General features: G+C 46.0%; 2 protein-coding genes and 1 pseudogene across 15 annotated transcripts; 2 read left to right on the forward strand and 1 right to left on the reverse strand.

Annotated features, from left to right (window-relative positions):
- The first annotated feature begins 39,597 nt into the window (after positions 1-39,597).
- Positions 39,598-98,281, forward strand: Plekhg3 (pleckstrin homology and RhoGEF domain containing G3). 14 transcript variants are annotated; one of them, XM_090344276.1, is made up of 20 exons: positions 39,598-39,697; positions 51,911-52,020; positions 82,342-82,722; positions 83,935-84,032; positions 85,060-85,129; positions 85,421-85,467; positions 85,591-85,741; positions 85,834-85,965; positions 86,103-86,285; positions 86,664-86,756; positions 87,034-87,120; positions 87,344-87,377; positions 87,657-87,755; positions 89,074-89,163; positions 89,616-89,654; positions 90,070-90,089; positions 90,409-90,843; positions 91,331-91,444; positions 92,364-93,783; positions 94,628-98,281. In XM_090344276.1, the coding sequence occupies exons 2-20, from the start codon at positions 51,991-51,993 to the stop codon at positions 95,350-95,352; spliced, it is 4,248 nt and encodes a 1,415-aa protein (XP_090200402.1). In that variant the 5' UTR covers positions 39,598-39,697; positions 51,911-51,990; the 3' UTR covers positions 95,353-98,281. The 14 variants fall into 14 exon arrangements, with proteins under 14 accessions (XP_090200402.1, XP_090200401.1, XP_090200408.1 ...); XM_090344275.1 differs by lacking the exon at positions 39,598-39,697 and adding an exon at positions 41,613-41,755; XM_090344282.1 differs by lacking the exon at positions 39,598-39,697 and adding an exon at positions 41,613-41,755 and having other exon boundaries at positions 90,409-90,756.
- Positions 98,282-99,920: 1,639 nt separating this feature from the next.
- On the reverse strand, positions 99,921-222,583 carry Sptb (spectrin beta, erythrocytic). The gene is made up of 36 exons (XM_090344273.1): positions 222,395-222,583; positions 170,235-170,436; positions 153,005-153,156; positions 151,796-151,969; positions 149,944-150,035; positions 148,937-149,017; positions 148,511-148,626; positions 147,990-148,102; positions 146,531-146,718; positions 144,740-144,857; positions 143,956-144,114; positions 142,622-142,924; positions 141,829-141,979; positions 139,983-140,853; positions 138,768-138,905; positions 131,916-132,672; positions 131,317-131,519; positions 131,122-131,212; positions 129,660-129,806; positions 128,460-128,723; positions 127,946-128,152; positions 127,019-127,108; positions 123,130-123,408; positions 122,593-122,723; positions 121,505-121,709; positions 120,894-121,268; positions 119,652-119,896; positions 117,442-117,580; positions 116,958-117,042; positions 116,080-116,276; positions 115,472-115,521; positions 115,061-115,136; positions 102,894-103,156; positions 101,370-101,543; positions 100,866-100,908; positions 99,921-100,716 (listed from the first exon to the last, which is right to left on the reverse strand). Exons 2-36 carry the CDS (start codon positions 170,380-170,382, stop codon positions 100,549-100,551), a joined length of 6,993 nt encoding a protein of 2,330 aa, XP_090200399.1. The 5' UTR covers positions 170,383-170,436; positions 222,395-222,583; the 3' UTR covers positions 99,921-100,548.
- A 22,656-nt stretch (positions 222,584-245,239) lies between these two features.
- LOC150054560 (DET1 homolog pseudogene) lies at positions 245,240-245,795 on the forward strand (annotated as a pseudogene).
- The last annotated feature ends 4,022 nt before the right edge of the window (positions 245,796-249,817 follow it).

The raw sequence follows: 249,817 nt of genomic DNA on the forward strand, positions 1-249,817 counted from the left end.
TCAGGCCCCAAGCTCAAGCTCCAGTACTGATACAAAAAAGAAAAGGAAAGAAAAAAAGTTAGCTAGTGGATCACGGGTATTCATTCAGCTCAAAAGCTATAAAAGCAACTGATAAGACAGAGCTGCTATTTTGAGTTTTGAACTCCTATCTCCTGCCTGGGAGCAGGAGATGCTTCTGTCTTTTAAATTTTTCTCTGATTTAACCCTGTTGATTAAATCCTTATTAGAACATTTCCCTTGTAAGATTCTTCTCTTTGTGAGACACTCTACCATACTTTTCTGGAATGAGTGCTTCAAACAAAGCGGAAAGTTTACATGAGGCCAGCAAATGCTATCCCTGAGCACTCCCTGTGGACATGCCTTTTTCCAGAACCTTTGGAGAGTGCACCCGAGGAAATCTCTGGACTGATGCTCTGGGAGCCCAGATCTATAAGGACCTCTCGAGAAGTCTACCTCCTCACCCATGGGTGTGACTCCCTCATACCCGTCCCATGGACGGAAGGAGGAAGGCATGGGCTCACTCCATAGGGTGATGACTCCTTTTTAGAGGGACACTCCTTGAGCTGGCATCTCTGAGAGCCATCACCTTCCTTGGGGGATCCCCTCAAAATCATGGAGACCATAACAACTTCCTTTTTGGTACTCCCTGATACCCCTCATGGATCATAAGTAGCCCATGGCTAATTTTCCTGCAGTAGGTCATTTATGAAGCTAGTTTTGTGGGAGAGGGAAAGGAGCCATCTTTGATAGGCTTTGATGTTAGGCTCATGGGAGAAAGGTGAGCCTGAGTCCAGCCTCTCCCAGGGATCACGGATCTCTAGATGCGCCTGTGCAGGCTTCAGGAGAGACAGCAGATGTGGCCAAGGTATCATTTCTGACCAGATCCAATAGAGAGTTTCTGCTTCTTTCCTTCATCCTGGGTCTATTCATCTACCAGATCTGTTTTCACCCAGACCAGCCTGCCCTAGGAACAGGTTCCCTGGCTTGGCTCCAGTCCATGAACAAACCGGCCATTCTGGTTGAAACCTGGCCCAGCAGGCCCAAACCACTCACAGTAGCAGGCTTTGTGTTTGCAGACCTCACCCTCTTGCCTTCTCTAACTCCCCACTCACAGACAGCAGAACAAACCAGGCATGTGTACTCCATGGACCCCTGCTGCCCACCACAGGAACCGGATGTGGCCCTGAGAACACAGAAAGGCCTGCCCACAACACATGCTTATTGGTACTTGTAGAAGCCAGGATGTCTTTTCTTCCATGACAAAACCTTTCTTCTCTGGGCTGGCTTCCTTTGATCAGGTTTTCTTGGGCCTGTTGGTAGCCATGCACTTACCTGGCCTCTAATTACTGCTCCCACTGGCTTCCCTCTATGGCAGTTACTGAGCTGGGACTGCAAGAGGGGTTGCATGTTTTGTCATCATTCTGCAGCACAGGCCTAGAACAGTAAGAGCCAGACTCTGGTGGCTCACAGCTACCAAGATCCTAGCTTCACAGGAGACTGAGATCTGAGGATCACAGTTTGAAGCCAGCTTCAACAGAAAAGTCTGTGATACTCCTATCTCCAAGGAATGGTCAAAAAGCCAGAAATTGGAGGAGTGGCTCAAGAGTTAGAGTGTCAGCCTTGAGTGAAAAAGCTTAAGAGACAGCACTCTGGCCCTGAGTTTAAGCCCTAGTATGGGCAAAACAAAGGAAAGAAAGAAGAAGAAGAGAAAGGAAGGGGAAAAAAAAGTGTGTGTGGGAATATAACCTAGAGGCTTTCTTTCCTGTAATCTCTGCCCCTTCCAGGTTCCAGTCAGTCTGGGTTTTGCGGAAACTGCATATCTGGCAAAGAGTTGACAGGTCCAAGCCCCTTCCCAGAGTGCCACCTACCTCCTGGTTTTATGAGAAGAGTGGATCAGATGATGAGCAAGTTTCTACTTTAACATTCCCTCAGTCAGCAAAGAAGCAACCCTCCCTCCCCACACCCCTGCCCCCCAAGCAGAGGCCAAAACAGTTCACTGCACAGAGGCTGTCCCCAGAGCCCACCCCTTTCCCTATACACCGAACACATCATCTCTCTAGACCTTTGTGTCTTGGGAAGAGCAGGGGTATAACCAACTCCAGAGAGGGCACTTCAGATTCAGCCACCTGAAATTCAATGTGTTGCATTTTCACTGTCAGTTTTGTGGATTTAGCAGCTAGAAGTTTCTGTGGACCAAGGGCTCAGAGAATGAGAAGAGGAACTGTTGAACTGAATCTAAAAAACAAAAACCAGGTGAGCTGACCACTTCTGGGCTCTCATGCTGTGGCTACTCCTTGACTTTGAAATTCTCCCAGACTCTGTCACCTGGTTCAACTAAATAGGAGAAGCCTGTTGGACTTCCAGTCTCCAGGAGCAAATCTGGGACTCCGGAGGGATTGCTAGGATTATAGACCTCAGCCCCAGGCCCCTGGACGCTCACTGCTTTTATACACACATGTGAGGAGACAGCCTAGCAATGTGAGCCTCACCTCACAGCCAGGTGTGAAAAAGACAGAAATGACCTATAATCTCCTCCAAGGGGATGCCACCAACAACCTAAAATCACCTACTATGCACCACCTCCCATATGACAGAAAAAGCCATGCCTTTAACGTGGGGCCTTTGGGTGCCATTCTAGATAAACTATCCGGAGAGCATCTGTTCTCGGAGTGCTATCTGTGTGCGGCCTTCAAATCCCCACCTCCTCCACAGCTTCCAGAAACTTCACAGAAGGAAAATAAACAAGAAGTGCACATGTGCAGCCTAAAAACTGAGAGCCTCTGGTCAGACTCTGCACAGTGTTTGCTTGCCTTTGACCTTGAGTGTCCCCTGAGTGTCAACTCTGAGCCAGTTCTCCTCTCAGCTCTCCAGCTTCCCCACGCTAGAAACTTGGCTACTCTTCCCCTCTTTGATCCCCAAGCTAATTAAGCAATCCCAGCCCAGCTCTGCCTGGATCCTGGGTGGAGGAAGAGGAGGCAGCGGCACCGCCCCTGCCCCGTTCTCAGGGTTAACTCTGAGGAGGCTGGCCCAAGCCTGTCCAGTCCTGAAGCTCACACAATTGTGCTCCTGAGACAGAGGCCTAAGCCACTATACTGGGTTAGGGGGTGGGTGAGGAAAACAACTTATATGTTCATCTGTATTTTGTCTCTGAGACGGAAGATTTAAAAATATTTTCTTGTCATTATAAATGTGATGTACAGAGTGAACACAATGACACAAGTCAGATGATGGGTACATTCCCTTTTGTACAGTCTTTTCCCCTTCCTCACTGTCTCCCAGTAGGGCAGACACCACTAGTAGGGGGAAATGGTGAAAAGGGAAAAGAATCTCCCAAAAGCAGGGTATTTCCATGATTGGTTTATTTTACTCTGTATCCACAGTTCTTGATAGTCTGAAGGCACTAAATAAATGCTCACTTAGCAGGGCATCAGGGGCTCATGCCTGTAATCCTACCTACTCAGGAGGCTGAGATGTGAGGATCATGGTTCAAGGGAAGCCTAAGAAAGAAAATCTGTGAGACTCTTATCTACAATTAATCCCCCCTCAGGAAAAAAAACAAAAACAAAAACAGAAATGGAGTTGTGGCAGAAGTGGTCGAGTGCTGGCCTTGACCTTAGAGACAGTGCCCAGGCCCTAAGTTGACACTGTCCAAAAAGAAATGGACTCATTACCTGACTTACAAAACTGTAAGTCTTCTGTATATCATCCTCACAACAAGAAAAATAATTATGGAGATAAAGGCTCACTTGTTGAACCAGGTACTTACAAATTACCCCGCCAAAGCTAGAATCCTTTCTAAAAGCTGGCAATCTGTGAAGCGCCATGGAAAAAAGTTTGCAGAGCCTGAAGTCTGGCTCGTCCCATCCACATAACGTTTATTGAGCAACTACAATATACAATGGGACAATTCTAGAGACTTAGGGTACAGAAACAAGTAAAATACGATCCCGGTTGTCAGAGTCTTTAAACAAGTGAAAGTCCAGGCTTGGGCAGCGTCAGAGAAGCAATCTCAAGAACTGGGTAAGACTGCAGGTCCTGGATTCAGGTTGACAGAATTGTTGGCATTTCTTTATGTCAGATGGTCATCTATGGAGGTGGAACAGGGTCCAGTATCACTGGCTTGTGCGCATCCATGGAGCCAGAGCACAGGCGTGGCTGCAGCTAAGGTGAGCACGGGAGTCCCAGAACAGGAACAGTGGGTGATGGGTGCCAGAAACTCTCCTCCACGAGAGACTCAAGCTAGGCCTTCTGGAATGGGAGGGTGTTGGCAGGTGCGCAGAGGGAGTGTGCACCAGATGACGTGATGAGGAGAAAGATGAAGTCCAGTGGGGGAAGGGAGCCCAGGAGGCCCTAGTGAGCTCAGCTCAGAGGCTGTGGAGGAGACCCCAGGGAGCACCTTTTCACACCCCAAGCATACAGAAGACACCCCACAGCTGGCGAGGGTTGGGCGATCCCCATGAAATGTCCGTCCACTGGAGGCAGGGGTTGGACATGACCCGAAACTGCCCAGGTGCCAGCTCTTACTCCAAGCACTCACCTAGATGAACTTGCTTGGCTCTTGCAACTAGGGTGAGGTAGGTTCTATTCTTATTCCCATTTTACAGTGGAGAAAGCAGGGCTCAGAGAGGTTACCTAGGTGGCTTGTGATCACAGTGCCGGGGAAAAGGGCAGGCCACTGGTAACCTGTCAGCCTGGTCCAGGACTGAATTCCCTGGCCATCGGGCTTGTGTTTAGAAGTGTGACAAGGGGTGGAGAATTCCGGGTCTTACTGCATGCGGTATGAAAAACATTCTAATTTTCTTTGTCAGGAGTACTAGAGTCTAGAGACTGAATATCTGAAGATTATCTGGATCTGAAAACAACAACAACAAATAAATAAATAAATAAATAAATAAAACAGGCACTGGTGGCTCGTGCTTATAGTCTTAGCTACTCAGGAAGCTGAGATCTGAAGATCATGATTTAAAGTGTGCCTAGGCAGAAAAGTCTGTGAGACACTTATCTCTAATTAACTAGCAAAAAGCCAGGATGAAGCCATGACTTAAGTGGTAGAGCACCAATCCTGAGGGAAAAGGCCAAGAGATGGCCTATGGCTCTGAGATCAAGCCTTTCTACCAGCATGAAAACAATACAAAGCCAAACACTACACATGCCATTCTTTGGTGTTGGTGGGTCTTCTATCCTAGACATCAGGGTCCAGGGCACCTCTGTAAACTTGCTGGGCTGGGGCAGGGGCTGGCTGGGGAAAGCAGGCAGGGGGCAGCTGGCTATGGGGGCCAGGCTGAGCAGCCAGGACAGCCTCCAGGCATTGCTCAGTCTTTCCAGCTCAGTGCTCCAGCAAGGAAACACTCATTTCAGACCCTGAATCATCTCTTGCTATTTCTTTACATGTTTTTGCAAGAAAAGAAGGCTTTATTTGGAATGATTTTCTAGTATCTTATAAATCAAGAGACACACAACAGACTCAGAGGAGCTACAGAAATTTACAGACACAAGCGGCTATAAATATGAACTAGTGCCAGCGTCCCCACGCAAGGCATGTAAATTACACTCCTGAGAACGAACAGAGTGCAATTAAAGAATTGGTCCAGGGCCAGGAGTGAGGCCTAATGGAAGAGTGCCTGCCTAGCATGAACAAAGCCCTAGGTTTGCTTCCACGGTATCACATACACAGAAAAGTGGTGCTGTGGCAAAGCACTAGCCTTGAGAAAGCCCAAAGACAGTGCTCAGGCTCTGAGTTCAAGCCCTGGAAAAAAAAAAAAAAACAAAACCCAAAGCATACAAAAAACAACAGCCACAAAAAGCGAAGTATAAAAACTGGTGCAAGGAGAGAGATTAGAGATCTAGTAATGGAATGTAGTGACTTTGTGTTAAAAATTGTTGAATTAAATTAATACTTGGATAGGATGCCAAACTGAAAAATGTGGGGAGTTCAAGCAATGAAAGAGAGCAGCCTTACCTCTCTCCACACCTTAAAGATTTCTGCTTTTATTTGTTCCTGTCAGTTGTGGAGCTTGCACTTAGGGCCTGGACACTGACTCTGAGCTCTTTTTGTGCTCAAGGCTAGCACTCTACCACTTTGAGCCACAACTCTACTTCTAGTTTTTGAGTGGTTAATTGGAGGTAAGACTCTCATAGGGACTTTCCTGCTTAGGCTGGCTTCAAATGGTGATCCTCAGATCTCAGCCTTCTGAGTAGCTAGGATTACAGGTGTCAGCCACTGACATCTGGCTAGGTTTCTGTTGTTTTTCTCTGATAGACAAAAATTAAGATACACCATTATCCCTGTGAACTATAGCTTCTTCTTCCCTCCCTCCTTCCCTCCTTCCACTTAATCTAGGGGTCTCAACCTGTTTACTCACAGCTGGTACTTTGCCACTTGAAACATGCCTCCAGTCCAGCTTTTTCTGGTTAATCAGAGATAAAATCTCATGGACTTTTCTGACTGGTCTGGCTTTGAACCTTCATTTTCTAGGTGTCCACTGCTCGAGTAGCTACAATTACAAGTATGAGCCGCTGCTGCTTGGCTCTGCCAAGTTCCGTGATCATTTTTGTGTTTACTGCGTCAGTTAACACCGTAACTTTGAAACAGACTTAAATCTCTATCTCTTGATCGCCCAACTTTTGGCAGGCTCTGTTGTCTTCCTCCCGCACAACTGAGAAATGGACACTTGGCACAGGTGTCTCTTGCCCTGCCCACTTGGCTGATGAGTTCAAGAGCAGTGGATAGGTCCAGATCAGCTCTCATGCCCTGCACGACACCACACAGTGCGCACAGCTACTGCGGTTCCTGACACATCTGCCACTGAATGGGTCATATGTTATTTTTACCGCTGTCACTATGCAAAAGGAGCAGTTGCCCACCCAGTGTGGTTGCGTAAAATGTAATGCCAGCCGTCGTCAGTTAGAGGCTGGAAGACACTAGGTTCAGCCTGAGCTCCTCCAGAGAGAAGCACTGTCTCAAAAACAAACTAACAAAAAGCACTGGGCACTGGTGGCTCACACGTGTAATTCTAGCTACTCAGGAGGCTGAGATCTATCGTGATTTGAAGTCAGCCCGATCAGGAAAGATAACGAGACTCTTTCTTATCTCCAATCAGCCACCAGAAAACTAGAAATGGAGCTGTGGCTCAAAGTGGTAGAGTGCTAGTCTTGAAGAGAGAAGCTCAGGGACAGCGCCTAAGCCGGAGGGGCATTTACAGAGTGCTGTGCAGATTGCTGGAGGTGTGGGCCCCTCATTCTCTGGGAAGCAGGGCTTTGAGGGCTCCTCCAGGTATCTAACGGCCACAGGACGGTTAGGTAGATGCCATCCATTTCTTAGGTTCTTTGCCCAATGCTGTCATTCAACAGCACCCTGACAGCAATGAAGGCTCTTATGTGAGCAGCTATTTAGAGCCCCGCCTCACCCCTGGCAGTGGGAAGACCCGGGCTGGTGCGCCCCCTCTGGGGGAACATGGATGACTGTACTTGTTCTCACTGATTGAAACCCCAGATCAGACCCAGGCTCCATGAAAAACGTTGTTTCTCAGCTCTCCCAGCTGCTCTGCTGTTTCATCACAACACAGCCCACACCAGCAGCCCCACACTGGAGTGCTAGAAAATGGTTCCCAGGGGGCTCTCCTTCGGGAGGGGGCAGGGATGTGGCATTTGCCAATTCCCACAGCATAGATATTCCCATTGTAGGCGGCCTGAACCTCCCACTTGACCTGACTGTGCATGGGCCTTGAAGAGGCACCTGCGGTTCCTTAGCAACATGCCAGCAGCAAATCACTAGAAATAGCCTCAAAAACAGAAGGAAGCATATGCCAGTGGTTCCTGCCTGTAATCCTGGCTCCCCAAAAGGCTGAGATTGGCAGGATAGTGGTTCAAGGCCAGCTCCAGCAAAAGCTCATGAAATTCCACCTCGAAGAGCTAGACAAGGTGACAAGTGTCTGCTATAGCTGAAGAAGAAGCGGCTCAGGCATGTGCCTGGCAGGAACAAAGACAACCAGCACAAAATAGGCCTGGAGGGATGGCTTGCTAGTAAGTGCTCAAAGACCTGCGTTCAAATCCCAATATAAAACGCATAGGCAAGAGTGGTGCTATGGCTCAAGGTGCTAGAGTGCTCGATTTGAGTGAAAGAGTCCAGGGATAGAGCCCAGGCTACAAGTTCAAGCCCCATAACTGACAAAAAAAGAAAGGGGAGGGTGAGTAGTGGTGGTTCATACCTAGAAGCAAGAGTCTGAGCAGCATGTCTGGGTTAGCACTGAAGCACGATCCTCAGATCTCAGCCTCTGTAATCCTCAGGATTATTGATGTGAGCCACCTTCTCCTGGATCTTACCAGGGGAACTTTCTCCTCCCCACCTCTCGCTCTCTCTCAGACTTGACCTGGATACCTGATGCGTTTCCTCATTGGCTAGTGATCTACTAACTGAGCCATGTCTCCAACCCTTAAAAGAACCTTTTTTGGGGGTACTAGTTCTGGGGCTTAAACTCAGGGCCTGGACATTATCCATGAGTTTTTGTTCTCAAGGCTAGTGCTCCATCACCTTCAGCCAGAGCTCTACTTCTGGCTTTTTGACTCTGGAGATAAGAGTCCCAAGGACTTTACTGCCTAAGCTGGCTTTGAACTGCAATTCTCAGAGCCCACAGCTCCACTTCCAGTTTTTAGGCTGGCTGTGAACCTCTATCTTCAGATCTTAGCCTCTTGAAAAACTAGGGTGGTAGGTGTGAGCCACCAGAGCCCAGCCCAGAGGAAACTTTGAATAAAGGAACTTGGCAGGCAAAGCTGAGCTGTGACCCAGTTGCTTCAGTGGCGTCTCTCCTACCCTGAAGCATGGAAACCTGTGCGGTAAATGGGTGGAGTGCAACCAAAGCAGGAGGTAAGGAGCTGGGGTTGAATGCATTTAGAGGTGCCAAGCCCCAGCTCCATGGAAACCAAATGCCACAACCAGCCTTGACTGGGGAGGCCTTTGAGCAGGCCAAGCTGCCTGTGTGTGCTGGACACCCCGTCCTCGGCCGTCACGTGAGGACTGATGTGCTAATGCTGTCCTCCCCTGCCCTGCTTGGAACTCCAGGGCAGCTAAGATGGCACTGGACCTGCAGGAGGAGCTGCCAGGAGGCAGATCCATGCAAGGACAGGTGTGGCTGCCAATATGAAAGGACATGCAGTGCCACCCAGGGTTTAACTGCCCTGCCACTTCTCCCACAGCTTGAGTGAATCTCCTCCCTCACCAACATTTTTTTTTGTGTGTGTGCCAATCTTGGGGCTTGAACTCCGACCCTGGGTGTTGTCCCTGGGCTTTTTCTGCTCAAGGCCAAGTGCTCTACCACTTGAGCCAGAACTCTACTTCTGGCTTTTTGACTCTGAGGTAAGAGTCTCAATGACTTACTGTCCAAGCTGTCTTTGAACTGTGATTCTCAGAGCTCAGCATCCTGAGGAGTTAGGAACCTGGCTTGTAAATCTCCCTCTTGAATGCTGACCACTTGCTGGTTTCCCTGGCACTTTCCAGGCCCATGCTGATTGTAGGTACAGACAGGTCATCCTTGGAAGCACAGCATTTCTCACATGGGCGTTGATGAGAAGCCTGGAGTGAGGGAATACACTGCACAAATGCTATCATTGCATTTCAGTGAAAGCCTGAGAGAAAGATTAGGAGGCTTTGGAGATTTCCAGTAACAGGTCACTTCCCCAAGTCTTGGTATGTTGGTTTACTTTGGTAGTAATTGCGATATGGCCAAGTAGAAAGAGCAGGGAGTTCTTTGCTTGCTTGCTTTGGTGGTGCTGGGGTTTGAACTTAGGCCTTCATGCATGCTAAGCAAGCACTCTCTACCTTAGCCAACACCCCTTTGTATTTTGACAGGATCTTAGTAAATAACCCACTCTTATCTGAAACCTGTGATCCTCCTGTCTCCTGAGTGCTGAGATTACAGGTGTTTGTCACAAAATTAAAGAATAGAAAAGATCTGTCTAGGGGCAGTTTATTTGACTAAGAATACACGAAGACTCAGGTTTGATTCCTCTGTACCACATATATAGAAAAAAACAGAAGTGGTGCTGTGGCTCAAGTGGTAGAGCTCTAACCTTGAGAAAACCCAAGGACAGTGCTCAGGCCCTGAGTTCAAGCTCTACAATTAGCAAAAAGAAAAAAAGAAAAAAAGAAAACAAAAACAAAAGGAAAAAGAAAAAGAAAAGTTCTGGCTACTGCTTATAAATCTGATCTAATACAAGAATACAATGTATCTGTAGAGTCCAACACTCTGTACACAATAGACATTTAGCAAATGTTATTATGAAATTGTAACCCCATTTGTGCATCACTGCTATAATAACACTTTAAAACAATTCTTTTTCTTTGTAAAGCTTGGTGCTGGTAGCTCATACTTATAATCCTAGCTACTCAAAAGTTGCAACCTGAGGATCATGGTTCAAAGTTAGCCTGGGCAATAAAGCCTTCAGATTCTTTTTTTTTTTTTTTTTGCCAGTCCTGGGCTTGAGCTCAGGGCCTGAGCACTGTCCTTGGACTTTCTCAAGGCTAGAGCTCTACCACTTGAGCCTCAGCACCACTTCCAGCTTTTTTTGTATGTATGTGGTACGGAGGAATCGAACCCGGGTCTTAGCGCATGCTAGGCAAGCACTTTAACCACTAGGCCAAACTCCCGGCCCAAGCCTTCAGATTCTTATCTTCAATTAACCACCAAAAAAAAAAAAACCCCAGCAGAAGTAGAGGTGTGGTTCAAGTGATAGAGTGCCATCCTTGAGCACAAAACTCAGGGACAGCTCTCAGACCCTGAAGTGGAGCCCGAGGACAAGCACCAAAATCAATGTGATTGGTTTTCATATAAAAATGTTTTAGAGGGGCCGGGAGTTTGGCCTAGTGGTAGAGTGCATGCCTAGCATGCATGAAGACCCGGGTTCGATTCCTCGGTACCACATACATAGAAAAAAGCCAGAAGTGGTGCTGAGGGTCAAGTGGTAGAGCTCTAGCCTTGAGAAAGTCCAAGGACAGTGCTCAGGCCCTGAGCTCAAGCCCAGGACTGGCAAAAAAAAAAGGTTTTAGGGGCCGGGAGTTTGGCCTAGTGGTAGAGTGCTTGCTTAGTATATATGAAGACCCAGGTTCTATTCCTCTGTGCCACATACATAGAAAAGCTGGAAGTGGTGCTATGGCTCAAGCATTACTCTTGAGAAACCCCAAGGACAGTGCTTAGGCCCTGAGTTCAGTCCCCAGGACTGGCAAAAAAAAAAAAAAAAGAGTTTTAGGTTTTCACTAGAAAAATCACCAGAGTTTCTTGTCGTGTTTACCTGCACTTTGCCTCATGCACTGTTTTCCTAGATTAGCCCCTCGTTTACACACTGGTTGTGCACCCAAGCTTGACACATTTACAATTTTGATGAGAAGGTCTTGGAAGCTTGACAGTCTTTCAGAATCAATCTGAGTATAATGTCCACACAGGGGACCTCCTGTCCATATGTGACTACACAGATGAAGGCTGGGTGTGGAGGAGAGATGTTCTCTCTGGGGTTTGAGTTGAACTGGCAATGGCTGCCTGTGGGCATTAGGTGCAGACCTGGCCAAGTCCCCATTGGTCCTGAAATGCCTTCCTCATAGCACACAGCTGCTACCTTTGCTGACTTCCACAAGTGCAGGATTGTCCTTCTTCCCAGGTGCGCTGCAGGTGTGAAAATCAAGGATAACACAAATTGTTAAATAAGATAAAATACAATGTATACATAGGCAAATTTTGAAAAATGGAGGGCTGGAAGTGTAGCTCTGTGATACAGGACTTACCTAGCATGCACAAGGCTATGGCTTCCAGCCCCAGTGTACCTCAATTAAGAAAGAAAAGATGCAGGAAGATGCTGTGGTCACTATGTCCCCACAAATCTATCTTCATGTCTCCAGGTTTCTGCACAACTAATTGGTTTTGCTGGTGTGGGAAACACTGCCACCCAGTGGCCCTTTTGGTGTCAGCTAACCTAGCCCTCCCAATGGTGTTCCCAGTTTTTCCCTGTACATTTATGTGTATGTGTGTAGGTCCTGGAATTTGAACTCAGGGTTTAGGTGCTGTCCTTGAGCTTTTTTTTTTTTTTTTTTTTTTTTTTTTTTTTGCTCAAGGCTAGCTCTCTGCCACTTGAGTCCATAGCTCTGTTTCTGGCTTTTTTTTTTTTTTTTTTTGCCAGTCCTGGAGCTTGAACTCTGAGCCTGAGCCCTGTCCTTGGGCTTTCCTCAAGATTAGCACTCTATCACGCCAGCCACAGCACCACTTCTGGCTTTTTCTATATATAAAGTACTGAGGAATTGAACCTGGGTCTTCGTGCATGCTAAGCAAGCACTCTACCACTAGGCCAAACTCCAGGCTTGCTTCTGGGTTTTTTGATGGTTAATTGGAGTCACATAGACCTTCCTGCCCGGGCTGGCTTTGAACAGGGGACTCCTCAGATTTCAGCCTTCTGAGGAGCTAGGATTACAGGTGTGAGCCACCAGCATGGAGCCCTCCTCTCTTTTATTCCCTTTCTTTTCCTTTTAAATAATTTTCCTCTTTTATTTTCTTTATGTCTTGTTTTCTTTTTCTTTTCTTTTTTTCCCAGTCCTGGGGCTTGAACTCAGGGCCTGTGCACTGTTCTTAGACACTTTTTGCTCAAGGTTAGAGCCCTGCCACTTGAGCCACAGCATCACTTTTGACTTTTTCTGAGTATGTGATACTGAGGAATTGAACCCAGGGCTTTATGCATACTAAGTGAGCACTGTACCACTAGGCCACACTCCCGGCCCTCCCCTTTTTTTGTTTGAACTTGGGGCTTTGCACTTACCAGGCAGGTAATCTACCCTTTGAGCTATGCCCCTGCCCTGTTGCTGCCTTTTTCAGTAGCCTCGGTGAGAAATTGCTTAACAGACATCATCAGCTAGACCTTATTTTTAACCTTTAAGAGCAATATATAAAACAAAAGTTCCAATAGTTACTTCCTAATATTATCTATTTGTCTTATAATTATATCCTCTCCCCTCCCCCCACCAGCCCTGCAATGAAAGCAACCAAATGACATTAGGATAGATGAGAAAAGCAGATTCTTTTTCTCCCTAGTTTTACCCTTACCAAGCCTTAATTCAGTAGCACTATCTATTCCACATGTTTGTTGTAAGGACTTAAAAAACACTGGCACATAGTAAATGCTAAACCAACAATGGCCATTATTTTTACTTTGTTTCTAAACTTATATGACATTCTATAAACATAGTGATATCAACTTCAGCCTCGGCTCTCTGGCTGGGTTCCAGGAGAGGAGATCATGGGACTTCATTGTCCCAGGCCTCTGGACCTGTTATTCCAGGCTTACCATGCTTTACTGTCCCAGGATTCCTGAAAAAGCAAAGCAAACACTCTACACCCCATCCAGAAAACACCAAGAATTCTGCCCAGAGTGTGAAAAACCACAATTAATCCAGTGCAGAAAAAAAAGAAACCTACAAGGAATTATTTTTTCAATTGGAAGGCAGTTTCACTTTAGCACTTCCATTTCTGGACTTAGAATTTTTAGTTAAACTTTAATTTATGAAAGCTTAGGTATGATCCAACAGCACAGAGAAGAAAAACACCTTGCAAACAGATGGAAAGAAAGGAAATCAAACTAATTTGCAAAGCCATTTAAGGGAAAAGCTCTGGGTGGCGGGGAGAGGGTGGCACGGAGTGGATCTGGGGCTGTAGGAAATGACAGAGATTCCAAATAGGAAATTCGTTTTGCCAAATATTTGTCCAGCCAGACAGAGGAGGGAAAGAAACCAAATGAGAGAAGACGAGAGGATGAAGTTTTGTAGGGCCAGTGACCCCCTCATTCCACAAACCCAGTACACAGGCCCTGCCTGCAATCCTAGTTTTTCTGAGGATCACAGTTCAAAGCCAGCTCTGGTAGACAAATCTATGACTTATCAACCCCCAAAAAGCTGGAAGTAGAAGTTTGGTCAAGGAGTGGTGTGCCTGCCTGAAGTAGAAAAAGCCAAGCCAGAGTGCAAGGCCCTGTGTTCAAGTCCTAGTGCTAACACTCAAAAAAAAAAAAGTGTTCTGTAAGAAAACTCTTGATTGGTTTCATCAAGGGTCCTCCAGCCTGACATGAGAACTCCACGTGATGGATGACAGGGAATTGGGTTTACAGGTGCCATCTTGTCTTCATGGTAGAGGCTGGGAAGTTCCACCCCCAGATGATAGGCATGCCTAAATTCCTAGAAGTAGGGGCTAGGACTTGGGTGATAGGTTACTGGACCTGTCAGTCCTGTGCCATCAAACTGTGAGTCCCTGAGTTTCTTGTGACCCTGCCCCCAGATCCTCATCCTATTTAGGCCCAGACCAGCTCAGGTACCAGGATGCCATGTCTTGTGTCTGTGTCTCTTATCTTCTGGTTTTCCCCTGGTCACCATAGCATCTCACTTCAGCTCTCCATCGGGGTTGACCTGGTTTGTTGGTATTGTTTATCTGTTCTCTCTTTCCTCCCCTGCTCTTATGGTTCAGTTTTCTAACAGTGTTAAGCATATTTGAGGGCTACCAGTCTTTATGACAGGCGTCTACCTGTTATAAAGCAGTTGCCAGCATTCCGATAAAGACTCCCAATTCCACCTCTCAGAATGTACCTACTCTGTTCTCTTGAGAATGATTTTCCACACAATGCAAGGACCTAAAAGAGAGTGGGGTCACAAAGCAGAGAGAACTTCCCTGAGCTTGGAAGGCTTCTCTGGTCAGGAAAACCCCCTTTGTACTGTGGTGTAAGGGAAAACAACATTGATTGTTGTTAAGCCATTGGGAATCTGGGTGACAGCAGATGGCTTTAGTTCACTGACCAATATTCAATTAGGGCTCAGTGTCAGAATATGCAGGAAAAGCTCCAAAGAATTGACTTGGTCAAGAAAGGCCTCTTCCCTTCAGGGAAGCTGGAATTTGAACAGTGGGTGGGGCTTTGGGACAGTCCCTGGGGTGGAGACTTGGGGGCTGATACAGCTGGAGGAGCCAGAGCATCCAGTTTGCTAGGGACAAGTAAGGATGCTAGGCTTCTGTGGAGCTCCCACTGGGAAGGGAAGGAGTTTGGAAAGGATGGGCTAAGGGCTGCGCTCAGTAGATCCATCACCCAGGGAGGGTAGAGATGACCTGACTGGGGCACTTAGATTCTTCTACTCTGACAACACAACTCCATCTTCTTCCTTCTGTCTCCAAATTACAGTATCTACTTAGAAGAGAATTTATGAAGCCTGATGAATAGCTTCACTTTTTAATTTTTTTCCCTTTGAACTCCCAGATGTTCTGACCACATTCCAGTTTGCAACCATTCCCAGCCCTTCCCTGAACTGTCTGGTTCCATTTCTAATTCCGCCCAGGGAACATTCCTATTTCCTGCTGAGAAATGAGAAAAACAACCCTGCTTCCCAGAGGGTGCTGCTGCACTTCAGCCCGGAGGACTGCAATCTCCATTTTAGGAAAAGTGTTTACCAGGGAAATGCTCCTGAGTCTCCTGGGAAATAACTCAAGATCTTTCACTTCCATTTCCCTTCCTACTGGCTGGAGAAGTGAGCCGGTAACCTGGAAAGTTCACTAACTAAACAATTCCTTGAAGAAGCATGTGCAGACACAGGTATCTGAAACAGAGACAAGACAGGTAAAATTATAGGCTAGGAGGGAGGTAATAGAAGAGTGAAATAAACCACCACACACCAACCCAGCCTACCTCCTGTATTAAGGTTTTCAGCCATGTCTGCTCATTGATAAGTGGCTTGGGCCTGTCGTTTGCATGGCCACAGCAAAACTGAACAACTATAACAGGGCTACTATGGTTCTCATTAGCTTGCCAACCCCCACCCTGGAGTCTTAAAGGAAATACTGTAAGGGCCTGGGTGCATGGCCTACTGGGAGTGTGCTTGCCTAGCATGCGTGAAGCCCTAGGTTCGATTCCTCAGTACCACATACACAGAAAAAGCCTGAAATGGTGCTGTGGCTCATGTGGTAAAAGGCTCTTCTTGAGAAAGCCCAAGGACAGTGCTCAAGCCCTGAGTTCAAGCTCCAAGACTGGAAAAAACAAACAAACAAAAAAACCAACAACAGCAAAAACAAAACAAAAAAACCTGTAAGGTGTGCATGAAGGAGTGCAGTGGAGTCCTCTTGGAGGATTTTCCATTTTATTGTTGCTTGTTTTTGAGCTGGTCCTGGGGTTTGAACTTAGGACTTGGGTGCTGTTTCTAAGCTTTTGTGCTCAAGGCCAGTACTCTACCATTTTGAGCCACACTCCACTTCTAGTTTTCTGGTAGTTAATTGGAGATGAGAATATCATGGCCATTTCTGCCCAGGCTGGTTTTGAACTGTGGTCCTCAGACTCCTAGGTAGCTAAAATTACAGGTGTGAACCACTGGTGCCAGAGTGGACAGCACCTTTGATAATACAGGGCTCCTCCTGTAGCTCCTGCCTAGCATATTATGGGAAGGAGAAGTATTTGAGCAGGAGCCCATGGCATTAGGGAACAGACACACCATGGTGGGCCATATGTCATCAGCCATGTGCTTTATCCGCTACTTTTTATCCCTTTCTACCTAACAGTCCCCCCTTCTCTCTTAAGGTCTTTGGCATTGGTGGCTCACGCCTGTAATCCTAGAAACCCAGGAGGCTGAGATCTGAGGATCGCAGTTCAAAGCCAGACCAGGCATGAAGATCCCTGAGACTTTTTTTTTTTTTTTTGCCAGTCCTGAGACTTAAACTCAGGGCCTGAGCACTGTCCTTGGGCTTTCTCAAATGGTAGAGCTCTACCACTTGAGCCACAGCACCATTTCCAGCTTTTTTTTTTTTAATGTGTGTGGTACCAAGGAATTGAACCCTGGTCTTTGCACATGCTAGGCAAGCACTCTACCACTAGACCAAACTCCTGCCCCACCCCCCCCCCCCAGACTCTCATCTTCAATTAACCACCAGAAAACCAGAAACTGTGCTGTGGCTCAAGTGGTAGAACCCTAGGCTTGAGCTGAAGAGCTCAGGGACAGTGCCCCGGCCCAGAGTTCAAGCCCCACAACCAACCAAAAAAAAAAAAAAGAAGAAGATCTTTGACTGTAGCAGGAGAAGATGCTGCTGCAGAGAAGATTCCCTTGGTCACAAAAAGATCAATTCTCTCTGCTCACCTCTAAGTGGAAAGATGAGGCCTCCATGCCCGTGTTAGGCAACAGTATGACACTGAGGCTCCAGACACACCGCTCCCAAAGGACCCAGCTGACTATTAAAAAAGCTAAGCTAAGGACTCGGTATATCTCTGTCACTTAGGGATGTGGTTGGGAATGCGTTTCGGAGGTTAGGGCAGACAGTGGTTTGTAGGGGAAGGCAGTTCACTGGGGAATGCCCAGGGCAATGCACAGAAAGGTGTCAAAAAAAAGATGTCAAGGCCAGGAGTTTGGCCAAGTGGTAGAGTGCTTGCCTAGCATGCACGAATACCTGGGTTTGATTCCTCGGTACCACATACATAGAAAAAGCTAGAAGTGGTGCTGTAGCTCTAGTGGTAGAGCTCTAACCTTGAGAAAAAAAAACAACAAAAAAGGTTTTCAGAGGGGGGGGGGAGGAAATGGGGACCATGTCATGAGAAAGGGTATCAATGTTTGTGAAGTAATGCACCTTCTATCTGGTGAATATAATGTAACCCTTCTATTAATTACAATAAAAAAGAAAAAGAGATTATCATATTGCCCATTTGTTTTCTATTCCTCCCATTGCAATCACTACGTCTTCACATTTCCTCCAGCTGACAAAATTTCAGCCCTAAGTAGTTGGTCATTGTCACAGTAATGCTGTCTAATAAACTAAGCCAACAATCACAGCATCCAACAATAAATGATTTTTATTCTTGCAAAAAAAATGTCAAAGTCACAGCCTTCTGACCTTTAAACTACAGTCTCCACAAGAAGGTGGAGTGGATGAGCCTGATTCTGAGGCAGGGAGTAGTCCTTGAGAGGGTGGTCTTGGAAGTCAGACTGAGGCAGCTCTGGACCCTGGAGGGTAGCACAGAGTTACTTTTGAGAGCTGGTAAGTACCTCCTTCCTTTAAGGGACCCTACCTATATGATCCTGTCCACTGCCTCCTTCACGTGTCAGCGTAGGAGGTGAGCAGAAGATTCGAAACCAGCCAATCAGAAGTCATCCCTGGGAGTTCTGCCTTTATAACATGAAGCTGTCTTTTCTTAGGGTGGCCAAATTGACCCTGTGTGAGCCTTGAGCTGTCCAGGGCCATATTGAAACTGATCCAGTAACAAAGTCTTGGTCAGTAAAAGAAAGTCAACATGTATGTTTCCACATTATAGCTCCATCCAGCTCACAGACATATGTCTAAAACTTAGGGGGAGAGAAAAAAGATTGTGAATAAAACCTGAATTGTATCAGTAAAATGCTAAAACAAACAAAAAAAACCCACCCTACCACCAACCCTTTAGGTCCCTTGAAGAGCAGAAACTCAGCTTTCTGTCACTTCATCACAGTGAAGGTGAGGGGTTCAGTGAGTTCTTCAGAGCACTACCTCAGGTTTCTGCTTGGCCTCAGACACTGACCCCTAGTGGCAAAAATAGGGACTGTCAGGAGACCTTGGCATTTCCAAACAAGCAATACCAAGGGCAAGCATAAACACACTTCCTTGAGACAACAGTCTTGTTCATGTATCTATTAGAAGGGAGACCTGTCTCCCTTCTCCTCATCAGCAAACACATTCCTTACTTTCCTTAGGGTGAGAGCTCGAGGATGGTTACTTCACAGAATCTGCAAGTATGTGCTAAGAAGAGGTAGACCTTGGAGCCTTCTTCCTGCTTTCCCTTTGGTAACCATGGGCTGAGGTGGCTTGAGAACTCAGGCTACGTCTGGCTGAATAAAGTTGCTCACCAAATGGCTAGTGCTTTAGTTTTCTATGGCTGCATAACTAATTACTTAGACATCTTTGAGACTTAGAAGAATATAACCCCTTTTCCTCTCACACAGCTCAGGAATTTGGGTGTAGGGTAGTAACTTAATACAGCATTTCAAACTCAGGGGATGCAGCATGATATCATGGAGGGATCTGGGATCCACCTCTCAGTACTGTCATTCACAGGACTGGCAAACCATGCAGCTTATAGGGCAGGTGGCATCAGTTCTTGCCACATGGCAAGTCCAGAAGACTGTTGGAATCCTGTTTTTCCCCAGATCATCTCAATTCCCTGAGGGAGAGAGATCACAAAGGCATGTATACCCTCTTCTTGCCAGGTGAAGTCAGGAGAATTCTGCCTTAGCAAAGTCTATGAGATCCTATTTCAAAATAAAATGCAAGCAATAAGACTGGGGCATAGCTCAAATGGTAGAATACTTGCCTAGAAAGCACAAGGCTCTCTATTCAACTCTCAGTACCAAAGATGTGGAGCAGGGGCAGTGGGTGGGGAGATGGTGCATACCAGCAAAGGCTCATGATGTAGTGGCTGCGAAGCCCTGAAAAGCACTTGAAGGTTTTGTTTGTTTGTTTGTTTTTAACAGACCTGGGCCTTGAACTCAGGGCCTGGGCACTATCCTTGGGCTTTCTCAAGGCTAGAGCTCTACCACTCTGGCTTTTTCTTTTTTCTATGTATGTGGTACTGAGGAATCGAACCTGGGTCTTTGTGCATGCTAGGCAAGCACTCTACCACTAGGCCAAACTCCTGGCCCCACAGTTGAAGTTTTAGTGGAAATCTCTAAAAGAAAGTCAGGAAGAAGGAATTGCGTTATATAGTATTCTATACAATCCTAGAGTACTCTTCATTTACCAGTTTTTCCCAATTCCCATTCATTATAGCAACTGCTCCTCAAAAATCTCTCCTCTTCCAAGCTTACATCTTCACATCATGGCTCTCTCCTCAACTCAAGGATGTACTCAAGCCAACCTTTCTCAATTGTCAGTTCTTGTCTTTCCCTTGAAGCTCCAGAAACTGTGCAAGCAGTCACCAACAATCCTGGATGGGGCATAGAAAGTGTAGACAAAATGAAAGCTGTGAAGAATGATGTATTAGCAATACACACACACACACACACACACACACACACACACACACACATATCTATTTTTATTTATTTATTTTTCTTGTTAGTCATAGGGTTTGAATCCAGGCGTGGGTGCTGTCCCTGAGCTTTTTTTTGTTCACTTGGAACCATAGTTCTACTTCCAGTTTTCTGGTGGTTAATTGGAGATAAGATTCTCACCAAATTTCATGCCTGGGCTGGCTTTGAACCTTGATCCTCAGCTCTCAGCCTCCTGAGTAGTAAGGATTACAGGCTTGAGCCAGCAGCACCCAGCTGGAGTAGCAGTTTTGACAAGAATTTGTCATGCATTTCCAATGCGTCATGCATTTCTCCCGTGGTGACTTGTATATGAGTTCACTCAATTCTCATGGAAACCTGAGAGCGCTGAGACATTATCACCTGCATTTTTCAGATGAGAAAACAAGGCATAAATACATTGTGTAACTTGTTGACAGTCACAATGGGAGAGCTGGGATTTGGGCCAGGTTGGACCAGAGAGGCCCTGAAGATGATCTGGAAACTAGCAGCATGCATTTAGATGATGGGGAAGGAGCCATGCCAGAGGGGAAGGTTGGTTCAGGAGAGGATATAATACTGTGTGTGTGTGTGTGTGTGTGTGTGTGTGTGTGTGTGTGTGTAATCACTGAACCCAAATAAAACCTAACAGCTGTGTTTATATCAATATCAAAGGAGAGTGTATTGCAGCAGGAGCGACAGTGTCCCCAGCCTCATGTGACCCAGAGCTGGGTAAATACATGGCTGACACAGAACCCATCATAGGTGGCAATGCTCTGGTTGTCGGCCATGCTGGAATTGCATGTGAATGCATGTGGATATAAATGGTTAAGCAAAACTTTACAAACCACCAGAGGAAACAAGGTTCCTCTTGCAGGAAGCAAGGAACAGAACATTTTCTAAAATAAGTATCAACAGCTTAATTCTTCAGAAATAGAATTTGTAGCCAGCTGACGGGCTCAGGCCTGTAGTCCTAGCTACTGGAGGCTGAGATCTGAGGACTGAGGTGTGAAGCCAGCCCAGGCAGGAAAGTCTATGAGACTGTTGTTCCCAATTAACCACCCCAAAGCTGGAAGTGGGGCCATGGGTGAAATGGTAGAGCACCAGCCTTGAGGTAAAGTGTTAAGGATTTGTGACATCTCTCCCGTCCCTGTTCATGTCCTCTTTGTTCAGTATGTTTAACCTTGGGGCTTTGGCAGGTCTTGGGGTTTGTATCTAATCACTCAAACAGTTTTGAAAGGGGGACCAGAGGATTTCACATAGACAGCCTGCTTCTGGATAAAGCCAAGTTTTCAGGCTGCGGCTCAGTGGGGCGTGGTAAGGTACGGTGGTGCTTGGTAGTGTTTGGAGCTGCTGGCATCAGGTGAGTGTGCATTTCAACCAGCTACTCACACCTCAGTGTCTTTCCACGGGACACATGACCTCTCAGTCTTTCTTTCCTCATCTGGAAATGGAGACGGTTGCCCTAGAAACTTCTAAAGGGCCTCTGGCGGCGGGTTTGTGAGTCCAGGAGGTCAGAAGCAAGGATCACATGGTTGATGGACTGTGAGTCCCACAGGTAGTGTCCTTGGGAGGGGAGGGGGGTCAGTGAGGCCTGGTGACTTAGTTTCCTCTTATCTGTGTAAAACACACAGGTCACACTCACAACTAGCTTCAAGTAAGAATCCTTCCCTAACAGTGCTAGTGTTTGACAGATTGGACACAGGATCAGCCTCAGCTGACGTCACACCCAGGCATTGCCTTAGCCCATCCTGGGAAACACTGTGATATAGGAAGGTGTCTCAGTAAGGCTGGTAACATACCTAGCACCCGGGATGAATGAACATACGCTGTCTGGCTCCAGGTCTAAGGGAGGAAGTACATATATACAGGTACCAGTGCTGAGGCCCTGGGCACTGTCATTGAGCTTCTTTTGCTCAAAGCTAAAAAGCTCTACCACTTGAGCCAGAACTCTACTTCTGGCTTTTTATTTTCTTGCAGGGAGAAAGGGGGAGTTTATTAGAGATAAGAATCTCATGGACTTTCCTGTCTAGATGGCTTTGAACCACAGTCCTCACATCTCAGCCTCCTGAGGATACAGGTATGAGCCACTGGTACCTGGCTGTAAAAGATTTTTAACAGTACCTGTGAAGGTCCCTGGAGTAAATGCTTCAAGCTCAAGCTCTGTGGGTCTTGCTCTCTCCCATTATTCTCTCACCCCACCCCCATGTTTCTCCTCCCAGTTGTTCTCTGTCAGCTTCATTGTTTAACCCATCACCCAGCTTCTTGCTCTCATACCTGCCTGAGCATGCTCTGTGAGGCCTTACCCTCCTCTTATTGAAGGCCTTCCAGCTACCGAGTCCCCTCTCATGGAGAAGACTGAAAAAATGCAGCCTACCTTGTCTTAATACATCTCTGTGGATCTTTCTACAAGGTCCATGTCAAGCTCCTTGCAGATAGGGCTCTAGTCCCACTGAAGCTGTCCACCAGTAAGGAGGTAAATCAGTCATGAACCTCTGTATCTGGTCCACTGACAGCACTACTTCCGTGAACACCAATCAAGAGGCAGTCTGTAGGCAATCCCAACAGCACCCATCACTGTGCTCTTTACAATGTCATGAAGGATGATGAAGGTTGAGGAGCTGCTCTACATTGAAGGAGACAAACAGGAATGACAGTCATGCAACCTATACCAATTTGGATATTGGCCCCAAAACAACATAAATAAGCCAGGTCATCTTAGCTACTCAGGAGCTGAGTTCTGTCATGGGTTGAAGTCAGCCCAGGGCAAAAAAATCTGTGAGAGTCTTAATCTCCAATTAGCCACCAAAAATATGGATTGGAACTGTGGCCCAAGTAGTAGAGAACCAGCCTTAGGAAAAATGCCAAGTGAGAATGAAAGACAATGAGTTCAAGCCCCGGTACTGGCACAAAACAAAATGTATGTGGCATTTGGGCCACATGGTTTATGGGTTAGATGGTTATTGAATTTGTGCCAGTCTCCTAACTGTAGAAGTTGGGTTATGGTTATGTGGGAATATGCTCTGGTATTTGGGAAATATACCATCAAATATTAAGTGGGAAAAGTCCTTCTGCCTTTGAATGCAGGATAAATGACTCAAGTAGAAGAATGGGCTTTCAAATCCAATACACTTGGACTGGCATTGAAGGCCAAAGCTGCTGTTTCCTTATCTGTAAAGTAGAACTAAATTATCTACTTCAAAAGATTGCGTGTGTGTGTGTGTGTGTGTGTGTGTGTGTGTGTGTAAAGGGGCTTGAACTCAGAGCCTCTATTCTTGCTTGGCTTTTCCACTTATGACTAGCACTCTGCCACTTGAAAAACACCTTGATTCCAGCTTTTTGCTATTTCATTGGAGATAATAGTCTTTCAGATTTCTCCTCTGGGTTTTGAACCTTGTCAGATCTCATTCTCCTGAGTAATTAGGATTAGAGACGTGAGCCACTGGTGACAAGGCAGATGTTTTAAGAATCCAATGCAGCTAGGTATGGTGATGCACATCTGTAATTCCAGAGCTCAGGAGGCGGAGGCAGGAAGATTACCTGCTCAAAGCCAGCCTAGAGCATGAGGCCAGTCTGAGCTATAAAGGTGAAAAACTCTCAGGAAAACAACAAAAGCGTTCTGTGAGATGAGGAATGTGAAGCACTCAGCCTAGAGTGAATTCATCCTTCGTTCTCATGGCCTGCTATGGCTCAAGGGGACACATAACTTTCTGTCATAAACGCTGCCTTCCCAGCTTCATGGCTGAGAGCCTTTCAGGACCCCTCTGCTATGAGAAAATGTCATAGCAGGCTGATCTGCTATGAGAAAACATCATCATAATTATGGGCATTGTTGTTCTTTGGGAATAACCTCTGGTCAGAATTGTATATTTTGGCCTGAAGTCAGATTCCCAAGCTAAAGCGCTGAAAATGAAGACAGTGTCACAGTCTGGCTTTCCTGGCCTTGTGGCAGCCCAGGGCTTGACTGAATTTCCACTCAGCCTCTCGATAGCACTGTGGACTTAGAGGTAATTTTTCTCAAAGCTCCTCATTTCAGGAGATCTGGAGAGCTGCCAGCCATGCCTGGCCAGCTCCCTGAAAGCTGGCAGAGAATGGAAGTGTATTTCTCCATGGAGCAAAGAAGAGACATGGGTTCAAGCCTGACAAACCACATTGAGTGGTTCTTCCACTTGTGTGCCTACTTGGGCCTCCTGGGAAGCTGTTTCCAGGAAGACAGAGCTAGAGAAAAGGAGCCAGGTGGGGGATCATTATCTTTCATTACCTACTGTTACTAATTAGCCTGCTCCAAAGAGCAATAGAATAAGGGGAAAGAGGAGTATATATACATATATTATATGTATTATATGATATATATATATATTTTTTTTTTATTTTTTTGCCAGTCGTGGGACTTGATGTCTGGGCCTGAGTGCTGTCCCTGAGAATTTCAGCTCAAGGCTAGTGTTCTACCAAGTTGAGCCACTCCTGGTTTTCTAGTGGTTAACTGGAGAAAAGAGTCTCACTGACTTTCCTGCCCGGGCCTCCTGAAGTCACTAGAATTACAGGCATGAGCCACTGGCACCTGGCTAGAGAGGTAGAGTTTAAGTAAATGGTTCATGCATTCATGAAGGCTGACTGGTCCACAAACCTACATGGTGGCCTGGTAGGCACAAGACTCAGATTTTTCAGTTCAAGTCTAAAAGCTGAGTACACCCTGGAAGTAGAGGTGTAGAGTGCCAGTTTTGAGCAAAAAAATGCTAAGGGAGAATGCCTAGGCCCTGATTTCCAGTTCCAGTGCCAGCACTAGGAAAGAAGGAATAAAAAAAGAAAGAAAGAAAGACTGCAAGCAAGCAAGCAAGTAAGCTGGGTGCCAGGGGTTCATGCCAAAATCCTAGTTACTCAGGAGACTGAGATCTGAGGGTTGTTTCAAAGCTATCTGGGGAAGAAAAGTCCATATGAGACTAGTACCTCCAATTAACCACTCAAAAACCAGAAGTGGAGCTGGGGCTCAAGTGGTAGCCTTGAGCACAAAAAGGCTCAAGGACAGTACTTGGCTCCCTTGAGTTCAAGCTCCAGGACTGACAAAAAAAAAAAAAAAGAAATAAAATGAATGAATGAATGAGTAAATAAATAAGTAAATGAATAGAAACTACCTAGCAGAATATGGCTTTCTTGGATAAAGCTCATCTACATTATGATTCTGCTTTGCTCAAAATCCATAGATCTAAATGTTAATCTCCCGTAGATATCCCAGTGGAGACAACCAGAATGATGTTTGACTACATATCCAAGTACTATGGCTTATGTATAAAATGGAACATTTCATCTAGTTTCAACATGCATATTGCATACTTCCACAAACTTCCATTGGTCAGAGCAACTATGAAGTTCTACCCACAAGGGGTAAATGAGGTCCTTTTCTTATTCTAATAAGGGCATGAAGTATGTGGTAACACAGGCTTGTAATCACAGCTCAGGAAGTAGAGATAAGAGGATTGAGGTCTAAGGCTATCCTAAGGAAAGTTAGCATGAAATGCTGTCTAAAAAAACAAACTAAAAGCAAAAGGACTATAGGCATGGCTCAACTAATAGAGCTTGCCTAGTAAATATGAGGCTCTGAGTTCAAACCCCAGTACCAGAAAAAAAAAAAACCCAAAAATCTAAAAATCGCAACTTACAGAATGCCACATATATTGGTGTGGCCTCTTTGGAAGATCCAATCTGTCATAAATGCCCAAGTGTAATGCTAAAGAAAGGAAGCTCATTTATAATATAAAATTAAGTCTTTTAAAATGTAAGTTTCTAGCCAACTCTGCACTAGAAGTTAGAACAAAGTCCAATATCCTGTCTTGTCCTGTCCTTGCGTGCAGTCATTTTGAGTGTGAGTGCATACACGCAGGCAGATACAGGATGTTGTGCTGGCAACTCCAAAAACACACATGGTGTTGCTATGGATGTTTGATTTTTTTTTCCCCCAATGGATCTGTAAAACTCTATACAAAACAATGGGCAGTGCCCCATTAGCTTACTTAACAGTACTTAGGGAAGAAATTTAGGCATCTAAAACTAGGCCGGGCCAGGTACCAGTGGCTCACATTTATAAACCTAGCTACTCAGGAGGCTGATATCTGAGGGTGGAAATTCAAAGCCACTCTGGGCAGAAAAGTCTCCATGAGACTCTTATCTCCAAGTTACCACTGAAAAAACTGGAAGTGGGGCTATGGCTCAAATGGTAGAGCTCTTGCCTTGAGCAAAATAAGCTCAGAGACAGTGCCTAGGCCCAGAGTTCAAGCCCCTGGACAAGCAAACAAAACAAAATCCCACAGTATAGCTAAGTACCACTGACTCAGGCCTGTAGTCATAAGCTACTTTGGAGGTTGAGATCTGAGGATTGAGGTTCAAAGCCAGCCCAAGCAGGGAAGTTTGTGAGACTCATCTGCAATTAACTACTGTAAAAGCTGGAAAGGGAGCTGTGGCTCAAATGATAGAGCAGTAGTCTTGAGCACAAAACTCAGGGACAGTACCCAGGTCTGGAGTTCAAGTCCCAGGACTGGCACCAAAAACCAACCAAACAAATGAAAAAACAAAACAAAACAAAAAAAAAGCCTTAACATTTCATTCAGGATCCGTCTGTTCAACCTAATATATCTACGCAATTCTTGTCCCTGGGTTTTTGCACAGGTCATCTGACCAGCCCCATTCTTCCCCAGCACTATTCTGTCTCACTCAGGATCTCTTCTCAGAGCCTCACCCAGCACGCATAGCACAAGCTCTTCTTGTACAAGAGGCTTCTCCCCTTCTAGTTTTTTTTTCCCTAAGGACAGGGAGTGATGTGGATATTCTGATATATTACCTTGTATCTCCCTGAGGCACCCAGCACAGAACCTTGGTCAAAGTAGATTAATTCAACAGGAATAAATATTACGAATTCCATGCCTTGGAAAATGGCAACTTTAACCTCCAAACTTTCACAGCACTGAGAATTAGTAGCTAACATGTTCAGAGTTTCCCTTCCCGTGACAAACTTGAACAATTAAATGCTGCTTTAAACAAAGAGGCACTCATGTTTTCATAGAGAATGTTGGTAACCGCTGCAGGGAAGGGAAGGAAAGATGTGCAGGTCTGAGTAGTAGAGTGGGAGAGCAGGGGATGGAGGAAGACAATTCTCAGTCTTAAAAAGGTGTGGCCCTGAGTCCTTTCAAGTAGGATCACATCAGCTCCTATAGTGCGTTTCGCAATTATCATCGATGGACTCAATGGGACTCTGTGTAGAGCACACACTTAGCAGCTGTGAAGTCCTGGGTTTGATCCCTGGCATCTGATTTTAAAAAAATCCTCCAGCTTTATGACTTGATCTCTATTCACATACATAGCCATCTCTAAATATTCCAGTAAAGCATTTCAGTGACTAAGATTACCAGAGCATTTGCATGGACTTTCTCTGCATCTAAATGGTGGGAGCTTTAAGAAATCTACTGAGCTAAACACTGGTGGCTCACACCTGTAATCCTAGCTACTCAGGAAGCTGGTGTTTGAGGATCAAGGTTTGAAGCTAGCCCAGGCAGAAAATTTCATCAGACTCTTATATCCGATAAGCTACTCAGAAAAAGTTGGAACTGTGGCTCAAGTGATAGTGTGCTAGCATTGAGCAAAGAGAAACTTAGGGTTAGGGCTCAGGCCTAAATCCCAGCCTCAAGACCAGACTGGGTGCTGATGGCTCTCACCTGTAATCCTATGTCTTCAGGAGCTAGGTGAGCGATCAGGAGATCTGAGATCTGAAGATCACAGTTCAAAACCAACCTGGGAACCAGCCCAGGCAGAAAAAATCCCCATGAGACTCTGATCTCTAGCTAACCACTCAAAAATCAGAAGTGGAGCTATAGTTCAAAGTGGTGAAGTGCTAGCCTTGAACAAAAGAGCTTAGGGACAGCACCTAGGCCTTGAGTTCAAGTCCACAAACAAACAAACAAATCTACTGAATTACAAATGGTTCATGTCAGATGATTTGGGAGTTTTTTGCTTGTTTGGAGATCAAGTCTAGGAGTGATGCTTCCAAAGGTCTTGGTTCTTGTTCAGTGGCCTGGCCCATGCTCGCAGGATTCATCTCTTTGCAGGACAGAGTCATAGACTCTAGACAGTCCCATCCTCTGGCATTTGTACAAGTGCATTAAAAAGCCCAGTTTTTAAAACAGGTAAAAATGATCTATTTGTAAAAGCCAGGTACTGGTGGTGACTCATGCCTGTAATCCTAGCTATTCAGAAGGCTTAGTTCTGAGGTATGGGGTTCAAAGCCAGACTGGGCAGAAAAGTCCCTGAGATTCTTATTTCCAGTTAACCAATAGCTAGGAGTGAAACTGTGGCTCAACTGGTAGAGCATCAGCCTTGAGTGGAAAAAAACTGAGAGTTCAAGCCCCGGTATCAGAGCACCTGAGCAAGGCACACATTATCTGTTTACAAATATCTAGCAACCAAGCTTATCTGGTTACCAAGGAGCTTTTGGCTCCTAGCACAACAGCTGGAGTGCGGGTCGGGGGAAGGGTTAGAAGCACTGACTGAGAAAACAGCCTGGTTGGTGTTCAGGAAGTTAAATGTAGACTTGCCATACAACCCAGCAGATTTACTACTAGCCTACATCTGAGAGAACTGGAAGCACAAGTCCACTCTAAAACATGGTCGTGAGTGTTCCTAGCAGCTACATCCCTGACTGCTCCAAAGTGAAAACCACCTAAGTATCTGTCAACTCATGAATGGATAAATACAACTACATGTAGTACATCATAGAATGCCGTTCTGCAAGAAGAAACCATACAGATCCACACTACAACACAGATTTTGAAATGTTAAGCTAAGTAAAAAAGGCAGATGAAAAGATTGCATATTGTCTAATTTAATTTATATAAAATGTCCAGAACAAGCAAACTGACAAAGACACAAAGTAGACTCATGGCTGCAGGCACTGAGAGAAGGTCTTGATAGGGACAAAACTAGAGGTGATGGGGACAGGGAGGGGAGGCAGAGGTGAGGGTGGTGGTGGTGGTATTAGTGGTGGCTAATAATAATAATAATAATTCTTGTTGTGATCATAGAAATGCCCAAGAAGTAGAGTTTGGCTGGCTACCAGTGGCTTGTGTCTATAAAACTAGCTACACAGGAGGCTGAGATCTGAGAAAGGCAGTTCAAACCCAGCCCAGGCAGGAAAGTCTGTGAAACTCTTATCTCCAATTAACCATCAGAAAACTAAAAGTGGTGCTGTGGCTCAAAGTGTTACAGCACTAGCCTTGAAGAAGAGGTCAGGGACAGTGCCCAGGCCCTGAGTTCAAGCCCTAGGATGAAAGAAAAACAAACAAAAAACAAAACAAAAGAATTAAGAGTTCGTGGGCCGGGTACTGTGGTTCCTACTGAGACCTAAAGCTGACATAGTTACTGAGGACTGTGCTATATGTTAAATGTTTACATTCGACAAACCAATACTTTATCCCTGAAAGATACAGTAAGGGCAATTGTGCTTTCACAGAAGAATTCCAACTGAAGTATTATTATATGATGTTCCATAGTGGTGATAGTACATTTTTTGGTTGTTATTTTTGTAATTTTTTTAGAGTTCCATCCTGAATCACCCCTTCTTTTGACCCTGTCATCTGAAGAGTTTTAAAAACCAGTGTTGGGTTTTTTGTGACAAAGTCTGGACCTCCCATCTCCCCCTTCGCCCCTAAGGGGGCTCCACTGAAGCATCTGCTGTAGCTCCTACGTGGGAGAGTGAGGGAGCTGAATGGAAAGCAGGGCTTCTGTGCTGAAGCCAATTCTTGGCCACACCTTTCTCTGCCTGCATAAGCCACATGTGCTTTCTTTGCAGCTTCCCTGTCAACTCAATATGTTTGTTTGCTGTGCCTCAGTGCCACCCACATGTTTTTGTGTTGACATTATTTTATTTTGAAATTTTCATCAAAAGCAGCAGTTCAGCCTTGCAATCAGCATGACAGTGACTGAGGCAGAAGGACCAAGAGTTTTGAGACCAGCTAGGACTGCATAGCAAGACTTCTGTCAAAATAAAACAAAATGAGACAAAACTGTAGCTTATTACAAAGGCTAAAGTAGTAATTACTTGTTTTCTGATTGCAGACAATTCAAGTGTCAAGGGGATTCTCATGTCAACCCCCTTAGGTCTTTCTAGCTGGGCCTAGTTAGGTCTTGGAAGATGGATGGCTATGGGGCCCCTTGAAGCTTCTGTCCCAGTCTTCATTGTTAGTGGCGTGACTGTGTCCTCTAGGGGGCAGAAGTGAACCACTTGGTCATTCTCTGGAACTTATCCTTGACTTTCTGTTTTACAAGAAAACAAATATTCAGAGGCAGCCAGAAAGGAAGCAGGCATACACATACTTTTCTCACTAGGCTGAAATGTGATCCAAAATCCTCTGAGAGACAAAATAATGGTTAGAATTCAGGTTCTGAATTTAAGCAGACGCAAGTTCTGATTTAGAAGCAAAGAAGTATTGGAAGAATACTTCCCATTGTTGTCATCCAACAGGCTATTTAACCAAGGTTCCATTTCCTTCCCTCCCTCCCTCCTGCATTCTCTCCCTCCCTCCTTCTTCCTTGCTTTCTTCCATCATGCCAGTCCTGGGGCTTGGAACTCAGGCCCTGGACACTTCCCTTTTTACTCAATACTGAAATTCTACCACTTAAGCCATAGCTCCATTTTTGGATTTTGCTGGCGATTGGAGCTAGGAGTCTCACAGACCTTCCTTCCCATCCTGGCTTTCAACTGGGGTCTTCAGATCTCAGCCTCTTCAGTAGCTAGAATTATAGCTATGAGCCATGGCACCCACTTCCATTTCTTGTGCTAGAAATGGGAGTCGTGAGATTACAAGTTTAACAGAATGGTTATTAGCTTTATATTGCAAGTACTAGTAAAAGCTGGTGGTTATGATTATGTCAGCTCTTACTGCTGTTCTCACTGCAGACATGTGATTAGTCTGTTGAGAAGATAATACACTTTCTTCTCCTGTTGGTTGAGAATCTCTCCAAAGAGGCCGTCAGCCCATTCTTTTCTCAACTCTCTGCCCTAGGGTGACATTCCACATCCTGTAAACCAACATCCCACAATATGAACGACATAGAGGTCACTACACAGAAGGAAACTTGACTTCCCTAATAAAATTCATAACTTTTAAGAGTATCTGGCCAGGTGCAGTGGCTCACGCCTATAATCCTAGCTACTCAGGAGGCTGAGATCTGAGGATGTCAGTTCAAAGCCAGCCCAGGCACTGAAGACAGTAAGACTCTTATCCCTAATTAACCACTAGAAAACAGGAAATGGGGCTGTGGCTCAAGGATAGGGTTGTAGCCGTGAGCTGAAGAGCTCAGGGACAGCATCCAGGCCCAGAGTTCAAGCCCCATGACTGACAAAAAAAAAAAAAAGTATCTGAACCAGGCACTGATAGATCACCCCTGTAATCCTAACTACTCAGGACACTGAGCTCTGAGGACTGGGGTTTGAATCCAGCCCAGGCAGGAAAATCCCAGGAGACTCTTATCTCCAATTAACTGGAAGTGGCTCTGTGACTCAGTGGTAGAACACTAGCCTTGAGCAAAAGAGCTCAGAGACAGAGACTAGGCCTTGAGTTCAAGCCCCACAATCAACAAAAACACAGACAGAAAAGGAAAGAAAAAAAGAGTTTCCTGATCATTTGCTGTGTGTGTATGTGTGTGTGTATACGCTCATGAATGCACAGATGTTCACATGCATTGCGCACGTGTGCGCACATGCGCGCACGCACACACACACACACACACACACACACACACACTCACACCAGTACTGTGGTTTGAACTCAGGACCTAGTGCTTTCATTTTCCTTTCTCCCTTAAGGCTGGTACTTTACCATTGGAGCTATACTTCCCCTCCTGGCTTCTTGCTGGTTAATGGAGATCAGAGCCTCATGGACTTTTCTGCTTTCTCCCACATTCCTCAGATCTCAGCCTCCTGAGATCAGCTAGGATTATTGGCACCTGGCAACTTGCCTTTATTTTGTCGCTCACCACATTCCTTTCCTGAGAGATCTGTCCCTAACCCCGCTGGTGCCAGCTCATGTAAGGAAACCTGTACCCTCCTCACCCGGAGGGCATTTTCCCCTTCACTGCCCGCCTTGGAAGATCAGAGCTGGCTTTGACTGTGGGTGTCTGCAACTCATAGGATTGTGGTCAGACTCTTCAGCCAGTGTCATCTCACAGGTGGGGAGGCCAAATCAGCTTGGCGTGGGCACTGCCCTCCACTCTGCCTTTCTTTCCCTTGGACCCCTCATCCAAAGCTGGACTACAGCCTGGGCTGTGGAGGCCAGTGACTCATGTCTGTAATTCTAGCTGCTCAGGAGATCTGAGGATTTCAGTGCGAAGGCTCCAAGGGAAAGTGTGATGGGCAGAGTCAGGCTCAGGGATGGAGCTGGGTGCCCACAGCCACCCAGCCTTCCCAGAGGCTCTGCCTGCTTCTACAGGCCTCTGCCCTCTTTGAGCCACAGGCGGCCCTTTCATCCCTAGTCCTCCAGGCACGGTGACCCTTGGAAGGGCTGGGGGTGTAGCTCATGGGGGGCGTGGCTCCTGTGAGGTACAGTCAAGTGACAAATGTTTGGCTCTACTGAGAGGAAAGCCCCTAGGTCCTTCTTAAAGACACACCTGTTGTGCTTTCTCTGCCCTTAGCTCAGCTTCATATTTCTTTACCACAATAGCAACACTCAGCAGGGCATGTAAAGACCCAGATATAGAATCTGTCAGGAAGGAAATGTCAGTATTTAGGTTTCTTGCTTCTTCCTTACCAAGAGAGAAAATCCTCAACTGTCAATCAAACCTTCAACCAACCAACCAAGGTGAGCAGATCTCAAATGGAAGGAAGATAGACGCCAGGGTGGCTGGTGGCAAAGTCTGAGAAAGAAAGGAAGGAAGGCATGCAAAGGACAAAGGACACTTGAAGCTGAAAGGGAGCATGGCCCATGTGCCTGGGTCCCCAGGGTCCATCTGCTGAGGCAGGTGGGGAGGAGAGCTGGCCATCAAGGATGGGGAGGGGTCAGTGTGCTGAGAGGTGAAGAGAAACACCTTCAAAGCAAAAGCAAGTACTGCAGTGAGCCAGCAGAATTAGAATTCTAACCACCCATACCCTACACCAACTCTGGAGATGGATCACATAATCTCCACAGTCCAAGCAATGGGCTGGGATAAGTGCCTATCATATCAGACTTGTCCATATCAAGCAATGTGTAGGAAGTGGAGTGGGAAAAGAAGAAATGGAGGCATTAAGAAAACTTACTTGAAAGTTTAGGATGAAGAATTTCACCCTCTATTATTCCATTCACATAACACTTGCGAAAAGGTAAGTGATTATGATCAGTGGGATGCAAAGGGAATTACTTTTCTGTAACTTAATTGAAGTCATGGCTATTTAATTGCACACAGCTATCAATTGATAGCTGAAGGAAAAATGGCACTGAGAACCGGGCGTGGTGGCTCATGCATATAATCCTAGCTACTCGGGAGGCTGAGATCTGAGGATTGCGGTTCAAAGCCAGCCTAAGCACTAAAGACAGTGAGACTCTTATCTCCAATTAACCACTAGAAAACCAGAGTGGTGCTGGGTCTCAAGAGGTAGGGCAGTAGCCTTGAGCTGAAGAGCTCAAGGACAGTGCTCAGACTCACAACAGACCAAAAAAAATAAAAGGCACTGAGATGTAATAAACCACAGAGAAGCTGGGTGCTGGTGGTTTATGCCTATAATCCTGGCTACTCAGGAGGCTGATCTGAGGATTGCAGTTCAAAGACAGTTCAGGCAGAAAAGTCCCTGTGAGACTCTTAGCTCCTATTACCCACCAGAAAACTGAAAGTGGGCTGTGGCTTAAAGTTGTAGAGTGCTAGTTTTGAGCAAAATAGCTCAGAGATGGTACCCAGGCCCCGAGTTCAAGCCCAAAGATAGCCAAAAACAAAAATCAACACCTTGGGAAAAATGCATTGAAATGTGCACTTTAATAAGATGAGTTTTACTGTATGTAAATTATAGCTCATAAACCTGACTTGAAAGTATAGTTGCAAGAGGTGTCAAACACTGCATGCTAGAACTCAACTGTTCCTTTTCTCAGCTCCTTTGTTTTCTAGAATGGATATAATCACATAATAATTTGTGATGATATAAACAGGGCGTATGTAACCTTACCAATGAAAGAAAATCTGTCTCTTCCACTGTAAATTGGTTTAAATGAACACTGCCAGGGGGCAGTAGGTCTTGGCACTGGACCCTGTCCTGCCCTTTGAACCTTAGTGACATCTTAGGTCCTTCTCCTCCTGGTCTGCTGGTATCCACATTTGTGGCTTGCTGGGTAGTTCCTATAGCTTGCAGGTCATGTCTCATCTCTGTTGCTTCTGAAGATATAAATTTGAATCTGTTTAAGGTCCCCTCCCCCCTTTTTTGTCAGTTGTGGAGCTTGAACACAGGGGCTGGGTGCTTCCGCTCAAGGCTAACACACTTTAAGCCACAGCGGCACTTCTGGTTTTCTGGTGGTTAATTCAAGATAAAGAGTCTCATGGATCTTCCCACCTGAGCTGGCTTTGAAACGGGATCCTCAGATCTCAGCCTCCTGAGTAGCTAGGATTAGAGGCATGAGCCACCGGCACGTGGCTCTAGGGTCCCTCTTTCTTTCCTTGGAGCTCTGCATCGGAGCCCCCAGAGGCCCCAGGCTCTCAATTCACCGTTAGGTTCCTAAACTCCTGGAGCTCCTATTTACTCAGATACACAGCACGCACTTCACGTTCTTATCTTCACCTGTTCCTCCTGTCTGGTTCGAATCCATCAGAGGCCGGAACTCCTCTTTGATTCCTTATCTTTTTTTTCCCTGTCCTATCTCCTGCTTAGACCAGAAATTTAAAAAAAATATTTTTTTATCATTCTTTCCTCCCATTCCCGCTGCTGTAGCCTTAGTTAAGGCACATCAATATGTCTCCCCTGACATGTTGGGGTGGTTTTCTGATGGACCATTTTCTTCCAAGATTTTCTGACTTGCTTCCCATTCCTCCTCCTTCTTGCACTGGTATAATGTTTCCAAACACATCATACTGTGTTGCTGTTCTGCTGAAAACCCTCTGTACCGATCTACGGATCTGTGCCTGTGTGACTTGGCCCCTGCCCATTTCTCAAGAGTCCACTCCTTCGCTTTTGTGCACAACCTGTGCTCCCGCCCTATCAGCTGACCATATCAGGGGCCCTGACTGTGCTGTGCTGAGCTGATCCTCATCTCTGCCTTTGCACAAGATGTTCCCTCAGGCTCCAAGGTCTCTCCTCACCTACTTATCACTCAGCATGTCACTGGGGGACTTCCTTCTCCTTGAAGCCTGTCTGATGCCTGCAGCAAGAATGGGGCTTTGAGTCAGCATTGGGCACTTGTTACTCAGAATTGTGTCTCAGGATGGGGCTGTGCGCATGAAGATGACCTGTAGCTACCTCAGTTTCCCTAGCATGTGTGTGGCACAGGGATTAGCTTGAGTCAGCCCAATGAATGGATGACCATGAACTCCAGCCATGCATCTGAAAGTGATGTTGGATGGGTTCAGTGTTGGCAGTTTTCTTTTCTCTTCTTCTTCTTCTTTTTTTTATACCAATACTGGGCCTGGGTGCTTGCTGTTCCTAAGGCTGGTACTCTATTACTTGAACCACAGCTCTGCTTCCAGGTGTGAGTCACCAACACCCACCCAGCCAATGCTTGCATCCTTCAAATGAGTCTGAGGAATTAGTGACTTGGTCAACGTAGCAATTGGTGACACAATCAGGCAGTGGGAGCAGTTACTTCCTTGCTCTCCAGGGCCAGTGCACATAGGGAAGGAGTGAGATAGGTTGCAGCCTATGGGCAAGGGTCAGGAAGGAAATACTAGGGGCAGAAACTTAGCTCAGGGGCTAGTCTAATGTTTTCTCATGCTGGAAAATGGGTCAAGTCCACAAAATGCCTCATGCTGGTAAATGCCTCATTTAACCTCACCTGTGCAATGAGAATGATGCTTATAATGTCAGCATGAGCAGCTGCCACCTGAAGTTGCAATAACAATGCTGTGGAATAATTTAAATACAGGCCTCACTTATTCACATACCGATTTGTTTGGGCTCTGGTCAATTTACCTAGCCTGATCACACAGGGATATTTTATGATCCCCCCCCCACTCTCTCCCTCTCCCTCCCTTCCTCCCTCCCTCCTTCCTTCTTTCCTTCCTTTCTTTCTTCCTTCCTTGTCCTGGGGCTTGAACTCAGGGCCTGGGTGCTATCTTCTGAGCCTTTTTGTGTTCAAAGGTAGCACTTTACCACTTGAGCCCACAGCACCATATCCAGCTTTTCCTGCATAGTTTATTGGAGATAAAAGTCTCATGGACTTTCCTGCCTGGGTTGGCTGTGAATCACAATCCTCAGATCTTAGCCTCCCAAGTAGCTAGGATTACAGGCATGAGCCACCAGTATCCAGCTTGTCCTGTTTCTTAAAAGATAAAATCTGTATTTTTGTGTTTTGAAAAGCACTTATAACCAAACTACTCAGGAGGCTGAGATCTGAGGATCATAGTTCAAGGCAAGCCCAAGATGACACTCTAATTAGTAAAAACCAAGACTTGGAGATGTGGTTGGTTCAAGTAGTGGAGCACCAGCCTTGAGCAAAATAGTGAAGCAAGAACATGAGACCCCAAGCCCAGGCACCAGTATTGACACAATGAATGCATACGAGAGAGAGAGAGAGAGAGAGAGAGAGAGAGAGAGAGAGAGAGAGAGAGAGAGAGAGAGAGAGAGAGAGGGTAGATACTATATTGTCCAACTAAGTCCTCCTGGAGACTCAGTATGAAGTGACAGAGAATAGTTCACCTAGGACCAGAGCAAACCTTGGCACAGTGGCTTCCTAGAATCACAGCTTAGTGCAAGTTATGAAGCCAACTTGAACCTCAGCTTCTGCCTTTTTAAGGAGAAAAGTTACATGGAGATTTGAGGGCTCAAATCTGTACTCTTAGTTATTCATAAGGCTAAGATCTGAGGATAGTGGATCAAGGTTAGCATGGGCAAGAAAATCCATGAGATTCTTTTTTTTTTTTTTTTTTTTTTTGGCCCCTTTCTCTCTTTCTGGCCCCGCTAGCTCCGGCCCCGCTCGCTCCGGCCCTGCTAGGCAAGCACTTTAACCGCTAGGCCAAACTCCCGGGCCCTCCATGAGATTCTTATCTCCAATTACCCACCAGAAAACCAGAAGTGGAGCTGTGGCTCCAAGTGGTAGAGCAGTAGCCTTGAGCAAGAAAGCTCAGGGAAAGCACCCAGGTTCTGAGTTCAAGCCCCATGACTGTGAAGAAGAACCAAAGAAGAGGGAGGAGAAGAGATTTTCACACTACTCCCCCTGATTTGCACGGAGATAAAAGCAGACACAGCAGGGCAGTGGGCAGCAGAGGGGTAAACGTGGTGCAGGAGTCTAAGCCTGGTCCAGGCTTAGAATTCTTGTTCTGCTCCTGTGAGCACAGTATGCGATCTCAGATGGCTTACTTTCTTTGTCAGCCTCCACACTTAGTATCCCATAATACAAATGTAAATGTAAAGCAGTGAGCATAATGATAAGATCAGCACTCACAGGTTAAATGCTTTTCTCCCTTCCTCCACTTTTGTGATGCTTCCAGCCTAATCCCCTAGCAACTTCTGGTCAATCTAGAGAAGCTCAGCCTTCCCTTTTTCTTGAAGAACTCATCTCTTTGTCTTGGTCATTGGAGTCAGCGGCCATCTACTCCCCTTGATCCCATCAGTGGAGCCTCTTCCTCCACCTCCATGCTCAATATCTGCCCAGCCCAGGTACACAGCAGCATGGTCTCCTGCCTGGCTCAATTCCACGAACTTTGTTGACCTGGACCCTGGCTCCTGAAACCTCCCTGAGGCCTGTTTGGACCTGCTAAGTCTCTGAGTTTATTAGTCTCAGCTCACCTGCTAGATTCTCAGTTCTGCATTCCAATCCCAGTCACCTTCCTGGTCTGACACACACCCAGGGCCTGAGAGGTCTAGAGCAAGTGTGTGTGTTTGAGGGGGGGGGGGGGGGAGTGGCAGTTAGATCCCAAATTTAGAAAAAAGGAGCCAGAATTCTGCTGTTAAGCTGAACATAAAGACAGCAAAGGTCTACAGGTTCTGTTTGTGTGTCTCTTAGAAGCCTTCTGCCCACAGCAATTCCAGGCCCAGGATCTCAGATGCAGAAGAGACTCAGAACTCATTCAGGCTCCATCTTGCCTGCCAGGGGCAGCCCACAGCTTCCAGACAGGGGTCCTTTCGGCCTGCCTGGAATTGAGAGCTGGATGCTTACCCTACCTGCTACACTTCCTGGACTACACACCTGGCCATACTTCCTGGGGTTAGAAGTTTGTGTTCCAGGTCCTTTCCAGTGCAAATTGGCAGTCTGAGTGGTTCTCCTACCTAGTCCAGGCTTCTCCAGGTTCTAGGTCCTCATGGACCTCACAGAGTTTCCAGCGCCCACCTCATTCTGCCCAGAATCTGGACTCCACTCCTGTCAACTGTTCCACAGTCCCTGGAAACACATCAAACCAGTCATGTTCAGGGGAGTGCCAGTTGTGTTGAAGGTACCCCACAAGGTGTGGGTGGGGCTGGGCTGCAGGTATCACACCTGTTCTCTGGCCTCTGGAAGCATATGTCACACTTGCAGTCCAGTGGTGGCTGCCTGCTGTCTGCCTCCATATCGATGCTTGGTAATCCAGGGTAAGAGGATACAAGGAGGAGTTCAAGTGTCGTGTGTGTGTGTGTGTGTGTGTGTGTGTGTGTGTGTGTGTGCACATTGTGTGCACATGCCATGCACACATGCTAGCTAGTGTTGGGATGAACTCAGGGCCTGGGTGTTATTTCTTAGTTTTCCTTTTTTTTTTCCTCTGCCCCAGGCTGGCATTCCACCACCTGACCACAGCTCCACTTCCAACTTTTTTGGTCATTAACTAGAGATGAATCTTGTGGACTTTCCTGGGAAGGCTGCTTTTGAACATGATCCTCAGATCTCAGCGTTCCAAGAAGCTAGGATTATAGGAATGAGCTGCCAACACCTAGTTCAATTTTTATTAAAAAAAGAAAAGAATATGTAACAACACTTAAATTTAAGCAGCCACCTGTGGCTAGTGGTTACATGTCTAGAAGGTGGAGGCAGACCCGTCTAGTCTGCTTGCACATATCCTGTGGACTCCACTGATCTCACCATAGGGAGGGGCGAGGCTGGACTAGGCTCAAAGTGGGGCTCCCAGGATGGGGGAAGACAGCAGAGAGGGACATAAGAATGTTCTCAGAAGGAAACTACCATATAAGGCAGCCTGCTTCTGGCAGCCAGCCCTCAGGCTCTGAGAGGAGACTGATAGCTGGAGAAGGGGAGCCTATTGGAGGCCCCCATACAAGTCCTCCTGAGAGTTTTACAGGGCCTTGTTTCACATCTGAGGGCTGCTAGGGCTGTGAGTCTTGGCAGAGAGAGAGAGAGAGAAGGCACTGTTATTTTTCTTCTGAGGCCATGTGAACAGGGCAGCCCATGCACAAAGTTTCCATGGCATAATCTGACTGTGAAGCCCTGTGTGTCTGTGGGGGAGGGATAAGAAGAGGCCCTGAGCCCAGCCACACTCAGAACTGGCACAGGCCCAGCAGGCACATTCCCTCCCAATTCCTGCAGGATCTTGAACCATGGACTGGAGGTAGGGTGTGTGTTGTGGGGGGAGAGGCTGTGCCTGGCTGTCCAGGGCTTTTGGAAACTCATTTGGTTGGTGGTGGGGCGTGAGGGTGTTGGCTCTTCAGACATGAGGTAGAGGAAAGATCATTTTCGGAGAACTGGGCTGGGCTTTGGCTCTGGCAAGGCTGAAACTTGAATTCACTGGCAGGCAAAGCAAAGAGGCAAATGAGGGCCTCAGGTGTGTACCTTAGTGACCTCCCAACTGCAACCTACAGACCTTCCTTCCCTAGAAAGAATCGGAACCAGGGTCATTTGCCTAGAGCAATTGCAGGCAGCTCACTGAGGCCGTAAAGAAAAAAGGCTCCCTGAATAGCCACGGAAAACAAGCTTCTTGGACAGAAGTTAGGGATTTGGTACCTTGCTAACTTTGTTAATCAAGTACATCAAACTCCACTGAGCATTTTGCTTTCTGGCTTCATGTAAAACAACAGAGACCTCAGAGCACCAGGCACCACAAGTCTCCCTACGGTTGGTCACATGGAAAGGACCATGTTTGATCCTCTATTTTGCCCTAAATCATTCTTCCAGTAACAATCCCTGTGGGGATTTGAACTCAGGCTCTTCTGCCTTCACTCTTGTGCTCTTCACCACCTGAGTCTCCTACAGTAGATGTGCTGGATGTAGGCATTGTGGGTCTCTATCTTATGGCCTTGAAATGGTTCCACAGCTCTAACTTATCCAATGCCCCTAAGCTCCCAGCCCAGCCTTTCTTTTTCTCCTCAGCCCCTTGGGGTCTGGAAATCTCTAGTTTCCTAAAGGTGTGTTTAGTATTCCTGCATGTCCCTCCCCAATGTGGATGTGCCTGTGCCTGTTATAGGTTCGTTGTGACGTACCAGGCAGCAGCCCCAGGCCACAGAGGTAGCCAAGACAATCAGGCTTTTCTGCACCACGGTACAGGACACACAATGAATGCCCTCTCTCTCCACCAGTGCAGAAAGGCGCATTATTGCGGGTCGGGTGACTGGCCCCACTGGCTGTGATGTTTATGGTCTGCACAACCCCCACAAGGCGTGGCTCTAGTCAGTCCATACTGGGAGCCTGAGTAGGAGGAGGCAGGGTGATGCTTAGGGCTTGGTGTCCTTTCCTCCTGAAGTCTGTGAGCCTCATGGGAAGTAGCAGTCCTATGTCTCTTCTGTCAAGCCTTTTGGAGGCTGGTGTTGAAAATACTCCTGCATAAGCATGCACCATGCCTACCATGATAGCATCTCCCCAGTGTGGCCTTCTTTTTCCCCTTTCTTCCCCTTGTCTAGACTTTATGCAGGTTGGAGGTGGTGTGTGTGTGTGTGTGTGTGTGTGTGTGTGTGTGTGTGTGTGTGTGTACTGGGGTTTGAACTCAGGGACTGGATGCTGTTCCTTAGCTTTTTCAATCAACACTAGTGCTCTACCCCTTGAGCCACCTTCATTTCTGGCTTTTTTGCTGGTTTATTGACAAAAAGAGTCTCGCAGACTTCACTTCTCTATTGGCTTTGAACCTTGCTGCTCACATTTCAGCCTTCTAAGCAGCCAAGATTGCAGGCACGAGCCACTGGCACCTGGATTTTCTCTGATTCTCTTTCACCCTCCTTTACATTCACCCCTTGGAACACTTGGAGCTGCAGTGGCATTTCCTCTGATGTTCCAGGACTCGGAGAATGCGTTGTCACCAGTGAGAGTGAAAAGTAGAGAACCGAAAGCTCACTGGCCAGCACTGTTATTCCCGGTATGGGCTGGGGCAGTACAGGGAAGTCAGGCTTTCCTTCTCTCTGGACCTCAGGCAGCCAGTGGCCCCACCTGCCTGATGCAAAGCACTGACGGAGCAGGCTCACCCTTCCTGATGCACCGGAAGACAGCGATCTGATAAAATGGGTGTACCAAGGTGCCTGCTACTTAATGTAGTGGTCCTCCCTGGAGTATATGTTTAAGGGCTTTGCTTAACAGCAAAAGAGATAATCCCTAATTATAGAGCCATATAAGAGATAAGGCTTCTTTGGGTAGATCACAAGGGCTCTTCCTGCACTGGCAACAGTTCGTGTTATTTGGGAAGGTATTGTACTTAGTGTGTGTGTGTGTGTGTGTGTGTGTGTGTGTGTGTGTGTGTGTGTGTCCGTGTCTGTGTGTGGTGTCAGTACAGGAGTTTAAACTCAAGCCCTTGCTCTTTCACTTTCTACTCAAGATTGATGGTCGACTGAACTGTAGCTCCGCTTTCAGTTTTTTGGTGGTTAATTGGAGATAAGAGTCTCTCAGATTTGTTTGGCAGGCTGACTTTGAACTATAATCCTCAGATCTCAGCCTCCTGAATAGCTAGCATTACAGGGGTGAGCCAGCAGCACCCAAATTGTCTTTAACCTTGACCCTGATTTTATTGTTTTAACTGTGAAGGATTTGTGAAAGTTGAGGATTTGCTAAAATGTGGGAGACTCTGAACTTCTATATTCATCTGTGTCTTTAAAGGCCAGTCCCACTGTGAAAGTGGCTCCATACAGAAGGAAATATAGTAAGGTCATATAAAGGACAATAGGGACAAAGTTACCATTATAGGAACATGTATACTGGTTTTCAACTTCCAAAATCAATCTACTATAAAAATAAAATAGATTGACTCATGTGCTATCAACTATAACAATATAAATGTTGAGATGTAACTGATAAAAGTTAGAGGTAGACAGCCAGGTAAGGGCTCAACTGAATTTGTTTTGTCTCTGAAGGAGATAATTGAAAATGAGGTCGATCTGAGACCAAAGTGATCTCACTGGTTACAGTTACCAGCATAACCAATGGAACTAAACATTATAATTATCAGACATAAGAGGATTGGAAACAAAGGTGGAAATTGGATCTAAATCTTCATCTTTCTTAGGCAGAGTAGATATAGAAGTTCATAGATACCTGAAGTTGGTAAATAAAAATAACAACAAAATAATTTTAATGATTACGTAAAAGCAGAGCAATACAATAACTGTTTATAAAGAAGAGGACCTGGGCCAGGAGTGTGGCTTGGTGAAGAGTGCTTGCTTAGCATGCATGAAGCCCTGAGTTTGATTCCTTGGTACCGCATACACAGAAAAAAGTTGGAGTGGTACTGTGGCTCAAGTGGTAGAGTGCTATTCTTGAGAAAAACCCAAGAATAGTGCCCAGGCCTTGAGCTCAAGCCCCAGAACTGGCAGGGAAAAATTGGGGGGACTGAAGTGGGCAAAGAACTGTTGATTCTTTGTATAATTCCTGTGACATCTTGTTTAAATTACAGGCAGGTTTTGCTATCAGTAAACTTACAAGAGATACTCTCCTAACAATAAATTAATAAATAACACTATAACCATTAAAAAAGAAATACTTTTCTAATTTTTCATTTTCTATGACAGTGGATGATAGCAGGACACTTTATAAAAAGCTTAATTTTGTCAGACTTCAGTGGCTTACTCCCACAATCCTAGCTACTGAAGGAGTTGAAAGCTGGGAACTGGTGGCTCATGCCTGTAATCCTAGCTAATCAGCAGGCTGAGATTTGAGGATCACAGTTCAAAACCAAGAGATTGTTCCCAGGCCCTGAATTCAAGCCTCATGACAAAAAAAAAAAAGTTGGGATCTGAGAATTAAGGTATTAAGGTTAGAAACTAGGGAAATCTTGAAAACTCTTCTCTCCGACTTACCATAAAAAAGCTGGAAGGAGAGTTTTGGCTCAAATTGTAGAATGCTAGCCTTGTGTGAAAAAACTAGGAGATAATACTCAGGCCTGACTTCAAGCCCTAGTTCAAGCGTGCGCATGTGCGCACACACGCACACACACACACACACACACACACACACACGCACACACACACACAGCCTAGTTATTTATTTATTACTAAAAATGTAAACGGTAATAATATATAGCATAAATTTGATTACCTTAACCATATTGAAATGTACAGTCCAATAATATCACATTGTTGTGTAACAATCCAGAAATTTAAAAATTGAAATTCTGAACCCGTTAAATGCTTAATCCTAGTTCCCCTACCCCGCTGCTCCCCTCAGCTGTGGTAAACCACAACTCTATTTTCTGTACATAAATGACTAAGTATGATACCTCATATAGGTTAACTTTGTCTTTTGTGACTGGCTTATTTCACCTAACGTAACATTTCCAGGGCCCATCCATAGTGAAGTAATGCAAGGCTTTCTTCCTTTTAATAGAAATACTATTCCATTGAACATATGTGTATGTATATGTACATAGACACCATATTTTCTTCGGGTAGAATGGAGAAAAGCATGGATGTTTGAACTGTTTTTATTTTGGGGCTTCTGTGAATGATGTTGCAAGGCATATGGGCATGCAAGCTTTTTCTGGTGGTGATACTAGGATTTGAACTTAGTGTTTATTAGGCTCTATTTGCTTTGGTTATTTTTGAGATACAGTCTTGCCTTTTGTCTAGGCTGACCTAAACTGTGAACCTCCCATTTATGTTTAGCTGGATACATGACAGGTGCGTGTCCCTGCATCCAGCTTGTATTGGTTGAGATGGGGTTACGCTTGAACTGCAATCCCTCATCTGTACCTCCCAAGTGACTCAGATTAGAGTCACGGACCACTGTACCAGGCCTGTTTTTAAAAAAAGTCTAAGAAATTGACTGGGAATGTGGCTTAGTGGTGGAGTGCTTGCTTAGCATGTATGAAACCCTGAGTTCAATTCCTCAGTACCACATAAACAGAGAAAGCTGGAAGGGATGTTGTGGCTCAAGTGGTAGAGTGCTAGCCTGGAGCAAAAGAAGCTCAGGGATAGTGCCTAGGCCCTCAGTTCAAGCTGTCCAAATTTAAAAAAAAATGAAAAGGACATCCATGTCCCCCCCCCAAAAAAAAAGATGTGGAAATAATGCTCAGAGAATGTTGAGAGCTTATGCAAGTCCCTCTAGGGCTGAGGCATGAATGCTGGTCCTAGCAACTCCCTCCATCTTCCTGACTGCTGGGGAGTCAATCCAAGTCCAGCATCTTGTGATAGTTGGCCCTGTAAGCTGAAGGAAGCTTGAGACCAGAACCATGGGATAGGGTGAAGAAGGTACACAGAAAGGAACTAAGCTGGCATTGCCCTCTTTCTGATCCATGGGCTCCGCAGTATTTCCCATTGTCAGGTTCTCTAGGCCCTGTGAATAGCAACTCAGTTTCCTGGTGTGGTTTCTGAAGACTGTGAGCATCTGGGATCCAAGTTTCGTGTACATCATTATGGCACTTTCTTTCCCACAGCTCATTTTCTCCTCCCCCTTGGGACTCTTCGGTGGCGCTGAATTGTAGGGCTCCTGATATGTTCTCTTCTGGGTGATCAAAACCCAACCATCTGGTCCTTTTGATTCTCAGGCTAGAGCAGATCTCTTGGGAGGCTGGAGGCTCTGGGTGGAGCCCAGCATGCCTCCCCAACCTCTGACTTGGATGACTTCCCACTGTGTGAGGTGACAGCTTGTTCTTGGACAGGAAATGATTCTCAGTTCCAGATGCTCTCTGATGATCTGGGAGGTATGAAGTCAACACATGTAGAACTGACATCCTGTCCGGACCCAGCCATGAATGGACAGGTGAGCTGGGGTCCATGAGCACAGTGTGAGATACTTTCCATAGTAGGGGAAGAATATGGGATCTGGACGGGAGTATTCCCCATGGGGCTATCAGAAGGCATGGGAGTTATTTCCTTCCTTACCCGACTGTGGCTTTGTGGCCACCTGGTAGCCTCAGATGACTTTTGGAAAAGTCCTTTTTTTTTTATAGGCAGTGACCCTCAGAGTTGGGTGACAGCGGAGTTCAGGCATCTGGTGTCTATGGGTAGGAAGAAGGTTGACACCAGAGTCCTTCCTAGTTTCCCATTCTGCGCCATCTGCCTTTCCTGAAGTGGACCACTGAATAGCAGCTACTGTTGCAGTTTATCCCACTGTGGTTTTTTTCTTCCAATTCCTGGAAGGAATGTTCCTGGAGGCTCAGTGTCTAATATCTAGTGTCTAACTGGATGTAGCTATTAATTTCAGTGAATTAAAATGAACAATCCAATAATTAGTTGCACTGGTTTTATTTTAGGTGCTAAGTAGCCACATGTGGCCAGTACCACAGAAATGTCTTGGGACACTGCTATTTGACGCGTCTCCTCTTTTTCTCTGTGATTCTGTCTAGAGTCATGGCAAGTTACTGCTCCCTCAGCCTCAGGATTTCAGAGCTTATTGCCGACTGGGAATTCAAAAACAGAAAATAAACAGGCTGGAAAATGTTTTTGGTCCCTATTCAATAACTGAGTTCAGACTAGTCCTAGGCTCTGAAATTGTGCTCTTCTTGACTTTGGAGGTCACCCAATTCCTGTAATCAAGTGCTATTCTCCAGCAGCAATTCTGCTCTGCCCAGGTGCCCATCCACAAATCTATTCCACGATTTTGTCAAGGGTGGGGCTTGGATGAACCCTTGTTTCTGTTTTTTTGTTGGTCGTAGGCTTGAACTGTGGGCGCTGTCCCTGAGCTCTTCAGCTCAAGGCTACTGCCCACAGCACCACAGCACCACAGCACCACAGCACCACTTCTGACTTTCTAGTAATTAATTAGAGATAAGAGTCTCATGGTCTTTAGTGCCTGGGCTGGCTTTGAACTGCAATTCTCAGATTTCAGCCTCCTGAGTAGTTAGCATTACAGGCATGAGTCACTGCGCCCGGCATGGCTCTTGCTTTTTTTTTTTTTTTTTTTTTTTTTTTTTTTGCCAGTCCTGGGCTTGAGCTCAGGGCCTGAGCACTGTCCTTGGCTTTCTCAAGGCTAGAGCTCTACCACGTGAGCCTCGGCACCACTTCTGGCTTTTTCTGTATATGTGGTACCAAGGAATCGAACCCGGGTCTTCGTGCATGCTAGGCAAGCACTTTAACCACTAGGCCAAACTCCCGGCCGGCTCTTGCTTCTTAAGGAGTGCCTCTGCCACAGTCTGCCTACTTTCAGGCTTCCCAGTGTTGCTGGGATCACATGTCCGAGCCTATGTATCAAGATTCCCCGGTGGAAATAGAATCTTGCAGGCTTTTCTTCCCCAAACTGGTCTAGTACCTACATCCTCCCAACTTAGCCTCAACCAGCAATAATGGAGAAGGGATCCTATGAGCTTTACTTCCTGGGCTGCCCTCAATCTCTGATCCTCCCATTATCAGCCTCTCAGTTAGCTAGGATTACAGATGTGAGTCACTTCTTTCTTTCTTTTTTTGTAGGTCATGGGGCTTGAACTCTGGGCCTGGGCACTATTCCTGAGCTCTTCAGCTCAAGGCTATGGCCCTACCCTAGAGCTAACCTCCCACTTCCTGTTTTCTAGAGGTTAATTGGAGATAAGAGTGTCAGGTCCTTTTTTACCTGGGCTGGCTTTGAACCCTGATCCTCAGATCTCAGCCTCCTGAGTAGCTAGGATTACAGGCATGAGTCACCAAGCTTCTTTCCTTTTCTTTTTGGAGACAGGCATTCACTACATAGCTGAGCCTGGCCCTGAGCTCTTAATCTTCCTGCCTTGGTCTTCTGAGTGCTAGAAATACAGGGCTGGATTACATCCAGCTCCAGAGACCAATCTTGATCATAGGTTTGCCTTCCTGACACTGTCTTCTGCTCTTGGTATATCTTATCCTCTTCAGCTTCTCAAATCTTGCCCATCTCTTAAGACTGTTTAGAGCTCTCTACCTCCTATGCCTTCCCTGGTCAACCAGCAGTGAACTCTCTAATCTCTGCCCTCTGGTTCCAATTATGAAGCTATCTGCTTCCATTGTCTAGAGGGGCCCTTTAAAGATTTTGCTGCTCACGGTAAAATCTACAGGGTCAATGTCAAAGAGAGGGTGTGATGCTTTTGTGTCCCATGTGCAATGCTGAGCATATAGCACACTTAACTGAATATTTGGAATTTGATTCATGACTTTAAGGTGGAAAGTGACTGGGTGTCACAGTGTGCAAGAGTTTGTATTTAGCTCTCTTTAGATGAGAGATAAGCATTTCATTCAAGTGGCTGATGGCAATGGCTGCATTCCTATAGTAAAGACGTCTGGCCTTTCACCAAAGGACTTTTTTTTATAGCAGAGAATGACGCTAGAAGGGGAGGAACAGGAAGATGGGGAGGGCAGAGAGCATGTGTGTGATTCAGCTATTTCAGTGGGTGGGGGGAGAGCTGGCTCTCATGTTGGAGGAACTGATGTCCTCAGCTCAACTCAGCCTCTTCATTCTGCATCCTCTCCCCTCTTTTTTTTCTTGTCAGTTGTGGGGCTTGAACTTTGGGCCTGCATGCTGTCCCTAAGCTCTTTTGCTTAAGGCTAGTACTCTACCACTTTCAACCACAGTGCCATTTCTGGTGGTAGAATGGAAATAAGAGTCTCATGGCCTTTCCTGCCCAGGCTGGCTTTGAACTGCGATCCTTATGAGCAGCTACGCTTATAGACATAAGCCACTAGCAACCAGCTTCTGGATTCTTTTTTGGTCATGGGCTTGAACTCTGTGTCTGGCCACTGTCCCTGAGTTCTTCAGCCTAAGGCTATTGCTCTACCACATGAACTACAGCACTTCTGGTTTTCTGGTGGTTAATTGGAGATAAGAGTCTCACAGACTTTCCTGCCAGGGCTGGCTTTGAATGCAACCCTCAGATCTCAGCCTCCTGAGTAGCTAGGATTACAGGGGGAGCCACCGGTGCCAAACTTCTGGATCCGTTTTAACACTGATGGAGGCAGCCTTTCTTTTCTTTTCCTTTCTTTTCTTTTCTTTTCTGTTTTCTTTTTACCAGATCTGAGTCTGCATGGCATCCAGCTATTTCCCAAACATCTTACCTTATCTTTCAAAAGCCTCACATTTAGCCAGGTGTTGATGGCTCACCCCTGTAATCCTAGCTACTCTGGAAGCTGAGATCTGAAGATTGTGGTTCAAAGCCAGCCTGGGAGGAAAAAGTCAGTGAGAATCTTATCTCCACCTGACCACAAAACAAAACAAAACAAAACAAAAAAAAGCCAGAAGTAGAGCTATGAACCAAGTGGTAGAGTGCTAGCCTTGAGTGAAAAAAGCTAAAGTGTCTAGGCTAATGTGCTCCAGGGCTCATGTGTACATGTGTGCATACGCATGCATAAGTGCGCTCTCTCTCTCTCTCTTTCACACACACACACACACACACACACACACACACACACACAGCCCAACATATATAAGTACCGAAGCTATAATTCTAAAGCCTTTGAGTGATGACAAGATCTTTGAGATGAGCACATCCTTGATGCTTTGAAAGACAAAACACTATTTGAATAGACATTTTCTAAGTCGTTAAGATGGCGTCTCTTCAGGTTTGATAGTAAATAATTCATACAGTACTATTTGAAAAATCCAGGTCCTCAAATGCTCCTCCCTCCCTCCCTCCCTTCCTTCCTTCCTTTCTCTCTTTTCCTCCCTCGCTCTCTTTCTCTCTCTGTTTTTAATTTGATATTACTTCTCTTTCAGGTCAATGCCATGACTTGTCCTTGTTCTAAATGTACAATTCCCAGCAACCAGGAAACTCAGTAAGGGACTTCTGCATGGATGAATAGTGACTGGCTGGGTGAACAAATGTATAATTGCTTAATAAATATCTTCCCAGATGAACAAACAGCAACAGAAAATTATTATGCATTTACTACAACCCAGGCATACACTAAACACTTTACTGATATATTAGCTCATTCTTGGAGGTATATATATCTGAAAATTACACAGAAGAAGAATAGTTCTATTAGCTGACATCTAGGGCTTCTTGATAAGGATTAAAGGAACTAGGATACTGAGTTGGGGCTTGGGAGCTTTCATTTAGAAGTTGAAATGAAAGTAACATTATTTCCTAACTCTGGGAGCTAAGAACTATACTCCATACCTTGCACATATTTTCTCGTTTCAAATCTTGGGGCCCAGTGGTTAAAAGGATTGCCTAAGAAGCAGAGCTAGGCTGGGTGTGGTGACTTGTGCCTGTAATCCCTGTTAGTTTGGAGCTGAGTCAAAGTTGGGAGGATTCCAGGTTCAAGCCCAGCCCACGAAACTTGGTGAGACACTTGCTCAAAAATAAAATGGGTACTGGTGGCTCATGCCTGTGACCCTAGCTTCTCAGGAGGCTGAGATCTGAGGATCAAGGTTCAAAGTCAGCCAGGGCATTAAAGTTCATGAGACTCTTATCTCCAATTAACCACTAGAAAAGTGGAAGTGGATCTGTGGCTCAAGGAGTAGGGTGGTAGCCTTGAGTTGAAGAGCTCAGGGACAGTGCCCAGGCCCAGAGTTCAAGCCCCACGACTGAGAGGGGGAAGAAAAAAAAGCTACAAGTGGAGCTGTGGCTCAGTGGTAGGATGCTATCTTTGAGCACACAAGCTCAGGGACAGTGTCCAGGCCCAGAATTCAAGCCCCAGGACCTTCAAAAAATAAAATAAAATAAAATAAAATAAAATAAAAGGGGACTGTATCTAGCAGATACTGAATTCAACTTGAGTACCACACACACATTTGTTGACTCCAAAGTCTGTGTGCTTGCTTGGTTGCTTGTTTGCTTTCTTTTTTTTGTTGGTCATTGGCTTGAACTCAGGGCCTGCGTGCTGTCACTGAAGTTTTCTCTCAAGGCTAGCACTCCACCATTTTGAACTGTAATCCTCAGATCTCAGCCTCCTGAGTAGCTAGGATTACAAGTGTATGCCACCAGCTCCCAGCATATTTTCAAAGAGCTGCCTTACCATCCTGCACAGAAGAGAAAGAGCGGGGAGCTCTGTAGTCATAGGAACATCAAGGTTCTCTCTGAGAAGAGGCGGCTTAGCCAGGTGTCTGGGGCTGAGGAAGGATCTGGGGACAATTCCGGACCCCCTGGCCCCTCCGGGTCTGTAGGAGTCTTGGTGTCTGGCAGTGGGTCAAGTCTGTTCAGCAGCTCTTTGTAACCCTTAGCTTTACTCCCCAGAAGGATAGGACGGAATGTTCTCTGGGTTCTAGCAGCAGGACTAGGAGGCAGCAGAGCTGTGATTAGGGTTTAAAAGCCTGGTTGCCAGGCACAGGCCCTTCTTCACCTTTTATAGCCATCTAGCATGACACATGTGTTCAGAGAATTTTATTTTTTATTTTTATTTTTTTCTCCTCCCTCTAATCAGCTTTATGACCCAGAACACGTTCTTCCTTCTCTTTCTATCACTCATTTACCAGTCCTTGGAACAGGTTTGTTACTCACTGGCAAGTATGATAGACTTTTTGGTGAGCTTTTTTTTTTTTTCTTCAAATTTTTGAAATTGTTGTGGAACTCAGGGCCTGGGAGCTGTCCCTTAGCTTCTTGGTGGTTAATTGGAGGTAAGACCTCATGGACTTTCCTGTCTCGGCTGACTTCATTCATCCTCTGACCTTAGCATTTTGAGAGCTAAGATTACAGGCATGAGCCACAAGTGCCTGGCTCTTTCTGGAGAGTTTTAAGGTAATTTGAACCTCATTGGTTGGGCAGAACAGTAGGAGGCATCTGTTCCCTTAGGTTTGACTTGTTGACATTGCTCCAGCTTCCTCTGCTCTGGTCTGGTAGTGGGCCTTTTGGGAGTTGGGATGGGATATTTTGGTAGTATTATGGTGTTGGTTAAGGATAGGGGTTTAACGTTCAGAGACGTCCAGGTTTAGGTCTTGTCTTCATCCTTAAGGACCATATGGCTTAGGCCATGTGACTTGATGTCTCTAGGCCTTGTTGGGTTCTTCTGTAAAGTAAGAAAGAACTATTACCTGCCTCCGAGGATGGTAGCAGTGATGGAATGAGAATGCTTGTAAGATACTCAGTTCCTGACTCAGTGTTATCTTTGAATCTCCTTAGCAGGCCTCTGATATACACACACCTGAGATTGGGGTATTTGGATCACAGAATGAGGGGTTATGAAGTCAGCCTTTTCTCCCTACATACTGTGAGCCAAAAGAGAGATCGAGTTTTTTTTTTCTCCTTTAAAAAAAATTTTTTTTTTCTGTGCTAATTCTGGGGCTTGAACTTAGGGCCTCGTATTCTCCACCCCGCCCTTCCCCCCTTCAAAGTTGGCATTCTAGTATTTGAGCCGCAAGCTCTACTTAGGGCTTTCTGCTGGTTAATTGAAGATGACAGTGTTAGGAACTTTCAAAGCTTCAGCTGGCTTTGAATGGAAATCCTTAGATCTCAGGCACCTGAGTAGCTAGGATTACAGACATGAGTCACTGGCTTAAAAAAACAACCAAAAAAACCCCACTTTTTTTTTTTTTTAAGATGGTAGAATTCAAGAATGGGAGAAAAGAAGATTGAAGACTGAAGAAGAAAACAGCTTTTATGGGGGAGTGGCCAAGAGAATGGACCAGGGTAACTTCCAGCGAAGAACTGTGAGTGAAGGAATTAGACTCTTGTGTTTGTTTTGATATTTGTGAGATAGAGATTTTCTATGTAGCATAGTCTTTTCTTGAACTTGAGCTCTTCCTATCCCTGGCTTCGGAATATGCTGGGATTCCAGAAGAGCACTATCATATCCTGCTCAGAACTGGGGATTTTGATGAGAGTGCCCGGCAGGCAAGAATAGAATGGGACCCTGTCACTGCTCAAATGGAAGAATTAACCCTCTCTTTGGGCCAGTTCCTTCCTCTTCTCTCTCTCTCTCTCTCTCTCTCTCTCTCTCTCTCTCTCTCTCTCTCTCTCTCTCTCTCTCTCTCTCTCTCTCTCTCTCTCTCTCTCTCTCTCTCTCTCTCTTCTCTCTCTCTCTCTCTCTCTCTCTCTCTCTCTCTCTCTCTCTCTCTCTCTCTCTCTCTCTCTCTCTCTCTCTCTCTCTCTCTGTCTCTCTGTCTCTCTCTCTCTTTCTTGTTCTTGCCAATCCTGGGCTTGAACTCAGGGCCTGAACACTATCCTTGGGCTTTCTCAAGGCTAGAGCTCTATCACTTGAGCCATGTCACCATTTCTGGCTTTTTCTATGTATGTGGTACAGAGGAACAGAACCAGGGTCTTTGTGCATGCTAGGCAATCACTGTACCACTAGGCCAAACTCTAGCCCCCCCCCATTTCCTTATTTCTTTTTTTTTGCCAGTCCTGGGCTTGAGCTCAGGGCCTGAGCACTGTCCTTGGACTTTCCCAAGGCTAGACTCTACCACTTGAGCCTCAGCACCACTTCTGGCTTTTTTCTATGTATGTGGCACCGAGGAATCGAACCCAGGTCTTCGTGCATGCTAGGCAAACACTTTAACCACTAGGCCAAACTCCCCGCCCTCCTTATTTCTTATAGAGAAATTACTGGTGACAGGACACTATGGACTGGATCACAGATGCCCTTAACCAGCTATAACCAACCCATATTTTCCGTATGGTCTGTCACAGAACCCAAGAAAAGTGTATGTAGAGCAGTAGCTCTTGGGTTCCTGGTTCAGCTGCCCTGTCCTCTTTGGGAAGGCAGAAGCCAGGCTAGGAAGCCACAGGCCTTTGCCTGAGAGGAAAACAACAAGCACAATTACAGTGAAGGAGAAGGGCTCCATCTGTAAGCAACTGGGCAATTACCTGCTAATTAAGCTCTCATTAAATTTGTTTTCTGAGGGTTACAGTATAGTACTTGGAAGATGAACCCTGTCTGCTTGTCACCAAGGTGTTGAAGATGAAGCGTTTCATACGAATTAAGGTGGAAGCTTCCATCTAATTAAATATAATAACCTAGCTCATTCCAACATCCAGAGGCCTCACAGACAGAGGCCTTTTATCTTGGGAACCTGAGAGGAATTAGGAGGATTTTTTTTTCTTTTTCTTTTGAGTCTTCTGCATTTCAGAAGAAGAGAAGGGAAAAGATATTATGGGAAATGAATCCATCTTTTAGTTGTTGTTGGTCTTTGGGCTTGAATTCAGGGAATGGGTGCTCTCTCTGAGCTCTTTGCTCAAGGCTAGTGCTCTACCACTTTTAGCCACGGCTCTATTTCTGGTTTTTTGGTGGTTAATTAGAGATAAGAGTCTCATGGACTTTCCTGCCTGGACTGGCTTCTAACAGTGGTCCTCAAACATTAGTCTCCTGAATAGCTAGGATTATGGGCATGAACCACCAACACCCCACTGATCAATCTCTTTTTATCTGGATCAGGTGCCCATTAAGAAGTCAATCTCTAGCCTGGCACTAGTGTCTCACACACCTTTAATCCAAGCTCAGGCCCAGAGTTCAAGTCCAAGGACTAGCATGAAAGAATGCAACCTCTGGACCAAGCATGTCAGGTGTCTCACACCTGTAATCTTCAGGAGGCAGAGCTAGAGAGATCCAAGTCTGAGGCTAGCCCAGCAAAAGCTTGCTCAGCAAGCATAAGGCCCTGGGTTCAAGCCCTAGGATACTCTTCACCTCCAAGGGAATAAAATCAGCTGAATCAGAAACTTTCCAGTGGTTCTTCCAGACATCTAGATCTGAAAACTTCAACTAGAGAATGGCCATAATATTGATCATCAAGTTCTCAAAGAAACCAAACCATCATTTCACCCAGTACTTTCTATGCATACTCAGTAAAATCTTTTACTTCAGTACAAAGCAGGGTAAAGATTGTCTGTGTATGGGAATGCAGGTATAAAAACAGCCCAAGGCCAGCAGTCAGGGAAGGAAGGAGCAGTCAGCGTTGTGTGTAGAGCAATCCCAAAGCACGAAAGGCTGAGGTTTTGGTGCCAATTCCTTGTCTCAGGTGTTGTAAGTGCTGGGGAGGCCCCTTAATCTACTGATAAGGAAGGTGAACATAAGTGATCTCCAGAAATGGTTCACACGGGGCTCCTGGGTTCTTGAAAAACCACAAGTGATTGGCAAATGCTGTGTTGCAGACACAAACTCAAACAAACAGCTCATTTCCTCCAGGGGTGCCTTCCATTGCAGTGACTCCAGCTGAACCGGGAGGAGAAGAGAAGCTGTCTTTTTCCTTCCTCTACATGGTGTTCCTCTATTCTGATGTCAGATCTCTGGCACTTAAGTCCAGATGAAGCTATTAATAAACTTCGTCAAAAAGAGGACCTTCTAAAGATCATGACTCTCTCAGAGTTAGTTACCAATCTTCCTTTTTCCTTGGGTTTTCTGGAAGCCTGGGGCTAGGCACAAGGCTTTGAATCACTGAACAATCTAAGGCTGCTTTATAGTAACTCTCTTAACTTCGTAGTATGCGCTGCTGAAATGTGAAGAATTGGGTCCAGCCCACAGAAGGTCATAAGATTCTGTCACATTCTGTGTACAGGTAACTCTGGCTTAGGTGAAGGGCTCATAGGTTGTTTCTTTTCTTTTTGGTGGTGCTGGGGTTTGAAATCAGGGTCGGGTTTCTGCTAGGTAGAAAGGAAGAAAGCACGAATAAAATGTACAAATCAGCAGAGACAGGAGAATGGCTTAAACCCAGGAATTTAAGAAAAGCCTAAGTAATGTGGTGAGACCTTGTCTCAAAAAAATTTATACATACATTAAAATTGAGAGTAACATTTACAATTCAGGCTGGCATGTAGTGTGATAAGAGATCAAGCTTAATATAGACTTAGCATTGCTTTATGCAATCCTCAGTACCAGGAAAACCAATTCAATAGCTTTTAGCCCATGCAGAATAGCATAGTCGTCTACCCTGGGCTGGCTTTGAATGGAGATCCTCAGATCTCAGCCTCCTGAGTAGCTAGGATTACAGGCGTGAACCACTTGTGACCTGGACCTGATTTTGTGTGTGTGTGGGGGGGTGTGGACATGGGGCTTGAGAGCTCTTCAGCTCAAGGCTACTACCCCTTGAGCCACAGTATCACTTCCCATTTTCCAGTAATTAATTGAAGAGTCTCACAGACTTTAGTGCCTGGAATGGCTTTGAACCGCTATCCTCAGATCTCAGTCTCCTGAGTAGCTAGGATTACAGGTGTGAGCCACCATGCCCAGCTATTTGATGTATTTTGACACATGAAAGTTTTAATGTTTGATGATGTCTAGGTTAGGTGTTTTTCTTCTCTCTCTTCTTGTTGGATGTAGTCATTTTCCTCATTCCTCCTCCTTCTTCCTCCTGCTGTAATGCTGGGAATCAAACCCAGGGCATTGTGCATGCTATGCAAACTCTACCTTTGAATTGCATCTCCAGCCAACACTAAGAAACACTGCTAACACTCAACTTGTAACTGTGGAGGCCATGAGACTTGAGAGATTAGGAAGCTTTCAGAGTCACTACTGAGGAGAATTTCTTCCATGCTTCGGATTTCACTTCTCCATCTCAGTGAAGCTCTTTCTTAGAGCCAGAGAACAGAGCCCTGGGATCAGGGCTGTTTATGTCCCTTCCCTCTTCTGAGGTCTGCCACAATAGAGCAGCTGAAATGACAGTTTGGAAATGTCCTTTTATTGTGAAAATTCAATGGCCTTTGTCTCTAGGATTTGAAATTTTCATGCAAGTGTTGGCAGTGAAAAGCCAGGAGGGAGGAGGGGAAGAGATGAGAAACTACCGCTGAGTCCCACAGTGAGTCACCAGAAGTTGGGGTTGTTTTGTTTTTCTCACCCATAAAATGTAGAGAACACCTTCATTTCTCCAATCTCAGTGGGGGTGATGTGAAGATGAATTAATCTGTATTTGTTAGGACACTGGGAGATCTTAGATTAAAGGCACTACTGAGATTTAAGGTATTATTATAATAATAAATGATTTAATAGCAGGGTGAGGCTACCTAAGCAAGAATCGAGAGGAAGGAGACTCAGAGCTGTGGAGTAGTTGAAGCTTGGCACATCCATCTTTGGCATTGATTCTTCTTTCTTTCTCTCTGTTTTTCTTTCATTCTCTCTTTGTTACTGGAGTCTGGATTCAGGGCTCCACCTTTTTCAACTGGGGTTCCTCCAGTCTTGCTTCTGGCTGGTTATTTTGGAGGTGGAGTCTAGTGGACTTCTCTAGCTGAGCTGCAATCCTCTAGTTCTCAGCCTCTCAAGGCTACGATTACAAGCCCGAGCCACCTATGCCAAGATACAACATTCTTATTCTTGGCTGTCAGATTGGGCTGGTTCATCTGTCCTCAGTGTAGCTTTCTTACTACTTCTTTCAGTCTTCTGCTGTCATCTTATTTATATATGAGATCCACATTACAACCATTAGAAATTATTCCACACCTCATAATCAAGTACTGGATTGAACAGTTTCAGAAAGAAAGCAGAGAAGGTAGTAGTTAAAAGTCCAGTTCTTCCTCTGTCATGACTACCAAGTGTATCATCACTCACCAGCTTTCACGACCCAGTCTGTTTCTACTGTTCAAAGCCCTCAAACAGTAAGAACTTCAATCCAGGTTAGACCTAGCTAGGCTCTTGTTGGTCTGTGCTTTGGATAATGATGTCATTTTCTGAGCTTCACAATTCTCCCTGGAAAATGGGGAGGGGTTGAAAGCCCAAGAGCCACCCACAGTATGCATACACGAAAGGACAGTTATTGTTACTGTCTTTAATACTGTTACTTGCTCTGGCCCAGGAGAGAGGGCTGAACTCACAAGTTAGGTCAGGGGATTTCTGGGATCAGGCAAGGGTCTGGGAAGTTTCAGACGATCCGAGAAAAAGGCAAAACCAAGGAGATGGAGTGGAAGAGAGGGGATAGCATATCCCCAGGAAGGCTGCCATGAGCTGAGGCTTCTTTCCCCCTCCAGCTGGGAGATGCGGTCAGGGGAGCCTTAGCGGAAGTTTACACACGGTGCCCTGCGCCCTTCTGCAATCAGGGCTGTCTCGGGGGCGGCCCGGAGTCTGGGGCTCAGCACAGACCCTCCCTCCCCCGCCCCCCAAGGCATGTGGGTCCCCTCCGGGCGGCCCAGGCCACGCGCACCCTACCTTTCTCCAGGATCGGGTTTCAGAGTCACCTGAAAGCCATTTCTTCTCGTCCGTTCTCCCCCCCCCCCCCCGCCCCGCTCCGCCGCCTTGTAAAAGACGGGGGAGCCTCCGCCCCCCGCCCCGTCCGCCCTGGTTTCCAGGTGTGTGCCTTTCCCTGCGGTCAAGATCACGGCAGACACAGGCCTCTTTGTTTTTGTTTTTCTGCAAAACTGGGGTCCTCAATCACCAGGATACGGCGTCTTGTTTTCTCACCTACAGTTCCTCCCCGAGGCCACCCCGCCCCCGCCCGGGTGTCACCTTCTCCAGTTTGGGGTTACGGCGGTAAAGGGCCTGGTTTCAGGGAGGAATTCGAGACTCCCGCGGGCAGAGGTGGCCGGCTGCGGTGGGGGTGGATCAGGACCTCCACCTCCAGTCCCGACCCCGGACCCTCCCCCAGTCCGCACCCTCGGGGTGTCCGGGACGTCCACGGTCTCGGGTCCAGGGCTCTAAGGTGACCCCACCACGTGCGTCTAGGTAACTCGGGAGGGGCGGGCGGCCGCCCAGGCCTCCCGGGTGAGGGGCAGCGCTCGCCCCAGCTGGGGGGTTAACCATTACCCGAGGCCGCCTCGTTGCGCCCCGCTTGGCCTGCGCAGCGCCCCGAACCGCCCCCCACCCTCCCCACCCCACCCCCGGGCCGAGGAGCTGCCGAAGGCTGGATTCCAGTCGCCAGCGCGAGTCTCCGCCCACTGGAAAAATTCCTGGTCCGCCCCTCCTCGCTCCTGCCCTCCTTCCCTCTCTCTCTCTCTCCCTCCCTCCCTCCCTCCCTCCGGCCCGCCTAGGCTCAGGCACCGCTTGGCCCCGACTTCCTGCGGGGCGCTGGGAAGCGGCGCGCACTCGGGGTTCCGAGGGCCGCGCTGGGCGCGGGCCGCGTCCCCGGCCGCCTCCCGACGGGCAGTGGGCGGGCGCAGCCGGCGGCCTCGGCCTCTTCCGAGAGCGACTTTCAAACGCGCGCCCGCGTCGCCGCGTCACCCGGCAGCTCCGCGCGCCGCGCCGGTCCGGAGTCAGCGGGGAGGCCACGGATCGGTGAGTGACCCCCACTTCTCCCCTCTCCCGGGACTCACGTGCGGTCGGCCCAGGGGTGCTGCCTGGAGGCACGCGGGGTCCCCCCCGCCCCCCGTCTTCCCAGGCCCTCCGGGGCAGCCCCCAGGCGGGGACAGAGGACTGGGAGCCACCTGGGAGGGCCGGGGCGGCGTTGGCTGCGGGCTGGGTGGCAGTGCTCGTCGATCCTTGGGGGAGATCTGCCCCGTCCTTATTGCCCCCTCCCCGGAAACCGAAGGGGCGAGTGCCCTGGTTGGCCCGCCCGTGTGAAGTCTAGGGAGCCCGCCGGGCTGCGCCCGCCCGCTCCAGCTGGTGCACCGGCGGACTAGCTCCTCGCCTCGGGCCGCGCACCGACCCGGGGAAGGACTCCGCGGCCCCGCGGCGCTCAGCCCCGTCCGGGTTAGAGGCGCACGGCACTAGCTCCTGGGAATCCCGGCTTCTCTTGGCCGGTCGCGAGCGGGCGCCCGAAACGGGGTGTCCCGGAGCTGTAGGCACCGGGCCGTGTGATTGCCACGGACTGCCGCGTCCTTGCCCGCTCCTGCCATCCACAGGTTTGGTTATTTGCACCCGATTCTCAGCCCTTGGGTTTGCGAAGCCGGGGAGAAGGAGTTCATGTTTGAGATTTTTCAAGACGTTGTTTAGGTAGCTTTTTCTTTTGGGGGAGCAACTTTTCGCAGATAAATAAAAAGGGAGGCTGGCGGATGTGGGTTTTTTGGGGGGGCGGGAGGGGAAGGAATGAGTGGCAAAGACATGGTTAGCGTTTCATTCTGGAGGTCACTCCCTCAGCCATCGGCCCAGATCCTGGCCTGGCCGTTGCTCTGAGGCCCCCAGCAGGCGACCAGGACTGCATCACCTAACAACAGGGAACCCTGGCCTGGGGGTTCCGAGAGTCTCCCCAGTTATGCCTTTGCACACAGCCCAGTCACAAGGCGCTTGCTCAAGAAATAATAAGCAGGGAGAATAATGATAGCCCAGAAAGGCCTGGCGTGCCCGAAGAAGATGCTTTCAAACCTCTCCATTGTGGGACTTGGAAATCTGCACCACGGAATCCCCACTACCTTCAGCAGAAAACCTAGGGACCAAGAAGACCCTGTCATTCTTCACCTGTGGGCTCGCTCTCCTTAGCTGGTGTGGCTTCCCTTTGTACACCTGCTATTAACGTTCTTGCTGCTTCTGCTGTCCCCTCCCTTCCTGAAAGGTTGGACAGCCAATCCCTTGGGTCCCTGGAAATGGGGCTTGGAACTGGTTAACCCCAGGCCAAATCCCAGCTGCTAGGGATTGTTTTGTTTAAGAAATGCTTTGTGGCTTTTCCATTTTTTGTTATTAGAAGTGGCAGCAGGATGAATAAAAAGGGCAGTGGACTGAGAGTCTAGCCTGGATCGCTGTCTGACTTTTAGCCTGGATCTGCTACATAGCATCAAAGATGGATAGTCACCAGATTGGAAGGCTGCTCAGATTAGCCTGCTCCATTTACACTGGAAAGCAGAAGAGCCAGAGGTGAGATGATTTCAGCCTGGGTCTCTCTATTGGCCAAATAAGGACCAGGGCTCAGATTTCCTCACATTTAGTCCTGGCTTTTTCCACCCTCATCTGCCTCAATCTACATATCTTTTCTGAATTCTACATGAATAAAGCAGGATTGCTTGCTTTTCAGCAAAATACTCAGTAAACTCCTATAGCAAAACCCCCCAAAACCAAAAAAAAAAGCAAACAAAAAAAAAACCCAACCAACCAAACAAAAAAACAACCATAAAAGTAAAAAAGAAAAAAAAAGCATCCCAGTGGGTGGGTGGGTCTCTTCAAGAGCTTTACAACTGGATATGGCCCATGTGTGCCACTAGAAGATGGTAGACATCAGGAGCAATGGTGGGAGTTTACTTCTCTGGCCTGACCTTTTTCAGCTCCAGAGTAAACATTGGCCTTACCAAATCCACTGCTATCCCAGGATCACTGTGTTTACCAAAGCAGGCCAAAGGCCACAGCCTGCGAGATGGCCTGGACTGGAGGGGGAAAGGGTCTGTAGCAATACCATACATCTCACCTCCTCCATCCCATTCTCAGAACTTAGGGAGGCTCTTGGCTCTAAGCTGGGAGGTAGCCACAAACCCTGGCTAGGCCCTGGTGTTGGAGGATTAATTGTGAAGCTATTTTGTGTTGTTTTGGAGGTGGAGGGGGGTTCTGGTGATGGGAGGGTGTTGCCTTTGCAGCTGCAGAGTGCTGTCTTCAGCCCCTCCTCAGTGACTCCTCCCTCTTCCCTGCCTGCCCAGACTGTTTCTCTGCTCAGGCTGCTGCCCTGCCCCGCCCCTTTGGCCAGCTGCATGTCCATAGGCCTTTGTTCTTCCATGACTACAACCTTCCCTGCCCTCCTTGCTGCCTTTCTTCCTCAGTTTCTGGCGCCCTTCAAACTGGGACTGGGGCACCTGGAAATAACTACTGCCAGCAGCAAGGTTCTCTGAACCTTGGGTTATATGTGTGACAGGCCCTTATTTCCTTTTGCTAGACTCTGTCTCTTTCCCTCTCCTCTGTTCCTCTTTCATATTTCTATCTCTCAGGTCTCATATATCCATTCACTCAGCAGTTATTACTATTATTATATGTGACTCTTGGGCTCTGGGGACCTAGCAGTGGTCAAAATATAGCATTCCAACTGCCCTGCACAGTAGACATCTTATGGGGGAAGCTGATAATAAATGAGTTAGATAATTGAAACAGTGAGCATATTTATGATTGCAGAAAGCTATGATGGGGAAAGTAGAAGCAACTTGTCATGGGAGGGTTGGGGTGCTAGTTTAGAATGGGGTGTCCAGAAAAGGTTTCCTCCAGGCAGGACTTTAGAACTGAGGTCTAGAAGAGGCCCTTTTCCTTCAGCTCTGATTTGCTTTCTTTCAGCATCCCACTGTGGTAACACTTAGGAACAGGGTTTAGAGTTGGACATACACAGGCTCCAATCTTGACTTGCCATCTTTCTAGCTCTGTAGTCTTGACATGTTGTTTTGAGCCTGTGCTTTTCACCTGTACAATGGAGTTAGTCATTGTACTACAGCATGTGCCATTGCGAGTGTGAACAATGAGATCATGTGTGTAGAGCTGTGCAGTAAATTATTTCTCCAATCAAATTTTGCAGGGGTCATGTGGGCTATTTCAAACTTTTTAAGTATTGAGTAGGAGCAGGAGCAGGGCAGTTCATGAAAATAGGGAACCTGATTGACCCTCCCTTGCATTGGAATTCCCATCTGCTTACAATCTGCTGATGAATCACACCTCCCCAGCCTTTCCAGTTGGCCTCACAACTGTGAAGGCTGTCCACCCCTCCTCAACCTCTAGATCAGCTATACTGGAAGGGGAGGGGACAGAAAGGTGAGGAACATGAGGAGGGCCTGCAGAGTTGGCAAGAGGTCAATGGAGGCTCTGGAGGAAGCTCTGCAAAGGTCTTTGATAAGGGTTTACCAGGGATCCTGATTAATTAATTAGGATTATTTATTTATTTATTTATTTATTTATTTTTTTGCCAGTCCTGGGCTTTAGCTCAGGGCCTGAGCACTGTCCTTGGACTTTCTCAAGGCTAGAGCTCTACCACTTGAGCCTCAGCACCACTTCCGGCTTTTTTCTATGTATGTGGTATCGAGGAATCGAACCCAGGTCTTCATGCATGCTAGGCAAGCACTTTAACCACTAGGCCAAACTCCCAGCCCCTAATTAGGATTAATTATTATTATTATTATTTTTGTGTTGCTACAGGCCTTGAACTCAGGAACTGGGTGCTGTTTCTGAGCTTTTCTGCTCAAGGCTAGTCCTCTACTACTTGAGCCACAACTTCCCTTCTGTTTTCTTTTCTTTCTTTTTTTTTTTTTTTTTTTTGCCGATTAATTGCAGAAATGAGTCTCAGGGTTTTCCTGCCCCAGCCAACTTTGAATTTCAATCCTCAGATCTCAGCCTCCTGAGTAGCAACTAGGCATGAGCCACTGGTGTCTTGGCAGAATTAAATTTTGAGATGGAGTCTTGCTGGCTTGCCCCGACTGGCTTCCTGTTCTTGGCCTGAAATGATATTCCTGCTTCAGCCTTGCAAGTGCAGCTGCCCACTACAGTGCATGGCTGAGAATTTCAGTAACAGAACAACACAGTGAGAGCTTTGGACCAGGCCTGTAGGCTTCAAACTGCTTCCCGTCAGCTCATCACATGAGTCTCTTCCCTTCTCTGCTGGAACTATGGGCCTCCAAAGGGTGTAATCTAAAGTGTTGCTGTCAAAATTTGTGGTGAGCGGTTTCCTGGGGTCCCTGTGTGGTTCAGGAAGTGAGGGATGGGCTGAGGGTGAGGCTCAGAGAAGTGGTCATCAGACAGGCCCCTCCCCTTGGTTACTCGCTGAGTAGCCAGGCTCTCCTTGTCGATGAAGGAACTTTCTGAGCCTGCCAGTTGGGGCAAAGCTGGATAGAATCTGGCCTCATAGGAAGTGAGAGAGACAGAGAGAGAGACAGAGAGAGAGAGAGACAGAGAGACAGACAGAGAAAGAGACACAGAGAGAGAAAGAGACAGAGAGAGAGGGAGAGAGAGAACTCTGAGCAGCCCAAGCATGTTTGTGATGTGACCTGAAGTCAGAAGAAAGAAAATTGGGCAGTGTCCAATCTGTGATCAGCAAGGGCCCAGTCTAGAGAGGCTGGCAGCTCCTTGGGATGGAGGCTGGCTGGAGATACAGGCTGGCCTAGCTACCTTAGCTGTGTGGGTTCATTATGATTAGAAGTCTCTCAGGGTTACCTGCCCATGACTCACTCCTATAATCCTAGCTACTTGGAAGGCTGAGATCTGAGGATTGTGGTTTGGAGCTAGTCTGGGCAAGACCATTTGTGAGATTGTCTTGCATTGTGTATGGGTTTGAAAGCTTCATACAGTCACATAAGTTCCACTATACTCAAGAAAGTTTTGCTGGGCACCAGTGGCTCACACGTGTAATTCTGGCTTCTCAGAAGGCTGAATCTGAGGATCTTGGTTTGAACCCAGCCTGGGTAGGAAAGTCTGTGAGATTCTTATCTTCAAGTAACCAGCAAAATTCCACAAGTGGAGCTGTAGTTCATGTGGATCAAAAGAACTCAGGGACAGTGCCCAGGTCCTGAGTTCAAGCCTCAGTATGGGCATACACATGCAAGAGTATGAGAACAGCATGGAGATTAGTACAGTGCATGACACGCAGGGCGTGCTGAGCCTCTGAGGGCACCTCACTCTCAGAGTAACAAGGGCTAGAGAGTCTCGTTAGCTGCAGTTCAAGCCCATCTGGGTGGGCTGTTCCCATCTGGGAGTGCAAAGAGGGAGATAAGGGCTTGGTGCCTTTTCTTGGCTGGGCTTTGGGAGGGAGCTCAGATGTAAGTTCAGGGACCCAAAGGCCACTTCTCTATTTCATGCTGAGCAGATCTGCCTAAACTTAAAACCTGAGTAAGATTCTAGCAGGTACCCTGGTGTCTGTGTATGCAATGAGGGCCCTAGAAGTTGCTCTAATCACTGCTAGAGTTTGAGTTGAGATGAGAGGAAGATGGAAGTCTGTGATATCAGAATCCCAGGAAGAGAGATGGGTTTTGCAGGGCACTGGCTGCTCTGAAGAACTCATCTCTTTTATTCCCTTATTTGTTAGGCTCTGTGTGTGTGTGTGTGTGTGTGTGTGTGTGTGTGTGTGTGTGTGTACATACACTAGAGAGTTGAGCAACAGCACAGTATTTACTGAAAGGAAAAGGGAACCAGTATTGATGTAGCCTCCATCCATCAACTCGCTACTGCGTCCCCAGTGCCTGTTTATCTATCTATTTATAATTCTATCTCTACACGATAGATAAATAGATGCGATAGATAGAGGGCAGGTTTCCAATACTTGTCAAATAAGCAAAAATGCAAATATTTGATAAGGCCTTAAGAATTAAAGAAACTTTATGCTTCTCACACATGTTTTGTTTCTGTCTGGAAGTAGTCAGGACGTAAGATTTTCAGAGGTTGCCAGGGAGCTGGAGACTCACGCCTGTAACTACTAACTACTAGTCAGAAGGCTGAGATCTGAAGTTTGCACTTTGAAGGCAGCCTGGGCTGAAAAGTTCATGAGGTTCTTACCTTCAATTAGCCAGTGAAATGCTGGGAGTGAAGCTGTGTCTTAAGTGGTATAGTTCTAACCTTGAGCAAAAAAGAAGCCAAGTGAGAGCATAGGCCCCGAGTTCAAGCCCCAGTATAGGAGTGGGAAGATTCTCAGAGATTTAACCCAACTGTGTGCATAGTGGGGCAGGCAGCCCTGTGTTTCTGTAGCCTTTTAAGGTGTAAGGGAACCTGGATTTACTGGGAGTAGTCTTCCCAGGTTTGATGCAGAATTTGCTACCCTGCAAGTTGGGCCTGGAGTGAGTGGGCATGAAGCTATGCTTATAGCATTGAGTATGTATCCCATATTATGTAGTATGATAGCCCTTACCACCACTGCAACCCTAACTGTGGAGCAGCTATCCAGCAGCCGTTCTGACCTGACTAAAGCCAGCAAGACATCACCCCGGCCAGGGACTCAGGATCCCAGGAAATTCACACCAGAGTCTTGAGATTCTGTAAGCTTTTTCCTGTGAGCTATGTCATCCTGTTTCTGAGTGCAGTACAGATAAGAAATGGCAAACAAAAGCAAGCAGACAAACCAGACTTTAGAGAGGGAAAATGACAATAAATAAGTGTTGGCAATGAGAAGAGCTTGCTGAGATTGGAGCCCTAGGAAAACCTGTCCTAGCAGGAGAGTCAAGGCTGTTTGTTCAGGGGAAATGATTTGGCATACCTTTGGCCTCTGGTGATTGTCATTGGAGTAATGGGTGGTGGGTGGTTGGTGGGTAATTGTAGCTCTGAGTTGTCAAGAAAAGGTACGTTGTATCCCCTTGACTGTTCAGAAAGGGAAGAAGTGTACATTTTGAAAAGATTCTCACTCAAACTAGCTTAAAAAATTTAAAGATGCTGCTATTAAGTAATCATATGAAGGAGCCTCTCTATAAAGCAAAGAAGTAGACCCAGCTACTCCATGGAGAAGGAACTGAGGCCCCACAAGTTTGGGGAAATTGTCCAGGATCATTTAGCTGTAATACAAGGCATACAAGGCAGAGATAGGCTTAAGCTTTTTTTTTTTTTTTTTTTTTTTGCCAGTCCTGGGGCTTGAACTCAGGGCCTGAACACTGTATTTGGGCTTTTCTCAAGGCTAGAGCTCTATCACTTGAGCCATAGTGCCACTTCTGGCTTTTTCTGTTTGTGGTACTGAGGAATCAAACCCAGGTCTTTGTGCATGCTAGGCAAGCGCTCTACCAGTAGGCCAAACTTCCAGCCCCAGGCTTAAACTTTTCTTTCCTGGTGCTAAGGATAGAACCCAGGGCATTATGCCTGTTGGGCATATCTCTTTAGCTCTGAGGAATACCCAGAGCCCAGGATTTGAACTTGAATGGCTCTAAAGCAGGTGCTATTAGCTCTAAGCCAGATTGTTTCTTAAAAGTGTGGCATGTTGGACAGCTCTCTGTCTCCAGGGGTCCAGCTAGCCAGGGTGTGGGTGGGTTACAGTGGAGTTGTAATTCAGTTCTACTCAAGCAGATTGCCAGTTAGCCCAAAGGATGCTTGCTTGCTTCAGTGGAAACAAGAATGTTTTCCCTGCATTTCCATCATAAACACCTACCCAAAGCCAGAAAATGACAGAGAAAGCTGCATTTGAAATGAACTCAGGCCTCTTTCCACCAGGACCTTTGTGTCTGTTCTGGACAGGATGCTGAGCTGGGAAATCTTGGTGTTGGTCGTCACTTCTGTTCCCTACCCCATCTTCCTACCTTCCAGATCCAGCAAATGCTATTTTCACACTAATTTCTCATTTATTATAGAAATAAAATATTACAGATGTAGTAGAAGATTTGTTCTTCCTCAATCCTTTCTTCTTCCTTCTCTTCTCAGAAATAACACTTCCTGAATATGGTGCTATTTATTTCTATGAATGTTTTTATTTTGATTTATTATTATTATTAAGTAATTGTACAAAGGGTTACAGTTCCATAAGTCAGGTTATGAATACAGTGATTCTTGGTCAGTGTCACCCATGTTTTCATTTTCCCCATTTTGTTTGATTAATTTAGGATTATGTGTGTGTGTGCGTGTGTGCGTGTGTGCGTGTGTGCGTGTGTGCGTGTGTGCGTGTGTGCGTGTGCGCACGCGCTGACCCTAAGGCTTGAACTCAGGGCCTAGGCACTGTCTCTGAGCTTTTTTGCTCAAGACTAGTGCTCTAACACTTGAGCCACAGCTCCGCTTCTCTTTTTCTTGGTGGTTAATGGAGAAAATAGTCTCATAGACCCTCTTGCCTGGGCTGGGTTTGAACTGCCATCTTCAGATCTCAGCCTCCCGAGTAGCTAGGATTACAGGTGTGACCAGCTGGCACTTGGCTCCCCCCCAACTCCCGGGGGTCATTTTATTTTATTACTTTGAAGTAATTTTTTAAAAATAAAATTGTTACTTTACTTTTTGTTGTGGTTGCATATATTCTTGGATTGGCTCCGTGTGTGTGTGTGTGTGTGTGTGTGTGTGCGTGTGTGCGTGTGCGTGTGCGCGCACATGTGCCAATCCTGGGGCTTGAACTTAGTGTCTGGGTGCTATCTCTGAGCTTTTGTGCTCAAGGATAGAGCTCTACCACTTGAACGAGACAGTTCAGCATCCAGCTTTTTTGGTAATTAGTTGGAGATAAGAGATTCATGGGTTTTCCTGCCCTGGCTGGCTTCAAAAACTCTGATCCTTATGATCTCAGCCTCCATCAGTAGCTGGAGGGATTACAGGTGTGAACTTCCCATGTGTGGCTTCTTATTTTTTTTTATTATTTTATTATCTATGTTGATATATTTAAGTCTAGTCGTTTTTAACTGCTCTGTGGTATCTATTGTGTAATTATGACATGGTTCCTTACTGATGGGTGTGTAGGTTATTTCCATGCTCTCACCACTGTAGATAATGCTGTACTGAATGGTCACATGTCAGTCTTTTTTAGTGTGTGGGCACACAGGGGGATTATTGTGTCATAAGGTGAGGCTTATCAAAATACTGCTGAACAATGCTCCCAAATGACTTGTAACTCATTTATATTCGTACTAGAAACATGAACTCTTACTGATATTTGGATTGTTTTTTCCTAACATGGAGGATATGAAATGGTATTTAAGGTTGTTTTTTTGGTTTTGTTTTATTTATTTATTTATTTATTTTTTCTTGGGCTTGAGCTCAGGGCCTGAGCACTGTCCTTTGACTTGGACTTTCTCAAGGCTAGAGCTCTACCACTCGAGCCACAGCACCACTTTCGGTTTTTTTCTATGTATGTGGTACCAAGGAATCGAACCTGGGTCATTGTGTATGCTAGGCAAGCACTCTACCACTCGGCCAAACTCCCCGCCTCTAAGGTTGTTTTAGAAAATTAGCCCTTGGGGACGGGAGTTTGGCTAAGTGGTAAAGTGCTTGCCTAGCATGCATGAAGGTCTGGTTCGATTGCTCAGTACCACATACATAGAAAAAAAGCCAGAAGTGGTGCTGTGGCTCGAGTAGTAGAGCTCTATCCTTGAGAAAGCCCAAGGACAGTGCTCAGGCCCTGAGCTCAAGAATGCCCACAACTGGCAAAAAAAAAAAAAAAAAATTAGCCCTTAACTCACAGATCAGGATGAGCCTTTTGTATGCCTCTTGGCCAATCATTTTCTCTTGTGCTCTTGCCCTCTGTGTTAAGAAAAAATTATCCAGGTAACAATACCAAACCTGTATAGTTTAAACTGTAACAGGGAATCCAGCAACCTCCCATCTCTGTCTTCCAACTACCAATCCTTACTCTGACATGTTATAGGCCTGTGTACTTTTCCAGAGGCCATTATTTGTGTGTGTGTGCACCCCCGTACATGCATGTGCACCAATGCCAGTCCTGGGCTTGGACTCAAGGCTTCATACTATCAACTTTTTTTGTTCACACTTGGTGTTCTACTATTTGAGCTACACTTTACAATCCAGTATTTTCCTGGTTAATTGGAGATAAACGTCTTAGGGACTTTCTGCCCATGTTGGCCTAAATTCACCTGGAAAGTTTTTTTTGGTTTGTTTTTTGGTTTTTGGATGTCAGTCCTAGGGCTTGAACTCAGGGCCTGAGCTTTTGACTGGTTTCTGGAGATAGAATTTCATAGACTTTCCTACCTCATGGGCTTCCAATCCTGATCCTCAGATCTCAGACTCCTGTGTAGCTAGGATTGACTACAGGTAAGAGCCGCCAGCATCTGGATATCTTTTTCTTTTGTTGTTTGAGTTTTTGGGATTATATGTAAGAAAACATGGTTCACAGGATGGTTTACTGTTAATCTTTTTCCCCCCCCCCCCAATGTTTTTTAGCTTAAGCTTTTTCATTTTGGTCTTTTTTTTTTTTTTTTTTTTGCTCCATATTGAAAATGTGAACTTTTATTTTTGTACTTTCACATTCTGTTGATTATATGTCTGCTCTCAGTGAGTACAGCACAGTCCTGATAACCATAACTTTGTAGAACATTTTGAAACTGGGGAGTGTAAGTCTTCCAACTTTATTGTTTTTCATTATTGCTTTGGCTATTCTGTGTCTCTTCCATCATATTTGGAATTAGCTTGTCAGTTGCTGTAAAAAGCCAGCTGGGATTTTGACACAGATGCTTATTACTTTAATTGGAATTAAGAATCTTTTGTTTTATGTACCTAGGGTTTTATGCATGAGCCATAGGCATTTAGTTGGTTTTTTTTTGTGAGTACTGGGACTTAGACTCAGGGCATGGACACTATCCCTGAGCCTTTCTGCTCAAAGCTAGTGCTTCCATTTTGAGCCATAGTGCCACTTCTGGTTTTTTGGTGGTTAATTGGAAGTAAGAGACTCACAGACTTTCCTGCCCAGGCTGGCTTTGATCCATGATTGTAAGATCTCAGCCTCTTGAGTAGTTAGGATTACATAGGCATGGGCTACCATTTGTCTGGCAAGTATTCACTTTTATAAAGTCTTTTTCAGTTTTTTATTTTTAGCTCTATTTATGTGCTAGTTTGTTACATCTCTGGCCCGTTGGGGTGGCTTATTCTCTCATGTGACTTTTAATCTTTATATTGAGCTCCTGACTGTTGGTTACAAGAGTAGGATGCTTAAAAAGCAATATGTTTTGGAAGTCTGTACTTACTGGTGAGGTGCCTGGGCCAAATGTGAGTGGGTCAGTGGGGTTCAGGGAAAAATTGAAAGACCTTCCACCTGAGTTTTTGCTTGTCTGACTGCTTTTTATCATACAGGTCTGGGATCAAGAGTCACCTCTCCAGAGACTTCCCTGGCTTTTCTTTCCAACAAAATCACTCCTTGCTTTACCTTTTCTATAGCTCTTAGCACTATGGAAAAATATACCAACTCGTCCACCATGTGTGGCCTTCCTTCTCACTGTCATACAAGTTCTGAGGGAGCAAGCACTCCTGTTATTCCCTGCCATGTCCACAGCAGCTGGTGTGTGGTTTACTCTGTCAATAAATACTAATGGATTCACATAGTACACATTTCAGATAGGAAGCTTAAGACCTGATTCTGCAGCTTTACCTGGGCTGCGTATGTCTGGGCAACAAGGGGAGGTAGGTAGCTTGGCTTCATATTTCCAAACCTCTGCTATCCACCCTGTGTACCTAACCTTCTTTGACATTGATTGATTGTCCATTATGGGGCTTGAACTCAGACCTGGGCGCTGTTCCTGAGCTCCTTTGCTCAAGGCTAGCAATCTACCACTTTTAGCCCTAGTCCCACTTATGGTTTTTGAGTAGTTAATTGGAGATAAGAGTCTCATGGGGACTTTGCGGCTCATGCTGACTTCAAACCACAATCCTCAGATCTCAGCCTCCTGAGTAGCTAGGATTACAGGCGAGAGCTAGTAGTGCCTGGCTTTTGGCATTTATTTATACAATTGTCAAAATTGCTAGTAGGGATTTGAATGCAAAATGACCTGGGGAGAAAAGGGCATGGAATCCTGGGAGACCTGGGCTGTAGATGGGTTCCAGTGACAGAAGTGGAGAGAAGTTCCTGGGTACCGAGTATGCCTTTGTTCTAAGCAAAGCCTTAACTTGTAGAAGGGCAGAATGTACCAGGTTGGTGGCTCATGTGCTAGCTATTTATTAGACTAAGATGAGGAGATAGAGGTACAAAGCTAGCCCTGGGAGTTAAATCTGTGAGAATAGCCAGCAAAAAGCCAGAAATGGAGGCATGGCTCAAGTGGTAGAGCACCAACCTCAAGCAGAAAGAATGTGAGACCCTTCGTTTAAACCCTGGTGTGTATGTGCATACACATACACACACAAACATACATACTCACATGCACATGCATGCACACAGAATGTTTCTCCCTGTGGGGAAGATTGCGGATCGCTTCTTCCCATTCTTTCCTCTTGGGCTCCATGGGGAAGTGTCTGTTGTAAAGAACACAGGGACCATTTCCTGGTTCCCCACACCCCTAGCTGGATGGCCTGGCTAAGTGGGTTTTGTGAGATCACATAGACTGTGTCTGGTAAACTTTAATACACTTCAGCTAAAGTTATTTTTGTTGTTGTTGTTTTTGCAGATTCAGGGCTGAGGCTTCCTGTCTGAAATGTGTACTGTGTGAATCTATGAGTGTTTATTGACAGAGTAAACCACATGCCAGGTGCTTTGGACATGTCAGGGAATAATAAGAGTACACACTCTCTCAGAACTTGTATGAAAGGCCGCAAATGGTGGATGAGTTGGTATATTTCTCCAGCATTCTAGGAGCCATATGGGACTCAGTTTTCCTGATCTGTAAATTAGGGCTAATGCCAGCTGCCCACCTACCTTGCTGCTGCTTGCTGCTGTGAAGACAGAGGGTTAATAGCACCAGGCTTTGAGGGCCTGGGTGGGGGAGGCGCCCCATAAATGGAGTATTGTTGTGTTGGTGAATGATCTGGCTTTGTTTGAGTCTTCACTATTTGACTTCCTGCACTTCTTGTCCCAAGTGCTTCATAGCTGGAGATATTTGCAAATCAGCCATAGCTCAGCGGATAGTGCTCACCTCCTGGGACTGTGGCTGGGATCCCCCCAAGCAGGGACCCACCGAGCTGTGATGAGAAGCTACATTTCCGCACTGGACCCCTCCCACCCCCCAGCCATCAGGAATGAGAGAAATGCAGAAAGTATGACCCACACGCGGAACTAGTTCTGAATAGGACTTTATTGAAGAGGTTTCCCAGGAGGCGGGCGCTTTAATTCCCGGGGCTGTTGGTGGCAGTTTGCTGCTCGCCCCAAGCCTGTTAACTGCTGGGCTGCTGGATCCAGATCCATTCCCCGGGAGAATGCAGCTCCCTGGCTGCTGGCTCCTCACCACCCTCTCAGTGCTCTCCTCGGTGCTCCTGTTCCCATGGGAGCCCTTTTGAGGAAAGCGGTAGGTACTCCTGGGGCCAGTGGGGTGTGCCTGGGAGCCTATCAATTCTAGTTCTGCGGAGTCTTGTCTGACAATCTCCAGGAAACTAGGCCTGCCAGGCTTGGGGCACAAAGCAGATTTCTTCCTCAGGGATTCAGACACTGAGGGCCATACCTGATACAGGCGTGGGAGGGTGGCTCCTTCGTACCTTGCCGTGGCTCTTTGCAGTGGGTTTGTCCATGTGGCTGTATTCCTTTTTTTTTTTTTTTTTTTGAGATGACTACGAATGCTTTGCTAGGCAGCTGCAGAGGATCCTCTCATGACAAACATTCAGGTGGTCAGAGAAGGTTCCAGAGGGACTCAGAGCACAGTGTGCTTGTATGCACAGTGTGTGAATGCATGTAGGTACACACACACACACACACACACAAACACATACTGGGAAAAGCAGAGTTAATCTCTTGGTGCTTCCTGAAGCTTCCTTTTCCCAGAATCCACAGGGGATGGTTGTTTGGGATCCAGTGAACTGGTGGCCGGCCGAGCAGGTGAAAGAAAGTTCTCTACCACCCCGGTGGATACCGGGCCACCATTTCCATAGCTCTGGGCAGCAGGTGCAAGAAGCTGCGGGCAGACTGTTGCTCTGGCCTGGCTTTCTTCTCCCCCTGAATCCCTATTATACTTTTCCAGGGCTAGACTTTGCTGTCTAGGTTATGTCTCTTAATGTCATTTGCACCCCAGAATCTGGCATTTGGTGACAGCAGTCCAGCTGTCTAAATTCTGGTCTGTGTTTGCTAGGCTAGAATGCGCTTTTCTACTGGAACTGGTTGGATGACTTTCTTAGGCTTCCCTGGATGAGGCCCCTTCACTGGGGAGGTGGGGGATGGGAAGGGTGTGCCTGGAAGGGGTTTGTTGGCCTCTGAAGGATGTGGATCCACAAGGAGAAGCCCTGTGTCAAAGGCTGCCCTCCCTTGAGAATTCACACTTGTATGTGAATCTGTGAAGTCTGTCTTGGATAATTTATTCCCTAGCTTCTCAGGGTCAGTCCTCAGGCCCTGGGTAAAAATCCGGGGTAAAAGGAGGGCGCTTTGTTGAAGAGTCCTGAGAGGTGAAGAAAGTGGGAATCTCCGCAGTTCCCAATCGCATGTCCCTTTTTTCTGGGAGCGAGAGGTCTTGCTTAAATTGGGACTGCAGCTGTGTTGTGGGGTAACTGGTAGTTTTTTCCCAGTTTTGACATGCAAGGGAAAGCAAAGTGAGAGTTGAAGAACGCACAGTTCACTTAGGAACCCCATCTCTGGCCTAGGTAAAAGCTACTGGCCTGGGATCCCAGGGGGAGGTTCCCCTCTGGCTGAAACCTAGGATCAGTTTTCTAGAGTAGGTAGGTGGTCTTTTCCTGCCTTTTTTTTTTTGAGGCATCTCATTTATGCATAGCTTCATGCTATCACCTTTATTTTGGGGGTCATATTTCTTTCTTTCCTCTTCATGTCGGTTGGAATGGGGTGTCTCATTCTAGCTGATGTTTCCTTAAGCTTTCTCTTCTCTAGACATGTTTCTTCTGGGCCTCTGTATTATTTTCCCACACCTGCTGGCTTTATGAACACCTGAAGCCACAGTCCCACATCTCACTTCGTATTGTTGCTCACACCTGGTCCCATGGACAAGTTTGTCTGAGTAGTTGTTCTTTCAGACCTGTCTTGTATGTATGTTGTCTTATCCCAACTAGCCCTGCGATTCCTTCCAGTCTGGCCTCTTGCTGCCTGGTGCACAGTGTTGGGTGATCAGATGCTTTAGGGATCCAGCTTTCCCTTGGCATCGCATGCTCTCACCTGTCTTCCTCACCTAACTCAGCTCAAATGTCATCTCCTCCCAAATGCACTTGGAATCCTGTTAGCACTATTTAGCCACACATCTGTACTAGCATTTAAGGCATTATTTTATGCCTTACAATAACGTGTAATGCTGTAAGTGTTTCTGCTCAGGCCTGTTCTTTCTAGCTCCTAGTTTCTAGCTATGTTCTTTCTAGCTCCTGGCTCCTATTTCAGGCCATCTCACCCCATGGAATGCTGAGGAATGTGCCCGCTTGCCATAGCAGTCAGGCTGACTCATTTACACTTAGGTTTCTTACTTGACCTTCTGTGGAGTATGGGTGTCACTCTGTTTTTCCTCACCAGCCAAATAGCTCTGTATTTGCATGTATAAGACCACACAATGTGACCTAGAGTCCTAGAGGATGAACACTGGCTTGGTGGGGGAAGGGTTGGGTTATCTGGTCCACCACATTTAACTTTTTAGTTAAATTAATAATTAATACGTTTTAGTATTTGATGTGGGTTAAAAAATGGGTACAAGTCAGAAAAATCTTGTGTCTTGGTGCTTATAGAACAAATACGATTTATCTGTCATCATCATCAACATCATCAGCACCAGTTTTGGTGACCTTACTTACTCTGTGTGTTGGATGCACAAATTACATATTAGTAGTATTCTTTCAAGCCTGGAGACGGTTGTTGAGGTTGGCAGTGTTGCCGTGCTCATTTTGCTGATGGGGAACTTGAAGCTTAGGAAGTCCAGGTGACTTATTCCGGGCAACATATAGCTAGGAAAGCACAGGAGTTGGGATTCAGACCAGACCTGCATGACTCAATGCTTGTATATGAATTTCATTCAGTTAGCCTCCATGGATTTGCCTGGCCTGCTAGCTTGCTTGCATTTTTTTTTTCTTCTCTGCTGAGAACTCAGGGAGGCTCTTCTGTTCCTGGGTGGCTCCTACTAAGATTCTCCAATGCCTTTGTTGTATAATAAATAATATAGCAATGAAGGTGTGGCTCTGCCTTTCTTTTGCACATGACTTCCAGCTTATAAGCCCTAAGGTACTCTTCAAATGGGGATGGAGCCAATAAGATTAGTAATTTTTAGGACTTAGGCCCTAAATTTCGTACTAATCTTAGGAGCTTTTTCTTATTTGTTTTGTTTTCTTACTAATACTGGGTCTTGCACATGTTAGGAAAGCATTGTACCTCTGAGCCACATTCTAGCCTTCTATGAATTTTTTGATCCAAAGATGGGAACTTTAGATCTGTTTGGTTTTTTTTTTGTTTGCAGGGGGGGAAGGGGAGGAGGAGGGTGGAGGGTGTAATTTCCAGTATCATCTTTTACAGCTTCCTTTGGTTGCTTCATTTTCTGGGGACCTTGTATCATTTCCCATCATAGTGACAAGTTTTCTTTTTTTTGGTCCATCGTGGGGCTTGAACTCTGGGCCTGGGCGTTGTCCCTGAGCTCTTCAGCTCAAGGCTACCTCCCTACCCTTGAGCCACAGCCCCACTTCCCATTTTCTAGGGGTTAATTGGAGATGAATCTCACATTCTTTATGCTTGGGCTGGCTTTGAACTACAATCCTCAGATCTCAGCCTCCTGAGTAGCTAAGATTAAGGCATTGAGCCACCATGCCTGGCTTATGGTGACAAGTTTTGCTGACCTACTCTGGCTCTGAGCAATGTCAATTTATAATCACCAATCATCACTTTCATTTGGCTTTAGTATATGTATATGTGAAACTGTGTGTGTCTGTGTACGTGTGTGTGTGCGCGCTTGAATGTGTGTATGAATGATTGTGGGGCTTGAACTCAGGGCTTGGGTGCTGACCCTGAGCTGTTTTGCACAAGGCTAGCACTCTACTACTTTGAGCCACTTCTGCACAGCGTCACTTCCAGTTTTCTGGTGCTTAATTGGAGATGAAAGTCTCATGGACTTTCCTTCAAACCCTGGCTGGCTTTGAACTGTGATCCTCAGATCTCAGCCTCCCGAGTAGCTGAGCTGCCAGCACCTGGCTATGTGAAACTTTTCGGTATACTGCTTCTCTTGGGATATTTGTAGGGAGATCTCATCATTGCAGTCCCTTGTCCAGACCTGGCTATCTCTCCCCTCCCCCAGTCTTTTGCCACTGGTCACTTAGTATGTGTCCTGGCAGGACAGTTGTACCCCTGCTGGAGCTCCTTGTTTGGAGCCAAGTAGGTCAGAAGTGTCGGGGTGCATGGTCAGTCATTGGTCCTGAGTGCTCCTTGTCTTACTGGAAGCTTGCTGGCAGTGACTAATACGGAGGAAATGGCTTTGGTCTATACTTGAATTATGTTTACCCTTCTGAGAGTGGGGAGAATGGTTCTAGGTACAATCCTATTGAACCCCTAGTGGTGACTTGCTTTCTGAGGATGATGGCTCAGCCTGCTGTGCTGTATTTATGTCCAGAAGAAATGTCGTGTATGAGTGTCATGGACCAGTGATGCCCAGAGGCACCGGAGTTTAAAGAACTGTATTAATTTCCTTCTGCTGCTGTAACAAATTCCACCCACTCAGAGAAACTTAACACACATTTACTAAGTTCTGGAGGTCCGAATTGTGCCTGGATCTTCAGGCCTATGTTTCTTCTGGGAATTCCAGGGTGAACTTTGTTGGCCTTGCCCTTTCCAGGTTTCTGAGGCTTTTGACCCCCTTCCTCTATCTTCAAAGGCAGATGCAGAACGCCTTCCCTTTTTCTTTGTTTCTTTCTGTCCCTCTGCCTCCATCACCACATCAACTTCTGTCTGACTCTGATTCTTGCTGGCCCCTTTATTTAGTCAAGTCCTTTTTGACACCTGGTGACAGGTTCTGAGACTCAGGGTGCAGTTCTGCTTGGCAGGGAACATTATTGAGTTATAATAGTGCCTGTGTTGGGAGGAATTGGAAATTGGTCTAAATTTGTAGCCAACTTTAGGAACCTCCAAGGCCCTTCCTGGTGTGAGACAGGACAGGCACACACGTTGGGGTCCTGGGAGGTTGGAGGTGCTCCTCCTCCTGAACAAGGTGCCAGGGGCTTTCCTTCCTTCTTCAAGGCCAGACCTACTTCATTCAGTAGGTCCAGACTTCCCCTGGAATTCAGGTGGGAGGTCTCTGTTGGCAGGGCAACCGCAATCCTGTTCCTCCTTGGCAACTGCAGGCCTCCCCAGGGACCCAGCCACTGGGGCCCTGCTGGGTTCAGGTGGTGGGAAAACCAATTCCCAAGGGAAAATGAATGTGCGCCAGCCGGGCTGGGTTTGGGTGGCCCAGAAATCTTGGTCATAGTGTTCACCCAGCCTTGGAGACAGAACATGTTGCTCATATTAAACACAAAGTTACTTTCCGGGGAGCCTTTCCAAGTCCGGAGACTCCCGATCTTCAGGAGGCATGGGAGGGGGTCAGACTGAGGAATGTAATACATTCCTTAATAGGGAAGGGACGGAAAGTCAGACTGAGGGGGGGGGGGGAAAGGGAGGAGAATGGTCCTCCCTTTCCCCTGAGCCTCTCAAGGTATGTAGAGGAAGAGCTATATGGACAGACATATGAAATGGACTTCTGCTGGGACAGTTAGGGGAGCAGTGGGGGGGGGGGCAGGGTGCCAAGCTGAGGAGTCTCAGGGTCGTGTGTGAGATCTCTCTCTTGGTGGTCACAGTTGCTTCCCCTGGTCTGGAGAGGTGGCTATTGTGTGGCTTCCATCTGAGGAGATTGTCAGAGTGATCCTCAGGCCATGTTCTGGAGAATGTCAAAAGCCTTCAGCCTCTCTGGTTTGGAAAATGTTGGAATGAGAGCGGATGGAAGGCCAGTGGAGAGAGGAGGTCACTGAGGGAGAATGGAGAATGGCGGCAGCAGTGGTGGCTTTGTCCCTGAGGTGAAGACCTGTGTATATACAGCTGCTCGCTGGATTCTTCCCTCACAGTGGCCTGCAGTTGCCTTTGGGGGAGCTCTGCTACTTCAGACAGGTGTGGTGCTGTGGGGCATCCATTCCTGGCTTTTAGGTGTGAGGTGAAGGGCAGGAGGTGAAAAGATGTCAGCCTTTTGGAACCAGAATGTTTTCAGGGAGTCTCCAGCCTCCCCACCTACTAGAGGGCTCACCCCAACCATGCCCACCTCCTCTTCTGTCTGTTTCACTCACTGGCCCTGGAGGGACAACCAGAGCCAGTGTGCCTGAATCTTGGGGGGGGGGGGGGGTCCTTCAGGACCAGATGCAAGAGTTCCAGAAGGCTCCAGGTGGTTTTCCTGTGGGATGACCATTTCTGAAAGGAGGAGCAGGGTCCCATCACCTGAGGAACATGAGGCCTGTAGACAAAGCCAAGGCAAATGCGCATTTTGGAGGTGTCATTTTTCTTCCCTGTAGGGTCAGATTGAGGGCGCTGTGCAGGGGACGGGCTGTGCTGTGCTTCCAGGGCCTGCTACAGCCTGCTTGCCTCTGGGCCTGTGGGAGGAGAGGTGGGGCAGGTAACCTGGGAAGGTGTGGGTAGAGGAAGACTGTGGATTACACTTAAATGTGGAGAAAGTTTAAAGGAGAAGGAAGAAACTGACTTTTCTTCTTTTTCCTGCTGTTGGTCCCTTAACAAAGGTGTGTATCTGTACTTCTTAGACAAAGATCTTTGGGGAAATCGTCAGAGTCACAGTGTAGAACTTGAGACAGGAATATATCTCTCTTGCCTCCCCATCTCTCTGCTTTCCTCCTGCCTGCCTGCTTTCTTGCTATTTCTGATCCTGGGAATTAAGCTTAGGGCCTTGCACATTCTAGGCAAGCTTCTCTGCCACTTGAGTACCTCTCTTATTTAAACTTTGTTTTTGTTTTTGATGAGACTGGATATTGCTGCTACCTTCTGCCTAGGCTAGCCTCGTAACTAGTGATCCTCGTGCTCCCCCTACTAAGTAGCTGGGATTGTAGGTATGTACCCCTTGCCTGGGTAGAGATGGAAATGTTTTCTAGAAGTCTGCTTCATGGCTTCATAACTGATTGCATCGACTCATTGCAAGATGGAAGAGGTCTCAGCTGGGGAAATGAAAGTTCGTGGAGTCCTGGGTGTGATGAGATGGTGTGTGGACATGGGTTTAAGTGTTGGGCTGCCGGTCTGCTTTGACCTTTCCTGCCCTAGAAAGCCTCATGTTCTTGTATGGCATTTTTGTTCAAGGCTGCCATTCTGCCACTTGAGGCACAATTCCACTTTCTGCATTTTTTGCTGGTTAATAGGAGGCAATGGTTAGTTGGAGATAAGTGCCTCACATTTTCTACCTGGACTGGCTTTGAATTATGATCCTTGGGTCAATTCCCTGAGTCACTAGGTTACAGGTGTGAGCCACCAGTGCCAATATCTTCCAAGGTGAGCAATCAGATTGTCATCCTGGTTTGGGCTTGAGTTTTGCAACATGTGTGATGCTCAACTGGGTGGGAAGGAAAGCTTGCCCATGCCCAGGAAACATGTGGGTAGTATTGTGTCTGTGAAAATGTGAACTGTACACATGGCAGGGCTCCCATGAGCCTTTAGGGGCTGGGACACATTCAAATGGAGTAGGATTCGTCTTCCCTCTCACCATCTGGTGGCCTTCTTGACAGTCCACACTTGAACCCTGCTTTGTAGTACTTGTTCCCCCATTTGTTCTTTATCTCCCCTGACCCCTGTCCTTCCCTTGGCCTCTGGTTTGTCCTTTTGGTCAGGGGAGATAATGATACTGTATGATAATGAATGTTCCTCTTCTTTTATTACCTGAGAAATTCGCAGTCTGATCCTGAGAACCCTTTCTTTTCTCCTTTCTACTTTCCCATGCCTGTGACTCTTTCTACCTGGGTTCTGTATTTTACCAAAAGGAGAATTCCAAAAGGATAGTGAGTGGCCACAAGCCACACAGCAGGTCTACAAACAGCCATCTAGGTCAGCCCTTGACACTGTCTTGCTGGAGGCCCCAGTCTTTCAAGTCTCCCTGTGACCTATGCCCATCCCAAGCCATTAAATCCAGGAGCTGTGACTAATCTTTTGCTAGTGGCCCTGGCTGACAAAAAAAAAATCCATCTGGGAGGCAGTGGCCGGGAAAGCATGATGTAGCCATAGTGGAGACGTTTAGCTCCAGCTTCACGCTCGTTATTGCTGTGGACCCAGTTGTGCACTTATAAAGTGGGGATCTGTCTGTTACATAGAGTTGTTACTGGAGAGGGTGACTTGCCAAGTATAGAGGTAGCACTTAGAACCGTTGAGCCGGAGGCCAGTCTGCTTTGTTTAGTCTCAGAAGGATTTAGCTGGGACTCTATTTTCAAAATGTGAGCAAATGTTTGCAGATGGGTAACTGTGTTCAACCACAGAAAACTTCTTTAAGTAAAGAGGTGCATTAATTTTAAGGCTTTTAATTTCTTTGGGGGGGGCTCCCATACAGTGGGGGGTCTCCAAGTAGTAGCCCTCAGGAAGGTACTTTGAAGAGACAAATCTTGATAAGCATGCATGGGCTAGGGTAGGGCTGTGACGAATCCTTTGCTTTAAGGCTGTGACTTGGCTGGCTGGGAAATCCATTTGGGATTTGGGCCTTTTCCATTTAGCCTCCCCACAGGAGCTGAGTGACCTCAAGACTAATCTGAGAAAGGTCTTAGGTCATAAGTGCCTGCCCCATTGTTCCAGCTGGGACGGCTGGGGCCAGGCTAGGTAGGGCCTGACTGAGTAACTACTTCAAAGGCCTGGAGAGCACCTCAGGGAGAATCACACCAGGAGGTTGGTCCAAGCTTGGGCCTTTGTGCCTTTGTGTGGGAGTGGCATGGTATCCTGCTGCTGTGCCCTCATTTCCTCTGAGCCCTCATCTGCCCTGTAACGGGGTTATATAGACACCTTAGAGGTAACACTCCCCCGCCACCCCATAAAGACAAGAGCTGCCCCTGCTGGGTCAGTGGTAGCTGGGAAGTAGGTCTGGACAAGAGAGCATCAATTTGCTCCTTTATGACCCCTGCCCTCAAGTGACTTGCAGCCCAGGGTGGAGGGTCTGAAACGAGCCCAGGATTTCATAGTGAGCTCTCCAGAAGACAAAACCTGGCAGGTTCCAAGAGTGAACTGGGTATGGGAGGTTCCTGGAGGTCATGGCCAATCTGAGATTTGTCATGGAGGAAATAATGCCCTGCCAGAGAAGACAATATTTGCAAGAGTCAAGAGTCCAGAGGGGCTGGCTTCCAAGTGGGAGCAGAGACACAAAACCCAGGGGGCAGGTGCCAAGAGCACTGGAATGATGATACTTTGTACATCATCTCCTCTTAGCTCAGATCCCTCCCTGTCTCTTGGTCTCATCTGATCAGGTAGCTTCTGAGTCTTGGGCTGTGTTAGGAGACTTGGGTCAGCAGAGGTAAGAGGGGGTGCCTCGGGACTTCCCACCCTGTGGAAAAAGCAGTCAAGTGAGCATTGTGGAAAGTGGTGTTGATGAGTTCCGTTTTCCTGGTGTTGTGTCTTGCCCCAAAGCCACGACCTGAAGTAGGCTCTTGTTCACTGCCCCCTTTGAAGCTGCCCATGGGCCTGGCTGGGAGCTGTACCATCACTTCAGGGAATAAAGTTCACCCGAGGCTATGTTTGTCTCACCTGGGTGCAGTTTCCTGCCTTCTGTGCCACATTAACCTAGCCATGCGGAGGGGGGTTTGTAGAGAGACTCAGTGGTGTTGCTCAGCCCTGGGGAATTTCCTGGTGTGGTTGAGTCAGACTTCTACCTGTATCAGGTGTTGGGGGTGGAGTAGAGGAAAGTTGGTCACTCTCTCCTCCCTCTTTCCTGTCAGTATCCACAAAGTTTCAGGTGTATGCCAAAGCCACAGATGCCCTGAGAGTTTGCAGTCCCAGGTAGAATATTACCATGTACGTACTGTCTTAACATTGTCCCTATGTGTTTGGTCCTGGAATAGGCCTGACAGTACTGTTGACCTGACGGTGTGTGTTGTTTTAATAGTGTCCCTATCTGGTGACCCTGGAATAGGCCCTGACAGGCAAGTACTTGGAATGTTTCCTCTTCTACTTCTTCCTCCTTCTCCTCCTCCTCCTTTTCTTTTCTTTTCTTTGGGCCAGAACTGGGATTTCAACTCAGGGCTTCGTGCTTATTCAGCTGGTGCTCTGTCACTTGAGTTCCATCTCCAGTGAAGCTTTTTGCTGGTTATTTTGGAAATAGTACTTTGTGGGCTTTTTGACCCTAGCTACTTTCAAACCATCATATTCAAATTTCAGCCTTCTGAGTAGTTAGGATTACAAGTGTGAGCCACCATTCCTGGAGCTTGAACTCAGGGCCTGGGCACTGTCCTTGAGCTTTTTCAAGGATAGTGCGTTACCACTTGAGTCACAGCATCACTTCTAGCCTTTTCTGTGTATATGGTACCAAGAAATCAAACCCAGGGCTTTGTGCTTGCTAGGCAAGCACTCTACCACTAGGCCACATTCCTGGTCCGTGTTTGTTTGTTTTTTTTTTTTTTTAAACTATGGTAAAATATACCTAATGAAAATCTTATCATTCTGACACTGAAATTAATTCAATAATATTAAACTGACCTGTGCAGTAAGAAAACCTCTCCTATCACAATTTCCACCCCCACCCCACCCCAGGCAGCTTCCTTTCTGCTTTCTGATTCTGTGGGGACTCAAGTGGACACATTTCCATCTATTTTGCTGCAGAATCTCCCTGAAGTGCCCCTACCAGGCAGCGATGCCACGATGCCCGTCTCTGCCACCCTTCACCCAGATTGCAGCCAGGAGCGCCCGTCGAGCCTGATGTCCACCACCTCCTCTGGCTCCTCTCGTGACAGCCACAGTGCCATGGAGGAGCCCACCGGCCCTGAGGTTTCTGCCCAGAATGGGGTGGGCTCCCCATGTGGCCGGCATTCTCCCAACATCAACAACAACTCCAGCGGCTGGATGAACGGGAAGGGGTCCCTGTCCCCATTCAACAGCCGGGCAGCTGGACCTGTCCACAAGCTCAGCTACCTGGGGCGAGTGGTGCGGGAGATCGTGGAAACGGAGCGCATGTATGTGCAGGACCTGCGTAGCATTGTGGAGGTATGTGCCGAAGGGGGAGTGGAGTGTCATCTTCCTTCTGAGACCGGTGTCCCACCCCTGGGAGGAGCCCCTTCCTACTCCAGGATAGAAAATTTACTCCCGTGTGTGTCACAGATTCAGCCTCTGGGGAGCATGAGGAGGCCCCTAGCGCCCGTCCTGGGGAGACCTCACTTCTCACGCTTCCTTTATGATGCTGAGCTACAGGGGTGGTTTTTTGGGCGGGACTTCCTGTAAGTGCTCAGGAAGTGAACAGTGTGAGGGGGATTTGAGGGACCCTAGCCTGACTGGGAAGACCACCGCGCTCTGCAGGAACTGGATGAATCCAGGCAGTCCCAACCAGATCCTTGCTCCAGCCTTTATTATTATTATTATTATTATTATTATTATTATTATTTAGTTTTTTAGACAAGGTTTGATAACAGACTAAACAGCTGTGATTATTGATCTGTAGCACTATACAGGTTTTTTTTTTTTTTTTTTTTGAGTGCTGGTACTGGAGTTTGATCTCAGGGCTTCATACTCTCACTTAGCTTTCTCACCCAAGTCTGGCACTCTACCACTGCTCTGCTTCTGTTTATTGTTTTTGTTTTTGTTTTTGCTGGCTAATTGGAAATAGCCTCATAGGCTTTTCTGACATGATGGCTTAAAACAAAAATTCTCAAATCTTAGTCTCCTGAATAGTTAGGATCTATAGGTTTGTGTCACCAATGCCTGGCATACCCAGTTTGTTTTCTTTTAAAAGTGTTGTGGTCGGGGCCGGGAGTTTGGCCTAGTGGTAGAGTGCTTGCCTAGCATGCACGAAGACCTGGGTTCGATTCCTCGGTACCACATACGTAGCAAAAAGCCAGAAGTGGGCTCAAGTGGTAGAGCTCTCGCCTTGAGAAAATCCAGGGACAGTGCTCAGGCCCTGAGCCCAAGACCAGGACTGGCAAAAAAAATAATAAAAATAATAATAATAAAAAAATAAAAGTGTTGTGGTCTTGAGAGTGTTAATTAATGACATTGTAGGGACCCTGTTTCCAAATAAGATTACTTTCTGAGTGCCGAGTGGACATGAATTTTGGGGTGGATTGTTCTCCAGCTCCAGTGAATGCTGTCTGTGAAGTTGTTGATAGTTGTACAGTGCAGTGCAGAATTGAAGTGTGATGAGGGAGGTGGTGGGGCAGGGTGGAGCCAGGGGTGTTCATGTCCTGACTGCCTCTCTCCACGCAGGACTACCTCTTGAAGATCATCGACACCCCTGGACTGCTGAAGCCAGAGCAAGTCAGTGCCCTCTTTGGGAACATAGAGAACATCTATGCACTGAACAGGTACGGGAGCGGGGATGATACCATGTTCTAGGGTGGCACTTCAGGGCCAGAGGAATGTCCCTGGGCTCATGGGATTATGACATGTGGACCTGAGACCTGATTTCTGAAGGTGGGGAATAGAGGTCCACCCCCATACAAGGGCATAGTTAGCTCTGCCTGCCAGCTGGGAGAATGTGCCCTGCGCTGATGCACTTTCTAGAGATAATTTGAAGTGGGCTCCTATGTCCAGTATGCTGGGTTAATAACTGCTTCTACATTGTACTTCTTCTTTTGGGTGGCGCCTCTCTCTCTCTCTCCCCGCCCCCCATATGCTGGTTCTAGTGCTCCACCACATGAGCCATAGACCTGCTTCTGGCTTTTTTGGTGCTTAATTGGTTATAAGAATCACACAAACTTTCTTGCCCAGACTGGCTTTGAAAGATGATTCTCAGATCTCAGCCTCCTGAGTATCTAGGCTTACAGGCATAAGCCACCAGTGCATGCCTGTTCTTCTTATCCTTGTCCTCTATTTGCAAGTCCCATCATTCCTCCTCCTTTTTTCCCATTGATCCCAAGGGAAGTTGGGCTCCCTGCAGATGATGTGACCCGTTAGTGGAATGCAGGGGTCAGGCAAGACCTGGAAGGGCTGAATAAGGCCTGGCGAGTACATGAGGACAAGCCAAGGGGGCTCTGTGAGGGCTTGAATCTGCTGCTTCCCCCTTTAATTTCTACTTCCCCCTTTAATCTCTGCTTTTGTGTGTTTTGACTCCTCCTGCGTGCAGAGGAGCTGTGTCCCCTCCTGAGGTGGGTACTGGTGTCCCCTCTTTCTTCTCTGCTTGTTGAGCATGTGTGTTTTCTGGTCTGGTGTGCTGGCTATTTTGGGTGGTTGCTGCCTGGGACAGGGCTCATTCAGAGGGTGGGAGCCCCAGCAGTTAGCATGACCCCAGGGCTATATGTGAGTCTAGGTCTGAGGAGTGGGCAGGGGGCGTGTCACTGGTAAGGAGGCTGCAGAGGTTGAGCTCTGATGGCTGCTTTCCTTCTCACCCAGCCAACTTCTCAGAGACCTGGACAGCTGCAATAGTGACCCAGTGGCTGTGGCCAGCTGCTTTGTGGAGAGGGTAAGAAGGGTTGGGTCATTGTCTCTTGTCCAGACTTGTTGGGCACTCGACGGGATGAATGCCCAACCTGAAAGACTTCTAAGTCCTGGAATCCCACTTCAGGGCATCATGCACTGAGAAGGGTGAAGCTAGGGACCAGGTGAATTGCTGTACAGGAATGGGTACAAAGATGGCTCTGCAGGCACTTGGGGGAAGGGAGGACAGAGCATGCCAGGCACTTGTTTTGGGTCTTAGCAGGTTTGTATACAAATGAGAAACTCCCTGAAGTCACTATTTTTGGTTTCATTTTAGAGCCAAGAGTTTGATATCTACACTCAGTATTGCAACAACTACCCAAAGTGAGTAAATGGGGTGGAGGGGGGGAGGTGGAGCTGTTTGATGAGTCTGGGCCCTGCCACTTCCTCAGACTTTTCCCAGGGGATGAAGGCCTCCTCACTCCTCTCCCATCTCCCCGCTCCTAGCTCCGTGGCTGCCCTGACGGAATGTATGCAGGACAAGCAGCAGGCCAAGTTCTTCCGGGACCGGCAGGAGCTGCTGCAGCACTCGCTGCCCCTGGGCTCTTACTTGCTGAAGCCAGTCCAGCGCATCCTCAAGTACCACCTGCTGCTTCAGGTACCCAGGGGCTCCTTCCTCAAGATGGGGGCTTGGGGAATTGGGATAGAGTCCTGGAGTTGGTGTTACCTAAATCCCCGTGTCCTTTCTAGGAAATTGCCAAACATTTTGATGAGGAAGAGGATGGCTTTGAAGTGGTGGAAGATGCCATTGACACCATGACCTGTGTGGCATGGTATATCAACGACATGAAGAGAAGACATGAACATGCGGTCCGGCTCCAGGTACTCTGGTCTGGGAGGCCGGGGACACTCAGCGGAGCTGAGCCCAGGGATGCTGTCTGGGATGCTTTGGAGCCAGTCTGCATAGGGCTCCTGGGGCCCGCGAGGCCTAACCCTGGGCCTTGGGGCCTCTACTGCAGGAGATTCAGTCTCTGCTCATCAACTGGAAAGGGCCAGACCTGACCACCTATGGGGAGCTCGTCTTGGAGGGCACGTTTCGTGTGCACCGAGTGAGAAATGAGAGAACTTTCTTCCTGTTTGACAAGATACTGCTCATCACCAAGAAGCGGGGAGATCACTTTGTCTACAAGGGTCACATCCCGGTAACCCTGCCTCCTTTGCTGCCCTCTCTCCTTTCTTTTTTTTTTTTTTTTGGTTTGCCAGTCCTGGGCTTGAGCTCAGGGCCTGAGCACTGTCCTTGGACTTTCAAGTGGTAGAGCTCTACCACTTGAGCCTCAGCACCACTTCTGGCTTTTTTCTATGTATGTGGTACCGAGGAATCGAACCCGGGTCTTCATGCACGCTAGGCAAGCACTTTAACCACTAGGCCAAACTCCCGGCCCCCTCTCTCCTTTCTTAAAGACCTTGGCTCCTCCACTTCTTGCCTGCTCATGGGGCTCCAGTGCCATCCTTCTGAGACTGTCTTGAGGGCTGGAGGCTCCCCTCCTTCTTCCTTGACCTCCTTGTCCTCTGCCCCGCAGTGTTCCTCGCTGATGCTGATCGAAAGTACCAGGGACTCCCTGTGCTTCACCGTCACCCACTACAAGCACAGCAAGCAGCAGTACAATATCCAGGTGAGCGGTGATCAGGGCACGGGTCCTGGGGGCCAGGACTTTCAAGCCTACCTTCATGTGATTTCCTGGTTCCCTAGCCTTGAGTCCCAGGGTTTCTACCTCTAAAGCGGGTACCATCACAGGCCCCTCTGAGAGCTGGAAAGAGCCAAGCCAACCTTGCAGGCTGTAGCATCACCCCCTTTCCACCTCTTCCTCTGGGCCTTAGTGCTAGCGATGCCACACAGCCTCTGCCTACATGTAATACTAACCCCGGGTCCCTTTCCCTTGGGCCCTCCAGGCCAAGACAGCGGAGGAGAAACGAAGCTGGACTCATCACATCAAGAGGCTCATCCTAGAGAACCATCATGCCACCATCCCTCAGAAGGTTGGTACCCCAGGCTGCTCCTGGTGGGGTGCCTGGAGAAGGAGTTGCTCTGAGCCAACTCTGAAGAGTCTGCTGGGGGTCTCCACCTTCTGGACTTTGGCTGTGCTAGACAGCGTATGTCAGCATACACAGGCCTAGACACAGCCCTGTGGCATGTCTTGGTGAGCAGAGGAGGAACAGCAGAGAGAAGCGTGGTGACAAATTGACTTCCTTTTCTCTCTAGGCCAAGGAAGCCATCTTGGAAATGGACTCCTATTGTAAGTGATCTCCTCCTGCCTGTTTTGTGCCAGGTTGGGCCGTGTCCCGGGCGAGCTTTACCTGATGCTTTCATTCCAAGAGCAGAGAGGACAGGGGTGGGGTGGGAGCCTCCTGTCACACTTCCTATACAACTAGGGGCATGGTCTTGCCAAGGAGCCCCTGGAGGGAAGAAGATGGAAGGGCTCCTGAGGCATCTGGAGTTGAGGTCAAGGGTGGTGGCAGGTCTAGAATTGGGCTGATATACTGACAGCACCTGATTGTCTCCTTCCTGCTTGCAGATCCCACTCGGTACCGCTGTAGCCCAGAGAGACTAAAGAAGACTTGGTCCTCTCAGGATGAGGTGTCCACCCATGCGCGGCAGGGGCGCCGGCAATCTGGTAAGGAAAGGGTTCAGCCCAGCAGCAGGTCTTGGACCCATCTGGGGACCATCTGCAGCATCTAGGGCTGCCACCCCCAACTCTGCAGGAACTTGGGGAAAGGTAGCAGGGAAGATCAGTGAACCTGTGCTCCCCGCCCTTTACCAGGTACCACTGGACTTTCTACTCTCCTTTGAAAAAGAGGGCAGTTCTTTTCAGAGCTCGTTCAGGCCTCAGGCATCTCTTCTTTGCTTTTTCCATTGAAAGCTTCTTTCTCTGCTCCTCAGCCAGAAATAAGACTTAGGCATCATGGATAGCCCCAGCCCAGTTCTAAAGTGATAGAACAGACGCAGGACACAAGAAAAATGACTTAGACCAAGTGGCACCAAATCCAGACAGGAAATATTTACTTTGGGTCTTTGGAAAAAGTTCCATTTTCCTCTCTTGGATTTTCTTCCATTATTGGACTTGCTAATGGGCTCTTAGATTTATTGGAACAAATCATCTATTTAGAAAGAAAGAGAAAAAAAACCTTCGCTTTTATTTTTAGCAAACGTACAGTGTATGTTTTCTGTGCTGATTTTATTCCGCAGTTCAGTCTGAGGCCTAGTGACATCTGGGATAAGCCACAGGGACAGGGTTGCACAAGAACCATTTTAGAGCCACCTAGAGAGAAACCATTTTGATTGACGGTGAGCTGGGTCTTGGCTCAGATCCACACGTATATGGGTTTTGATTGGCTTACAACCTATGATTCCCCTGCACCCCTGTGTGGATTGATGTGTGGGTTTGATCTTCTAGAAGTCAGATTCAGGTTGTCTCTGGAAAGCTCTTGATATTACTCTGGGTGGATCTTGAACCTTGGGCAAACTTGATTTGGCACTCCCCTCTCCCAAAAGAAAGCATTTAGATACTTATTTAGGAATAACGATATAGCATATATATGGATGTGTATACATATGTACACAAACATGTATGTACATGTGCTTATGTATGTATATATGTACGCATATGTGTGTATGTATGTGTGTATGTATGTGTGTATGTATATGTATATGTATATGTATATGTATATGTTGTGTGTGATCTTGGATATGTCCATTGGTGAGGATCAGCTAAGAAACCTCAGTAGTTTCCTGTGGCACCAAGTTTATAGAAAACCATGGTAGGCCCAAAGCTGACTTAATGTTAGTCAGGCTGGAGGGAGGAGGTTGGGTTGAGGAACATGGAAAGAAGTCAGGGTTTTCTTATCCCTGCCTCAGGTCTGTCCCCACAGAGGCTGGGGAAGAAGGTAATGACACCGTCAGCCTAATGGTTATATTTTGTGTCCTGTCCCCAGAGCCTGGTCCCCCCCTGTCCAGCCGGGCAGCACTTCCCAGCAGGCAGCGAGGATTCATCCTGTCAGGCCTTAAGGGCCGTAGGAAGTCTGGTGCGACCTCTGCTTTCCAGCCAGGGTGCTCGGGGGCTTGGCAGGGGATTAGCCAATGTGCTGATGTGCTCTTTACAAGGGAAACAGAAGAGCTTGAGGTGGAAACCTGGCTAGTTGGTCTGACCTGAGGGGGCGGGGGGGGGGGGGTGAAGAGCAGCTTGGGGCCTGTCCCTTCTCATGGTACCAGAATCAAGGGCCATAGGCTGAGTGGGCAATGTAGTGTGCTGGGTGCAGGGCTTTGAAGGAATAGGAATGATCCAGGTTCTTGGGGAAAGTGTTAGGGGGCTTGGGAACACTGGGGAGGGAGCCTCCCTGAGGTCTTAGCATTGCTGGGGCGAGCCAAATAGACTTTGAGCTGGTAATGTGCTGGCAGTGCTGTGAGCTTGGGACCCAGCCAGGCATGGTTGTTTCCTGGCCTGCGGCTCACTCTGCCCATTTGCTTTCCTCCTCAGAGCCAACCAGACACCTGCTGAGACAACTGAATGAGAAATGTAAGTATGTGACAGGGTGGCAGCCATTCCCAGGGGCCTCTAAGTGGGACAGGGGGAGTGAAGCAGGGGTCTGCCCTAGTGGGCAGCTATGGAGAGCAGGTTAGTGGGAACTTAGCCTCTGTCCTCCCATGAAGAGGGCCTCACCCCTGCTTTCTGCAGGGGGACCCCACTTACTTACTTTGTGCCCTTCCGTTGGTAACAGCAGGAGCCAGGTGACATGCACAGGCCTGTGCTGCTCTTTGCCCGAGCTCCTCAGCTGTCAGTCATTCATTTGGAAGCCTGGATAGGGTGAGGGGATCTGGGAGTGGCAGCCCTCAGGGGCTTCAGCTTCTCTAAACAGACTCTCCCCTACCTATCTGTCTCATCCCCTCCCCTCTCCGTCCCCTGTGTGGACTTGGTGGTGGTCAATCAACAGCCAAAGCAGCAGGGATGAAGGTGAGTCCCAGGTGCTGGTGGAGGCCTGGGAAAGGGCACTGGTGAACGGAGGGTGGCTGGGACTGCCCGGGTCAGCCCCTAGGGAATGCTCCCTCCATGTCCTGTTCTTGGAGCCCCTGTGATGGTCTGTCCAGCCTGGCTTTGTTCTCACATTTCCCTGTCTGGAGCGAGGAGAGCTTCTGGGTCTGTCTTCGTGACCAGCCTTCCTACCATAAAATGCCTACTTTTCACTGGAGGCCTGTTTGGATAGGTAGAGGCCCAAAGGAGGCAAGAGGCTTTCCTCAAGATGGGTAACCAGGGGCCCTTGTGTTCTGAACAGCATGCAGGCAGCGCCGGTGCCCTCCTGGACTTTGAGCAGGTACCCCATATGCAGAGTCTGCAACCAGAGACTGAGGGGACTACCCCAGAGGAGGAAGAGCAGGAGGAGGATGAACAGGAGGAAGAAGAGGAGCGGCAGGAGGAAGAAGAGGAGGTGGTGGAGGAGGAGGAGGAGGAGGAAGAAGAAGAAGAGGAGCAGGCTTCTCCGGCCTCTCTGGAGGACCTGGCAGGGCATGAAGGCAGTGAGAAGGTGCCCCAGCCAGAGCCCTCAGGCTTGGAGGCAGAGGAGGAGGAGGAGGAGGTGGAAGAGGAGGAGGAGGAGGAGGAGAGTCTGGCAGTGGAGGAGCAGGTAGCCGACTTCGCCAGCTCCCTGCTAGCCGCCCTCCACTGCTGGCACTATCGGGCCAACGCTTTACTTTTCTCCCGGGGTGCTATGGTGAGGTGTCTCTTTGATCTCCCCCCTTGCATGTCCCTTAGCATGTGCATGTCCCTCCAGGAGTCCCCTCTTGTGCCCTCCCCCTCCCTTTGGCCCTTGCATCAATATTTCTTAACTCTGTCACTTGCGCTCACACCTGAGTGAACTCCTGGCATGTACTCTTCCAGCACTGGTGCCCTCCAGTATTCTCTTCCCCAAGCAGGACTAATGCACGGCGGGAGGTGGGGAGTGGGAAAGCCAGCACACAGCGAGGCCGAAAGGTCAAGTCCACTTGGCTGGGAAGGGAAGGTGGGCTGGGCTTTTCTGAAGCTGCACACCAGCCCCAGGCCTGGTTGTTCAGGTTGTTCTGGAATGGCTCACGTCCAGGCGGGTTCCCAGTGCCAGGCCAGCCCCCCTAAGGAAGCGGGAGGGGCTGCTGAGTTGGGGATGCAGGAGGGACCAGATGACCATTGCTCTATAGCTGATGGCTGACCTCTTCTTGCTACAGGGAAAAGGACACAGGGAGTCTGAAGTTTCCAAGAGCATCAAAAGGCCCAGCAACCAGTCCTCAACAAGTGCTGAGAAGAGCATGAGTTTTGAGTCTGTCTCTTCCCTTCCAGAGGTGAGTGGTCAGCAAGTGAAATGGAGATCGCTGACTATCCAGAGCCTAGATCCCTAGATCTGCACGTGGGTTTTTTCAGATACCAGCTGTCTTGTTGGACCCATGGGAATAGGGACTCTTCCCCCTACTACTCTTGGCCCTTTAGGGTGCCTGTCCAGCTTAGAAGTGCATGGTTTAGTGAACAGATAGCCTCTTCCTTTGAGAGAAACATGATCATCCCTTAGTTCGATGTAGTTCCACGCCAAGGGGCACAGCCAGTGGGTGTGGATCCAATTTTAGGCCTCTGTGTAGGACACATGGCTGGCACCTGTGCCTTAGCTCCCAGGCAGGCTGACACTGAGTGGTGTCTTTGTCCTTTCCTGTTCCTTGTGTTTCTCTTGGATGTGAAGGCATGCCCTAACCTCTAGCTACAGTGTGACAAAGGCCACGATCGCATTCGTCCCTCTAAGGACTTGCTGCCCTACTTTTGATTCTTCCTCATACTGATTGTTATCACCCTGAACTGCAGGTGCTCTCCTCGGGCTTTGAGCAGGCATCCTCTTGTTCCCCGGGTGTCTTGATGCAGCTTTTGTGTGTGTGCATACCGGTACTTGGGCTTGAACTCAAGGCCTAGGTACTGCCCCTAAGTTTTATGCGCTGAAAGCACTCTCTCACTTGAGCCATAACTCCACATCTGATCCTATCCCCAACCTTTTTTTCTCTTTTTTTTTCCCCCCCTCAAGGCTAGAGCTCTCTACTTGAGCTCTAATTCTAGTTGTTGTTTTTGGGGGTTTTTTGGTGGTTAATTTGAGATGAGTTTTGCACACTTTTCTGCCTAGGTTGGCTTCTGATCTCAGCCTCTTGAGTCATTACGATTATGGGCACTGGTGCTCAGCATGAGGAGACTTTATTCACGTGAACTTTGTGTGTTCTGACCCAGGTTGAGCCAGACCTTACGCCTGGGACTGAACAGGAGGTCTTTGCTACCATGGAAGGTCCCAGAACTGAGGAGTTGCCTTCAGATTCAGATTCTCCGGAACTCGTGGAAACACAGCTTAATACCCACCAGGGTCTGCTGAGGGTAGACCACCCAGCTGACATGGTGGACTTTGTGGTGGCTGAGAGCACTGAGGATCTAAAGGCTCTAAGCAGTGAGGAGGAGGAAGAGGAAGAAGTGGGGGCAGCCCAGGAGCCTGAAAGTCTCCTGCCACCTTCCGTACTGGACCAGGCCAGTGTCATTGCTGAGCGTTTTGTCAGCAGTTTCTCTCGGCGGAGCAGCCTGGCACTGGAGGATGGCAAGCACAGTGGCTTTGGGACACCGCGGCTGGTTAGCCGGAGCAGCAGCGTGCTCAGCCTAGAGGGCAGTGAGAAGGGCCTGTCTCGGTGGGGCAGCACTCCGGACTCCCTCATCAACCACCCTACCCTCGAGGTGGACACTGGTGTGGGGGTGGCCACAGAGAGTGGCCTTTCTGTCAATGGGACAGAGCCCCCAAAGGCAGGCTGTACAGTAGAGCTTGATGGATCTTCCCGCAAGAAGGAATCGGCACTTTCCACCAGAGACAGACTATTGCTGGACAAAATTAAGAGCTATTATAAAAATGCAGAGCACCATGATGCAGGCTTTAGCATCCGGCGCAGGGAGAGTCTCTCTTACATCCCCAAAGGACTAGTGAGAAGCTCGGTGTCCAGGTTCAACAGCCTTCCCAAGCCAGAACCAAAGCCAGCAGCTCCGGTGGGGTACAAGCGACAGGGTGGCTCCCGGCCAGCCTCATGGGTCCTGTTTGATCTCCCAGGACCCATCCAGGCTGGCTTGGGGGACCCAGCTCCTGTCACAGATGCCGAGTTTCGGCCATCTTCAGAAATTGTGAAGATGTGGGAGAGGATGGAGTCTTCTCAGAGGAGCCCTCGGATGGGGCCAAGCCAGGGCCAGGCCAATGGCTTTGAGCTGCAGGAGCCGCTCTTCATCCTGGAGGAGCATGAGCTGGGAGCTATCACGGAGGAGTCGGCTGCTGCCTCCCCAGAAAATGTCTCCCCCACTGAGAAACACAGCCCAGCTCACCTGGCCCAGGAGCTAAAAGAGCTGGTGAAGGAGCTGAGCAGTAATGCCCAGGAAGATGTGGTGACCCCATTGCATCCTCGCATTGTGCAGCTGTCCCATGTGATGAGCAGCCACGTAAGTGAGCGGGTCAAGAACAAGGTCTACCAGCTGGCCCGCCAGTACAGCCTCCGGATTAAGAACATCAAGTCGGTGACCACCAGGCCACCACTGCAACGGGCAAAGGAAGTTCCTGGGAGAGATGGCACGAGCCCCACCATCCCCTACCTGAAGGAGGAGGCTAAAGAGCTTTCATGTGGCAAAGGTATGATGTGGCAGGTGGGGAAGGCCCCAGGGACATAAAAGCCAATCACTGGACACTGGTGGCTCATGCCTATAATCTTAGCTACTCGGGAGGCTAAGATCTGAGGATCACAATTTAAAGCCGAGCTTGGGGCTGGAAAGTCCAGGAATCCTTATCTCTAATTAACTCCCAAAAAGCTAGAAGTGCAGATGTGGTTTAAGTGATATAGTCTCAGCTAAAAGCCAAGGCGGAGCCCAAGGCTCTGAGTTCAAGCCCCGGTACTGGCACATATACAAAAGCCAACTAGGATCCAGTGCTCCCAGGGAAGGTGACTCTAAGAGATTATGCCCAAGAAAACACCAGGAGTATGGAGTGAGGCCGGGCATGTTCTCCTGGTTGAGGTTTTGAAGCTATTGTCCTACCATTTGAGCCACAGCTCTACGTCTGGCTTCTTTGGTACTGAATTGGAGATAAGAGTATCATAGACTTTACTGTCCAGGATGGCTTTGAATTCTGGGCATGGTGGCTCATACTGTAAATCCTAGCTACTGAGGGGGCTGGGCTATGGTTAAATCCTTGAATACCCTCTTCCTAGCCCTTCCTGGGGAAGCAGAGGGAGATTAGAGGAACCCAGCCAGGATCCCTTCCTTACCAGGATGAAAGGAGAACCTCTCATAGCTCTGGTGACTCTAACCCCTCATCTTATCACTTCATTTTCATTCTTGCCCATTGGTAAAGGAGCAGCAGAGGATAAATGGGATTTCTCTCCCATTGTACCCCAAACCCCACCAACTGGCTAAGGCCCATTCCAAGCCCTCCTTGCCTTCCTGCACTGGTGATTTCAGGCAGATTGATCTCTTCACAGGCAAGAGAAAGCCCAGGCTGTCCCTCAGCTATGAGCAGCTGGTGGCCCAGGAATACAGTCCTCCCAGGTCTTCTGCCACAGAGACATCACCACGTCGTTTCTCCTTCAGCCCTTCTGCTGTGAGCCCGAGGATCACGTCGCCTGGGCCCTGGCCCTCCACACGGAGCCCCCTCAGCCCCTTCGACACTGAAACCTTCAACTGGCCTGATGTTCGAGAGCTCTGCTCCAAGTACGCTTCCCACGATGAGGCTGTCCAGGCTGGGGGCAGCTGGTCTCGTGGCCCACCAGTCAACAGGAGCCGCTCGTTGCCTGAGAGCATGATGGAGCCACTCCTGTCAGGCAGGGTGGGCCGTTGTTGTAGCCTGAACACTAGGAGGGGCCGGGGAGGTAGAGAGAGTTCCCAGTCCCTGGCTCCTGGGTTACCCCGAAGTGTGCTGAATGGAGCTGAAACCCTGTATATCACCGCAGACCTCACCTTGGAGAACAACCGTCGGGTGATTGTCATGGAGAAAGGGCCTTGTCCCGGCTCCTCTGTGGGGCTGGAGGAAGGCAGTGCACAGGAACCAGGCTTACCAGGAGCCCTAGTAGAGCGAGGCCAAGATTTGGAGGAGTTTGTAGAATACTGGCCAAAGGAAGAAGGGCTCAGGGACCCAGGAGACCCAAACAAGCAGGGAAGAGTGAGAAACCTGAGAGAGAAATTCCAGGCCTTGAACTCTGTGGGTTGACCAACTCCTGTGGGAAGGAAGGACTTTACTGGGATCAGGTAGAAGCTGGCATACTTCCCCTGAAGGGGATCACTTGAGTCCAGGCCCAGGGCCTCACAAAGGCCATGCCCTCTCATCTTGGAAGGCTATCCCCTCTATTCATGGACGTAGCCTTCCCCCCATGCTATGTGCTGGCACTGCACTTCCTTGGGACCTGTGACATCTTTCCTCAGGCCCAGATGAGCTGTTGTTTTCCATGGAGGAGGGCCTTTCCTCCACTTCCCTTGTAAATAGGCCTTTCTAGTAAGAAACCAGTATTTAAGCTCACATCCAGAGGGAGCAGGCGCTTGCCCAGGCCTCCAGCACTGGCTGGCCACTGCCAGGCTAAGGACCCAGGAAAGAGACCCAAGAAGTGGCCTGGGCAGGTTTTGCTCTTAAACTGTACCTTTTCTTAGGACTCAGGTGAGAACAAGGCCAATAATTTATTGCTTTCCATCCTGTGGTATGTGTGTGCGAACAAGTGTGTATCCTCCTGTTGGTTATCCTCTCCCCTTTCCCCCTGTAGCCCCCTCCCCCCTCCCCCCTTCTTGTAAAGAACGTAATAGACTTAGTTCAGGTACTTTTCAGAGTTGTCGCTAATGTACACACATTTCATTATTTGCCAATGGTGCAATAACCACTGCTGACCAACTGACCTATGTGTGGACTCCTTACTGGGACCTGGGAAGGGGTGTTAGTAGACTGGGATCATCTTGGGGGAGACAGAAACAGGGATTCCCCCCCTCCCACACAATACACTTAATCATTCAGGCTCAAGGGTTCTTGTGGGATAGGCAGGACCCACAGAGTGTGAAGGGGAGACTTGTTCTCTGCTGTGTTTCCATGCACTTCTTTGTCCACCCCACTGCCTGGTGTCCTGCCTAGAGTTCTACATATCAGCCTTTTGGAAGGGTCAAAATTGTGTTAAAAGCAAAGGAGGGTTGTTGGGGAATTAGATACTCAGATATGTCCACGTTTCCAGTGCCTTTCCTTCGTCACTCCCTCTCCAGTTCCCAGGAGCATTCTATGAGGCATCCTGGGGCTTGGAAAGGTCCTAAAGTGGCTTGCAGCATGGAAAGAGTGAAGGGGAGTGCAGGAATATTTTTCTGGGATGCGCCCTCCATGTCCAGGGTGCATGTGATTCCCGAGGGCCAGCAGTGCCTCGTTCTAATTTGTTTTTGGTCCCTTCTCCATGGAGGGCCACCCTTGTTTTGTCCAGTTTGTTCTGAATGTGGACAGGGAGGCAGGGCTGTGGGGCCCCAGTGGGAGCGTGATTCAACAGTGATTCACACAGTCCCCTGTGTGAGTCTTCTGACCTAGGAAGGTGGACTCAACCTGAACATGGCTCCCCTGAGTTCCCAAGGTCAAAAGCACATTGGAAGTCTATAGCTGCCTACTGTGCACAGCATAGTAGGGCAGTCTGTAGCCTGTGTTGCAGCAGCTGCCTGAACCTTCTGTGGTCACCTTCACAGGGACCACAGAGAGCTGGCTCTGACCAGACCATCCTGGCACAGGATGCTGAACAGCCATAAGTGTAATGGACAGGTGACCAGATGCTTGTCATAGCTTTGTACTAGCTGGATCGCCCAACACTGTTACTCATCTACAGATTGAAACACTAGGTAAGTTTCTATGTCTCAAAGTCCCAGATGCACTTTTCTGAGCTGGGCCGTTGGCAATCCTAGCTGACCCTTCATCAGATAGTCCTTAAATCCCATCGAGGACTGCCTGGAAACCTGCCCCAAAGCAGTGGTTCTTGCTAACTGTCCATTAGAATCATTTGTAGAGCACTGAGAAACCTAGTGGCTCCTGCATCCTGTCAACCCAGACCACACAGAACCTGCTCCAAGATGGACCCTAGACACAGGGGCTGCTTAGAAGTCATGGTGCCAGGGCTGGGAGTTTGGCCTAGTGGTAGAATGCTTTGTGCCTAGCATTCATGAAGACCCAGGTTCGATTCCTTAGTACAACATACAGAGAACCGGAAATGATGCTGTGGCTCAAGTGGTAGAGCTCTAGCCTTGAGAAAGCCCAAGGACGTGCTCAGGCCCTGAGTTCAAGCCTCAGGACCAGAAAAAAAAAAATCTTGGTGCCATGCCACAAGCCTTCAAGCTGACTGAATTCATGAGGGGCTCCATGAGACTTTCTAGAGTATCAGCTAGAGTTAGGTTGTCCAGTTTTGTTTTTGTTGTTGGTTGTGAGACTAACTCTGGGCCTGGGTGTTGTCCCTAAGCTCTTCAGCTCAAGGCTACTGCCCTACCCCTTAAGCCACAGCACCACTTCTGGTTTTCTAGTGGTTAATTGGAGATGATTGGAGATAATTTAGTGCCTAGGCTGGCTTTGAATCGTAATCCTCAGATCTCAGCCTCCTGAGTAGCTAGGATTACAGGCGTGAGCCACTGGGCCTGACTTGTCTGATCTCATATAAAGCTTTTTCCAGAGGGAAAAGGAGGGTTAGTCAAATAAAAATACTGAGATAAATGTGAAGCATTATTTATTTATTAGAAAAACTAGTAAATGGGTTTTCCTCTGGTTGGTGGAAGCACATTGGAGCAGGTGGAGAACAAGGCCCAGCCAGCCCCAGAGCCAGCCCAGATGGCATGGTCTATGCCCAACAGGCTTGCATTCCTCCACAGCCACCACCTCTCTTGTGTCCTCCCTGAGCTTGCTTGTTAAAGGACCAAGACATGTGGCCCTCTGGCCTCTTTTTTTTCCTCTGGATCTCAGCCCCCTTCCTCTGAGGGAGGAAGGGAATCTAGTCTTCGCCCTCCGAAAAGCAGGAAGGAAGAATGAGGGGGAAGGGGAAGCCGAGCCTGCACAGGCCTCCTGGTACCCTTGCTAGTGGAGGTAGGGAGAGGGTTGGACCCTCTGTGCCTCCCTCAGCCCATCAGCCGAGGCCAGGTACAGAGGAGATGCGGAGAGGGGAAGGAAAACTACCTGACCATGCCCAGAAGAAGCTTCCTGTATTTGCCCTGGGGGGAAGCCTGTTACGCTGGTGTGGACTGGGGCTGTGTCAACCCAGTTTGGAAACACTGACATGGAAAAAAATGCAAAGTAGAAAAAGGGAGGGAGGAAAATAAACCTTAGCAGGGCACCAGGAGAGCCCAGCCCTGGAGTGGGACAGGGCCTTCAAAACCCAGCTGCCTGCTATCAGTTCCAGTTGGTTGGCTTGACCTGGGTGACAAGGGTGGGATGCGTGGGGAGCTGGCGGTGATGGGGGGGGTCACATGCAGCTGGCTGCCCCTGCTCCATCCTGAGACCTGCCATTGGAGCCCTTTCTTTCCTGACTCTGGAATTATTGGCGGGGAACTTTTCACATGGGCACATGTGGAGGAGGGTAGACCTTTGGCCTCCCATAGATGTCCAGGGAAGCCTGCTACTGCCCCCCTTCAGCAGGGAGCTGCTGTCTGCCTCAGTGGTGGGCATGAGTGAACCCAAGGCTAGTTTTACTGCCAGGTAAGTACAAGCACCTCCCTGCCTTGGTTTCCCCAGATGTACAAAAGAAGCTGGTGAGAGGAACTCACTAGCTTTCCTGTGGAAGCAGAAAGCACAGGAGTCTAAGCAGTAAGGCCAAATGAAGACCTTGGTGACAGAGATGGAACATCTGGTCAGAGGCTCTCGGGCTCCATTGGCTAGCCTCTTCCCTCCAGTGGTTCCTGTCTGCTGGAATTGGCTCCCTGCAACATGGTAGTGTGGGGACCACAAGGTGTAACTGCTCTCTTGAGTTGTGTCTGCCTAGTTAGCACTAAGCTAACTAGGAATCCAGGGAAGGATCCCTTATCCCTGTGGGTCCTCTCTGAGCTTAGCCTGCATTGGCCTCGCACAGCCAAAACACCTATCTACAGGGAAGGCCATAGAAACTGGCTGTGAGAACCCCAGTCATCTCCCCAAGGGAGATTCCTGCTGCCCCCAACTTGACTCCTCTTTTGGATCTAACCCCAGCTAAAATGTTGGGCTGGTGCTCTACTGCTTTCAGAATGGTGTATGGGCCAAGTTCTATGGGACCTATGGTCTCCTTCCTCCAGAAGTATGAAAGGGCCCTCCCTGGGGATTGAACCCCTTTGGGTGCTTGGAGAAGGTTGGTTAACATTTGGCAATGCCTGTGTCCCATGTGACCTAGGGGCAGGCCCTCAGAAGAAGCTGATGAGAATGGGCCAACCTTCATGCTCTGCCCCAGCAATCATCTCCGAGGGCCGGGACTAGCTGTGTTACATGCCGCCTTTGCTACCTCATGGTGGTTCTTGGCTATGAGTCTGGTGAGTAGTGTGGATGGTACCAGCTTCAGACAAGACAACGGGCCTGCCGCTTCGCGTGCTTTTCTCTAGATGCTAGGACACGCAGCTTGAACCTGGCGTCTGCTAGCTCCTTTAGGACCCAGCCTCCACCTGCTATTGCTGTTGCTATGATGAATTGGGATGGGGCTGTGGCACAGAAAGGCAGCGCCTTAGGTGGTGTCTGACCTGTCTGCCCTTCCTTGGCTCTACCTGGGCTGGGAGCAAAGGGTGCTGGGGATAGCAGGAGGCTTGTTCACCAAACAGGTGGGGCTGGTGTAAGGAGAGGAAGGGGCATGCTGGCCCTGAGGAGAGTGCTAGTTCTGAGGGAATTCAGCGGGGGCAGGCTGGCTGTACTCAAGGCCCCGCATCTCTTCCTGTCCCTTCACTCCCCTAGTGACCTCTCACCATACTGCTAGGGCTCTGTGGCCCTCCTAAAGCCACCTTCCCTTTGGGGGCAGGATAGGCATTGCCAGTGTCTCTCTTCCTTTTCCTTGACCATGGGTGGTGATCCCAAACAGCTGTGGGGAGGACAGCACTTAGGGACCCCATCAACATTTTCCAGCTTTTTAGGGGGGGCAGGGAGAGGAGGGCGTGCACCTGGACGAACCATTTCCGGCTCTGACAGAGCTGGGAGGCCCTGGAGCCAAGCTGGCTGCACAGACAGCAGGCAGAGGGTGTGTTGGCAGGCAGTGGGCAACCAGGCCGGGCAAAGGCAGCTATTGCAGCACAGCATGGGGCCCCAGGGCTGGCCTGTGACATGAGCAGGTGGGCTATGGACAGCAAGTGGCAGGTGGGCAGAGGATTGGCCGCTGCAGTGATCCAGGCCGCGGCCTCCTGGTCCTCGAGCATCCCGACACACCGCTGCACCTGCCTGGCCAGCCCCACCCCGGGTGGCCGCAGGCTGCTACTTCTTTTTAGGGAAGAAGCTGAATCTCTTCTCCTTGTCCTTCTTGCCCAGGCTGGTGTCTGGGCCGGCAAGGGAGGGCAGGGGCAGGCTCTGGGCCTTGACACGGATGCTCTGGGATTCATTGATGGCCGTGCTCATCCCCTGCAGCCAGGACAGCATCTCCTCCTGGAGGCAGGAATGTCAGGGCAGATTCCAGGAGCACCCATTGTTCCCCGGATAGCCCCCAGGCCTGGGGCTCCCCGTTCTGAGGCAGACCTTACATCCTGTGTCTTCCCCCTCTGTAAGCCAGCTAGAACCAGGCTGCCCACACTTACCTCATCCTTGCCGTGGAAGAGCCACTCGCTGCCATTACTCAGCCTAGGAGGACAAAGGGATCCCTGTGACATGTCCACCTCTGAAGTCCTTTACCAGCACAGGGAGCAGGCCCTTGAAGGCAGCATGACACCTCTGAAGAGCTAAGTCTAGACCACAGCCTCTTTTGGTTTGCAAAATCCAATGGGCTCATGCCTGTAATCCTAGCTATGCTAGGAGCCAAAGATCTGAGGATCAAGGTTTTCAGTTCAGGCCCGGATTTCAAGCTTCAAAGTCAACACACACACACACACACACACACACACACACACACACACACACACGCCCCGATTTCAAGCTTCAAAGTCAACACACACACACACACACACACACACACACACACAGGCTGGGGAGAGCCCTGAGGAGTTGGGTGAGCTTGGAGCTGGTTCCTTTACAGTATAACACAAATCAAGTCCCAGAGGGAGTGGGACATCTGGGTTTCAAAGCCCAGACAGTGGAAGGCCCACCTGAGCTTCAAGACATGCTTCTTCTTCTTGTAGTTGGCAGCAATCTCACAGATGGCATGTCTCAGGGTCAGCGGCTCCTCCCCATGGTAGGGGACCCCCAGGGCCAGGTTCTTGGCATCCTTGTAGAAGGTCAGCTCACTATTTCTGAGCACGCAGTACAGGTTGTTCCAGGACCTGGAGAGGTGGCCAGGCAGGTCAGATCACTCTGTTCTGACTCAGCATCTCTATGGTCAGTTCCTACAGCATTACCAGGTGTCTTTATTGTGCTTATTTCCCAGATAAACAGTAGGTTTTTATTCTTTCAAAAAGTGGAGGGAGGGCTGGAAAGGTGGCTTAGCAATAGAGTACTTGCCTTACATGCATGAAGCCCTGGGTTTGATTTCTCAGTATCATGCAAACAGAACAAAAGAAGCTCAAGGACAGTGCCTAGACCCTGAGCTCAAGCCCCAGGACTGGCCAGAAAAAAAGAATAGTAATTTAAAATAAAAGGAGGAGGGATTCAAAATCACCTGCGCATAATTTTACCACTAAAAGTTAACTATTGCTTATATTGTGTCTTTCTAGTCTTTTTACCCCTATTCACAAAATTTACCTATTTTCCCCTATTCACATAGATACCTGGAATTGGGTTGGATTACATATTCAACTTTTATAGATTGATTGAATTTGAGAAGGCCCTTGCTAAGTAGCCAAAACTGACCTCACATCTTGTTTCTCCCAACTCAGGTTCCTAGGTGTTGATAAGTATTGACCATGACGTGTTCTGTCCTAGCACTTTTTTTGTGTGTGTGTACTTGTCCTGGAGCTTGAACTCAGGGCCTACACATTGTCCTTCAGTTTCTTAACTCAATGTTGGTGTTCTACCACTTGAGCCACTGTTCTACTTCTGGCTTTTTGTGTAGAATTGGAGAGAAGAATCTCAGACTTTCCTGCCTGGGCTGGCTTTGAATTGCAATTCTTAGAACTGAAGCCTCCTATGTCCTAGCACTTTTTAAATAAACAGATTTCTGTAGATCTAGGCTAAACTCAAATCTGTATGCTTAGTGAGAGCATCAGGCACACAATTAGTGGTGGAGCAGAAGCGACTTCACTGACCAATGGAAAGCATATGGTGGTGGTGTGTGTGTGTGTGTGTGTGTGTGTGTGTGTGTGTGTGTGTGTGGACTGAACTCCTGACCTGCGTGCTGTCCCTGAGCTCTTATTGCTCAAGGCTATTACTCTGATGGTTAGTTGGAGATCAAAGTCTCTTGGACTTTCCTGCCCTGGCTGGTTTTGAACTGCAATTCTCAGATCTAAACCTCCTGAGTAGCAGAGAATAAACAGTACTTGGGGTTGAATCAGGGCTTCACACTTGGTAGGCAGGTGCTTTACTACTTGAGCCACACTTCTGGTGATATAGACTTTTTCTGTTACATCAAGTAAACCAGAGTGGTGATTCTCCCTAACTCATTCCATGTCACTGTCACCAATGCTCTGATGATCCAGTGATCCCAGCCCCACCCCTCCAGCCCTTCCTTCACATACCTGTTGGATGCCTTCTTGTTGGGGCCTTCTAGGTCATGCTTCCGGCCCAGGTAGCCCTCCATCTGCACACTGTGCCCAAGGTCCCTCTGTGCTGGTAGCGTTGTGGGCTCGTCACCTTCACTCAGAGGTGTGTCCAGTACCTTGAAGATGGGCTCTGTGGCAGGCCTCTCGTCCTCACCAGATTTATCTTCTGGCCCATTCTCCTGCTGTCCCAGCAAGGGTGGTGGCTGCTGGTCTCGAATCCATGGTCCTTCTTCTTCCCTCTGTTCAGGGACACAGAGGAAAAGCATACCTTCCTGGGGGTTCAGGCCTAGGGACTTTTCTTGGCAAAGCCCCACCTAGCCTTCTTTTTGTCTGCTATGCCTGCCAGGCCCACCCTGGCTCTCCCACAGCCTGCCATGATATTTGCCCACTGCCCTGGCCTGGCCTCTGCCCCTGCCTCTGTCTTACACCTTCCTTATTCCCCCTCACAGAGGATGACTCCTTCCTCCAACCCAACTTCTTGAGGGGCCCTGAGGGATGATTGCACCCAGGATAGGTACTGAGGCTGCTGGCAAAATTCAGGCTCAAGGCCAGGCTCTAGGCCTCAATCTGCTTCCACCAGAATCTCCCACTGTTTGACACACAGGGCTCTGGAAACAGTTCATTTGAATAAAAGGTCTGTTGCTAGGATAAACTGCAGATGGCAGCTGGAGAATGCCAAACAAAAACTCCTCTGCTACCTTTGAATTGTGACAAAAACCCTAAGTCTCCAAGCACCTTATAAAGGAGAGGCTCAGCCCCTCCCAGGCCTTGGTTAAGGGACACAGTTCCCTCCCGTCATCTACTGGGAATTTGTTGGCTAAGGCAGTGCTTCTTGATCCTGACTGCCTTTGACAATCATCTCAGGAGCTTTCTAGAAACATTCTCGGGTCTTCTCCATCAAGATGTTAACTGTTAACTGGCCCTGGTGTGTGCATGTGCAGGCATGTCTTTCTTGTTAAGCATTTCTTCTTTTCGTGGCTGCTTCCCTCATACTGTCTGGGCATCTCTTTTTTAATGTATAATTTTATTGTTATTATTATCCTATACATGTTTACCACTTCTTAAGTCAGGTCTTTTAAACAATGCCATCCCTTCCTTCCTTGCCACAAGTGATATAGGTCGTCCACTGAATAGCATGATTGATCCTGCATCTTTTCAGCAGGCCCCTCTGACCTGCCCCTTGCTCCACAGGAAGCAAGTGAATGTAAGACAGATGTGTGTGTGTGCATTGGGCGGGGGAGTAGGCAGCTAGCCTCCCTCTCACTGCTGGCAAAGGCAAGAATGGGTGGGGTCTCCCAGGAGCCAAACGAGCACCCAGGAAAGCAGCCTGATTGGGTCTCCTGGCATCATGGGCAGCACACTGTCTCTGTTGGCCTGGCTGTTGCTTGACACCTTAGAGCATGAGGCAGGATGGAGCCCCTCGAATGTTCAGATAATTGAAGGGCCAATGTCATGGACAGCCAGGACCAAAGCCACCAGTCAGTACAGAGTCTCTCCTACTTTCTCCTCCCAAATCCAGCAACAGACACGAGGTCCAGAAAAATTCTGGGGAATGCAGGGAGGAGACAGGACAGAGCCTCCAAGTTCTGCGTTTCTCTAGGGTCTTTTAGTCGTGGGCTGGATGGGAAACAGAAGGCTGAGGCTGGGAGGTACCATGCTGGCCATCAGACTGGATCCGAAACAAACTCAGGACTTTTTTTTTTGCCAGTCCTGGGGCTTGAACTCTGGGCCTGAGCACTGTCCTTGGGCTTTCTCAAGGCTAGAGCTCTACCACTTGAGCCACAGCACCACTTCTGGCTTTATTCTATATATGTGGTACCAAGGAATCAAACCCAGGTCTTTGTGCATGCTAGGCAAGCACTCTACCACTAGGCCAAACTCCCAGCCTCAACTGAGGACTTTTAGCAGTGGAATTAAGTAGGCTCCAGCTGAAGTGGCATTAAGGAATCCAAAAGGATGCGCCTTGGGGAAACTGAAGGTAAAGGTCCCATTGAGCTAGGACTGCCCAGGAAACGGGAATAATAAGTAGGAGTTCTGGTAAGATGTCATTAAAAACAAAAGTATCTTGACTGTAAGTGTTTAGAAACCCCTAATCTAACCTAACAGTTTCTATGTATAATGAGGAAAACCAATGCTCAAAGAGGTTAAGTGACTTGCTCAAAGCCACACAGCTAATAGGTATAGCTAATTGGTTAGAAGCGTCAACTCCAGAAACAGACAGACCTGAATTTTGATTTTATCTTTAGGGAACTCAAATTTTCTTTTGGTAAGAGTCTCAGGAAGGTGTGGCTATGCCATAGAAGTTGTGTCTTGAACTGTCTTTGATGAGCCAGCATTGCCCCCAAGATTCTGACCTGAAGCCTTGATCAGGTGGTCTTCTAGTCCTAGCCAGCCCTCTGCCTATGTAGAAATCTCAGGAGGCAGAGCATTAGTGCAGAAAGGAAAGCTATCTCGTAGGCCCCGTCTCAAACTCAGCTGGGACTGCTTGTCTGTCAAGGGGTGGGAGGGCTCTATCTGTAGGACAGGGAGAGCACTCGCTGCTCCTGAAGGTGGACCGGCATATGGCTGTCCTCTAGCGGATGCACACAAGAAAGGCCCCCAGCCCTTGACAGCCTCATCTCCACCCTCTCACCCAGCCTCTGTCCTAGGACTGGCTTCCTCTGGTTTCGTTCATTCCTTTCCCTTCCTTTAGTGAACTGGCCTTTAGGAATCAAAGTGGACCAATAGGACTGACTCCTGCGATCCTGGCTTCCTTCTGCCTCATCCTAACAGGTGCCCAGCCCGTGCCCACATCAGGGACATGCACAGGCAGTGGCCAGTGGTACAAAAGTTATATGGGAAGGTTATGAGGTGGCTTTGGAACTTGAAGGTGTTCAATCTATGTGAGTTGTTTCCCCCTGGGTTCTTGTTTGTGTGTACTCTGCCCCCCCCCATGCCCTCCCTCCCCCATTAAAGGCTAAGGGCTGAGGATGGGAAGGGACCAAGAATGAGGGCAATAGAGGTGTTTGACTTTAGCAGGGCTTCCTTCCCTTCCTGGGCTGGAGGACATGAGGTGGATAGAGGGAGAAAGGGCTTTGGGACCAGTCCTTTCTTTCTTTCCTCAGCAGCCAAGGGAGGATGATGGAGGAAGAGGAGGAGGAAGAGAAAGAGGAGGAAGACTAGAAAGAGCAGCAGGGGGCAGAAGAGGAGGAAATGGAGAGAAAGAGATGAGAAGGAGGAAGATGAGCAAGAGGAACAAGAGGAGGAGGAAGAGGAGGAAGAAGAAGAGAGGGAGGAAGAAGAGGAGGAGGAGGAGGAAGAAAAATAGGAGAAAGAAAAAGAGAGGCAGTATATTAGATACTTTCAAAGTGATCCAGTGTCTGTAAAAGTTACCTTAATAATGCCTCATTCCTCTTGCCTATCCACCTTCCTCCTAGGAACTTTGCTGAGCCATTTTTGTGTATACACACACACACACACACACACACACACACACACACACACACACCCAGTACTGGGGCTTGAACTCAGGGTTTTGGTACTGCCTTAACTTTTTCAATCAAGGCTAGCACTCTACCACTTTGAGCCAGAGCTCCATTTCTAGCTTCTTGGTGGTTAACTGGAGATGAGACTTTTCAGCCCAGGCTGACGTTGAACTTCAATCCTCAGATCTCAGCCTCCTGAATAGGGGATTGTAGGTGTGAGACACCACTGCCCAGTTTCAGTGTTCAGAGGTGGCCCCTGTGACCCTTTTGCTTAGAATATGGGATGATCAGGACTGAGAAATGGGGACCTGCAGCCACTGATGGGCGGGGCTCACGTGTTCTTGTCTCTGTTATTTCCAACTGGAACTTCCAAGGCTCCAGACAGAAGCAGGGCGACTGTGGAGAGTAGAAAAGCCCACCACAGCAGCACAGAAGCATCCTCAGGCTCCAGAAAGCTTGAAGTAGAGGAGGGAGTGGTGGTGTGTGTGTGTGGGGGGGGAGGAACTGGGGGAGAAAATCTCCACAAAGGCAAAGGCAGAAGTTACCAGTTAAGGCTAAAGGCCACAGGCTGCTACTTAATGAAAGGTAAAGATAATTTAGAATTGGACTTTCACAGAGAGTCCACAACTTTGAAAAGAATATAAAGAAGAGTATACCTAGAATATATCCAGATGGTTAAATCCTTTCTGAAGCAAAACCACCTCTTAGAAAATTTTCTCTGCAGAGGAAGTTTGCCAGATAGGGAAGAACCAGTGGGAAGAAGCTGCCTCCTTGTTCTGGCAAGGAAATTTTGCCCTTGGCCTCCGGTACTGGAAACTCTCTCTCTCTGCCTCTCTCTGTCTCTCTCTGTCTCTCTCTGTCTCTCTCTCTCTCTCTCTGTCTCTCTGTCTCTCTGTCTCTGTCTCTGTCTCTCTCTCTCTCTCTCTCTCTCTCTCTCCCTCCCTCTCTCCCTCTCCCTCTCCCTCTCCTTCTCCCTCTCCCTCCCCCTCTCCCTCCCTCCCTCCCTCTCTCTGTCTCGCGCGCTCTCTCTCTCTCTCTCTCTCTCTCTCTCTCTCTCTCTCTCTCTCTCTCTCTCTCTCTCTTGTAAAGATTCTTATTTTGGGGCCGGGAGTTTGGCCTACTGGTTGACTGCTTGCCTAGCATGCATGAAGACCCGGGTTTTGATTTCTTGTTATCACATACATAGAAAAAAGCCAGAAATGGTGCTGAGGCTCAAGTGGTAGAGCTCTAGCCTTGAGAAAGTCCAAGGACAGTGCTCAGGCCCTGAGCTCAAGCCCAGGACTGGCAAAAAAAAAATCTTATTTTGAAATACATAAGAAATAAGGAATTTCCCTGGGACTGTTTTTTTTGTAGCCACGCCTCTGCAAAGATGAAAAGAGCCAGGAGGGACTTGTAAGGGTAGGAAGGAGACCTGTGGGGGAAGGCAGGGGATGGGGAGGGGAAGAAGGTGGTGAAGCCTGATGCTGAACCTAGAGGAGATTCTTAACATTCTGGAACTGGAAAAGGCTGGGGCGGGGCGGGGGAGGGGGTGTCACGGACTCAGCCTGTTTTATGACTGGGTTCTAGAAAAGCTTCAGGACTGGCTAGGATCATATCTAGATCCCAAGTGTCTGGGTAGAGACCCACCCATGAGTGGTGTCTGGTCCCAGCTCCACACCAACTGCTTAGATGGGGGAGGTCTGGGGCCTTGATGATGAGTTCCTGCCATTGACAACTTCCCAGTTAAGCATCTGGCTGAGAGACCCCATTCCAAAGCGAGACCTTGGGCTAGGCTGTTGGGTAGTTCCAGCAAAAGGGCCATGCTTCCCCAGGACACAATTATAAATAAGCTGGGACAAGAAGGGAGATGTTTCTGCCATCTCCAGAAAGCATGCATGGACTGCAGTGGAGGCTTGCTTCGCCTGGTAGGTGGAGGAATCTGTGACTAGAAAGGACCAAGAACGGGGACACTGGTCATGGCTCCAACCTGGCTGCACTGGCAGCCAAGGTGTTGTCAGTGTCTGACAGTAGTACTGGATAGGGACACAAACGAGGACCCCTACTGTCCTCGTGCTCTGAGGTGGGATACCTGAGGCCACCATCTTCAGACATTAAGAAGATAGAGGTTCCATCTGTACCCATGACAGTGCTCACACAGGAAGTTACCCAGGGGAGTTGGGGACACCCCAAAGGAGGACAGTCCAACTGCTTCAAGGAAATTCTGGGTGGGGCTAGGGGTTGCATAGGAGCCTGGACTAACAGCATGAGGACAAGTGATGGAGCTGGGGCTGGAATAGAGGAGACAGGTGCATTCTCTAATTTTGAGGACAGGCAAGGAGAGATGGCTGAGGGGAGGGCGTGCATGCTTGTGTGCCAGATACTGAGACGTTGTCCAGAGGAAGATAGAGAGCAGTGGCACTGTCTGCTGGCTGAGGGACATTAGGGGGAGGAAAGGACAAGGTAGGTGGTCTGTACGGACCTCGCAGGACTGGTCAAACAGGGAAAGGGGAGGGGCATGGCCTACATTGCAAAGTCAAGGCTGGGGGTGGGGGGAGAAGCAGACAGAAGACTTGGAATCTGCTCCACAGAAGATGTTCAAAACCCAGAGGATAAGGTGGGTAGAATGATTTCTTTTTTCCTTTTGTCTTTTCTTTCCTCAATTAAGTTGAAAGTAGTACCAGAACCAGCCAGCAGGTGGTGTGCAGGAGCCTGCACAAGGACAACTCCCACACCCCAAATGATCTAGGCCCATCCGTGGGTTTGTAGGCTCTGAAGATGCTCAGTGAACGAAGATATACTGACAAGCAAAGAAGCATGGTGACAGAGTCTTCCCTCTATTGGTGATTCTGATAAGCGAGAACTAGAACCAGACTTTTCTGCATCAGCTGGGAGACAAGAGCCCAGAGCACTGTAGAGGGATGTTGAGAAGGGGAGGGTGGGGGTGGGGTGGTGAGAAAATGTTCTAATTTGTATGGAGGACTTTTTTTTTTTTTTAAAGAGATGAATAGTTGAGGTGTGGATGGGGATCAGGTCAGTGATCACCCGCTCAGTACCAGGTGCTCCAACTACATGTCTTCTCTTAAGCCTTCCAGTAAGGCAGATGCTGTTATAGTCCTTTTTCATAAATGAGAGAACTTGGAGGTGGGGAGGGCATGGGAATGAGTAACTTGCCTAAACCACTGATGGAGCAGTGGAAGGTGAAGGATCAAGTCGGCCTAGGCTCAGTTCTGCTGTGAGAGGAGCAATGCCATCACTCCATTTGGTGAGGCCCATTCACTACCTAAGAGCTGGGAGGCACCATGAGATCTGGGGCCCATCTGTTGAGGCAGCAGGAGCCCTTGAGGCTGCACTGGAAAGGGTTAGAGGAGGGGCTTGGGCAGGCTGACCATGAGAAATCCATGCATAGATGAGGGTGCAGGGGACAGAGCTGGCCATGCTGGTAGCCTTGCATGTGATGTCTCTCCTGTGCTCTGGGCAAGAATGGCTAGGTACTGGAGCTGGGAGGTTGTTCAAGCACTGTTGTGTGTGCAAGAAGTGTGTGCAAGAGAAGAGAGCTGAGAGATAAGGAGATGGCAACTTAGATGGAGCAGAGACAGATGTTCTCATTCAAGAAAGGAAAGGCTTGTTCGAGCAGGGGAAATAGTCCTGGGGGGGCGGGGTGAGGTTGGGGCAGGTGATGAGTAGCTCCCCAAAAGACAGGCCATGAAATGGAGAGCTGCCCGACCCCACACCACAAGGCCCAGCAGTGCATTTGTGATGCTAACTAGGAACTTTGGCAAGCTGACAGGGAGACGTGGAAAGGAAGGCACTGGATGAAGTGGATGGGAAAGAGAAAACCTGCTCCACTGCCGCCATTGGAGGGAGGATGCGGAGGCTTCCTGTTGATAGCTGGTTTTGCAATACACATGGCCTGTGTGGATTCTTGGGCTTCTGTCCTGAAGAAGATTTAAACGGCTTCTTACATCTCTCTGCAATCCAGAGTGGATCTCAGCGTTCAATAGAAGAGAGTTAGAAGATAGCAAATGCTCATGTCTAAATCCATCACCTCATGAATGATCAAGCGGCCAGGTTAAATTCCATTTCTGAGATACTTCCAATATTAACAGAGTCTCATTCTGAGTCCATTCGTCTCTGGGATGCTCCAAAACACAGCATGGAAGAAAGAACTTAGAAAAAATATTTGTAGCAGTGGGTCCAGGAAGATCTGCCCCATACCAAAGAGAGCTGGACACAGCTAGCTGTGGGCAGAGGTCCAGGAAGACAGAAAGCAGGTTTCTCCAGGGAGTGGGCACACTGCCAGCCTGCAGGTAGACACACCCCTCCCATGCTGACACAGACATCCTGGGGAGACAGGGACACACCCAGGTTTGAGGGGAAAGCTGATGTTGCTCCAGCCTGAGTCTGCCCATTACCAACCAACATAGGATTTGCATTCACTGCAAAATGTCTCAAAAAAAGCCACTTGTGTGGGGGAAGGGAAAGAATTGGTAAGCTTGTTCAGGCAAGGAGAGACACAGCTGCTGCTCCACTCCCACACTGCTTCCATCCAAGGACGTCAGAGGCTGGCCACTGGCTGCTGATTAAAGCCCTGGGCCCCAGGGGAAGCTGCTGCTGAGAGAAGAACTTCCCATGGTGTTTGGAGGGGGGTGTAGGGGATAGGGCTGGGAGAACAGCATCTGGGGCCAGTCAAGCTCTGGCTAAAAGGTAGTCTTGGCTGCACACCCAGGGAATACAGACTCCAGGACACTATGACACACATTTACAACTAAGTACTGGCCATTTTCCCCAAAGCCACGTAAGCATCTGAGACCATGGAAAAGAAGATCCAGAAACCCCAAGTCCCAGCACTCTCCGCTAATGAGATGCTCCATCCCCTTCCCTCCCAGGGGAAGCTGGCTGGGCAGGGGGTCTCAGAAAGACCCTAGGTAGAAGGTACTCTCTGAACTTGGGTAAGAGTTTCTCCTGATCATGAATGGCACCCAGGCTACCGACTTCCAGAAAGGCCTTTCATCCCAGGGCCACCCTGTCCTGGAGACTGAAGCTAGTTTGGAAGCAGATGGGCATGTTTGTCCCCAACAGGGAAGGAGACTTTCTTGTTGTTACAGCTTGGGAACACCAATCCCTTTAGGGGAAGTCACTCCCGAGGCTCTGTAGGGTACCTAAAGCAGACCCAGATTCCCACCACATAGCTTAAAAACAGGCACAGTGTGCAGATGTCCTGGGGGCCCTTTAGCACCCTCCTACACCATGAACCCCACTTCCCTTCCAGAGAAAACCTAGCAACAACTGCTACATTGGGAGTGTGAGGCAGCCAGAGCATAGAAAATAAAGGACACACTCATGGGGGAGAGGGGGAGAGTTTCCAGATTAAGGGGAGGTACATAAGGCAGAGGGAGTTGGGTAAGAGCACCGCATCCTTCTGCGTGAGCAGTTGGCTCTGGGCAGACCAGCCACCCACTGCTACCACAGTCAGATCCCCTTAGGGGAACTGAAGTCCAACCTGGCTCTTTGCCAAAACAGGGACATATGAAAAACACCTGTTCCCTCTTCTTCCCCATTCTAGCCTCAGACCACTCGACATATTCAGGTACAGCAGAACTAAGAACAGATCAAAGGAATGTAGGGAAATCCTCCGCCCAAAGTCTCTTTTGACCTGATGTCACTCAGGAATGTCCAGCCGCCGGTGGCGCACATCTGTAATCCTACCTACTCAGGAGGCTGAGATCTGAGGATCCCAGCTCAAAATCAGCCCAGGCAGGCAAGTCTGTGAGGTTTTTGTTTTTTGCCAGTCCTGGGCTTGAGCTCAGGGCCTGAGCACTGTCCTTGGACTTTCTCAAGGCTAGAGCTCTACCACTTGAGCCTCAGCACCATTTCTGGCTTTTTTTCTATGTATGTGGTACCAAGGAATCGAACCCGGGTCTTCGTGCATGCTAGGCAAGCACTCTACCACTAGGCCAAACTCCCGGTCCTCAAAATTTTTTTTTTAAATCACCAATGAACCACCAGACAATTGGAAATAGCACTGTAGAAGAGCACTGGCCTTGCGTGTAAAAGCTCAGGTATGGTACCCAGGTCCTGGGGTTCAAAGGACAATCAGAACCCAGACAGTTTTTACTTCCTCCAGCAGTTCTGTCTTTTGTGAGAAATACCTCATGTTCTCTGCTTGGCCTTACACCTGTGCATGCACTGTACACACACACACGCGCGCGCGCACACACACACACACACACACACACACACACTTACCTGCGGGAAGGAATGGTTTCTACCAGAACATGTTCTAACGTGGACAGGTCAGAGGTGAGGGATGGCTGTGGCATTGCACAGGGATGAGACAGCAGTGCAGAAGGGAAGGAGGGGGTGGGGCCTGCAGGTTGGCCTCCCTGTGGTATGCAGCCATCCAGACAGAGCAAGGGTGCCTGGTCCATTCCCACCCTCCTCCTGCAGGAAGCTACATGCACTAGTAGGGGTTACATGAAGCAACATGGCAGTGGGTCTATTCTACAGGAGCCACACTGGACTGTACAGACAGGACAGCAGGAGAACCACTCTACCCCAGGCCTATCCCAGAGAAGGCACAGCGGACAGCCACACCTTCCTGGGATGGGCCAGGGGCTCTGGAAGGGAACGCTAATGGGGAAGGGTGGACAGGCCAGCAATGGCTTTGGTAGAACCTTCAAGCTGCATGAGCTCCATCATCCTCTTTCCTATCAAAAACTGATGGACCCTCATGAAATCTTAGAGGCTCTGAAAGGAGAAGCAGCAGGGAACTGTTTCCAGGAGGCTTTGGGTCTGGTGTCCATTTATTTTGCCATCTGATTTCTTTCTGGTTCAGATATGGTCCCGTTTTCCCATCTGGCAGAGTGGCTGGCATTCTGGGCAAGGTCTCAGGTGTGTGTTCACGCCTCCTCCCCCAGAGAGACACTCAGATTCAAGCAGGTTTTATTCCCCACCAACCCAATGACACTGAGGAACTGGATGGAGTCAGCTCTGCTGCACACGTAATTACACTTGCACAAATGTACACGACACAAACAGTGGTGGAGTTGCTCAGGTGGTCACGCAGACAGCTGCACACCGGGGACACCGAGGCATGCAAACACTCAGGGATGCAGGGCAGAAGCGCAGGAGGCAGGCAGAGCCCCAGCCCCTGTCCACAGTTGGCATCAGCCACCAGAGTTTTCTCTCTCCAATGGGCTGGTGCAATGGAAAAGGGGCCAAATCGCAGGTCCTCACAGACAAGGGTGATGGGCATTTCACAGATCCTCTGGGAGAGAGAGGCCCTCCAGCAAGCTCGGCAGTGCCCTCTGCTGGCCATGATACCCCTCCAGAAGAGAGGCAAAAAGGAGCTAAGTGGGGTGTGTGTGTGTGTGTGTGTGTCTTTCAGAGGTAGGAAGGGCTACTACAATCTGAGCAAAACGGATTTTTCACAGGAACACATCAATGAATGTATGTCCTTTTTCCTGAGGTAATTCTTGTACTAGAAACTCTTACTGAGAATACTAATTTTCTTTTTTGTAGTACCTGGGCTTGAATTCAAGGCCAGGGTGTTTTCCTTTAACATGTTTTGCTCAAAGCTGATGGATAATTGGTGATAACATAGTCTTATAAACTTTCCTTCCTGGGATGGTTTCAAACCCTGATCCTCAGATCTCTGCCTCCTTAGTAGTTAGGCATGCTACTAGTGCCCAGCCAAGAATACTAATCTTTCTAAAATTCCCACTCAGAGGTCAGGCACACTTACCTGGACACCTGGATTTGGGGGTATTTAAAGGATCTGTTCTTCTTTTGATCTCCCAGAGCCACGTGCCACTGGGGTTGGGGGGGAGGGTCCGTGCAGTGGGGAAGCCATGCAAGCTGCATGCAGAGGATTCTTGCTCTCTTTCAGTCAGCTCTGTCCTACAGCAGTTCTCCAACCCAGATTATGTCCCAAGGGATCCATTCTAGGCAAGTCCTAAAGCCATGTGCCACATATTTCTGGCAGCTCTCTTGGAGTGTTCATCTAGGCCTCTGGCCCATCTTTTTCTACAAGCTAGAGATCTGGTTTCTGACTCTTACCCAAAGCCCAGGGATTCTCCCTCTTCCCTACAGGACTCAAATCTATCTGTTCTTCCTTAGGACCAGCTCTACACCAAACTCTCTGGCCCATGATCAGGTGGGTTGAAAGGAGGAGTGGGCACTGCATAGAAAGGAGGAATGTGCTAGAAGGCTGGTAGTGAGATTGCCTCTGGGTGGGACAAGCAGGACAGAACAGTGTTGGTTCATGTGTTTGTGTGTGTGCAGGCATGTGCTCATGAAGGGGGTTCCATATTGAAGTTGGAGCTGGGGAAGCTGGATGGAAAGACAGTGTATACACAGAATCACTTCTGTATAAAGTGCTTTTCCTGATATTGGTGGTGATATATTTATACAATAAAATTTATTAGATTAGATAAAACCAAACTAGTAGAGCCATATCAGTAGGCTGGCATGTCAGTTGTTTCTGGCTTGAAAGGAGAATTACTCTAAGAATTAAGAAAACTTAAGTAAAAAAATAAGTGGACTAATGTGAATGAGGTGTCTGGAGGAAGATGGGGTAGGATGGGGGTGGGGAGCAAGGCAGGGCACCCCACCCTTGTACCCCTGCTGAGCCTAGATGGGGTGACCGGGCTCTGGCAGCAACGACTCCCAGGAACTAGACAAACGGGACAGGAAACTGACCGGGGATGTTCGCTCAGTGGCTGCCGGGTGGACTTGTGGAGCCTCTCCTGCCGTCTCACCTTCCTCCTCTTGAGGCCTAAGGAAGACACAGTCCCTGTTTAGTGACAGGTGCCTGATGGCCAGGCCGGGCTTTCCTGGTTGGGCATCCTTCATCTTCCTGGAGAAGCCCAGCAAGGAGCTGCACAGACTCCTGATGAGCAAGGAGAAGTGAAAAGCTTCTCCTGTGAGCTGAACTGGGGAGCGGGGGAGCGGGAGAGGGAGAACCCATCTACTCACCAGAGCCTAGGACTGACAGATGTCTTGTGTCTTGTTCAAGCAAGTATTTTCGGTGGAAAGCTGCCACTCTCCCCCTCCCCAGACCCCCACAGCATACTCATCTCTCTGACAGATGCATGCATAGCTGCCACTCACCCAATCTCCTCTGCAGGCCTCTCAGGTGTCTGACGCTCTTTTAGCTCAAGCTGGGGGAGGAAGGAAGGAGTGGAGGGGTCAGAACAGCCACAGATGGCCTCTCTAAGCCTGGCCCTGAATCCTTACCAATAACGTCCCCTCTGACTTGCCTTCCATGTACCATTCTGTCTTTGGTGGTCATCTGCCTGCATTTCCTCTCTATGTATCATCATCATCATCATCATCATCATCATCATCATCATCATCATCATCATCACATGTTGGTTATGGGGCTGAATTCTGGGCCTGGGCGCTGTCCCTGAGCTCTTCAGCTCAAGGCCATCGCCCCACTCCTTGAGCAACAGTGCCACTTCCGGTTTTCTAGTGGTTAATTGGAGATAGAATCTCACAGTCTTTAACGCCTGGGATGATTTTGAACTGCGATCCTCAGATCTCAGTCTCCTAAGTAGCTAGGATTAGAGGCGCGAGCCACCACACCCAGCCAGTATCCATATTCTTATAGCAGCGCAGGTATTTCCTTACAACCAGGTTCTTGCCTGGGGATTCTCTCTGGCCCTCAAGGCACAGCTGATGCCCTCCCTAGCTCTCTAGCTGTGCTCTGGGCTCACCGTGGTGGGCTTCTCCAGGGCAGCAAAGCGCTCTGCCCAGCTGGCTGTGGACTTCTCAAAAGCCTCATGCCTCTTGATCAACTTCTCCACACTGTCCACTGTGTGTCCAAAATCCCGGCTAGCCAGATAGGGCTCCTGGGCGATCAGCCATGCTTCAGCTACCGAGGCATCCCTTGAGAACTGGCACACTTCCAGCACTGCGGGAAGACAAGCCAGAGTCATCCGGGAGGCCTAGGGGACTGTTAAAAAGCCATAGTCACTCGGGCAGCAAGCTGGGATAGCCCAGCAGACACATGTGGGAGCTGGTGGCCAGCCAAGAGGCCTGGATAGGGATCTATAAACTGCGTGGATACCTTTCTCAGGGCTGACCTCCTGCTCGAGGCCACTCCTCTTACCCCATATCTAGCAATAGTTATATATTTTTTAAAATGCATTACTTGGAAGCAACTCTATTCTGCAAACAAAGTGCAGTTCAGAAGCTTCTCAGATGAGCGTGGGACGATGGACAGGAGGCCATGGAGATGAGTCTTGGCTCATAGCTCCTACCCAGGAGGTGAGATTTCCTCATCTCTCCCCAGTCTCCCACTGCATCTGATGCTCTGTAGAACAGACATCTTGGAGGCAACAGAGGCCCTTCTGACTCCCCAGCCACAGCGAGGCAAGAATATCAGTTAGGCTAAGAGGGCAGGGGCAAATAGGGGAGGACAAGCAACAGTGGGACATATCATTTTCTAGGCCTCTGCCTGGACTTCCAAGGCTTCTGGCTCAGAGCTTTGCCAATGAGTGGTGCTGAGGGGTCTTCTCCAGTTGTTTCCCTGCTCCAGCAGGTGTCTACCCGTCTCTCCACGCTAGTCCTCTGGATCCTGGGCTGCACTCACACATGTGAAGCCGATCTGAGCGGGCTTCCCACTTGTCATCCATCTCCTGCCTCCTGAACATCAGCTGTTTCAGTTTCCCCCGGATCTGTGGGGAAAGAAGGGAGAGAAGCTTTGGGGACCCTTCCCTCCATCCATAGCTGTGAAGACCACCAGTCTTGGTTATATAGTCTTGGAAAGCCTTGGTTCTGAGACTTCGCTAAGTTTAGGCAAGTGACTTAACCTTTCTGAGGCACCCACATGCATCTCAAGTAAGAAATGGAATGGCCAGTGCCAGGGCACGTGTACTCGCAGGCAGGGAACTTACCCTCCTTTAGTGAGTAGGTAGTTCCTTAACACAGATTGGGCTCAGGGTAGCTTTGATCCCTGGCCTGCAGGCGCCCCGACGCTCCGTGAGTAAAAGGCAAGCTCTTCAGAAGCTCCCTCCTACCCGCGGAGGCTGCCAGCCAGCTAGCCAGACTGGGCATAAGGACACAAAAGGGCTCACCTCCTCCGAGGCCTGGTGTTGTCTCTGGAGCAGGGATTCCCCGAGCTCCAGGCAGGTGCTGAAGTTCTTGCTCCGGGTGTTGATCTCTGCCTTGATGCCTTGGTGATACTTCAAGAGCAGTTCCACGGAGGAGACATCCCTGTGGGTAGCCGGTGTAAGGACAAGGGTGGAGAGGAAGTCTGGGAGAAGGCGATTCTGGACCACCCTAGCAGAGGAGGCTGCTTCCCACTTGCCTCTGGGAGTCTGGGGCTGCTCCCCCTCCTTCTGGCCTATGAGGATACCCTTTTACAACCCAGCTCCAGCAGGGACACTGATACTCTAGTATTTTCCATGGTCAGTAGCTGGAATGGTAGGTTGCAGGGACCCAGAAAAGAAGCCTGGGAATATTCTGTAGCATTAAAAAGAGTGAAGAAAGCTAGTTGTTTGTGGTTCGCTCCTGTAATCCTATCTGCTCAAGAAGCTGAGATCTGAGAATCAAAGCCAGCCAGGGAAGTAAAGTCCCTGAGACTCCTGCAGTGCTGGAAGTGTGCCAGTTCTCTTATTTCCAATAAGTTACCCCAACACCAACAGTAACAAAAGACTACAAGTGAAGCTGTGGCTCAAAAGAAGCTCAGGGACACTGTCAGGCCTGGAGTTCAAGTCCTAGGACCAGCACACACACACACACACACACACACACACACACACACACACACACACACACACACACAGAATAAAGTATTGACTTATATTACAACATGGATGAACCTTAAAATTAGACTAATGTGGGCTGAGAGTTTGATGTATGGGTAGAGTGCTTGCTTAGCATGCATAAAGACCCAGGTTCAATTCCTTGGTACCACATACATAGAAAAAAAGAGCTGCAGGTAGTACTGTGGCTCAAGTGGTAGAGCTCTAGCCTTGAGAAAGCCTAAGGACAGTGCTCAGGCCCTGAGTTCAAGCCTCAAGACTGGCAAAAAAAAAAAGACTAAAGTGAAAAAAATCTACTCACAAAAGACAATATATTATGTATATTATGTGAGTCTATTTCTATGAAATGCCTGGAACAGACAAATCTAGATAGATAGAAAGGAAAGTAGCAGCCTCTAGAGGTGAGAGGTGAGAACACAGTGAGTTACTGCTAATGGGGTTCGGTTATTTTTTTTTTTTTTTTGCCAGTCCTGGGCTTGAGCTCAGGGCCTGAGCACTGTCCTTGGACTTTCTCAAGGCTAGAGCTCTACCACTTGAGCCTCAGCACCATTTCCGGCTTTTTTCTATATATGTGGTACCGAGGAATCGAACCCGGGTCTTCATGCATGCTAGGCAAGCACTTTAACCACTAGGCCAAACTCCCGGCCTCGGTTCGGTTATTTTGTGATGATAAAATCTTCTAACTTTAGGCTGGGGAGATGGTCATGTAACTGGGAATGCATGAAAACTACTGAATAGTTCACTTTAAATGGGTGAAGTATAGTCTACAACTTACATCTCAATAAAAATGTTACAGGAGTCAGGAGTTCGGCCTAATGGTAGAGTGCTTGCCTACCATGCACAAAGACTTGGGTTTGATTCCTCAGTACCATGTACATAGAAAAAGCCGGACGTGGTGCTGTGGCTCAACTGGTAGAGATCTATTCTTAAGAAAGTCCAAGGATAGTGCTCAGGTCCTGAGTTGAAGCCCCAGGATTGGCCAAGAAAAAAAAAAAAAAAGATGTTACAGACATACGCATGACCATCAAGACAGGTACCATGGCAGAGACAAGTCATCCACAGCTGCTAAATTGACAAAACTAGGTAAAGAGGTAGAGCCCAGCTGGGATCCTGAGCTTGACCTTGTTTGTTTCAGACCTGTCTCTTTAAACTGGCTTGACTATATGTCTGTAGGTTCCTGGTTACTGTAATTCTGCAACTACCTGAAACTCTGTGGCTTGCATTCCTCACCTGCCCATTTCCCAGCAATAGGGGAAGAACAACTGGCCCTGGCCCTTCACAGCTCTGGGTGTGGGAGCATCACTGCCCCTCTGGAGAGCCTGAGTGACAGATGTCTTTCTCTACTTATGCTGAAATTGTTGGTTCCCTCAGTAGAAGTTGAGCTCCTCAGTCTCTGCCTGGGCTCAACATGAGTCTCTGGTGCCCTTTGAGGATTACCAACAAGGCTGCCCTTCTGAGAAGAAGCCCTGGGCTGTGAAGCTCACCCAGAACGGAACAACTGCTTTGAGTGCCCCTCTCACCTGGGCCTCTCCTGGGTCTCAATCTGCCGGATGATACTCTCCATCCAGGAGAGGAGGTCTCGGATCATGCTGAAGAAGCGGAATTTGTCTGCTGTGTCCACTAGTTGGGCTCGGCGCCCAGCACAGGCATCCAGCAGAGCCTGCCAGGCAGCAGATACCTCCTGCTCCTTGCTCTGGATGGCGTCTGCCTTCTCTCCTGCATATGCTGTCTGCAGGCGGGTGGCCACATCTTGGAACTGCTGCACCTGTGGTCAAACAAAACCAGACACGGTTCCAGGGACCGGAGGCCGCTCGGGTCTGAGAACATCTTTGTCTGTCCAGCCTCTGCCAGCGGGCGCTGCAGGACAAGGATCCCTGCGTTGGCACCCCTGCTTGTCTTGGTATCTGCTGGGCTCTGGCAGGGACTTGGGAGAGGGACTCAAATACCCTTTGACCCCAGCAGATACAACAAAGAGCCTGTGGAGTAGGTGCTGTTCTGGACAGTTTCTAGTAACTTCTTTCCAGGCATCTATGACAGAGGTGCTGTCATAGAGGTGCTGTTGAGATGAGGAAACTAAGGCACAGGAAGCTAAAGGGGCCCAGGTACCTCAAACTAGCCAAGGGGACAGCTGGTTGGGATCTTGCTTCTCAATCCCTCTTTGTGTCCATCCACCCTGCTTGTTCCCTCTCCACGGAAGGGGCTATAGCACTTCACTTCTCAGGAGCATGAACCCTCACTCCTGGCCAGTCCTAGGCTTGAGCTCAGGGCCTGAGCACTGTCCTCGGACTTTCTCAAGGCTAGAGATCTACCACTTGAGCCTCAGTTCCACTTTTGGAATCGAACCCTGGTCTTTGTGCATGCTAGGCAAGCACTCTACCACTAGGCCAAACTCAGGGCCCAGAGACAAGTTTTTAATAGGTCTACTTCCAGATAAACCAGGAAGCAACCTAACTCAGTGCTGGTCCCTGAGCTCACCTGAGAGGTCCAGGCGCACACTCAGCCCACCCCATATTTGAAAAGTGCAAGCAGAGAAACTGGACTGCAAGGTGGCATTTTATAAATTGGCTTTTGGTGACCCATTAGTTCAAAGAACTCTTGCTGAAGCTAGAGACTATCTGACAGCCCTGTTCCCTGCCCTGAGCTGCTAGTCCTTAAGGAAGAGAAATCTAGTGCTCGTTCTAGATGTTTCCCTTATAGCATCGAGGTGCAGCCTCCCCCAGAAGGTGGCCATGACACTGTGGGCAGCAAGGGGTGGACAGCACCTGCACGCCCAGCAGGTGGAGCTCCCGTTCGAAGGCCGTGTGCACCCGGTGGAAGGACTCTGCTGTGCTGGCATCCAGCCCCACGTCCTCAGGCAGCTCGCGGTGCTTCTCGTCAATGAGGCCCAGGATCTCAGTCCCGGTGTAGAAGTAGCGGTGCAGGTCATAGGAGGCGGCCAGCAGCTGCATGCGTGTGTCAATGAGCTCCAGCAGGTCCGCCCACATGTCATTCAGCCCATCCTTCCACTCAGCAATGGTGGCTGCCTCACTGTGGCCGGCATCAATGAGCCGCTCAATGATGGCATTCACGTTGTCCACTCGCTCCTGCCCAATTGCCCCAGTCTCCCGGGCAAAGTCCCGGAACTTGTCCCGGAGCATCTGGACAGGAGGCAGACAGAAATTCAGTTAGTGGGGGCCCACAGGCATGCTCCAAGCTAAAGGTGTTCTTGGGTGGCCCCTGTGACCACACACAGCAGGCTCTCACACCGTCCCCAGAGAAGTCGGAGCCCACATTACGCTGGAACTGACACGGGCTCTGCCAGAGCTAGAGGGATGGTGAGCTATGCCCGTGGCATTAGAAGAAGACAGAGACAAATGGTACTGAGGCTACTTACAGTGACATGGTCAAAGTCTTGTCCCATTTCTTGGGAGGAGGTCACCATCTCCTTTTCTGTAATCCACTGCTCCAGGTCGTCGGCCTCTCTCTTCAGCTGGAACAGGTGATACATGTTCTCCAGCTTCCGCCTCCGCTCTTCTGCCATGTCCTTCAGCCCTGCGTACTGCTTGTCCACTTGGCCCTGGAGTCTGATGATCTGTTCCCTGGAATTCAAACCAAGACATCCCTTAAAGATGGTGACCAATAGCTTAAGCAGCCAGCGTGAGAAGAGCTGACCTATTGGTCCCCACGACCCTGCTGGGGGACAGGAAGGGGAGTGAGGCTCAGGAGAAATGTCAGTGGCCTTTCTTAAGGAAGAGTTGGGATGACAGGATTGTTCTGGAGTTCTGTCCTGGGGTGGCACCTCCAGCAGCAGCCCTCCCTATTGGAAGCTCACAGATGTAAGCGCAAAGGGCAGCTTCCATTGTCCCCTCCCACGGGCCAATACAGCTGAGCTCCAGTCTGCTGGGGGCTCCAGTGCAGTGGCCCTGCTCAGCAATATAGGGAGGGATGGGCCAAGGGGCTCAGGCTTTGAGTCCCCTGGAAGATGTGAGGCTGTTGAGAGGCTGAATGACGGGTGCCCTAAAGGCAGCTGAGGGAAGAGCTGTGAGGAGTCTGACCAGTGAGCTTCCATTTAGGAGACTTCAAGCCCCTGAGGAGCCCAGGTGAGTACGTATAGCTTTTGTATCTTCACTTGTACATATGGACTTTGCAGACACTGGGTGGTCCTGAAGTACCTTCTGACCCAAACCATTAAAAAGCAACTTGCCCTCAGTGACTCTTAGGAGCTGCTAGCTCTTCAAAAGACTGCAGTTCTCAGTTCACCAGGAGGGTACATTTTTTTTTTTATCTTCTGATCTTTATGCAAACCATTCTACAGCTGGCCTACTTTGGAAATCCTCACACACAACCAAGGTGTGAAATGAAATTGGCTAAACAGTCCAGGGGTCCCTATATGTTGTCTCATTTTCCCTTCCTAGGGATATCAGCTGGTGAGGCCTCTGGCTTGATGCTATGTCCTGTGAAGTCACCCCAGAGGCAACGCACCCCTCCGGGTGGCCTGCGGACAGCAGACTCTGGGCACGGCCAGCCAGGTGCTTGATGTTTCTCTCGTATTCCTCCACTGTGCGCTGCTGCCGCAAGTGCCGCTTCAGCATCACAATGGCGCCCTCTTCATCCTGGGGGGAGAGCGGACGGAGTCAGTGCTGGAGACCAGCGAGGCCAGCCTCCCCTCTGGGTGAGTTACAGGCCAGCTCCTGGAGGCACTGAGGTGGAGAGGAGAGCCAGTACCTCCGGTTCCTGCAACCAAATCTGATAGCCCATTGCCCTGCCCTCCTTCTGTTCTTCAAAGTCATATTTGGTATCTACCCTCCTTCCAGGCCCTTCCAACCTCTGTCATGAACAACCCCGCCGGACTGTTCACCAGCACAGAATCCACAGTATGGCAAGCCAGGAAACATAAGGAGGAACCATGGAAGAACCTTGCCTTGCATGACTCCCTCCTCATATGAGACTGCCTTCCCAGGCTCTGCCTCAACATCTCAGCACCCCCACCCCCTGCTGGCAGCCCTTCCCCGAGTAGACCTTGGGGGGTTCGTCGGAGAAGACGTAGAGTTCCTGCTCACTAATCCAGGCCTCAGCCTCGCCCGCATCCAGGTAGTACTGCTGTGCCTCATGGGCATCGCGCAGGCGCTGCAGCCGCCCAGCTGCCGCCTCCCGCAGCGTGTCCCAGGAGCCCTGCAGGTGCCCCAGGCGCTCCTCGATGTCCTGGCAGTCCATCTCTGCCGCCTCCACCAACTGCTTTCCTCGCTGTAGCACGTCCTCCACCCGAGGCGTGTGGCCCAGGATCTCGTTCTGCAGGGTCTGTGGCCAGAGGAAGGGCTCAGGGGTAGGGCCTTGCCACCTAGAGAACAGGCCTGACACCTCCCCCCTCCCCCACTCCCCATAGCTAGAGCACACAGTAGGCCATGGCAACACAAACTGCCTGAGTCAGAATGTTAAGGATCTCTGTGAATGGGGCCGAGTGGAAGAGTGCTTGCCTAGCATTCACAAAGACCAGGGTTTGATTTCTCAGTACTACATGCATAGAAAAAGCCAGAAGTAGTGCTGTGGCTGAAGAGATAGAGCTCTAGTCTTAAGAAAACCCAAGGATAGTGCTCAGGCCCTGAATTCAAGCCCCAGGTCTGGCAAAAAAAAAAAAAAAAAAAAAAAAAAAAAGAATCTCTGTGCAGCCTTCTTTAACTTGCAGGTGGCACTTAGAAATGGGAATACAGCACTTGGAAGACTGGCTGGCAGTGAGTAGTGGAGGCTAGTTCTGACCACAGCTCTATTTGAACCCAAAATCAGCAGTCTTGATTGCTCCCTTTACTTTCTATGCATTGGCAGAGCTTCACAGAGCTAGCTTGCTCAGGCAATTGTGTTGGAGGACCGGAAAAGTATTTTACACGGAGAGCTGACGGCTGCCTCCTCTGTTGATTTTAAGGTTTAATCCTGTTTTCCCTATTTCTATCTCTCGTGAATTGTATATTATTTCCTGTTTTAGCTTTTGGTCAGTAAAGTGGCTTTTCCTTCTCATTCTGGTGATGGGGGGGTCACTTTTTTTCTTCAAGAAGGACATCACCCCCACCCCCTACTTCCTTTCTGAGCTCCACAGGTGAAGGTGGGCTGCTTTTGTAGGGCCCTTGAGCTCCTCAGGAAATGAGGAAATATTTCCTCATTTCCTCCCTCTTGCCAAGCAGCGGCAAGGGCAGCTCATGTGGTGTCTGCAGCTCTATGATACAGCAATCTGCTGGAGTCAGTTATGTACTTATACATACTCACGTTGACTATTTTCTGTAATCTATAATTATACTCAAACAGCCTAAGCTATTAGCTATCCATTTTTCTCTTTACTTTCCCTGAGATGACCTCTAAATGGTACCCTAAAGGCCTTTGGGCAGAGCACTTATCTGTGATTTTTTTCCCTGTCTTTATTCATTCAACATTTATTAAGTTCTATGTACCAGGTCCTGTTCTAGGTACTAGGGAGACAACCACACAAAGATGGGGGCGGGGAGGTGCGAGTATTTCTGGCACGAAGGAAGGACAAAGTGCAAAGGCCTTGGAGTGGACATGAAAGCAAGAGAGAGGATCAGAAGATCTGGAAGGGAACAGTGAAGATGGCTGACAGTGGTGAGATGTGATTTAGAGGTTAGCTGATGCCAGCTCAGGCAAAGCAATGGTTCTTAACTGATTGTTCTCTCAATAATCTAGAGAAACAGGGACACTCACTCCTAGATCGTTTAATTAATTGACTGAGGTGACACTTGTGCATTTCTGTGTTTAAAATTTCCCAGATGACTTTTTTTCAATATTAGAGTTTGAACTCAGAGCTTTCCATTTGATAGTTAAGTGTTCTACCACTTAATCCTCGCCCCCAGTCCTTTTTGCATTTATTTTTTCAGAAAAGGTCTTGGATTTTTGTTTTGTTCTAACATTGTCCTACCTCAGCCACCTATAGCTAGGACCACAGGCCTCTGCATGCCGCCACACCTGGTTTGTTTGCTTAGATGGGCTCTCACTTTTTGTTTGGACTGGCCTTGAACTGTGATCCTCTTATTTCTTGAGTAGTTGGAATTACAGGGATGTGCCACCATACCAGGCACCCATTAAAAATAGGTTTTATTATTATTTAAGAGGTGTATCACAGCACTCAGAAGGTAGCCACCAGAGCAGCGGCTCTCAGAGTAGAAGCTCCACTTTGAGATCTTGTTAGAAATGCAAATGATCAGGCTCTGCTCCCAGATTCTGCTTCTTAGGGTGATGCCTGGTCAACTGTAGTTAATAAACCCTTTGAACAAATGCACATTGAAGTTTAAGTCATTTCAATAAGAGGTTTTCAGGGAAGAGATGATGAAAGTGGTTTTTGCTTTAACAGAGCTACCCTAAAGTAGCCTTTGCTAGGCTAGCCACACATTCCCAAGAGGCTGTCTTTTCCTTCCTAGTTAAGTGAACCTGATCCACATTTGCCTTGCCCTTTCCCGGGAATAGCAACTGTCCACCAGGGGACTTGGAATGATTGGTCACTAATACTTACAAAAAATAGCTAAAGCCTCCAGTCTGAGCATAACCTAGTGGTAGAGTGCTTGCCTAGCATGGACGAAATCCTGGGTTCAATTTCTCAGTACCACATACTCAGAAAAAGCTGGAAGTGGCCTCTGCGGCTCAAGTGGCAGAGCACTAGGCATGAGCAAAAAGTGTCCAAGGACAGTGCGTAGGCCCTGAGTTTAAGCCCCAAGACTGGCAAAAAAAAATAGCTAAATCCTTTTGTATTAAAAGAGCGGCATCTGGCTCATTTTATTATTGAGGACACAGAGGCCCACAGAGCAGTGTCTCCCAGTGGCCTTCCTTCTTCAACAGAAGTTTGTGGTACTGAGCCTGATTCTTATCTTCTAAGCCCAGGCTCCTGCACTAGAGCCTCTGTAACTAGATCATGTCAACTGGACACAAAGGGGCCAAGGGAACTTTGAAGAAAAGTCTCTGAGTCTAGCTCAGGCTCAGCATGGTTTCTGGGCTCTGACAGTCCTGTAAGAATGTGTTTGTTGCCGAGGGTAGAAGGAGGGAAATGGAGACCAAGACAAGAGAACAGGTATCAATGTTTGGTGAATATAATGTAACCCTTCTATAATTACAATAAAATATATGAAAAAAGAGAATGTGTTTGTTGCTATTATTCTAGAGGAAAAGCATTCGGGCACTACAGCTTTCCTTCCCCAAGGAGTTGCAATGCTAGAGTGATGCTTCTTTAAGATCTAAGTACCTAGGCTCTCCTTGCTGATCCAGAGGCCTGGATCCTGGCCAATAGGGGTCTGAGGTCAACTCTGGGTCAGGCATGAAGCCCTTGCAGCCTTACCCAACTGGATTCTTGGAGGATTTGGGGCTCACTTTGCACCCTCTGATGCACAAAATATAGTTGAGTTCAGGATTCGGGCTAGGCTCATTATACATTCCTAAGAGAGCTGAATGGCAGGTGGATGTTTGCATCTAGGCTTTAAATCCATGTTCAACAGCTTTCTATAGGATTTGAACACCACAAGTATTTTTATAGGACCAGAGAAACAGGGTCTACACAGCCTGAGGACATGGCCTGCACATGCCTAACAGCCACAGAAGCAGCAAAGCAGTGTTACAGGAGAGGAGTTGCCAGCTTCCTCTCAAGGAGGTTACAAGGTATGGGGCCATGCACGCATACTGAACCCAGGAGGAGCTTTCAGAACCCAGCACTCACTCCATCCTGATGGGGTCTAAATAGCCCTAAATTCCCATGTTGTTTGATTCTCTCTGCAGTCATGCAGACAGACTTCAAATACAATTTGGGGACACCCGAAAGCCACTCATAGGAGCAACAATCTGCCATTGATAGCCTTCTTCAGGGGTAGGCTGCACTGGTGAGCCAGGTAAAGGAGGTGAGCTGGTGAGGAGAGGCTGAACTCACTTGGTTCTTCTTCATGAACAGCTGCACAGTTTGCAGGTTCGTGCCATAGTCTGCTGACTGGGCCAGGGGCAGCCGTTCCTCCACCCAGAGCTGCAGAGATCAAAAGGCAGGGGAGAGCACTGACAATCACAGTCATCCATTGGCAAGCACCCCCAAGAGCCAGACAGGGCACTGCTGGCAGTGTCTCCCAACACCCCAGTAGGCTCCACTTTCATATTTACAAATGGGGATTCTCCCCCCTCTCTCTCCCTCCCTCCCTCCCTCCCTCTCCCTCCCTCCCTCCCTCCCTCCCTCCCTCCCTCCCTCCCTCCCTCCCTCTCTCGCCTTCTTTCTTTCCCTCTCTTTCTTTTCTCTCTCTTTCTTTTTTTTGGTGAATTGTGGGGCTAAAACTCTGGGCTTGTGCACTGTCCCTGAGCTCTTCAGCTCAAGGCTCTACCACTTGAACCATACCACCACTTTTGGTTTTCTGGTGATTAATTGGCGATAAAAGTCTCACGGAGTTTTGTGTCTGGGTTGGCTTTGAACAGTGATTTTCAGATGTCAGCCTCCTGAGTGGATTATAGGCATGAGCCACCAGCGCCCAGCCTATTTTGGTACTTTTAAACAGAGTTTCCAAACAACCTGATTCTGTGCAACAGACAAGCAAACAAAGCAGTGGAAAGCAACATGGCTGAATCTAGGGCCTGAGTCTAACTGACCCCAAAATCCACACTCATCACTGCCCACTCAAACAAGTGACTGATGGCTGCCATTCAAAGAGCACCAGCTTTTCTTTCCTATTCATGCAACCCCCACAGCAGCCCTAGGAGATAAATGGGGTGAGATGACCAGTCATCTGCTTCCAGGATTGCTCTGGACAGTGACAAGCTGTCCTCATGGCAGCTGGCAGCTTGGCCGCAGGGGATGGAAAGGCTGCAGCCCACGCACCGTTTCATCCTCTAAGTCCCGGCTGATCTGCAGCTTGGCTTTGGATAATTCCAGCTGCTTCTTCCTTCTTCCTAGGGGTTCCAGGAGGTCGAGAAACCTTTTCTCAATGCTCATGTCTGTATCTCCAGTCTCTTCTCCCAGGGAGGGTACCTGGGCAAATAGCGTCTCCAGCTCCTCCTTCCGCACATTCACTTGGTCCTCCACTCTCTGAGACACAAGGGAATAGAATGAGACCTAGCCTCCACACCTGCTCGTATTTCCCATCCATCCATCCATCCATCTTCCACCCACCCTGTTAGGCTAAGTTAGAACTCAGCCTCCTTTAAGAAGTCTAGTCATTCTTCTCTCCCATAGTTCTCATGCCTCCTTCTTTAGGATTCATGATCTACCCACTGCAAAATGGGTGGGCATCAGAAAAGCAAGTACAGCTGAGAGGAATGGTGGAAGCGCTCACTTTAACGTGAGATGCCCTCTGGTCTAACATCCTGAGTCTACCACTTGCCTGCCCACATACCTTCAACTTAGCCAACATCCGGTTGACACTGGTCAGGTCCTTGCCCAGGTCATCTGATCGCAACTGGTCCTCCATGGCGCCAATCCATTTGTTAAGGTCAGCGTGGGTCTGCAAGCGTAGGTCTGAGCTCATGGCGGTTGAGAGTTGTTGGGTTTTCTCCTTTGTGGTGGCCTGGAGCTCATCCCAGAGCCGGTGTAAGTCTTCCAGCCTCTGGGATACTATGGCCTTAAACTGGGGCTTCTCCTCCATCAGCTGCCTTCCTTCCTGTGGAGAGAGGAGAGCCCATCTTCTAGGTCCCTGTGGCTCCCGGGCAGCGCCCCCCCCACAGGCGTTTACCCGAGGGGATGAGCACAGAACTGGGCTGAGGCACCATGGAAACAGACTCTGGGCACCTCATTATTTGCAGAAGAGGGCAAGGCTGGGCTAGGAGAGTGTCTGGTCTGGGACAGACTGCAGTGTGACGGGGCGGGGGTGGGGCTGGTTCTAGAAATGTAAAGGGTTCAGATCCACTCAGGCACTAGCGGTTTGAAACCTCCACAGGATGAGCTCCAGAAATGAAGAGCTGACCTGTGGGTGTTCTCTTTAGGTAGGGATGAGGTCATCTTTAAGCATGTCGTGTTGACAGTGCCATGGGTAGTGCAGTTATTACCCGAATTTCAGGCAAATGAAGGAGTCAGCCTGGATCTGGAGGCCATGGCCTTTCATCACAGCATGGCCCCTTCTGAATGCTGGGCAGCCACAGGTGGGAGAGCAAAGGGATGTGATTCTCAGATGGAATACCTGGCATGCCCACTGAAGGAGTCGCCCAGCCTCCAATCGAGGAAGGCTATAATGACTGCTTCCCTGTGGCTTTCCCCTCCCTGGCTCTGGGCTAGATAATACTGTAGCCCTGGTAACAATGAAGAAAGGCAAACAGAAGTGACTGCTGTTCTAATACTGGATGCTGAAGCCCTCACTGGGTGCTCCTTAGTGTCCTGGACTGTCCCCAGACTCAGGTGGCCCAGAAATGATACCAGTCTAACTGGTTTAATATTGAATATATTGGAGGCACTGACAGTTTACTATTTTGAGTATTTTTTTCCCGGAGCCAAGTTCTAGGCCATCTAGCAAGCTTCAGGACAGTGTCTATGTGGTGAGTGAAGCCCCATTAACAGCATGGCTGAACAGAGAGCCACCCTCCACCCACTGGCTCTTACTTACTGCATCAATGTTCTCAAGCCACCCTTGGTGGGAAGCCAGCTCTGAAATGAATGCCTGGTGCTTCAGCCATTTGTTGTGAAGGTTGCGTGCTTCATCATAGGAAGCATCTGGAGATGTCAGAAGCTTGTCATTAATCCAGAGAGAGAGCTGTGGGCAGAAAGGGGGAGTTTGGTAGTTTCTGAGAGTATCTCTTTGCAAGGAAGGTCTATTGCCCATCCCTGGCTACAGAAGGAGAAGGAAAAGGGAAGGAAGCAGGGGCACAGAAGGAAGGAATCTTCTGCTCTGGACCCAGACGTCCCAGCATCATGTAGAACTATATTGTGGGCACTGATATGGCTTCCTCACATGTGCGTGTGTGTGTGTGTATGTGTGTGTGTGTGTGTGTGTGTGGCGTGAGACCAGGGATAACTCATCCTCTCCTCCACATTTCTAGGATCTAGAACAGGACCTGACACTTGGTACTGGAGGTCAACAGGATTTTACTGGGTGGATGAATAAAACCAAACTTGGGCAGTGGTGAAAAATCATGAATAAACACATAGAAAATATTGTTTGAGGAACAGGCAAAGGGCAGCACATATCAATGAGAATCCAATGTTTCTAAAATGCCCTGATACCATACCAAATTTGGGTTGTGTCAAAAACAGAGGTAGATGGAAGCAAACTTGTTTGGACTGAGAGGAAAGGAGTGAAAAGTAGAGAGCTGGGACCCAGTTCCATATAGAAAGTCCTGTCAATGGAAGGAAGATTAGAGATCTCATATGCTGCACCCCAGATGACCAAGGGCTCCTGAGCCCATGGTTTCCAACAAGAAAGCTCATTTAAAGTGCTTCTTCCTCTCATTCCTTAAGGTTCTGATTCGTCTGTTTCCAAGTATGGCCCAATAGATTGTCTTTACTTAGGGCCAAGACTAGTTTCACAAAGCAAAATGAAGCTATTCCCATATATTACCTATCTCAAGGTGGCAGCAGCAGGGCCTCTGCCAAGTGCAGAACCCTGTGTGCCAGTCCAGGGCCAAGGAGATTCTAGAATAAAGTTCTCAGAACATTCCCTGACAAACCCTGTTCCAGACATGGCAACTCAAAGGATGATTTTTCAGATTTCGGGGGGGAAGCTGGGTAGAAAAGAATTGCAGGATTGAAGGTTTTGAAGGGTTGGGAGGGATGGGGAGGAAGATGAAGAGGGTAACTGATGAAGAGGGTAACTGATTACAATACATTGTACTCACAAACTTACCTGTTGAGTTGAAACCCCTTTGTACAACTACATACAGAAAATACAAATGAATGAAGAATGAAAGGCTATCTGGAGGATGACTTATGCTGCTGAGAACTTCCAAGATTTTCATTCATGAATTCCCATCACTCTTGAATGAAAAGGGGTCTCTATGACCTCCCTCCTTCTAAGCACTCTGCTGCTAGACAGGCATCTCCTGGAAAGTGCACCATTCCCCTGGCCTCACCTCCTTGCAGTTCTGAAGGAAGTTCTGTAGCTCCAAGTTGTCTTTTAGAAGAACCGTGGCCTCCTGGGCCTTTTCGTTATTCTTTCTGTGCCTGGAAGGGAAACCAAAGCAGTGCTGGACTGGAGTCCTTGCTCTGACCTCCAACCCTATGGTAGGGGAGGTCGGGTGTCCCAGAACTCTCAGGGTAGGCAGTACCTGTCTTCAATCAGTTGCACCTTCTCCTTGATCTTGTCTGAGTACAGGTTCCCCTCATCGACCAGCTTGTTTCCAGAGTCAACAGGACTCAAGACCTTATCCCGGTTGTTCTCCATAGACACCAAGAAATCCTCAAACTTCCGGATCCCAGCTTCTGCAGCTTCGAGCGAGTTTGGAGGCTCCAGGTGAGCCAGAGTGTATTCCTGTGGAACCAAGTTTGCAGAGGAGGCATGAACACAGGCTCAGCAGGAAGAGCACTTGCCAAGCAGGAATACAACATGCTTTTAACAGGGACCACAGTGCAAATGGCACCCTGGAACTGGCTCTACTCTCCCCCCCCATCCCGCCCCCCGGCCTGGCTTCCACACTACCCTAGCATGTCCGTGAACACTGTGTCTAAAATCACCAGGGGCGAGATGAACTCTCAAAACTTCTGACTAGCCCAAAGACATGGTAGAGTTGGGCACACAGGACTGGAAAAGGCACGGGGTAAGGAAGACAAGGGAATCCCCCCAGTCAATGCCAGCTCATTTGTAGACGTACCGCTATTGCTGCTGCTGCAAGAACCCCCTGTCCCACCCCTGCTTGCCTCTCCCTACCTGATTGCTGAGGATGGCTTCAGCCTGCTTGGCATCTTTCTGGAACTCCTGGAAACCGAGGCACTGGGCAAGGGAGTGGCCTCGGCTCTCCCACATCCGCCGCAGGGCATCCCAGCCAGAATCCAGGCCCTCTAGCCTCTGGCCCAGAAGCTGGTATTCTGGGTCCTTCTGGCCTTCGATCACCTTCTCTCCAGAGGCCTTGACTTGATGATAGCTCTCTTGGTGCCCGTCAATCTCATCCTTGATGGCTGCGTGTTGCTGCAGGAGCTGCTCTGCCTCTGGGAGTGACTCAGGCATGTCCTCAGAGGCCACAGCCTTCTGGGCCATGGACAGCCAGGCCTGGAAGTCATCCAGATCTTGCAAGAAGGCCTGCAGCTTGCTGGCTTCCCCCAAGGAGAGTTCCTGGCCCTGCAGGGCTTCTTGCAGACCCCGCCACAGCTTCTCCACATCTTCCTGCCGCCGGCCAATGTCTTCCTTCTGCTCTGGGTGGGACTCCATCAGGTGCTGCGATTCACGCTCCAGGGCACCCACCCGATCTCGGATGGCGAGCACGTCGCGCTCTAGCCCCGACAGCTTCCGCTGGATGGCAATGACACCTGCCAGGTCCTGCCCCAGGTTCTTTGTAGACTCCACGACTTTTGTCTTATCCACGATCCACTTGCTGGTCTCCTCGCAGTCAACGCAGTAGTTGTGCACTCGAAGGGCTGAGTCCACAGCCTCTCTCCGCTCAGACACCCCGCTCTGGAATGCCTGCCACCTGCCGGGGGAGGACAGCGTCCCCCAGGAGAAAATGGACACCTTGTTCTTAGACTTTCGTGGGACCTCTGGTTCCACAATTCCCATGAGTCTCTCCCACAGACAAAATAATCTATTTAAATAAAACTGTTGCTTGACGAATGTCTAACTGTAACTCCTCTATACATTACCCCAACAATAAAAAATAAAATAAAATAAAAACAAAACAAAAAACCCTGTTGCTTAGTCAAATTCATTTGTCCAGTTTTCTCCAATATATATCTGACAATCAGATCTCCTAATCAGCAGAAGGTAAGCTGTGATGTGACCCCAGTGTTCCTTCAGGGAACATGAAAGCAAAGGCTCTGCATGCATCGGGATTTCAGGCAGATACAAATAGTCTTGGTTGGAGGTTTTCGGGGAGTAGGGGAGGACCTATTGGGGTTTGAACTCGGGGCATTATGTTTACTCAGCAATGAATCTACCACTTAAGCCACATCCCCGTGTTTTTTTTATTTTTCAGGAAAAGCCCTGTGCTTTTGTCTGTGCTAGTTTGGATTATGATCCTCTTTCCTTTGTCTCCCGAGTAGCTGGCATTACAGACGAGCACTACCATGCTGGGCCTGGATCAGCTTCTCCATAGTGGAAAAGCAAGATGTGACCAATAGAAACTGCACTTTGAGTTTTGATCTTTTCCTGGGTTAGCTTCTAAGGTAGGCTATTACCTAGAGTTGCCGGGCAGTGGCAGTGGACTGCCGTTTCCAGTCAGCCACATGACCACAGGGTAAACTCTAACACTCTACAGTGTGCTATGTTGTTAAGATAGGATGTTTAGTGGGTTAGGTATAGTTGTTTTTTTTTTAATTTTTTTTGAGCCCAAGCTGGGCTTCAATTTCTGGGCTCAAGAATCATCAGCCTGTCAAGCAGCAGAGAGGCTGATGCCACCATGCCTGACTCAAAGTGAATTTTCTACTTAGGATAGCATCAACTTACAATAGGTTTATCAGGAGATAGCTTCATTATGAATCCAGGAATATCTGTATACAATTTGCCAAGGGTTTCAGAAACATCAGAAATAATCAGAAATCGAACACTACTAACTTTAAGAACACTTCAGGGTAGAGTCCCCAGTTTCCCTTAGAGAAATTTTACAAATGTCTGAGGCTACATTCAAGGTGCCATATGGCCAGAAAAAATAATCTTTACTCTTATAGGCCTAAAAGAGCTCTCGTCCAAGTTGGAAGAGAGAAGAGAAGAAGAAGAGAAGCTGAGAAGGAAGAAAGGGAGAAAGATACTATTCTGGGGTGATAAGTAAAGTGGATTATAATCTAGGCCTTCAAGTAGAGTGTTGCTATGAGATACAAATACACTAAAGTCTAGAAGATATCCTGGGGCCTAGAGTGTGTCTGAAGCACACAATAAATCTCCCAGAAGGCCAGACTATCAGATACCTCAATTAGGCCCGGCTTTACTTATTCTGCATCATTATAATATATAAGCATTAAGTCAAATGCTCATCCACTCGTTGAACCCCCATTTATCTTGCATACCCACAAAGGCATAAGACATTATATCGGGAGAATACAGACAAAAACAAATCTTGCCCAGTGGAGTAGATGATTTAGAGAAGATAAGCACATAGCTAGGCAAGGTGGCTTGTAATCCCAGCACTTAAAAATGTTGAGACAGCTGGGTACCAGTGGCTCACACAGGTTATCCTAGCTACTCAGGAGGCTGAGATCTGAGGATCTCAGTTCAAAGCCAGCGTGAGCACTAAAGGCCGTGAGACTCTTATCTCTAATTAACCACCAGAAAACTGGAAGTGGCAGTGTGGCTCAAGTGATAGAGTGGTAACTTTGAGCTGAAGAACTCAGGGACAGCCCCCAGCCAAGCCCCACAACTGACAAAAAAAAAAAAAGTTGAGACTAAAGTTTCACAAGTTTGAAGCCTGTGGTAAACAGCAACACTTTGTCTCAAAACAAAAAGACAATCACATAACTAGTCTAAAACTATGTATATATAAGATCATGTCACATACAGAACACTGTGGCTGTACCTCTAGTGCCTCCACTAGATGGAGCTATTTAAGGCTGGGTCCCTGAGAATCTCAATTGTCTTCTTATTCCATTACCCAGGTGTGGTGAAGGGACTAGAAAGATAACTAGGTGGAGTTCACTGTGAACATTGCCCAGACTGCGAAGACCTTGTGTCTGAGAAACCCGTCCTTGGCACACAGACATTACTGTGAGGCTGGGAAGTCAGGGGCAGGTTGATCTAAAACCACACTGAGTGGACACTGAGGTACAACTGAATCTGTTGTGACCCCTAGCCTAAAGGCCTGTGGTGATTTTTCCCCAAGTCTTTCCTCTGTGCTCTCTCTGCAGCCATGAACCACAGCGCGGAGGGGTGTGGCCCTCCAACTCCAAGCAGGGGGAAGATGGTAGAGTCACTCTAGTTAGGAGACAGCCTCAGGAGGCCAGGCATGACTCGATGCCCAAGACTTGTGGAGCAATATGGGACAACTGGAATGCGTACTGTGAAAGGCTATCACACATTCCACATGGTTTGTGTTGAATTTGATGACTCACATGTGCGGAGTTGGCAGAAACACGGAGTTTGGTGCCCAATCACGTATTCATTAAGCATGTGTTGTACAACCATCACATGCCTTGTGCAGGACCCTGACTTGGGCACTGGAGGCTATGGCAAAGAATAAAGCAATCTCCTTTTCATACAAGGGGCAGAGGCAAACAAATACATCTGTACTCCATTACATAGTGATAAGTGCAAAAAAATAAAGCGAGGTAACAGGATAGAGGTTAGAAGGCTGGTGAAATAGAGGGGTGCACTTCTTTCACGAAGAGGTAAGTGAGGGCCACTCTAATGGGCTGACATCGGAAACCAGATCTGGATAAAGTAAGGCAGAAAGCCACATGGACATCTGGGAAACAAATGTTACAAACAGAGGGAATCTCAGACCAAAGTGTACTTGGAGTGCAAAGCATTGTGGGCAATACATGGCTCTTCATACACTGAAAAAAATGTGTATTAGGAAAGTCTTTCCATCACTTATCTCATAAGGACATTTCAGTCAACAAAGGATCACATAAAACAGTGATCCCATAAGATCATCATGAACCTAGAAAATTCCTGTCAACTGAAGATGTTGCAACCATAGCACAGAAGTTTATACCAACGCTTGTGGCAATGCTGATGTAAACAAGCCTATTGTGTATCCGTTGTATAAAAGTATACATAAAAAAGAGAAATAAAAATGTTAAAAAAAACTCCAGTACATATAATTAGGTATATCATGTAATACTTGATAAAACATGCTCATGCTATTGGTTTGTGTATTTATTATACCATATTTACTATTTTAGAATGTTCTGGTACTTCCAGTTACCAGTGGCACACCCCTGTAGTCAAAGGACTTGAGAGGCTGAGCGTGGGAGGATTGGGGTTCAAGGCCATCTCAGGCAGAAAAATTTATGAGCCACCGCTCCTCAATTTATAGTTTGACAGGGCAGTGCAAGTCTGTCAAGCCAGCAATGATGGGAGTCTGAAATATAGACAGATTGTGATCCATAGGCATGCCCTGGCAAGAAGTGAGACTCTATCTCAAAAGTATGTCTGGAGGTGCGGCTCAGCAGTAGAGTATCTACCTGGTGAGCTTGAACTCCTAAGTTCAAATTCTACCCCCTGTGGGCTCCCCTCCAAAATAAAAAGCTTACAGCTAAACAGAGTGCTGTGTTATCTGCAGTGATTTCATATATTTCATGGTTAGCATGTCTTTCCATGGCATCTTTTTCCCTTGTGATTGATTTACTCTTGCAGGGTTTTTGATTTTTTGTGCTGAAGACTAAACTCAGGGCCTTGTGGACACTACACGCCTTCCACTTCTGAGCTAGTGACATCTGCTGCCTAATCTTTTTTTTATTGTTGGGATAATGCAAAGAGGGGGTTACAGTTACATTTGTCAGGTAGTAGGCACATTACTTCTCACACATTGATACCCCTTCTCATATTTTCCTGCCCAGTCTTGTGTTGTTTATGCTCCTATGACGTTAGGAGCATGCACATATACCATAGAGCCTGGATGTGTAGGAGGCCATGCCTTTAGGTTATGCCAGTACCCTGGATGATGTTCCCATGACAAAACTACCTACTGTCACATTTCTCAGAATGTATTCTTGTTGGTAAGTGATTTAAAACTGTAATTATAATATAAGGTAGGATGTGAAGCTCAAAGGAAGGATTGTTTTTCAGCTGGAAACTAGATAGACAAATTGGACTGGCCTAAAGGATAGGCAGAATTTAGAATACATAGTTGAAGAGAAAGCACATTGATAGAGAAGAACAAAGATAGGGAAATAAAGGACTGGCATAGAGATACAGAATAAATGTGGCTTCAGAAAGTGTCTGGAGCAGTGCTGGTGACTCTTGGCTATAATCCTAGCTACTTAGGAGGCTGAGATCTGAGGACTGAAGGTTGAAGCCAGCCTTGGTGGACAAATCCTCAAGATTCCTATCTCCAATTAACCAACAAAAATGGAGATGTTCTGCAAGCACCAGCCCTGAGCAAAAAAGCTGAGTGGGAGTGTGAAGCTTTTATTTCTTAGTTCAAGCCTAAGTACTGATATGTGCACACACAACACACACACACACACACACACACACACACACACACACACAAATTCAAAAAGGCTGTACACAGAGGATGAATATTCGATATCTCTCTAAAGGAGAAGAACCAGTCAATACACATAAATCCCAAGGAGACAGCTATCCACTCAACGTCCTTAACCAAAGCAAATTGCCCCCAAAAGATCTTCATTCTCTGACTATAACCCACTGCATAGATGAAATTTTCTACTGGAAAGTTTCTCTGGTTAAAACTGTTCTGATGTAAAAGAAAAAATTAAATTAGGGGCTGGGAGTTTGGTCTAGTGATAAGAGTGCTTGCCTAGCATACATGAAGACCAGGGTTCGATTCCTCAGTACCACATACACAGAAAAAGCCAGAAGTGGTGCTGTGGCTCAAGTAATAGAGCTCTAGCGTTGAGAAAGCCCAAGGATAGCGCCCAGGCCCTGAGTTGAAGCCCCAGGATTGGCAAAAAAAATAAGCAGTAACTATACATCAATTTTTCTGTTTCTCTCCCTCTCAAATACACACACACACACACACACACACACACACACACACACACACACACATGTACCCATCTATGCCTAATTAAGAGTGAAGAGGCCCCTTCTCCTCTGTATAAATATCAAAGTATGGTAATTCAAAGCATCTCTGAATGTTGAGATGCTGTCTCTGATCCAGTAGCTCTGAAGTATCTCACAGGGCTCCCCAGAACACTCATTGGAGTCTCTATTGTACTGAGTCCCTTCTTTACAGCTAGTCTTCCCTAAGCTCACCTCCCAGACTGTCTCAAACAGAGCACGGCTCAAGAGCAAGAGTGGGGAAGAGGCCAGAAGTGGTAGAATGTGGACATGCATGTGCCAGGGCCCAGTATAGAAACAAGAATGCAGGCATTTTCGCCATTCTTAAAGATCTTTAGGGGAAGGAATGGGCAAGTACGCCCTGCACTGAAAGCAGCTCCTCTTTCTCTAAAGCTCCTTTGGGCCTGTTTTTCTTTTTCGTTTTCCTCCAGCCATGAAGCTTGCTCAAGGCTCCCTGCTAATTCTCCTCTTCGTTCAAGCCAGCCTTATCAATGCTGCATTTTGGCACAAGCAAGAGCATTCTATTAGGGATTGTACTTAAGAGCTCTCAGACAGCAATTTTCCCTGTTTAGGAATGTTTGGGGACATACGGCACAAGGACCGCATGGCCGGATCTAAGGACAGACCACCTTTGGAATGGCCCCCTCATCCCATGTGTGTGTACCTCCTCCTCCCAACACATCCCTCTCTTCCGCTGCTTGTTCATCCTGCCGCTCACCAATACAGCTTCCTCCTTGCTGCTGAGTGAGATTGGTTAAGAAGGGAACACTGGGGTGCAAATGTGGCAGTGCACAGAAGGTAGCTTGAAGTTTAGATCCTGCCCCACCCTGGCACGAGTATGTCAGTTACTGGGAGAATTTCCTCAGCCCAAGCCCTCCCATGCCCCACCTCTTGTTCAGGCGGTCCTGGTACTCCTTCACTTCCCCGCTGCGTGGGTGGCCACTCTCAACCAGGTTGTTGGCAGCCAGGTTCACCCCATCAATTTGAGCCATCAGTGTCTTCATCTCCTGCTCCAGGATGTCGAACCTGATATGGACAAATAAGGAGCGATGAGAGGATAGTACTCAACGCCAGGGACCCCATGCCACAATGCCAGTGGCCTCCATTTCCAATTGTGCAGCTCTTGCACTTTCCTACTTTTTGAACACATCTGTCTAGAAGTAGGGGGTGGGAGGCAGATACGCTAGCACACCTTTATTTTCTGACTTAGTATGGTATTTTTCTAGCTTATGGCTCCACAGAGGGGTGCAAGGGGAAGGTCTGTGATGAGACTGTAGCATGTATGCCTCTGTGTACGTGTGTGTGTGTGTGTGTGTGTGTGTGTGTGTGTGTGTGTGTGTGTGTTACCCTGGAGGCTACCTGTCATTCCTTCACTATCCCAGTCACTTCTTTCTCCACCCTGATTCCACTCCCTTGGTAACTTGACCAAAAGGATACCCTCCCGGTTGGATGCTCCGTTCCTGGCTAGGTCAGGGAGAGGTGCTGAGGGGAGACGGGTTTGGTGATTATGAAGGTTGCCCTCAGGAAAGGGCCCAGGTCACCTCAGCAACAGTGCAGGGCCATCCTGGAGCTGTGTCAGGGAATGGCCTCTCCTCCTCCTCCGTCCCTGGATCTGAACACAGCACCTCATCATGCACGGTGTGGGAATGAGAACACTGCAAGTGAGTGGCCTTGCCGGAAGACGGCTTCTAAACTCTCTGTGGCCCTCTGGGATTCTGTGACTCAGTGACTGTGTAGGAAAGCTGGAGCTAGTGGGCTCCTCACATCTCAGACCTGTCATCCACAGCCGCCCCGCTTGCCCTCTGTGTTAGGCGGGGCTCCAGATGGAATTCACTTGAGCACAGGCTGCTGTAACTGTGTGAAGTGACTGAGTAACCCAACTAGGGAATCCTCTCTGTTTGAGGAACCCCAGGCTCCAGTGCTCAGGGGAGGTACTGAAGGCCACAGAGCCAGAACAGAATTTAGGACGTCAGATTGGTGGACTTTATAACACAGGACATTCTTGAGCCTCTCAAGGAGATCCCTGCTGCTCTAGAGGTAGCATAGAGCAACTAGACTTTGGGCAGGGAGCAAGTGGAGAGGCAGAGGCTGAGCCACTCTGACCTGTGCTGCACAACCTCCAGGTCCTCCAGGGTGTCTGGGATTTCCATCTTGTCCAGCCACTTTTCCTTCTCACTCATCCATAGCTCGCAGGCATCTGATTCGCCAAACACGGTGTACAGGTCCAGTGCATCCTGCAGCTTCTGCCCACGCAGCTCTGCCTGGGCCACTACCCGCTGATAGAGCTCCTGGAGGGCCTGCAGCCTGCTGGTCACATCTGGAGAATCCCGGAATTCTTGGGGAAAGTCCTGTGCCTGCTGCTGCAAGTGCTCCATCACTCCTCGGCTCTCCTCTAGCTCCTCCAGAAAGTCCTTGTGCTTCTTCCCCAGGGCCCGCGTGGCCCCTTCATCCTGCCCCACATCCTCACTCAGGAGCAGCCGGTGTGCATCTTGCAGCCAGGCCTTCAGGTCATCTGCATCGCCCTGGAACTGGAAGAAGTTCTCTGCATCCTGGAGGTTCTTCTTGCGAAAGGCAGCCAACTCCTTCAGCTGGTCCCATTGGGCTGACACCTCCTGGACACGGGCCTGGATCTGAGGGTGCCCAAACTGCTTGCGTGCAACCATGCCATCAGCCTCCTGGAAGATCTGGGCCAGGTGGGCATCCAGCCCACGAAGCTCATCCTCAAAGGCCTTGTGCTTGCGCTGCAAGATGAGCACACTGGTCAGGTCCTTGCCATAGTCGAGAGAGGAGTAAATCTGCTCCTTCTCCTTGATCCAGCTCTCAGCTTCATCCATCTCCCAGAAGAACTTCCAGAGGCGCTTGGACTGCTCCAACTGAGCCTTCCGCCCTGTTGCCATGTCACTCAACTCCTCGAAGCACTGCTGTAGGTGGCTGACACGGTCCTGGATGACCTGAGGGTCGCAAGGCTGGTACCCTGGAGGAACAGGCAGGGAAGGATACAGAAAGGGAAGGGTTTCATTTACGTACAATTTCATCCGTCTCAAAGCTGCCATCTCGTGGCATCTTTGGGACTGAATGTAGAGATTCACAGTTACTCGAAGTTAGAGCAGATTCTTCGCCTCCTCCTTCCCCGCCTGCCCCCCTTCCCCCCCCCCCACCTTCACTACTGGGCATTGATCTCAATTGATCTCAGGACTTTGTTCTTGCTAGGCAGGTGCTCTACCACTTAAGCATGTGTCCTGGTGTTTTTGCTTATAGTTAGTGTTTTAGATAGGGTCTTGTACTTTTTCAGGACTGGCCCTGTACTGTGATTCTCTTGCCTTCCAAGTAGCTGGGACTACAGGCACATACCACTATGCCAAATCATAGGCCAGATTGATACTCATTAAACTTCAGGAATGTGAGAGGTTAAAAGTTGAGTCTGCTTGCAGTAGAAATGTGTATGACTTTAGTTGGAAAATTTCAAGGTAGTAGTGAAGTTTTCTATTTAAGACCAGAAACAAGAACCTGTACAGTCTCAGTCACAGCTTGAGCTACAAAGGAGAATGAAATCGGCTGATGCTTTATTGGTTTCTAAAACACCTCTCTGAGCATAGATTACCAAAGCACCTGCCTGATGACATTTTTCTGCCAGTCCTAGGGCTTGAACTCAGGGCCTGGGCACTAGGTTTTCTCAAGGCTGGCGCTCTACCACTTGAGCCATAGCAGCACTTAAACTTTTTCTGTGTATGTGGTACTGAGGAATTGAACCCCTGTCTTCATGCATGCTAGGCAAGCACTGTACCACTAGGCCATACTCCTAGCCCCAAAGAGGCAGAATTCTTGAGGTGGCTTAGTGACTGCCACAGGAAGCTAGCTGGGGGGTGGTATTCCCAGGAGATTTCGGGGTGTTACTCCAAAGGATGAGGAGCCCGGTGTTAGAGAGATCTCAACAGAGGAAAGGCCTCACCTTTCCCCTCGGCGAACTGCAGGGTGGCTGCAGTGATGGCCCTCACTTTGTCCCCTTGGATGGCAATGTCAGCCTCCATCAACTTATGCTTCTGCAGCAGGTCCTCAACCTCCAACAAGTGCTTCCCAAACTCGGCAGACAAGAGGTGAGCCTGGTGAAGGACAGAGCCAAGGGAACGAGGACACATGATGAGCAGAGACCCCCGCAATGGGCATGTCCATGTGTCAGAGGCAGCTGCTTGGGACAGAAGAAGCTACAGAGCAGGATTTCCTATGGGAACTGCCCACTGGAAAGACTCGAGGGGCATCCTACAGAAGCTCGAGCCTCACAGTCATCTACTGCCTCTGTCTTGAGGCGTTGGCTTGGACACATGCACTTTTAGAAGACCCGTGGTTATTCTCATGTGTATCCTCAGTGGAAAACCACTGCAAGAGAAGGAAAGCATTCAGATTTCTGAGGTATTCTATGCTGAGAGATGTGGTTTCTAAGCAGAGTTAACTCAAAATCACCGAGAGTCTGATTATCCAGGCTCATGATTAACACTGTGTCTTCAGGATTCTTAAGATTGGTGCTTTTGCAACCTTGAACCCAAGATTCCTTGGCCAGTGGGGATAATCATGATTCTGGGCTGATGCTATCTAACCTAAGGAGGGAAGAATGGATCAAGAGGCAGAGGCAGACATTGCCCTGCCTCAGTTTCTCCACTGTGACTCAAGCATATGATGGAAGGAGAGGTGTCTAGTAATGCTCATGGGAAGTGCAAGGAAGGGGATGGGCAGGCTCCAGGGCCCACCTTGATCTCATCCATCCAGTCAATGCTGTGCAGCATGTCCTGGAAGAGCTTCTGCAGTGTCAGGGTGGCCTCAAGCCTCTGGCGCCGCGACCGAAGCAGCTCCTGCAAATAGCTCCACAGGCGCAGGATGTTGTCCTTTCGGGCCATGATGCGTTTCTGGTCATGGTAATTCTCCTTTTCCAGCTCTTGGGCCAGGTCCTCTAGGGCTTTCACTCGTTCCTCATAGGCAGCAGTGTCGGTCTCAATGGCCTCATGCTTCTTCTTGGCAGCTTCCACAGCTGCCAGGTCATAGCCGAAGTTATCCTGTCCGAGGGAGAAAACCCAGCAGCTCACTCAGACATCCCCACACTCCTTCCCAGGTGCAGCTTGGCATAGCTGCTGGTGGGAGCGTGCATTCCTAGGAAGGAGCCGGTTGTGCTGTTTCCCACTTGCCTAATCTTCTCAGAGCCAAGCTTCAAAACCTCTAGAAGCAGCCCTAGCTTTATATCCCATGCCATATCCATAGGTGACACTATGTGTTTATTACTGCCAGAGTCCTCTGACTGCCCTCTGGGCCTCCCCACTGCTGTCAGTTCTGGGCAGCAGGGCTGCTTGTGCTCAGAAGCCAAGCAGCTGCAGACAGATGGTCTGCCCACATGCTATCTGGGGCACACACACATTCTTCAGTGCTCTCAGAGCACTTGCTAGCCTCTTTCTGATCAGAATTTAATTTGATTCCAAACTCTAAGTGGGAGGGAACAGATGCTCTGATGGAGAGTCAGCCCTAGAGTCCATTCCTAGCCAGTGAAATATGCCCCAGGCCTGGAGGCCAGAGAGCGCACAGACTGACACACACAGGCATGCTCTGATGTCATCACGTTCCTAGAGAGCTCCCGGCTCACAGTTAATGTCAACCTTGCCTTCTTCTCTCAGAGATGATATGGCCCAGGTAAGATAAATCTAGAGGCTTGTTCTGGACTTAAGAGCTTTTTCCTAAAAAGGAGACTTAATGTGTGTTAACAGTGTAGCTCAGTGGTAGAGTGCTTGTCTAGAGTGCACAAGGCCATCATGACATGCACATCTGTGTGTGTGTGTGTGTGTGTGTGTGTGTATGAGAGAGAGAGAGAGAGAGAGAGAGAGAGAGAGAGAGAGAGAGAGAGAGAAAGCAAGAGAGAGCGCGCCCTCAAGAGTTTGTCTTCAGGAACAAATCTAGATCCAGTCAGTCTTGGGGAGCTAAGACAAGGACAGGGACAGGCGCATCCAGCTGCTGTTGGGAGGGCAGCTTGAGTTCTGTGGAGAGGTGTGGGATGGAAAGCACTTCCCCTCTCCTGCCATCTCCATGCGCCCCTCAGCACCTGAGTCACAAGGCGTTGGTTTTCGTTGAGCCACGTCTCTCTCATGGCTGCCTTTCTGTCAAAGCGCCGTGCCAGCTGCTCCAGCTTCTCTTGCCGAATGAGCTCGCTCCGCAGGGCTAACTCCCGCTGGTACTCAGCTTCCTCCAGACTCTCCCAGGCCTGCACAGGGCAGAGGAGAATTCTTAGAAGAGATATATGATGGGCTTTGTGTGTGTGTGTGTGTGTGTGTGTGTGTGTGTGTGTGTGTGTGTGTGTTGTGTGTTGTGTATGTTTGTGTTCATCTTCCACTTGACACTCAGTGATTTTAGGAATCAAGGCCAATGCTCTTGGGCAAGGTGATAGTCCTTGGCCTTATGTCTGGGCCAACCAAAGAGTACAGGGCCCTGGCCATGTCTTTCCAGTTCACCTTCCCCTACACCTGCCTCTCTGGGCACTCAATGAATTCTTATTGAATAAATGACCATCTGCATTCTATTGAAGCTTCTAGGTAGTATTAAGTCTCTAAGCCTTTGAAATGTCATAAGGCATTTCTATTCTGTAATAATTCATATTCCAGATCCAAAGACAAATTCAAGGTTCTACAGAGGACGGGCTATAAAACAAGTTCTAAAGAATAACTCAGGGTATCTGAAGAGAGAACTGAAATGAAGTATGGTGGGCAAAGTCTGACCTCTTAAAACCACATGTAGATAACTCTAGTCAATAATATGTTAATAATATGTTAATTGATAATATATTAATAACATTAATAATATGGAGATACATAGGGGAACTGCTACCGTACCCGATTGATGTCAGATACTAGTTTCCCATCATGGGGCGTGTATACTTTTTGATTGTTGGCTCTCATCCGGGACTGGATAGTAAAGAGTAGAACTTCCAGATTCCCCTTTTCCTGAAATCTGTGGAGAAAGCAGAGGAAGGGTGATTGATGTTGAGATCTCCATAGCCAGTTTGCAGAAGTCAACATGGAAACCCTGACATCCTGGATTCCTGACAAAGCACATTTTTCTTGACAACAAAGAAAAAAGTGAGGAGAAGGGATAGCTCTGCTTACTGGTTAAAATTCTTATCACATTTACCAACAAAGGTCTCCTAATTTGAGTCTCTGCAACTCAAATCAGAGAAAATTGCTTCTATACGGGAATAACTGACCAGAGAGCATATTCTGGTAAGGAGTTTTAACTATTGAGTTTTATCAATCAATACAAAGAAATCCTTCCCTCTTCTGTAAGTGATGAAGGCTTCTGACTAGCTTTTCAGACAGGTTTTATTGAGTCGATAAAAGCTTAGAAGCAGCACTATCTACAAAAGAACATATTGCACTGAAAGCAATTTTCATTCCAGTTCTAATAAACTGAATCGCTCCTAAGTCCTACAGGTTACATGTTTCCAAGGGGCCAGGAAAGGCTGGGCTCTCGGAGGATTGTGGGTAGAAAAAGGCAAGCTCCAGGGAACTGGGTCTGTTCATATTTCCTCATGTACTCAATATTCCCCTCACTTTTACATTCTAGATGCGACAGTTGGGGATCAGTGATGAGCACTGGCTCCACCTGCAGCCCAGTCTCATCTCAGTGCTCGTAGGTACTGAAGAAGGCTGAGACCCTGAAGGTCCACCTGTTAGCTGTGTACAGAGCCCGGCAGACTCACAGGGGATGTTGTCTATATTGAATTTAAGACTTTAAAAATGGGTTCGTGTCAAGCCAGAAACTAGATTATTTAGAGTGCATCCTAGACTCTGCATCCTTTAGTTGAACACTTTGATTGGACAGTATGAGAGATGAACCGGGGAGGAACAAAGCAAAGAGCGCACAGATAAACTGGAAATCCCTTTCAGGATCAAGCTAATGGCAGACAAGCTGGAAAGAGTAGTGTGTATGCATGTGTACATGCTTGTGTATGTGTGCATGTTTGTGAATACAGTCATGCATATGCTTTCACAGTTGTGTGTGCGTGTGCATGGATAAAATACACATGTGTGGCTGTCTACGTGCCTGTGTTTGTATACAGGTGCACGTGTGTTGTACTTGTACATTATTGTGAATATGTACATGGATGTATATGTCTGCATAACTGCACGCGATTGTGTGTATGATTGTATGAGGACACATGTGATAGGGGGTGTAGAGAGCTTGAGGAGAAGACTTAGTGCTGTTCTGGTGAGCAGTGACAGATGGGAGAGGAAAGGATCACAAGGCCCCATATACAGAGCTCAGGGACTCAAGGTCATCACCAGAAAATAACCATAGCTCAGGGAATAGACGAAGAAAGGAGATCTTCAACTTGGTCTCTCCAAAGAGATTCAGAATCCAGATCCCCCTAACCCACGCTTCCTCATGGGTCTAGAAAAGCACTTTCTTTGGCTGTGAGTCAGGCTTTCATATCAGTAACTTTCCTATAAGCTGATGGCATGGAAGTGGCCAAAGAAGCATGAATCAGATGACAGATGTGCGGCTTTCTGTGGAAACAGTTCACGACGCCCAGCGTCTGGCTCTACCTCTGGGCGGTTGGCTTCTCAGCACCCGAGGAACCCCACTTCCCTCACTACCCCCATCTCCAGCACCAGCGCCCTTACTTGGGTGGCTTCTCCACAGTGCGGTAAGTGCTGAAGGCCTGTAGCTGCTGCTGGACGCCAGTCAACGAGTTGGCAAACTTGCGGCTGTTCAGGACACTAATGGTCTGTTCGATCCAGGTGAGCAGGTCCGAGGCTAGTCCACTGTACTTTTCAATCATCTTCTCAGTCTCGATGGCGTGGTCGATGACCTAAGGAATCACCTTATCACTCATCCTCATCACAAGAGTAATGCCACCAATGAGGCCACCACTGAGGACCAGAACCAAGGGACCCTGAAGGGCAGCTCCCACCCCTTAAGCTCTGGCGTGCTCTCGGTTGGGTTTATCCTCCCAGGCCCAGATCGTTTCTCAGGTAGAAAAGATATAGTATAGGTGGGTGAAGCCTTCCTTCTCCTTTTTGTTTTGAGGGTAGGGCAAGTGGGTCTTTAAATATATGTATAGTCAGAGGCTGGCCTGGAACTTATGATTTTCCTGCCTCAGCCTCTTGAGTTCTGTGATTATAGGCATGTGTCATCATGCTCAGATGAAGCCCTTCTCTTGCACTGAGCCAGCTCGGGTCCGGGAGTAGCCTGCTGTTCTCCTAATTCTATAAAAGATTAACCTCTTGTTGGCACTACCAGGATACCAGGCCCTAGAGGTGCCAGGATTTCTTTTTAATTTTCTTTTCTTTAGTGTTGTACTGGGGTTTGAACTCAGGGCTTCTTTCTTGCTAGGCAGGTGTTCTACCACTTAAGCCATGTATCCAGACCTAGTTTCAACTGTTGATGAGGCATGGAAAGCAGTGAGGCACTGTCTTTGCTAATCACAGGGTGGTTATATTCAAAGACAAATGAGGAATTTTTCCTACCTGAGAAGAGATAATGAAATGAGACATGGGGCTCTACAGAGGGGATGTTGTAGTGTGGGAGCCGGATGGAGGTACAGCCATGACAAGCAAATCATATAAGAGCCTGCAATGGTGGGGCCGGGAGTTTGGCCTAGTGGTTAAAGTGCTTGCCTAGCATGTATGAAGACCCGGGTTCGATTCCTCGGTACCATATACATAGAAAAAAAGCCTGAAGTGGTGCTGAGGCTCAAGTGGTAGAGCTCTAGCCTTGAGAAAGTCCAAGGACAGTGCTCAGGCCCTGAGCTTAAGCCCAGGACTGGCAAAAAAAAAAAAAAAGAGCCTGCAATGGTTCCCCTGAGAGTGCCTGGGAGAGGCGGGACTCCAGGTGGAAGGCAGGCTCAGGGCTGCAGACCATAGATCCTTACAGGGCAGATGTGGACCTGCTCCTTTGGAGGTAGCTTGAAGCTTTAGAGGAAATAGGGTGCAAGTGTGTTCTGCGCCCCCATTGCAGCTGTGAGTCCAAACATGAAGCTCTTGGGATGGACGGGATGCCTCCCAGTCAAGACTAAGGCTGGGTCAAGACTAAGGCTGGCAGGTTGGAAAAAGATGATGCTGTGATGAAATAGCACGGTACCTTGCCCACACGCTTGCCCTCCACTGCCAGCACCTTCATCTTGGAGAAGTAGTGGTAAAATGCTACCACGTAGGTGATGATGGATTTCTCATCAGGGTTCTCAGTGAAGACATCTGTAGGAGAAAAGGTACGTCCTCAGTTCCAAATTAAAAACCCGAAGCTAATGTTCCCGGGGTTTAACAGCAGTTCCTCCGACCTGAAGTCCAACCACAGGTATCAAGTGACAACCAAGGGGACAAGCATGGAGGAGTGGAAAGCCTATAGCTGTAGACTAATGACGTCCATATTAGGACCTCAAGTTGCAGAAGCAGAAAGAAGAAGGCTTCAAAGTAGAAGGGACCCAGGCCGGGTGAGGTGAGGGGAATCCACTTGGAGCTGAGCAACAAGCTCCTCACAGAGCTCTGGCCTGGCCCCATCCCTCTCTGTGCCCACAGTTCACCAGAAGTCTCCAGGAACAACCTGGTCCTTCTGGACAATCCCAGAAATGGCTCCGTCTGGAGGAGCAAGGTGGTGTGACTCACCCTCTGGATCAAGGAGCGGTATGATGCCCAGCTGGCGCTCAGCCACATCAAATGCATGTTCTAGGTTATGCCGGGCATTGGAATCCTTCAGCTTGTCAAAGTCAATCAGGTCAGGCCTAGGAGTGAAGCTAGACTGTCAAAAGGGAGTGGCCATGGCAGCCCAGCCTCTAAAGCTGCTTAGCACCTTGCAAGCGTTCTAGGCAATGCAGGGAGGTGGAAAGACAAGAGAATTGAGAGACGAGAGCATAGGAGAGGGGATAGCTATGGGCACCAGTTTGGAAAGAAGTGGACAACAGGGATGACTGTGCTTAAAGAAGGCAGGGCCACTGGGGGAAGTCAAGGATAAACAGGGAAGAGACAGGAAAGGCACCATGCCCAAGGTTTCCAAATACCTATCAGTTCCCAGGGTCCTCCCCTCCCTCTTACCGGTGCTTATGTATCAGGGCGTTAAAGGCCAGTCCATCCTTCCAGCTGGAGGTGAAATTGGTGACATTGACGTGGGGGTAGCTGTATCCAAGAAAAACATTATGATCTAAGAGACAGATTCTTTTAAAGAACCCTAGCTGTTCAAGAGGCTGAGATCGGGAGGATCACAGTTCGAGGGCAGGTTGGACAGAAAAGTTTGCTAGACTCTATCTCTAATTAACCACCAGAAAGCAGGGCTGGAGGGATGGCTCAAGTGGTAGAATACCAGCATAACCAATATGAGGACTTGCGTTCACTACCACAGAAGAAAGAGAGAGGGGAAGAGAAAGAAGAGAAAGAAAAGGAAAGAAAAGAATGCCTTGGCACTGAAGGTACAAGTCTGTAATTCTAGGTGAGATAAGGAGGTTGAGATCTGAGGATCATAGTTGGAAGTCAACCTGGACAGGAAAGTCTATGAGATTCTTATCTCCAATAAACTAGCATCGCCCCCCTCCAAAACCTGGAAGTGGAGCTGTGGCACAAATGGTAGGGTACTAGCTTTGAACCGAAGAAACTCAGGGCCAGTGCCTAGGACCAAGCCCCAGGACCAACACACACACACACACACACACACACACACACACACACACACACACACAAATTGATCCTTTTGTGGTCCCATAGAAGTGTATGAACTGATGGCTAAGATGCCGGGAAAGAAATGAACTTATCTCTTAAATTGTTTTAATGTAATTCACACAAAGATTCCCCCCCTTAAGCTGTTCCCCCCCACCCTCCACACACACACACACACGCTGACAAGGTCCAGTCTAGCCAGTGGCAACTTTGGAGAAGAATCCTGTATTTAGACTTCAAACAATGAGGCCAGAATAGAACTGTAACCATCATGGTGACCCTGCCATAGCTGTGGGTGGTGATGCCTTGTGCCCTTGGGGATGACAGTCCCCAGCAGGAAGCACAGGGCTGCTGGTGAGTGCGGACTCGGCAGGCTTCCCAGGCATACTTACCCTGCCGTCTTCATCTGGCACCACAACAGCAGGGCATCCTTGGCTGAGCGGGTCTCACGACCTTCCTGAGTTTGGACAACAATGTCTTGAATCTGAGAATGATGGGAAGAGAGAGAGAGAGAGAGAGAGAGAGGGGAGAGAGAGGGAAATAGCTTTACATGTGGCTCTTTCTGAGAGACTCCAGACCTCCCCGTGCTCCGCCATGGTCACTCATTTGCAGCCCACAGCTCTGTAGCACCATCATACTTGAAGGCCCTGGGTCTGTCAGCCAGGCCCTGCTTCAGTCAGCTAGGAGGCCCAAGAACCTGAATGGCTTTCTCATATCAGAGGAGCCAGCTTTTATCAGGAAATTCTAACAAGATGCTGAGAATGACAAGTTGTCCTCATGCCTCCTCTGAAGGTAGATAATGTCCCACAGGAAGTAGAATAACATGAATATTGGATGGCATTGCTTTTTTAAAATTCACATGGTATTGCTTTTTATTAGCATTTTGTGAAGGTTACTTGATTCTCCATTTGTATGGAGAGAAGCCTAGGAGATTAAGAAAGCACACTTCTAGGTGTGTCTGTCAGGGTATGCCCAGAGAAGATCAATTAAGAAGAGAAGACTTGGGCTGGGAGTTTGGCCTAGTGGTAGAATGCTTGCCTAGCATGTGTGAAGACCCGGGTTTGATTCAAAAGCCGGAAGTAGTGCTGAGGCTCAAGTGGTAGAGTTCTAGCCTTGAGAAAAATCCAAGGGCAGTCCTCAGGCCCTGAGCTCAAGCCCAGGATTGGCAAAAAAAAAAAAAAAAGAAGAAGAAGAAGAAGAAGAGAAGACTTGATTCTGAAGGTGGGAAGTACCCCATTCCATCATCAACTACTGATGGCTGGTGGAATAAAAGGGAGGAAAGGAAAGGACTTGTTGACACTGGATTCTTTTCTCTCTGCTTACTGGTTCTCTGACATGAGTTGCTCTACAATGTCCTTCCTGCCATGATGGACTGAAACCTCTGAAACACTGAACACGATAAATGTTTCCTCTTATAGGTTGTTTCTGTCAGATATTTTGTCATCGCTGTAAGAAAAGTGACTACTATGTAGCTCCTTTCTCATTCTTACTTCTGCTGTATTTACTGTTTAGTTTTTTGTACTCATGAGTGAGTTTCAGACCCCCAGGACACCGGAATGAGGACTGTGAGTTATATGCTGTCTTTTTATTCCTTGACCTCTACCCGTGTCCTTCCCTTCCCCAATCTTCAGATGCAAGGACCCTGAATTTTTCCCTCACCCTTTCTAAATATCCCTTTCTAAAATATCCCTACAAGTAACTTAAACCTTGAATTACATGATGGGAGGGTTCCGACAGAAAAGTATAATAGCAGATTTTTTTTTTCTACTCAGGATATTGAGAGCTGAGAATCCCAGTTCAAAGTTGTCCCAGGCAGGCAAAACTGTTGTTGAGATCCTTTTATCCTCCAATTAACCAACAAAAGTTGGAACTGGAGGTGTGTCTCAAGTGGCCCGCCTTGAACAGAAAAGCCAAGCAAGAGTGTCAGGCCCTGAGTTCAAGTCCCAGTACTGACATACACAGAAAAGCAGATTTTCTGCACTTTTTTTTTTTTTGCAGTTTCTAAGCCAAATCATTTTAAGAATCAAGAAGCTATACAGGAGAAAGGAGGAGATTAAAGAGCAGGTCTTCCAGGAGATTGCAACATAGGTACTAATTAACTTGTATTATTTTCTCCCACAGAAGATTATAACCTGGAATGACACAGAAGATGGATTCTCCTGTCAACAACCACTGTTGTGCAAGGACTCCGGACCCTGGCTAGTTTTGAGGCTCCTCTCCAGCTCCTCTGTCCCCAGGACCTACCTGGAAGCGGAGGATGATGGTCCAGATGAGGCCCAGGACCAGGCGGTGGTTTCCGTCCACGATGTCATGGGAACCCATGTTCTCCAGGTGTACGCGCTGCTCCTTGAGGAACTGTAATGCCTTATCCACATTCTCCAGGCAGTGGATGCGCATCTTCCCCTTGGTGGGCCTTGGCTGAGGAATAGCAGTGGCCCCCACAGGCATGGAGGGAGGGCACAGTTACCCCAGGGGTCCCTGCAGCCTGGACCAATCTTTCATCAGCTCCACCCTCCACCATTCTGGCCAAACTCCAAGTCCCACACTCCCACTTTTGAACCCTTTCCTCTAGCAAAGCCCAGAAGCTTATTATCTGGATACTCGGAGCTCTGAAAGCAGGCATGTGTGCCCGCTCTGTGCATCAGTGGACACTTACTATGTCTCAGGTGCAGTTCTAAAAACTACTTACTGTTGATCAATGATGAATGCTTGATGACTGATAAGGGACTCAGACCCCCTAACCAACCTCCTCTCTCAGGATGCTCCCATGGAGAACCCGGGAGGAAGGAAACCCAGGGGTAGGGGAAAGTCCTAACTGATGCTAAATGTATCATCAGAAGGATTCCAGGGGAAGCATTCAATTTCAATTTTGAATCTTGATACAAAAGCAGAAATTCATTCTGGAGTTAAAAAAGGCAACAGAACAAAATGGTTGTCATTGAAACCCTGAAGATCTCAGAGTACTTCATTCTACATATGGAGGCAGTGGAGGCCAAGAAGGTCCTGCTGTGGTAGACTCTAGGTCCCAGAGGAAGTAAGTGAGCCTCTCCTTCAGAGGCAACCATACAACAAAGCGGGCCTCTAATAGATCTACACTCTCATGCATGGTCCTTTTGGTTCCAAGATGGGTGCAAATTCCCCAGTAATCCATGTATCCTTGCCTGGGTGGGGATCCATTGAAGGCCAGTTCTAGATGCCCAGATCCCAGGGAGAATGACAAAACTCTGCATGCCTTCTGGGAGGAGCATAAAGGGATGGGAGTATGAAGGAGCAAGAGGTTCTGGGAGTCAGCGGCATAGACACTGGACTTGGAAAGTACTGGGACTTGGCACAGGAACAAGGAGAAACCCTATCAGATCTGGAGAATGAGGCCACAAAATGCCTTTACTGAAGAGGGGTTGATGGCACCGATCACCACGCTGGGGAGGGGCATAGCACAGACCAGGGCTTTACCAGCATTTCTCCTGAGAGCACCTCCAGCAGCTTGATGAGCATCCGTCCATCCCGCAGATCCTTGTAGAGATCGCTGATACGGCAGGACACTCGAGCCAGGTGAGAGTTCACCCACTTTGTGAAGGTCTTCTTCTGAACAACTTCCCGCTCATCTGGGGGGTTAGGAATGGGGTTAGGGGGAGGAGCCTTGAGTGAGCTGAGCTGTCTGAGGTGGTCAGGGCTATGTACCATGGGACCAAGACATTTTATATTAATCCCAGGGCCACCCATGCCTGGCAGAGGAAGCCGAGGTGCTCCTTCCATGCCTTTCCTGGGAACATGTGGATCTCTGGCAATCTGGTGCCACATAAGAGATCACCAACCACAACCAACATTCTCTATGTGCTGTATCAACCCGAGACTACTTGATTCAGACGTGATTCCTGCTGCCAGTTAGGATATTCTATACAATTACATCACCAAATTCAGATTCCAGTGCAAGGTTTACTCACTAGTCCTTCCCTATGTCTATCCATCTGTCAATCTGTCCATCTATCCATCCATCCATCCATCCATCCATCCATCCATCCATCCATCCAAAATTCCCCCTACTTAGAATGCTCTCTTAGCTGGACACGGTGGTTCAGGCCTGTAAACCTAGCTTCTCAGGAGGCTGAGATTTGAGGATCAAGGTTCAAAGCCAGCCTGGGCACAAAAGGACCTGAGACTCTTATCTCCAATTAACCTCTAGAAAATGGAAGTAGGGCTTGGCTCAAGGGTAGGTGGTAGTCTTGAGCTGAAGAGCTCAGGGACAGCGCGTAGGCCAGGCCAAGTTCAAGCCACATGACCCATAAAAAATAAACAAACAAATAAACAAACAGAACCCAGAATGTTCTTAGTCTTTCAACTCTTCCCAGGCCCCTTTGCTTAACTGCTGCCCATTAAGATCCTCAAGAGAGCTTTTCCTGACTCTTCCTGGGATGGGCTCCCTATGTGTTTTCTGGCCCCTGCTTTTGCATTTCCAACTATTAGTTGAAAATCTACTTTTCTTGAAAGACTATGACTCCCTAGGACTAGAAAAGTCTTGTCTGGTTTATCTCGGTTTCTCTAGAGCCTGGATCTGGCACAAAGTATTTACTCTTCAGATACATTGTGGGTAACTAGACAAACATCTATTCAGTTTCTACAAGATGGCAGGCCTATTTTAGGCTTGAGGGCACATGTAGCAAACCAAATTGCCTGCTTTCAAAGAGTTCTTTGTAGATAGAGGAGAATGAGGTATATGGGAAGTTAGGGTATTCAGAGCTATGTTCACATGCGATTAAGAGCATGATGGCTTGGACCGGGAGCTGTCCACAGCTATCTTTCACACCCAGAATGGCAGGCAGAGGCTCTTGATGTTCAGCCCTGGGAGAGGTGACAAGACACTCCCGTACTAAATCAACAAAGCCCAAGCCCCCAGCCCTTGATGTACCTGCTCAAGTGAAAACTTGGTGGTTCTGTACAGATAAATGCTGGTTGTCTGTTCAGGTTGAGACTAGAGAGAAGACAGAAGACAAGGATAGCACACAGAAAAAAGGGAAATAATAGCAGAGAGAAAAAAAGCAAGAGACAGAGTAGCAAAAAGAGAAGGAAAAGAAACAACATAAAAACAACAGAAGAAGCTGGGTGTTGGTAGCTCATGCCTATAATCCTAGTTAGGAAGCTAGGATCTGAGGATCAAGGTTCAAAGGCAGTGCTGGAAAAAAAAATATCCCTGAGACTCTTAGTTCCAATTAACCTCCATTAGTGGTACTATGGCTCAAAGTGGTAGAGTGTTAGCCTTGAGTGAAAAAGCTTAGGGACGGAGCTCAGACTCTGAGTTCAGAACCCATGACTGCCAAAACAAAACAGAGTAAAACAAAGAAAAAAAACCAGGAGAGAAGGTGACGTGAACACTCTATGTGCTTGTTTTTATGAAGTGTCTGGAAGTCAGCTCCTGGGCATTAGGACAAGACTCAAGACTCAAGACAGTAGCTGACCTGGCAGTGTGGCGGGGCCTGGTGGCTTGCAGCATCCTCATGGAGTACCAGTGTTTGGAGAGGATTCATAGCAAAGGGACCCAGGCAGGAGAGAATACCAGCTGGAAGAAATTAGCTGTGCCCTCGCTGAGCTGAGCCCAAACCATAGAAAGGTTTTGTTTTTTTAATTATTAAATATCTTAACAACAACAAAAAGCAGAGCTCAGCCAGTATTGCCTCAAGGGTATAATGTTGGCAGTTCCTTAGGCTGCAGCATCAGATTCCTTCTGACTTCATGGCTATTTTAGTGTTAGGAACTCAGCTTCTTTATTCCTCTGTCCATTCATTCAGCAAATGTTTACTGTACGAGCCTCAGGTGCCAGCGTTGGGTGGAGGCAGAGAATCCAAGGACAAAAAAGATGGTCCCCATCCTTGAGCATACACACTCTGTTATAAATATGACCGGCGTTCACATCATGTATAACAGCTACCTAGACAGTAGTCTAAAAAGAGGAGAAACATACCAGGTGCTTGTGGCTTATACCTCTAATCCTATCTACTTAGGAGGCTGAAATCTGAGGATGAAGATTCTAAACTAGCCCAGACAGGAATGTTCATGAGACTCTTATCTCCAAGTAACCACCTAAAAGCCAGGAAGTGGCGCTGCGGCTCAAGTGGAAGAGTGTTAACCTTGAGCACAAAAGCTCAGGGGCAGCACCCAGTTCCTGAGTTCAAGCCCTAGTACTCCCTCTCTCTCACATATACTAAAAAAAAGAAGTACCACTATAGTGCATACTAATCTTAAATAAATGTAAGATTTAAATGGCATTCTTCATTCATTCTGGGCAAAATTGGACAGACTGACTACCACCTTGCCCTTTTGGCAGTAGCAAATTCAAGCACTGTCCAGATTTTAAGGGCGAACCCAACATTATTAAAGGTCTGATAACATGCTGGACAGAAAGCAAGCACATTTCTCTAGGATATGTTGGGAATCAGCAGAACCAGCTATGGCTCCCAGGTTTCCACCTAAAAACCAGACCTATGCTTTAAGTTGCTTATCCTTGCATCCAGATGTGGAAGATTTGATTAAAGGGCTGAAATTTTATCCTCTTTGGAAGTGAGTGTCTTCAAAAACTAGAGTTATTTTCTTCTTTCTAGTTTCCCTGCGTTTAAGAATCCAAAAATTCCATGACACAAATGCTAAGACCTATTTATTTGCATCTGGCAAAGGGTAAGGACATGTGTTAAGCAGGGAACACAGCGTTTAATTCTAGGCTGCTGGGCTGGCATATATATTGGCACGATAGTCTGCTAAAAAAGCACCCTTAGACCTTCCTGGTTTTCAACACACAAATGATGCCTGCTAAAACGCCAGAGCGCTGGGGTTGCAAGTTTAGAGCACAGCAAGAAGCCTCCTGGCTGCCTTACCTTCAATGCTGGGGAGAAATTACTCTGAGTCCCTACAATCTGATACATTTTTGGAGAGTTGAGACATGGGAAAAATTCTGAGAGGCTAATGATGATCAAAAGAAGAGAAAAGGCCCATGGGTAGGGATTCATTTCCACTAGCTTGTCTGCTCTGACTGCTCCACATCCAGCATGCTCAGCACATTCTCGGCTGCACAACCAGACACGCGCTCCTCAGGAGCCTTCCAAGTGCAGGAGAGACAGATGGCCCAGAGCCAGCTGGGCTGGGAACCCTGGTAGTATGGACAGGAGGGGAGGAGGTGGACACCCCTACTGGTGTCTCCAGGCAACCCACTATAGGAAGGATACCTGAGCATGGCTCTGCCAGGAGCCAAAACTTATTTCTAGAGCCCATGAAGAAAAGAATGGGGAATACCAACAGACTCGTGGCTGCTGAATCATGTATTCCTCTCTGTTGCTCTTCCTTTTCCTTTGCTTCTTAGGCCATAATTACCCACATTCTCCCATATGTTAAGGCTGCCTCTAGAAATTCATCTTCCTTCCTGATCATCTGACCCGGAATTGGATGGGTGTCATGATAATTTGATTTCTGTCTCCCATTTCCCCTTTTGAAGATTTAGTATGAAGTAAGGTATAATCATGACACCGCACACCCCTCAAATTCTCATACTCTGATGAACACATACATGGGAAGTGCTGGCACCCAGAAAGCATGCCATTATGAGAACTGTTGTTGATATTCTCACCATCACTGCTATAGGTAAGAACAGTCACCATACCTATCCTTAGCCAGAAGGCCAAAACACAAAACCACCACTACTATTACCATGTCCAAAGGCCTGTGCTAGAGGTTATATAAGGGCAGAAGGCAGGCTTACTCTTCCCTGTGCCTCAGGATCTAGTTGAGGAAACAGGACATAAACTTATTAATGACTACTTTTGCAACCACACAGGAAATAAATGGCAGTTCATTTTACTAACACAATGCCGTCACAGATAAGTGGCATATACAATCAATGGTTGTGGCGTCTAAGAAGAGAAAGGACATTTCTAATTGGAGTCACCAAGGGGGTCTTTGTGAAAAAAAGCACCTTGGACAGGCAGAAAGGGAGGGGAAGCAGGGAGATGTAAGGAGCCCAAGCAGACAAGCATGAAAGGATAAAGCTTGTTCACAGGCTACTGAGTAGCTTCAGGTTAGAAGAAGACAAATGGAAAAGTGGAAAATAGGTTTTAAGCTGGGTGCTGGTGGCTCATGCCCATAATCGGAGCTACTCAATTCTTTTTTTTTTTTTTGCCAGTCCTGGGCTTAGGCTCAGGGCCTGAGCACTGTCCTTGGATTTTTTTCAAGGCTAGAACTCTACCACTTGAGCCTCAGCACCACTTCTGGCTTTTTCTAAGTATGTGGTACCATGGGATTGAACCCAGGTCATCGTGCATGCTAGGCAAGCACTCTACCACTAACCCAAACTCCCGGCCCTGAGCTACTCAATTCTAAGGCTCCAAAGATACTTAGATATTAAGGAGTTCTAAGGATCACAGTTCAAAGCCAGCCTGGGCAGAAAAAGATCATGAGCCTCTTATCCCCAATTAGTCACCAAAAAACCAGAAGTAGAGCTGTGGCTCAAGTGGTAGAACACCAGCCTTGAATGAAAAAGCTCAGAGACAGGACCTAGGCAGAGTTCAAGCCCTAGTACTGGCACAAAAAAAAAAGAGCAAATAAGTCGACAAGTGAATGAACAAATAATGAACGAAATAAAGATAGAGATTTTAAAGAGGGATGGAAGGGCTGGGGGGCATGGCTCAAGTGGGGGAGCACTTGCCCAGTTAGGATAGAGACTAGATTGAACTCCTACTGTGACTAAACAATCAACCCAGACTTTGGGGATCTCCAGAATAAGAAACTTAAAAGTTTATAGAGTTAAAGTCTCTAGACTTTATCCTCAGCACCAAATAAAATAATTAGAATTTAATGCTAGAAGCAAAAGAAACCACAGTGGCAGGGTTATTTGCTAAAATATTAATTTGGCAGGTCCCAATAAAAAATAAGATAATATTTCAGGTTAAATTTTTGTTTTGCCAGTCCTGGGGCTTGAACTCAGGGACTGAGCAATGTCCTTGGGCTTTCTCAAGGCCAGCGCTCTACCATTTGAGCCACAGTACCACTTCCAGCTTTTTTTCAGTGTATGCGGTACCAAGGAATAGAAGAACCCAGAGCGTTGTGCATGCTAGGCAAACACTTTGCCACTAGGCCAAACTCCTGGCCCTTCAGGTTAAATTTTTAAGGAATTATAAAAATCGGGCTGGGAGTTTAGCCTAGTGGTAGAGTGCTTGCCTAGCATGCATGAAGACCTGGGTTCGATTCCTCGGTACCACATACATAGAAAAAAAAGCCGGAAATGGTGCTGAGGCTCAAGTGGTAGAGCTCTAGCCTTGAGAAAGTCCAAGGACAGTGCTCAGACCCTGAGCTCAAGACCAGGACTGGCAAAAAAAAAATTAAAAAAAAATCTATATAGAGAAGGGTAGGACCATAGCCTTGAGCTGAAGAGCTCAGGGACAATGTCCAGGCCCAGAGTTCAAGCCCCATGACCGACAAAAAAAGAATCTATATAGAGAAAACCTTTGAGGCTCTAGAGTCCGTATAAAAGAACAACTTGAAAGGTATGCTGAATTATTCATATAAAAAGATCTCAATATTTCTGGATGCCAGTGGCTCACGTTTGTAATCCTAGTTACTCAGAAGGCTGAGATCTAAGGATCGCAGATAAAAGCCAGCCACCCTAGGCAGAAAACTCTATGGGACTCTCATCTCCAATTAACCACCAGAAAACTGGAAATAATGCTGTGGCTCAAAGTGGTAGAGTAGTACTAGCCTTGAGCAAAACCAGCTTAGCGACAGCACTGGAGCCCTGAGTGTAAGCTTCACCACTCCCTAACCCCTCCAAAAAAGACTCTCAATATTATGAAGACTTCAACATATCCCAAATTAGTACATGGGTTTGACAGTATTCAAATATATTTAAATTATCCAATATAAAATAGGGAGCAAATAGACAAGTGATTCAAGAATACATTGCAAAAATACAACTTACAAATAGAGAAAAATAAAAGGTACCTAAACTTCCCAGAGGTTTGTCTCTCAAAAAACAGTATACAGAAGGAGCCTACAGTAAAACTAGGTGGTACTACCATCTGAAGATGGATATATTAAAGGGACAGAAATAGTCCTAAGTATAGAGGCATTTGATATCTAATTAAGTAATATTTCAAATATGAAGGGGAAAAGATAGATTATTTAGTAAAGGGTGTTGGTGAAACTATATGGCTGCTCAGGAAAAGTTAAGTTTATACTTCATACTCCAGGATAAATTTCACTTGGATCAAAAATTAAAATATACAAAATAAAATCATGAAAGTATCAGAATCAGTCATGATAGAATGGCTTGTCAAAATAATGGTAATGTAGAAAAATGCTTTTAAATTTAAAGTTTTAAAATAAGGATTGAAAGTTTTCACCAATACAAAAAGCCCACAACTGTGTGAGGAACAGAACACCATAAGCAACGGCCAACCGAGGACAGGTATCTGTAACAAGTCACAGAGGAGGACAGGTGTCTGTAACATGTCACAGAGGCTCGTTTACTTCCTAGGTAAAGAGTACTGCTGAAAAAAAAAGGAAAAGAAAAGAAAAAAGAATAGGGCTGCAGTTTGGAAGTAGAATGTTCCCCTAAGGCCTATTTGTCAAGGGCTTAGTCCCCACTTGACCCCGATAGGAGGCCTTCAGTTCACTGGGGGCCAGGCCATTGAAGGGGATTGTGGACTCCAGGGCTGTGGTGTGTGTGTGTGTGTGTGTGTGTGTGTGTGTGTGTCCCCAAAAGAGAAGATGTTCCATTCTGCTATTCCCGCCTTACCGTGAAGTGTTGCTTCATCACAGGCCCAAGGCACTGGTGTCAATTATCATAGACGGAAACTTTATAAACAATGAGCCTGGGCACTGTGATACTAGGGTTTGAATTCATACTTGTTAGGCAGGGGATTTTATCACTTGAGGCATGCCTTCAGCTCATTTTTGCTCTAGTTATTTTTCAAAAATCAGGGTCTCTCAGACCATCCTAGATTATGATTCACTTACTTATACCTCCCCTATAGCTGCAATGTCAAACATGCACTAACTTTTTTCCCCTGGGCTAGCCCAAAACCTCTGTCTTCCCAATCTCTACCTCCTGATTAGCTGGGGTTACAGGTGTGAACCACAATGCCTAGCAACCTTTTCTCTTTTTGAATTAATTATATTAGGTATTTGTTACAATGACAGAAAGCTAACCAATGAGAAAGCCTTTAAATTAATAAGGGAAAAGATGTTCAAAATATGAATCAAAGTTTTTTCAAGTTTCTTTAATATTTAAAAAGTTGCCCAAACTACTCGAATTAAAAACTCTTTTAAGCACATGCACATACACACACTTTCACAGACATTTAATACATGTTACTTAGTTTGGACAAGTCATAAAAGACATCTGTTGGACAATTAAGAGTCTGAATATCAAGTGGGTATTAGATGTAAGAGAATTTTTATTAATTTGTTAGATATAATTGCGGTACTATGTTTAGGTGGGAAATCTCCTTGTCTTTCAGATATACACTGAAGTAGAGGTAAAATAATATGATGCTCTTTATTTAAAAATGCTTCAACCTCCCAAATAAGAAAATTTATTAGTAATTCTTAAATTTGGGTGACTTTCCATTTTCCTTTGCGTCTGTGGTTTGTTTTTTTATGTTTGAAAAACTTCACGTTAAATGTCAAAATTATTAAGCAGAGTGTGGTGAGGCATATTTATCATCATAGCTACTTGGAAGGTGGAGTAGAAGGATTGCAGTCCAAGGCCAGCCTGGGCAAAAGTAAGACATCTTTTAAAAACAACCCCAAAAGCAGGAGTGGCTCAAGTGGTAGAGTGCTTGCCTAGCAAGCTTGAAGCCTAAAAAAACCCCAAGAAAGTAAAATAGATTTACACTCAAATATTGTGTTTCACTTACCAGATGGGCAAATATAAAAAAATTCTGATAAAATATGGTGCTGGCAAGAATGTGGAGAACAAAGCCTTTCTGTTTCTGGAGAGGGTGTAACTGGGGCAACCTTTATGAAAGACAAGTTGGCAAGACCAATCAGAATTACAAATACAGATACTTTTGGACCCAGTAATTTCACTTCTAGGAATTTGTCCTACGGATACTTGCACATTTGCAAAACAAGCTACATATAATTTTCTCTCTATTTAAAAAATAGTTAAGGATTATAAACAATGTCAATGTCTACTAATAGAGGACTGGGTAAATTAAAACTATATGTTCATACAATGAAGTGCTATACAATTGACAAAAAGAATTAGGAGGCCTTTTCTGTATTAGTATAAAGCAATTGGAAAGATATTTGAAAAAAGTATAGAACAATGCCTAGTTATTTAAAACGTTGTTAAATTGCTTAGATATGCATAAAACATTTCTGGAAAGATGCAAAAGAAATAGTTAACAGAAGCTGGGGGAAAACTGAGCAATCAGAAGACTGACATAGGGGCCAGGAGTTTGGCCTAGTGGTAGAGTGCTTGCCTAGCATGCACAAAGACCCGGGTTCAATTCCTTGGTACCACATACATAGAAAAAAGCCTGAAGTGGTGCTGAGGCTCAAGTGGTAGAGCTCCAGCCTTGAGAAAGTTCAAGGACAGGGTTCATGCCGTGAGCTCAAGCCCAGGACTAGCAAAAAAAAAAAAAAAAAAAAAAGAAAATAAAGAAGACTGACATAGGAGCAAAACTTTTTTGCCCCACAGCCCTTTTGAATTTTATCTACCACATGTATGTGTATATATGGTTAAAAGGCTAAAGGACAATGCCCTGGCCCCTATTACCAGCACTAATAATACTACTACTAATAATAAAGAATAGTAGCTGGGCACAAGTGGTTTATGCCTGTAATCCTAACTACTTAGAAGACTGAAATCTGAAGACTGAGGTTGGAAGCCGGCTCCAACAGGAAAGTTTGTGAGACTTAGATCACCAACAAATTTCCAAAAAGTTGAAAGTGGAGCTGTGGTAAAGCACTAGGCTTGAGCAAAAAAAAGCTCAGAAATAGCACCCAGTCTCTGAGTTCAAGGCCTAGGACTGGCACAAACGTGCACACACATGTACACACACACACACATGCACACAAAGAATAGAGAAAAATACCTAAGTAGTAGATATATACTAATGAAGATATCAAGAACATTGTAAAGAACTACGGTTTTGTTGCTGTTGTTGTTTTTCCTTGTTTTTTGTTGGTCGTGGAACTTGAACTCTGGGCCTGGGCGCTGTCCCTGAGCTCTTCAGCTCAAAGCTACTGCCTGACCCCTTAAGCCACAGCACTACTACATTTAAGGGCAAAAAATCAGGTTACCAATCTACATGTATAAAAGAAAATTGGGTTGTAAAGTGTGGGAGATATTTCTTTTTTTGTTGTTTGCTTATTTATGTATTCTAAAATTTCTGCTGTGAATGTACATTCGTTTTAATAATAAGAAACAACAGATGTTGAAAGACTTGGACCTATAGTTCCTAAACCCCAAGGAATTAGTAAAAAGTAAAATAGGTAGCCTTCTTGAGAAAGTCTGCATTTAACCTCCATGAGAAAGACAAGGGGGAGGGAAGGGGCAGTAGGAGGGAAGGGGCTGGAGGGATAGTTCACATCAGCCTAGCAAGTCTGAAGGCCTAAGTTCATACACCAATACTGTCCCTACCCCCCCCCCCAAATAAGGTCTGTGTGCTAGAACCAATAACCAGTGCTCACTAAAACTCCGTTTTCTCATCCTACCTGACTCTGTCAAGGGAACAGACAGGAGGGTCTGTGTAGGCATACGGGATGTGAAGCTGTTGTATGAAGGCCAGCTGTTGTTGGTACACGTTCCACACAGCCAGTGGTGGCTAACAGAGAAAGCACACTCACCAGGGACACAAAGTGGCGTAGGTCCAGACAATCCCAGATGCAACCTCAGTGTAGGCAAGCTTCCTGAAGAAATCTACTAATTTGCAAAAAATGATCCAGTCCTTCTCCCCAAGCCAGGTCCCAAAGCTGCTTTGTGCTGCACAAATCAGCATTCATCAGCACAGTTCCACAGGTGGCTTCTGAGGACTCTCAGAGGTGGAAGGGCCAGGGGTATCGCACAGTTCAAGCCCCAGGTGTTCAGGAAACAGAGGTCCCAAGGAACAGAAAGGGGGCTCTGCCAGCCAAGATCACTGACTACAGCAGCAGCAGGGCAGAAGAATGACACCATGGGGTGAATTACTTCCTCCCCACCTGTCGCTACCTAGCTGGCTCCAGCTGCCATCTCCTCTTTCCTGTCTCCGGCACAGCCTTCCCACACCTGTTCTCCCCATGGAAATCAGAGTGATCTTCAAGTCCTACATCTAACTATGTCACTTCCCCCACTAGCAGCAGTGAGGGTGGGACCTGCTCTGGAGCTCAGGCCTTCCATGGCAGATCACAGCAGGAATCCTGACACGTTCCCTCCCTCTGAATCTGTCCCTCAATTGCGAAGAATTTTCTCAGCCACCCATTTTGAGTTTCTTGATGTTTCCTCCAACAGGGTCCTGGGAGGTGCCTTCCACAGCCTCCTCTTCCTCCTACCACTGGACTTGTGCTCGGAGTCAAGCAAATCCCCATTCTTCTTTTGGATGAGGTACTGTTATAGACACTTTCCAGGATACCATCACAGCATTTCTTAGTTTGCTGTCACATAACCGTGTGTGTATGCAGACATGCAAGATGATTATTTGATCTTCTCTAGCACTGGACTGAAAAGTGAGAGTCCCTGGCTGATCCAGTTTCCAGTGTCTGAGGCCAAAGGGTTTGGAGGCAAACCCAGGCACTCAGCTGCTATGTGCCTCTCTTTCATTCTCAGTGACATGACAAAAAGGGAAAATGAACAAAACGGAACAGATGCTCAGAAAACAACACCCTTGGCACTTCATCAGTGGAGCAGCCTGCAAGAGGACCCGGGAGCTGGGGAGCAGGAGCAGGAGCAGGAACTGGCTGCTTCTAGGAGACCTGCTGTGCACGCTTGCCCTTGGGAATGAAGCAGGGGGCCCATGGGGTGGCTCAGTGATGGAGGGGCCTATTAACATGGTTGCTCAGACTGCACTGCAGGGGGAAGGAGGCAGTATTATTATTAACCTCGACGCATTAATATTTGATAAAGTATCTTCACAATGATAGATAGCAGTCACCCCTAGAAGGAAGTAGCCGGTTCTGCAAAGAGGCTCAAAGAGGAAGAAGAGCTTTCATTGAGAGAGGAGAGGGGACAACAGGAGAAGGTATTGTATCCTGCAGAGAGAAACCCTGTTCTGGACCACATGGTGCAGGAGTTGTGCTGACCTCTGGCCTCTCTTGCAGTTTACCTGCACATAGCATGTGATAGGGTTGGGAACGAATCTACTGACCTCCAAGAGAAAGCTGCTGAGCCAATTTTATGTTTCCTTTGTTATTGTGTTAATATGATGGCTGATGATTATACGTATTTTCTTGAAGAGTATCTTCCAAAAATATAATTTCTAAATAAAATTCAACTTTATGTGTTGAAATCCAAGAAGGAAAAAATTAAAATCTATCATCAATGATGCCATCTCTATGTTCCCAGGTAACTAGAGAGGTTCTGAGATGATGAAGAGCAAGCACCTGCCTCTGAATCTACCAAGTTAGCAAGGGACAGACCCCCAGAGCACATGGTAAAACCTTGCTCCTGGAGGAAATCTCTCATCTCACTCCCAGAAAGAAGGCTTCAAAGAGAGAACTTAGAAAGGAAGCTTGCCACCAGTTTGAAACATTGCTAGATCTTAACTTAAAGGCAAAATGGAACGGTCTGCACCACGTCAAGCACTTGGTTTTGTTTTTTAAAGGAGTGGCTCTGTTTAGTTTCTCCAATAGCAGTTGCTAGACTGGACAATGAATAGGAGAAAGTCAGAGATACACATCAGCCCTGTCTTCTCCATGGCCCCTCTCAGGAGGCTCTGGACTCGTTCTTTGCACTGCAATCTTTCAGATGCTTCTGTGCACTGAGGAGCCATAAATCACCCAGTGGGCAGCCCATGGGATGCTGGGATGCCAAGCTGTGTGTGCGCCTGCGCAAGCCTAAGGCAGGGGGAATAGGAAGGAAGAAGGGTGCATGAAGACAGAAAGGGGAGGAGACTAAAACACAGGGTTTCTCTTTGGAGGGAAGCGTTCCGTTGCGTTCCCCACATTCTCCTCTCCCAGCTGGGTCACATCTGTTCTGACTGTCCCTCCCTCCAGTCACTGGGGTGCAGGATGTAGGCAGGTGCCCGGGAGGCACACAGGCAGACGGGGCCTCTTGGGATGAAGAGTCAGTACAAAAGGCAGCGTCCTGGCTTGTAATTCCCTGTAGCTAGCTAGCAGTCATTCATTTCTTATCCAGATGGCCACATTTTTACTAGTGGCTCCAGTTAGAAAAAGAGGAAGAAGAGGAAACGCAGTTAGACAGTGAGGGTGGCTCTAGGAGACCCTGGGGATTTTCCTATTAAAACATGAGGGCTGGAAGTTTCTGGAGGAAAGGGAATCAGGGCCATTCTGCTACCCCCTTTTTTTCTAATCCCTTAGAGCACATTCTAAAAGAAAGAAGAGACAAAGCCCCTGTTTAGGAGGAACCTTAAGCTACCCACTTCTTAATCTGGGAAGTGCTACCAGCCAGAGGAGATAAAACCTGCACAAGGAAAATATTCCTGCTGAGCCCCAAACCTTCCTTTTAGCACTGTCAAGGTCAGATCCATCTTTTTCTATAAGTTTCTTTCCATAGCAAGTCCTTCACTGAAGTCAGGCAGATTCTGCACTTCAAATGAAACATCATTCATTCTAGAGAAAGGTCAGGTTTTTATATATGAGAGCAGAGTTACCATATGGCTTGTTTATTGAGGCCCGAGGAGGAATTGTAGGAAAGGCAAAATAAGAATATTTCCTTTAGGGTCGAGAAAATGTTAACTTAGGAAGCAGAAAAGATAGCATCTAGCTAAGTGGATAGTGTTTGAACTACAAGTCATTAGGTCATACCATGCTAGGAGGCATGGTATGGTGATGAGGCCTGTAAGCTTCTGGTTTCTTGAGATGGTAGAGTCACAGTGAACATCCTGGACTGGATGTTCCTTAATTCCAAGAACAGAGCTGCAAAACATGGTGCTTCATCCTCATGAGGATACGGCCTCGGGGAGAGGAGCCAAGAGCTCTAAGCACACACCTTAGCCTTATTTCCCTGATACCTGACCAGACCTTCCTAGAGAAGCCTGAACAAAAAGTTAGCAAAACTCCATCTCAGTCAATAAGCCAGACCAACAAGCTATGCATAGTAGTTTGTAGCTGGAATCTCAGCTACAAGGGAAGCAGAGGTAAAGGGATTGTAGTCCAGGCCAGTCTAAACATAAACTCAAGCCTTGAAAGAAAATTCCAGCTCAATCTCTCCAACCTTGCACATAGTCCTACAAAGTAGATTGCTCTCAGCAAATAAAGAGGTAGCTGGGTGCCAGTGGCTCAGGCCTGTAATTCTAGCTACCTAGGAGACTGAGATCTAAGGATCAAGGTTTGAAGCTAGCAGGACAATTTGTGAGACTTTTAGCTCCTCTTTGCCACTGAAAGGCCAGAAGTGGAGCTATGGCTTAAGTGGTAGTGTGCTAGTCTTCAGCAAAAAAAGCTCAGGAATATTGCCTAGGCCTGGAGCTAGGACAAGCCTAGGATTAATATACACACATACATACACAAAGAAAAGAGAAAAAGAAAAAAACAGGAGGGAAAAAAACAGGAGAGAGAAAGAAGCACAGGGGTGAATGTTTTCTGGGCCCCTTGTAAGTGGAGAGAAGCAGAAGATCATGCTGGTTAAAATGCTGACACATGGATTAAAGATAGTTTCCTCCTCCTAAGGCCCCACTAGAAAGGCTGACTCCTGCCTATATTGTTAAAGTGGCTTGAGACACAGCACTAAAAAATTAATGCCAAGCCAGGTGTGGTGGCTCACACCTGTAATCCTATCGACTCAGGAGGCTGAGATCTGATGATCGTGGTTCAAAACCAGCCCAAGCACTAAAGACCATGAGACTCTTATCTTCAGTTAACCACTAGAAAACTGAAGTGGTGCTGTGGTTCAAGGGGTAGAGTGGTAGACTTGAGCTGAACTGCTCAGGGACAATGTCCAGGCCCAGGGGTAGGGCGGTAGCCTTGAGGTGAAGAGCTCAGAGACAGCACCTAGGCCCAGAGTCCAAGCCTCACGACCAACAAAACAAAACACCAACAACATAATAATAATGCCAAGAAGTTAAACCTAGTAAAAGCTGTATTTTTCTCTTCATTGTCCACCCAGAAGAATGGGTGCATCTGGGTAGACCTTTGTAAAGTTCAGCTTCTAGTGAAAGTCACTCTGAGTAACCTCCCAGGAGGAAAAAGACTGTACACTGCTTATGTTGTTGATAGAAGCACTGAAAAGACACAAAGCTTCCATGTTTACCTGTTCACCCAACATTCACAAGCATTTACATGAGGGTTTCTTCTTCCTAGGTAAGATGCTCACGTGTCCTTGGTGAAGGGCAGGTGCAAGCTTGCAGAACCTGGCTAGCAAAGGCTCTATTCTCATCCACTAGGACTGACTGTGAAACTTCTCAACATGATGCTCTCTTGTTCTTACCTCTATAATCCATCACCACCAGTTCCCATGCAGCTCATCAGACCAGGTTGCCATACCCAGAGGTCACCTGGAGAAGCTCTAGCCCTTGCCTGGTTGAATCACACACACCCCCAGCTCAATATCGGACTCCTCCATGAAATATTCTGATTCTTCCTGTATTTCCTTTACTTTCTCATTGCTAATTCATATGTCTGCCCCACAGTTCTTCTCTCATTCTCCTCATGCTAATTAATTGTGAGCAGAGTTCATTCCCACCCCAGTAGATTATAAACTCCTTAGAAACAGATGTTATATTAAATTCATTTCTGTGATTCCCCACTCCTCTCTCCTTCCCTGTCTGGTTGCAGGAGGGAAGTGGGTTGGCTTTAAATCTGGCAGGAATACAATAAATATTTGTTTAAGTAGAGTTTACCTTAGTATCCTAAAAAAATAGAGCATCTGTGAAATAAACCAAAAAAGCTACACATAGGACAATATCCTTCCTTGTTTCATCCATGGGCAAATATTATACAACATGCTACCATCCCTTCCCCTGTGTTTCCAGGGCCACCCAGCCAATTCCAGTCTAGCACTAAAGCACTGAGCTATAAAGAAGATAAAACATGACTGACAAAGCCAAGCGTTTCACTTTAGTTTATTATTTAGATACTCAAATTGCAAAAGCAAGGGGTCACTGCTATTATTTTCAAGGAAAATGAAGGGAGGATTTTATGAAATCTGGGAAGGAGAGAAAGAAATGAAGGAAGAAGAAAGGGGATTTCTATAGGACACAAAAGGTGATGCTGAGACCAGAGCAGATTCCCTGTCATGTCAAGGGAGATGAGATGTTGCATTCCTTTATGAAGTGGAAAGCCCAGATATTCCAGAGGTGCTAAGTCACTGAAGTTCCAGAAGGTCCAGAGACCTGCTCATACCTTAAGGTCAACTTGGAGTACAGTATCTGAGAAAGGAGTAGAAGGAAGGACAGTGGAAGAAAATCACCATCAACTTCATACAGGCCCTTAAAAGACACCAGGAAACTCATTCCAGAAAGAACTGATGGAAAAAGGTTTTGCTTTTCCTACAAGGCAGCAGATGGGAACAATTAGTGATGGTGTTTGAGTTCAATCAGAGATGCCAAGGTAGGAAGCTGAAGGAACCTCTCCCTTACCCGGCATGCAGTCCAAACCTTCTTGATTGGCCAAGGACTTAGCATCAGAATATAGTTCCCCAGAGTCAAGTTTCAAGGAGATTAATAGTCACATGATTAGTGGAGGACGGGGAGATCTGTAAATCAGATCTCAGTCAGTAGAGGGAGGATAAGCCATTTCTACTAGAGACATAAGATACATGTGTGAGACACCACACCTGGCTTCTTTCCCTCTCTTAACACACACACACACACACACACACACACACACACACACACACACAAAGAGAGGGGAGGAGAAGGAGGAAGGAAGAGAGAGGGAGTGAGAGAAAGGGGAAGAGAGAGGAGGAGGGGAGATGGGGAGGGAGGGAGGGAGGGAAGGAAGGAGAGAGAGAAAGAGAGAGAGCTAGCGGGCAATAGATCTACTATGAACCTGCTTAGTACAAATCTAATTCTAGTTTAAAGATGAGAGGTTCCATCCAGGAGAATCCTTCCTGAGGCAGTGTGAGGAGGCTGCTATGTGTTCTCAATTTCTTCTTTTCTTTTGGTACCATAGAGGAGATGATGGCAGGAAATCAAAGTGCATAAAAGGCCTCTGGCACCTGTGTCTATCTGCCTGGCCCTCTCGATACTCCTTTGCCCAGGCTTTCTCCTACTTCTGATTTTGGTTACTCTGTCCAGAGGAACCAGTTCCAACCCCTTCTGCCTCACAGGGTCTCTCTGAAGGAGTAGAGGATACTCAGGACAAGGCTGCTGGAGCTGGGCTTCTGGGGGTGGGGGTGGTGGAGAGACTCTCTGAGCTGTGCAGACACTGTCTCCATCACTGCTGGGGCTCACCCAACACACACACCACACACACACACACACACACACACACACACACACACACACACACACACACACACACACACAGGCTTTCCTGTAGTTAGGAGGGGCATAGACCTGCGAATTGTGAGCCCACTCCTCTAACCCCTAATGGACCCAACCAGTACCTGCCAAGGCCTTGATCCGGGACCTCTCGAAGAGCCTGGCTGAGCTGTTGTCATTATCCAGCTCGTCGTCCGGGGCATCCCAGCGGGCATTGATCCGGCTGTACGGTGGCTGGTTGCCCACATTTTCAAACTCTGTGGCCGATGTCATGTCAGCAGGCTCTTCGCAGCAGCTCTGCCTGCCTCAGTCTTCATGGAAGAGCCCCTAGGGGACAGCAGCACAGTCAGGGGGTTAGCTCTCTACCCCTCGCACTTTTCTCGACAGAAACTTACTGACAGCATCCAGCAGGAGCAGGTCTTAATGGGAGTAGCACGTAGTCTCGTCTGCGGGGTCATGCTTCCTAGCCAGGGTCTCTGGGCTGTGTGTTATAAAATATTGCAGCAGCAGCAGCAGCAGTAGCAGCCACAGGAACGGCAGCCGTGGCAGGGACCAAGAGCTGCATGCTGCAAGGGTCAGGATGGCCAGCAGGTGGAGACATCAGTCGCAGTGTGCTTGCTTTCTCCCCAACCCACTGCTTCCACCCTGGGAGCAGCAGCAAGAAAGGCAGCAATCCTGAAAGCCAGAGGCTGGGGGGCGGGGAAGGGGCAGGTTGGGGGGTGGGTGGGAGGGGTCTCTGGAGAAGAAGCCCCACCCTGTGGACAAGCCCCCCGCCCTGTGGATGGAGGCCAGGAGCCAGCCTGGTCAGGGAGACAGGACAGGGTGGGAGAAGGGAGAACCTGGAAGTGGGCTGAGTGTGACTCAAACAGGAGTGACCAGGGGGACAGACAGGGCTGTGAGCTTCAAGCTGCCACTAATGCCACCATTTCTGGGCAGCTGCCCATGCTAAGGAGAGACTTCACAGCCAATACTTAGAAAGTTGAGCTCTTATTTGTGCTCTCTGTGCAGTGCAAACAGGCACTAGGACAAGGTCTCCTATTGAATTCCAGCTATGCCAAGCAGCCCAGAGGAGGCTACTGTACCATCGTGCCGTCAGCAGGACGTGCTGAAGGCATCTCACTGACAAAGGAGCCATGTGTTGGGAATCTATGTGGTAAACATGGGCATTAAACTCACTGTCACTATTAATTAATTCATTCATTCATTCGTGACTACCTCAAATGTATACCAAGCCTCAGTGCAGTAGTAGGCACTGTGTGGACAATTAGTAATAAAGACAAGTTGGAGTGGGTTCTTTGGAGCTTATATTCTGGAGGGAAGGGCAACAGACGATTAAATGCCCAATTATAGTAAGGGTACTCTATGTGCCACCAGTGGGAGAGAATGGAGTCCAGTGGGGGCTAGGTGCTATGGGGGAAGAGAAGTTCAAGGTAGATGCTAAATGCTTTCCAAGGAAGCTTGGAGGTAGCCATAAAGGGATCAATGGAAAGGGCCAAGAATCCAAACAAAGAGCAAGATAAATATCGCATGTTCTCTCTCACATGTGGAATCTACACATTAAAAAAAAATCAAATGAGTGGCAGAAGTGTAAAATGGAGACTATTTGGGGGTGGGTACCAGCGTGAGGGGTATGTGAAAATAGAATCATGGTTGTAAGGAGGGATAAGAAACAGGAATAGAGAGGATAAATTGATCAATGTATATTATATGCATGTGTGTAAATATCATAATGAAACTCCTTTGTACAATTAATATGTGCTAAGGGAAATAAAGGAATCCAAAGAGGGCATAAAGAGCAGTGTGTTCTTTCTGAAGCTGAGGAAGAACCCAGCAGAACTGGGGAAGCTGAAGAATAACTGAAGGGTCCAGGAGGGCCCAGGGAAAAGAGTGTGACAGGAGGCTGGAAGGGTCCAATTGGCCCTGCATGCCCTGAGCTTGGAGAAAGGACTGGCTTTCCTTCCTCTGCCCATCACAAAGTATCTCCCTGGAAACTTACGGGACCCCAACGACCAAGTCTATGACAGATAATGAGCGGTCAGGGCCTTCACATTCAAGACAGCACCAAGGGGCTGAGGGCTGCAAACAAGGTGACAGGTAAATGACAAGTGTCCACAACTAGTGAACCACACATATCATATGATCTCTCTCACACATCCCAGATGTATACTCATGTGCTCAGACCTAACATACAGACACACTTTCAGGCAGGCACTGCAGTGCCACAATGCTTGTTTTTCAGACTATCACTTCACACTTTTCACACTTTGACAGATGAATCAATCCCACCACATCCCCTCCAAGTAAGGCAGGAGCCAGAATTATCTACCCTAAGTGCTCTAGGGAGAAAACCTAGGCGGAACACAGGAGAGGCCTCTCCAAGGTCATCTAGGAAACCACTGCTGTGGCTTAGACCAAAGGCCAAACCATAGCCCACTTTATCAGCCTTGGCTAGATGGGCTTTAGGGAAAGAAACATGGCCCATGGGGACAGAGGCTATTCCCTAGCTTCCGGGTCTGGGCAAAGGGTGTTTGCCACTCAGGGTTAGGGACAGTATAAAGGACAGAAACCAATCACCACCTTGAACCCAGAATGTTTCACCACACCAAGCCTATACCCAACGTCACCCTCCAGAAATGCTCCCTCCAAGGCTGCGATTTCCCACTGCACTCGCTGGGAGAAGACAACTGGGAAGGAGTTTCCTGTCTCTTCGCCTTCCCCAGACTCTCTTAAGGGGAGGTCTGAGCCAAAGAGGGAGTTAGGCTGACCACATCCTACAGGGCTATGAGCCTATCCAGCAGCCCCTGACAAAGGCTGAGCCGCCAGGCACAGGCAGGCGAGGTGAGAACAGCCTCTGAGCACAGGAGGTAACCAGACCGCTCTTCATCCTGAGCTATTTTTAAGAGTGGCCAAGAGAGGCCCGGGCTGCAGGGCCGAGGAGTGAGATTACCTTAGTCGTGGCTCCGTAAATAAGTCTGCCCCAGAAAGATGAGCCTGAGCAGGCAGACCAGCAGAACCAGCGCTCAAGGCAAGATTGATGGCCCCGGGAGTAGAAGAGCAACGGGCAGCTCCACAACAATTCATCCTGCTTAAAAATGCCATCCTTCCTGTAACAGGGACTCACAGAAGGCAGCAGCCAGGGAGCGGCTCTACCCGGAATGTGAAACACACACACACACACACACACACACACACACACACACACACACACACGTGTGCATGTCTAAATACAGGAGTGTAGCTTGTTTGTTTCTGGAAGGGCAGGGCCCTGGAGACAAAGACCAAAGAAAAAAGATTCTGAATCTAGAAACCTTTGCATTCTGGATGGTGGGATGGGCTAGCATGCTCAGGCCAGCAAGGTCTTGGAGAATTAAGGGTGAGAGGCAGCCAGAAAGAAAATGGGAAAGCTGTTTTCCAGATGGTTATTACAGAGGGCAAACTCTTAAGACATAGCTGAAACCAAATTCAACCCAGTGTTCTCTCACTGTCACCTGGGCCTACTTCCATTCCTATCACGCTGGCTCTGCAAGCCCTGACTACAAAGACACCACTGTGACTAAAAAGAGTAGCACAGGTTCAGGGTTCATGGCAAGGGATATGGGGGTGGAGCGGATCACATGAAGAGCTTGATGGAAATGACGTTGAAGTTGATACCTGAGGGAACTTGAGAGGGGGTGGGGGGAGACAGAGAGAGACAGAGAGACAGCCAGAGACAGAGACAGAGAGAGAGACAGAGACGGACAGAGAAAGAGACAGAGACAGAGACAGATAGAGAGAAACAGAGATACAGAGAGAGAGACAGAGGCAGAGATAGAGAGAAACAGAGAGATCTGGTCACATTTCCAGGGATAAGTCATCTGTGCCTCTAGAGTGGCCCTCCATGAGTCATGGAGGACTGCAAGTACTCAGATATAATTAGACCTGCTGCCCCTGTCAGCAAACCCAGGGGAAAAAAAGAGTCCATTCATATTTCCAATTCACTCACAAGCCCCCACGAAGTCCTCTTAAGCCACTAGACCCCTTATAAAAATAGAGGTCTATAAGATCCTATACCAAGGGCAACCCACCTGCCTGTCCAGCAGCTGGGCAGTCTCATCTCCAGAGCTGCCCTCACCTATGAGCTGCCACTTCTTGCCTACATGACATATCAGGAGAAGTCCAATCCCTAGAAAGGGGCTTTGCAATATCAAAAGGCTCATGTGACCACCAGAGCACAAAGCATTTACTCCCTGAAGGAACATCTATTTGGTAAATGGGTTTCACGATATCACTGATGAACCAGATTTTAGCCTTTACAGGTATTCCAGGAGCCCATCTGCCCCTAGATCTAGTGTTAGGCCTCGGAATCCCAGGCTCCACTGGAGTAGTGAGAAGCTGAGGAAGTGGCTGTGGCCACAATCCTTTCCCTCTGGACTTAGTTGGGTCTCATGTCAGCCTTCCCAAAGTCCCAAGCAGAAGAGATGCTTTGTCTTCTCTTTACCTCTCCCGTTCCCCAAACAGAACATTCACCCTTCTTCCCTGTGTCCCTGGAAGGTGAGAAGTAACAAAGTGCAGATCTACCTCAGGACTGGTAGGTGGGGGCCATGTAAGGCAATGACACCACCCTTAGTGAGGCTAGGGGGCAGGCTGGAATGGGAGATTGTGCAATGACTTCCATAAACGCAACCTAGATCTACTGTATGCTTGTTTTCTGTCTACTTTTATGGTTTGTCCTTCTTTCCCATGCTGCCCCAAATCTGATATAACAGCAACCCAAGTCAGAAGATTCAATTTTGATGATCCTCAGATAACTTTTCTGCTAATACATCACCCATGGGGGTGCCTTATACATCTTCTGATCATAATCATATCACATACACACACGCACATACACTCATCAAAACAGAATGCCAACCACTGAGTCCATTGTAGGGAATGTATTCTAAAGCTCCCTGAAGCCCTAACTTCCTCTCTACCTCCAAGCCAGCCTGGTACTTCCCACCTCCTACTGGACATAATACCTAGAAATTACAGTTCAATTGCAATATGAGACTGAGCACATGCTCCCAGAAAGGCAGAAGAGGAGAATTTCAGCGCTATGAGGTGTCAGTGAAGCCCAGGTTGGCATGACACTTGCGAGTGGTCTTTCAGGCCACTCTGCTGGAAACCACGGCAGTGCCTGGTCAACTTGTTTCTCCTGCCCAGAACACACTCTTCCTTCAACCTGGTCAGCTACAGCGTGTAGTTTAGGGTTCTTAGAGCCCCGAGATTTTTTTTTTTTTGCCAGTCCTGGGCTTGAGCTTAGGGCCTGAGCACTGTCCTTGGGCTTTCTCAAGGCTAGAGCTCTACCACTTGAGCCTCAGCACCACTTCCAGGAATCGAACCCAGGTCTTCGTGCATGCTAGGCAAACATTCTACCACTAGGCCAAACTCCCAGCCCCAAGCTCTGAGATTCTTGACTTATTCTTTAGAATAAGTTCCCTACAATGGACTCAGTAGTTATTCTATTTTGCTGAGAATATATGCATGTGTGGATTTGTCTTTCACCATACTTTAAGGTGTCTATTCCCGCATGGTTGAGGCCTTTTCCAGACTCTTCAGTGACAAATTTTGCCATTAGGCAGGGGCTGCAGGCCCACAAGTCACAACTTGCTCATTTTCATCCTGAAAAATAACTCCTCTTAAGAACTGGCTCCAATGGTGCTGCAGCTGCTGGGACCAGGGTAGGGTGCGGTGAAAGCTTGGCTCAGCTAGTTCTTCCTGGGATTTGGTTAGGAACAGGTGCTTCTCCGATCTGATGTGGGGATGGGCACATCAACCCTCTGTTTCAACAACAGCAGCTAGCAGCACCTCAAATCCTGCTCAGAGGCAAATGTCCACTGGGAACAATTACAAGTGAGATGAGAGATGATATTCTTATATATAGACTGAGCATCCCCAATCTGGAAATCCTACATCTAAAATGCTACAAATTCTAAAATGTTTTGGGTGGGAACTCAAAACATTTGAGTTTTGGCATGGATGGAAACTTTTCCATGGTGGAAAATTCCACACTTGACCTCATGTGATGGGTCACAGTCAAAACTCAGAAAGTATTATGTAAAATGATCTCCAAGTTATGCGAGTAAGATGCATGTGAAACCTAAATTAATTTCATGTTTAGGCTTGGGTCTTCTTCCTGATACAATGCATTAGGCACTTGCAAATAATTGTGTTAGATATGATAATAGCATTAGAGTTGTATTTAAAATGAACATACTGTATTTTTAGTGATGAGGAAGAATGTAGTTATGTGAATGACAGTATGTCTAGGATTCTCAACAAATCCAGAAACCAATGAAACAAAGAAGAAAATCATGAAAAAAATTAAATTTCAAACATTTCTGGTTCCAGGCATTTTAGGCAAACTATAAATAATTCTCACATTATTCTCTTATTGGGATTCCAGATTCAATAACTACATTTATAGAAAGCTATTCCTACCTCATTCTACCTCCTCTTTTCCCAATCCATTTCTTTTAGGATTAACAATGGCCTCCTTTTCTAGAAAAAGTAATATTTTATAGCAGTTGAATTAAAAAGCTAAATGGCCAATTTCTTTTCTTTCATGAGGGCTTTTCCCCCAGACTCATCACATTTTCTCTCCTTCCTGATGAAAACTGTAAGAGGTAATGAAGTCTCAGTACTGGAAATGGTCACAAAGAGACTGAAATAATTTAAAATAACTATCAATTATTTCTAGTGAAGTAATTGATTCAAAAATAAGAGATGAGGGGCCGGGAATTTGGCCTAGTGGTTAAAGTGCTTGCCTAGCATGCATGAAGACCCGGGTTCGATTCCTCGGTACCACATATATAGAAAAAAGCTGGAAGTGGTGCTGAGGCTCAAGTGGTAGAGCTCTAGCCTTGAGAAAGTCCAAGGACAGTGCTCAGGCCCTGAGCTCAAGCCCAGGACTGGCAAAAAAAAAAAAAAAATAAGAGATTAGTCGGGTGCAGTGGCTCATGCCTGTAATCCTACCTACTCAAGAGGCTAAGATATGAGGATCAAGGTTCAAAGCCAGACCCGGCACAAAAGAACCTGAGACTCTTATCTCTAATTAACCTCTAGAAAACAGGAAGTGGGACTTGGCACAAGGGCAGTAGCCTTGAGCTGAAGAGCTCAGGGACAGCACCCAGGCCAAGACCAAGCCCTATGACCCCCCCCCCACACACACACAAAAGATGAAATTAAAACCATTAGATAGCTGGTTGGTGGAGAAATTTTACAATGGCGGGATAAAGTTCTCAACATCTGAATTCAACGAATGAATATCAGTATCACCAGGAATAGGACAAGTAGCCACTGCATGCCTCTTGGTGTGACACAGTGTGAAGGAGATATGACTTGTGGTATCCTTGCTAAAGATTTCAAACCTCAATATAATCACATTTATAGAAAACTTCCCATTTTCAGGAATTCACAGAAGAAACAAGCAGCAAAGAGAAGGAAATGGAACTGAGCTTAAGTGGTAGAGTACTGACCTTGAGTGAAAAGACTAAGGGGCAGCACCCAGGCTCTGAGTTCAAACCTCAATACCAGCACAAAGAAGCAGAGACAATCCTGGAATGTGGGGCACCCTGCAAATAGCTGACTCAGTTTCTTCAACAAGTCAGTGTTATTAAAAACAAGGGCAAAAATAATGAGGCAAAAAAAAGACTGTTGTAGACTAAAAGAGAAAGGGGATATACTAACCAAATACAATATATAACTTGTTTGAGACAATCAGGGCTGTCTGAATAATATACTGAACTTTGGATGACAATCAGGACTTAGAATTATGTTAGATATGATAATAGCATTAGAGTTGTATTAAAAAATGAACATACTATATTTTTAATGATGAGGAAGTATGTAGATATGTGAATGACAGTGTGTCTAGGATTTGCTTAAATTCTCAACAAACTCAGAAACAAATGAAACAAAGAAATCCCTAGAGCTTGACTTAGGGTGAGCTACATATGAAGGTTCATGACACTATCCTTTCATCTTCCATAAATACTCAAAAATTTACAAATTTATCACAATCTAACCTTATCCATGAGGGGTCCATTCCAAAATGCCCAGGGGGATGCTGGAGACTTTGAAAGCCTTGAACTTTGTATATATGTTGTTTTCCACTATACATACACCCCTAAAATAAAGTTTAATTTATGAACTAGGTACATTAATACATCAGCAAACTAATCAGAGAGTACAACAATCATAACAATGTCGTGAAATAAAATTGCCTGCAAACAGCAGGGAGTTAGGCCTAGTGGTAGAGTGCTTGCCTAGCATGCACAAAGACCAGGGTCTGATTCCTTAGTACCATGTACATGGAAAAGCCAGAAGTGATGCTGTGGCTCAAGTGGTAGAGTGCTAGTCTTGAGAAAAGCCCAAGGACAGTGCTCAGGCCCTGAGTTCAAGCCCCAGGACTGGCAAAGAAAAAAAAAATTTTCCACAGTGCTACTCTCATGCTTTGATGTCTTTGAGCAAAATAAAGAGTTATTTAAACACTAGCACTGCAATATCATGGGAGCTAATCTGAGAACAGAGAAAGCTATGGAGTAACAGGAGGGTAGCACACATGGTATGCAGATGGTGGACATATCCCAATTCATATCCAGTTAAGACAGATCAGGAAGGTATGAGATTTCATCAGAATGCTATGCTACTTTAAAAAGTATTTCTGAAATTCACCATTAAGTATTTTCAGACTAAAATAATCCTAGGCTAATAAGACAATAAAAGTGAACCATGGATAATGAGAGTCAACTGAAGAGTCATGTGTCTTAGGCATAGAGAAAACCTAAAATACACTTGAGCCTCTTACCACAGCTTATCATCTGACAGGGTCTGGCTTCTGTCTCTTTCTAAATCCATCTGCTATCCTTACTATGTGTATCCTACAAGTCTTTCAGTTCTTCAAACTTACTATTTCCTCCTCAGTCGAGGGCTCTTGTGTGCTATCTGTCAGGGACACTGATGGAAAAATAAATGAAAAAATAAAGATGGCCAGGCACGGTGACTTCCACCTGCAATTCCACCTAACTGGGGCAGGGGGGAATCAGAAGGACAGCCTTGGGAGAAAAGTTCACAGGCTCTCATCTCATCCAATGAAAAGATAGGCAGAGTGGTATGTGCCTATCATCCTAGGTACAGAGCAAGCATAAAAAGGAGGATGACAGTCCAGGCCATTCTAGACAAAAATAAAATAAAATAAAATACGTATATAAAAAAAGCAAAAAGAGTTGTGGGACATGGTATCTACAAGTATAATACCCTGAGTTCAAACTCCAGTACTGCCATTAGAGAACAAGGAAAAGGAAACACAATATAGGACATTTTCTCAGAATCTAAAAGAGGTTCATCTTTTCTCTCCTACCCAACCCCATGGGTCCTACACTGCTTCCACTGCCTCATAGAGAGAACAATCAAGACAGACACTGAGAATGGTGTCAGCTTGGCCCTCGCTCTGATTCACTCCCTCCCCCTTACATGGACAGTGCCAGATGAGGCCAGATCCTAATGGTCCTTCCTGCTGTACCTCCCTTCATCTTCACATTAACATGCTCCAGTGCTCTCCATCTTTAAAAAAATGAACAAGAAAAAAAATCCTTCTTGTCCTCCATCCTTTTTTTTTTTGTCAGTCATGGGAATTGAACTCTGAGCCTAGACACTGGCCCTGAGCTCTTCACTTAAGGATGCCACCCTAACCCTGGAACCACAGCACCACTTGTTTTTTTTTTTTTTCTCCTAGTAGTTAATTGGAGATAAGAGTCTCATGGACTTTAGTGCCCAGGTTGGCTTTGAACCACGATCCTCAGATCTCAGCCTCCTGTATAGCTAGGACTACAGGGGACCACTGTGCCCAGCTTTGTCCTCCATCTTGATAAAAGTTGCCAAGGGGGGGGGGCGCAGGAGTTTGGCCTAGTGGTAGAGTGCTTGCCTAGCATGCACAAAGACCCAGGTTCGATTCCTCGGTACTACATACTTAGCAAAAAGCCAGAAGTGGTGCTGTGGCTCAAGTGGTAAAGCTCTAGCCTTGAGAAAATCCAGGGACAGTGCTCAGGCCCTGAGCCCAAGCCTAGGACTGGCAAAAAAAAAAGTTGTCAAGAGGAACTCAGAAGGCCTTATTCAAGTTTGCTAGTGACTCTAGAAATGAAGATTCAAACAAAGAGATGTCACAGGTAAACGTTAACAAGCTGGAGAATGTCAGATACAGATCAGATGTGGAGAGAAGGGACCTTGAGCTCGGTGCATGGCAGAATGGACTGGACCAACATGAAAGTACTCATATGAAATGGGCCTAAAGAACATGTGTTGAATAAGTGGATGAGAAGTGGAAAATTCAGATCACTCCTCCATAAGAAGATAAGACCCATCTCTGCCATAGGCCACAATCCAGAGGCCATTCTGGAAGTTAAGAAGGCAAAGAGGCTGGAAGCAAGGCACATGATGATAGTGCTAGGGATTCATAACTGGTGTTCTGGTGTTGTCATTACTGTGCCCATCGCCTCTTCCACTGTTGCTGGTAGGTATGGCAGAAGGGGTGGGCAGTGACATCAAGACCAAAGCTCCTGTAAGTCTCTACACAGAACAGTTCTTACTTGACACCACTGTGACAAGATTGATGAGAACAACAGAGGCATCCCAACCCTAAAACAGGGATGCCCTTTCCACTTTGCAAAGAAGTCTTTCATGTCTCCTTCATGTGTCACAGAAATGCTAGTCGCAGAATGGTTTCTATCCCAATATCTCTGCCACACTGTTAAAAGGAGCTATTTTTTTTAAAACTAACCTTTAAATAATACATAAGTTATGGGTGCCAGTTTGGTTATTCATTCATGTTGGAGTTTTTTAAAAAAATAATTAAATTAAATTCATCTTTGAAAAATTGCTTTGGACCACAAAGCCTCTTGAAGGCCTATCACTGGCCAGATCACCAAGCCTGGCGCTATGGGGCTGTCCTCTGGGGACATTTGGAAAGATGCCTGCAAGAGTCAGCAAGGCAAGGCAAGTATAGCCACTTTCTGCCTGGTTCCTGCTGTGTAGTCTCCCAGGAGAGTACCACTCAGCCACTCTTCAACTGAGTCCACTGAATCCACTGTTGAAGACTACCAGTTGCTGCCTCAGAAAAGACAGTAGGCTGTTTAAAGGGCTATGGTGTAAAGACTAGGGCTTGGAAGGGAATCTGGACTTTATTAAGACTTTAATTAGACTCTACTGTCTAATTTTCTGAATACCCACCCTCATAAACTATTAGATATCATGGTGTGGCCACTGCTGCCATTATTTCTATTCTGCCAAAACAAAACACCTGTGTTGAAACCCTATCTTATACTTAGCTCTATAAGTCACTCAATACTTCTATAAGTCACTCAAACACTTTGTACCTCAGTTTTCCTGTGCTACAGTAGCAGAGACTGCATAGGGTTTCCAGGATCTGAGTTTTACTCTTTCTGCAAACATAGCTTAGGGACATTTTTCACTTCTGTGTTAGGTGGGCCTCACTTAATGACATGCACCATTTAAGTATCTTCACCATCATTTTTTCTTTCCCTTAAAGGATCCTAGAACCTACAGGAGGAAGCTACAAAAGGAATGAACCCAATTTTCTGAATGATTTAGAGAAGCAAAGCTTTTCTCTTAAAAAAAAAAAAAGGAGGAGGGCCGGGAGTTTGGCCTAGTGGTTAAAGTGCTTGCCTAGCATGCATGAAGACCCGGGTTCGATTCCTCGGTACCACATACTTAGAAAAAAGCCAGAAGTGGTGCTGAGGCTCAAGTGGTAGAGCTCTAGCCTTGAGAAAGTCCAAGGACAGTGCTCAGGCCCTGAGCTCAAGCCCAGGACTGGCAAAAAAAAAAAAAAAGGAGCCGGGAGTTTGGCCTAGTGGTAGAGTGCTTGCCTAGCATGCACGAATACCCGGGTTCAATTCCTTGGTACCACATACTTAGAAAAAAGCCAGAAGTGGTGCTGAGGCTCAAGTGGTAGAGCTCAAGCCTTGAGAAAGTCCAAGGACAGTGCTCAGGCCCTGAGCTCAAGCCCAGGACTGGCAAAAAAAAAAAAAGGATTGCTATTATAAAGGTGATGTGCAGAGTGGTTACAATTACATAAGTGAGATCTTAAGTATATCTCTTTTTGGACACTTCCCTCCTTTGCCCCTTCCTTCACTCTCTCTCTTTCTCTCCCATTTCCACCTATAAGTTGTATAGTTTATTTTCAAAGTAGTGTCTAGAAACTAGTATTGCTGCCTCAAAGCTTCTCCTTGGATTCATCCCTAGCAAGAAATAGAAAATTTCATTTGGCAATTCTTCATTAGTATAGTTAAGGTACCTAATCAAGAAACTCACCACCTATCATTTAACACTGCTATAATAGACAGACAGACAGACAGACAGACAGACAGACAGACAGACAGACAGATAGATAGGCAGGCTGGATAATATCACATGTCCAAGGTATTGTTATGAACAAATAACCTACAGTATTAGTTGGTATCAAATTTGTGAATTTGATCAATATACTCTCATGACAACAGATAAAAGATATAGAGGGTGAGCTTATTGGTATTTCCCCACGGTTGTTTCTCTCTGGGGATACTTTTCATCCTTATCTACCTACTCTCCTTACCTACTAAAGTCAGTTTCCTCCACTGAGTGCAACAATCCTTCTTCAAATTTACTGGCCAACTCAATGTTCATCAAAATTGGCTTGACATCCTCCTTGCTCATCATTGTAACCTTCTCACAAGGAAGGTGCTATATTTTACTTTAGAGGTTTCACAATGCCTTCCACATGGTAGGTGCTCAATGACTATATGTTAATGGTAAGGAATAAAGGTAGGTACCTACATTTCCCCATACAACCTATCCGAATACACTCAAATGGCTCCAAGGAGGGTGTGAAAGAGGCAGGTTCAGAGCCAAACGAGGCCAATGGATGAAATGACCAGACATGCTATCCAGAAGCTTTAAATCATGCAAGGGGGGCAACTATCTAAGGCATCTACAGGGAACACTAGCTCTGACCTTTCTGCTCCCAGAGGGTGTAGATTTCTCTTGTGCTTGAGTGGGAACCTGGTCAAGAGGAAGGAGCTGTCCAAGGTTAAGGAAAGTGGCAGGAAGGGTGTCAGAATGAAGCTCAACCTCTTAGACTTTATACTCTGAGCTGTAAGGCTGATTGCTAACCTGTCCATAACCAAGAGATGTGATGGATTTTCTACCCTAGTTTTAGCATTTTATGCTTGGTAACAGAATCAAGACTAGAATTCAAGAGTACAGTGGCACTGTTTAACCATAAATTCAACGGGTATTTACTGAACACAATACTCCATAATTCATTAAAACACTGTAGCTATAAACATATCAAAATATGTGCACAATCTATAGAGTAAAAACTACAATGCACTGAATAAATAAACTGAAGATCTAAATATATAGCAGGATACAGTATGCCTAAAGACTGGAAGATCTGGGCTGAGAGAGTGTGGCTTAGTGGTAGAGTGCTTGCTTAGCATACATGAAGTCCTGGGTTCAATTCCCCCATATTACATACACAGAAAAAGCCAGAAGTGGCACTGTGGCTCAAGTGGCAAAGCACTAGCCTTGAGCAAAAAGTGTCCAAGGACAGTGCCCAGGCCCTGAGTTCAAGCCCCAGGACTGGTGAAAGAAAGAAAGGAAGAAAGAAAGGAAGGAAGGGAGGAAGGAAAAAAGTCTTACAGACTTGCCTTTTGCCAGCTTCTAACTGTGATCCTTAATCTTAGCCTCCTGAGTAGCTTTAGGATTGTAGGTATGAGCCATTGGGCCTCTGACACAGGTGTAAAAGCAACTTAATGGTAAAAGAATTGAAGGTCTGATATCATTAAGTCTTCTTAACAAATGCTGCTGGAGCAACTGGACTTACATATGGAAAAGAACATATGAACTTTGGCCCATATCTCCCATATACAAAGATCACTTCAAACTTGTAACTTTGTAATTTCTAGAAAAAAAAAACAGAATAAAAATTTAGTGTCGCATTAAGGAAAATAATTTAGACATAACACTCAAAGTATAGCCCATTAAAAACAAGTTATCATAAAGAAAAATTGATAAATTTGATTAGCAAAGTTGAAAGCATTGGCTACTTAAAAGACATTGCTAACAGCATAAAAATCTAAGTAAGTAGACTGGAAGAAAATGGCTGCAATACATGTATCTGGTTTTTAAAAATCCCTGTATTGAGAACACATAAAGAACTCTCAAAACTAATTAAAAGAAAGAAAAAAAAACTGTGCCAATGGCTCTTGCCTGTAATCGCAGGGACTGAGGCAGTGGAGATTGGGAAATGGCTCAAAGCCAATTAGACCAAAAGTTTCCCAGACCCCATCCCAACAAATGTGTGAACCTGTCATCCTGGCCATGCCCAGAAAGCCAGAGCAAAAAAAAATCTCAATAGGAAAAAAAGGGTATGGTGACACATGTATCACCCAGTTACAATGGAAAGGATGAATAGGAGGATAACAGTCCAGGCTGGATCAGGAAAAGGCAAGATACTACGCAAAAGTAACCAGATCCCAAAGGGCAGAGGCATGGCTCACGTGGTAACAGTGTCTGCCTAGCCAGTGGAAAGCCCTTTACAATCCTTGTACTACTGAAAAATAATATAATAGAAAGCTATAAAAACAAAACCACAATTTAAAAAAAATCATAAGATTTGTACAGACACTTCAACAAAAAAGACAGAAGAATGGAAACCAAGGACATGAAAAAAAGGCTCCATTTCATTTCTCAAAAGGAAATGCAAATTAAAACTACAATAAGATTCCATCTCCAGGCTATTAGAATGTTAGAATGGCTCTAAAAAATTGATCCAAGCCGGGTGACTCACGCCTGTAATCTTAGCTACTCAAGAAGCTGAGATCTGAGGATCATGGTTTGAGGTCAACCTAGGCATTGAGAAAAGAATCTGACTCTTATATCGAATTAATTACTCAAAAAGGCTAGGAGTAGAGCTATGGCTAAAGTGGTGGAGCGTTAGCCTGGAGCGAATAAGCTTGGGGACAGCGCCCAGACTCTCAGCTTAAGCCCTAGTACTGGAACAAAAAATAAAAAAATAATAAATGAATGGATAATAACAAGTATTGATCAGTATGTGGAGAAACTGAATTCCCACACATTGTTTGTGGGAATACAAAATAGTACATCCATTTTATAAAACAGTTTGGTAGTTTCTTACAAAATTAAATATGCATTTACTATATGACTCAGCAAGTTCACTCCTAGGTATTTATCCAAGAAAAGGCAAAATGTATGCTCACACAAAAACTTTTCTGCAAATATTTATAATGGCTTTACTCATATAGGCCCAAAATGAGAAACAACCTAAATGTTCATCAAAGGTAAATGGATAAACTCGCTGATACATCCACAGAATGGAATATTATTCAGTTCTGAGTGCTAAGAAAATAATAGCTAGACTCAGAAGGCTGGATACTCTGTGTTTCAATTTATATGAGATTCTAGCAAAGGCAAAACTATAGGGACAGAAAAAAAAGCAATGACTGCTAGGGATTAGGATAGGAAAAACAAGCTGATAACAAAAAAACAGAAGGGAATTCTGGGATGCAGTTGTTATAATGGGTATGTGACCATATACATTTATCAAAACCTATAGAAATGCATCTTTAAAAGTGTGAATTTTACTACAGATTAATTATACCCCAACAAGCTTAAAAAGAAAATGAAACTAGCATTATAAGTAGACTTATGGAAAAAGACAAAAGAATTCATAGATCACCATCTACTGGCAAGTCTATCAGGTATAACTTCGCTGACAATAGTAATGTAGAATAATTATTGTAGTTCATGTTTAAGTAATGAGAGTAAGAATATTTGCTTGGGCAAGGTACTGTGATGGGGATATAATTAGGATACTGACATGAATTCTGCCCTCAGGTTTCCTGAGATATAGTATAAATTAAGAAAAAAATAAGATAAAATTATGGGAACACCAAAAAAGTGTAAGTGCTTTGCTATGAGATTTCAGAGGCAGGAAATAATATTTAAAGATAGAGAAATGAGAGAAGTCTTCATAGAAGGAACAGCTATTAACAGTTGTGGTAATGCTCATGGTTCTACGCAAATAATGATCAGAAAGATACTATAATCTCAGTTGCCGCTTAACAAATCAAGAGTTGGAGATGAAACTCCTTGTCCAAGATGTGAGTAGTACAGCCAGTGCTTGAAATCAGGTCTCCAGCAAGCTTGGCCCTACTCCATCCATCATGTACCCACCAGGAAGCAAAGCTCTTCTTTCTTATAAGACAAAGACTAGCCAGACACCAGTAGCTCAAACCTACAATCCTATGCAGGAAGCTGAGATCTGAGGATTGGCATTGAAAGCCAAATTTGAAATGAAAATTTGTGAGACTCCTATTTCCAATCAACCGCCAAAAATCCAGAAGAGGGGTTGTGGCGCAAGTGATAAGACTTCCAGCCTTGAGTAAAAATACTGAGACCAGTGCCCAGGCTCTGAGTGAGTGCAAGCTCCAGAATTGGCATCACACACACACACACACACACACACACACACACACACACACACACGTGTGTGGCCAGGAGCATGGCCTAGTGGTGAGGTGCTTGCCTAGCATGCACAAAGCCTTGGGTTCTATTCCTCAGTAAAACATACACAGAAAAGGCCAGAAGTGGTGCTGTGTCTCAAGTGGTAGAGAGCTAGCCTTGAGAAAGACCAAGGACAGAGCCCAGGCCCTGAATTCAAGACCCAGGACAGGAAAAAAAAAAAGACAAAGATTGCTAGTAGCCCTTGGCATCGGTTCATACAACTTATCTGCTTGAGTCTTTTCCTCTGTAAGAGACAGCACAGTGAAGGTTTGGGGCATTTGTTTCAATTTGTGATTAAAGGTTTCGCAGCATTTCATACAAATACAAAAAAAAAAAGCCTTGAAAGTCACAAGAATAATTGACTGCCTTGAATACATAGCTATAAACAAGGCTCTGAAATCATTTAAGATGCCATTATAAAACTTGTAATGCAAATTCAGGAAACTATACTTGCTTTTTGGAGAGATCAGTTCTCAAAAAGAACCCCTAGGTACTGTAAGGAATCCCCTCATAACCTAAAGCAGATGTGTTCATATGCCTTATCTGGCCAGGCCATGGCCCACAGAGCCCTGTGCTGGGCACACACATACTGGCATCTGCCCATGTGCCAAACACCACTACCCAGAAGGAAGAGCAGCAACAGAACAGCCTATCTCTAGGAAAGATCCCATAGAGCCCAGACAGGTGCAGCCCATGGCCCCTCCATTTTGCTGCAATCCTGTTCACCTATGGCTAACATAAAATTCAGGTAAGATGGCACTGTGATGGGCATTAGTTATATTTCCAGTGTAGTACTATGTGTGTGTTCACTAGAAGTTGATTTATCTCTGTCCTCAAGAAGCTCACAATCAGGCGGTGGACTGGAGCCTTCCTCATTGGCAAAATTGGAACAACTTCTTCTCCATGTTCCACTTTTCTCAGCTGGCTAGCAGAAGTTTGTCATCAAGTATTTATGGACAGCTTATTTCACACCAGATACTGGACTTTGCAAACGTCATCACACAGACTCCTCAGAATAGCCCCAAGAGAAAACTACTGTCATTATTCCCAGGTGATGGTCCAGGAAATCAAGGCTGACAGGATTTAAGCAACGTGTCTCAGTCAGTCAGCCTACAAATGCCAGTCAGTCTTCAAAGCCAGGCAGTCTGGCTTAATGCCTCTGCCCTTAACCACTATGGTCACTGCCTGGTCAGCCCAGCTTGACCCAAGCCCTCTGCAGGAAGGAATGTGGACATCAAAGGAGCGGGGAAGTTATAAACAGTTTTAAAAACATCTGAAATAAATTCTTCCACATCCAGCTCAACACCAGGCAACAAGAGCATCAAGAAAGGAAACAGGAAAGAAAGATATCTTTATAGGCAGACCCAAGAGGCCCTTTAGGGTCACAGCTAATCCACATCCTGAGATTTCAGAATAAGAACACACCAGGTTTTTAGCCTGCACCAAGATGCACATTTTTTGTGAGGGTTGCCAGTATCGTTACCCTCAAACTGTCATAAACAGCATGACAGGGTTACATTCCCAAGCCAGACACAAGGCAATCAGGACAGAAGTGTGCATTGCGTGTGTGTGTGTGTGTGTGTGTGTGTGTATGTGTGTGTGTGTATGTGTGTGTGTGTGTATGTGTGTGTGTGTGTGTGTGTGCGCTCATGCCAGTAGTGGGGCTAGAAGTCAAGGCATAGACCCTGTTCCTCAGCTTTTTCACTCAAGGCTGGTGCTCTGCCACTTGAACCACAGCTTCACTTCTGGGGTTTTTGGTGGCTAACTGGAGATAAAAGTCTCACAGACGTTCTTGTGCAGGTTGGATTTGAACAGAGATTCTCAGATCTCGGCCTCCTGCTTAGGTACTATAGTAGCATGAGTCACCAACGCCTGGCCTTAGAGTCTTTTTATACCAAGTATATATCCACTTATGTACAGAAAAGAAACTATAGTGCATGAGGGTTTTGAGCAGAGGCTCCCCCAATGTGCTATAGATTGATAACACACTCCTGGTATCTGTTCAAGAGAGCGGTAAATGTTATCACCTAAAAGCAGCTGGAACCCCTAATTCTGAGCACTGTAAATGGACTACTCAGAAGCTCCCAACTGGACAACTTGTCAGCACCTCACCTGTAATCAGGCCGAGCTGCTTACAGAGTAACCAAGACTACATTCTTCTCTTCAAAGTGGCCTGATTCCAAATAGCCTGCCTGGAGCTGGGGCTGCCTCTGGGGAACCATGCATGTGTAGCCAGAGTGGAGGACACTTGAGCCAGGGCAGGTCATTTGAATGGTGTGGAAAAGTGAGTGGTCACTGAAAAGATAGTCTGCAAGCAACTCCAAAGTGCCCACAATTCCTCCATGTCCTCTAAAGCAGGGTAGCAATGCTCTCTCTTCCGTAGAGTTCATTTTCAGAAAGTGCAGAGGAGACTTAGTGCCAGAAATAGTAGAGTAAGGTGACTTTGATCTGAGCCAGGCAGTGTTTCACAGTGGTTAGGCATGTGTTAGACTGTCTGGGGATAACTCTGGGCTTGGCCACTTACTAGCTATGCAGCAGTAAGGCTACTAATTTAAACCTCGATTTCTTCATCTATAAAGTGGAGTTAATAATAGTCATCATTCCAGCACTGCTGTTTGGATCAAATGAGATAACGTATTTCAAGTTTTGACAGAATGCCTGGCACACAGTACAGGCCCTGGATACATGCACACACGGGCTGTTACATTACTCTAAATCTCAGAAGAACAAATGAGTTCTTTGTGCCTCAATGTCTCCAGTGATAAAGTAGTAGCTCTTCTCCCCTCTGCTCATAGAACTTAAAAGAGAGGACATAACAGAGAGAGAGTGAGAGAAGGGGTGACATTATCCAAAAAGAAATGTGCTTATTACCTGATTTAGATAGTTGTAATCTCTCTGTACAGGATCTTTATAACAACAATAAAAAATTTTTAAAGAAAGGATATTAGGGCTGGGAGCATGGCCTAGTGATAGTGTGCTTGCTTAGCATGCACTAAGCCCTGGGTTTGAATCCTTGGTACCACATACACAGAAAAAGTCAGAAGTGGCACTGTGGCTCAAGTGGCAGAGTACTAGCATTAAGCTAAAAGTGTCCAAGGGCAATTCCCAGGCCCTGAGTTCAAGCCCCAGTTCTGGCAAAATAAAATGAGGGAATATTAAAAAGTTGAGACTTTTTCTTTAGTCATCAGAAGGATGTGGTCTGGTGTGGCACCTACACAGGTATCGGTCATCTTGCCCTGTGTGTATATCTTTGAGTATCACAAGCCAAAGTTATGATTAGCCAAGAATCTTGTATTGTGCACTTCTCAAGGCTTTTATGGTGCCGGGAGCAGACAGGAGTATCCCCTATCACGAAGTATGAGACACATCCCTAGAAGAGAGGCTTAGGGGAAAGATGCAGAGAGGTCATTTTTTTTTTTGTCATTGAGGATTATCATGGTACTGCTCCCTTTTCCCTTTAACATAGGAAGATGTTTTTAATTCATTGGAGGCAAAAAAAAAATCAATGTTTGAGTATCTGCCACAATTCTTCACAGTAAACAAAGCAGTAACTTCCCGACTTTCTCGTTTCTACTTGGTCACAGCCCCATCACAGCCCGCAGTTTTCATCACAACATTTAGCTTCTAATACAAGGGGGAAAACACTGGTGTAACTTTCTCTCAAGGGTTAGTTCAGAAGTCTGGTGCTGGTGGCTCTTGCCTGTAATCCTAGATATTCAGGAGGTTGAAATCTGAGGGCTGAGATTCTAAGCCCACCCAGGCAGAAAACTCCAATTACTGGGGGGCTGCGGGGGGGGGGAGTCAGAAGTGGAAGTGTGGCTTAAGTGGTAGAGCACCAGCCTTAAGCAAAAAGGCCAAGTGAGGGGCTGGGATTTGGCCTAGTGGTAGAGTGCTTGCCTAGCATGCACAAAGGCCTGGGTTCAATTCCTCAGTACCACATACATAGAAAAAAGCCAGAAGTGGTGCTGAGGCTCACGTGGTAGAGCTCTAGCCTTGAGAAAGTCCAAGGACAGTGCTCAGGCCCTGAGCTCAAGCCCCAGGGCTAGCAAAAAACAAAAAAAGTAAAGTTATGCACACAAGTTCGCACACGTATCACCCACACACACACAGAATTCAGGCTTCCTCTGTGAATGCCTTCTTTGGAAAAAGTTCATTGGCTTCCCAGTCCACTGGGAGTTTGAAAGAAGAGGGGTGTTGTACAAAGGGGAATATAGCCTGGAACATAGTCTGGCTCACCTTGATACCCGACCCCTTCCCTCAGGGCTTTGATTCAAACTATGCCATGCGCCTTCAAAATTTGTCCATTTTCTTGAGTGGCCTCTATAGACTGCTTATCACCACCAGGCTCCCACCCCAGAGAAGAGTTGCATTTAGCCTACATTTAGTCAGGGAGTTAATTTGGTGTATTTCCTTTCTTCCATCCTTATGTGGTTTTATTGTTATGTTTTATAATTGCTTTTAATTATCAAGGTGATATAGGCCAGGCCTTTAGTAAACCCCAACACAGAGGGTTACAGGTGAGAGCCAACAATAGTGGAATAAAACATCCTCAAAATTGTGCCTCCAGGCTGGGTAGAGAACTCAGGGCATGGCACTTGCTAGGCAGGCTGTTCTACCACTTGAGCCAGTCCTCTAGCCCTATTTTTATAGTTACCCTTGACTACCAATAAGCAAATGCTTTTATTATGAATTATCTACTTATATGTGAAAGAACCAGGTCCCAACATACAAGAGAAATATATATCTCCAACAGGAATTTGTGGACTATCCTCACAGGAAACAGTAATCACAATCATGTATACTATATGTGAAGCACTAAAATCCTAATATACTCATCTTCTTTTGCTATCATTACATTCCTCTGACTGATGCTCACTTCCTCTATTTTATAAAAGGAGGAACTACAGGAAGGAGTTAGCCCAAGGTCATAAAACCAGAGTGTGATTTGTATAAATGCTGTGTGACAAACAGCACAACTTTTGGATGAATTGCTTTTAATGATCAAATACAACTCTTTTTTTCTTACAAGAAGAGGAAGAGGAGGAAGAAAAGGAGGAGGAGGAGGAGGAGGAGGAGGAGGAGGAGGAGGAGGAGGAGGAGAAGGAGAAGGAGAAGGAGAAGGAGAAGAAGAAGAAGAAGAGGAGGAGGAGGAGGAGGAGGAGGGGGAGGAGGAGGAGGAGGACATGAAAAAGATACTAGAACTATAGAAGAGAACTAGGAAAGGGGAAAGATTGTCCAAAAAGAAATGCACTCATTATCTGACTTATGTAACTGTAACCCCTCTGTATATCACCTTTATATAACAATTGAAAAAAACTTTTAAAAAGAACTTCCCACAAATACCTTTTAATATGAAAGTCAGACTTACCATTCTCCTCCTGTTCCTCACCCCATTAAAAAAAGTCAATCTAAACTATACTCAAATCTCATTCCCATGATGTTGGTATTTGGGAAGACATATGACTCATATTCCTCTGTGACCACAGAATGCTACTTTAGAAGTGGAAAGGAAGCTGTTATTCCTAAAAGGCCTGAGCATTTCATGACACAAAACCATTTAGAAATAAGACCTAGAGTCCTGTGTCCTTGAACTGTTTGCTCACAGACTACATAGACTCTTCTCTTGTTAAGGAGACAGACATAGACACAAGGAAAACATTGGGAAATATAAGGTCCAAAGTAATCCCTAACCAACCCAGGCTGGTGCTGCAGATATATAGTAAACCCCTTGTAAGCCCCCACTCCATTATCTAGGTATGGCAGAGCTGCCCTGCTCTTCTTGCTTATCGCTTTGCACCCTGTGCAGTTTGCTACACCCACGGCATGTAGACACCCTTATCAGAAAATATCCACTGAACAAGTTTGTGCCTTTGAACAGAAGCAGCTGTTTAACCCGCCAAAAGATAGATGATTCTATGTATGCCTATTGGTACATATGTTATGAACGCTCACGAATACGACACCCACTGGCTGTATGTCTTTGGAAACTGCGAACCTTCTCACTAGCTCTCTTCTTAGCTTTTTCCAAAGGACCTCATCCCCATCAGCTAGAAAATGAGAACAAAACTTACTACACTACAAATGATGATTAATTCATTCCACAAATATCTTCTGAGCAGTGTTCTGGGCTTGCACTATGTGAACCTTTACCACACTGGAAAATTCTACAGATGAAAAGCCAGAAGTTGTCCTATAGATCCTTTTGTAACACTGCATTAGGAGACAGCAGGATTGCCAGCTTACAGACTTGCCAAGCTGAAGCCATTTCTGACAACATGAAATGATCATTTTTTCCCCTTAGTTTTTGGAATAGGACATTTCCATGTGTGTCTCTGACATTGTGAAATCATAAGCTCTCTGTTACAGGCTCATGTATTCTCTTCATTTTGCAATCAAACTGCTTTTCACTCTCTTAAAATTTTATCAGTTTTATTTCTAATGTCAGTAGGTTATTTGTTAAATACATTTCATGGTCAGGCATTTGAGACAATATTGATTTCTTTTTTAAAGTCCATGTTACAGTTTATGTAATAGGTACACAAAGGCGTTTAGATAGACCTTGTAATAGCTTCCTGGTCTTTAAAAGATTGAAAACCACCACCATAAAGCACAGCTGTAACTGCAGCCTAAAGCACCTCACGAAACACTAGACGTTCTGTCCCTGTATCACCTATGATCAGAATGAAAGCAGAGAACTGTTACTCCTGACTTGTGGTAAGTAACTTGATTATAATGCATCAGGATGGCTGGAATTCCCTTCTCCCTACACAAGAAGCCTGATCTCAACCACAGAACAAAGACTACACAGTAATTAAACACCCTGCCCCAGAAGTGGAATGGAGAGTGGACCTCATTCTTTGTAAACCTTTTATTAGGGTTAGAAGACATTAGAGATAGGAAGGGGCAGAGGAATCTGGAAAGATCCTCAAAACTGAACAATGTGATGCTAAGGCTGGCTGCAAGTGCAAGGCTAACAGAACCTTATTTGCAAAATATATTTAGTGGATAAAAATACATCCTCATAGAATCTGTGCAGGCCAGAGGAAGGTGGGGCACAAGCTCTGGGAAGGAAAATCAAATACTTAGGTTGTCAGTATGTGTAGCTGAATGAAGAGCACAAAACAGATAAATATGTGCACCTGTGTTGTGGCAGCTGACTAATTCAATTAATATTTATTAAGCACCTTAGGAATTAGGGCCAAATACTGGGCACACAAAGACAGTATCTCCTACCTTCAAGGAACTCACAGTCTCCTTACACAAAGACAATGTCAGGGACAATGACGTAAGTATCTTCAGGTATTCTATAGACTATATACATTCCATGGCTTAAGTTGGGCTAAAACGTATATCAAAGGGCATGCTGGTCTTAATGATCTCTCACATTCTTGGATGCTGACTTGACAGATGTAAATTCAACCAGCAGATCCCAGTCTTCCCTGGAGTTTTGCTGACAAGGTGAAAGGGAAAGTAAGGAGGTCCTTACACAGACTCAGAGAGGAGGAGTAACATCTACATAGATGTCAAGGTCAAAGGTGATCTGCTTTGTGCCACTGAACCCTCAAGAGCCAGACACTTACCTGTAGCACCTCCACCCTCATATTTCACAAAAGGATCCTATTTATTCATTTCCACAAGTCCAACAGCCTCAAGCTTAGCCAATTCTTGGTTGAGTATCTCATCCTGAAAGGTCCAGAAATTTTTTAATGGAATTTGAGTAGGAAATAATGATCCAAGAGGACTATGATGAGAACCAAGTAGGCTGGTGGTTTGTCTCTATTAAAAACACCAAAGTTCAAATCCATATTCCATGCATATGAAGAAGAAGAATGGGCAGACCACATCTGAAAACAGCTTTCTTCTGTGTGCCATACAGAGTCTCAGGTTGAGAGCCCTAATGTGGGCATCTGACAGCAACTTTCCAACCTGTGTCCACTGAGAGTTGGGGTGAGTGGAAGAGAAGGAAAATGTCCATCCATCTATCCTTTCAGGCCCCTTCTTAGGTTACTGCAGCTTCTCTCAAGCCACACTGACTGGCATTAGAATTTCAACTCTGATGTAGAAATTTATGACCTGGTAGGAACCACCAAACTCCTAAGCTGAAGCAACAGGCAAAATGCATGAGTTGTGAGATGAGACCATTTCACTATGAGACGCTAAAACCAGTTGATGGGAAGTTCTTTCCTATTGAATTTCCTTCCTTTTTCGGCCAGCTTCTAAATAAACTACTGGAAACTCTCTGCAGACTTCATACCTAACACAGCATCCCTCCCTGTGCTGTGGTATCCGCCAACATAGACCAGCTCCAGACACGAATCATGCCTTACTTCCTCCATGCACGAGGCCCTCACAACACCCTCTCTCCTGGTAGAGGTAAGGGAAACATCCCGAACCTTCTGAGCGGGGCGACTGCAGATCTTTCACCTTTGAAGTGCTTCCCACTTCCTCATACTTACACTGATCAGTCATCCTAGGTTGCTCTTGAGTGGTCTTCTGAGAATAGAAGAGTTAGTGATCTCTTCATAGGCCTCACCTGTATAAGCTTTATGCTTTACTTTTCATCCCTTCAGTACTATTTGAATCTACTTTAAAAAATAACAACCCAGGGGCCAGGAGTTTGGCCTAGTGGTTAAAGTGCTTGCCTAGCATGCATGAAGACCCGGGTTTGATTCCTCAGTACCACATACATAGAAAAAAGCCAGAAGTGGTGCTGAGGCTCAAGTGGTAGAGCTCTAGCCTTGAGAAAATCCAAGGACAATGCTCAGGCCCTGAGCTCAAGCCCAGGACTGGCAAAAAATAAATAAATAAATAACAACCCAATGATGATTCTTGTTATTGTACCTTCAACAAAGGTAGAAGTCAATTTTGCTTTCTAGTGTCATGATCCAAATCCATTTAGTATTATATTATTGTTTCTATTTTTTTAATCACCTTAGTTTTCCCTACTTTTTCAAAGTACCCCTAGTCTCCCTCATTTCTCTCTAACAGAAGCTCCCTAAACAGTCTTCAGGCTGTGAGGAGAGCTGGCCAGATGTTCTAAGCAATGACTTCATCTGTTCCTCTCTTAATATTGCCATTATGTCGTCTGGTCATTTTCAATTCCCGGTTTAAATAAGTAGGTGAGACTAGGATACTCAGTTTTCATCAACATGAAGTGAATTACTATGTATATTACAGTTATAGGATTAGAAAACTGTTCAATACTACCACAAGTTCAATACTCTATCACCCACTCACCCCTCCCCACTCCCCACAGACAAATCCAGCTGCTTTTATGACTTCCCATTCCATGATCCTTCAATGTAGCTTTTGGTTTACTTATAGCTCATAGAGGAGCTCCAACATTTTCAGAAATACAACTTCAAGATGCAGAAATAGGGAAATAAATAGGGCTAGTTGTTTAATACATCCCATTTATGTTCATAAAAAGTCCCTGTCTTTCAATAAGCAGCATGTGCCATGCTAGGCACTAAAAGAGATTGGTCCTCCATGCTCACAGATTTGCAGATCATAACCTCCTATGTACAACAAATTTTCAACATTCAAAGAACTCAGAAAACATTTTTAAAATTTATTAAGTGGCAAAAGACTATCCTAAACTAAGGTTAGGCTAAGTTATAATCTTCTTTTGTGCAAATATTTGTTGTTTTGCTGCAAAAAAATGGTGCATTTGATTATGAGATGACCTAGATACTGTATATTGCTTCTACATCTAAAAACAAATCTGAGGGCTAGGGATGTGGCTTAGTGGTAGAATGCTTGCCTAGCATGCATGAAACCCTGGGCTCGATTCCTCAGTACCACATAAACAGAAGAAGCTAGAGGTGGCACTGTAGCTCAAGTGGTAGAATGCTAGCAAAAGAAGCTCAGGGACAGAGCCTGGCTCTGAGTTCAAGTCCCAGAACTGGCTAAATAAATAAATAACTGAATTCCCAAGCACATATCCCTAATAGCTTCACACAGGAAACTATGGATATGGAAATAAGAAAACAGTACAAGTCCAGGTGTCCTGAGTTGAGGATTAGACAAAAGGTGAACTAGGCAGAATGGTACTTCCTGTAATGCCAGATATGAGAAAGGCATGGATAGGAAGACTGAGGTTTGAGGCTGGACATAGGGAAAAAACTCCCACAAGATCTATTCTAAAACTATGAAAGCCTAAAAGGTGGAGGTGTGGCTCAAGTGATAGAATACTTGCTTAGTGAGCCCTTAGTTCAAAGCTCACTACTAGCTGGGAACTGGTGGCTCATGCCTGTAACCCTAGCTACTAAGGAGGCTGAGATCTGAGCATTGCAGTTTATAGCCAGGCTATCTAACTATTATCTATCTATTTATAAATGTGTATATGTGAAAAAACTACTCTATAGATAATAAATGAATGTTACAGCTATTTTTCAACTATACTATCTTCTTTGGAAAAAATAAGAACAATGACAAGAATATAATCAGAAATTCTAATTTCCTTTATATGAAAATTTGTGCACTTTGACCTATCTCAGTCCAGGCAAAGTACAATTTGCCTCTCCTCATTAAAAACAGAACTACATATTTTCACTTTGCAGAATGGAATCTTTCTCATTTCAGGTCATTTCCAACATTAGGGATCCCCATCTCAGTAACTGAGATGAAGGGTGTTACTAGAGGAAGTCACCCTCAGAATGAAGTTAGGACATTTGCTGTCTTCATAAACCAAAATTCACCTGGTGGCCATTGGACGGAGACCTGAAAGAGAGGTTCATTTCAAGTAGTCATGAGAAGCTCCTGAGTTCTAGCTCTGATCTATGGTGCTGCAGTCTGCATACCTCTTGTCTAGAACTCATCTCATGCCACACATAAGCTCTACTGTGCAAAGTAAAATGTAGCATAATCTGAGCTTCTGAACCAGTCACTCTGTATGTGGTAGAGCCTGAATCTGTAACTGGATGACGACTCTAGACCGAGGTCACCAATCTAGCCCATTTTTATGTGCCCCATGGGTCAAGAGTAGATTCTAGATTTGTAAAGCATTGTAAGATAAACAAGAATACAAGACAGAAACTGTACACAATCCATGAAGTTGAAAATACATACTGTATAGCCCTTACAGGAGAAGTTTGCTGAGCTCTACGTTTTCATCCATGGAAAGAAAGAAGGTAATTATTGTAAATAGTTTGTGATTTACAAATTGTAGAGTGCTATAGAGAAGTGCACATACTTGGCAAATGCTAACAATGAGATCTTTGCGATACCTGGAACACAGGTATGCAGTGCGAGTCTTGAAGATAGGAGAGGAGGTCTGAGTTGGAAATACTCCATCAGAGACTGGGTGCCCAAAGTCCTTCAGCCTAGAGTAATGGCTAGAGGCCAGAGATATTTGGTTATCCACAGCAAATTGGTAGCAGCGAAGACACCAAAAGTAGGAAAAAACACCCCAAAAGAGGACACAGGGTACCCAACTAGGGAATTAAAGATGAATCTTTTCTTGAGATATGGCCAAGAAGTCACCAAAGAGCAAGAAAAATTAGGGAGATGGTCACATTAGTCAATCTCAAGGGAGAAATTCAAAGAAGCAGGGAGCAAACAAGTATTCAACTGGAAACCACAGTAATAGTCTGAATAGTGTTATGGGACCAGAGCACATGGCACCAAGGAGTAGAATAAATATGAGAAAAATTATGAGTGTAGCTCATTCCTGCAAATATCTGATGGAAGCAGGCATGACAATTTGAGGTAGGAAGATAGGGGTAGTAGTGCTAGGGCCTGAACCCAGGGCTTAGACACTTTCCCTGGGCTTTTGTTCACTCAAGGCTAGTAGAGCACCATTTGACCCACGACTCCACTTTTAACTTTTTATAATTAATTGGAGAGCAGAGTCTTATGGACTTTGCTGCCCAGGCTGGCTTCTAACCACGATCTTCAGATCTCAGCTCCCGAGTAGCTAGGATTACAGATGTGAACCACTGACTCCCAGCTCAAAGAACAGTTTTATTCAGTGGCAAAAACCTGACCTTGCCTATAAGCTAGAGAAAAACAGCAAGAGAGAAAGAAAGACTGAAGAGTCAGATTCTATGTGCCTGAAGACTTAGGAATATTTCTTAAAACTACTAGCATAGGATCTCACACACAGTGGAACTTAGTAGAATGTTATTACTGGCCCAAATAGTCAATTGCCTTCCAGACTTTTGATTGAAGATGGCTCTTTTCTCACCAGAGGTCCAAGTCTTGGTTCTCTATATCAGTTACACTTCAGTTAGTCTTTTAGAATTAACTAGCAGAGCCCAGAAAGCCAGGATATCTCCTCAAATTACATTTCCGCATAACCTGGAGTGTGCTAGAAGACTAAACCTGCTCTAGTTCAAGGCCTTGCCCTTCAATAAGGGGAAAACTGAGAAACTTGGTATTCTTTATTGGTGAACAAAATCATAGTGCTACCTCATCCCTTAAAACTCCTACATATGGGGCCTCTGTGCACAGACAGGCTAGCTGAGGTCAATGGCCGCCCCTCAAATGAGCCTGGCTCTGTGCACACCTATTCAGGAAGTAGTGCCTGGGGCCCTTGTCTTTAATTTTGGCAACTCAGCCAGAAGTCAAGGGCCTTTTACAACCACTGTATGGGCAAATGACAGGAGAGATACCTGGAAAAGGAAGATTCTGGTATTCCACTAATCAGGCTTCTCAGTCAGTATAAGAAGTCTTGAGGAAAGATTAGTAAGTCCAAGTATGAAGAAGGAGAGGCGGTCACAGGTATTCATCAGAAGAAAAAGCAATCTGGCAACATCTATGGCAGGTAGCACAAAGTACATCAATAGAGAGCACAGTATAGAGATCTGGCCCATCACCAGAGAATTTATTCTAAATTTTCTTCCTTGTGAAATATGAAAATTATATTATAAACAATTATGTCTCGTGGTATGGGGTGATAAACAAAGACAGATTGTATTAGATAAAGTACTTTTTAAATCACAGGGCAAAGGATATAGTTCAATGTTCTAACAGGCTAGGAAATACAGTTCAAGCCCTAGTATCACAAAAGAAAATACTTCTATTAGCTTACATTAGTTGTACCAGAGAGTTTCATTGTGACATTTCCACATGTACATACAATGTACTTCTATCAACCTTGTCCCTTCCATCATCCTCCTGTACCCTCTGTCCCTTTAACCAACACAACCTCAACAAGACTCCCTTTCTATTTTCATACATTCAATTATTTCAGTGATACCACCCCCCCATCTGTTAGCCCAACTCCTCCCTAACAGAGCTTACTTCTGTTTCCCTGTATCAACCTCTCTCTTGAGATATTTTTATGCTACATCCATAAGGAAAAGAAATATTTCCATCATAGGATACCAAATATCATTATACCTGTGTTCTAACACATCACAAGTAATTGGAGGGAAAAACAATGTGGGCCTTTTAAGTGGCCTTCAGATTTGGATTTCCCATGCAACCATCAGTAGTTCTCAAGGGAGAAATACCAGCCAATTGGGGTCATGAAAGACAAATATATTACAGAAAAGGAAAGCATGGAGTATAGTGTGTCTGAGAGTGCCAGCAAAGGAAGGAACCAGCTATGTCCTTCTTCATGGCCTCCTAGGGACTTGCTGTGGCCTCCCAGTGCCTCCTGTGAGGCTGGAGCATAGACCAGCATCAAGGTGCCAGGCCCCCTGATAGGACACCTGCTCCGTGCACTGAGCAGCACAGGGACAAGGACTCAGGACAGAACTGTGGGAACACTGGCTAAAACCCAGGCTGGGCCTGAGGAGGGAGGCTTGGCAGATGGCAAGGACACACACAGCCCAGCTGGCCTTAGAGCCTCCTTACCTGGTTCAGGAAGGAAAGAAATGGGAGGGAAAATGGCCAGGAAAAAAAAAAGAAAAAGAAAGAAGAATGGAGATTTCAACAAGAAAGCAATGTCCTAATGCTCTCACAGGCTTAAGCAGGAAAACCCTGCAACACCTAGAAGGATGACTCTCCAAGCCCCTCACTTCAGAAGCAGATAAAATTGCTGTTGTTTTACTAGGCAGTTCACCTCCTGGGAATGAGTTTCCTGTCACGCTCAGGTTACAGGGTCCAGCCAAGAGTCCTTCCTGACGCTCCCTCACTAGGGCTCATCACAGCTGCCTGCCACCTGAGAGGGAACATCCGTTAGCAGGGAGGGAGGAGCCCACCACAAGTCCTTTTCTGTGCATCAGACATCGAGCTTTCACCACACCTGCCTCTAGCCATCAACACGATGGCAGCTCCACCACACCAAGCTTCTTAGCCAAGTTCAGCAAGGAAGCAAGAGTTTCAAGGTTTTGAAAGGAAAATTCAGACTTGCTGATAACTTTTGGATCATCTGGGCAAGTCATTTCTCTCTTTTGTTTTTCACAGAGCCTTCTTCCATTCAAAAAGGAAGGGATCTTACTACCCAACCTGCCTCAAAAACATTAGCAGGAGCCAACTTTGCAAACCACATGCCTTATATATGCCAATGCCCTCTGTACAGATCACACCCTCCCTTGAAGGCAAGGATTTGTGGAATGCCTGTTCAAACTGAGGGTTGGAGACTCTGTGACAAGACAGAAGTCCTCAAGAACTGACATTAGAAAAGGGACTCAGCCTCAACTGTGAGAGAGCTGCTGTTTGGACCAAAAGAGCAAATGCCATCTATAGCTATTATTGATATACCGAGAGACCTTGAATATGTTCACTGACTCTGGGTACAAGGAACATAATAGTTATCAGGTTTCCTTAAAGAAAATGTGAGCTCTCTGCTTGAATTTGCTTCTCATTTCTTTATGTGTCCATTAAGAGGTTAGCAGTGAAGGAAGATGAGATCTCCAAGCAAGTAACTCCAAGACACTCAGTATGAACCACCAAAATGCATCATGCCTTCCACAACCAGATTTGATAGGGTACCAGTAAACCAGCATCGTATTAATCCACAGCAAACCCTCCAGTAAAGTGGGAATGTCTTTGCTTAGAAAGTCTGTGGTCTATATCTGTGCCTATAATTAAACCACAAAGAACATCTCCTAACATAATTGAAAGAACCCAACCCAGACTCTGGGAACCACTGAGGAGGACAGGAACTATTCTCTAGGACATGCAAATTATTTCTAACACCAAGGACTTCTAAATTTAGATATGTCATTGTTTATTTGATTAACTATTTTACTTACTGTTGACAGAAATAGAACCGTTACCTGTCAAAATATTTATATTCAAAATTTAACATCATTATAGAACATATTTCTAACAGGATCTTAGATGCATGGATTCTTTTGTACTTTTTAAGACAAACACTGACAAACTGGATAAAGAGAAACCAAGTGCAATGCCAATGGTAGCTAGCATTCTCACTCACCATGTGCCAAGTATCTGGCACACATTTTTATCCACATCATAGCACAATCTTATCTGCAATGTGGGTATCATTATTCTCCATTTTACTGAAAGGGAAAAATGAAACTCCAAAAGATTAAGTTACCTGCTGAGGCCACTCAGCTAGTAAGTACTGGAATCTGGATTCAAAGCCAGGTAAGACGGGTAGCCAAAGCATGTACTCTCTGCCACACCACACAGCAGGAGTTTCTACTAGAAATGAAGTCACCTCCAGAGGAATGGAAATTTACTACTCACTGTACAGAAAGCAGAGGGCAAGGAGAAGTGACATCAGGTGAGGAAGCTGTAGGGACAGCTGTGTTGTATTCGATTATTATTTAAAATAAAGGGGAGGTAGGGCAAGTGAAAAGGGGAGGCAATAAGTTTAATAATATGTTTTACTGAGAAGCCTGCAGGGGAAGCCAGCGGACACTAAGAAGGGCATCATCTAGAGAACTGGAAACAGAGCAGGGGTGGAAATGAGATCAAAGTCCTGGGAGTGGGAGAGCCCACCAAAGGGGGTGAAAGAGGAACAGAACCTAGATATTCTCAGGTGACCAGAAGGTTGAAGGACGAGCTGCAACATGCCACCAAACTGTGAGAGAAAGGAGGGGCTGGGGAGAAGCTTAAGGAAGAAAATAAGAGAGGAAGGGAAGGAGGAAGGGGAGAAAAGGAAAGGCAAATAAAAATGATAGGGACCGGGAGTTTGTCCTAGTGGTTAAAGTGCTTGCCTAGCATGCATGAAGACCCGGGTTCGATTCCTCGGTACCACATACATAGAAAAAAGCCGGAAGTGGTGCTGAGGCTCAAGTGGTAGAGCTCTAGCCTTGAGAAAGTCCAAGGACAGTGCTCAGGCCCTGAGCCCAAGCCCAGGACTGGCAAAAAAAAATAAATAAAATAAAAATGATAATGTTATTTGGTTCATGTAGACTTTCTAATAGAGATTTGTGCTTGGTCCCAGCTGGTGTTGGGGGTGGGGTTGCTGCTCTAGGCTACAGGAACAGTCTTTCTTTATCCTGTCTACTATCAGGAAAAAAGTTACAGAAATCCACCTTTTGGCCTCATTTTATTACCCCCCAGATCTATAACAGATCACTCATCCCCAGAAACTTAAAACAAGACAAAATAACCAAACTCTAATTAGATAGCACTTAAACATTGGTTAAATTAAGTATAGTTCTCCTATACAATGGAAGAAGTTTGAATCTATGGGTCTGTATGGGAAGAAAGGTGACTTTTACATATCAATTAATAAAACAACGTGGTTTTAAAAAAGTATGTAAAACTAAAATGTTTTCTGTGAAAATAAACTACAAATTTCATTAACATATGTATCAAAATGTGGGGAGAATACACATCAATTATAGTCAGTAATTATCTAGGAGATAAGAAAAGAGGATGTTGGGAGCTTTCATTTTCTATGGTTTATTCCTGCTGTATTTTTTTTTTTTTGCCAGTCCTGGGCTTGAGCTCAGCGCCTGAGCCCTGTCCTTGGGATTTCTCAAGGCTAGAGCTCTACCACTTGAGCCTCAGTACCACTTCCAGCTTTTATCTATGTATGTGGTACCGAGGAATCGAACCTGGGTCTTTGTGCATGCTAGGCAGGCACTCTACCACTAGGCCAACTCCTGGCTCCAATCCTGCTGTATTTTATATTAGCAAAACTTTGTATTACATTTATAATCAAAACGCAGCAGCTGGGGCTGGGTGCTAATGCTTATGCCTGTAATTCTAGCTACTCAGGAGGCTGAGATGTGAAAATTATGCCCAAAGCCACCCTGGTAAGGAAGTCTATAAGACTCTATCTCCAATTAAACATTTAAAAAGCCAGAAGTAGTGCTATGGCTCAAGTGGTAGAGTGATAGCCTTGGGCAAAAAAAAGTCAGGGACAGCGCCCAGACCCTGAGTTCAAGCACCAGGAAGAACCCCCCAAAACAAAACAAAAACCACCAACAGCTGGGCACAGTGGCTCACGCCTGTAATCCTAGCGACTCAGGAGGCTGAGATCTGAGGATCAAGGTTCAAAGTCAGCCCAGACACAAAAGGACCTTAGACTCTCATCTCCAATTAACCTCTAGAAAATGAGAAGTGGGGCTTGGCTCAAGGGTAGGTTGGTAGCCTTTAGCTGAAGAGTGCTCAGGACAGTGCTCAGGCAGGGTTCAAGCCCCATGACCCACAAAAAACGACAACAAAAAACACACCAATAAAAGGTATCGTGCCTACAATACTACCTACATGCAAGATGAAAACTGGGAACAATGTGGTTCACAACCAGGCCAGACAAAAAGTAAGACCCAAACTGTATAAATAAGCTAAGCCTAGTGGTTCATGCTTATTACCTCAGCCATGGAAGAAGGCGTTTTTTGAGCAAAACCACAAGGCCTTACCTGAAAAAAAAGGAAACTAAGTCAAAAATAAGGCCTGGAGGCATGGCTCAAATGGTAGATCACAGCACCTGTCTATCTGGCCCCCAAGTTCAAGACCCTGAGTTCAAATCCTAGTTACTATTTTTAAAAAGTTAAGTATTCCTGAAAAGACTATCATTAAAAGGGGAAGGGTGCCTCTTATCTCAGCTCAAAGATCAAAACTTCCAAAACCTTAAAGAACTCAGATATTTCCCACAAACAAAATAAACTCCTAGAAGTTAAGAAAATTATATCAAATATGGCCTGATTCCTGAACTTCTGCTCATCTCCAGAATGGAATTGGGGATGGCAAAGAGCCTTCCTGTTCATTAGTCAAGAAGAAAATCCCCCAGCAAGCAAAGAAACTACATTCACACCCAGCAAGCTTTCAGGAAACAAGATCCTCTGTTATCACCATCAACCAGGAGACTCAGCTTTCACCAACTCATTGAATGAACACCTTTGTTTCCCCTACAGAATCATCATATATTCATTCCACTTCTGCAGAAAACCCAGGTGCCCCAGAATTCAGCACTGAGAAGAGAAGCACAGAAAGAATCTCTCCATATCCCTGGTGAAAACTTATTTCTTCACATTTTCAGAAGAAATGAAACCTCGGAAGGCAGGACCCTGGAAAAGTGGGGAGAGCAACACCCAAGTAAAGCTCAAATCTGTGACCGCAAAAACCATCCACTTTATACCTATGCTTCCAAACATTTATGTTTACTTGAATTCTTTTGCATATGTCAATGTCCCACAATGGAAGCCTATTGAAGGAAACCGTGAATCCTACAACCTCTCTCTGTCCATAAAGAACACCAACTGTGCTTTTTCCATCAAGTTCTGAGAAAACCAGCCATCAGTCGCCATGGCTTCATTCTGCAATTCCCATTAATTGAGTTTCAATCTTCCACTAACTCTGCCTTCTAGAGGATCATTTGAGCCTGTTGTTGTTGGTGGTGGTGGTCACAGCGCTTAAACTCTGGACCTGGGCACCATCCCTGAGCATTTCGCTAGCACTCTACTACTTTGGGCCGCAGCGCCTCATCGATTTGAGTCTCTTTTAAGGATAATGGCCTCCTGCCATTCCCATCCAAAATGACCCCTTGCTTGCATGAGATAATATTAATCACCCTTTTCTGGAAATTGCATTTCCATGACTTGGGATTCTCCCAGTTCTTCAGCCTCAATAATGTTATATTGTAATCATATTTGCTAGGTCCTCTGTCTCCACCCATGCCACACTAAATGTAGGCATTACTCAAGTTAAGGCCTTTGTTCTACTCTCTCTCTCACATGATCCTATCTCTTTTCTCTGATAACTGAGGGCTGTTAAATTGACGCCCCCAGCCTCAACCTCTCCTGACTGTAGGCTCCCTATAGCAGCTCCATAGAAACGTACTGCTAAGACTTCCGATGTAATGTGGCCAATGCTGAATTCTTTCTTTGTACTTTCTCCCACCCCCAGAGCTGCTGCTGCTTTAAAACTTAAATCTGGAAATTAGAAACGCCAACCTCTCTGATATCTTAGCTAGAAAATTCTAGTCACATTCAACAGCTCGCTCCCCTCAGCCAATAGCCACATCTACCTATAAGTTTTCCAATGAAAACTTCTTTTAAGATTTTGAGGGAAAATTTGGGGAAAAGAGGATGAGAGAGAAGAGGGGAATAATTATGATCAAGATTCATTTATATATAAATGTACATGTTTGAATGAAACCCCACTCTCCACATAACTGGTTTAATTTTATTTGATTTGGGGAAAATATTCATGTCTTCAGAGTACCAAATGAAAATTATTAAAAATACTTTCAAGTATTTTTGATGACAAAACCCTATCTAAGATGAGATACTGATAAATCGCAGTACCTTTGGTCCTATCATGGAGCTTATAGTGATTGACAGTGTGTCATACCTCTCACAGAAAGGCCAGACACTGACTTCTCAGAAGCTCTTGTATTCATGCAACTCTTTGGTTTCATTCACACCCCTCTGGTTTAGGCCTCTTGAGCCTTTCCTTTCATTTCTGTAGGGTGTCCTCAAAAGCACTGCCAATGACATTTTGTATCTCTTAATGAAAACCTCAGGATCTGCAATCTAAACTACAGGCTCTTTTTATGATCAATCACCGTGACAGAGAATGCTTCAATGTAGCTTCAGCCTACCCTTCGAATCATCTCCCCACTCATCCTCTATCAAAGTCAGTTCAGACTCATCACTTCCCATAAGCTCATTTGATATATCAGATGCCAATTCCCCTGCTCAGCCAAGGAAAAACTTGTGCTTGTTTTGTAGGCCAGTTCAGTTGGTTGCTCTTTGTGGGAAGGCTAGTTTTCATGGATCCTTTGTCCAAACCCATCTTGGCCACTTGGAGACCCTGGAGCACTCTCCAGCCCTACCTGTGTAACACTGTCTTGTTTGTGTCTGTCCCCTTCATGAAACCACAGACCTTTCGAGAGCAAAGAATGTGCCTCATTTGTCAACTTTGTCTTTCCCATACATCCCAGCACATATCAGATGATACTATGTCCTAAAGCAAAGCATCTTCTTGTCCCTCCCTGCATCATGTCTGACTCTGACTCACAACTATTTGACTACTTGATTGTTTTGTTTTTTGTTTGTTTGTTTTTTTGCCAGTCCTAGGCTTGAGCTCAGGGCCTGAGCACTGTCCTTGGACTTTCTCAAGTCTAGAGCTCTACTATTTGAGCCTCAGCACCACTTCCAGCTTTTTTCTATGTATGTGATACCAAGGAATCGAACCCGGGTCTTCGCTCATGCTAGGCAAGCACTTTAACCACTAGGCCAAACTCCCGGTCCTACTTGAGTGTTAATACTGTGCACAGAAGTGAACTCCTTGTTTGATCTAAACCAACCAAAGCTGAAATCCATGGAACCAGATTCAAAACCCTGCTTTTTCTTTTTTTCAAATTTTGAGTATAGCACTCAATTGACAAGAACTTGACTAGACTCAGCCTCCTCACCAGCAAAATGGGAGATACAATTTCTCACTCAAGGACTGTCATGAGATGGCTCGAGTGGTAGAGCATCTGCCTAGCAAGTGTTTGGCCACTTGGTTCAAATTCCAGTACCAAGGGATGATGAGAGAGAGGGGGGAGAAGGGAAGGAAGGAGGGATGGAGGAGAGTTCCATGAGAATTTAAGAAGTCAAGATATTTAAAGCCCCTAGCATGGCTCCAGGCACAAGTCAAGGACTCGTAAGTAAGTAGAAACAGCAAATCCAAGCAGACTCTCAGATTTCTTAAACCATTTGGGCGTCATGACCTTGTTAGAAGTATCCTTTCTGGATACTCACAAAATAAGAGATTTCTACTTCAGTGTCATAAATTCAGGACTCAAATTCTGTGGTGCTGCTTATAGTTCTGAAAGTCATCATGAAGAAATAGAATGTGCATAAGATACTATGCAGCTGCAAGGAATGAAAGAGGTCAGTGTCTGTCCTGATACAGACACAGGCCCAAAGTTCATCAGTAGGCAAAGAGGGCAAGATGAAATATGGCATGAAATAATGAAATACAAAAAACCACAGTGTATGTACATAGATATATATATATATATATATAAATATTCACATCCAGACATATACCTACCTATGCAGATACATCTCTATAGCTATATGTGTATGCCTAGAAAATCTCTAGAGAGATACACAGGAGATAGTTAATAGTGGTAACTTTTAGTAAAGAGTCTTCAAGTGCTGTTTCTATTTTTCTGTCCCATTTGACTTCTTTGTACCATGGGTATATGTTCATGTTATATCTAATTTTTCTTTTACCAGTCCTGGGGCTTCAACATAGGGCCTGAGCACTGTCCTTGGGCTTTCTTCAAGTCTAGCACTCTACCACTTGAGCCACAGCACCACTCCCAGCTTTTTCTGTATATGTAGTAACTGAGAAATTGAACCCAGGGCTTTATGCATGTGAGGCAAACACTCTACCTCTAGGCATGCTCTTGGCTCTCATGTTATAATATCTAAAAACTGCTTTTGTAAAAATGATAGAAGGAGGAAACAGATGAGAATCAGTGACCGAGGAAGGAGTAGACCATGGATCAGGTCCCACTTAAAGCTGGACAACTAATGCACTTTGCAACTTCAGGCAAATAATCTCCCTTCACTAAGTCTCCCTATTGGCAATAAAGGAGTAGAACCAGATGTTCTCCAGGGATAACTTTTTAGATTATTAGGTGTCTGCAAGATACTTTGAGTACATTTTTACTGTAATTAATAGAGGGGTTACAGTTATATTCACCAAATAGAAGGAGCATTACTTCATCCCTTCTCATGTCTTTGTCCCCATTTCCCTCCCCCCATCTTGTTTTTCCCCCTTCCCTTTCCTGTTTCAAATGAACAAATAAATGTATATACAACATACCAGATTACAGGATAATATACTGTAACAATATGAGAATAACCAAGGGACAACAGAAGAGATGAGAAATAACATAACTTTGAGTACATTTTATCCATAGAACATTTCTCCTTAAGGAGTTCTGATACCTTAAGCCTCAATTTTTAAAAGTAGAAAATGCTTACACAGTTTCATTTTGACCCCCTTCATAATCCAATGAGAAAGTATCTCCACTGTTTTTAGAAACAGAGAAACAGAGAAACGAATAGACCGTAATGACTGCTTGCCAACCAAATGCACTGCTCACTAGACTCTGCTGTTTGCAAAGAATTATGACTGCCAGGAGTTTTTAGTCCCCAAGTCATTTCTTGCCTCCTCTGCAGAGGAGGCATAAGACTTATACAAAACAAGCATAAGGCACTTTGTGTGTGGAAACAGAGTGAGATGTAAAGCCACTTCCTCTGGGTCACAGCATAAACAAAGCCTGCTCCCAGCACAGCCAGGAAGTATTCAGCCCTTGGGATCAACTCCGAATTCCTCCCCCACTAGACAGAGAGCTTCACCTTGAAGATGAGAGCTTCACTGCAGTCATTTTCTGTGCGTTTTCTGGGTCAAAAGCAGTGAGAGCAACCAAACAGCTGCTGCCAGTGGAACTGCTACATTGAGGGTGCAGTGCTGTGTTAAAGTGTCTACTACACATTCCCAGAGTTCACCCAGCAACTCTGGTGAGGATAGCCCAGCTGGAATGGGCCAGTCTCCTACAAGAAGTGACTTCACACAGATTTGTGATGCAGTCCGCCCGTTTGTCTTCACCGATACTTGTGTCTTTTGGAGGATGCTGACTTCCTCTTCCAGGGCCCATGATTCTATTATGCTCCCCATCCCCACTACACCTTCAAATGCCTTCATTCTTCCCAGAACTTTGCAAAGTATAGGCCCCTCTGCTTGAGACTTTAAATCAAACATGTGGGCATCAAGACATCCCAACAGTTACAGAATGCACACATCCACCTTCTAGCAAAAGGTCAGAACTGCACCCTGCAAACAATAGCCTAGAGTTCAAAGGAGAAAAATAGATACCAGAGCATGGCTGAAACACTACAAGGTAAACCTTCTCTGAACAGAAAACAGATTATTCACTCCAAAAAGCATGCATTCTGACCATTAACTAGCAGTCAGCCTACTGGTGGCCCTTGCTAAGGCATCTGGTAACACTTAAGACAGGATGATGAACCACTAGTGTTCAAGGCATCTTAGGACTTCTAGAAGTTACTATCAGTTTACTCTACTCTCACTGTCACTTCTCGATCAACTTTGATGGTGGCTTCATTATGTCCCCTTGGAATTGATTGGGATGCCATTCAGCTGTCTTGACTAAGGCTTTTCCTTTGCCGGTCTGCCTCCTACTCAGGTCTCATTCGCAATACTTAGCTCTGTCCTCTACTTTTCTTTCCATGCCCTTTAAGGTTCTTCCACTTATCAATTGATCTTAGAGCCCCCAGACAGTTATAAAGGCCTCTCAGCTCCACTTACTCCCTGTGGCAACTGAACACCAGGTCCTATCAACCCTAGGCACAGAACAGGAAAAGAGAATAGAGCTGCTGGATTGCAGTGGGAGTGTGCCCATGACAGAGAGTTTTGTTGAAAGAAACAAAAGGCCTGAACAAGCAGAATTCAAGTGAGTCTATCCACATTGGTGGACTTACCCAGACTTTTTTTTTGTCTGAAATGAGAGGCAGAAGTGAGAGCAGAACAAACCAAGCAATAAGTAATGTAATATTTTCACAAGGTAATGCCAACTTCAATATGCCTTAATGATAAACAAGCAACCAAACAGGTTAAATGTGCCCAGAAAATCAAAGGCACTGTACTGGAATGTCAATCTTTTTTCCCCTGACATGTTTTTCTTAACTCTTTATCTTCCTAAAACAAATCTTGTGTATATGGATCTGAAACACCATCAAAGAGCCTTTCATAGCCGCATTCTGAGGGTCAGCCATAAGCATTCACTGAGAAATGAGGTAGGAGGGACTGGATACTGGAGGAATAACTACAATTGTCTAACAATAGGCAAATTCTGAAGATAGAATCAAAGCTGGTTGTTACTGTATGCATACATCAGCATATCCAAATCAAATAATCTTGTAAAACGAATAGATGCTAATAAAATTTTTTAAATCAATCATTACGTTTCCCACCAATGAACAGAAGGCAGTTGGAAGATACAGAGGTGAGAAGAACCCTCAGTCAGATTTAGAGTCTTATTTACTTCTTACCCACTGCCACTGCCACTGCAAGTGTCACTCATTAACCCTTCTTCAGAATCATCTGTGAGTCATCAAGTCAAATAATGTTAATAGTGCAAGTCAACCAACATTTCTAGGGCATCTCACACTAACCTGCTGCTGAGAAGGGAATGCCAGATACTGCCCCTGCTTTAAGGAACTCAACCCAGTAGAGCACCTGAACTATACATCAGACCAACCAGTGTAAGAAGTGAGAGGCGCTGGATTGTGTGATTCCCCAGGAAGAGGAGAGAGGAAAAGAGGTCTCACAGGAAAACTTCACAGGGAGGTTACTTCTGAGGGGGTGCCATTCAGATACACGTGAAAGAGTTCCTGACTGGAAAAAGGCAGAAAGACATCACAGGCAGAGATAACAGCAGAAACTCACCAAGGCATGAAATAAAAAGGCTAAAGCTAATAAGTCACAACCACCCAAAGTGGGCTAAAAGGAGACAGAATGAAGCCAGAAAGGTGGTCAAACAGATTGTCAAGGTCCTTTCCTTTGGGGCACACTAGGGGACCGATAGAGAGTTTAGAGAAGAAAAAACCAACTTGGTCTAACTTACATTAAAAAAATAATAATTCTGGGGGCTGGGAGGTTGGCCTAGTGGTAGAGTGCTTGCCTGGCATGCACGGCGACCCAGGTTTGATTCCTTAGTAGCACATACATAGAAAAAAGCTGGAAGTGGTGCTGAGGCTCAAGCGGTAGAGCTCTAGCCTTGAGAAAGTCCAAGGACAGTGCTCAAGCCTTGAGCTCCAGTCCAGGACTGGCAAAGAAAAAAAAGAAAAAATTCTGAAGGTTGTGGATGGATTAGAAAGAAAAAGACTGAAGACCTAAAGACCAAACATTAGAATAGTGAGCTGGGTACCAATGGCTTACGCTGTAATCCTAGCTACTCAGGCTGCTGAGATCTGAGGATTGTGCTTTGAAGCCAAGCCCAAGCAGACAAGTCCCTGAGATTCTCATCTCCAATATACTACTCAGAAAAGACTGGAAGTGGTGCTGTGGCTCAAGTGGTAGAGCTCTAGCCTTGAGCACAAAGAATTTCATAACAGACAGAGCCCAGGCCCTGATTTCAAGCTCCAGAACCAGCAAAAAAGAAAAAATAATAATAATGAGAGTGGAACTTACAAGAAAGGGATTTGAAAACGAACTCAGAAATTTTAGAGGAAAAATGAACAGATGTTGATAGTCACATGGATGCAGAAACTTACACACACACACACACACACACACACACACACACACACCTGCTGAGGTTCTTCCTTGGGGGGATGGTGACAACATGGGGTAAACTATGGGGTAAAAGACAAAAGAGCAGGAGGGGAGCTGAAGCTAATCTTTCTCCTTGTAACATATTGAGAGTCAGGCATTTTGATCTAATCAAATGACAAAGATGTATGGCAGATCCCAGACCCAGGAAGGAAGCTGGAGCAGGAGATTTACAATGCATTTGCAACCCCAACAATTACAAGTTGGCAGAAAGGAGGCAGGGAGAAGTAAGAAACAGTGATAAACAAGACAGGAAAGGAGAAACTGGAGAACTTGGGTCACAGAGGCCATGGCAGGGCCTAGTTTCAAAGAAAGAGTGGTCATATGTTACGTGAACTGAGGAAACGTGGGATCTGGAAAGAGGCCACTGTGATTCCCAGTAAAATCAGACCTTTGCTAACGCAATTTTAATACAGCTGCCTTATGACAGTAGCTGTATTGTGCATCTCCATTCTCAGATGTCAAAGAACTATGTTGAAAGTAGGATTCAGGACATTAATTATTTATTAAAGACTAGTAAGGGAATTCAAGCCTACTTAGTGAAATCACTATAAATGTAAAGAAACATAAAAAGTTTTAGAATTAATCACCTTCTAATTTCAGATTATTAAAGATGCAGGATTTAAGAGAGAAGAAATTCTTGGAATCAAAAGCCATTTAATATTAATCTCTACTCAGATTTAGGCAGGTACAGTGGTTCCAAGAAAGCACTCTAGAATAAACCCCTGTGGGTTCAAACCCAGCTTTTTAACCTTGCGAGGCTGGTAGTTAGCTAAGTTGATTTCTCTAAGGTTGATTTTTTTTAATCTGTCAAATTAGGGTAATAATATGACTTCATAGATTTATATGAAAGCTTTCAGCATACCACTTAGTGCACCAAGTTCTCAAAAAATATTTTGTTATTGTAAACTCATTATTATGATAGTTTCATTTCCAAGTTAAAATATACTAACCCAAATACATATAACTTCAGACATTACTTTTTGCTTAATCCATAAATATTTCTGAGCTACTCACCTCTGTGATCCTTGGATCTCAGCTTCCTGAGTAGCTAGGATATTAGGCATGAGCCACTGGTGCCAGGCAAAAACTTGTTCAAATGGTAGTTGACATTATAAAGGAAAAGGAGGTTGACAATTATAAAACAAATTGTCTACTCTGTATCAAAGAATAAAAAAGCTACCTTAAAAGCACAAAGGCAAGCCAGAAGCTGATGGTTCACACCTGTAATCCTAATTAGTCAGGAAGCTGATATCTGAGGCTCACAGTTCAAAGCCAGCCTGGGCCGGAAGTCCATGAGACTCTTCAATTAACCACCAAAAAACCAGAAGTACTGTAGCTCAAAGTGGTAGAGCTCTAGCCTTGAACAAAAAGCTTAGCAACAGGGCCCAGACCCTGAGTTCAAGCCCTATGACTGACAAAAACAAATAACAACAAAACCCAACACAAAGGCATAAACATTCAGTGCTACCCAAAGAACTGGAGAGGGAAGAACTAAAACAGGAAAGTCAAAGAAGATGAGACAATACTTAGGCTTTTCATGGAAATGTGTAAGAAAAAATTTGAGGATAATAATATTAAAATTTCATCACACACACACACACACACACACACACACACACAATCTAGGAAAGACGTTCTTTGCCCAAGAGCATACAGAAAGAGAAAGGGAAGCCAGGTGTGGTGGCTTACTCCCGTAATCCTAGCTACTCAGGAGGCTGAGATCTGAGGATCGAAGTTCAAAGCCAGCCTGGGCACAAAAGAACCTGAGACTCTTATCTCCAATTAACCTCTAGAAATCGGGAAGTGGGGCTTGGCTAAAGAGTTGGGTGGTAGCCTTGAGCTGAAAAGCTCAGGGACAAGCCCCAGGCCAAGTTCAAGCCCCATAACCCACAAAAAGAGAGCGGGGGGGGGGGGGGGGGGGGAGGCTGGAAGTAACACAAACAGACCATCATCATCCTGCTCAAGGAGACTTTTTGCCTGAAATATATCATCATATAATATTTACACCTTCCCTACCTGTGTTTCAGCTACATGCTCTACAAAGCAAAGTAAATATCTGCCTGTCCTCTGAAAGTCTATGATCCAAAAATAGGCAAATGAATCTATGGACACATCCAAAAACGTTGATGACAAACTATGCCCCAAAGACAGTGTTCTGAAATAAATATCCTCAAGTTCAGTGTGCCCTCAAAGGTGAGACTGTTAAAAAACATTTTTGTCCTCCTGTTTGGGGACAGTAAACAACAAAGAGAACTATTAAAAGTGATGGATGGGCTTCTCAAAAAAATTAAGAATAGAAACCAGATGCCAATGGCTCATGCCTATATAATCCTAGCTAATTAGGAAGCTGAGATCTGAAGATCATGGTTTGAGGCCAGGCCAGGTAAGAGAGTCCATGAGACTCTTATCTCCAGTTAACCACCAAAAAACCAATATTAGAGCTGCCATTCAAGTGGTACAGTGCTTAACCTTGAACAAAAAAGGTCAGGTTCAACACCCAGGCCCTGAGTTCAGGGACCAGGACCACTACTAAAATAAATAAATAAATAAGAATAGAATATATAATGATTCAATAATTTTACTCCTAGGAATATATCCAAAAGATGTAAAAGCCAAGATCTTGAAGAGTCATTAGGCACCCATGTCCATGTGCATAGCAGCATTATTTACAGTGGGCAAGAAGTGGAAAGAGCCCAAGTTGATGAAGAAGCATGCTGACAGTGAGTGGGGAGAAGAGGGACTAGGAGGTGGGACTTAAGGGACACAGCGTCTGAGTTTGGAAAAACAAAAAAGGTTCTAGAACTGCAGTATGGTTACAGCTATACAGCAATGTGAATACAATTTTGCAACTGAACTTAAAAATAGTTAAAATGGTGAATTGTATGTTATGTATATTTATCACAATTTAGAAAGAAAAAAAAAACCGCATGGTTGCCATGACCTTTAAGTTAGCATATACCAATACCTCTATCATTGGCAGCATCTCTATTTAGCAGTACCTCTACCATTGATAGAAAGCAGGACTCTAGGTCCCTTATCTGAGGGCTACTAAATCATAAGACTTCCTAAGTAATATTAAAAATTGAAAGCTAAACTGTTGCTGAGCTAAAACTATGACTTTAAAATATGCCAGACCAGTGCTTAAATATACATGAGACTTTTCCTGAAGGGCAGACAACAAGCTGCTGTCAATGATAGCTTCTTAGAGGTAGAACTAGAGGCAGGCAGATGTCTCTTGCCTTTCACCGTACACCCTCTTGAAATGTGGATAAGCATTGTAACCATGAACAGGAATTCATCTTATAAATTTTAAATGTTTTCTTTAACATGTATATCAAGAAGTATCAAAAGTATTTGTGATTTACCATCACATTCACAACACTCTCAATGATAAAGCGAAATATATTTCAATCCTGTATCTGCTCCATCTTAATCTCTATCACATAGTAGAGTTGTGAGAATGATCTAAATAATATAGTATAAAGTACACAGCACATGTAAGGCTTCCCTTCTAACAAGCAGATGTCATGAATCATCCACAATAAAACATCTCTTTTTTGTGTAAATGAAAGCTCTGCCTGAGAGTATTTCAAATCAACTGCTCAAAGAAAACAGAACTAAGAAATAATAGATCAGAGTACATTTGATGAAAGTGTATCAGTATCTCAGTAAATGACTCTTTTTATTATTCCATTTGTCAGGACAAAAACAATTGAGTCATCCTTTCTCCTGTTCTCTTACCCTCTATACACAAATCCTATCAACTTTACCTTCATAACATACCCAGAGTCCAGCATATCCGCTGGATCAGTATATCAGATGGATCACTCTGATCCGTCTCTACTAACGTGGACCATTTCCTCTTGAAAACACAAACCTGAGCAAATCTACAACTTCCATTGGTTTACTGGTTTTTTCAGACTAAAATTCAAATCTAAATATCTTCTACTAGATGACCTAGGACTTCCTTTACTGCTTCATTTGGGTTTGTGCTGAAATAAAAAAAAAAATCTCATTAGAATCCTTTTCTGACCATCATTGAAGTACATCTTATTCTCTTTATGATGCTGGAATTATCCATAACCATCTGTAGCTTGTTGATGTTTAATACCTGTCTTTCTAAACTAGACTATTTGCTCCATGTTTGTCAGACTTTATTTTGCCATGTCCACTGCTATATCACCTAGATCCAGAACATGTGTAACAAATAAATGAAAGCCCAATAAATGTTTATTAGAGATTTAAGTAAGAACAAATCAAGGCACTTGAGATCACCCAGCAAATATTTTTAAAGTCCAAAGTAAGTCATTAGAAGAATGACGCTCAGTAAACTTGAGAGAAGGGATTAAAAAAAAAAATACCAGTTGACAAGCACAGAAACCCATCATTTATCTACATATAGCACGCTGTTAGAAATCCATTAGTTCATGCTTTGCAGCCTCATGAATACATACTCTACAGGGACATTCTTCAGGTTTTATGGCCTTGCTAAAGTGTAAATACTCAGACAATTTTTTCCTTCCCTCTTTTCATAGCCAAAGAATTTGCATGGAAATCTATGCTGTACATCCCAACCTGAAGGTTGAGTATTCAATTAACCCATGGAGGAGAAGACCTGGAAAAGGACCTACCTATGAAACTAGGAAAGGAGGGAAAGTCTATCGGAAGGACCAGCATACACTCCTTATTCAGATTCCCTAATGATAAAGCAGGAATAAGGAGATCTCTCCTATGGTCATTGTAAGACACATTGAGTTGGTGATATACAAAGATATCCTGAACATTGAGTGGACTGTATATCAGCTATCATTATATCATCATTGTATCATCATCGCCATCTATATATGATTATTACCTGGTACTAGAGCAAGTTCATCTTTCCTTCTTCCATTAGGGAAGACACTTTCAACGACTTCCATGACTCCCCACCCTGAATTCTACCTTCCTTCTGTGTTCTTCTTCTGGGACACATTTTCTATCAAATAAGCTAATAGTTGATTGTAAGTTCACCTTCCCACCAAATCATGTCTCCACCTGACCTGTTTTCCTCAGACATACTAGTGTAAGGTGCATACCAGTTCATAACTGATGTTTGCTCTTTTGAATATATGTCAATTGTTTTCTCAGACCTTCCCAGTTATTATTCTCTGTGATTTATGGCTTGGAGCCAGCATTATGAAAGGCCTTCTCCCCCCTCACAACTTTTGTGCTCCTGAGGATCCCAGAAAACAGCCAGGAATGAAGGGCAGGGACACCGCGAAGCTCCAGACTTCTTTCCAGTGCTCATAAGCTATGTCTTCAAGTGTGCCTGTTCTATTTGAAATGCTATGAATTCTCAGAGGAGACACGCCCATCTATGTGTGGTATAAACAGAAATGATTCTCAACTTATTCATTTTAAGGATTATCCAAGCTTCTGCTCTTTTCATAATGATAGAAATTTCTGAATTGACTATAATTTGAAGTAATTATTATTCTTTGTCAAGGTGTTCTGTTAAGCCTTTTCATAAATATTCTGGATAATCGGAGCCAAGTTCAATACAAAGTCTTTTTTTTCTAATCCTGCACCTTTTCACTTGCTAAATTTATAGCATTCAAATGAAAGAAAGGAAGCTTGCTTTTGCCTCCACTGCTAACATGATGTATGTCTGAGTTTTAATTGCCCTTTAATTATACCCTCAGCCAGGTCTCTACAGATATAAAGAAAAGGAAACAATATGGCAAAGCTGAGGCCTTGCTGAAGCAGGGAGATGGTTTTATAATACTTCCTTAGGCCAGAAGAAGGAACAAGCAAAATGAGAGGTGGTCTGGGAATGTCATGTGATCCAGAAGCATTTTCTGGCTACGGTTGCCTTTAAACTCTGAAATCTGTAAGGCTGTGGATTCCCTCCCCACCCCTCACCCTGTGGTTTGATGTTCAGCTAAGGCTGGCTGAAAATGGATAAACTTGGGATTGCTTGGCTGTGAATTAAGAAATAAGCACAGCAACAAAAGGAAACATGCAATGACATTTTCTAAATATTTACCAGAGGGAGTTGATTATTCAGTGAGTGGAGCCAAATTTGACAGTGAATTCTTCCGGCTGCTTCCTACCTACATTCTCCCTTGACCTCCACCTCCACCTCTAAAACCAGGAGACCTGTACCTTCTGGAACCAGCAGAAGAAAGATACATCTCTGTGATAACCTCAGTAATTGCTGTGTGGCACACAAACAGACCACTACATGGATTCTTCCTTCCAGATTTATTCTCTAAAACAAAGGAGCAACCAAAGACCAACTGAGTCAGTACAAGCTACTCTGAAGATAAAATACCTTGAAAACAAGCTGGGAGCTGTCCCTGAACTCTTCAGCTTAGGGCTACCACCTTACCCTTTGACCCACAGCACCACTTCCAGTTTTGGTTAATTGAAAATAAGAGTCTCACGGATTTTAGTGCCCAGGCTGGCTTTGAACCGTTATCCTCAGAACCTAGCTTTCTGGGTAGCTAGAATTACAGCCCAGCTCAGTCCTATATTTTTTTTTTTGCCAGTCCTGGGCTTGAGCTCAGGGCCTGAGCACTGTCCTTGGACTTTCTCAAGGCTAGAGCTCTACCCCTTGAGCCTCAGCACCACTTCTGGCTTTTTTCTATGTATGTGGTACCGAGGAATCGAACCTGGTCTTCATGCATGCTAGGCAAGCACTTTAACCACTAGGCCAAACTCCCGGCCCCAGTCCTATATTTTTTTTGTCTCTGGATAGTAACATACCTGTTGTAAAATAAAGCATGTATCTGTTCACCTAAGAAGCAATGGGGAGCTTAGAGGACAGTTTAGCATTGAATGATCACAAATGTCATCTCTTCTGTGTAGCTTCGATATATTTTCTTTTTTTTCCTCTTTATAGATTTATTTCCTCTTTATAGTCTTATCAGGTATTAAAATGTCCTCTTATAGTTTCCCCCAAAAGAAAAAGAAACCATCTCAATGTTTTGATCAGACAGAACTTCAGCAAGTCAACCATATTGGTCTTAAAATAAAGACAAGAAAGAAATGGATTGGAATGGTATTTCAGGCACATAAATGATGAGGTGATCTGTAGCCAGGTCGCACCTTTAAGTAAGCAACTACACTAACAGAAAGCTCAACTCAGTGACCTCTACAGCCTCTTCTAACTCCAGTCATATTTGCCTTATGAATTTTTTATTATCATCCCCTGTCTTGTCACACTGTCCCTTTGCATCATCAAGCCCTCCTGGCCACTTCCAGGACTGAAAGGAAAATCTTTCTTTAAAAAAAAATCCATGCTTTAACCACTGCCAAAATTGCAATTCTGTCCTTGAAACAATGACCTGAAAATAATGGGCAAGGCTAAAAAAACCTCTCAGCAAATAATGCCCAATACTATCCTTGACAATACTTTTCAGCTTCTGTGATATAAGCAGAATTATTACCAGAGGTCCAGGGAACAAAGATTGTGAAAGTAAAAGAATATTACAACCAAATCTTTCCAGAGCGTACTTCTACATTCCCTGCTGAGTGTCTAGCCTTACTAAGATAGTAGAATCAAACAGCTAAGTTTGAATCCTAGTTCAGTCTCTCATCAGCTGTCTGATATTACTGATTTAGTTTCTTGAACCTACTTCCTCACTTTAAAAATATTGCTAATAGGGGCCGGGAGTTTGGCCTAGTGGTAGAGTGCTTGCCTACCATGCACGAAGACCAGGTTCAATTCCTTGGTACCACATATATAGGAAAAAAAAAAACAAACAAAAAAAAAACCAGAAGTGGTGCTGAGGCTCAAGTGATAGAGCTCTAGCCCTGAGAAAGTCCAAGGACAGTGCTCAGACCCTGAGCTCAAACCCAGGACTGGCACACACACAAAAAAATACTGCTAATATGACTACCTTAAACAGAATTAATGTCACAATTATAAAGGATAATATAAAGAAAACTTTAAAAACATTCATTCATTCAACAAAGATTAATTGCAGATCCATGACCAGCCAGCACCGACTAGTATGTAAAAGAATAAATGGCAGTATTCTCAATTTTATTTACAAAAACTTCAGTTCAAAACTCCTTCATACCTACTTTGCCTGAAATAGTCACTTTTATTTTGCTATATATGATCCTAAATGGGTGTTTGCCTCTTGCTGTGCCTTTACCCCTGAGCTGTTGTGATTCCGAACACCTTAAGGACACTTGGAAGAAGCAATGACCAAAGCAAAAGGTGGCATCCCAGCTCCCCGCTGGGCAAGGAACACAGGAAAATTTGATATGCCTGTGCTACAGGGCCCGGCCTGGATGCCTGAGAGTTTTTGAGTGATTTCAATTTCGAGGGTGGAGGCCATGTCTTCCGAGAACTCAAGATTAAACAGGACTGGCTCACCTCCAGCCACTGTTACTAGGTCATTGATAAAGCTTCAGAATCAGCTAAGGGGTCATGTCTTCATCATGCAGGATATTTGTCTTGCAACTGTGCTTTCAAACTTCTGTATAAATGACCCACCGTGGCAGTCAGCTTGTATAAAGGCTGCTTCGTTTTTCAGGGTAAGTCTATTTCTGGTGTTGTGGTAAGCAAGCCTACAAGCCTGGTGAGCAACTTCAGAGCAGAGCTGGGAGGTGGGCACTCCACACACGTTAACACATGGTTTTGCACAGGTAGGAGTTTTCCATGGCTCTCTGCAACCCAGAGTTCATAGCAGAGCACAACAGTCTTATAGTGGAATAGGAAATTACCCTGCCTATATCACAGTAGTGGCAATGGTTGGGGGAAGAGGGGAGTTGAAGTAGGTTACCAGCCATTACATTCTGAGCCATCTGTGAAGCTCATGAAATGCATTCGTGAACTATGTGGAGGTGCCAGAAATTTTTGATCTGCAGACTCATCTCATTCAGGAGTTACCTCTGTCACCTCCCTTAGAAACTGAAGTACACAGAGTGACTGCCACCAGCATGGGTTCTGCATGGCTGCTTCCTACCTTGAGGTGACAGCCTAGTCTCTCCCCACAAAAAGGCTGTCACTAAGGTTCTCCCACCCCACCCCCAATCAGATGCAGCTAAAACTTTACAAAGAGAAACAGTGGCTTCTTTCCCATTTTCTTCCAGTGAGTCAAGGGTGTTATTATCCTGGCACCTCTAATTGCTCACTGAAAACAATGTTTTTGGCTATTAATAGGCTATAAATCAAGGCCCCACCTGAAGCTTGGGGTGGAAGAAATCGTACTCAAGCCTGGCAGCTACTTCGCCCTCACTGGAAGACCTAGGTAAATCGGTGGGAGTTGAGGATTGTGTTAAAGCTCCTGTTTTTGCTCCCCCTTTCTGTTGCTTCTGGGGCCAAGTTGTTCAAAGTGGAGGAACTGGCGGGCAAGTGAGAGTCCTGTGGACTGTCGAAGCTTGGAGGAGGAGAGGAACTTGGGGAGAGGAAGGACAGGAGTCCTTTAAGTACGACTGGAGCTCTGGGATGTTGGCTCTCCACTCCGGGTCGCTCAGCACGTCGCACTCTGCGCCTGGAGGCTGGGCCCCCGTGGCAGCCCGGCCCTGTCCTCCCCCTGGGCACCGGGCGGCCCGGGGCAGCACGCAGCCAAGTTCCAGAAGAGGATCTGAGTCGCCCAGGGCTGAGAAGCCTGGTAACCACAGACAGAGGGAGAGCAGCGCTGGGACCGGCTAGAGGCAGGATCCCCTTAACTCCCAGGAGAGGGTCCTGGAGGAGACCGAGGACACGCACCCCGTCCCCGCGCGCCCCGCGCCCCCGGGTGACTCTCGAGGAGCCGGCTCTCCAAAGCTAGCGCCTGGCGCCACAAGCGCCTTGGAAACCCACGCCGGTTCCCGCCACCCCCCCAGCCTGACGGTTTCGGCAGCCGTCCGGGCCTCCCAGGCCCTGCACCCCTCTGGCTCCACGCCCGGCACCTGGGGCGAGTCCCCCACCCGGACCCCGGGACCCCTGCGCGTGCTTGGTCCCGTGGGCCCAGCGCTCCCCGGCGCTGGCCGGCGCCTGGCGCACCCGCACCGCCTGTCCGGAACTCACCTGCGCGGGGGCTGAAGCGGCGGCCACCCCGAGCCCCGGGGCGGCGGCGCAGGGGGAGGAGGGCAGCGCGGGGCTCCTGGCACAGCGGCCGCCGGGCGCCTGGTGCTGCCGAGCCACGGACCCGCCCAGAGATATAAATAACATTATCTGAGGAGGGACATTCCTGCCGGGGGACATCGCTGCTGCCGGGACCAGATAGTCCCGCGGCGGGGGCGGGGAGGCGGGGCCGCAGCCTCCCGCAGCGCCAGGCCCAGCCTCCGCCTTCCCCACCCACTCCCGCACCTGCCAATCAGCCTCCGTGCCCGGGGGCACCTGCCGGGCCGCGGCCGGCTCCCCGGGTGAGCCCGAACCCCAAGCGTCCCCATCGTCGCCCCCTTCCCCCGGCCTCGGGCCACCCCGAGTCCCCTGCGGCGAGAAAGGGGCTCGATTCCACCGCCCGGGCCTAATGCGTGCGCCCCGAGTGCGAGCCTGGCGGTGGAAGGAAGCCCTCCAGCCTTTCGCGCCCCGCGTCCTCACGGCCCACAATCCTGTTTCTTTAAAAATAAATAATATATTTAAAAGACACGCTTAGGCCGTAGGGTGGGCTCGGCGGCTGAGCTCCGAGGCCGTGCGCCCCGGGAGCGATCGATTGGTCGGGACACACTGTCCCCGGGGGTTGGTGTGTTAGAAAGCGCGCTCCCGGGCCGGCCTCTCCCGGCTGGGGGTGAGAGCAGACGCTGGGAGCGCAGGGGGTGGGCACTGGGCCCGAGGCCCCCGCCCCCAAACCTGCCAGTTTGGTGTCGTAAGTTGCTGTCTGCAAACCAGGCTGAACTGGGCCACGCCGCCAGCGAACAGCCTGCAGTCCCAGGGCGCCCGCGCCTCGCCGGGATCGTAATCAACAGGCTATGGCCACACCCGCCCACCTGCACATCCTGGTCGTCCAGGGTCTCTCATTGAGCCGGGGGGTGGGGGGGAGGTCGGGACTTCCCCCCGGCGAGCCTAGGGGTTGAGATGGGTACCACTAGGCCAAAGGAAACGCTAGAACCAACGGCGCCAGGAAGGAACGACAAAGCATCTCCCAGTCAGATCAGGAGGGAGACACAGAGAGCTTGCCAGGCAGTCCATTTTCTTGACATTCTTACAATGCAAGGTCATGGCTCTGTAACGTTTGCGGTATGCCTGGTGGTCGCTATCATCTCTTTTTTACACCGGCTGTTCCTAGGATGATTTCTTTACAATTTTTTAAATTTTATTTTATTGTGAAGGTGATGTATAGAGGGGTTACAGTTACGTAAGTAAGATATTGAGTACATTTCTTGCCGAACATTATTAACCCCCGCCCTCCTATTCTCCCACTCCCCCCCACACACTTCTCTTCCCTTTAAGTTGTAAAGTTCATTTCCATCATAGTGTCTTGTGAGTAGCAATGTTGCATTAATTCACCCTTTGTCCTTTGTCTCACCATTTTGTAACTCCCCTTCCCTTTCCCAGATCAAATAAACATATATACAAGACACGGGGTACCAAAGTCAAAAACAGTGACATCAAGGGATAAACCAAAGAAAAGGGGGGGGGGATAAAAGAAAAAAGAAGTAATTTCAAACAGTACCAAAAACAAACAAACAAACAAACAAACCCTCACCAGCCAACAACTCAGACAATCTCAGATATCAGGAAAGTTGGCAGCAGGGATTAAAAGAGCATAAAGCAGAAGGAAGCTTTTAACTTTGTTGTTTCCTGGTATATTCTTAACAAGAGAATAGCTTTATTCTTGAGTTATTTGCTTGGGAGTATAATTATACCGTTTTCTAGGGTTCATCAGGAAAGGGGTGTTCAATCTCCAGATGTTCAACCTTAGTTTATACATTGAGTGTATGCAGAAGACATTTCACTATGTACTACTCTCACACTTCTTGACAGTGCCAGTTTGGACCCTGCAAAGTGGGGGCAAACTCCACAGGTATTACAAAGCCCCAGAACAACCCGCCCTCTCTTGTCTGAAGCCTTATTACATCTCAGTTTCCCAAGAGACACTAGTAATATAAGAAAGATGATCCAAGAATAGTCACGGCCCTCCATTAGATTAACAGTGATTCCCCAGCCTTTGTTGCTGACAATTAAGCATCCATTCACATAGTTTGGGAGTGTAGGTCAGCTGTAAAGCTTGTATCAGGCTTCAGATCCAATCCCTGGTACCTTGTCCTCCCCAACTCCCAAAAATAATTTGCTTATAACTGAAATATTAGAAACAGGTGTTTTTGTGTGTGTGAAAAATAAATTCTTAAGAACCAAATTCTGGTAAGAACAACTCAACAAATAATAATAATAATAAAGCAGGCCAACTTCAAAAGCTGAGACTATTAGACACCTCAAATGGAAATCCTTGATCTATATTTTTGAAAGAAAAAAAGAAATTATGTATTTATATTTTTTAAAAAACGTGTGAATAAACTTATTAAATAAATTCATGATTTCCTAGAATTGCAGCTCTACAGCTACATAATTATATGCTACAGGAAACAGATAATTTCTTAGCAATAGGTTTGTGGCACTGAACTGAATAGTCACAAACATATTTTTCTTTGGAGCCTTAAAATTTATAATTTTCAACCACAAGAAAAAAATTAATATGAAAGAACCAAAGCAAAGACAGATTACCCCCAAGATTTTACAAACCAGCTCAGCCACTTTAGCTATCTCCACTTTAGCTGAAAGCTAAATAATTCAATACAACCTCATTTGCTACAGATCCTGTTATCCTGACAACATCCCCAAATGCTTTACAGTTAATAGAGTTACAGTGAAATGATAAATTAGAACTAAGGGAGAAAGGAAGAGAGGACATTTTTAGAAATACAAAGGGAGTCAGCTCTGTAGGGGAAGGGCCAATTTCAAAGAGCAGGAATAAACAACTGGAAGAAGAAAGAAGCTGATGGGAAGGTTAACTGTCCTGATTGTTGTTGTGGGCAACAAGGGATGAAGTCTCCAGGGACCTCCTCAAGATTAGAGTGCTTCTCTGAATTGTCTAGCAGGTGGAAGATTGGCTTGCATCTTTGTTGATCAAGGGTCAGTCAATGCCATGTTCCTGCCCATGTTGACACTAGACATTTCCAAGTTCCCTCACAAGCTCACTAGACAATCTGCAGCTTTGGAAGAGTTCAAGGGCCAAAAAAGGGATATACATTTGAGATGATGGACTATGGAGACCTCACAGAACAATCTACCCAGGTCCAGGTGAAACCAGAGAGTAAGGCCACAAGTATATAAATCAGGACACTAAAAGCATCTAACATGAAAGGGAATTTTCATTGTTTTATTTCCATGTCCCGAGAGTAGGTAGGTAGGTTTTATTCAATGTACTTATTTTTTGAGACAAGCTATATCCTAATCTGGCCTTGTAGTATTTATGATCCTCCTGCCTCAAACTTCTATGTGCAGCCTGTAATCCCACACCTGGCTATTCTCTGAAATTCTCATGATGAACTGTATTAGCTGATAATAAGTAGATCAAGAAAATATAGAAGGCTTGATGGAGATGAAAGATGTAGCACACTCATTTGGTTTCTCTTGTATGTGAGGGCAATTTGGCTGTGACATCTGTCACTCCATTGCATTTTAAAAGGTAGATTGAGGCTGACAGTTTGGCCTAGTGGTAGAGTGCATGCCTCGCATGCATGAAAACCGGGGTTCGATTCCTTAGTACCACATACATAGAAAAAAGCCGGAAGTGGTACTGAGGCTCAAGTGGTAGAGCTCTAGCCTTGAGAACGTGCAAGGACAGTGCTCAGGCCCTGAGGTCAAGCCTAGGATTGGCAAAAAAAAAAAAAAGGTAGATTGTAAGTAGAATACAAATGTGAAAGCAGGAGGCAATTTTTAAAAGAATGATCAGGCTGGAATCCTAACTACTTCAAAAGACTGAAATCTGAGGATGGTAATTGAAAGCCAGCCCAGGCAAGAAAGTTCTCTCCAATTAACCACTAGAAAACTGGAAGTGGCGCTGTGACTCAAGTAGCAGAGTGCTAGCCTTGAGGAATGCCCATGAACAGTGCACAGGCCCTGAGTTCAAGCCTCAGGACTGGCCAAAAAAAAAAAAATGGGTAAGGAGAGATGGAAAATGTGTGGAAACAGTTGAGAGCTGTGGAGGTAAGCACTCTGAGGCCCACTGTTTGTCTTACAGAGGGTACAAAAGGAAAGAAAAGAGATTAGAGGGAGCAAGTGACAAGGAAAAAGTAGAGTGAAATTTCTCAGAGTTGATGAAAAATATAAATTTCCGATTATAAATCATACTGAATTTAAAGGCATATGAAGATCTGTGAATATGGTTCATAGTTTTGCAAAGTTTATTATTGAAATTTATAAATGCTAAAACCACAAATAAAATTAAAATAACAAACCAAAAACTATAATATACTAGACTAACATGCTGTATCTTGAGTTAAACTAGTCCTAAAACAAATAAAAATTCCTACCTGATCCTACTGAATCACAACTATTTGTTTGAAATAAATAAATCCAATTGAATTAGAAGTGAGAACATATATTTGAAGCCTATCTAAAAACATAAATACCAAACTAAAAAGCAACAATAAAAGAATCTAGAAGTTATTTCACTCACATGCTCAAAGGTTTGAGTTCAATTCCCAACACTATAATACATAGTAACAAAAAATATTGTAATTCATAGAAAATATCAGGATACTGCCTGAAGTTCAACAAACAGTTCTTTTTTCACTAAAATACATTTTTATGACACTTTGCTGAAACTTCAGTTCCATGTCCAGAAATCATCTTCTACAACTTTCAACATAAAGAAGACATGCCGGGGCTGGGAGTTTGACCTAGTGGTAGAGTGCTTGCCTAGCATGCATGAAGACCTGGGTTTGATTCCACAGTACCATATATATAGAAAAAAGCCAGAAATGTTGCTGAGGCTCAAGTGGTAGAGCTCTAGCCTTGAGAAAAAAAAAAGTCCAAGGACAGTGCTCAGGCCCTGAGCTCAAGCACAGGACTGGCCAAAAAAAAAAAAAATTTTTTTAATAAAGAAAGAAGACATGCCAGTTGGAAATGTCTACCATTTATAATAGAGGGGCTGAGGACTGGGGATCAGATTTTTTTCCTTCAGAAGCCTCAGACAATGTTCTGTAGTCTCTCAAGGATTCTTACATGATCCAGTCTCACTCTCCTTCAATTCTTCTACACAGCAACCAAAGCCTGTTTTCCAAAAAAAAAAAAAAAAAAGGAAATCTTATCATATCATTCTGCTACTTTCTATCATCCATTGCTCCCCATTTCTTTCAGGATATAGTTTTACATTACCCCAACAACAAAATAATCATCATAATAATAGAATACAGAAAGGAGCTAGGTACTTGTGCCTCATGCCTGTAATCCTAGCTACTCAGAAGGCTGAGATCTGAGGACTATGGTTGGAAGCTAGCCCAGGCCAACAAGTGGATGAGTTCTTATCTCCAATCAATCCGCAAAATGTTGGAAGTGGAGGTGTTGCTCAAGAAGTAGAGCACCAGCCTTGAGCAAAAAATAAAAGCCAATCAATAATACAAAGCCCTAATTTCTCAGTACTGGCACAAAACAACACAAGAAGCTAGGTCAAAATGCATTATCAGAATAACAAGTTGATGTTGCTTTGATGCTCATATTTTATTTAATTATTCATTTTTGCAGTGCTGTGGATCACATACAGTGGCATTGAATGTCTTCCATAAACATTCTACCTGGGAGCTATCCCCATTTCTAACACTCAATCTTAAGTACTCTGCAGAGAAGCAGGTCTATATGTACATAATCAAGAATACCTAATTCCAACGTCTTTGTCCTCTTTGATCATACTTATCAAGCCAGAAATGAAATCAAGAAAAGAAAATATGGTTTAAAATTTGAATTTGTTAGCCAGACACTAGTGGTTCATGCCTGTACTCTTTAATCTTTTTTTTTTTTTTTTTTTTTTTTTTTTTTTGGCCAGTCCCGGGGCTTAAACTTAGGGCCTGGGCACTGTTCTTGGGCTTTCTCAAGGCTAGAGCTCCACCTCTTGTGTGACAGCACCACTTCCAGCTTTTTCTATGTATGTAGTACCAAGGAATCCAACCTGGGTCTTGGTGCATGCTACGTAAGCACTTTGCTGCTAAGACAAAGTCCTGGCCCCTGTGCCTGTAATCTTAACTAAGAAGGCTGAGATCTGAGAAGGTTTGCAGCCAGCCCAGGCAGGAAAGTCCATGGGACTCTTACCTTCAATTAAATACACACACACACACACACACACACACACACACACACACACACGCACGCACTCACGCACGCGCATGTGATCACATGCAGTAAGTGGAGCAGTAGTTAAAATAGTAAAATGCTAGCCTTGAACAAAAAGCTCTGAGTTCAAGGACCAAGACCCATACACACACACACAAATCATTTTTTTTTCCCAGTCCTGGGGCTTGAACTCAGGGCCTGACCTGAGTTCTATGGTTGGAAGTTAGCCTAGGCTAGATAGAATTCTACCACTTGAGCCACAGCACCACTTCTGGCCTTTTCTATGTATGTAGTACTGAGGAATTGAACCCAGATCGTCATACATGCTAGGCAAGCACTTTAACACTAGGCCAAACTCCTGGCTCCCAAAATCATTTTTTTTTAAGTAAGGAAGAACAGTTAACATTTCAACAATTCAACTAATTAAGCAAGTTTGAATGTGAAAATTGTTGCCCACATAAATGGTCTTGTTAATTGCCTTTCATTTGTTAGTAAACAGTTTTCAAGTTCACAAGTTTTTTTTTCATAATGTTAACCAAGACCTTTGGGAAATTTTCAATAAACTTTGGAAAGCAAATGTAATAAAAGGCTCCATTACCTCTGCAAATTTATTTTCTATTCTGTGGAATGTCTCGACTGCTGTTCAGCAGTTATTTGAATATTTCTTCGTTTTAAAATCTTTTTTAAAAAAGCTATGATTCAACTTAAACATGATATACTTTAAAGAATATATACAGAATATAACTAGTTTCTATTAAAAAAACATTTTTCCTCATCTTCTTTGGTGTATAACAAATTTTGACAAGATTATCATGTTCTTTTTCTTAATGCCTTACAAGAAGTTGCATTTAATTTCATGAAGTAAATTGCTATCATTAGCCTTCTTGCTTGATACAGAAACCAAGAAACTCAGAGTTTTAGTTAAGTAATTCTCCAAAGATTACATAGACCTTCAAATCTCTTGCTCATTAGATATGTTTATTCACATCATCTCAAGATTTTTAAGTCAACAGATCTTTATGATATTCAATATACAGGAGCCATATTGTAGTCTAATACTTTAAATCTATAGTTAATTCAAGAACTTAGCCCCAAATTGTGCTGAGCATGTACAGACTAATAACTGTGCTGCTTTTCTATATCATCCCCATCCTCATCATGCAGATACTTTAAATTAAGCATCCTGTCCTGGACCTTCCAGTGCAGAATCAGAACCAAGAAAAGCGGTAGACCCTTCCCTGGAAAGGGGGTTTAATGCAACAAGGGAACGTGTGTATTACATCACTAACCCTAATCACTGCCTAATCCTGTTTATCAACTCATACCCTTCATTTCCACCAAATATTGCCAGAAATGAACAAGATGGTATCTGTTCCATATAATTCCAGGGAAATGACATTCACAGTGTTTGTTCTGGTAGTATTGGAGTTTGAACTCGTCTTCATAGTGGCTGTGCTATTCCATTTGAGGCCCTCCTCCAGCCTGTGTTTTGTACCTTTTTTTGGTACTGGGTTTTGGCTTTGAGCTCACTAGACAGGTATCTACTGCTTGAGCCTCATCCCCAGGAGGAAAGAGTTTTTAGGGTGCAGTCTTTTATTATTGGAATAAGAAAGAATCTGGGTACTGGTGGCTCATGCCTGTCATCCTAACTACTGGGGAGGTGACTATAGGAGAATCCACATTCAGACAAGTGTCTGGGCAAATAATAAGTCTCCCATCTCAAAACTCACAGCAAAAGGGGTTGGAGGCTTGGATCAAGTGGTAGAGTGGCTGCCTAGCAAGTGTTAATATCTGAGTTCAAACTCCAGTAACAGAAGAACAAAGAAAAGTTAGTGCTATATGGTAGCATCCCAATGGCCAGAATAAACCGAAAGAGACAGTAGTGAGTAGGCTGGGAAGACCAGTTTCTCCTAAGCAAAATGATGACTGAACTAGTTACTCCTTACGCATTCTTTCAGGCCTAGTTTTGGATATTTTACATTTATACTAAGAACATGTTAGAATTGGGGTGCATGGCTTGAATGGTAGAGCACTAATGGTAGGGCTAGAGCCCTAAATTCAAACCCCAGTACTATCAAAAAGAAAAAAAAAAGAGCACATGAAATGTTCTTCATAGTAATGTTGACTATAGTGAAAGATTACAATTCAATGTTTACCAAACTGGAAGAGTAATAGAAGAGGTAAATTTAACCAAAGTACATTATATTCATGTATGAAAAACCATAATGAAACCCCTTTGTAAAGAGACTGAGGGGAAAAAAATCCATAGTAGTACATGTCTGTAATCCCAGCTACTGAAGAATCTGAGGTAGGTAGATCTCAGCTTAAGGCCTATCCCTGGGAAACAGTGAGAGACTTATCTGAAAAACAAGCAAAAACTAAAAAGGTTGCAGCCTGGCTTACCTAGCAACATAAGGTCCTGCAGTTCAATCCTCAATTACAAAGAACAACCACCCAAAAATTCAGCTGATAAAATAAACGTGCCATGAAGGTAAAGAATCCTTCTTGTACACAACTGGTAATGCCTTCATCAACAAAGGAGACACCCTGGCATGATCCATGCTTAGCACCTCACACCCACCCTCGCACAATGGAAAGCATAATCAAGCCATCCATCCCCTGACCCTGAAATCCAAATTGAGAAGAAATAATGCTATTTTACAATAAGATGAATGTTTATAACTTTGTTTTCTTTACTAACAGGCATAAAGTATTTGGATTTTTCCCCCTAAGGTGCCTCATCTATCCTGATAATTACACTTATCACCCAAATAAGCTTGGGGAAAAAAATACAGAACTAATTGTCAAAGGGTTGATTAAATCCAATAGAGATCAATACTACAAGAAGTCAGCCAAGGAGGAAAACTTTAAAGTTCCCTAAACACAAAACAAACACTGGTGGGGAAAAAGGCAGCACCAACCACCTTGTAGAAGGTTAAAAAATTAAATACAGTCCGTGCCTTTAACTCCTATTTCCTGCATGGGGCTCAGGAAATGTTTCTCTCTCTCTTTATATTTCTCTCTAACCTGTTATATCAAAATAAATCCTTGCTAAACTTTCCAAAAACATTAAATATAATCAGTACTGTAGTTGTTCGAATGGTGTGGGGTGTGGCTGCCTGTGGGTTGTCTCTGAAGCGTGTTACGTGGCTACTTTTAATATTTCATTCAGTAGTGATTGCTTTTCTCCAGTGGCAATATTCCTTCTAAATTCAGATTCCTTATTCACTTTGGGGTGTCAATAGCTATATTGGTTAATTATGGAGGCGCTAGAGCAGGCATCTAGGAGAGAAATTATGCTCACAAAGAGAACAATTTCTAAGATTCAGGAAATCAGCTGAAATGCTGGAGGTGAAGGACCCGACTGGGAGACTCTACTACAAGCTGAGCATCAGTGACTCACCACTGTAACCCTAGCTACTCAGGAGGCTGAGATCTGATGATTACACAGTTTGCAGCTAGTCAGGGCAAGAAAGACCATGAGATTCTTTATCTCCAAGTAACCACTAGAAACCAAGAGTGGAGCTGCGGCGTAAGTGGTAGAGCTGGTATCTACCAGCTTTGAGAAGAAAGAAAAAAAGCCACTATTACATGAAGGAGAACCAATGTAAATTTTAGAATAATTTTTCTCAATTTATCATTTATTTTATAGGTCACACTCTGCTCCCTGAGCAGAAAGGATTCTTAAGGAGGTTCTTGCATTTTATTTACCAGAGTAATATCCTCTACCAGTCTTCTCAGTTAGCTGATCTAATGCTTGACACTTAAAACCCTGACAAATTTCTTTTCTATTGCCAATGTGCCTAGAATCATACTAAATAATGATGAATGGAAATGTAAAAGAAAATAATATTGATGACTTCAATAATCAACACAGATACATAGTTAGTACTGCTTGCTTTAATTGATAAAGTCATGTCACAGATTCTAGATATTCTCCTCTTCAGAAGAGGAGAATGACTCTTGAGTAACCAAAACATTCCTGGTTCCTGCTTGTGGTCTTGGCATAATCATTAATAGTATTCCCTGTACTTTCAAGTGCCTCTAATCCTAGCTACAGGAGGCTGAGCTCTGAAGATCAGAAGTCTATGAGACTCTATCCCCAGCTAACTCCCAAAAAGCTGGAGTGAAACTATTGGTCAAACACTAGACTTGAGGGGGAAAAAATGCTCACAGACAGCACCCAGGCCCTGAGTTCAAGCCCTGCCCCCCCCACGTGTACTGGGTTTAAAAAATGTGTCATGACCCTATTAAACAGCCACCACTAAAGGGCTCCCCAGTAAAAACCAGTATACAAAAGTAAGTTGGTTTTTGCAGTAAATTATAGCTTTGTGGCAAACACAACCACCAAGTTAAGATTATATGTATTATCAACAACTTGCAATTCCTGGAGACAATTTATCTCTATAAAAATTTAAGTCAACTCTGCCCTCTACTGTCTTTTAACTATATTATGGTCCTGCTCATGGATTGAATCTGACTGACTTCAGCTGTGTTGATTACTTTGGTGTATTCTGGTCTTCAACCTGGCCTGAAGCTAGATTATTTTCAAAAGTCTCTGCTGCCTACATTGTACCCCATACCAATTAAAGCAGACTCTGAGCATGAAAGCTCTCCAGTTGGTTCCAATGTTGAAAACCTTTGTTTGGAATGTCAGATCAAATTTTATTGACTTACCTTTTTTATTCTATAACCTAAATTATAGTATACACCTAGTCGTGTCTGGGTAGGCTTTGCAGATTTAAAATGAGAAGATGAGTATATCATTAAAAATACTGGAATTTGGAGGGCGCTACGGGGGTTCAGTCTCAAGCTTCAGCCTTGCTAGGCAAATACTCTATAGATTAAGCAACAATTTCAGTCCTTTTCTTCTTTGAGATAGGTCTAACTTTTTCCCAGAACCAACCTGTGTTTTAAAAGGCCAACTTATTTATGATTCCATCTCCAGCTAGGATGATAGGCTCATGTCATGCCTGACTTTTTTGGTTGAGATGAGATCTCTTGAGATTTTTCTGCCCTAGGTTTGGTCTGAAAACGCAGTCCTCCCAAACTCTGCCTCCAGAATAAGGATTACAGATGTGATCCACAATGCTCAGCCATAAAATAGCATTTTATTTATTTTTTTGTTTTGTTTTTACCAGTCCTGGGTCTTGAACTCAGGGCTGAGCACTGTCTGAGCCACAGCACCACTTCTGTTTTTTTTCTGTGAGTGTAGTACAGAGGAATAAAAACCAGGGCTTCGTGCATGCTAGGCAAGCACTCTACCAGTAGGCCAAACTCCCAGCCCCCTAAAATAGTATTGTAAAAACATAAATAAGGGTTAATGTTTTTCTTTGGTATTTTTTGGTATTTTTTCCCTTTATTTTTTTTGGGGGGGGGTATTTTTTCCCTTTATTTTTTGTTGGTTATGATGCTTGAACTCAGGCCCTGGACACTGTACCTGAGCTCTTTTGCTCAAGATTAATGATCTATGACTTTGAGTCTCAGCTCCACTTCAGTTTTTGAGTGGTTAATTGGTTAATTGAACCACCATCCTCAGATCTCAACTTCCTGAGTAGCTAGGAAGTCACTGGTGCCTAACCAAAAAAAACACCTTTTTTATTTATGGTAATGATATTGACAGTATCTACCAGTTGGTGACGCCACAGCTCATTCCTAATTCTCTGTTGATTTATTATCTGCTGAGGAAGCTTCAGAAGAGCCAAGAGAGTTGGGCCAGAAGATAGGGGCAAATGAGGTAGAGCTCATTGCATTAAGACACTGCTTCCTTTTTCGTGATTGTTCAGAGACGTGTTAATGGAGTTTATCATATGGAAAAGCACTGGTGTGAAAGCCCAAGAAATCTGTTGGAGTAGAAATTGTGCTAATTAGAACATTAACTAAATTAAATCACTAGGGAGAAAGGAATTCCAGAAGGAATAAGATAGGAGAAAGATGCCAAAAATTATTAATAATCAGAGAGAGAAAAAATACTTTTGCAAAAACTTAACCAAAAAGCAAATTATTAACAATAATCAAAAGCTTACCTTCCACTTACCTTTAGTAAAGTGGCTCTAGCTAATCTAATGAACCCAGTGTCTAAAATTGGACCTATGAGAAGAGGTTTTACTCTTTTTTGAAATAAACTTAATTTTATTGTCAGGGTGATATACAGAGGGGTTACAATTACATACATAAGGTAGTGAGTACATTTCTTGTTGGACCCTCTCCCATGTTTATCTCCCATTTGTCCTCCCCTATTCTTAAATCAAAATCATAACTGGAATTAGCCAAAAAAATATTGGCCTGACAAAGAAGGGAATCACCACTTATACTTGAAAAAAAAATACCTTTGCAAGTACAAACCCTTCTGTAGATGCAGTAGGTCCAGAGAATTGGTTCTTTGTCCTTTCTGAGTAACAGACTCCATTAGTATCTGATGAAAGCTTCAGATTCTCAGCCTAGAGAAAAATGGACATTTATATACAGACACACTATTTTCCATATGGTTCTATCCTTGTTTAAAAACATGGATTCCATGGACATTTGTGGCCCACATCTGTAATCCTAGCTACTCTGCAGGCTGATGTCTAAGGATTGCGATTGAAAGCCAGCCTGGATAGGACTCTTTATATCCAATAACCAGCAAAGAGGTAGAGCTATGGCTCAAGTGACAGAGTGCAAACCTTCAGTAAAAAAGCCAAGCAAAATGCAAGGATGGCGTTAGGGTCCTTGGAAAGTATAATTTTGTTGTGGCTGCCTAAGGAGGACTCTGTGTAATAACGGTTAAGGGATGAGTAAATGGAAATAATTAATGAAAGCTGATCTTCTGAGAAGTTTGGTAGTGAAAGTTCAAGAAATAGCTTGTGTTAAGGAAAGATTTCTGGCTGGGAGCAGTGGCTCACGCCTGTAACCCTAGCTACTCAGGAGGCTGAGATCTGAGGATCAAGGTTCAAAGCCAGCCCTGGCATAAAAGGACCTGAGACTCTTATCTCTAATTAACCTCTAGAAAATGGGAAGTGGGGCTTGGCTCAAGGGTAGGGTGGTATCCTTGAGCTGAAGAGCTCAGGGTCAGTGCCCAGGCCTAGAGTTCAAGCCCCATGACCCACAAAATTTTTTTTCTATTGAAGAATGTGATAAGGAATTTGTATTCTATATTGAACTATAGACAGTGCTTTATTTGCTTAGAATAAATTCCTGGCTGTCAAATTGTTCGCAATATCTTTCTTCCTCTAAATTCTAAGCTAGAAGCTTATTGGAGCAAAGATGAGGAAAAAAGAAAGAATATTTTTATATGTGTATATACATATATGTATATGTATATACATATATATATACACATATAAAAGGACTGATAAGGATTCAACAGGTAGTCATGAGCAAATGATTAAAATAAGCTTAATCTTTATTTTTATATAATTCTGCTGATTTCTTGCTTATATCCTAATTCTTCCTAGAAGGCACAAATCAAGTTGCAACAGCTCCTTAAACTCCCCAGCTTCTCTGGCCATTGAAAATCACTATCCTCACTTCCTAAATTACACATCTTTATGTATGATATCCATATACTAAATCACCTAACACATGATACTTGAGTGTTAAAGGGATCATCATTAGCTTATGTCACACATTTGGCATGAACTCAGACTTTCCAAGATGAATTTGGCTGCGTGGTCAGCCTACTTGCATAGTATTCCTTTGACACCCATATGTGTTATCTGATAGGCTTTGCATATACCTATATATGTATATATTTACGTGTTCTATTTATTCAAGAAGCAAATCTTCTAAGTTCTGTATTCTTCCTCTGTTTCCCTAGTGCCTGTCTAGTGTCTTTCACAGATGATTCACTAAAAATTGTTCATCGTGATGATGTATGGACTCTGTTATTTAAGAATAAAGTACATTATGAGTGAACTTCCAAAAGTGATGAATAAACCTACTTCTCATTCTGATAGGAAGCAAAAAAAATCTCTCTGTCCTTAGGAATAGATTGTAATGAGGATTGTGATGGGGTTGTGGCCACAAGTGCATGGTTCTGCCTTGTTGCCTTCTTGCTTACAAACACCTTTGGTCTCCTCATGACTATGTCCTCTTTCTGTCATACAGAAGAAAGATGACAGCTCCTACCAGGGGACTTAGGAAATCCCATCAAAATGAAGCAACATCTAAGAACATGCTGCTGTAGCTAACTAACCTGAAACAAAGTATTGGGAAGTTTTGATTTGCTAGACTTATTTTGCTTAATTAGCATATGTCCCAGTTCAGCATTATCCCTTCTAAACTACCAATAAGCAAAGGAGAAGGAAGATGATCTGAGAACAGAAAAAGACAGCAGTCAGAATAGCTTAGGTTCTGAAAATAAACTAGAACACAAACTGAAAGCTGACAGAAATGTGGAGAGGGCTAATTAGGATGAAAACATCTTTGGTAAGCAAATGCTTAAATACTTCAATACCAGAATAATGCTTCAAAAGAGCATCAGGTCAAATCAAATATGAGTGTTAGAAGGAAAAAACAAACAACACAAAACAACAACAACAACAACAACAAAATGACAAAAAAAACCCTCCTATCCAGGTGCTGATGGTTCATGGCTGTAATTCTAGCTTCTCAGGAGTCTGAGATCTTAGAATAGAGGTTCAATACCAGCCAGGGGAGAAAAGTCAGTGAGAGGTTTTTATTATTTTTGTTTTTGTTTTGTCATTCATGGGTCTTGAACTAAAGAATATTGTCGCTGAGTATTTCTGATCCAGGCTAGCACTCTACCACTTTGAGGCACATTGTCATTTCCAGGGCTGGGGGGGGAGTTGTGGATAACTGGAGGTAAAAGTCTCGCAGACTTTCCTGGCCTTGAACTGTGATCCTCAGAACTCAGCCTCAACTAGCCAGGATTACAGATACAAGCTACCAGCACCTGGCTTGATAAAACTATTATCTTCTATAAACTACTCAGAAAAAGCTGTGGCTCAAGTGGTAGAGTGCTAGCCTTGAATTAAAAAAGCTAAGGAACAGCAACCATGTCCTGAGTTTAAGCCCCAGGACTGGCAATAAATAAATAAATAAATAAATAACAAAAAACAAGCAAAAACCTCCTAGAAGGAAAATAATCTTGTTCAAACTCCAGAATTTGAGGCTTTACTAAAATCCTTCCTACAAGTAGGGAATGCAGAGGCAGCATTCTTCTGCTTTTACATAGGATACTAGACGGACGAACGCTGGACAATTAGCCACACTACAATTTGTTCTCAGAGAGGTTTCATCTGTAAACATTTGGCCTAAGATTTATGTAATAACTCTTTACTACATCAGTAGTCTTTAAGACACACTTTGCTAGATATTCTCTAAATGTTTGCCAACCCCCCCCCAAAAAAAAAACCTTTCCCTCCCAAGAACACCCTTCTTCCTTCTAAGACCCTTTCCTATGCATACTTCTTTGGGATTATTTAATCTATGATCCCATAGAGCTCTCAAACCTTTCCTTTGGTAGGTTGTTTTTTGTTTTTGTTTTTGTTTTTTGCCAGTCCTGGGCTTGAGTTCAGGGCCTGAGCACTGTCCTTGGACTTTCTCAAGGCTAGAGCTCTACCACTTGAGCCACAGTACCACTTCTGGCTTTTTTGTTTCCGTGTATGTGGAACCAAGGAATCGAACCTAGGTCTTCATGCATGCTAGGCAAGCACTCTACCACTAGGCCAAACTCCCAGCCCCCTTTGGTTGTTTTTAATTTGAATGAAGTCAACATCTGATAAATTTATGTCCAGAGTAATTGTGTTCCCTTTAACATTCAACTATCACAATTTGGATGGTATCTTATGTGGTTATCGTACATAAACACCTGTAATTTAGAAATGGAAGAGAGTGGTTGTAAATGGTTAAAGCATTTGGGAGTTTCATAGGGTTGGTCTTGGTATTGAGAAGTACATTAGATGGCATCTTAAAAATACCTAATTTTATTGTTATTATGGTTTTGTACAGAGGGCTTACCATTTCATAAGTCAGGTAATGAGTACTTTTTTTAAAATAATAATGCCACCTCTTCTTTTGTTTTCCCCACTTTCCCCTTCCCATCCCTGTCCACGAGTTACATCAGTCATTTTCTACATAGTGGATACTGAATAGAATGTATTTGTTCTCCCCTTTTCCTTTCCTTTTTGTGCCCCTCTTTGTCCCCCCACTCAAAGAGAAAAAGAATCTCAAAAGCAAAACAAACGCCACCACCACCAACAATAACAATAAAACACATGTTTGCATTTCCTGGAATTTATCTCAATAAATAGCGTTTTAAATGTTCAGAGGAGTTCCATCTTTGGCCTCCTTTCCTAAGGGTACTCTCCTTTAGTCTCACTGTTTGTATGTGAATACCTTGAGTCCTGTATAGGTTATCATGTCCAGTTACATGTTAGATTTAGCTTCCATATCTGAGAAAAACATGTGCCATTTGTCTTTCTGAGCTTAGCTTACCTCATTTAATATGATTTGTTTAGATAACATCTGAAGAGTTCTTCTAGAGAGCTATGGGATTCTCTGAAGCTAGAATTAATTACCATCCCTTGACTAACCATTTATATATTCTTTACCCTTAGGGTGTCTGAACTCATCTTTAGCCTCAAACTAACTTCTGATGAAATACTTAGCATGTGTATTAGATCCTGGGTGGCGAATTTTCTCCTTCCTCATAGCAATTCAGTGAAGAAGGTATTTTCATTTTGCAAATGAGCAAAGAGGCATAGAGAAGCTAATTGCCATGCACAACACCTCCCAGCTAATATGTGTAGATTTGCATATGAATATCTCTACATAGACTCTTTGGTGGAAAATATGATCTTGGTAAAAGGAAAGCTAAGAAATTTTTGCCAAGCACCAGTGGCTCATGCCTATAATCCTAGGTACTTAGGAAGTTAGGATCTGAAGATCACAGTTTAAAAGCATCCCAGGGTAAGGAAGTCTATTAAACTTATTTCTAATTAGCCACCAAAAAGCCAGAAGTAAAGTAGTGGCTCAAGTGATAGCGTGTCAGCCTTGAGCTAAAAGGCAATGCCCAGGCTGTGAGTTCAAGCCCCAGTACTGGCACCAAAGTGAAGAAAAAGAATTCTGATTGATTTTTAAAGGGATTATATAACAACATTATAAAGTAAGCCTCCCCAGTTGAAGGACCAAACTTGAATCTTCTCATAAGAGGACTTGACCTCCATGCTACCTCTAGATTTTTGCATCTGGTCTTCCAAATAGAAAACAATAAAAAAAAATACTCTATGATCTATTCAATTTTAAAGAGTCTGCTGATGCATCAACTTTTCTGGAAAATCTTTGTTAGGCCTGTGTGTTATCTCCCTTCCCAGGGCACAATGCTTGTCATGTGTGGAGGCCTTAGCAATCTTTCTGTATTGTGGTTACTGGTCCTGCTTTACTCTAGAATGTGAATCTCTTGAAGGCAGCCATGGAGTAGGTACCCCCAACATTAATTACATAATTTGAATCCTGGAGCATTTGTGTGATCCTATTCCTCTAGATTTAGTTACATTTTGAGCATCATTTTTAGTTTGAAATGAGAGGCTCTCTGGTATACACACCTCAACTATTAACTCATGGGTATGAAAAAACTAAGGAACCACATTGGTAGGTAAGTTACTTACTCACCTTTAACTGAAGTCAACAAACCATTTTTCTTAGTTGTGTTACTATCACAAAACCTTTGAGGTTGAGTGCTTTATATATATTTGGCTCACAATTTAGAGATCTAAGAACATGGCTTTAATATCTGTTCAGCTTTGGTGATTGTACACTGGCTGTATTACAACTCAGAAGATGGAGTCATTTGGAGAAGGAGACAGGGAGATAAGAAAGAATAATAGAGGAAATAGTTTTGATCCAAGTATATTATATGCATGTATAAAATAACATAAGGAAATCCCTTTGTGCAATTAATATATGCTAATTTTTTTTGAGTGCATGTGTGTTTTTGTCAGTGCTCAGGGCCTGAGCACTGTCCTTGGACTTTCTCTAGGCTAGAGCTCTACCACTTGAGCCTCAGCACCACTTCTGGCTTTTTTTTTCTATGTATGTGGTGCCGAGGACCGGGTCTTCATGAATGCTAGGCAAGCACTCTACCACTAAGCCAAACTCCCGGCCCCGCTAGTTTTTTGCTTTTTTTTTTTTTAAGGATAAATCGTATTCTGGGACAGGAAGCAAGAAAGATGCAGTGACAAGGCTCCTTTTTATAACAACTGACTTTTCAGATTCTATAGGAACATTAGCCTCTTCTAAAAGTGACCCCCCCCTCCCCCCCTCCGCCCCCCCCTCCCAGACCAGTTCCAGGAGGACCCACCTGTAAAGAATCCCACCATCTTTCAAACTGACTGCACTGGAACCAAGCTCTCATTATATGACTCTCAAACCATAGCTGAACAATACACCATCACAAATCCAATGATTTATTTCTACAACAGGAATAGAACGCAGAGTAAAGAAACAATAGGGGCAGGAGTGTGGCCTAGTGGCAGAGTGCTTGCCTAGCATGCATGAAGATCTGAGTTCAATTCCTTGGTAACACATACACAGGAAAAGCTGGAAATGGTGCTGTGATTCTAGTGGTAGAGGGCTTGAGCTTGAGAAAGTTCAAGGACCGTGCCCAGGACCTGAATTCAATCCCCAGGACTGGCAGGAAAAAAAAAAAAAGAAAAGAAAGAATTGAAGCAGAAAGGTACTGCTAGACCTCCAGGAATGAGGTGTGAAACTGAACTTTAAATTTACAAATCATTTCCTAGAGAGCAGTGAGGTGTTAAATCACATACTCTTAGAGCACATTATTTCCCTTACCTTAGGCACAATCTTCCTTCTGGCGAATACAGCATGAAGGGAAGACTTAGCAGTAAGTTTTGCAGGATTTATGGGAGATATTAGACTTAATTTTAAAAACACACACACAAATTCCTTCTTTAAAAATGTGTTTTACTGGGCCGGGAGTTTGGCCTAGTGGTTAAAGTGCTTGCCTAGCATGTATGAAGACCGGGGTTCAATTCCTCGGTACCACATACATAGAAAAAAGCTGGAAGTGGTGCTGAGGCTCAAGTGGTAGAGCTCTAGTCTTGAGAAAGTCCAAGAACAGTGCTCAGGCCCTGAGCTCAAGCCCAGGACTGGCAAAAAAAAAAAAAAAATGTGTTTTACTTCTTGCTGGGAGTTTGGCCTAGTCGTAGAATGCTTGCCCAGCATGCACGAAGACCCAGATTCTATTCCTGGGTACCACATACATAAAAAAAAGCTGGAAGTGGTGCTGTGGCTCAAGTGGTAGAGCTCTAGCCTTGAGAAAAAAAAAGTCCAAGGACAGTGCCCAGGCTCTGAGTTCAAGCCCCACAAATGGCAAAAAAAAAAAAAAAAAAAAAAATGTGTTTTACTTCTGAAATTTTAAATCTCTTTTAAACCTTTCTTCCTTCCTTTTTTTTTTTTTTTTTTTTTTTTTTTTTTTTTTTGCCAGTCCTGGGCTTGAGCTCAGGGCCTGAACACTGTCCTTGGACTTTCTCAAGGCTAGAGCTCTACCACTTGAGCCTCAGCACCACTTCCAGCTTTTTTCTATGTATGTGGTACTGAGGAATCGAACCCGGGTATTCATGCATGCTAGGCAAGCACTTTAACCACTAGGCCAAACTCCCGGCCCCGTCTTTCTTTCTTTCTTTCTTTGCCAGTCCTGGGGATTGAACTCAGGGCTTGAGCACTGTTCCTGAGATTTCTTAAGGCTAGCACTCTACCACTTGAGCCACAGCACCATTTCTGGCTTTTTCTGTGTATGTGGTATGGAGGAATTGAACCCAGGGCTTCGTGTTAAGCAATCACCCTACTATTAGGCCAAACTCCCGGCTCCTAAACCCTTTTAATAAGGATCTGAGATGGGTAGATTAATTGCCCCAAGACTGGAACCTGATAAGAATTTTTTTTAATTGTTGAGATAATGTATAGAAGGGTTACATTTGTCAGATAGTAGGAGCATTACTTCTCACACATTGATACCCCCTCTCTCTCTTGTATGAATTTTTATTTATATTCTGAAGAATACAAATCATGGGAACTTTAAAGTAGTGACAAAATGAGTTTTACAATAACTGTTATATTCATGACTGTTCTACCATGTGCCTGAGTTCACCCAAACTTTGCCATATACTTCCTCATTAGTTCTCAAAGATTTTTGTAAAAAGAAACAAATACAAGGAACCAGAAACGGGGGTAAAAATCTTGTGATTAGCTATTAGCCCAATGCAACCCCTACAAAGAAGGTTCCCTGCATTTTGGTGGCTTTAACTTTCCAAGTCCACTTTCTAAGGAGCCTGGCCTTTTGCTGCCTCTCTCTGTCTCTTGTGGCTTCATTTCCTAATGCAGCCTTATATCCATGTCATCTCAACCCAACACATTGATCAGTTTTTTTCAAATACTCACCAACCACCTGTACAAAATAATTGAGGTATTTGCAAGCCCTCTACCACTTGAATCACAGCACCACTTCCAGCTTTTCCTGTGTATGTAGTACCAAGGAATCAAACTCAGAGCTTCATGCATGCTAGGCAAGCACTCTGCCACTAGGCCACACTCCTGCCCCTATTGTTTCTTTACACTGCTTTCTATTTCTGTTGTAGAAATAAATCATTGGATTCATGATGGTATTATTGTTCAGTATTGGCTGAACAGTCCAGTTCAGCCAATTGGTTTATTACCAATTCTCTTTTTTATTACCATTTCCCTACTGTTTTTAGCCTCCCTTTTACTACTTCAGACTTAAAGACAGAGGGTTTTTGTTTTTATCTTGTTTTCTTTGCTAACACAAGGGTTTGAACTAAAGGCTTCATGCTTGTTTTGATGGTGCTCTGTCAATTGGGCCATGCCTCCAACTCAGGTTTTTGCTGGTTGTTTTGATAAGAGTCTCATAGATGTTTCTGCCCAGGTTGACTTCAAATCTTGAGTGCTTGAAGTTCAGCCTGTTGAGTAGCTAAGGATTAAACTTGTGAACAACCAGCTCCCAGCTAAGACTCAAGTTATTTTTAATGTCCTTGAGTTACATATAGCAGTTCATACATCTAGGTAATTTGTTAATCATTTTATAAAGCAACACTTTAAGAGAAGTGTATTTATTTTGTAATTATTTTACAAATAAAAAAAAAATCCAAATGGGCCAGGAGTGTAGCCTAGTGGTAGAGTGCTCACCTCGCATACACAAAGCCCTGGGTTGGATTTCTCAGTATCAAATACACAGAAAAAGCTGGAAGTAGTGCTGTGGCTCAAGTGGCAGAGCGCTAGCCTTGAGCAAAAAGTGTCCAAGGACAGTGCGCGGGCCCTGCGTTCAAACCCGACTAGCAAAAAAAAATCAAAACTCCATCAATAAGCCATTTGTTTATGGTTCTATTATGAAGATACTACTAACAATGGAATCTAAACCTTTTTCTATATTGCCACATAATTTCTCAAATATTTTTGGAAGTTTCTACGCTCCTTATCCCTGTTTCAAAATGACTCTTTCCTATACTATTCTGGTTTCTTGATTCCTATGGATTTTGTGCCTAAGCTACTTTAGAAAGAATCTGCCAATCTACTGACTCTTCTCCAGGTGAACAGGAACTTCCCTTAATTTCCCCTCTCTTCATGCTCCAATTTCTCTGAAACCCCCGCACTCTTTTAGTTACAAGCTATACAAGTGGAAGAAAACAGAAGTCTACTCTGAGTACTTTGCATTGTTGGGATACTCATTGGGGTGAGGGAAAGGAGAGGAGTGAGAAAACCAGGTAAGATAAAATCACATCTAAAAAAAAAAACCAAACACATCTAAAACCCAGTTTCAGGTTGATAATTAAATCCAGTCCAATCCATGAAAGAATTTGAGAGAATTTCCTTGAAGACTACTACATCAGAGAGTTTTTGACATCTGTCATGAATTTTTTTATATGGAAATGATCATTTGTATTTGAAAAGAAGTTGGAGAGGCCTGACAAAAGTGGAATCAAAGGAAAATGGTGTATAAACCTTTTAAATGGAAAGATTAGAATTTATAATCTGAATAGAGAAAGCAGCCCCAAGTGTTTATAGGAGTCTTGAAGAGGAGGAGAAAGTTCAACTCTGGCCTCAGAGCAAAACAAAGCAAAGTAAAATAAAACCTCTGAACTTTTCGGGATTCTAGTTTCAGCTTTGGGAATAATGTCTTTTTTTAAAAGAAGGTAATAGAAAGGAGATTTATCTCATAGCTGGCTGAAACTGGAATCTATAGCTGCCAGTGTCTCAAGCCATGGTGGGGTGAAAGGAGATTTATCTCATAGCTGGCTGAAACTGGAATCTATAGCTGCCAGTGTCTCAAGCCATGGTGGGGTGAAGTACGGTGAGGGCGGGTACACCCCAAGCAAGCTGCAGCTGGGGTCCATTGACCCTGACCCCTTGAGCCAGCACTTGAAACAGACATGGTAATAAATCATTATGTTGCCATTAATAAACCAGGAGGAATTCAAAATGTCACTCTTTACCTTGAGAGCCGGCAGATGGATTCAGGAAAGGCAGGCACCTGCTGGCCAGAATATCTTCCCTAAGTTCACAGTTGTCAGCATGAAAAACCTTTCAGACTTCTTGTGTCGTCTCATTTGATGGCTGCTACTTGCTTTTTCTTCTGACTGGCCATCTCTTGACATCTCTGAGTATTGAGCTGTCAGGCAGCAGAGGACCTACTGCAGGGATAAGGGGGAGAAGCTGTGTCCAAAGGCAATGACCAGGAGCCAGTCAGTACCTGAGCCTGGCTCTTTGACCTCACGTTTGCTCTGTTGCACGTTAGCAATATTATCAGGCAATGGAAGCATCTGGAAACACAACACAGCCTCTTCACAGACAACAGCCTATGTGCCATCACGGGTTCCAATGCCTTTAGGACGAACCTCAGCCTCCTTTCCATGGAGCAAATAGTGAGCCAGTGACCACCAACCCCCTATCCCCTCTAGAGGACTACTTCCTTTGCTTCACTGACCTTCACACTGGATGCTTACTCGGTACCCATTGAAGTGTGATACAATGGTCCTGTCACAACCAAAGGCTATTCTTATGCAAAAATATCCTGGTCATCCTGTTGCTGCAGTGCCAGGCCATCTGTGTCTTTCAGGTGACCCCTGAAAGCCCTTGCACTGACCTGTGGAGCACTGGCCACATTTTAACGTCTGTACTTTGAGGCTGACTTACATTAGGTGGAGGGTGTTTCCTTTGAGATACCACCAGACAGTCAGACAGGCATAGACAATCCCTTTAGGGATTCTCTCAGCAGCTTCCTAAAACACTGGCTGCTCTGGGAAGAACATCGCACAATGGCCCCAGAGGAACTTCTTCCAGTACTTAGACCAATTGCAGCAGCTGTGCACATGGACATGGAGCTTCGGGTTGAAACCATCTGTTTCTCAGTTACATCAGTGAGGACATGGTGACTCGTCCCATCAAAGATCCACCCTACAGGTTTTTCTTTGTGGTATACAATATGGTGACAACTATGGGGGTTGCTGTGCTTGAGAATACATGAGCTTCGTGAGGTCTTCAAGAACTTCTGTGATCTCTTCCATTACGCTCTCCTGCACCTTAGCATCTAGTTTCCCTGCTCACCTTCTAGCAGCAACGAATTCAAAGACACAAGGATAGCTGCGTGCTGGTGGTGCAGAGCTGTAATCCTAGTTACTCAGGATGCTGAGATCTGAGTATTACAGTTTGAAGCCAGCCTTGGCAGGGAAGTCCATGAGACTTTTATGTATAATAAACCACCAAAAAGCAAAAAGTGGAGATCTGGCTCAAGCAGTAGAATATTATTAGCCTTGAGCTTAAAGTCAAGGACAGTACCCAGGCCCTGAGTTCAAGCCCCAGGAGTGATACACACACACACACACACACACACACACACACAGGACATACTTAAATGTGGATCAGCTCCCTTTTAGTATTTGGTCTTACAGTGGTAGTTCACAGGATGACAAGCCGGTGTCAGTCGTGGAGTGACCCAAGGCTTGTGAAGATCATCCTATCAGGTTCTATGACTGGGATTTTGACCTGCTCAAGTTTGAGTTACGGATAGGCTTTCCTCTGGTGCCTCATATCCATACCTTGAAACATCTTGTTGACTTCATCTTTCCCCTTTTGAGCTTCTTGATAGCTCTGGGCAGAAAACCAATGCAGAGTATTTCTACATTTGACACTGGCGCAAGGGTGACTTGCCATAGCTAGTTTGTCTAGCTCTCACCCTCTCGCTCAAGCCACAGTTACTAGCTGCCAATTGTATGGCTTCCAGACTAGTGTGTCTCAGGTGAACACACTTAATAAATACTCTATCCCTTCGTGTGACTTGTTCCCAAAAACAGTACATACCATACTGCTAGTGATTTCAAAGTCCTCTTGGCTTTTCACTGTGGGAGTACCCAGTGTTATTTAAGTCCCTTTCTTTTTTTTTTTTTTTAGGATTTTAGTGTTGTAAAGATCAAAACAATATTATTTTATTGTCTCCATGTCACTTCTTTGTAATACAACCTGAAGTCTGAAGCAGTTCGCGTGAGAACCATGTACAGTTCTTTCCTGGTACTCCACAAGCTGGACTATCTTTGAAAAAAAAAATAAAGCCTTGGTAGTTCCTTACTTTAAAATGGATATTTATAAATTAATGTATGTTCTTTTCCCATTAAAAATTAAGATTTGCTGGGCACGGTGTATCATGCCTGTAATCCTAGCTACTCAGGTGTCTGAGATCTGAGGATCAGTTCAAAGCCAGCCCCAGCAGTAAAGAACCTGAGACTCTTATCTCCAGTTAATCACTAGAAAATGAGAAGTGGGGCTGTGGCTCAAGGTAGGGCAGTAGCCTTGAGCTGAAGAGCTCAGGGACAGCACTCAGGCCCAGAGTTCAAGGCCCATGACCCCCCTCCAAATATATATATAAACTGAACTCTTTTGGGGGTGGTAATGAGGTTTAAACTAGGATTTGTGCTTGCCAAGTGGGTGCTTCACCACTTGAGCTATCTCCTATTTTGCTTTATTTTTTGAACAAGAGTCCTTCACTCTATTTATGCTTCCCATGTAGTTGGAATGAATGACAAGTGCATGTCACCATGTCCAGCTTTTATTGATTGAGATGGGGTCTTGTGAAAATTTTGCCCAAGGTTGTTCTCAACCCTCAATTGTGTAATGCTCTGAATCTAAGCCTCCCAAGTAGACAGAATTATAGACATGAGCTACTGCACCCAGCCTCAAATTACATTAAGGAAAACTTGAATCTGTTTTTTAAAAGAATAGCATAAATTAATTGTACAAAGGGTTTTATTGAGATGGAAATTTTAATCTTGTGCCAAGGATATGGCTTAGCAATTGATCCAGCATATAGGAGTTTTTTTTTTTTTTTTTTTTTTTTTGCCAGTCCTGGACTTAAGCTCAGGGGCTGAGCACTGTCCTTGGATTTTTCTCAAGGCTAGAGCTCTACCACTTGAGCCTCAGCACCATGTCCGGCTTTTTCTAAGTATGTGGTACCAAGGAATCGAACCCGGGTCTTCGTGCATGCTAAGCAAGCACTCTACCACTAGGCCAAACTCCCGGCCGATATAGGATTATTTTAACATCTTAATTTAATTAAGTTCATTGTCACAGAAAATTGTATACATAACTACAACATGTTAACATTTTGCTATATACACCATTTTCTTTTTGTTTTGCCACTCCTAGAGTCCTGGTTACTATCCTTAAACTTTCTCTAGGGTAGTACTCCACCATGAGCTACAGCACCACTTTTGGTTGTGTGTGTGTGTGTGTGTGTGTGTGTGTGTGTGTGTGTGGTACCAGGGAATCAAATTCAAGACTTTGTGCATAGTAAGCAAGAACTCTACCACTAGTCCACACTCCCACCCCGGTTATCATCATATTTTTTAAAATATTTACGTGAGTAGGATAATGTCCCAGAGGAAATCCTATTAAAAGACAACCTCACAATACTTCTTGGAAACTTCATACATTACTTATGAGGAAATAGGTGCTAATATCCTGCTTTGCGGCCTCTGTTTTCCTTCCTTCCACTGGTCACTCTCAGATACATTTGTATTTATTCCTATTATTATATTCACACTTGAATTTTTGGCCATATGTCTCCCAAATCCCCAAATCTCATTTGCTGAATGAGATTTTCTCTCTTTCTAAATATGGCTAGGTTTTCATGAAGGACCTTGAATAAATATCTCTTCTATCTTATCTTCTGTGCCCAAGAGTATGGTGACTTTTTTCATCTGCCCACTTTAATAACAAGATATTGTGAAGTTAAAAAGACACTTGGAAATATTTTGATTGCATCAGAACATGAAAACAGTTATGCTGAAGGACATGCTTTGGGAGATATACGACAGTGGTGTTATATTTTTAATCAAATTATATTTTCTTCATGTGTGTTCTCTACTAATAATGAGGCACAAAGCTGTACATCTCCCCCTTGTGGTTCTGGTTAGTGTCTGTTTTTCACATTTCCAATTTCTTCTGGTTCTAATCAGTTCCAATTAAATGCTGCCGAAATAATTAATCCTCAGCATCGACCCTGGCAACATACTACTGCATAGTTCTTTGATGGCTCTTATTGCTTGTAGAATAAAATCCAAACACCTGAAATTCCAGTAGAATCTGTTTCCAAAACTATACATTCTAGCTGAGCATCAGTGAGTCACGCCTGTTATCCTAGCTACTCCAGGAAGCTGAGAACTGAGAATTGTGGTTCAAAGCCAGTCAGGAAGGAAAGTCTGTGAGACTCTTAACTCCAGTAAAGCTGAAAGTGGTGCTAAGGCTCAAATGGTGGAGTGCTAGCTAACTAGCCTTGAGCATAAAGAAGCTCAGGGACAGTGCCCAGTCCCCAGTTCAAGCACCAGGACTGGCAAAACAGCAACAATAATAACAATATGTTCTTCAAGGCTCAGATTCCCTTTTCAGTTGCCCTCTTTGGAGTAGTCTTCACATTTTAGGCTTGTAAAGCAATTTTCCAGTAATCAGTTATGGGTATGTATGCTCATTTTATGTCTCATACTGTTTTGCAAGAATTTAGAGAGTAAGACAGTATAATACCTTCTCATGTTTCTGTTACCTCACAGTTTCTTACACACATCAAACACATTCAATAAATACCAAACCTAGGTGTGGTGGTAAATGCCTATAACCAGCTATTTGGGGTTGTTGTTAGAGACCGGTTCAGGAAAAAAG

Source organism: Megascapheus bottae, chromosome 14 (assembly GCF_031878675.1).
Source record: "Megascapheus bottae isolate mThoBot1 chromosome 14, mThoBot2.hap1, whole genome shotgun sequence".
Lineage (NCBI taxonomy): Eukaryota > Metazoa > Chordata > Mammalia > Rodentia > Geomyidae > Megascapheus > Megascapheus bottae.

Bases quoted from the DNA above. Each gene is read 5' to 3' on its own strand.
- Plekhg3 (XM_090344276.1), top strand. From the start codon at position 51,991: ATGGACCAGGGTAACTTCCAGCGAAGAACT. The intron at 85,468-85,590 runs GTGAGTAAATGG...CCCCGCTCCTAG, and splicing joins TATTGCAACAACTACCCAAA to CTCCGTGGCTGCCCTGACGG. The intron at 85,966-86,102 runs GTACTCTGGTCT...CCTCTACTGCAG, and splicing joins AACATGCGGTCCGGCTCCAG to GAGATTCAGTCTCTGCTCAT.
- Sptb (XM_090344273.1), bottom strand. From the start codon at position 170,382: ATGACATCGGCCACAGAGTTTGAAAATGTGGGCAACCAGCCACCGTAC. The intron at 115,137-115,471 runs GTGAGTGGCAGC...TGTCTTCCTTAG, and splicing joins AGGCCTGCAGAGGAGATTGG to GCCTCAAGAGGAGGAAGGTG. The intron at 100,717-100,865 runs GTAAGTGTGGGC...TCCTGCCTCCAG, and splicing joins TCTTCCACGGCAAGGATGAG to GAGGAGATGCTGTCCTGGCT.